This window comes from Hyperolius riggenbachi, chromosome 4, assembly GCF_040937935.1.
Source record: "Hyperolius riggenbachi isolate aHypRig1 chromosome 4, aHypRig1.pri, whole genome shotgun sequence".
NCBI lineage: Eukaryota > Metazoa > Chordata > Amphibia > Anura > Hyperoliidae > Hyperolius > Hyperolius riggenbachi.
In genome coordinates, this window is record NC_090649.1 from 491,199,675 (window position 1) to 491,488,032 (window position 288,358).

The 288,358-nt window shown below is 46.3% G+C and overlaps 5 protein-coding genes across 6 annotated transcripts in view; 3 read left to right on the forward strand and 2 right to left on the reverse strand.

The window, feature by feature from the left end:
- The first annotated feature begins 36,823 nt into the window (after positions 1 to 36,823).
- RHOQ (ras homolog family member Q) lies at positions 36,824 to 78,323 on the forward strand. Its single transcript, XM_068233037.1, has 5 exons — positions 36,824 to 37,174; positions 52,397 to 52,455; positions 66,339 to 66,503; positions 70,499 to 70,594; positions 74,843 to 78,323. The coding sequence occupies exons 1-5, from the start codon at positions 37,039 to 37,041 to the stop codon at positions 74,996 to 74,998; spliced, it is 612 nt and encodes a 203-aa protein (XP_068089138.1). The 5' UTR covers positions 36,824 to 37,038; the 3' UTR covers positions 74,999 to 78,323.
- On the reverse strand, positions 75,067 to 123,878 carry PIGF (phosphatidylinositol glycan anchor biosynthesis class F). The gene is made up of 6 exons (XM_068233036.1): positions 123,816 to 123,878; positions 116,517 to 116,751; positions 101,320 to 101,411; positions 93,061 to 93,177; positions 92,563 to 92,671; positions 75,067 to 75,373 (listed from the first exon to the last, which is right to left on the reverse strand). Exons 2-6 carry the CDS (start codon positions 116,742 to 116,744, stop codon positions 75,260 to 75,262), a joined length of 660 nt encoding a protein of 219 aa, XP_068089137.1. The 5' UTR covers positions 116,745 to 116,751; positions 123,816 to 123,878; the 3' UTR covers positions 75,067 to 75,259.
- Positions 123,870 to 140,175, forward strand: CRIPT (CXXC repeat containing interactor of PDZ3 domain). The gene is made up of 5 exons (XM_068233038.1): positions 123,870 to 123,978; positions 129,601 to 129,666; positions 132,278 to 132,332; positions 136,251 to 136,354; positions 139,449 to 140,175. The coding sequence occupies exons 1-5, from the start codon at positions 123,963 to 123,965 to the stop codon at positions 139,511 to 139,513; spliced, it is 306 nt and encodes a 101-aa protein (XP_068089139.1). The 5' UTR covers positions 123,870 to 123,962; the 3' UTR covers positions 139,514 to 140,175.
- A 5,282-nt stretch (positions 140,176 to 145,457) lies between these two features.
- LOC137571027 (GTP cyclohydrolase 1-like) lies at positions 145,458 to 168,444 on the reverse strand. Its single transcript, XM_068279717.1, has 6 exons — positions 167,860 to 168,444; positions 158,615 to 158,724; positions 154,044 to 154,099; positions 150,687 to 150,718; positions 148,472 to 148,556; positions 145,458 to 145,751 (listed from the first exon to the last, which is right to left on the reverse strand). Exons 1-6 carry the CDS (start codon positions 168,125 to 168,127, stop codon positions 145,625 to 145,627), a joined length of 678 nt encoding a protein of 225 aa, XP_068135818.1. The 5' UTR covers positions 168,128 to 168,444; the 3' UTR covers positions 145,458 to 145,624.
- A 96,954-nt stretch (positions 168,445 to 265,398) lies between these two features.
- Positions 265,399 to 288,358, forward strand: part of SOCS5 (suppressor of cytokine signaling 5) — a 79,162-nt gene continuing 56,202 nt past the window's right edge. For both annotated transcript variants that reach the window (XM_068233040.1, XM_068233039.1), the window contains exon 1: positions 265,399 to 265,792. The gene's annotated coding sequence lies outside the window, so the exon portion shown is untranslated. The remainder of the gene's footprint in view (positions 265,793 to 288,358) is intronic.

Consider the following 288,358-nt stretch of genomic DNA (forward strand, 5'->3'; position numbering starts at 1 on the left):
GCCCAAATCAATTACTTTGCTTAGGGCCCCATTTAGCCTTAATCCGGCTCTGCTGAGCACACAGCGGAGAGCTGGCCCTGAGCACACGGCATAGAGAGCTGGCCCTGGGCACACGGCATAGAGAGCTGGCCCTGGGCACACGGCATAGAGAGCTGGCCCTGAGCACACAGCGGAGAGCTGGCCCTGGGCACACGGCATAGAGAGCTGGCCCTGGGCACACGGCATAGAGAGCTGGCCCTGGGCACACGGCATAGAGAGCTGGCCCTGGGCACACGGCATAGAGAGCTGGCCCTGGGCACACGGCATAGAGAGCTGGCCCTGGGCACACGGCATAGAGAGCTGTCCCTGGGCACACGGCATAGAGAGCTGTCCCTGGGCACACTGCATAGAGAGCTGGCCCTGGGCACACGGCATAGAGAGCTGGCCCTGGGCACACGGCATAGAGTTATCTCTACTGTCAGCAGAGCGAGAGATCTCTGCCGTTCTCAGAATCAGGATCATATCTGCGGCCCAGCAGTGTAATTAGGACTTATTGTCAGCGTGTTGACATGAGCGGAGGATGTCACTGCAGGTCAGCTCCGGTCTGCCATGTGTAACTGCAGATTGAAATCACGCTCATTGGCAAATTAAGACATACTTTAAAAGGTCACAGCGCTTGTCTTGTGCTGCAATGGAAAAATCCATTATGTCAGCCGTCGCGCGGAGAAAACGTTTGACCGCGACGGATCCACAATGATTTGTTTTCACAGCTACAGCCTGAAAATACAAACCATGCTGGCGTGAGACTAGGCACCAAACCTAAAAGCTTGACTTATAAAGTGTCACTTTACAAATACGCCCTTTATTTATTCTGCTAATTTTTAGTGTTTATAAAACAGTGAAGAAAAAATATGTTAGAGACAAGCAGTGACAAAAAGGTAGCCAAACGTGGCTCGATTCTGTCAGCTGATGCAATCGCTCTGATTGGCAGTAATCTGTTCGCTGTTACTTATCTGATCAATGACCTCACGTTCAGTTTATAGATGGGATTGGGAAGCATGATTGGTAACAACAGTACATTTTTGTCAGTCAGGCTGCAGGTCAATCAATAGCCACAGATTTCTGTTTGCATTGGACAGTGAAACAAACTAGCAGGTCAGTAGAACAATCACATTTTCAGCAGATCTTAAGGTGGCCACTAACAGTCCAATTTCTAGCGAAAAATCGTTCGAGTGATCAGATATTCTGATCGGACGAAAAATCGTTCACTACACCATCAACTAATCAATCATTGCTTCCTATATATCACGACCACCAAGAAAATCCAAATTTTCGTTCAACGAAAATTCATTCGGGCGACATTTTTTTCACTCGTTCATAATCGATTGTGTCCACCAATGGAGACTATTTACAACCAATCCGATCAGAATTTCTGATCGCTCAAACGATTTTTCGCTGAAAATTGGACCGTTAGTGGCCAGCTTTAGAAGTCTGTTTTAAAGAGGAACTGTAATCAAGGACTGAAGTTCTTCCCAATTAGTAGCTGCCTGATACCCCCTTTCCCACCAGAAATCTTTTTTTCTCAAATAGATCATCAGGGAGCTCTGTATGGCTGATACTGTGGTGAAATCCCTCCCACAGTGTGATGTCATGACCATGGTCCTGTCAGTTTCCTGTCTGTGAACCACATTACATTGTGGGAAACAGCTTTTTCCAACTGCCAAGCAAGCAGTATCTCCCTCTGTGTATACGGTAATCTCTCAGTAACGAACATTCCGTACAGATCACCTGGCAGAACTAAAGATGCCACCTCCAGTGATAAGTTTCAGAATGTAAATCAGGGAGAGGAAAGATTTTACAATGGGCAAACGCTGACTAAATAATATATAAATGAATATTATAAACAATAAGCAATTTTATTCATTGTTATTTGTACTACAGTTCCTCTTTAATCCCTGCACACACGCTCGATCTCCGCTGGTGAAAACAAGTGATCCGCGACAACTAGCGAACGACATCGGAGCACATTTGAATTTAGTGAGAGCGCAATGATGATCACATAGTTAGCAAAAGTGCGAAAGTTGAAATTCAGGCTATAATATCTGAGGCCCTGTTCACAGTGGTCATTTGTGTTGCAGAATAAGTCTGCAGGTCAGCTCACTGCCCATACAATTCCATGGGCCTGTTCACAGAACTGCGCTGTAACTGACTGCGTTATCCTAACTCACTGCATGCAGGCTTTGTATGAAAGTCTATGTCCAGTCTCCATTGCAGTTCACACACATTATAATGCATGCGTTATGCAACTGACCACTGTGATTCCAGCTTGACTGATACATGTTTTGCGCTCAGTGGAGTGCAGAAGGGGCGGGGCCAGATTTCTGAAAAGGGCACATAGGCCCAGGCCTTGGGCGGCTGCTGCTTAATGCTGCGGCTGAACATGGAAGAAGGGTTGCTACATAGAGAAAAGGCGGGAGAGAGGCTGCTAATATGGTGCAACCAGGGCTGGATTTACAGCTCAGGAGACGATAGGCGCATAAGCTTTGGTGCCCTAATCTCTGCCAGTAACACAGGCCACACCCCTCAAGTCAAGCCCCCTTTCCTTATTTTAATTTTCTTTTAAATAAAAACAAAGGTAATGTAGATATTACCAGAATCAAGTAGCCAGATTTGCCCCTCTCCTTCCCCCATATAAGGAGCCAGGTGTAAGCCACCTTCCACCCATTTAAATAGCCAGATATGCCCCCCTCCTCGTACAGTAATATGTGCCCCCCCTATAGGTAGTCATATGCTCCTCCTCTCACCCTATATGAGAAGAAACTCACTGGGTCCCGACATTCCAGCATGACATCTCTCCACAGCGGCACTGCTTAGTAACACCGGTGTCTGTCATGTGACGCAAGCACATACTACCAAGGAGAGGACGCTGGGGGCGTGGCTGTGGAGAGTTGTCACACTGGAACGTCGGGACCAGATGAGTTTCTTCTCATTCTCTGCAGAGGGAGGGAGAGAACTGGGGGCACACTGGGCAGCCAGGGAGCCTCACTTCAGCACGTTGCCGCCTGTAGGCACGAGCCTACAGTGCCTAGTGGGTGCAACACATGGAATGAGGGAACTGCTGTCCAGGAGAGCTGTTTGTGAAGGAGAAAAGCTGTTCTACATGGAAGAGCGGGCTGCACATTGAATGGGTGGGGGATGCTGCACACGGAACGGAAGGGGAGCTATAGGCGTAAAAAGTATTAATACAGGTTTGGGAAATGGGAAGGGGGGGGGGGGTGGAGGAAGAGAGATGCAAACTTTGCACTGGGCCCTGTGAGTCTGCAGTCAGCTGTTTATTTCCATTATGTTAGATCTACATGGTACACCTTGATCTTGACAGAAGCCTTCTGCATGCTGTGCGGAGATCATTGTCATTGCTAAGTGCATGCTTGCTTATTATCGCTCTGCTGAAGTTATATATTTGCTTTTGTATGAATCGCCTCATAATGTCTTTCATAACACATGCTCAGTTAGTAAAAGCGCCGGGGTTTTATGGAAACAGCAGCTGAACTGACGGCAAACAGGATTATTTATATACGGCAGCGTTGTGCGCAAAGAGCTCTTTTCAGTAATGCCGATAATAATACGTCTTCAGCTTATTCTTCTACCTGTCAGCGGCGAGGTTATTTCAGGAAAATTTCATGCAAACCTGTCCCGGGATGCGTTCTTCTCGTCCCGCTACGATTCCATTCTTTTCAATACAAGTCTTTAATTTCATCTTCCCTTGTTTCTCCCCCTGGTGTCCGCTCCATCTTCTTGTCTGTACATTTGTATGGAATTTATAGCATGGAATATATATAAAAAGACAACGCGTTTGACGGGATCTGCCCGCTTCCACAGGTCAGTACGAGACTGTCTGAGCCATGAAACACAACCGCTAGCGAAAGGTACAAACTTCAAAGAGTGATTAGCGCTGCGGAAAAAAATCATTGGATCAACCGTGCCACCTGTGGATCTCCCACATTTGTTGAAAATGAAGACCAGAGCCACTAAGATCTCGCGTGACCCCTCCCACCCGGGTAACCGGTTCTTTGAGCTCCTCCCATCGGGCCGCCGTTATAGGCCCATCCCCTCTAGAACCACCAGGCGTCGGTGCACCTTCTTCCCTCAGGCGGCCCTCCTGCTGAACTCTGACTAACCACCCCCCATCCCCGTATTGCTGCCTGCCCAGTATATTCCTTTCAATGTTGCAAATGATTGTCTGCACGTATAATTGTATATTTCTATATTTCTAGTCTATTTGTTTGCCAGTGCTGTATATTCCATTTTCCAATGCCTTGTGTACCTGAAGCGTATTTTGTCCGTTGCAGTGGAGCTGCAAACGGACAGTTCTGGCTTATCTGCTTGCATTCGGATGAGCATTCGAAATAAGTCTCATTGTCATTTGCAATCGCTCTGCAGTTCTGGGCAGCTCAGTATCTGTCTTACCCTCTAGACCATGAACGACACTACATGCTAAAGCTGGTCTAGCATAAACCATACTACCATTATGATCAATTCGATAGAAAAAGTAGCATGATTAAGGATTTGTACTTTTTGAAAAGCATGCTTATATACCATAGCTGGGATTTGAACCCAGGACACAGTGGGTAGACAGATACACAGTGGGTAGACAGATACCTACTACACACTGTGTCCTGGGTTCAAATCCCAGCTATGGTATATAATCATGCTTTTCAAAAAGTACAAATCCTTAATCATGCTACTTTTTCTATCGAATTGATCATAATGGTAGTATGGTTTATGCTAGACCAGCTTTAGCATGCAGTGTGGTTCATGGTCTAGAGGGTAAGACAGATACCTACTACACACTGCGTCCTGGGTTCAAATCCCAGCTATGGTATATAAGCATGCTTTTCAAAAAGTACAAATCCTTAATCATGCTACTTTTTCTATCGAATTGATCATAATGGTAGTATGGTTTATGCTAGACCAGCTTTAGCATGTAGTGTCGTTCATGGTCTAGAGGGTAAGACAGATACCTACTACCCACTGTGTCCTGGGTTCAAATCCCAGCTATGGTATATAAGCATGCTTTTCAAAAAGTACAAATCCTTATTCATGCTACTTTTTCTATCGAATTGATCATAATGGTAGTATGCTTTATGCTAGGCCAGCTTTAGCATGTAGTGTGGTTCATGGTCTAGAGGGTAAGACAGATACCTACTACACACTGCGTCCTGGGTTCAAATCCCAGCTATGGTATATAAGCAGGCTTTTCAAAAAGTACAAATCCTTAATCATGCTACTTTTTCTATCGAATTGATCATAATGGTAGTATGGTTTATGCTAGACCAGCTTTAGCATGTAGTGTCGTTCATGGTCTAGAGGGTAAGACAGATACCTACTACCCACTGTGTCCTGGGTTCAAATCCCAGCTATGGTATATAAGCATGCTTTTCAAAAAGTACAAATCCTTATTCATGCTACTTTTTCTATTGAATTGATCATAATGGTAGTATGCTTTATGCTAGGCCAGCTTTAGCATGTAGTGTGGTTCATGGTCTAGATCGTAAGACAGATACCTACTACACACTGAGTCCTGGGTTTAAATCCCAGCTATGGTATGTAAGCTGTTTTGAAAATCTGCAATTCCCTACTTGATGATGAGAGAGAGAGAGAGAGCGAGAGCGAGAGAGAGAGAGAGAGAGAGATAGATAGATAGATAGAGATATTAAAATTTCTCCGCGGAACAGCTCTGGAATCCCGTCGGAATGAAACGGTAGCGGAATTTCAGTATGACGGTATGCAGAATTGTCTTGGAAACGGAAATGGGCTCTTCCGACCATGCCTAAACAACAAGTACATTTTTACGCGTTACGGTTGTAATGCATAACATTTTATGCATTACAACCGTAACGTGTAAAAATGTACTTGTTGATGTCTGCAATAGCTTCCTGCACCAGCAGGGATGCGTAAAAACAAACGCATGGCGGCCGGCCGACTCCCAGTCGGCAAAAATGAAACTAGCTGGCAGCGGGGGACCAGAGGAGCCATGAGTGACTGCGAGGGCCCAGGATGGCTGCAGGGGGTTGGTAGATGCCCTAGGTAAGTAAAACTCTTTTTTTTTTACAGTTAAGGTTCCCTTTAAGTGGTAAAGATGCTAATCCTGCATTCAAAACTTTCAAAATTGATTCTGCAGTTATGATTTGGAGTTATCACATACCTTAAGAGCACTGGCCCTTTAAGTGCCATTGCCAAACAGTTGCATGGTCTTTTTATCTATAATATATTCTTCCTCTTCGCATTAGTTTCCCCTCCTTCTAATGACATAAGGCACTTCCTAGTATAGGCCTCAGTGGGAGTGTCTGAAGACTCTGGGAGGAGGGCGGGTAACGAATACACTATTAGCAAGAGGAGAATAAAGAGAGTGAGGGAGGAAATGATGTCAGGATTAGCTTAATTCAAAGGTAACCAAGATGGAAACTGTGTAGAATAATATTCTCTGCTTTTCCTCTATAGAATTCACAGGAATTGTGAACAGTGCAATACATCTATTATGCAAGTAGAACTAGTATTTATCTACTTACAGTATATACTGTATGTGTTTTTTATTTCTAGGTTAGCATGGGTGTCACTTTAACCTCTTATAACGAGGTAAGGCTGTTCCTATTACCTCCACTCACTACATATTCGATCACAATTGTGGCTCCTCCTCCCATCTTGCATTGTCTCCTCCCCTGTCCCAGGGGTTACCTCTTTGACTACACCCAGTGGTCCTTTGTTTTTATTCTGAAGCGCGACCGACGTTGACCCAACCGAGTCATCATAACCGAGTGGAGACGGTTCTTCTCCACATGTCCGACATTGTGGTTGCCTATAGCAACTTGTGTTTGGGAGTAGTCGTTATTTCTTTGCATTTCCCATTTCCCAGAAATACTACAATCAATATTGTAGTATGTATATCCCATATGGAAACAAAATGTCTAGGAATAAAAAAAGGCCTCTATGGATGAATAGAAAGGTTAGGGATAAAATGAAGAGGAAAAAGAATGCCTATAAGGTCCTAAAACAGGAGGCTGCACTAAGCAATTATAAGGAGTGCAATAAAAATTGTAAAAAAGAAATTAGGCTGGCAAAGATCGAAGCTGAAAATCAAATCGCTAGGGATATCAAATCTAACCCAAAAAAGTTTTACAAGTACATCAACTCTAAAAAAAGAAAGGTTGACTGTATAGGACTCCTAAAGGATGAGGGTGGGAACTCAATGGTGGATGACCAAGGTAAGGCAGAGTTATTAAATGCTTTCTTTGCTTCTGTCTTCACAAAGGAAACAGCACTGTTGCAAATTACAGAGGCAGAAGAGTCTCAATCTTCTAACTGTAATATTAAATACTTAACGCAGGAAGAAGTGAAGGCAAGACTAAATAAATTAAAAATAGACAAGGCACCTGGCCCGGATGGCATGCATCCTCGGGTCCTAAGGGAATTAAGTTCAGTTATAGCTAAACCCCTTTATCTCATCTTTTGTGACTCTCTTTCAACTGGCAGAGTCCCAGTGGATTGGCGTACAGCCCACGTTTTCCCATTATTTAAGAAGGGCAAAAAATCAGATCCAGGAAATTATAGACCTGTAAGTTTAACATCAGTTGTATGCAAACTATTTGAGGGGTTACTAAGAGATACTATACATGACTTCATAGTAGAAAATAATCTTATTTCTCAGCATCAACATGGGTTTACTGAAGACAGGTCCTGTTTGACTAACATGCTCAGCTTTTATGAGGTAGTGAATGCTAATATGGATATTGGGAATGCTGTAGATGTGATATACTTGGACTTTGCAAAGGCCTTCGACACTGTTCCCCACAGAAGTCTGGTGCAAAAGATGAGAATGCAAGGACTGGGGAAGAGTCTGTGTGCATGGATAGGGAACTGGCTAATGGACAGAAAACAAAGAGTTGTGGTCAATGGATCGTACTCAAAATGGGAGACTGTTAGCAGTGGGGTCCCACAGGGGTCTGTTCTGGGTCCAGTGCTCTTCAATTTATTTATTAATGACCTAGTTGATGCAGTAGTGAGCAATGTTACTATTTTTGCAGATGATACAAAATTGTGCAGAATCATCAACTCTCAGGAAGATAGTGTCATATTGCAACAGGATCTGGATAGGATGGCTATATGGGCACATACATGGCAGATGAAATTCAATGCTGACAAATGTAAAGTCATGCATTTTGGACGTACTAATGGTCTAGCACCATACAAAATAAATGGGATACAGTTGGGGACATCAAACTTGGAGAAGGACTTAGGAGTACTCATCGACAACAAGTTAAATAATCGTACTCAATGCCAAGCTGCTGCAGCTAAAGCTAACAAAATTTTGGGATGCATTAAAAGGGAAATAAAAACTCGAGATGCTAGCATAATATTGCCCCTGTTTAACTCTCTAGTAAGGCCACATCTGGAATATGGAATTCAGTTCTGGGCACCACATTACAAAAAAGATATTGCAGTTTTAGAGCAGGTGCAGAGACGAGCAACAAAATTGATACGTGGGATGGAAGGTCTCGCTTACCAAGAAAGGTTAGATAAACTAGGTTTATTTAGTCTAGAGAAAAGACGCCTTAGAGGGGATCTAATTAACATGTATAAATAAATCAGAGGGCAATATAATAGCTTGGCGGATGAGCTTTTTGTCCCTAGGCCTTCTCAAAGGACTAGAGGACATGATCTGCGCATGGAGGAAAAACGTTTTAGCCATTTATTTAGGAAAGGGTTCTTTACAGTAAGAGTGATTAAGATGTGGAATGCATTGCCACAGGAAGTCGTTATGGCAAACTCTATACCTGCATTTAAAGGGGGCTTAGATGCTTTCCTTGCGTTGAAAGACATCCATGGCTACAATTACTAGGTAATGCCTAATGATGTTGATCCAGGGATTTTTATCTGATTGCCATCTGGAGTCCGGAAGGAATTCTTCCCTTTTGGGGCTAATTGGACCATGCCTTGTAAGGGTTTTTCCCCTTCCTCTGGATCAGCAGGGATATGTGAGGGAGCAGGCTGGAGTTGTACTTTATACTGGTTGGACTCGATGGACGTATGTCTTTTTTCAACCATAATAACTATGTAACTATATATGGTGCTTTTTTGTCTCCTGTTCTTACCGGTACCTGGGTTTCCAAACCTGAAATTCCTCTCCCGGACCTCCCAGAATAACACCACATGGTAGATTTTCAGGTGTCATCCTTTGAAAAGCTTCGTACACGTGGTTGTCGGCCAAGGTCGGTCGTTTATAGGCTGCCTCTACTAAGAATCTAGCGTGATTACTGCGGCCCCTGGCTGATGCATCGGAGAGTAATACATCGAGACGCAGTTTGGAATCCCACATTTTTATTTTCTTGTTAAGTGCTAAAAAAGTAGGTTAAATGTATTTGTTTGGTTTTTTTCGTCTCAGCCGTATGACACAGTCTATTAGTTTCTGAGAGCTACCATCTATGAACTTTTGACCATTTTATATTCATTTACTAAACATAGGAGCTGACCTCTGCCAGGAAAGGGTTTTATGGCTCTGACAAGTTATCACTGTGAGTTAACTACTTACTGCACAAGATACAGTGTAATCACGCCCTGGGAAACTTCATTTGAAGTCACAGGGACGCAAAAATTAGTATATGGGAGCGTTTGGAATAAATGTGTTTAGAATAAAATAATTCTTAGCATAATGTACCTCCCAAAGAAAGCCTAACTGGTGGCTGAAAAAACAAGATATAGATCAAGTTGTGTTGATAAGTAGTGATAAAGTTATTGGCGAGAGATTGGGAGGAGCGCAGACAGGTTAAAATTGCTCTGGTCCTAAAGGGATAAAAACCCTCGGTGGTCAAGTGGTTAAACTACAGGTGAAGCTCAAAAAATTATCCATTATCCAGATCAGTTGCACCGTTACCTTAAAGATGCCAATGTAAACCAGACCTTATCGCTCCACCAGGAGATTCTTTTCACGCAAAGGGGTCAATTCATAAAGCATTCCCGCATGCGGTGATGCTCAAAACAGCTGGCGTTACCGACCACTTAGCAAAGTGTCAATTCATAAAAGCTGTTACTGCATGAAAAGCTGAAATTCCCAAGCAGTGAGGTAAATTACCGCCTTGCGCTATGACTATCTCAACACATGTCACTAAATCTCAATTCATAAAGATTAGAGCAGGCGGTATTGGGACGGAGAATACCGCTTGCTTTGAAGAGGTGATAAGGGTGCGGATAACAGCTAAGTTAATGGAGAGAGATCTCCCAGGCAGCAGCAGCAGTGAGAGCAGAACAAACAGGGCTTCCCAGAATACCCCAGGCTGTGTTTTTTAACTTCTTGGGTACCTGTTTTCATATGTTTTTTACATCAGAAAGCCTGGCATGTGTAACATTTCTTGAAGTTCTTCTAAGCTGTGGCAATTAAATAGATTGTTTAGAAAGACTAATAGACAGATTCAGAGCAGATTCAGGGCAAACAGAGGCAGTATAACAAAAAATGCACATCTAAAGGGAAATGGGGATGACTCTTTTACTGTAACTCTGTCTCTGCAGGAGAAAATGTATCAACTCAGGCAGCTTCGCATGTTACCGCCAGCCTAGAGCCAGCCTTAGTTCGGGAAATCCCCGAACTTCTATCACAACTGTAAAGATATTTATGAATTAGCACACAGAAGTCTAAAATACCCAATGCGGGATTTTTCTGACAAGATTTTTTTCCCTGCACAGCCTTTTATGAATTGACCCCAAAGTCCTTCAATCATATAACCAAACTCCGGCTAGCGGGAATGTAACAGTGGAGGAAGCCAGAGTTCAGCTATTGTATAGCCAAACTCTACCTATGGATAATGGTGGTGCCAGTGGCAGTGTTGCAGTAATGACCACAGATGAGAGTCATTGTAATAAGCACTTGGCTATGGTATAGCCCCGCACCGGAAAGTTAATCAATCAAATAGTGGCAGCTCGCTATAGTGTAGCTGACCGGCATAGGCAGTGGCGGGGGTAACTGAGCACCTGAGATTAGACTATGATTTAGCCAAACTCCACTTCGGCAGCAGGTTAATGTTAGGTAGGCAGGGGGCAGCTTAGTGTGAGAGGTTAGTTTAGGTGAAGTTCATTATCTGTAATTTTGTCAAATTCTCACCAGCCTTCATTTTATGTACACCCTTTAAAAGCTTTACAGGTGTTTTATAGATCTCGGTCTCTGCAAGTGGTCTTTCTAAACTCAATTTTTCTTTGACGTTAAGTCAAAATTTCTTATGCTAATCTCTCCTTCCTCAGAAGGCGGGGTTTAAAGCACACCTGAAGTGAAAAAAAACGTATGAGATAATGAACTGTATATGTAGTACAGCTAAGAAATAGAACATTAGTAGCAAAGAAAAGAGTTAAAAAAAACCCTTCATTTGTTATCTATGCAAAATAGCTTCTCTGAGCTCTCAGACCCAACTGGGTGGAATACAGTCCTGTTTTCAGAAGCACTTAAAGAGAACCAGAGATGAAGCACCCTCTTGTATTTTACCTTATAAATCAGTGGGAACATGACAGTAAAAACCTAATCTGCTTTTTGTTTCATTGTTCTCTGTTTAATCTGACTGTTATCACCTCTGATAAGAATCCTCGACTGAGCACTCTGGCTTTGCTATGGAATGATTATAGCTGAGTCTGTGTTCTCTGGTGTCTTTTCAAGCCCAAGCCTGCCCCCTTGTGGCTCTGCTATAATGACTCAGCTATAATTATTCCCTGCAAAGCCAGACTGAATGCTCAGTCCGGGATTCTTATCACAGCTGATAACAGACAGCTTTAGCAGTGAGGATGAAACAGAGAGCATGGTAAGTGTTTTCTCTAATGTTCTTACTGATATATATGGTAAAATACACAAGGGTGCTTCGTCTCTGGTTCCCTTTAAACAGCCAGGAAAGAGTGAGAGACAGCTTGAGGTAAGGTTTTCCTGCAGGAAAGTTTAAAGTGTCATTATTTCTGCCTTCTTTTATAGCTTAAACGATAGAGTGTAGTTTAGAAACTGCAACTGTGACAGAATGATGCAATGGTATACGCAAAAAAAAGCTATATAACTGAAAATAAAAATATGAGAGACTCTTTTCATTGCTGCTAATGTTCACCTGGCAGAACTAAAGGTGTCACCACCGCTGATACATTTCAGAATGCAAATCAGGTGGAGGAAAAATGTTACAATGGGCAAACATTGACTAAATAATCTATACATAAATATTGTTTGTAAATAATAAGCAAATTTTATTCCTTATCTTATTTTCACTACAGTTCTTTTCTAATCTCTGAAGACCGTTGCTATGCCCCAATATATGACCTGGTTTTCCTACTTATTAATGAGTACCTGTCTGGATGGATAGAAAGCTGTGAATTCATTTCTATTCCCCGCACGCCTGCTTTGGTAAATTACCCCCAATTCACTTTACACATCACTAATTATTTATGGGTGTTTACAGTTGTTGTTAAACACTTAAAAACAAACTATTGGTGTCGCATTAATGAATAATGTATGCAATTAGTCTCACAATGTATAATTCAACAATACCCCCTCACAATGGATTGCTGAATAGCGGAGGCATTCCTGCAGAGATTGTATAGCTTTTTAGGATTTGTTAACTAATGGGATGAGGCTGGTATAACGTCATAGGGGGGCGGGGTCAGCATATGGACTGTGCTATCGAAGTGGGATAAAACTGCATAATACCTGAAATTATCCAAAAAGAAACTATTTAGCTTACCTCTCCTGTTGTTTTTACTGTTCACTGTCAGATTAGGAGAATTGTGATATGGAAATAGAACATTTTATGGAAGAATATTTCTGCTGGTTCCCATCTTTACTGTTTCCATGTAATGCCAAAAGTGACATCACTTCTGCCCTTTCTTTCTTTCTTTCTTTCTTTTCCCATAGCCTACTGTCCCTCCCACAGCAAACATCACCTAGACAACAGGATTACATCACTGTGTAAACTCTTCAAAGGGAGGGGAGGGATTCAATTACCTTCTTATCATTAGTGTCCTTATATTATCCAAAATAGGAAGCTTTCTGTTATTTGCATGCTTAGATAAGCTTATCCAAGGAACTTGCTACAATCCCGCTAACGTTGCACAGTGGCGTGCGTGTATGTGTGTGTGTGTGTGAGTGTGTGTAGCATGAATCCCTCCCACAGCACTGTCTGCAAGGAGTTTGTATGCTGTCTGCGTGGCTTTTCTCCGGGCACTCCGGTTTCCTCCTACATCCCAAAAACATACAGATGAGTTAATTGGCTTCCTCCTAAAATTGGCCCAGGACTATGATGGACTTATGTCTATGGTAAGGATTAGCTTGTGAGCCTCTCTTAGAGACAGTTAAGGGACAAGATTACAGCATATACTCTGTACAGCTCTGTGGGAGACCCAGCCCGAAGCCATTGAAGGAACAATTGCTTCCTGTCAGTTGTTGTTCCTCTTTACAAGGCCTTAAAGGGACCCAAGCAGATTTCTTTTTCTGCAGGTTGTCCTGGTTTTTAATAGCTTTGGGAGCTGCCATTTCCCCCCTCCTCATCTCTCTGACCTTATTTATAGGGATGGTCGGAATGCCAATTTCCGATTCCGCGGTAAATCCGCATTCCGTCATGTACCGATTACCGATTCCGCCTTCCGCTACCAATTTCCGCATTCCAATGCGGAATTTCCGCCGGAAATCACGGAAATTCCGTCCGACTTTAACATCGATTTTCTCAAAAACTATAAGGTCTTTTTGAAAACTTTTTTTTGCATCTTGTTCAGAAGATTCTGTTTAATAAACCCTAAAAATTTGGTGTTTCTAGGACTTACGGTGGCTTTGCTATTAACTGCTAAAGTCGGCAGATTTTTACTGTAATATAAAATGCAGAAAATAGGCAGATGCAGATTTTCTACATTTTACATTACAGTAAAAATCCACCGACTTTAAAGGTTAATAACAAAGCCCCCTTAAGTCCTAGAAACACCACATTTTCAGGGTTTATTAAACCGAATCTTGTGAACAAGATGCAAAAAAAAGTTTTCAAAAAGACCTTATAGTTTTTGAGAAAATCGATGTTAAAGTCGGGTGGAATTTCCGCGATTTCCGGCGGAAATTTCCGCGATATCCGGCGGAAATCCGCCTACGGCACTTACATTACCGATTTCCGCATTCCGATGCGGAAATGCAATTTCCGATCGGAATTTCAGAAATTGCATTTCCGCGGAATCCGAATGAGCATCCCTACTTATTTATCCAGAGGAAGGTGTGAATGTGATCTTGTGACTTCTCTAACAGTTTGGTGTAAAGTGTCCTATTTACCCACCCCTCTGCTGATGAAAGCTTTTGTTTAGTGATTGCGACTGCTAATTACATCAGTCCTTATCTGCCTGCTCTTTCTGGGGCCTGGGAAGAAGGGTAATAAAAGCCTCTAACAAACATTTCATTGTAAAAAGAAGAGGTAGAATGGAATTGTTTTTTTTTTTTTATTAATGAGCCACATTGTTATCATGCATCTTTAATGTGCTATTGAGATGCCCTGGGGACTAAAACTGCTGCTCAGTTCACTTTAAACACCACTTTTTGTAGAATATTCACCTTTCTAGTATTTAGCATAAAAAATAGAGATGCCGCGAACCTCCGATTTTCGGTTCGCAAACCTTTGCAGAAGGTTCGGTTTCCATAAAAATTCGCGAACTGCAATAGACTTCAATGGGGATGCGAACTTTGAAAAATAGAAAAAATTATGCTGGCCACAAAAGTGATGGAAAAGATGTTTCAAGGGGTCTAACACCTGGAGGGGGCATAGCGGAGTGGGATACACGCCAAAAGTCCCGGGGAAAAATCTGGATTTCACGCAAAGCAGCGTTTTAAGGGCAGAAATCACATTGAATGCTAAATTGCAGACCTAAAGTGCTTTAAAACATCTTGCATGTGTATACATCAATCAGGGAGTGTAATTAGAGTACTGCTTCACACTGACACACCAAACTCACTGTGTAATGCACCGCAAACAGCTCTTTTCAGAGCTCATCCTGTACTTTTTTTTTTTTCTCTGTGTGTCAAACTGACACTTTTGTTGCATGCACAGCCTTGCTAATTAATAGTGTGTGTGCCACTGCCAGCAGCCCAGCACATTCAGTGACTACCTGTGTGTGTGACAGGGAGCTGCACATTGTACTACCCAGTACTGCATATACCCAGTACCTGTTGTGTTTACTTAACCCACCTCATCACTGCATATACCTAGCTTTGTGTTGAGTGAACCCAGCTCACTGCATCTAACTACCTGTTGTGTTAAGTGAACCCACCTCACTGCATCTAAGTACCTTTACTGTTCAGTGAACCCAGCTCACTGCATCTAACTACCTGTTATGTTGAGTGAACCCACCTCACTGCATCTAAGTACTTGTGTAGTGACGGCCGTGCTGGACTGGTGCGCACCGTGGCCAGAATGTAGGCCGTGGCGTTTTTCAAGCCCATATGGTCGCCGGGCTGTGGTAGCTCAATGATAGAACAACAGTGACTGTCCAGCTAATCAAATTTGGTCTGACCACAATGAAGCAACGACCTTATTATCTTTTGTGTGCCACCCCCACCCGAGACACTCAAATAGCTGGCGGTCATTGCTTCATTGTGATACACAAGCCCCTTCACCGCGGCAAGGTATTTAGTAATGATCACGAAGGGGGATGGGCACATGTACATGCCTTTTGTTTATTTGTTGCAGCCGCCCGCAGTGCAGCCAGAAATATTAGGCAGGCATGTACACGCACCAGAAAAATTAGTGTAGCGGCCGCTGCTAGCAGCGGCCTTAAAAATTCAGGAATCCGCCTAGAGTCTGGACCCTGTGGGTGGTGGCGGAGAAGGCAGTCAAGCGGCCTGCAGGCAGAGATGCTGTGTGTGGGGACTGACTTAGTCTTCGGTCGTGCAGTAGCCCTCCGTGATCCATTCCTCATTCATTTTGATAAAGGTCAGGTACTGAACACTGTCATGACTTAGGCGACTTCTCTTCTCAGTGACAATGCCTCCAGCTGCACTGAAGGTCCTTTCTGACAGGAAGCTTGCGGCAGGGCAAGAGAGAAGTTGTATGGCAAATTGGGACAGCTCTGGCCACAGGTCAAGCCTGCGCAACCAGTAGTCCAAGGGTTCATCGTCGCTTTTCGCAGTGTCTACATCCACACTCAAGGCCAGGTAGTCGCCTACCTGCCAGTCCAGGCGTTGGTGGAGGGTGGATCCGGTAGGACTATGGCGAAGAGTTGGACTAAAGAATGTCCGCATGTCCGACATCACCCTGAGATCGCTGGAGCGTCCTGTCCTTGCCCGTGTGGACTTGGCAGGAGGAGGGTTACTGCCAGTTGTACCTTGATTGCGTTGTGCAGCCACATCACCCTTAAACGCATTGTAAAGCATCATCGACAGCTTGTTCTGCAAGTGCTGCATCCTTTCCGCCTTGTGTTGAGTTGGTAACAGGTCCGCCACTTTGTGCCTGTACCGAGGGTCTAGTAGCGTGGCCACCCAGTACAGGTCATTCGCCTTAAGTTTTTTGATACGGGGGTCCCTCAACAGGCTGGACAACATGAAAGAGGACATCTGCACGAAGCTGGATGCAGACGTACTCTCCATCTCCTTTGGCTCCTCCTCAGTGACGGGACGCAACTTCTCTTCCTCCCCCAGCCACGAACAATACCACGGGAACGTGGAGCAGCAGAAGCCCCCAGTGATGGCTGCCGCGGTTGTTCTTCTTCCGCCGCCTCTTCCTGCTCCACAGAAACACCTTCCTCATCATCACCATCATCAGTCTGACTCCTCTCCTTCCCCACACGACTCCTCTTCTTCCTCCTCCTCCCCCCCCCTCTGTGCTGCCGCAGGTGTTGTGGAAACATCGGGTTCAGATGTAAATTGCTCCCACGACTCCTGCTGCCGTAACTGTTCTCGTTTACGCTCCTCCACAGCTGTATCCACCACTCTACGCACGGCACGCTCCAGGAAGTAGGCGTAGGGAATCAAGTCGCTTATGGTGCCCTCAGCGTGACTCACCAGTTTGGTCACCTCCTCAAAGGGCTCCATGACCCTGCATGCATTTCGCATCAGTGTCCAGTTGTTGGGCCACAACATCCCCATCCTCCCAGATTGTGTCCTTGTACTGTAATTATACAGGTACTGGGTGACGGCTTTCTCCTGGTCTAGCAGGCGAGAGAACATCAGCAGGGTGGAATTCCAGCAAGTCGGGCTATCGCAAATCAGGCATCTCACCGGCAAGTTGTTTCTACGCTGAATGTCCGCAAAGCGTGCCATGGCCTTGTAAGAGCGCCTGAAATGCTCACACAACTTCCTGGCCTGCTTCAGGACGTCTTCTAAGCCTGGGTACTTGGACACAAATCTTTGCACGACCAGATTCAGCACATGTGCCATGCAGGGTATGTGAGTCAGCTTTCCCAAATTCAACGCAGCAATGAGATTGCTGCCGTTGTCACACACCACATTGCCGATCTCAAGCTTGTGTGGGGTCAGCCATTGCTCCACCTGTTTGTTAAGAGCAGCCAGGAGAGCTGCTCCAGTGTGACTCTCCGCTTTCAGGCAAGACATGTCTAACACTGCGTGACACCATCGTACCTGGCATGCAGCATAGGCCCTGGGGTGCTGGGGCTGTGTAGCTGGAGAGGAGATCGCGGCACCAGCCAAGGAGGAGGAGGAGGATGACGACAGCGAAGTGGTGGTAGCAGGTGGAGAGGAGGTGGCTGGAGGCCTGCCTGCAAGCCGTGGAGGTGTGACAAGTCAGTCCGCTGCGCAGCCACGTACTCCCTGCTTGCTGCCATCGGTCACCAGGTTGACCCAATGGGCTGTGTATGTAATGTAGTGGCCCTGCCCGTGCTTGGCAGACCAGGCATCCGTGGTCAGGTGGACCCTTGACCCAACGCTGTGTGCCAGAGATGACACCACTTGCCTCTCAACTGCACGGTACAGTTTGGGTATGGCCTTTTGTGAAAAATAATTGTGGCCTGGTATCTTCCACTGCGGTGTACCAATGGCCACAAACTTACGGAAAGCCTCCGACTCCACCAGCTTGTATGGTAATAGCTGGCGAGCTAATAGTTCCGCCACGCCAGCTGTCAGACGCCGGGCAAGAGGGTGACTGGCAGACATTTGCTTCTTACGCTCAAATACTTCCTTTACGGACAGCTGGGTACTGCTGTGGGCAGAGGAGAAGGAACCGCTCAAGGGAAGAGGCGGTGTGGAGGAGGGTGGCTGTGAATGTGCAAGGGAGAAAGCAGATGAAGACGATGCACCTGAAGGAGGAAGAGGAGAAGGAGGGTGGCTTATCTTTTGGGTGCTGCTTTTCCTCAGGTGTTCTTGCCATAGCTGTTTGTGCCTTCTCTCCAGGTGCCTTCGTAAGGCACTTGTCCCTACGTGAGAGTTGGCCTTTCCACGGCTCAATTTTTGCTGGCAGAGACAACAGATGGCTTTGCTCCGATCTGAGACACACATGTTAAAAAATTTCCAAACCGCTGAGCCCCCCTGGGGTGATGGAGCTACGGTCGCATCAGCAGCTGACGTTGAAGGGCATGTTGGCAGGCTGTCCATAGCTGGCGATACATGGCGCCCAACACTGCCCCCAGCTGTTTCTGAGGACGAGCTCCCTCTGCTTCTATCATGGAGTCGTCTCTTCCTACTCCTCTCTGGCTCCCCCTCTGAACTGTCCCCCTGGTCATCTCCTCTACCGGGAACATACGTGGCATGCGTATAATCGTCATCATAATCCTCCTGCCCAGCTTCGCTTTCCTCAGACACCTCCTCAACTGCACCAACTTCAGGTGGTTCATCATCCCCCTCCTCACACGTTACATCCATACTATCGCCACCTAACTCAGATGTATGAGGTGGTGTACCTGTGCCTTCTTCTTGTTGTTGTAGTAGTGGCTGTGAATCAGTTATTTCACCACCAAATAACTCCTGCGAAGTGTCAAATGCAGCAGATGTGGTGCTTGTTGTAGCGCTGGTGGCTGCGGGAGATGAGGTGTTCTGTGTTAAATACTCAACCACGTCCTCACAATTTTGGGAAGTGATGACACGTGCCTTCTTCTGAGCACTGTACGCACGAAATCACAACAACACCACCTCGCACAGACCTGCTGATGCCTGGTGGCCTACTTCTGGGTCTGCCTCTACCTCTTCCTCTACCTGGTTTGTCCATTTTGTCCATCTCGGGGGGATGCTAGGTATATGCAGTGAGCTGGGTTCACTCAACACAACAGGTAGTTAGATGCAGTGAGCTAGGTTCACTGAACAGTAAAGGTACTTAGATGCAGTGAGGTGGGTTCACTGAACACGACAGGTAGTTAGATGCAGTGAGGTGGGTTCACTGAACAGTAAAGGTACTTAGATGCAGTGAGGTGGGTTCACTGAACACATCAGGTAGTTAGATGCAGTGAGCTGGGTTCACTGAACAGTAAAGGTACTTAGATGCAGTGAGGTGGGTTCACTGAACACAACAGGTAGTAAGATGCAGTGAGCTGGGTTCACTGAACAGTAAAGGTACTTAGATGCAGTGAGGTGGGCTCACTGAACACAACAGGTAGTTAGATGCAGTGAGCTGGGTTCACTGAACAGTAAATGTACTTAGTTGAAGTGAGCTGGGTTCACTGAACACAACAGGTAGTAAGATGCAGTGAGCTGGGTTCACTGAACAGTAAAGGTACTTAGATGCAGTGAGGTGGGTTCACTCAACACAACAGGTAGTTAGATGCAGTGAGCTGGGTTCACTGAACAGTAAAGGTACTTAGATGCAGTGAGGTGGGTTCACTCAACACAACAGGTAGTTGGATGCAGTGAGCTGGGGTCACTGAACAGTAAAGGTACTTAGATGCAGTGAGGTGGGTTCACTGAACACAACAGGTAGTTAGATGCAGTGAGCTGGGTTCACTGAACAGTAAAGGTACTTGGATGCAGTGAGCTGGGTTCACTGAACACAACAGGTAGTAATATGCAGTGAGCTAGATTCACTGAACAGTAAAGGTACTTAGATGCAGTGAGGTGGGTTCACTCAACACAACAGGTAGTTAGATGCAGTGAGGTGGGTTCACTGAACAGTAAAGGTACCTAGATGCAGTGAGGTGGGTTCACTGAACACAACAGGTAGTTAGATGCAGTGAGCTGGGTTCACTGAACAGTAAAGGTACTTAGATGCAGTGAGGTGGGTTCACTGAACACAACAGGTAGTTAGATGCAGTGAGCTGGGTTCACTGAACAATAAAGGTACTTAGATGCAGTGAGGTGGGTTCACTCAACACAACAGGTAGTTAGATGCAGTGAGCTGGGTTCACTGAACAGTAAAGGTACTTAGATGCAGTGAGGTGGGTTCACTCAACACAACAGGTAGTTGGATGCAGTGAGCTGGGGTCACTGAACAGTAAAGGTACTTAGTTGCAGTGAGGTGGGTTCACTCAACACAACAGGTAGTTAGATGCAGTGAGGTGGGTTCACTGAACAGTAAAGGTACTTAGATGCAGTGAGGTGGGTTCACTCAACACAACAGGTAGTTAGATGCAGTGAGGTGGGTTCACTGAACAGTAAAGGTACTTAGATGCAGTGAGGTGGGTTCACTCAACATAACAGGTACTTAGATGCAGTGAGCTGGGTTCACTGAACAGTAAAGGTACTTAGATGCAGTGAGGTGGGTTCACTTAACACAACAGGTAGTTAGATGCAGTGAGCTGGGTTCACTCAACACAAAGCTAGGTATATGCAGTGATGAGGTGGGTTAAGTAAACACAACAGGTACTGGGTATATGCAGTACTGGGTAGTACAATGTGCAGCTCCCTGTCACACACACAGGTAGTCACTGAATGTGCTGGGCTGCTGGCAGTGGCACACACACTATTAATTAGCAAGGCTGTGCATGCAACAAAAGTGTCAGTTTGACACACAGAGAAAAAAAAAAGTACAGGATGAGCTCTGAAAAGAGCTGTTGAGGGGTGCCATAAAAGCAATAATAATCAGCCAGGAGCAAGCTAAGCAGCCAAGAACCTAACTAATCTGTCCCTAGAAGAACAAGTCTGCAGCAGCTGTCCCTAGTCTGTCTCTAGCAGGCACACGAGTGAGGCTAATGGCCGCCGCAGCCTGCCTTATATAAGGGGGGGTGGGGCTCCAGGGCTTAGTGTAGCCTGAATGGCTACAATGTGCCTGCTGACTGTGATGCAGAGGGTCAAAGTTGACCCTCATAGTGCATAATGGGGCGAATCGAACTTCTGCAAAAGTTCGCCTGGTGCAGGCGAACGCGAACCCCCAAAGTTCGCCTGGAACTGTTTGCAGGCGAACCGTTCGCTACATCTCTAATAGATCTAGATTATGTATAAAAATAATGAATATTCTAACCATAGTCTTACCATAATTGGTGTGTTCTAAGAACTGGCCCATTGGAATAGTACCGGTCCACTCTTTGGTATGTACAGTGGGATGCGAGAGTTTGGGCAACCTTGTTAATCGTCATGATTTTCCTGTATAAATCGTTGGTTGTTACGATAAAAAATGTCAGTTAAATATATCATATAGGAGACACACACAGTGATATTTGAGAAATGAAATGAAGTTTATTGGATTTACATAAAGTGTGCAATAATTGTTTAAATAAAATCAGGCAGGTGCATAAATTTGGACATTTTATTGATTCCAAAACCTTTAGAACTAATTATTGGAACTCAAATTGGCTTGGTAAGCTCAGTGACCCCTGACCTACATACACAGGTTATTACAATTATGAGAGAGTATATAAGGGGGTCACTTGTAAGTTTCCCTCCTCTTTAATTTTTTTCTGAAGAGTAGCAACATGGGGGTCTCAAAACAACTCTCAAATGACCTGAAGACAAAGATTGTTTACCATCGTGGTTTAGGGGAAGGATACAGAAAGCTGCCTCAGAGATTTCAGCTGTCTGTTTCCACTGTATATTATACTGCAATAAACTATTTACTAAGTCCCTTCTCTCTACAAAGACCTCAAAACACTATCAATTACATCATAAAATAATTTCTAGAAATTCAGTAACTGCAGATAATAATTGAGTATTTTATTATAGGTGAGACGGACCTGACATAGAACTTTTCATCTTCAGGTACTGTTTTTCAAGATATAAAATTATTTTTGAATCCAGATGGCAGTATTTTCAACCAATATCCCCAAAACAGATTGTAAAAAAGCTCCCAATACCACACCCATCACTGACAGCAATAAAAAAAAACATCAAACATTAAAGCAGCACTAACATAGAACTGGAAGATTGCTACAACCACCACATACCAGCCAAGCTCAGGAGCAGGACTATGAAACGGCCCCGCTGCACCAAGGTAGCATAACTGTCCAATCTTTATTTACGCTTCTGTGGACATGCAGTATAACAGCTGACGCGTGTCGTAGCAAGAGATGGCTCCTTAAAGAAGCCCTGTAGTGACATAAAGTAGAATGCAGTAAATTATAATACCCACTTTTACAATAATAATTTCTGGTTTTTGGTTCTGGAAAAAATTCCTACCCCCACCCCCCGAGCATTGCAGGAGACCAGGTATATTTTGTACTTGCTTTGGAACTATTGGTAAACAAACATTCCATGGGGATGGGGGAAGGGGGCACTGGGTGGCACAATCAGAGGGTGAAGGGTTAAGGTTAGGCATCCTGTGGGGGGGGGGGGGGATTAATGGTAGACACCACCGAGGGTGAAGGGTTAAAGGACAACTGAAGTGAGAGGGATACGGAGGCTGCCATATTTATTTCCTTTTAAGCAATACCAGTTTCCTGGCTGTCCTGCTGATCCTCTGCCTCTAATACATTTAGCCATAGCCCCTGAACAAGCATGCAGCAAATCAGGTGTTTCTGACTTTATTGTCAGATCTGACAAGACTAGCTGCATGCTTGTTTCTGGTGTGATTCACACTACTGCAGCCACACAAAACAGGAGCACTGCCAGGCAACTGGTATTGTTTAAAAGGAAATAAATATGGCAGCCTCCATTTACCTCTCATTTCAGTTGCCCTTTAAGGCTAGGCACTATGGGGTGAGGGGTTAAGGTTAGACACCACAGGGTAAGGGGTTAAGGTTAGGCACCAGGGTAAGGGGTTAAGGTTAGACACCACGGGGTGAGGGGTTAAGGTTAGACACCATGGGGTGAGGGGTTAAGGTTAGACACCACAGGGTGAGGGGTTAAGGTTAGGCACCACGGGGTGAGAGGTTAAGGTTAGGCACCACGGGGTGAGGGGTTAAGGTTAGACACCACAGGGGGAGGGGTTAAGGTTAGGCACCACGGGGTGAGGGGTTAAGGTTAGACACTATGGGGAGGGGTTAAGGTTAGACACCACGGGGGGAGGGGTTAAGGTTAAACACCACGGGGTGAGGGGTTAAGGTTAGACACCATGGGGGAGGGGTTAAGGCTAGGCACCACGGGGGGAGGGGTTAAGGCTAGGCACTATGGGGGGAGGGGTTAAGGTTAGGCACCACGGGGTGAGGGGTTAAGGTTAGACACCACGGGGTGAGAGGTTAAGGTTAGACACCACGGGGTGAGAGGTTAAGGTTAGACACCACGGGGGGAGGAGTTAAGGTTAGACACCACGGGGTGAGGGGGTAAGGTTAGGCACCACAGGGGGAGAGGTTTAGGCACCACGGGGTGAGGGGTTAAGGTTAGGCACCACGGGGTGAGGGGTTAAGGTTAGGCACCACAGGGGGAGAGGTTTAGGCACCACGGGGTGAGGGGTTAAGGTTAGGCACCACGGGATGAGGGGTTAAGGTTAGGCATCACAGGGGGAGAGGTTTAGGCACCACGGGGAGGGGTTAAGGTTAGGTACCATGGGGTGAGGGGTTAAGGTTAGGTACCACAGGGAGAGGTTTAGGCACCAAGGGGAGGGGTTAAGGTTAGATACCATGGGGTGAGGGGTTAAGGTTAGGTACCACAGGGAGAGGTTTAGGCACCACGGGGGAGGGGTTAAGGTTAGGCACCACGGGGTGAGGGGTTAAGGTTAGACACCATGGGGGAGGGGATAAAGTTAGGCACTACAAGGAGGGAGGGGTCTTAGGGTTAGGCATCGGTATAGCGAGGGTTCTGTGTGAGGGCAGGGTTAGGTCATAGTAAAATATCAGTAAAGATAACCAATATTTTACTAGCGTAATGATGCAGTAGAATATTGGTACGTTTCCTGATATCCTACCAACAACTATCTACGGCGTCCTATTTGGGTAACGCAGCTTATATTAAGTTCCGTAGATCCAGGTCAGGAAATACTTAATACATATGGTGGCTGGTGGAAAAAAAATCAAGGAATGAACAAATTCTTTCCACCAGTAGTTGCCCTATAGAGTGGCTTACCTGAGGGGCCAAGAAGGATTTCTATGTATTTTGGAAAGAACCGTATATAAAAAGCAGGCACTGCTGAACATTCCACCCTCAGGAAAACACATTCTTTAGTAGTGATGATTCTTTCATCCTTCAAGGACAACTGAAGCGAGAGGGCTATAGAGACTGACATATATATTTCCTTATAAAGGGAGGGTACACGCAGACTATAAAAAAACAAACGGCACTCACCTGGGGCTTCTTCCAGCTCCTGGCAATCGATCGGTGCCCTCGCCGCAGCTCCTCTCACTCCCGGCGTCCAGCGGTGAAGAAGCCGACCTCGCCAGGTCGGCTTCCAGGTCGGCTTCTGTGCGCTCCATGTCGGGGGGTCACGTGGTGTAGGGACGTCATCGGGTCTCTACTGCGCAGGCGCATAACTGCTGCGCCTGCGCAGTAGAGACCCGATGACGTCACTTACACCACGTGACCCACGCCGTGGAGCTCACATGACGCCGACCCGGAAAACGGACGCCATCACATGTTCCTGCCGGCCAATCAGTGGCCGCCAGTGCAGTGCATATTAAGTAGCCATGTGCGCGGCTACTGTAGCTGGCTCTCCCCGCCTCCTCTCTGCTCCCCACTGAGCATGTGCAAACAGTCTATAGCCGCTCTAACGCCGTAGCATGCTGCACTTTCACTACAATGTGCAGCGTTACATGTAACGCAACGTGGGCTGTGTGAACAGCCCACTTGTGTTACATTGCTGTGCGTTGGGGGAGCGTTACAGGCGCACTAACGTGCGCCTGTAACGTCCCTGTGTGTAAGCAGCCTTAGCCTAATGCTGGGAATACACTGTTCATTTTTGAGCCATTTAGATGTTTCGATAGATAATTTCCGACATGTCCGATCTCCCGCTCGATTTGAGATAGCAGTGAATAGAAAAAGATAAGAAAAATTAGTGGAAGATTAGACAAGTGTAGAAAGGAGGCTGGCACCACCAAAAGTAGAAAAAAGGCCGCCAAAGCCTCATTTTTGACCATGCTGTCATTTTAATGACTGATCAATAAAGAGCTAATTTTTTACTTTTCTACTTTTGGTGGTGCCAGCCTCCTTTCTACACTTGACTACTGAGGATTCTGAGGATACAGGGATCCAAGGCTTGGGCACACAATAGTTCCTTCCTATGGATGAGTGCTCCTCCAACTTCTGTTTTTGACTGGAAGATTAAAGAATCGCCTGCAGAATTGAGGGGCGAAACGATCGAACAGGAGAATCGAGCGTCAAAAACGAGCCATGTATGCCCAGCTCTAGCCCCTGAACAAGCATGCAGCAGATCAGATGTTTCTGACAATATTGTCAGATCTGACAAGATTAGCTGCATGCTTGTTCCTGCTATGATTCAGCCACTACTGCAGCCAAATAGAGATTAGCAGGGCTGCCAGGCAACTGGTATTGTTTAAAAGGGAATAAATATGGCAGCCTCCGTATACCTCTTACTTCAGTTGTCTTTTGAAGTAAACCCAAGCTGTAGAAAAAAAAAAAAAATAAGATACCTCAGTGCTCGTTGCCTGCAATGTAGCTCTAATGACTGAGCAATGATCGTTAAAGAGACACTGAAGCGGAAAAAAATATATGATATAGTGAATTGGTTGTGTACTATAAATAATTACTAGAAGATTAGCAGCAAAGAAAATATTCTCATACTTTTATTTTCAGGTATATAGTGTTTTTTCTAACATTGCATCATTCTATAATATGTGCAGATTACACAACACTCAGCATTCAAAATGAGTCTTTCAGAGCAGTCTGTGAACTAATGACCTCTCCTCTAGCAGAGAAAAAGTAAATAGTCCAGGAACAGTTGAGATAATAAAAGTCAGATAACAGCCCTCTCCACGACTAACTTAGTCGGAGAGCTTAATGGCTTGTTTGCATAGAGATAACAACTGGAGTTTCTCAACTCTTCCTGTACTGGAAACAATTAGACTGATGTATCTGATCTTAATGTTTTATTTCTTAGCTGTGCTACACATACAAATCATAATATCATCATTTTTTGAAATTGAAAGTGTGTAGGAGCCTTCAGTCTTTCTTCTGCTGTCTTCCTTCCTGACCCTCCTTTGTGATTTTTTTGGGGCTTGTATCTGATAAATACATGATTCATTGCTGTCAGCTGGCCACTTTATCTAACAGAATATTTCTTTCTCACATTTCTGCAGTGACCCCGCCACAATAACTGATAAGGGTGGAAGTGCACACAGAGTTTCCTGCGCTAGACAAACATGTAACCAGGGCACCAGGAATGTAAGTGAAGGCAAAAAATGGCTCACCCTGCTGTGGCAAATTTTCCCGATGCTGTTAGTTACTATTCCCCGGCGCTGCACAGCAGGGCTGAGATGCAGTTCGGCTTCCAGCTATTGCTGGTTGTGCGAATTGTGCTATTTTTATCTTAATTTGGCCTCCGTCTTTTGATGGCGCCCAAATTACTCACGGAGCACTGCTATAGATGTGATTTACATTATGGCCTCTAAACGTCCTAAGCAGTGTGGCGCCCTTTTTACTCGACTCGTCCTGTTAGGCCCCGTTCAGACTGCACGCGTTTCCAGCCGCGTTTTGGAAACGCGTGCAGGTGGCCGACACGCACGACATCAGACATTGCATGCAGTGCAATGTCTGATGTTCACACTGCATGCGTTCCGGACCTGTGCAGTCCAGGAACGCATGCTGCACGCATTTTTTGTAAAAACGCGCGGCTGTCCCATTCACTTTTCAGTGATGGGATCAGCCACGCAACGCATACGAACGCGGATGGCGTGCGTTCGCATGCGTTGCGGTCCGCATGCGTTGCGGTCCGCGTTCTGCAGTCTGAACGGGGCCTTAGGGCCTCCCATTGACCTGACCAATGAGAATCAGCAAGAAATGATCAGTGCACCAATGGGAAGCCTTGGCCAAAAATTTGAAGACGCTTACACCGTGGCTCCAAGTTTTTGAGTTGGTGAAAGTCTAAAAAAACCGAACAAAAATGAATACAAATTTTGAAAAAATATAATACAGTAATAATGATAGCAAAACACAAAACTATATCAGTGTTGGTCGAGTCCTGGGCTTCTTTCTCCATCTGTATACTTTCTGCTACATTTTTTTCTTCTTTAAAGTGTAACTGTCGGGCATAAAATAAAAAAATCAATTCTCTATTTTTAGCTGGTAAACAAGTAATAAGGATGCTAACCAGGCAATCCAAAAGCTAAAATCACTATTACTTTTCTTGTTGATAAATGATGATTCCCCAGTTTACCCGACTCTTATTTGGTACACACAAAGGAAGTTGCAGGGCATGCTGGGTTGTAATCTTTTTGCTTCTCTACTTCCCCTCAGACTTAACTTAAGGTGGCCATACACTGGTCGATTTGCCATCAGATTGACCAACAGATAGATCCCTTTCTGATCGAATCTGATCAGAGAGGGATCGTATGGCTACCTTTACTGCAAACAGATTGTGAATCGATTTCAGCATGAAATCGATTTACCATCTGTGAAGCTGCCGCCGCCCCCCCCCCCCCCCCCTGCATACATTACCTGATCCGGCCGGCGCGAGTCCCGCGGTCTCCGCTGTCTTCTTCTCCGCACTCGGCTCCAGCTTTGCTTCAATTCCTGTCCGGGGAAGTTTAAACAGTAGAGGGCGCTCTACTATTTAAACTTTCTGTCGGGACAGGAAGAAGTGAAACCTGCCGGAACCCAGCAGAGAAGGAGCAGCGGTGACACGCGCCAGCAGAGCTGGCAATATATTGCCGCTAGTGTCGGTCGTCAGATATTCGAGCGCCGCTATCGACGCACTCCCAACCCGCCGGCGATCGAGCGAAATCTTCTGTACGGACGGATCGACGGGAACAATGGTCTTCGGATGGAAATCGATGGTTCGGGTCAGCGTTTGTGCAACGATTTCACAGCAGATTCGATCACAGTGATCAAATCTGCTGTATATCGGCAGGAAAATCGTTAGGTGTATGGGCCCCTTAATGCAGCCTGATTGGCTGAAGCCTCTTTCCCTCCTGTTTTCCCCTCCCACACCTTTGTTCCTCTCTGATTGGCCAATATTTCTCATGCTGAGACAATGCACTTTCTACAGTGGAGGGCGGGCAATGCATACACAATCAGGCAGAGGAGAGTAAGGGAGGAAAGGACATCAGGATCGGCTTCAAAATAGCCACACTTAATATGGGAAATGCTAAGAAGGATTTTCTCTTTTTTTACTGTAGAAAAATTACTAAACTCAAAAGGTGGACAGTGCAATACATATGTTATGTAAGTAGAGCAAGTGTTTATCTACTTATATAGAGATGGTCTGAACGGTTCAAATGCAAACTTGTTCGTGCGAACAACGCAAGTTCGCGTTTGCGTCGAAACGCGAACTTTATGCGAGTTTGACCCGCCCCCTATACTACATCATTGGGCTAAACTTTGACCCCCTATATCACAGTCAGCAGACACATGGCAGCCAACCAAATCCTCCATAACAGATTCTCATTATAGGATTTCAAGTGTATTCGTCTCATCATTATACAGCAGTCAGTGCATACCTTTCACTGCATCTGTGTGACTGCACATTGTATTAGTCAAGTCAGTGCATACCTTTCACTTCATCCCCCCCAAATATTGACAAAACAACAGGCAGAGGCAGGCCACCAGGCAGGTCTGTTCGAGGTCATGCTGTCATGATTTCATGCGGCCCTCGACCAAAATACAGTGTTCAGAAGAAGGCACGTGCCATCAACCCCCAATATTGTCAGGATGTAGTTGTCTAACACAGAACACCTCATCTTTCTCAGCTTCCGCACGGAAGCGTGACATATCTTCCTCCTCCTGCTCTGATTCTGGCACCCCACTTAACACTCAGTCGGCAGCAATCACCAAAATGCCATCATCCCAGGGCTCAGTAGTGTGGACATTTTTTTTGTGTTTCTGCCTCAGTTGAGGGATGCCATCTGTACTCTCTGCCACCGGAAATTGAGCCGTGGAAAGATCAAGACCCGTGTAGGGACAACTACTTTACGAAGGCACATAATGAAAAAGCACAAACTGCAGTGGGATGAACACCTGAGAAAAAGCAGCACACAAAAGCAAAGCCACATACCGCAGTGGAAGATATTATTTCTCAAAAAAGGCGATACCCAAACTGTACTGTGATGTTGAAAGGCAAGTGGTGTCATCTCTGGCACACAGCGTTGGGTCAAGGGTCCAGCTGACCACGGATGCCTGGTCTGCCAAGCACGGTCAGGCCTGCCCGAAGGCTAAGTCAGTCCCCACAGACAGCATCTCTGCCTGCACACCATGTGACTGCCTGCCCGAAGGCTAAGTCAGTCCCCACAGACAGCATCTCTGCCTGCACGCCATGTGACTGCCTGCCCCAAGACTAAGTCGCTCCCCATACAGCATCTTTGCCTGCAGGCCTCTTCATTGCCTTCTCCGCCACCACCAACAGGGTCCAGGGCTCTAGGTGGATTCCTGATTTTTTTAAGGCAGCGGCTGCTATAATAATTTTTCTGGTGCGTGTACATGCCTGCCTAATTTTTCTGGCTGCAGTGCAGCTTCAAGAACAAAACAAAAGGCATGTACATGTGCCAATTCCCCTTCGTGATCGTTACCTTGCCGTGGTGAAGGGGCTTGCGTATCACAATGAAGCAATGACTGGCTATATGAGTGTGTTGGGGGGCACACCTGACCTAAGATAATAAGGTCGTTGCTTCATTGTGGACAGACCAAATTCGATCAGCTGGACAGTCACTGTTGTTCTGTCATTGAGCTACCTCAGCCTGGCGACCATATGGGCTTGAAAACCGCCACGGCCTACACTCTCGCCATGGTGCGCACCAGTCCAGCACGGCCGTCACTACACAAACAGCTGTTTGCGGTGCGTTACACAGTGAGTTTGGTGTGTCAGTGTGAAGCAGAACTCTAATTACACTCCCTGATTGATGTATACACATGCAAGATGTTTTAAAGCACTTTAGGCCTCCAATTTAGCAATGCAATGTGATTTCTGCCCTTAAAACCCTGCTGTGCGTCAAATCCAGATTTTTCCCCGGGACTTTTGGCATTTATCTCACTCCGCCATGCCCCCCTCCAGGTGTTAAACGCCTTGAAACATCTTTTCCATCACTTTTGTGGCCAGAATTAGTGTTTGTAGTTTTGAAAGTTCGCCTGCCCATTGAATTGTATTGCAGTTCGCATGTTTCGCGCGAATGTGAACTTTTGCGGAAGTTCGCGTTTTAGGTTTGCAAAACTAGAATCGGAGGATCAAGCCATCTCTATACTTTTATGTGTTTTCTTTCTGAGATAGTATGGCTGACAGCTCCTCTTTAAATCTTCTAACATCCTGTCTGTTCTTCTTTCTTGATTGCAGAACACTCACCCTTGTCTGTCCTCATTGCCCCAATGATCAGGAGCCCCGGCTGCTGTATATTTAAAGTTTGCACTGGGGCTTTCTGTCATTGGCAGAAACTCCAAAGTAAGGTCCAGAGTTTCCACCAGTAAGTGTACAATTCCAATTGTAACTTTACTGTTCTTGCGTTTGGAATGGAATGCAGTCAGTGTGAAAGGGCCCTAAAAGTACAGAGCAGGAAATGTGCTGCAATAAGGCTTTGTTCACACTGCAGACGTTTTTGGCTTTTTTTTGCCCGCCTGCGGTTTTTCAAAACGCCCCTCGACCACGTGGCCATTGCAGGTCTATGAGAAGGTTCATATCAGCGCGGGTCGTGCGCGGTGCGGCTGGGAAAGCGGTGTGTGTTCCATTTTCAGGGCGATTCCGCCTCAATGGAAGGTATAGGAAAGTCGGCGAACGTTTACAAAAACGCGCATTAAGGCGATTGCGCTCGTGTTGTTAAGAATAAATACATTGTATTTATTATTTTCCGGGTCAAAGAGTTCACTTTCTGACTTGCGGCAGGGAGTGAATTACAGAACCGCTCGGAAAAAACGCTTAGAAAACTGCTAAGAACAAAAACGAATCACCCACCCAAGTGCTGGGAATCAGAAAAAAAGACGCCTCAAAAAAAGCCCACCGCGGACGGACACGCGAACGGAACGCAATGTGAACAAGGTCTCAGGATAAAAGAAGAACAAAAAGGAAGACAGAGTATTGAGGCAGCCATTCATCTAGCAATGATGGATAGATTCAACCAAGAGCCAAATCTCGCTCTCTAATCGAATCTGATAAGAGAGAGATCTGTCGGCTGCCCATACTCCACAAGCCGAGTCCTGATCAATTTCATCCGGAATTGGCCTTGTGTGCTGCCTCGCTGTCCCCCCCTAATGTGTAATGGTCACCCTCGTGCCCGGTGCGATATACATCATCTGTTCCTGGCCACCGCTTGTCCTCAGCTGGCTCTGGAAGTAAGTGAAGCCAGTCGGAACCAGGAACCCAGTGGAGAAGGGACAGCGGTGACAGCGGGGACACACGCCGGCGGAACAGGTAATGTATTGCCGCTACCGTCGGTCGTCGGGCATTCGAATGCCGCTATCGATGCACTCCCGACCTGCCGGCGATCAAGCAATATCATCCGCACGGAACGATTGATTTCAGACGAAAATCGATCGTTCTGTCAGCGTTTGTGCAACGATTTCACAGCAGATTCGCAGTGATCGAATCTGCTGTATATCGGCAGGAAAATCGTTAGGTGTATGGGCCCCTTGACTAAAGCTGGCCATACACTCATCGATTTTCTTATTCGATTCCTTGTAGATTCGATTTAATCTGCTGGGAATCGATTCCCCAAAATGTCAAATCGATTGATTTTGATCCATTTTAAACAAAGATTGATTGAAAGAATCAATCGGATAGGATGAAAAAATTAAAACAGCCAGGGGAGTGGCAAGAGCACTGGCAGATCGATGGCTATAGCGTTGCATTGCACCAAACAGTGCAACTCTGCAGTGCAATCGATTTTCAATAGATTCACTGCTGGAATCTACTGGAAACTGATGTGCAGTGTATGGTAGGAATCGATTCTTTTTGGAAAGGAATCGGTAATTTTGGAACATTGGGCGGAAATCCATAAGTATATGGCCAACTTAACTCTGATATAGTGTTGTGTATCAATCACTCTGAATATCATTGATATATATATTTTTAAATTTTCATTATGATTTTTTTGTATGTGAAACAGTGTGCTTCTCCTTAAAGAGAAACTCCGACCAAGAATTGAACTTTATCCCAATCAGTAGCTGATACCCCCTTTTACATGAGAAATCTATTCCTTTTCACAAAGAGACCATCAGGGGGCGCTGTATGACTGATATTGTGGTGAAACTCCTTCCACAAGAAACTCTGAGTACAGTACTCTTAGCAGTTTCCTGTCTGTGAACCTTGCTGCATTGTGGGAAATAGCTGTTTACAGCTGTTTCCAACTGCCAAAAAAGCATGCATCAGCTACATCACCTGCCAGCAGTAAAAATGTCACCATGTAATAAATGTCATAATGTAAATCAGGGATATAAAATATTTTACAATGGGCAAACACTGACTAAATCATTTATACATAATTATTGTAAAAAATTGTATTACATTATTTTCACTGGAGTTCCTCTTTTGGGCTCGTTTCCACTATAGCGAATCCGCATGCAGGCACCGCATTCGGATTCGCATAGGCAATACAAGTGGATGGGATTGTTTCCACTTCTGCGTCGTGCGGGTGCGTTTTGGTGTGCGGGGAAGATTTGTCAGATTTCGCGTGCGGCAGGAATGCGGGCGAATCGCCCGCAATGCTTTTAATAAGGAAATCGCATGCGGCTTTGTCATGCTGTTTTCCCCGCGATTTCGCGTACGATTTCACATATAAGGCTATGGAAATTTACACAGGCAGTGACATGGTTAAATTCGCCTGCTTCCTAGCCATGCGAAATTGTATGCGAAATTGCGGGGAAACGCGCATGCGGAAACGCATCCGCATGCAATTTCGTCCGCGGTGGAATCCAGGCGATTCCGCACTGCAACAGTGGAAACAAGCCCTTAAATGTTATATGAGGAATATGGTTGGACTTGATAGACAGATGTGTTTTTTCAACCAAACCAACTGTAACTATGTAACCCAAAGCATCCATTCATAGAAGCATATTTACTCAGTCTACCGTGAGGCTGTGCTGACAGTAAAGCGTTGCATTCCCTGTAACAGCAGAAACGCAACACAACGGAGAAGTCACACACAATCAATGAGAAGTACGCTTCAATGTCACTGTCATTGTGTGCATTTTGTGGTAATGAGCAGCATGCAGTTAGGATACCGCATGGCGTTAGTTTTCATCGCAACACCCCACTGTGACTGGGGTCTTATATTTGAGATTGTACAATCGAGATGGGATCATTAGTGGGCACTTTTAAGCTGAGCAGATGCGATTGTTTTGAAAAATCGATCTTTTGAAAAGAGAGCTTCTAAAAACCTATTTTACTATGGCCGGATTTCTGGCAAGGCCGCATAGGCCATGGCCAAGGCACAAGGAAAGCAAGGGGCGGGCTGTGGGCAGCAGGAAGGCAGTAGCATTTAGCTTGTCGAACATTCATCCTGCTACACCGAGTTTGCACATAGCAGTGGATGGCTACCAAGAGCCGCATCTGGCACTCGGGGGATGGAAGAGCAGCAAACGGGCACTTACAGTGATCTCTGAGCTTTCCTGTCCCTCCCCGAATGTGCCGCTTGCCAAAGAGCTTACAATCTAATACCTGCCATCATGTCACTATCTGTCCTCAGAGGAGCTTATAATGTAAACCCTGCCATTACTTCACTAACTGTCCTCAGAGGAGCCTACAGCCGTGTTGGGGTGTATACAGGGCCGGCCCGCTCATGAGGCGGGGTGAAACTTTTGCCTCAGGCGGCAAATTTCTATGGGCGGCATCCGCCCGTCGGAGGGTGCGGGGAGCCGGCCGCCCAGCTGGAGGGGTAGCGGGCAGGACGGGGGTATTGGGCCTAGCGGCGGGGAGGGGGGGTCGGACCCCCCCCTCCCTCGCCTGGGTCCCCGTCCTCCGCTCCCCTCCAGCCTTAAATACATCAGAACTAGCGCAACTCGTAAGAGGCAGTGGGCGGGGAGGACTCACCTCTTCCTCGCTCGATCCAGCGTGCGCTCCACTGACGTCCCTTCCTGCACGCCGCCCACTGTATTGTAAATGGACGGCGCTGCAGGAAGGGACGGCGCTGCAGGAAGGGTCCGACCCCCCCTCCCCGCCGCTAGGCCCAATACCCCCGCCCTGCCCGCTACCCCTCCAGCTCGGCGGCCCCCACGGGGGGGGGGGGGCGCGGCGGCAGCAATAATTTTTTTTAAAATTTGCCTCAGGCGGCAGAAAGTCTAGGGCCGGCCCTGGGTGTATAGAATGTGTAGGTCTGAGGGCAGCTGATGATAGCGGGCCTTGGGCGGTACAAATAAGGCCCTGGTTTTTAGAAAGCATTACACTCAACTGTCATTACAGGTTTCAAGTAAATTTGCAGCCTCCACGACCTCACCACTGCGGGCCGGGAGCCTGTTCTGGGTGCTGAAGTGGCTCCATGCACAATGAACCCACGCACGTACACGGAGGGCGCAACCGCCAGCAATATTCAACATTTAAGTGGGATAAACCTCTGACATAACATTCAATAGAAATGTGTTTTCCGACTTATTACACAGACAGTTACCATATTTGCTTTTCTGCACAAATTACAAATTCCTGAAGTACAGTTTATCTGCTCTGAAAGCTGCCATTATATATTTTTTTTTGTATTTTGCCATTGTATTTATATATTAACTGCTTGCCAACCGTGTCACGCCAATGGGCGTGGCCGTAGCGCAGTTAGGCGTGGCCTAACGCGTAAAGTCCTGGGGCTTCGTTTTGAAGCATCTCCTGCTTGGTAGGCGGAGCCGAGCCACTTGGAGACGGCAAAACCGCTGTCTAATTAGCATGTGCAGCGCTGCGATCTACAGCAGCGCTCCAGAGGCTCAGGGGCGATCGGCTGTCATAGGCTGTGGTTAAAAGCCTGCGGTCTTGAACTGGTTAAAATCTATCTAGTGATCACTTCTCTGCTCTTTCTGCTCCTCAGCTCAGTTTCTGCACTTTGCTAATGTTTACTACTAAATGCAACAAAAGGATGTAAAAAAAAGATAATGTTATCACCTCTTCCATGCTGCCAAAAGCTGCCCACTGAAGAACAAAGAGACCAGACCTGAACTCAGAACGTCCTCTCTGCTCTATAAGATAAGCAACAGCATATTACCCTTTTAAAGAACATTTCTTTGTTACAGTGCATAGTTACAGATTTCCCAGCAAGCTCGTGATGAACCAGAGCTCCTTGGACTGTGTAAGGGGCTACAAAGGACCAAAAAGCCCTCCGACTAAAATGCTACGGAAAACAAAGGCTTGCTTTCTTAAATACTTTCTGTTTTAAGAAAGCAAACTTTTGTCTTACAGCCCATACAAATCCTGCAATAAATCTGTGTCTAATTGCTGTTTTCATTGAAGCAGCCATCGGGTTAACAAACATCCTGTGTTTAGAAATTAGCTGCTCTGCCGAAGCAGCCAGCTGACACAGCTGAGGGATCAAATTACAACTTGTGCTTAGTCACAGATGAGTAGCATGCCTCCCAACATTTTTAGACATACACACACATACACATGCATACCATAAATATTTCACAAGAAAAATAGGCTGTTTTATAAATATAACCACACTGGTTCCTTCTATACTGGCTCATTTTCCATCATATTACCATTTAAAAATAAGAAATATCAATTTAAACAATATTAATAACCTTTAGAGTATATTTAAGACAGAATTTAAAGGGGAACTGAAGAGAGAGGTATATGGAGGCTGCCATGTTTATTTCCTTTTAAGCAATACCAGTTGCCTGGCAGCCCTGCTGATCCTCTGCCTCTAATACTATTAGCCATAGCCCCTGAACAAGCATGCAGCAGATCAGGTGTTTCAGACTTTAAAGTCAGATCTGACAAGATTAGCTGCATGCTTGTTTCTGGTGTTATTCAGATACTACTGCAGAGAAATAGACCAGCAGGGCTGCCAGGCAACTGGTATTGATTAAAAGGAAATAAATATGGCAGCCTCCATTTACCTCTTTCTTCAGTTCCCCTTTAAGTACTGGGTTCCCAAATATGGACTGTCCCTCCAAAAGAGGGACAGTTGGGAGCTTTAGACAAGCATAACTCTCTAAATACATACAGGGTGCATTTCTGAATGTTTCCCTTCTGCCCTGTACAAGAGTTCAGGTCCACTTTAAACACAATTCTGCAAATCTTTTCTGTGATGTAACTATCCCTAAATTAAATAAATAAAATAATAAAAATCAGGTACAGTTGTCTGATTCCAACAGAAGAGACAGAAAACAATCAGAAAGTGAGCAGCCAGTGATGTCTGGGTGTCTGGGGGGAGAGGCAGATGCCAGCCTGCCCTGCTAGCAGCACTGTGCAGAGAGCAGCAGCTGCTGACATGTGGCTGCTCTTCCTCTCCCGGCGCAGGCCGCGCTTTGCAGACGCTCCCTTACCCTCAGCATCCTGAGCTCTCTCCCCCCCCCCCCCTCCCTAGGCGAGCCAGGCGGACTGCAGAGCCGGAGAGTGCTGTGCCCTCTGAAGTTGGGGGAGGGGGTTACAAGTGCAACATAGTAGCCAGAAGAAGATTACATTGTATCAGCAGAGGGGGGTCCCCGGTGTCCCCGGGCTGGGGGTGATGGCCGGCATGTCTCCCCCCTGGCCACCCCTGCTGGGATGATGCGGCTCCATGGCGCATGGCACTGGCATGCTGAAATGCGTGGTGGTGGGCGACGGGGCGGTGGGCAAAACTTGCCTGCTGATGAGCTATGCCAACGATGCCTTCCCCGAGGAGTACGTGCCCACCGTGTTCGACCACTATGCAGGTCAGTCCAATACTTTACTTTTGTTAAATTTTTTTGTTTATTAATTTATTGTTGTGTTTGTAAATATGGGCAGCTGTGGCAGACAATGCCTGGAGCTCGGGGGGTATGAGGCAGGCTTGCCATTTTACTAAGGGGAGAAATAATAATAAAAAAAAGACACCATTACATCATAAGTACAGTTACTGCTGTCTGTGCCAAAGCTCTATACAGCTGCTGGGAGACACACTGATTGAGAAGTCAGCTTGTAAGGCAAGAGGTTCTGCAGCAGCAGCAGGGGCTGGGGTGACCTCTGGTGGACAGTGGAGGTCAGTACCCGTGCTGGGGGTGATTTACTAAGAACAATAGTGAGTGAGCTAACAAACCTGGAGTGGGTTTTTTTAAGGGAAAGTGGTTGCTGCTACAAAAAAAGTTTGCAGGCTTAATCTGGGTCATAGCAGAATGTAGTTGGGTATGTTGAAAGTTTATTCCCACCTTATAAAGGTTAATGACCCGATATTGCAAGCGGCCAATCGCTCCCTGATCAGAAATCAATCAGGTGGTAATAACTGATTCCGCCACCTAATAAGTTAAAGGACAACTAACGAGTGGGATGTGGAGGCTGCCATATTTATTTATTTTTAAGCAATACCAGTTACCTGCAGGGCGGTGGAGTCGGTACAGAAATCCTCCGACTTCTCGGTTTATGAAACCACGACTCCGACTCCGAGTACCCAAAATGGCTCAGACTCCGACTCCTCGACTCCGACTCCTTAGTCTAATACTTAACAGGGCTGTGGATTTTGTACAAAAATCATCCGACTCCCGACTCCTCAGTTTATGAAATCAACAACTCCAACTCCGACTCCTGGTGTCCAAAATTGCCCTGACTCCGACTCTTCGACTCCAACTCCGACTCCACAGCCCTGGTTACCTGGCAGCCCTGCTGATCCTCTGCCTCTAATACTGTTACCCATAAACCCTGAACAAGCATGCAGCAGATCAGATGCTCTGACTGAAGTCTGACTGGGTTAGCTGCATGCTTGTTTCCGGTGTGTGATTCAGCCACTACTGCAGCCAAAGAGATCAGCAGGACAGCCGGGCAAATGGTATTGCATAAAAAGAAATAAATATGGCAGCCTCCATATCCCTCTCACTTCAGTTGTCCTGGTACGCACTTTCAATTACAATTGGTGAATTATTGACCAATTTTACCATTTCCATGTAGTATCAGAGTCAGCAGATATTGAATACTATGAGCAGATTGTGTACATAAACCCTCATACGAGGTGGTGGTAAAATTGGTCTGTGATTGGCCAATCTTAATTGAAAGTGTGTACAGGTCTTCAGATGTCAGGTAGATTTCAGGAGAGATCTAATCGAGAATGGATTGAACGACTCACCACCGTGCTATGCCTTCTGCTCGACCGACATTCTTCATCCTCCCTACTGACTGACAGCATTTTCAAAATTGAATAAAAGTTGAATGATTGACTGTGTTAAGGTAGACTGGATCAAAGCGATCTGAAACACTTAAGCTCAACACACACCATACAATCTTGGTTGTTCAATCTTACCATTTTCATGTAGTATAAGAGTTTATCCAATCAATAATTCAAGGTATTTTCAATCTGTTGGCCCTTATACTACATAGATTTGGTAAATCTGTGCAACCAAGATTGTATGGTGTGTGTTGAGCCTTAGGCTACGTTTCCACTAGTACGTTGCAAATTTGTTTTTGAAACCGCACAAACGAATTTGCATGCGCATTTATACAAATTTTATTGCGAAATCACTGCGAATTTGCATATTTTTCCGAATATGTGTTTTTAACCCTTGCCAGTGCCTGCGTGCCTCTTTTATTGAAATTACTGCAAAAACGCAGGCGAATTTCTTACTTATTACATTAGATGCGCATTGCACGCTATGCGTGCGGTGTGTGCATTCTGATAGCTCTGCTGTGCAGAATTTTTCTGCACAGCCCTGAGCAGATTCTGTGCATAGTGGAAACAGGCCCATTGACTTGTATTGTCATGCGAATCTGCATGCAGAAAATGCATGCGAATTTGCATTAGTGGAAATGGGCCTTAAAGAGGAACTCCAGTGAAAATAATGTATTAAAAAAAGTGCTTCATTTTCAATAATTATGTATAAATGATTTAGTCAGTGTTTGCCCATTGTAAAATCTTTTAAATCCCTGATTCACATTCTGACATTTATCACATGGTGACATTTTTACTGCTGGCAGGTGATGTAGCTGCTGCTTGCTGTTTTGGCAGTTGGAAACAGCTGTAAACAGCTATTTCCCACAATGCAACAAGGTTCACAGACAGGAAACTGCCAGGAGTACCACGGTCCTCAGAGTTTCTTTGTGGGAGGGGTTTCACCACAATATCAGTCATACAGCGCCCCCTGATGGTCTGTTTGTGAAAAGGAATAGATTTCTCATGTAAAAGGGGGTATCAGCTACTGATTGGGATAAAGTTCAATTCTTGGTCGGAGTTTCTTTTTAAAGGAAACCAGAGATGAACAATAGTCAAAGTTTTATGCATACCCGGGGCTTCCTCCAGCCCCCTCCGCACAGATCGCTGCCATCCTCCGCCTTCTTCGGCTCTGGTATCGGGTCCCCTAACTTCGGCCAGTCTGAGCATGCGCAGTGCGCTCTCTCCGGCGGAGAATAATACTGCGCAGGTGGTGTGGGAGCGATCCGTGGGGAGGGTGCTGGAGGAAGCCCCAGGTATGTATAAAACTTTGAGTATTGTTCGTCTCTGGTACACTTTAATCACACGGAGAGTTTGTACGTCCGGCACTGCAGTGTACTTTCATTTATTGTAACATTTCAGGCAGGAAAACAAACAAAGTTCAGTCCTGCTGTATGGTACAGTGAGGGTGGAATGTCACGGGTGCTGGGCAAAGAACGGGAGCCTAAAGATGGCCATACATATGTAGATTTGGTGGTTGATTGATCAACCAATTACATAATAATTATCGAATCGGATTAAAAAGAAATCGGTGCTGCCGAAAGCATGCCCGATCGATGATGCAGCCAATTTTGGGACGTAATTGGTTGCGTTTATCGATCGGACATGATGGAAAATCTCGGGCCGACATGCTCGATCAGGTGAGCAGCGGTAACGGCGTTTGATAATCACGAACGCATCAGAAACCCCCGGCCGCGTGGCCCTACATTAATACTTTACCTTTACTGGAAGGGAGGAAACACAAAGACAACGGGAGCCCAAATGGTGCAGTACGTCACAATTAATGAATGTTCAAAAGTACTTCTAAAAAAAGGCTACTCACAAAGGTGGGTTGCACAAGGGGCCACCGACCGCTTCCAGCAAGTGGAGTGTCTTAAACCTGACTCCACTCAGCTAGACCAGCAGTCCTGGATCCGGTCACTCTCTTAGCAAAAAAATCCTGTGTACCTTGATTACCACAGGTGGAGGGATTCCGTCTTGGTTCGTACCTAGAGTACCATTAGGTGGTGGGGTTCCACCCTGGTTCAGGTGCGCAAGGCTCCCCTCCCAGAAGGACGGGGGCATAAGGCACAAAAGAGGTAAAGAGGCGCCCAATATTATATAAAACACGCTAAAAACAATAAAAGAAAAAAGATGAGGTGGCTTACCTCACAGACGACAAACTCATTTTAGCTAAGGAAGTTTAATAGAAGATTTTGCTCAGGCAACGCGTTTCGTGGGACTATGCCCATATCAACGAGAGGCGCTCAGTGCTCCACATATATACACACCCACATAAACATATAATAATATAAAATACCTTAAATAAGCTACAGTATATACTGTGAGTTATAATAATATACTAATAAAATATAGTGCCAGTCTGTGATTGAATGGCACAATTGCACATATATTCCAATAAAGTGCATATATTGCAACAAAGTGCATAAGTAGAGTCTCTATCTGTCACACGGCCAGAGACAATCAGTGATATCTGTAGGCACTTTAATTGCCCTGAGGAAGTGGGCATAGTCCCACGAAACGCGCTGCCTGTGCAAAATCTTCGATTAAACTTCCTTACCTAAAGTGAGTTTGTCGTCTGTGAGGTAAGCCACCTCATCTTTTTTATTTTATTGCTTTTAGAGTGTTTTATATAATATTGGGCGCCTCTTTACCTTTTTTAATACTTTACCTGTCCAGTGTCCGCCGCTGTGCCTGCACTTCTTTTCCGGACTCGCACCACACATGGTTGCCGGCCCATTGCACGCGGAGCCCCGCCTCTGTGATGTCATAGACACACCTTGTGCAGTATGCCCACAAACGTGGGGCGCAGTGCAGAAGAGTAATGCGAACAACGGATAGGTAACGTAATATTCCAGGGGTACTGGGGGGTACATTACATTTGGGAGGGGTGTGTGGCCAGGGGTGGCTAGGCGACATCACTCTCTCCAATCAGATTCAATCAGAGAGAGATCTGTCGATTGGTCGCCAAAATCACTAGATGTATGGGCACCTTAAAGAGAGCCCGAGGTGGGCTCAAAAATGGAAAAAAAAAGTAGGCTACTTGATCCGCGGGGCTGAGCGATTCAGGTAGCCACAAAAACCGCCACTCCCATGGGCCGTAATGGCCCCCTTTCACTTTGGTGACCTCCGGGTCACGAAGCTGCACTGAGAGACTGTGTGTCTTTCATAGTGTGCAGGGAGGTGGGGGAGTGGCAGGGGGCGTGGCCAGGGAGAGAGAGCTTCCCAATGGCAGCCCAGGAGACCCTGCAGGAACGCCCCTGGCGGGCATTTTGAACAGAGAATTCCTTTCTCCTGTGTTTAACTCCGAGTTAGCGACAAATATTGACGCTGATCTCGGGGTCTATAGCGCATCGGTGGGGGGGGGAGGCAGAGAGCAGCGGTTGGGGGACAGAGAGCCATATTATTAGGCAGAGAACATGGCTTTGTGTCCCATCTGCCCCCCGAAGATCTACCTCGGGTTCTTTACTAACTGTTAGAAGGATCAGAGGTCCCAGGGGCAGGTAGAGAAGGATCAGAGGTCGCGGGAGCAGGAAGAGAAGGATCAGAGGTCCCGGGAGCAGGAAGAGAAGGATTGGAGGTCCCAGGGGCAGGGAGAGAAGGGTCAGAGGTCGCGGGAGCAGGAAGAGAAGGATCAGAGGTCCCGGGGGCAGGAAGAGAAGGATCGGAGGTCCCGGGGGCAGGAAGAGAAGGATCGGAGGTCCCGGGGGCAGGAAGAGAAGGATCAGAGGTCCCGGGGGCAGGAAGAGAAGGATCAGAGGTCCCGGGGGCAGGAAGAGAAGGATCAGAGGTCCCGGGGGCAGGAAGAGAAGGATCAGAGGTCCGGGGGGCAGGAAGAGAAGGTTCAGAGGTCCCGGGGGCAGGAAGAGAAGGTTCAGAGGTCCGGGGGGCAGGAAGAGAAGGTTCAGAGGTCCCGGGGGCAGGAAGAGAAGGTTCAGAGGTCCCGGGGGCAGGAAGAGAAGGTTCAGAGGTCCCGGGGGCAGGAAGAGAAGGATCAGAGGTCCCGGGGGCAGGAAGAGAAGGATCAGAGGTCCCGGGGGCAGGAAGAGAAGGATCAGCGGTCCCGGGGGCAGGAAGAGAAGGATCAGAGGTCCCGGGGGCAGGAAGAGAAGGATCAGAGGTCCCGGAGGCAGGAAGAGAAGGATCAGAGGTCCTGGGGGCAGGAAGAGAAGGTTCAGAGGTCCTGGGGCAGGAAGAGAAGGATCAGAGGTCCCGGGGGCAAGAAGAGAAGGATCAGAGGTCCCGGGGGCAAGAAGAGAAGGATCAGAGGTCCCGGGGGCAGGAAGAGAAGGATCAGAGGTCCCGGGGGCAGGAAGAGAAGGATCAGAGGTCCCGGGGGCAGGAAGAGAAGGATCAGAGGTCCCGGGGGCAGGAAGAGAAGGATCAGAGGTCCCGGGGGCAAGAAGAGAAGGATCAGAGGTCCCGGGGGCAAGAAGAGAAGGATCAGAGGTCCCAGGGGCAGGAAGAGAAGGATCAGAGGTCCCGGGGGCAAGAAGAGAAGGATCAGAGGTCCCGGGGGCAGGAAGAGAAGGATGTATTATTATGTACCCCATGTTCTTTTCTTACTTTGTACAGCGCCAAGGAATATGTTGGCACTTTATAAATTAATAATAATAAAAATGATGATTAGGCAATGTCCTGTAAAATATACTGTACCCCCCCCCATGTCCCTGTGTCTCTATATGATAATATAGCCCATGCTAGCGGTCCTGGTTGCATCTCCAGGCATGTCTGGTTTCCTAGCAATGTGTGGCTGACCCCGCGTTCCCTGACAGCCTCCGCTCCTCCACACAATGCCTCTCTTGTCTGCTCTCTGCCCCCTCCTTGCTTTTCCTGGAAAGCGATGGAATAATCCATAGAGATAGCTGTGATGCCACTTGTGTGTCTGGCCCTTACTAAGCTGCAGCCTGATGACAGCGATGACTGTAAGTGCTGCTTCTTCCTCTCCCATAGCAGATAGCGTGATCTCATGCAGTCATCCACAACCAGTCATTCTATTGTTTTCTATAGAATGAATCAGAACCTGTCTGTGCTGCGCGCAGCAACCAATTAAAAAAAATCCGCTACCCTTTTTGTATGACGGATTACACTATGCCAGATAGACCCCGGGAACCAGGCTGCTGATAGGTCTGTGAGGCTGGCCTACAAATTGCCACCTTTACAATAACTGATCTAAAGCCCCTTTCTGTGCAGAAATCTAAATGATAGGATTAAGTAAATGTGAGCTTAAAGAGGAACTCCGGTGAAAACAATGTAGTAAAAAAAGTGCTTCATTTTTTACCATAATTATGTATAAATGATTTAGTTAGTGTTTGCCCATTGTAAAAACTTTTAAATCCCTGATTTACATTCTGACATTTATTACATGGTGACATTTTTACTGTGGCCAGGTGATGTAGCTGCTGCTTGCTATTTTGGCAGTTGGAAACAGCTATTTCCCACAATGCAGCAAGGTTCACAGACAGGAAACTGCCAAGAGTACGTACTCAGAGTTTCTTGTGGGAGGAGTTTCACCACAATATCAGCCATACAGCGCCCCCTGATGGTCTGTTTGTGAAAAGAAATAGATCTCTCATGTAAAAGGGGGTATCAGCTACTGATTGGGATAAAGTTCAATTCTTGGTCGGAGTTTCTCTTTAAAGAGGAACTGTAACCCAGCATTGAATTTCATTTCAATCAGTAGCTGATACCCCCTTTTCCCAAGAGGGGAAATCTTTGCCTTTTCTCTAATAGATCATCAGGGGGAATCTGTATGGCTGATATTGTGGTGAAACCCCTCCCACAGTGTGATGTCATCACCATGGTCCTGACAGTTTCCTGTCTGTGAACCTCGTTGCGTTCTGGGAAATAACAGCGTACAGAAGAACTAAAGATGTCACCTCCAGTGATACATTTTAAGAAGGTAAATCAGGGTGAGGAACAATTTTTACAATGGTCAAATACTGACTAAATAATCTATAAGGGCTTGTTCACACTGAGGGCGTTTTTGCCCTTTTTTCAAACGCTTGTGCAATGATTCTATATGACAGAGTTAACATCTGAGCGGTTCGTTTCCGATTGGCTCAGAGAAGCGCTGCATGGACCATTTTTTAGGCGATTCCGCCTCAATGGAAGATATAAGAAAAACACAAAAAATGCCCACAAAATCGCTTTGTGCAGCGATCGCGTTTTTTAAGAATAAATACATTGGCCCTGATTCACAAAGCGGTGATAGCTCAGTTATCACGCCTAAAAGACTTTAGGCGTGATAAGCTTTGCACCGCTGAGTTAGCACCGCTTTGTGCTGGTTATCGCGCGCAAAGTCCCGCGCGCAATTGCGCAATTCCGAGCGCAACACCCATAGGGTTTAATGGGCGCATCGCGCGCACTGCACCGTGCGCCGCGCGATTGCGCGCGGGAATTTCGCACGAGTTTCATTTTATCACGCCTAAACTGAGTTTAGGCGTGATAAAGGGCTTTTCACAGGCGTGCAAACACTTTGCACCGCTTTGTGAATCAGGCTCACTGTGTTTATTCTTTTCCAGGTCAAAGAGTTCACTTCCTGACTTGCGTCAGGGAGTGATTTACAAAACCACTCGGGAAAACCGCTTAGCACAAAAACGAATCGCCCACCCAAGCGCCAGGAATCGAAAAACAAAAAATGTCAAAAACCGCACACTGCTAATGGCCACGCGAACGGAACGCAATGTGAACAAGGCCTGAATGTATATTGTAAAAAAAGCACATTTATTTATTGTCACTTTCACTGCAGTTCCTCTTTAACCACTTCACCTCCAAGGGTTTTTCCCCTTAAAAAACCAGAGCGATTTTCACCAGTCAGTGCTCCTTCCATTTATTTGCCTATAACTTTATTACTACTTATCATAACAAAATAATTTCTATCTTGTTTTATTCACTGCCAATTAGGCTTTGTTTTTGCTAAAAATTATTTTATTCTAAAATTTTAACAGGAAATATAAGAAAAAAAATAGAAAAATTCATTATTTATCAGTTTTCAGCCATTATAGTTTTTAAATAATACATGCTACTGTAATTAAAACCCACACATTTGCTCATTTGTCCCGGTTATCGCAAAACTTCCTGCGCACTGCAACAGACCTCAGTAAGTGTAAAAGTCTCCATAGACTCTCATTGCTTTTGCAGCCCATTGCAGAAAAATAAGGTAACACAACGCAGGATTAGCCTGCAAGTGTAACAGCGGCCTGAAAAGAATCACAAGTTGTGTTTACGATCAGCTATTAAGAATTCATAACTGGCTGCTAATTTAAATAGAAATGTTGTACAGAAAGGTTTGTGCAGCACTGATACACGTTTAGAGCAAACTGTGGAGTTTCCCTTTAATTGGAGCCATTGTGGAATAATGGCACTAGGGAATGTTTGAGCGCCCCCTGCAGGGTGGCAGGATGGAGCCGCTTGACCCGAGGGCCGTTATGGAATAACTTGCGCTCTGTATGGTGCTCGGACTAAACTTCCTCTGTAGGCTATATTAGGATGGTGTGCCTGGCTCAACAAGTGTGTGACATGCGGCCAGTGTTCCCATAGTCAGCACTGAGCGGCTCATGCCTGCGTTGTGTCACCTAACACGTCTCTCCGAGTACAACACCCCGGCCAAGCCAGGCAGCTGCTCACTATGGGCGGGAGAGCGCAAGTGTTTATACCCTGGGAGGGAAACACAAGGCAGTGACTGCAGGGGCACACACATACAGACACACACCACACACCACTTACACCACACACAAAGACACAGACACACACCACTTACACCACACACAAAGACCGACACACACACCACACAAAGACAGATACACACACCAATTACACCACACACAGACAGATACAAACAGACACACACAAAGGCAGATACACACACTACACACACACACACACACACACATATACAGGATCTTCTCAAAAAATTTGCATATTGTGCTAAAGTTCATTATTTTCTGTAATGTACTGATAAACATTAGACTTTCATATATTTTAGATTCAAATACACACAACTGAAGTAGTTCTAGCCTTTTATTGTTTTAATATTGATGATTTTGGCATACAGCTCATGAAAACCCAAATTTCCTATCTCAAAAAATTAGCATATTTCATCCGACCAATAAAAGAAAAGTGTTTTTAAAACAAAAAAAGTCAACCTTCAAATAATTATGTTCAGTTGTGCACTCAATACTTGGTCGGGAATCCTTTTGCAGAATAAACTGCTTCAATGCGGCGTGACATGAAGGCAATCAGCCTGTGGCACTGCTCAGGTGTTATGGAGGCCCAGGATGCTTCGATAGCGGCCTTAAGCTCATCCAGAGTGTTGGGTCTTGCGTCTCTCAACTTTCTCTTCACAATATCCCACAGATTCTCTATGGGGTTCAGGTCAGGAGAGTTGGCAGGCCAATTGAGCACAGTAATACCATGGTCAGTAAACCATTTACCAGTGGTTTTGGCACTGTGAGCAGGTGCCAGGTCGTGGTGAAAAATGAAATCTTCATCTCCATAAAGCTTTTCAGCAGATGGAAGCATGAACCCACTTTTGAACCAGAAACAGCGGCAGAAGCGCCTGACCTGGGCTACAGAGAAGCAGCACTGAACTGTTGCTCAGTGGTCCAAAGTACTTTTTTCGGATGAAAGCAACTTTTACATGTCATTTGGAAATCAAGGTGCCAGAGCCTGGAGGAAGACTGGGGAGAGGGAAATGCCAAAATGCCTGAAGTCCAATGTCAAGTACCCACAGTCAGTGATGGTCTGAGGTGCCATGTCAGCTGCTGGTGTTGGTCCACTGTGTTTTATCAAGGGCAGGGTCAATGCAGCTAGCTATCAGGAGATTTTGGAGCACTTCATGCTTCCATCTGCTGAAGAGCTTTATGGAGATGAAGATTTCATTTTTCAGCACGACCTGGCACCTGCTCACAGTGCCAAAACCACTAGTAAATGGTTTACTGACCATGGTATTACTGTGCTCAATTGGCCTGCCAACTCTCCTGACCTGAACCCCATACAGAATCTGTGGTATATTGTGAAGAGAAAGTTGAGAGACGCAAGACCCAACACTCTGGATGAGCTTAAGGCCGCTATCGAAGCATCCTGGGCCTCCATAACATCTGATCGGTGCCACAGGCTGATTGCCTCCATGCCACGCCGCATTGAAGCAGTCATTTCTGCAAAAGGATTCCCGACCAAGTATTGAGTGCATAACTGAACATAATTATTTGAAGGTTGACTTTTTTTGTTTTAAAAACACTTTTCTTTTATTGGTCGGATGAAATATGCTAATATTTTGAGATAGGAAATTTGGGTTTTCATGAGCTGTATGCCAAAATCATCAATATTAAAACAATAAAAGGCTTGAACTACTTCTGTTGTGTGTATTTGAATCTAACATACACGAAAGTCTAATGTTTATCAGTACATTACAGAAAATAATGAACTTTATCACAATATGCTAATTTTTTGAGAAGATCCTGTATATATATATATACACACACACTGATACACATACACACACATATATACAGTACACACACACACACAGACACACATACGCAAGTTGAATTTGATTGTAAGCCGTCATGTGTTAAGGTTCATACACACGTCCCAACAATCTGTCCAACTATCTTTCAAACTCTGTCTGTTGGAAGACAGTTGGGCGTGTGTACAGCTGGCAAACAACTGGATGACCAACTGATAACAGGTGGTTCGCCAGATCCAACCGGTGGATCAACCTGCCCGACTATCGTGCAAGTTGGAATGTGTATAACAAGTCTTTTGAACAACTTTGTTTATGAATGCGGACATGTTGTGCAGTTTGTCATTTAGCTTGCACGCATTGTATTTAAAGTGTACCTGAGAAGGGTCCACAGCATAAAAACATACATACCTGGGGATTCCTCCAGCCCCCTCCTGATCGCTCCCATGCTTTCCTCTTCTGTGTCCCCATTCGCACACAATTGGCCGTGTAAAATCAGCCAGTAAGCACAAACACAGTCCGACCAGGCACACTCCCCATCTCGCTCCTGTTGCTGGGAGCGTTCTGCGTCTGCGCAGTAGAACTGAACAACGTGAGTGCAGCGGGAGCATGCTCGTTACCAGGCCGCGTATGTGCAGCTGGCTCCGGAGCGGAGGACTCTGTTGGGCCGAACTGAGAGGCAGAAGAGGACGGCGTGGAAGCGATCAGGCCAGAGGGGGCTGGAGGAAGCCCCAGGTATGTATGTTTTTATGCTGTGGCCCCTTCTCAGGTTCCCTTTAAAGGACAACTGAAGTGTGAGGTATGTGGAGGCTGCCATATTTATTTCCTTTTAAACTATACTAGTTGCCTGGCAGCCCTGCTGATCTCTTTGGCTGCAGTCGTTTCTGAATAACACCAGAAACAAGCATGCGGCTAATCTTGTCAGATCTGACAGTAATGTCAGAAACACCTGATCTGCTGCATGCTTAGTCAGAGTTTATGGCCAAAAGTTCAGCAGGACAGTCAGATAACTGGTATGGTGCTCATGTTGTGCAGTTGGTTGTGCATTAAAGCGGACCCAAACCAAACATTTTTTTTAATTCATGATATTTAGTTGCACCCCTCTGACACATACACAGATAAATAAACACTCCTTCAAGCCTATGAGCATTTCAGTGCATGCTTTTCATCCTTCTCTTTTCATAACTAGAGTTATACAGGTGGCAGCCATTAGCAATTCCTCCTTTGCCGAACACTCCCTACTCCACCAGTCTGCCAGATTATTTCCCGGCAATATGAAAGGAAGCGAGGGGTTCCTCCAATAAATGTAAAATATTTTATATTTGTCATCATGCAGTTGAAAAAAGGCTGCTATTTATAATTATAATTTAGAAAATAGATTTTATTTCTGAAATCTTATACTTTTTAATTTGGGTCCACTTTAAGTTGGATGTGTGTATGAGCCTTTATACATACTGGTACAAGCAGATAAATGTCTCTCTCTGACAACTTGGTTACCATGTCATGTGACCCAATGTTGTTTGTAACATCGTGTGCGTCAGCATTCAGGGGTTACTGCAGCATGCAGATAAACGTGGGGGACAGACACCGCCACACTGCCTGTACCAGATGCATGCAAGCTCCTGGCAGATCCATGGGAGAAGTTTACACATGGTTCCCGCAAATATTTACAATCTGTGCCACTGCCCCGCCTCCTGCCCGCATGCTGCCTGCGGGTTTATCTTCTAGAGCAGAGTTCCCCAGCCCTGTCCTCAAGGCCCACCAACAGGACATGTTCTGCAGGAAACCACAAACAGTCACAGGTGAGGTAATGAGTGTCTCCGCAGAGCTGATTAACTACCTCTGTGGATTTATACAAAACATGCACTGTTGATGGGCCCTGAAGACTCTTTCACATCTAGAACGTGTGCAGGAGCCGTTGTGCACACGCGTTATATGGCATGCGGCGTGTCGTCGGGATTTAGCTGGGCGACGCAATTCAGCAGCGGTAGTAATTAATCAACCCGACAGGAAAACGCCAGCTCCCAACCATTAAAAGCTCCCGCAACGCATTGAAACGCAGCGTCGGATGTGAAAAGTAAAATGAAAGTCTATGGACTTTCATTTTACCTTGATTAACGCAAAGTTTCGTCTTTGCGTTAAAACGCAGCAAATGGGCTTTGGTGTGAAAGAGCCATGAGGACAGGGTTGGGGAACACTGTTCTAGTGAACATTACTACACTGGTAACCGTTCACCTAAACAGCTCCCGCAAGGCCCGCAAGTGACTTCCACACTTTGCATTGTTTGGCCCACTCTAGACCACCAGGGAAGCTAAACTGGGTGTGAAACTCTAGCTCACCAGGGAAGCCATATGGGAGAGGAAGAGGGAAATCATTAGACCCCAGGGAGCTGTATAGGGGAGGGAGGGGGCCACTAGACACCAAGGAATTGTATAAGGGAAGAGGGAGGACCATTAGACACCAGGGAACTGTATAGGGGAAATAGGAGGGCCACTAGACTAAACCTGCAGCTAACTCTGGTCCCCTACCTTTCGTGTCCCCACCTCTCCCTCTAGATTATAAGCCTTTGGGCAGGGTCCTCCTCCTTATGTCTCCTACCTGATCATGCGCCTCCATTACCGTATACCCATCCTATGGATGTGACCTCGACTTGCCTAATCTCCATGCTCCCCTCCAGTGACTAAGCATTACCTTGTACTCATACTGTGCTGTGTGATCTCCATGCCCCATCCAGTGACTAAGCATTACCTTGTACTCATACTGTGCTGTGTGATCTCCATGCCCCATCCAGTGACTAAGCATTACCTTGTACTCATACAGTGCTGTGTGATCTCCATGCTCCCCTCCAGTGACTAAGCATTACCTTGTACTCATACTGTGCTGTGTGATCTCCATGCTCCATCCAGTGACTAAGCATTACCTTGTACTCATACTGTGCTGTGTGATCTCCATGCTCCATCCAGTGACTAAGCATTACCTTGTACTCATACTGTGCTGTGTGATCTCCATGCTCCCATCCAGTGACTAAGCATTACCTTGTACTCATACTGTGCTGTGTGATCTCCATGCTCCCCTCCAGTGACTAAGCATTACCTGGTACTCATACTGTGCTGTGTGATCTCCATGCTCCATCCAGTGACTAAGCATTACCTTGTACTCATACTGTGCTGTGTGATCTCCATGCTCCATCCAGTGACTAAGCATTACCTTGTACTCATACTGTGCTGTGTGATCTCCATGCTCCATCCAGTGACTTAGCATTACCTTGTACTCATACTGTGCTGTGTGATCTCCATGCTCCCATCCAGTGACTAAGCATTACCTTGTACTCATACTGTGCTGTGTGATCTCCATGCTCCATCCAGTGACTAAGCATTACCTTGTACTCATACTGTGCTGTGTGATCTCCATGCTCCCATCCAGTGACTAAGCATTACCTTGTACTCATACTGTGCTGTGTGATCTCCATGCCCCATCCAGTGACTGAGCATTACCTTGTACTCATACTGTGCGTGTGTGATCTCCATGCCCCATCCAGTGACTAAGCATTACCTTGTACTCATACTGTGCTGTGTGATCTCCATGCTCCATCCAGTGACTAAGCATTACCTGGTACTCATACTGTGCTGTGTGATCTCCATGCCCCATCCAGTGACTAAGCATTACCTTGTACTCATACTGTGCTGTGTGATCTCCATGCTCCATCCAGTGACTAAGCATTACCTTGTACTCATACTGTGCTGCGTGATCTCCATGCTCCCATCCAGTGACTAAGCATTACCTTGTACTCATACTGTGCTGTGTGATCCCCATGCTGCCATCCAGTGACTAAGCATTACCTTGTACTCATACTGTGCTGTGTGATCTCCATGCTCCCATCCAGTGACTAAGCATTACCTTGTACTCATACTTTGCTGTGTGATCTGGTTTGCATGTATTCCTGTATTGTCATATTGCTGTATGTCACCCCTAAATATTGTCTGTAACCTAAATTAATGTCCAGCGCTGCGTAATATGTTGTCGCTTTATAAATACAATAGACACTAGGGAACTGTTTAGGGAAATAGTGAGGACCACCAGACACCAGGTAACTGTATAGGGGAGGGAACTGTGTGTGTGTGTGTGTGGGGGGGGGGGGGGGGGGGGCGGGCACTGGACACTAGGGAAGAAGAAGAATGGGGGGGGGGGCATTAGACGCCAGGTGACTGTATAAGGGAGAGGGGTGGTCACCAGACATTGAGGTTGGCCCACGACTTGGTCTCCTTGGTCTAACTCGATGCCATGTGTTTTCTCTTGCAGTGAGTGTGAACGTTGGCGGCAGGCAGTACCTTCTTGGGCTCTATGATACTGCAGGACAGGTGAGTATTACAGATGGTCTATGTTCTGTATTACATCTGTACAGTGTCATTATATTCTATATTCTTATATTTAGGTGTGTTGGAAGAGCTATCTCGCTCCACACTTGTCAGGTTGCAGATCGGAATGCGTTTTAAATGGATCAGTTTTTCTAAAAACGGATCCATTTTTCAAAAGGTTGTGCTTTTACAGCATTTGTTTCCAGTCCGTTTAAACATATGCCAAAAACATGACCTTCCTTCCTGTGTGTTTCTATTGGATAAGAGATCTGCAAAGATGAGGCTGAGGGGAGGAGCAAGCAGTGGGAGGAGCAAGCAGTGGGAGGAGCAGGCAGTAGGCAATCCGCTTTGGCATCCGTTTTGTGTGCAAAGTTCTCTGTGTAGAGGGAGATACGTCTTTGTGTTGCCTTACATTGCCTCCGCGGGTATCCGGGCTCCAGGAAAATCTGCAAAATCCGTACTTTCCATTCAGTTTTCTAAAACGGAGCCCACTGATCCATTTTTTGAAGTGTGTGAAGACGGCCGCTATTTTTAACATTCCGTGGCTTCGTTTTAGGGCAAAAAACAGAGCCACGAATACAATTTTCAAACAAGTGTGAACGACCCTTATTATGTTATAGATATTACATGTTAGGTGTGAGATGTTATTTTCCGTGAGTAGAAATGGTCCACGAGAAGCGAATTATTCCAGTGTAATGCTAATGGTGTGGTAACTGGAATTTGGCCAATGAAAACTGGGAAGTGGCCCATTGCCAAACCACATATCATTTGCATTAAATTTGCATGCAGTGTGGATTTATGATTTAATTGACCATTTGTAGCATTATGACTCCTGCTCACACTTTCCCATCATTTACATAGGACAGAACTGACTGTTCTCGGCAGGGAACCCAGCAGCTTGTTTGTACAGGGATCTGTTAGGGCCCATTCACACCTGAGCGGGAATCGTGTGATTCCCGCTCACGGCAAACCGCTAGCGGTTCTGCAAGAACCGCTACACAATGTAGCGAGTGGCAGTGTTCTCACTGCCGCGGTTGCAGTTAGCGATAACCGCAACCGCGCTGCATGCAGCGGTTTGCCGGCGACGAACGTTCCGAGATTAGCGATCGTGATTAGCGTGCTTAGCACGCTAATCGCGATCGCTCCAAACCCGCCGCAGTGTCCAGTGATTTTTCCGCGCTAATCGCGGGAAAATCACTCCCGCAGAACGCCGGTGGTAATCGCCGGCGTTCTGCGGTTTTAAGTGTGAACAGGCCCTTAGGGTGCGCTCACAGTATGTGCGTTCCATTGTGCAGTAAGTGCTGGGACCCACTGGGGCGTTTTTCTGCAGTGTTATAGGATCGCTGACAATTGACGGCTATTCCCAAAAAAGTGACTCTTTAAGAATAAGAACGCCAATACTGTTTTCTACAAAGGTGCTCTGCATTTTACTTATAGAAGGAGGCTGTGATTTGTCAGTTGTTTGCTTTGAAAGGCAATTGTAGTTTCTGTACAAACTTATTAGGCTGCGCCCATCCCGGCAGTTAGAGCGCTGTAATGAGTTTCGTCTGTCACAGGAGTGGCTGGTGGAAATGAGTGATCAGAACATCGCATTACTCTGTGCAGTGGGGAGAAGGAATCTCAGCTAAGATACAAGAATCTCATTTACTTTGATCATTATTCTCTCCGCTGAACAGTTGTGGCAACAGAGAGCACATTATGCGGGGTGCTCGCACTGCCTGTTACCATGGTTGGATGGTTTACATATTGAAATGCGCTGTGTGTTTATATACGTTCTGTTCCCCGAGCGTTCAGCGTGCTGTCAGATCTGAAGCGAGTAGATTTGTCCAGCACGCCATCGTGAATATTTGGCAGTAATACAGAGACATACTGTAAACGAAAGCCCAGTTCTGGGAACAGATGTTTCCTAGTCAGCAGTAGAGCTGTCTCTTTTAATCTCCTTGATTAACTGATGTCATATTCAATTATCCTGGTCAGGAGCACCTTCTACACTCACTTCCTGCTCAACAGACCTCTGTAAGGGCAGCCTGCAGTCTGCTGTGAGGTCTGTCTCTGCCCCGCCCCTTGCAGTCTGCACTGTGTGACAAGGCGGAGCCAAGCAGCTTCCCTGCCCTCAGAGCCTCGAAGCAGCAAAAAGTTACCGCTGGTTCAGACAGGTGAAAAATGTGGCATTTTCTGCGACCGAGAGGAGCTTCGTTTGAAAGTGAGCAACCACCGTTCCATTCAAATGAATGGAAGTATTTTTTTTAACCATGGGGACAGTAGTTGGCGTCATTTTTGTGCCGTAGATTCCTCGTGCAGCGTTCAGTGTCGGCTGCGTTCGCGCGAATCAGTGTCTCCCTAGGGCAAACAAACTCAAATACAAAGTGGGCCGAAATTGAACACTTGAACCAAGTAGCAGCCCATCCTCAATGTCTAGTGGCCACCTTATTCCCTCATAAAGTTCCCTGGTGTCTAGTGGCCCCCACCCTCCCCTATACAGTTCCCTGGTGTCTATTGCTTTCCCCCTACCTCCCCCATATGGCTTCCCTGATGATCTTGGGCTTTACCTCCGATATAGCTTCCCTGGTGGTCTAGAGTGGGCCAAACCTAATGCAAAGTGGGGAAACCACTTGGAGGCCAAATTTAATGGCTCTGAGGGCCAGATTTGGACCGCGGGCCCGAGTTTGACATGTATGCCCTAGGGCAGGGTTAGGGAACTTTGGCTCTCCAGCTGTTAAGGAACTACAAGTCCCACAATGCAATGCAGGAGTCTGATTCATAAAGGCAAATGCATGCTAGGGTTTGTAGTTTTATCACAGCTAGAGAGCCAAGGTTCCCTACCGCTGCCCTAGGGGGTCAATACACAATGATGAAATATTGGAAACCGATGCCCGGGGATGGAAAATCTGTTAGATCCTGCTGACCCGAGGAATGGGAGGTGTGGTTTTAAGAACTTTGTCAAGCATTCAGAGCGCTGCCCCCCCTCCCCCCACACACGCACACACGCCCCTTGCCACCCCTCACCCAGTGATGCACTCCCTGCTGGACAGGAAGTATGTCATTGGGTTTCCTGGGGTTTCACACTGTTCCGCGCATGCGCACCGCCGCCAATATACTTACATTTTCTGTGTCGCTCATTGACTTTCATTACTTCCGGCGCTGTGTCGCCGTGGAAGTCCTATGGTAACGAGCTGTTGACTTCACAGCGGCTCAACAGCCAATCGGGAACTTCCGCCGCAACGCGACTCGGTAAGTGTGCTGCTGGGCCCCATTCACTTGCATTGTCGTTGTGTTGCCCTGCAGTAAGACAGGGTAACGCGATGCACACTCGCAAGGCAAGTGTAAGGCCTGGAACCCACTACAAAGCACTATCGCTAATCGCAACCGCTAGCATTTTTAATGAGCGTTTTCTGGCGATTTTGGTAGCAATTTTAAAAAGTGTAAGGGCTCGTTCACACCTAAGCGGGAATCGCGCGATTCCCGCTAACCGCAAACCGCTAGTCCTATTCTAGCCTATGGCAGTGTCCTCACTGCCGCAAATGCGGGCGGTTTGCGAATATCGCTAATCGTAAATGCGTTACCTGCAGCGGTTTGCCGGCGATTCTGGAGCGTGCGCGATTAACATGTATAGAACCGCTGATTGCAATCGCTCCCAAAACGCTACTTTGTCCAGTGATTTATTTCCATGTTAAATCGTGGAAAAATCACCCGTGGAAACGCTAACGCAAACCGCTAGTGTTTAGCGAATTTTAGATTTGAACGTTTTGCCAGCGATTGTGTAGCGATTTGCGATTAGCGTTTTTTCTATTCTGATTGGTCCTTTCAATTAATTTTAATTTTTTTTATAGTGTGCAGTAATGTAAAAACGCTAGCAAATCGCTCTGTATATTCATGAGCGATTCATGAGCGATTACGCCAGCGTTTATATACTTTACATTGCAGAAACGCTAACGCAAAACGCTAATGCTCAAAAAGGCTGCATGTCCTGCGTTTGCGATTTTGCTAATCGTAATCATTTAGGGAAATCGCTAGCGTTTTGAATCGCTCCCTAAACGCATAAAAAAAATCGCTCAAGTGGGTTCCAGCCCTATAAGGGACCTGAAGGATAACCTCAGCTGGGTGTCTTCAGTAATAGTGCAGTAGTCTGTGTATCTGACATCTCCGCTGACCCTGTGCTCTGTATGATGTCATCTGTTGGGGTTTTTGTTTGGCTGGCAGATATTCTGCTGGATGTCTATTCTCTGCTTGTTCCTCTAATACTTACTGGATTGCTCTGTGCTGAGACTGTCACCACTTCCTCATTTATGGTCAGATTACAGTTATGTCAGCTGTGGCATTTCCCTGGCTTTATCTGCTGACGGGCTGCGGAGTGATATTTCATCAACTTCAAGCAAAACTCCCAATTCTAAGCATGTGTGACAGATGTGGACAACTCCCAAGCACTGAGCTCTGACTGTGAATGCTTTTTTTTTGCTTTGAAAACACTTTGTTCCTGATATACTGAGGTTCATATAAAGAACGATAGAGGGCAGGGCTGTTTCTGGACATTTTTTTGCCCCATGCAAGTCACCTATTGTCCCTCTTTCCCCAGTACATGTCAAACTCCCGTCAAACAGCCCGTGGACCAAATCTGGCCTGCAGAGCCATCAAGTGTAGCCCCCAAGTGGTTTCCCCCACTTTGTTTTATGTTTGGCCCACTCTAGACCACCGGAGAAGCTATAGAGGAGAGGGAGGGGGGCACTAGACACCAGGGAACTGTATAGGGGAGGAAGGAGGGCCACTAGACACCAGGGAACTGTATAGGGGAGGAAGGAGGGCCACTAGACACCAAGGAACTGTATAGGGGAGGGAGGGAGGACCACTAGACACCAGAGAACTGTATAGGGGAGGAAGGAGGGCCACTAGACACCAGGGAACTGTATAGGGGAGGAAGGAGGGCCAATAGACACCAGGGAACTGTATAGAGGAGGAAGGAGGGCCACTAGACACCAGAGAACTGTATAGGGGAGGAAGGAGGGCCACTAGACACCAGGGAACTGTATAGGGGAGAAAGGAGGGCCACTAGACACTAGGGGCAAAGCACTTAACACTAGGGAACTGTATAGTGGAGGGGGCCACTAGACACCAGGGAACTGTATAGGGGAGGGGGGCCACTAGACACCAGACACCAGGAAACTGTATAGGGGAGGGGGGCACTAGATACCAGGGAACTGTATAGGGGAGGGATATATTATTTGTTTGTCCATACCAGGAGTCTCGTTCAAGTGGAAGAATTCAGACAATTCTTTTAATATGTGTTTTATAATTAGTATTATTAAGTATTGTTTTGTTTAATCTCCATGGTGGTTGGTAGTTCACCTCAATTTTATTTTTTAGTTTCAAAGTATTTTATTGAGTAAAAAATGCATATAAAACTTACAGCTTTTTTGATTAATCCCTTAACAAGGGGCATTCTTTCAAGTAATCAGTATAACAATTATCAGTAGAAATAAACAAAAATCAGAAATGCAGGTATATATATTGTTCTTTTGTGGGGTCAACCGTAGGGTCGGGAGCGGCACCTAAGATGAGAGGGCACAGGACCGCAGCCCCAGGGAACCTGAGGCCGTGAGCCAGGGCTGCCAGGTTCGGGTGAAGGCCAGAGTTGTGTCATTAACAATTGCCAGGAGTCTTTCTGAAATGAGGATGTTCATTATGATCTCATCTGCCTGATCAAATGATAGCGAGGGTTTAAGCCACTGGCGGGCGATGTGTAGGCGGGCCGCCTTAGCAACATGTTGGGCTAGTCTGTGTTGTGGATATTTCCACCTCTGAGGCTTGTGTCCCAGCAGGAGTTGCAAGGGATCAGGGGAGATATCTATCTCGAGAGCTGTAGCTATGGCAGTGGCTACTCGTGCCCAAAAAGTTTTTGCTATAGGGCAATACCACCATATGTGGGCTAGGTCCCCCACCTGGCCACATCCTCTGAAGCATAGAGGGGATCTGTCCCTGTAAATGATGTGCAATTTTTGCGGGGTGATGTATGTTCGATGCAATATTTTGAAGTTAGTTTCAGTATGTGAAAAATAGTTACTTCCTTTAGCTAATGTAAGGCAGCATTTGGCCCATTGTTTTATGGTGAGAGTTTGGCCCAAGTCCTCCTCCCATGCCCTCATTGCTGGAGTTTTATCGACCTCTAGAGGTTGTGAAATAACCGAGTATAGGTAGGAAATGAGACCCCCCTCGAGAGGCCTCAAGTCACACCAGTGCTCGTAAGTGGTACGAGTTGATCAATTTTATTTTTTATGGTAAAAGAGATTGGGGCATGATCCAGCCAAGTTATGTTGCCTATGTCTGAGTTTTTCACCTCTTGTAATAGTATTTTGTCTGAGATGGCTCTATCTATGTGGGAATAGTATTGGTGAATGGATGAGAAATATGAGTAGTTTTTTTCATTTGCATGTTGACATCTCCATACATGATATCATTTTTCTTTCCATAATACATTTTTAATTGGTTGTTTTGAGGTCTAGATGTGTTGGATGAGTCAAGATGGTTGTCTAAAATGGTATTAAAGTCACCAATCACCATTCTATTACCTTTTTGCATTTTCCTGGCTAAATCAATTACTTTATTTTGAAAGGGTGTCTGTTTGGTGCATAGATATTAACCAGTGTTATTAATCTATTATTGAATTCGGCTATAAGAATTATGAATCTGCCCTGGGGGTCTGAATATGATTGATGTAGTGATGTGATAGAATCTTTATTCGCAATTATGACCCCTTTTTTTTGTTTGAGTTTGCAGAGGATTTAAATATGAGGAAATTTTGGATGTGTGAATTTAGGTGATTTTTTTCCACGTGAAAGTGAGACTCCTGGATGCAGACTATGGCCTCAATTCACTAAGCTTATCTACTGTCTTTAATAACTCTTCTAGAGTTGTTACCATGGTGATAAGGCATGTAGTATTCAGGAAACATTTTACCTCAGGCAAACCTAAACCTCTTCTGTCTTTAAGTTAACTCTTCAATCCTTAAAATAACTCCAGAGTTAAAGACAGGCTGTTTATTAACTGCGTGTGAAAATAACTATGGAGGAGGTAAATTAACTACAGAGGAGGTAAAATAACTACAGAGGAGGTAACTTAACTACAGAGGAGGTAACTTAAGGAATGAAGAGATAAGATAACTCTCTCTTATGTGGAGGTAAGTTTTCTCTTGCCTTCTTATCTCCAGCATGATCTTAGTGAATTGAAGCCATGTCTGATTTCGATTTAATAGCTTCCTGCCATAGCATTGATCTTTTAAATGAGGAGTTTAACCCCTTGCTGTTATTAGGTAGAATTTTCATATAGGATATATTAGAAATTTAAGCTCGGAGTTGTATTTCGTAGAGTTGTTGCTAGAAGTAAATCTACATCTATGTTCGAGACATGTTACGTTGTTTAGGTCAATAATATCCGGATATTTGGTACAGAGCATATTTAGGTGATGTAAATAACAATAAACAGAATAAAGAATAAAACAGGTAACAGAATAATAACAGAACATAAACTTGTCTCTATTGTTTTAACACAACAGAGTTCTGTGCTACTTCTATTGTAGCAGTATGTAACCTTTAGTTTTGGGCTTCTCAAATTGTAATACGCCCCAAAATACTAAAGATTTCGGTCAGTGGGTGGAATAGTAATTGTCTCCGGACTACTGAGTCTTGCAGGTAATGAAAAAAAGAAGAAAAATAAAGTCTGGGTTATACCTGTGAAAAAAAGTTACTTAAAGAGAATCTGTACTCTAAAATTTTTACAGCAAAAAGCATACCATTCTATTCATTATGTTCTCCTGGGCCCCTCTGTGCTGTTTCTGCCACTCCCTGCTGCAATCCTGGCTTGTAAATAACAGTTTTAGGCAGTATCTACTAACAAACTAACCAGCTTGTGATAGGCTCACATAAGCAGAGTTTGTGAGCCATACAGAGCCTGCAGGGGGCCTGCAGAGGGTGTGTATCGCTTCTATCCAATCACAAGCAGCCCTGCACATTCCACACATTCCAGTTTTAGCCTGACTGTGCCGACAGAAGAAAACAGATTAGATCATATAACAGAGATAACACAGTCACTGTGCAATTAGGAAAGGCTGCAGTAAGACAGAGGACATTAGAACAGGCAAATGAACTTATAGAATAGAAGAACTAAGGCTGAAAATTTTCTTACAGTCTCTTTAACAAATTATGGAGTAAATGAAACCGATAACACAACTCAACAGCAATAGCTCCTTGTAAGTCTGAGCCAATCAGAGCAAGATTGGAGAGTGAGGATTTAGTAAGCCACATATCAAGTGAACTTTAAGCTGTATGTGAAATAACTTTAAGCTGTAAGTGAGTTGTCGTCTTAAGGGGTTGAGTTTCCTCTTGATGGGACCGTCTCCCGTTCCGGATGGCAGCGAGGAGGTGAATTGCTAGCTGAGGAGGAAGGTGAGGTGCAGTTCTCAGAAGTTGGGTTCAGCTTCCATCCTTTGATTAGTGCGAGGCCCTCTGCTGGTTTCGTGATAATGATCCTGTCTTGTAATTATGAGATTTGTGGGGAAGCCCCATCTGTATTATATCTTCTCTTCTCGTAAACGTTTAGTGCATTCCAGAAAATATTTTCTTGTAGCTGCTGATATATCCACAAAGAATTTTAGCTTGTAGCTGCTGATATATCCACAAAGAATTTTAGCTTGTAGCTGCTGATATATCCACAAAGAATTTTATATTTGTAGTGGTTTGGGAGATCTGGTGGGTTTCTCATGATTGACAACAAATTGTCCTTAATGTGAAAGAAATGAATTCTGGCCAGAACAACTCTGGGAACCGTTTCCGGGAGGCCTTTTGGTTTTGGGATTCTATGAATTCTGTCTATTATAAGATCATTGTCTGATGCTGTGGGGATAAGCAATTTGAATAAAGTAATGGCAAAATCATTTAGATCAGAGACAGACTCCGGTATTCCTAACAGTTTAAATAGAATCTGTACTCTAAAATTCTTGCAATAAAAAGCATACCATTCTATTCATTATGTTCTCCTGGGCCCCTCTGTGCTGTTTCTGCCACTCCCTGCTGCAATCCTGGCTTGTAATTGCCAGTTTTAGGCAGTGTTTACAAACAAAAAACATGGCTGCTAACCAGGCTGAGAGAAGCTCAGTCTGTGACTCATACAGAGCCTGGAGGGGGCTTGGAGAGGGTGTGTATAGCTTCTATCCTATCACAAGTAGACCAGCACATTCCAGCCTGAGTGCCTGAGCCCGACAAAGCCTTCAGAGGAAAGAAGATTAGATTATATAACAGAGATAATACAGCCACTAGGAAAGGCTGCAGTAAGACAGACCACATTAGAACAGGCATAGGAACTTATAGAACTAAGGCTGAAAATTTTGCTACAGAGTCTCTTTAATGTTATTTCTCTTGGACCTGTCCTCTTGGTCTGTGAGTTTTTGTTTGACCCAGGTGACATCATCAGAAAGTTCGTTACGGGAATCTACTAACTGGTTATGGTCTGTGCGATCACCTAGTTCATCTACTGTTTTCTGTATCTCAGCAGTAGCTTTATTCATCTCTTTTTGTAGGGAATTTTTGAGAGTAAGAAGCATGTCTTTCAGGACATTTTCAGCCACAGCATTGTTTGTGGTTGGGAACTGAGCGAGGTAGTCCTCCTCCTCATCATCAAACAGTGTGTTAGCATTCTCTGCAGCGTATTTTTGGCTGGGCTGTGTTTTATGAGGGGTGGTGTTAGCAGAATCTGGAATCGGTCTTTTTACCGTCTCCCCCTTGTTAATACCCCCCCCCCCCCCCCCCTGTTCTGACTTACTTCTGTTTTGTTTGGAGGGGAGGGTGTCTCTCCCTGTGTTCTCCACATGTGTCTCCATGTGTTGTTTTTTGCTGCGACGGCCATCTTGCGGAGTCTTCTCCCATGCCCCATCATAAAAGTCTATGATCTTTGCTGGCGGGCCTGTCAGATGTTTTTCACGCATTTCCGCAGGGTAGGTTGTTCCTTGCTATGTGGAGAGGTCGCTAAGGTAAGCGGTGCCCAAATATTTCAGCTCAGTTGCCGGTGAGAGACGTTATCTCAGAGCCTGCTGCCGGAGCCCTGTCACTGTGCGGCCATTTAGTCACGCGGCCAAACCACGACTTTTAATTTTCAGTTCAGGTTTGCTTTAAGCACGTGTGTCCAGTGCTCACACTCGGGCAGCGGTTACCGTTGCCCTTCATGGCCAAACATTGGATTTCAGCCCAGAATTTATTTTTGGCCGCACTGGATTGTGTCGCTTGCAGAAGAGCCGGACTAGAATTTCTGTTTGAACCACAGATGTAGCAGATGGCCTCCAGTTTAAAGATCAAAGAGGCAGAAGTGCCGGCTCGGGTGTGACGCCACTCTGCGGGGAACGCTGCTTCCGCAATGCTTACAGCTGGGTGAAAGGGGTAGTGGGCTGAATCTCCAAATTAACTGAAAAAAATCATCTGTTAAAAAAAATACCATACTTTTTTTTTTAGCTTACCTATCCTGTTGTTTTTAGTGGTCTGTGTCAGATTTAGGAGAAATGTGATGTGAAAAAAGAAAAATAATATTTCTGTTTGTTTCCATCTTTACTGTTCCTCTATGATGCCAAAAGTGACATCACTTCTGCCCATATCTTTTTTTTTTTTTCTTTTTTTTTCAACCTAGCTCATTGTTAATTTTCCTTCCCTACTCCCACAAACTTCTGTCCCTCCCACAGCACACATCACCTAGACAACAGGCTTTCATAATTGTGTAAGGGCTGGAACCCAATCACTGCATCGTTTTTCAAGAGATACTGAAGCAAAAAAAAACAACTGATGTAATGATTTGTATGTGTAGTACAGCTAAGAAATAAAACATTAGGAGCAGAGGCATAAGTCTAATATGGTTTCCAGTACATGAAGAGTTAAGAAACTTCAGTTGTCATCTATGCAAAAGAGCCATTGAGCTCCACGACTTTCAAAGTCGCAGAGAGCTCTGTCTTCTGAAGCTTATTATCTCAAGTGTCTGACACTGTATTGTTTTTTTTCCTGCAGAGAACAGGCTAAGGGCTTGATTCACAAAGCGGTGATAACTGTTAGCACGCCTGTGAAAACCCCCTTAGCACGTCTAAACAAGCTTTTCGCGCATAAAACTTTACGCGCGCAAAACTTTATGCGCGTAAAACTTTACGCGCGTACTGCACAGAGCGCAGGGCGCTCCGCGCAAAGTGCCCATTAAAGCCTATGGGACTTAGCGCGCGTACAACTTTGTGCGCGTTAAACTTTAAGCGCGCAAAGTTAGCGCGCGATCTGATTGAGAAATCTGGTGCTAACCTACTTAGCACCCTGGTTAGCGCGTCTAAAGACTTTAGACGTGCTAAGTAGGATAGCACCGCTTTGTGAATCAAGCCCTAAATGTTCACTAGCCTGCTCTGTAAAATTATTTAGAATGCTGAGTAGTGTGCAAACTGCAAATATTGGAGAATGATGGAATGTTATAAAAAAAACAAAACTATATAACTGAAAATAAAAATATGAGAATTTTTCTTTGCTACTAATGTTCTAGTAATTATCCGTACTACCCAAACAATTCATTATATCATAATTTTTTTCGCTTCAATGTCTCTTTAAAACGTGCAAGTGCTGTGTGCAGCGATTCCTAGGCTGATTGCGATCTATGGTATGCTCTCCTATAGACTACTATTTGCAATCAAAGTAAACCTGCAGCAGGCAGTACAATTGCGCTTAAGTAGAAATTGCACCGTGTACGATCGCCGCTGTAGGAAAAGAGGTACGGTGATTACAGTAATAATCGCGGTGCACCGGCAATTTCCGGAACGCCGCAGAATCCCGTCCAATCCGATTTTCGGATCACATTGCTGTCTGCAGGAAGGGCTCTTACTGAGCTTAGTAATGACAATGTATAAGAAGTCTGCTTTTCCTTTAAGCGGTTTGCGCTTTCCTTGGGATTTTACGCATGATTGTCGGCTGCACAGAGAGATTTCAGTCTATATATAGGTTTCCCTTTCCAGTCTGCTTGTCATTGTTTATTTATCGCTTGTTTAGGCTCCTGCTGCTTTCCTTTACATTAGTAAATCATAAATGCCCATTACCGTGTGTCGGCCGCGCTGCGCACATCCGATGAGCGAGGCTGGGTAATGGCCCACGCAGGCGGTGCTAATGCATGACCTTGCCCATGTGTGCCCAGCATGCTGTGTGTGCATGGATGCTGCCTGCCCCTCCCTCCTGTGCCAGCCGATTGTACGCTCTGCAGACGACTGACCTATTCACAGGCAATCCCTGCTGGAAGAAATGATTGTCTCGTTTCCTTCTGGTTTTTGTCTATTTTTTTATTTTTTTTACAGTGTTGTGCCACCTCTGAAAACCTTTGACTTTTCAGTATGTTTTAGCGTACAGATATTTTTTTCATGATATTGATAGATAAAGTTGATAATGACAGGCCATCCTGGCCTGTCATTGGCAATGTGATTGCCCCAGTATGTCATCCGTATAGTAAGATTCACCAGGGCCTCATATTTGCTGGGTTCCATTGTGTAGCCCTGCTACCTTGCAGAAAAATGCCTTTACCTTTGGTATATCTGATATAGAGAAGGTCAGGGCAATTTTCTGCAAGGGGGCCATTTTCTGTGCACCAGAACCAGCTGATACGGGGTCAATCCAGAAAAGTCGTGCAGCACCCATGCTTGCGTTACGCTCATTGGAACGACTGTTTTGCGTATAATCCGTTTGGGTCCGTTCTGTTTAACTCCGCTAAACGGAACGATTTAAAGCGTGCTGCAGTGGTGTTAGTCTGTGGCCAGGCCCATGTGATGTGTCGTGATCTGATCTCCAGTATGTGAGTGGGCTGCAGTGGTGTCAGTCTGTGGCCAGGCCCATGTGATGTGTCATGTGATCTGATCTCCAGTATGTGAGTGGGCTGCAGTGGTGTCAGTCTGTGGCCAGGCCCATGTGATGTGTCGTGATCTGATCTCCAGTATGTGAGTGGGCTGCAGTGGTGTCAGTCTGTGGCCAGGCCCATGTGATGTGTCATGTGATCTGATCTCCAGTATGTGAGTGGGCTGCAGTGGTGTCAGTCTGTGGCCAGGCCCATGTGATGTCATGTGATCTGATCTCCAGTATGTGAGCGTGCTGCAGTGGTGTCAGTCTGTGGCCAGGCCCATGTGATGTGTCATGTGATCTGATCTCCAGTATGTGAGCGGGCTGCAGTGGTGTCAGTCTGTGGCCAGGCCCATGTGATGTGTCGTGATCTGATCTCCAGTATGTGAGTGGGCTGCAGTGGTGTCAGTCTGTGGCCAGGCCCATGTGATGTGTCATGTGATCTGATCTCCAGTATGTGAGTGGGCTGCAGTGGTGTCAGTCTGTGGCCAGGCCCATGTGATGTGTCGTGATCTGATCTCCAGTATGTGAGCATGCTGCAGTGGTGTCAGGCTGTGGCCAGGCCCATGTGATGTGTGTGTCATGTGATCTCATCTCTTTCATCCTGGATACATGAAAGAAATGTTGCAGCTGCGTAGCAATCCCTTCAATCTCAGAGCCACAGGTTCTAATATTCTAGTCATACTCAGAGTCCACTTGGAAACTTTTGGTCCCAGAGCCTTCTGTCATGCTGCTCCTACGTTATGGAACTCCTTACCTCAGCAGATCAGGACAGCTCCATCCCTGGACGTGTTTAAATCCAGACTGAAAACCCACCTGTTCAGTTTGGTATTTGCAGAAATTTAACTTTTGTTGTGTGAATACTTCATCCTACTACCAATTACTGAATCTGAGAGAGCCTAAGCGCTTTGAGTCCTATGGGAGAAAAGCGCTATAGAAATGTTATTGTATAGTATGTGAGCGTGCTGCCCTGTTCTCCAGCTGACTAGTAATCACCATGACTTGCTCTTCCAGGAAGATTACGATCGGTTGAGGCCGTTATCTTATCCCATGACGGACGTTTTCCTCATCTGCTTCTCTGTGGTGAACCCCGCCTCCTTCCAGAACGTAAAGGAAGAATGGGTCCCGGAGTTAAAGGAGTACGCGCCAAACGTTCCCTTCCTGCTCGTGGGGACGCAGGTAACGTGTTAAAGGGGAACTCTGATCTGGACAAAAACTTTCTCAGTGTGTTCTTGAAGTGGATCAAACATTGGTAAAACTGAACATGCCCTCAGATAGCTTCAGTTCTATCCCTTCTGAATTAACTAAGTATTATCAATTTTCTGTAGTGCAGTGTTAAAGGTCACCTCAAGTGAGAGGGATATGGAGGCTGCCATATTTATTTTTTTTTTAACCTCCCTGGCGGTACTCAGTGGCTGCGTCCGCGAGAGGGATTTTTTTAAAATTCAAAGTGTTTCTTATTTGTTAGCTAGCACTAGGCTAGCTATCTATGTGCCCCAAGTCCCCCGGCACCTCTCTGAACCCCCCCCCCGATCGCCGCCGGCTATATTTACCCGTTCACGATCCCACGAGAGCTGCAGCTTCACCAATTAGCTTCACTCGTCGCTATGGCGATGATTGGACATGATGTCATGACGTCATGCGCAGTTCCGATCCTGATCCTCCCCATAGCGAAGCTGGGTGCTGATTGGGAGGCTGCACCATCGCGGGATACCTGGGGGTACGTATAACGGCGGCGATGGGAGGGGACTGGAGGGACTTGGCGCACATAGTTAGCTAGCCTAGTGCAGGCTTAACAATAAGCAACAGATTTTATTAAAAAAAAATCCTCCCAGGGCCATGTGATCCCCTGTGGCGGCTAGGGAGGTTAAACAATACCAGTTACCTGGCTGTCCTGCTGATCTTTCATGCATCAGCAGTGTCTCAATCACCCAGTCAGAGTTTTAAAGGGTCTCCACGCTGTGTGTAGGCCTCCTGGGGGGCTCAGTAGCGTCGCTGTCCCTCAATCAGTTTCCTCTCGTGGCCACGCATCCTAGTTCCGCCTCCACAAATATTTTTGTAATTACGATTATTTTTGTGACAAAATGTTGTGTATTCTTGCAATTTTGAGTCATTATTTTGTAATTAGCTTCCTCCAATCGGAAGCCAAGCTGCGACCTGGAAGTACTTCCTGGGTTGCGTCTTAGCTTCCGATTGGAGGAAGCTAGCGGAGGTGGAGATCGGAATGGGGAGCCATGTAATGGAGGAGGCGGGGGAGCCATGTAATGGAGGAGGCGGGGAGGCAATGCGGAGGAGGCTGATTGACAAGCTGGCAGGTAAACAGAAGGTGGGCAACAATCAGATTGTTGCTAGCCTTTCGGTATTTTTCAGGGGGGACGGCAGATCCAGAAGGGGGGGGGGCTGATGGTGGCAGCAGAAGGACACAGAGGCACGCCATTGTGCAGAGAACATGCCACTGTGTCCTATTAAGATTTAGAAAATCTGCCTCGGGTTCTCTTTAAAGAGGAACTGTAACGACAAAACGGCCCCTGGGGGGTACTCACCTTGGGTGGGGGAAGCCTCAGGATCCTAATGAGGCTTTCCACGCCGTCCTGCGTCCCTTGGGGGTCTCGCTGTAGCCCTCCGTACAGCCGTGACGCAATATTTACCTTCCCGGCTCCTGCGCAGGCGCTCTGATGGCTGTCGGCGCCGAAGTAGGCGGAAATACCCGATCGCCGTCGGGTCTGCTCTACTGCGCAGGCGCAAGTTTCCGGCGCCTGCGCAGTAGAGCGGACCCGACGGAGATCGGGTATTTCCGTCTATTTCCGTGCCGAAAGTCGCCACAGCGCCCCCGCTGGAGCCTGAAAAGGTAAATATTGAAGCTACAGTCGGCTCTGTCGCTGGCTGTTCGGAGGGCTGCAGCGAGACCCCCGTGGGACAGAGGACGGCGTGGGAAGCCTCATTAGGATCCCGAGGCTTCCCCCACCCGAGGTGAGTACCCCCCAGGGGAGGTTTTTGTTGTTACAGAGTCTCTTTAAGGGAGCCTAAGGAAGTAATGGGGTAAGTACGGTACCTAAGACACTTCTGCTCTCGGATACACTTTAAAGAGAATCTGTATTGTTAAAATCGCACAAAAGTAAACATACCAGTGTGTTAGGGGACATCTCCTATTACCCTCTGTCACAATTTCGCCGCTCCCCGCCGCATTAAAAGTAGTCAAAAACAGTTTTAAAAAGTTTGTTTATAAACAAACAAAATGGCCACCAAAACAGGAAGTAGATTGATGTACTACATGTCCACACATAGAAAATACATCCATACACAAGCAGGCTGTATACAGCTTTTCTTTTGAATCTCAAAAGATCATTTGTGTGTTTACCTTCTGTCCCCAGCTTCTCTCATGCACTGAAGTGACAGGCTTCCTGCAGACAGCTCTGCCTGTGCCTGTGTTTGTAATTCCTCAGTATGTGTCAGCCAGCTACTTTCACAGCCTAACAGAGGAGGATTTTTATCCAGCTCTCCTTCTATCACTGATAAGATAGCAGAGATGCTGCTGGCTTATGTAAATAAAACACACACTGGAGTGTGCAGAGAGGGGCCTGGAGGGGTGTGCATAAACAGACCAGCACAGAAGAGTTGGCAGCCTTCCAGACACAGGCCGACAAGTCTGACAGGGGAAAGATACATTGATTTATTACAGTGCTAGTAGAAAGTGCTGCAGTAAGGCAGAGCACATTAGAACAGCTTTAGGAACTTGTAGGATGGTAGAAAAAACGTTGTAATTTTTGGTACAGTGTCTCTTTAAAGAGAGTCTGAAGCCAATTTAAGTACTTGCATTTACCTGTTATTTATGCCTTCAGTACAGTCAGTCTCTGCTGATCGCCGCCTCTTCCCGCCCCAGTGAAAGAAGACTGAGGGGGCGGGAAGAGGCGGCGATCGGCAGAGAGTGACACGAGTAGAGGCAGCGCTACAGCGCTAAGCTCTGCCTCTATCAGGAAGTGATTTTTGCCCCGGGGATTTGGGGGGGTATAAAACCCTCGTTCTGCCGCAGGAATGCAGCGTTTTAGCACTGCTCATATTCCTTAACATAAATAAAAGGTAAAAACAAGTATTTAAATTGGCTTCAGACTCTCTTTATCCAGCCCTTACCCTTAACCATGCGTCCCCCATCCCTCCTCCCACGGTTAACATTAAAGAGGAACTTTAGCCTAAACAAACATACTGTCATTAAGTTACATTAGTTATGTTAATAAAAATAGATAGGTAATGTAATCTCTTACCCACCCTGTTTGAAAAGAACAGGCAAATGTTTGATTTCATGGGGGCAGCCATCTTTTTGGTTGAAAGGAGGTGACAGGGAGCATGAGACACAGTTCCAACTGTCCTGTGTGCTGTTTACCCCTCCCAGTTGCTAGGCAACGTGAATAACAACATAGGAAATCCCAACATGCTTTGCACAGTGTCAGGGAAAAAAAGCCCGGGCAGTTTTCTTTGATGGGGCGGAGCTTAGCTTTTGCGTAGCTAAAAATAACGCTTATGTAAGAAAAACAAAGTTCTGATGCGGTGAAACTGTTAAAGAAACACCAAGCCTTTTCAGTGCTGCTGAGTAGATTTTTAGTCTGGAGGTTCACTTTAACCACCCACTTCCAATGGCTAACCTTCACTGTCCCCACTGCCGCAAAAAACAAAAACTAGTCTCACTATGTTTATCGGGTGCCACAATTCCCCCTCCTTACCGAGTATTTAATGGTGCCCAACTAGCGGGGGACCAAATTTTCTGCTTTCGCAATGGGTGAGGGCCCCCCGGAGATACTGCGGCATTGTACGCTGTGGGCCCCCCGGAGATACTGCGGCATTGTACGCTGTGGGCCCCCCGGAGATACTGCGGCATTGTACACTGTGGGGCCCCCAGAGATACTGCAGCATTGTATACTGTGTAGCTGTGATAATATCTGGATGAGCGCTTCAGCTGCAGTGAATATATCGGGGTCAGCTCGTTCCGTCTGCTGGTGTCGGCTAACGTTCTGTTTTGCTTCTCATTAAGCGCGTTATTAAAAGCGCCTCTCCGCGGAGGGCAGCAGGGCAGCGTGTCTATGATCAGCCGTGATTCCGCTCTTCCTGCTCTCACGTCTGCCTTCTTATTTTCCATCTTCAGAAGTAAAAAGAAAGTCATATTATTTTTCTATGCTTTGCAGATCGACCTCCGAGATGATCCTAAGACTCTAGCGAAGCTGAATGATGTGAAGGAGAAGCCCATTACTGTGGAGCAGGGGCACAAGCTGGCCAAAGAGGTAAGGTGACGCTTTATGCTGACGCTTCCCTGCGCCGCTTAACTGGAACATTTTACAGAGAATGGAAAGTTTCCAGAAGTTTTAATACTTTTGATTCCCTCCTCCTTTTTATGAGGATTATGGTGCATATCTGGGAGAGCAAAATAATGGTTGTAAACTGTTTTATGTAGTCCAGAATCGCTGCTGCATATCCTCAGCATGGTTCTGCCAGATTTAAAGAGGAACTCCAGTGAAAATAATGTAATAAAAAAAAGTGTTTCATTTTTACAATAATTATGTATAAATGATTTAGTCAGTGTTTGCCCATTGTAAAATCTTTCCTCTCCCTGATTTACATTCTGACATTTATCACATGGTGACATTTTTACTGCTGGCAGGTGAGGTCAGAGGAAGAAGAGGCTGCTTGCTTTTTTAGCAGTTGGAAACAGCTGTAAACAGTTATTTCCCACAATGCAACAAGGCTCCCACAGTGTGATGTCAGAACCATAGTCCTGACATCACACTGTGGGAGGGGTTTCACCACAATATCAGCCATACAGCGCCTCCTGATGATCCGTTTGAGAAAAGAAATAGATTTCTAATGTAAAAGGGGGTATCAGCTACTAATTGGGATGAAGTTCAATTCTTGGTTACGGTTTTACTTTAAGGTTGCTTTACACTAAAGGTGGCCGTACGTCAGGCGACTTGGCGGCCGATTGACCACCTGATTTGATGATTATAATCAGATTGAATGAAAATCGGTGCCGCCAAGAACATGACTGTTGGACAATGCGACCAATGTTGGGTCGAAATTGATCCCATGTATCGATCAGACATGCTGCAAGATGCAGGGCTGGCTCAATCAGGTTCCGACGTACACATGGGAATCACACACACGGCCACGTTACGCCAGCAACCACGTGTGGCGTGTGTATGCGGACGGACTGCGGAGCCAGTGGCGGACACACAGCACGTGGCAATATTTACCAATCTGCTGTAGTGCACCTGTACAGTAGAGCAGACCTGACGGAACTCATGATTGGCTCCTGATCACGTGATCACTATGATCACTATTGGCAGCGGCGGTCAGAGGGGAAGAAGAGGATGGGGGCTCATTCTCCTGACGTTTCCCCGGCGATCATCGCTCCCCTCCACTCGCTCTGATGTAAGTGCCGGGTCACGGCTTGATGACGTCATCAAGCCGCAACCCGGAACTTAATGGCAGTGCGAGCAAGGATGCCGGCTAGAGCTGATTATCGCTGGAGCCTGAAAGGGGAGTGAAGGCTGCTGGCTATGGGGGGGGGGGGGACCCGGCCACACTATGCCTAGCTAACTATACTGAGGATCCGGCTGCCTGACCCCACCCCCCTCTTGTAAAATGGCCTGGTCCCTAAGGGGGGTTAGGCAGCCGGTCCCCAAAGGGTTAAGCTAGCGTGTGTACATAGCTTTATAGTTCTGTTTTCACCAGTGCCCCAGGATCCCCTCTCCATAGTTTTCCCTGCTCAGATCCAGCGATTTTGCAGTAATCCCATCTATCAGTCTTTATTAGAAACACTATGGAAAATGTATGGCTGCTATTGTGGTAAAACCCCTCCCACAGTGTGATGTCATGACCACGGTCCTGACAGTTTCCAGTCTGTGAACCTCGTTGCATTGTGGGAGATAACGGCTATTTCCAACTGCCAAGCAAACAGAATCTCCTGCTGTGCATAGATCTCTCAGTAATGAACATTCAGTACAGATCCCCTGACAGAACTAAAGCCGTCACCACCTGTGATAAATGTCAGAGTGTAAATCAGGGAGATGAAAGATTTTACAACGGGCAAACACTGGCTAAATAATCTATAAATGAATATTGTAAAAAATAAGCAATTTTATTTTTTGTTAAATTCACCAATATATTTCACTAATGTTATTCATACTATAGTTCCCATTCATTCTCTAAAGGTTTTACTCATACAGGAAGCGGTCAGCTGATCTCCAGAAAAGTGCTGCTACTTCTCTAGAAAAATTGAAAGTTTTTTTTGTTTATTCATTTGCATCTTTTTTTTTTTTTATTATTAAGATTGGTGGTGGATTTTTCTGAGCAACTTTTAGGAAAATGAAATGGTGTACAATATTGTCAATTTCTTGATTTATAGACCTAAGCTATTTTTTTCAGTTTTCTATCTTTTTTTTTTAATAATTGGGGAAAAATTGAACACGTGTGCGCGATACAGTGATTAGATTTTTAAACTGTTACACTCAATCAGAAAAATAGTTGTAATTCTTGAATTGAAAAGAAATGTTACAGACTGTATGGTGTGTGGCCACATTGAGTGTATTCTCCGCGCAGCGCAGGCAGGACGACATCCTCAGCTCGCAATCATCCGCTCTCGCCAGCCGAATGGGAAGATAAATTGTCTTTTAGGAAAAATTGTCACATTTCAAGGACAATGTATTTCTCACCATCTTTCTTCTTTCTGGGTAATTTAGCATTACCCTGCAGATAGTTATCCCGCCAGAGCTCTGACTGCGACGCAGGACTTCTCTTCACCTCCAGCGAGCAGAAATGAGCAGATTTCATTTTTATTTCATTGGTAAAAAGCATTTATTTACTACCTGAATATCCATAAAGTTAACAAATAGCACTATGCAGAACAAGGCCTGGAACACATTAGGAATTGATGCAGCGCTTTAAAATCGCCGTTGTGTGCAGCGATTTCTAGTAATTGCAATAGCGTTTCCTGACGCTTGCAAGCGTTTATGATTAGCAATTTTTTTATTTAAATAAACTTCATTATACTTACCGGTTGGCGGATGTCTGGCTTCCGTCCGTAGCCCCGCCCCCCAAAGTGCTGCAAAATCACTTTGAAAGGTGATTTATATACAGCGTTTATATACTTTGAGCAAAATGCTGCATGTCCTGCGATTGCCCCTAATTGCAATTGCACTAGTGAGTGCCCCCCACCCACATACTTTCACTAGCAAAGCATTTCTGGGAATCGCCGTGGATCCCAAATGCACCCGAAATCGCCCTAGTGGGTTCCATCCCTTACTCACAGTAATTCCGCCACACATAATCTAACACACGTAAAGCAGAGATGAGGCATGCAGGAGGCGGGGTCTGCTCTTTACAGGAGAATACAGACTCTGCCCATGTGTACATTGTAGGCAGGGCCGGGCCGAGGCATAGGCTGGAGAGGCTCCAGCCTCAGGGCGCAGTGTAGGAGGGGGCGCACAATTCATTCAGCTGTCATTCCCCTATTGTGTCTGAAGCAGAAAGAAATAAGAAAAGGTGATACATAGCAGCGACTGCAAGCCATATAACTAGAGATTAAGGTGTTGTGGGCCCTGTGGCCCTCTTAGTCTAATAGCAATCAGTGTGTGACAGCTGGGGTGGGAGGGATGGAGGGGCGCACTTTGGTGTCTCAGCCTTGGGTGCTGGAGGACCTTGTCCCTGCTCTGATTGTAGGCACCCAGTAACATTCGAAAAATCTGACCAATGTACCACTCTCGTGTTTTAAATTTTTCCCCAATTATGAAAAGAAATGATTGAAAACTCTGAGAAAATTGCTTGGGTCTTTAAATCAAGAAACTAACAATCTATCCCGCACAGTTCAATTTTCATAAAAAAATTAGAAATTTCCACCACTCTTTATCACCTTATATTGAAAAAAATGGTAATTCTTTCAGATTTCTTAAACAAATTTTTTTTAAAAAAAAGCTTTCTACTTCTGTACAACCGATTTGTTTCTATTGATTTGTCGTAAAACTGGATCATTTTATTGAATCGTGTGTGGCCACCTTAATGGTGCCTGAATGCGTTTACCAGGGAACCAAGCACCACTTTTTTCTACAGTTTCACCTGATTTCTATTAGCTATAGGAGCTGCCATATTCCCCCCTCCCCTTCTAGCTGCCCATTATTTATCCAGGGGAAGGTGTGAAGGTAGCATCTGTGACTTCTGTAAACTCTTTGACGTAAGGTGTCAAATCCATCCACCACCCCCATTGCTGATTTAAAAGCTTTTGTTTGCTAATGTGTGCAATAAAACAATTACATTAGCCCTTATCTGCCTGAAATTTCTGTGGTGGGGCAGGCCTCGAAGTAAGGTGATAAAAGCCTCTGCTAAACATTTAAATGTCAAAAAAGAGGTAAAAGTGAAGGTTTTTTTTTAAATAATGAGCCACATTGTTTGCATGCATCTTTAATGTGCTATTGAGATACCCTGGTTGCAAAAATGGTGCTTGGTTCCTCTGAGTAACTACCCGATTTTCTTCTCCACAGATCGGGGCGTGCTGCTATGTTGAGTGCTCGGCTCTGACACAGAAAGGACTGAAGGCCGTGTTTGATGAATCCATTATTGCTATTTTGACTCCAAAGAAGCACCCTATGAAGAAGAGACTGGGCTCCAGGTGTATAAACTGCTGTCTGATCACATGACGTGCTGCCACGCCCCCTTCTCCTCCCCCCGTGACAACACATGGTACGAGCCTGATGCACAACACAACTTGTACCGCAGCTGCACAAAGATTTATTGACCTGCTTTTTGCAAACATAATGTTTAGCAGCAACACATGGAGGACATGATTGTTCAGCCATCTTCCGGAAGATGCTGTTTCTCAGGGTATCATTTCTATGGAGGTGACCAGTGTGCTTTAAATGCCCCATCGCCCGGACGCGCTCTTCCTCTGCATCATCCTGCTATCTGCTTTTGTACGTGAGGTGTTTCCGGTTCCTGTATATCCAGAATGGGGCCAGGAGGAGGCTGGCCAGGTAGCCCAGAGTGGCCCCCAGTGTGCAGGAGATGGGCCACACCTGCAGGAGGGACACAAAGAAGAGCATGGTCATTCATAATCAGCACTATCATACTGAACAGGGACGATGGGCCTGCTTTTATGTTAAACAGATTCTGTGACTCTGACACTTTCAGATTTCGGTGACACTGAAGCGAAAATAAACTTACGAGATAATGAATTGTATGTGTAATACAGATAGTTAAGAGAACATTAGTAGCAAAGAAAAGGGTCTCATATTTTTATGGCTTTATTTACAAAAGCGTCATTCTGTCATATTTGCAGTTTTAAAACCACACTCTGTATTTTGAGCAGAGATAATGAACTATTGAACTTTCCTGCAGTAAAACCTTATCTCAAGCTGCCTCTCACCGTTTCTTGGCTATTCAAAAAACAGGACTGAGTTTGACTAAATTGGTTGAATAGCTCAGAGAAGCTAATAGCACAAATAACAACTCAAGTCATTTTTTTTTTTAACTCTTCCTGTACTGGAAAACAACAAGAGACTTTTTTTCTTTGCTACTAATGCTCTGTTTGCTATATGTACTACACACAGTGGCGTTGCTATGGTTTGTGACATCTGGTGCGGTAACTCATGGTGTCCTTATCCTAAATAAGACCGCATCACATGATGCCTGTGTGCAGGCATACACTATTCAATTTTTTAATAGCTTAAGATCTGCTGACAAACATTGACTCTAATAAAACTCAGGCATGGAGACTGTGCGCACGGAGTTGAATATTAACTTCTACTGATGTTTACATAGCTTTCCTCCATAACATACTAACAAATAAATGGTTTCTGCTCCCTAAAAATGACCTTAGACTACATAAGAGATATTAGATGAACTATAGTCAGACAGTCAGTGACATGACTATGTACTCTGTAAAGTGCTGCAGAAGATATCAGTGCTATATCAATACATAATAATAATAATATGGTAGGACATTAGACTATGGCTATGGTAGGATTAGATTGTAAGCTCCTCTGAGGACAGTCAGTGACATGACTATGTACTCTGTAAAGTGCTCAAGAAGATATCAGTGCTATATCAATACATAATAATAATAATAATATGGTAGGACATTAGACTATGGCTATGGTAGGATTAGATTGTGAGCTCCTCTGAGGACAGTCAGTGACAGGACTATGTACTCTATACAGTGCTGCAGAAGATGTCAGTGCTATATAAATACATAATAATAATAATATGGTAGGACATTACTATGACTATGGTAGGATTAGATTGTGAGCTCCTCTGAGGACAGTCAGTGACAGGACTATGTACTCTATACAGTGCTGCAGAAGATGTCAGTGCTATATAAATACATAATAATATGGTAGGACATTAGACTATGACTATGGTAGGATTAGATTGTGAGCTCCTCTGAGGACAGTCAGTGACATGACTATGTACTCTGTAATGTGCTGCAGAAGATGTCAGTGCTAAATAAATACATAATAATAGTAATATGGTAGGACATTAGACTAAGACTATGGTACGATTAGATTGTGAGCTCCTCTGAGGACAGTCAGTGACATGACTATGTACTCTGTAATGTGCTGCAGAAGATGTCAGTGCTATATAAATGCATAATAATAATATGGTAGGACATTAGACTATGACTATGGTAGGATTAGAGTGTAAGCTCCTCTGAGGTCAGTCAGTGACATGACTATGTACTCTGTAATGTGCTACAGAAGATGTCAGTGCTATATAAATACATAATAATAATATGGTAGGACATTAGTCTATGGCTAATGACCCGTCGTCCCAAAAAATCAGACGTGTGTATGGGCCTAAAGAATGACGTTTCTCTCCCATCCTTAGTGAAAGAATATTTAAAGCTAAAATGGCACATTTTGGGGTGTCAAAATGCAGCTCTGCTGAAGTGGCATCTGCTGTCACCCCCCCTCTAAAGGCAACATGGTAACATCCTGGTGCGCATCGCACTCCACGCACCTGAGTTACAACGCCAGTGACTGACTACACATACAATTCATTATCTCATACGTTTATTCTTGCTTCAGCTTTGCTTTGCCATACATGTATCTTGCCATAGATCTTACAAGAGATGATTGTGAAGATGGACAAGTCACTAAACTTGCACCCTTTTCTTATCATAAAATAATTGGCTGGTGGAAAGATGATCAATTAGTTCTGAATTTGTTCTAAATCCTCTTTGATAAGAACTCATGGAGAAACTGGATATTTTGGATGGTCAGTCTGATACTAACATTTCTGAGTTGATGCAAATTTTACGCAGTTTGGAAATAGAGCAGGGTTTATTTCCAAGCTACACAAAACTAACATCAGTTTGGAACTCTTAGCAACTTGCTGTCCATTCCTACGTCTGACAATTTAAGTCCAGGTGTTCTGATTCCAGGCCTCTGATTGGCTGGCTACGATCATGTGATTGGTCTTAGGTTCGGCTTCTGCAGATTCTAAAACAGTGTTTCTCATTATCATTACAGTATGTATCCCTTGATAGATAGATAGATAGATAGATAGATAGTGTTTACCAGGATCAGCCATGATGAGGTTAACATCATCTCCAGTACCACTCAGTTTGTTTTAGGAGTACATGTAGTCCATGGCTAATAAACAAGATGGGCAATATCTTCACAAATGGATCCGCACCATCTAAAAACAGTATTTATTTATTCAATCTTCATATGCATTGTCACAGACCTGGCACTTGTTATGCTCTTTTACTCTTTTATGAACATTGAATAAATAAAATACTGTTTTTAGACATTGAAAATCCTTTTGTGAAGATATTGCTCTGGGCTCCCATAAACTCAAGGCCTGCAACCTACTAGGAGAGCTTTTTTGAGCACTTTGTGATTTGAAAAAGCTCTTGCTAATGTAATGCTAAATGAACGAGATGGGGGACTGTAGATATGATCTTAATCTGAATCCATTATTCTTAAAGAGAACCCGAGGTGGGTTTGAAGAATGTTATCTGCATACAGAGGCTGGATCTGCCTATACAGCCCAGCCTCTGTTGCTATCCCAAACCCCCCTAAGGTCCCCCTGCACTCTGCAATCCCTCATAAATCACAGCCACGCTGCTGACAAACAGCTTGTCAGAGCTGGCTGTGTTTATCTCTATAGTGTCAGTCTGCTGCTCTCCCTGCCTCCTGCAGAACTCCAGTCCCCGCCTGCATCCCTTCCCTCCCTGCTGATTGGAGGGAAGGGACGGGAGCAGGGACCGGAGCTATGCAGGAGGCGGAGGAGCAGCTGAGACTGACACTACAGATGTAAACACAGCCTCACAGCATGGCTGTGATTTATGGGGGATTGCAGAGTGCAGAGGGACCTTAGTGGGGTTTGGGATAGCAACAGAGGCTGGGCTGTATAGGCAGATCCAGCCTCTGTATGCAGATAACATTCTTTAAACACACCTCGGGTTCTCTTTAACCACTTCGGTACCAGCAGCCTCTGCCCCCTTAAGGACCAGAGGCTGCTGGTACACTAAAACGCTGCATACAGACGAATCGCCGCTCTGTCCCCGCCGCAGGCTGCTCTCTCTGCCGTCGCTATGACAGCAGAGCGCTGTGCACCGGTCAGGAGCCGCTTTCATTGGCTCCTGACCCTGTCACTCAATGTAAGCCAATGGGATTGGCTTACAGTAATGACAGGGCCAGGAGACAATGAAAATGGCTCCTGCCTGGCTCACAGTGCTCTGCCGTCATAAAGACGGCAGGGCAGCACATTGCGGCAGGGACGCGCGGTGAATGGGAAGTAGAGTTTACGTCCAGTCAGAACCACAGCGCCACCCGCCCGACGTAGATTTGTACTGCGTCAGTCCGAAATTGGTTAAAGGATACCTGAGCGTTCGTTAATTGTAAAAATGGTGGGGAGGAGCAGGTATGTGTAGGAAACAATCCTTATGCCCACTGCTCTCCCCGCCCCCCCTCTCCCTCCGTTATTTTCTAAAGGCCCCTTAAAGCTACTTCCAGGTTGGCCAGGTCAGTGAGTAGAGTACAGGTGGTGCCTGGTAACAGGCGTCCTTGATTGCGCTCCTGGCCGTGCGCGTCGCTGGTCAATGCCTGGGCACTACTCACCATCCTACACAAGCCTGCGCCCACCGATTTTACAATTTACGCGCACTCCAGAATCCTTTAAGGCAAAACACTGACACCATTCTGTCCCTTGTGCTCCCTCTATGCCCCCCTGTGCCTTCAATGCCCCCCTCTGTGTTTCCTTGGTCTACTTATGTCTTCTGTGTGTGACTGTGCCTCTTATGCCCCCGTGCTTCCTGCTCTCCTCCAGACCCGTACCTTTAGCAGAGTAGCGGAAGCTGCAGCCTCTCACCTGGTCCATGCGGCGATCAGCAACCTCCTCTCTCCCTTTAGTGTTCCCCCTAGTGGTGGCTCCTCCTGATCACATCATTACGCAATGCAAAAGCAGCTGGTATATGTGGAACAGTGAAGGGAGAGAGGACATTGCTGATCGCCACTGGTGCCCATGGACCAGGTGAGACGCTGGAGCTTCCGCTGTGCCTACTCTGCTAAGAGAACGGGGATGGGGAATTGCATCAGAGGTAGTCCCCGACTTCATGATGACATCGCCACAGATCAACGGGCGTTCATATCAGTGAGTCGCTCATATGTTGGGCGTTCATAAGTCGAACACTACCTGCACTCCACAATTGTATATGAATGCTTTGAAAGCATTACCTAAGAAGGGTTAACGCTTGTTAAAAATCTCATTCAAACTGCTATTCTGCAAAACTGCTATGACCACGTAATGCATTTCAGCGGTATCACTTTGTATTTCTGATCCTTTGCTAATCTGCATTTTTAAATTCAGACGACAGCTCTGTTTTTTTTTCATGTGTGATTCAAGTAGAAATGCAGAAAAATCGTATGTAAATTAGATGTAAGGAGATTATCGTAAGAGAACAGAGGCGCCAGCAGGATAAAAGGTAATAAAAATTAAAACATTTGCTGGGAGGCAGTGGTGGACTTACCTCCGGAAAGCAGACTCAAAATACTGTCTGAATTAAACAAATAAATTTATTATTGGTACCCCAAAAGATGCAACGCGTTTCGCAGGCACAGCCCGCTTCATCAGGCAATAAGATAGGGGACAAACAGTAGCTAGTCAGTAGCACGAATGGCACCTCTGACTCTCCTGAAATCCCAGGCTTGTATCTAAAAGATTTTTATTCAGATCCCATACAGGCAGATCTTGAACTTTTAATATGTTCCTTTCTCTCAGATGTGTTTTTTTGTTTTTGTTTTTTTGCCCCAGAAGTTTTATGACCTGTAACTGCTTACTAGTGAGAATTATAGACTGCCATGCTTAGCCGCAGATTCTTAACCCTTACAGTGAGAAAATACAACTGAAAAAAATGCCAGTCCCATGTAAGATCGGGGCTGTACATACATATTTATGCTGTTATGCTACATGACGCTCCAGGTACCCTTTAATATACAGTGGAGGAAATAATTATTTGACCCCTCACTGATTTTGTAAGTTTGTCCAATGACAAAGAAATGAAAAGTCTCAGAACAGTATCATTTCAATGTTAGGTTTATTTTAACAGTGGCAGATAGCACATCAAAAGGAAAATCGAAAAAATAACCTTAAATAAAAGATAGCAACTGATTCGCATTTCATTGAGTGAAATAAGTTTTTGAACCCTCTAACAATAAAAGACTTAATACTTAGTGGAAAAACCCTTGTTTGCAAGCACAGAGGTCAAACGTTTCTTGTAATTGATGACCAAGTTTGCACACATTTTAGTAGGAATGTTGGTCCACTCCTCTTTGCAGATCATCTCTAAGGGCTGGAACCCACAGGAGCGCTTTTGGCAGCGTTTTGGCAGCACTGCGATACGCTAGCAGTTTGCCAAAACGCTGGGCTAATGTTAATGGATGGGGCAACTTCCACAGGAGCGTTTGCGTTTCTCAGAAACGCAAACGCAGGACAGGCAGCATTTTGGGAGCGTTAGCGCTTCAATGTAAAGTATTGAACCGCTAGCGGAAACGCTCAGCAAAACCTAAACTGAGCGGTTTTGCTAGCGTTTTGCGGTTCAGCACACTGTAACAAAATGAAAAATAATTCACAGGACCAATCAGGATAAAAACGCAAAACGCAAAACGCTAGGCACCCGCTGGGGAAAAAAACACAATGTTGCAAAACACGACCAAAAACGCGCATGAATCCGCTTGCAAACCGCTCAGACAAAACGCTAGCGGTTGCGTTTTGCGTTTGCGGTTTTCAGTGGGTTCCAGGCCTAAATCCCTAAGGTTTCGAGGCTGTCTCTGTGCAACTCTGAGCTTGAGCTCCCTCCATTGGTTTTCTATTGGATTAAGGTCCGGAGACTGACTAGACCACTCCATGACCTTAATGTGCTTCTTCTTGAGCCACTCCATTGTTGCCTTTGCTGTATGTTTTGGGTCATTGTCGTGCTGGAACACCCATCCACGACCCATTTTCAGTTTCCTGGCAGAGGGAAGGAGGTTGTCGTTCAGGATTTCACGATACATGGCTCTGTCCATTTTCCCGTTAATGCGATTAAGTTGTCCTGTGCCCTTAGCAGAAAAAACACCCCCAAAGCAAAATGTTTCCACCCCTATGCTTGACGGTGGGGACGGTGTTTTGGGGGTCATAGGCAGCATTTTTCTTCCTCCAAACACAGCGAGTTGAGTTAATGCCAAAGAGCTCTATTTTGGTCTCATCAGACCACAGCACCTTCTCCCAGTCACTCACAGAATCATTCAGGTGTTCATTGGCAAACTTCAGACGGGCCTGCACATGTGCCTTCTTGAGCAGGGGGACCTTGCGAGCCCTGCAGGATTTTAATGCATTGCGGTGTAATGTGTTTCCAATGGTTTTCTTGGTGACTGTGGTCCCTGCTAATTTGAGGTCATTCACTAACTCCTCCCGTGTAGTTCTAGGATGCTTTTTCACCTTTCTCAGAACCATTGACACCCCACGAGGTGAGATCTTGCGTGGAGCCCCAGAGCGAGGTCGATTGATGGTCATTTTGTGCTCCTTCCATTTTCGAACAATCGCACCAACAGTTGTCACCTTCTCTCCCAGCTTCTTGCTAATGGTTTTGTAGCCAATTCCAGCCTTGTGCAGGTCTACAATTTTGTCTCTGACATCCTTGGACAGCTCTTTGGTCTTTCCCATGTTGGAGAGTTTGGAGTCTGCTTGATTGATTGATTCTGTGGACAGGTGTCTTTTATACAGGTGACTAGCTAAGACAGGTGTCCTTAATGAGGGTGACTAATTGAGTAGAAGTGTCTAACCACTCTGTGGGAGCCAGAACTCTTAATGGTTGGTAGGGGTTCAAAAACTTATTTCACTCAATGAAATGCAAATCAGTTGCTATCTTTTATTTAAGGATATTTTTTCGATTTTCCTTTTGATGTGCTATCTGCCACTGTTAAAATAAACCTACCATTGAAATGATACTGTTCTGAGACTTTTCATTCCTTTGTCATTGGACAAACTTACAAAATCACACACACACACACACACACACACACACACACACACACACACACACACACACACACACACACACACACACACACACACACACACACACACACACACACACACACACACACACACACACACACACACACAACACACACAGTACACACACACACTATGTATCTTCCAGAGCAAAATGAGCCACAAATTACTTTTCTCCCATGTTGCTGTAACTTACAGTAGGTGGTGGAAATCTGACATTACCGACAGGTTTTGGACTAACCCATCTCTTCATGGGGGATTCTCAGCAAGGCGTATAGTCTTTTTATAAAGACATTCCCTGAAAAAGGATTTATACAAAGATGCTGGCCAGCCTCCCTGCACACTTTTTTTTGGCAGTTGAACAGAGCAACTACCATTCAATAAATGCTTTTGAAAATAAAGAAAACCCTGAGAACCCCCCATGAGGCTAATCCAAAACCTGTCAGTAATGTCAGATTTCTACTACTTTACTGTAAGTGACAGCAACATAGGAGAAAAGTAATGGCTCTTTTTACTCTGTGAGAAATGCACTTCGGATCTTATATCTTATCTATATATCTTATAATGGGGTGTGTGTTTGTGTATATATATATATTAAGATTTTTGCAACAGTGGTCCTTAAACTGCAACAAATGAAAGTGCCCCATGAGCTTAAAAAATTTAACCTTTGGAGTACACGTATCGCTTGGTAAAAAACTTGAGCCTAAATCGGCGAGCAGAGGTGCAACTTGATCACCAGTGGCCAGGCCAATCAGTGATCAATCAACTGATCAGAACTGATCACAAGCTTCTCCCTGATTTCTCAGAGAAAATAAATTGATCATTTCTAATCCACATTACTCAACACCATTTCTATTCTATGTACTTAAGGTTCCAGTTCAGGCAGTTTTTTTTTTTAATAAACAAAACATTTTAAGTGATTCATAAAACGGTTTTGGGGAAAAATGTACTATTTGCAAAATAAAAATACTGCTTTTAAAAAAAAATAATCATTTAACTCATCTTCCTCTTTCTGCCTGCTCTCTTCCTCTGTCTGAACCACCCCTCATGGGCGGGAAGGGGAGTGACTGCTCTGTGTGCTGAAGCCACACCTCTCTACTAGGGATGATCAATAAGATGCAAATCGTTCCAAAATTATGCAAGTTATTATGCAAATATATGCAGTTTCAAAATGGACCAATGTAAACCCAGGTTTAAATTGATTGGTCGATCTTCAAGCTGCACACATTTGCATAAAAATTTGCATCAACTTGGAACAATTTGCATATCTGTGATCATCCCTACACTCTACTTCATGATGACTGCAGTTTGACTGGTGTAGAGTGGGACGAACTACAGCAGTTTCCTTTACTTTGAAACGTTTTATTGTATGTGTACAGTGTGTACTGTGTGTGTGTGTGTGTGTGTACAGTGTGTGTGTGTGTGTGTGTGTGTGTGTGTGTGTGTATACAGTGTGTGTGTGTGTGTGTGTGTGTGTGTGTCTGTGTGGTGTGTATGGTGTGTGTGTGTGTGTGTGTGTGTGTGTGTGTGTGTGTGTGTGTGTGTGTGTGTGTGTGTGTGTGTGTGTGTGTGTGTGTACAGTGTGTACAGTGTGTGTGTGTGTGTGTGTGTGTGTGTGTGTGTTTTCTATTAAGTGAATTAAAAACAAATACTTGAACTCAGTCCTTAAAGGACACCTGAAATGAGAGGGATATGGAGGCTGCCATATTTATTTCCTTTTAAGCAATGCCAGTTGCCTGGCAGCCCTGTTGATCTTTGGCTGCAGCAGTGTCTGAATCACACACCTGAAACAAACATACAGCTAATCCAGTCAGACTTCAGTTAGAAAAACCTGATTGGCATGCTTGTTCAGGGTCTATGGCTAAAGATATTAGAAGCAGAGGATCAGCAGGGCAGCCAAGCAACTGGTATGTTTAAAAGCGGACCTGAACTCAGAACTTCCTCTCTGCTCTAAAAGATAAGCAACAGCACAATAACCTTTAAAGAAAAACTTTTCTTTGTTACATCTGATACAAATCCTGCAATAAATCTGCAGTGTGTCTACTTCTTGCTTTCATGGAAGCAGACATAGGGTTAACATCCTGTGTTTACAAATCAGCTGCTCTGCAGAGGTGATTCCTAAGATGGCACAGCTGAGAGATCAAATTACAGATGTGATTAGCCACAGATGAGGGGGCATTAGACAGGCTAAACTCTCTAAATACATACAGGGTGCATTTCTCTTTGTCTTCCTTCAGGTCCACATTAAAAGGAAATACTTATGTCAACTTCCATATCTATCTCCCTTCAGCTTTAACCTCCTTGCCGGTCTAAAAAATCCGGCAAGGAGGCAGCGCCGCACTTTTTTATTTATTTATTTATTTTTTAAATCATGTAGCGACTACTTACTGCATCTTGTGCAGTATAATCACAGCCCGGCAAAACTTCAATTGAAGTACCAGGGCAGTGAAAATAAGTCTGCAGTGGCGGGCGGCAGCTATTAGCGGAGAGATGACAGATGGATGAATAGGAATGCAGTTCCCATTCGTTAATCTAAGTCCCCGATTCAATGAACGCCGGCATCTATGAGATGCCTACATTCATTGTATCTTCCTGTTGTTACCGTATAGTGCCATGCATTACTTATGTAGGTAAATCGGAAATAATGACTGAGGACATCTTGTGGCCAAATAGTAAATTACACTAAAATCCACTTTTATTTAAAGCGGATCCGAGATGAAAAACTAACTATAATATACTATAGTTTACACAGCATATCTAGCTGAAAAACTTTAAAAAGTGTATGATTATTTATTCCTGTGATACAATGAGGGCAGCCATGTTCTGTTTGTCATATTGTCACAGGCTAAGGGCTGGAGATACTATCAGCTTTCTTCAGTCCCCTCTCCTTCTCCCTCCTCCCCTTTGCCTTTGAAATTTCTGGCTAGTAACACTTCCCGCTCCTCCTGCCCAGACTGAGCTCCCATAAGCCCTTGCTATTGTCTGAAAATGCCTTGGCACTCTGAAAACTGGGCGAGGCTTGTTTAGTTTATAGGGAATTAGAGTATTAAAACAAAAACCAGAAAGTATTTGGCTTGAGGAATGCCCTATAAACTATAGGAAAGGGACACAATTATGCAATGAGTAAAAATTTATCTCGGATCCACTTTGAAAAAATCCCAACACTGACTTTTATAATTAACTATTTCCCTCCCATACCCTCCCATAGTACCAGAACTTTTTTTTTTTTGTATAGGGGGAAAAAATAATGTACATTAAAAAAAATACATAAGCAGTTACCTTAAGGACTGAATTTTTTTTCATATTTATGTCAAGAGGGTATATTACTGTTATTTTTTTATTTATGGGGCTTGTAATTAGTGATGGACACAAAACTGAAAAAATGCACCTTATTTCCAAGTAAAATATTGGCAGCATACATTGTACTAGGGACATTTTTTAAATGTTGCAATAACCGGAACAAATGGGCAAATAAAATGTGCAACTTTTATCCATAGTAGCATGTTTTATTTTAACACTATAATGGGCAAAAACTGAGAAATAATGCATTTTTTCAATTTTTTTCTTATTATTCTAAATAGATGCATTTAGAATAAAATAATTCTTATCATAATGTACCTCTCAAAGAAAGCCTAATTGGTGGGGGAAAACAAGATATAGATCATTTGGTTGTGATTAGTAGTGATTAAGTTATTGGCAAAAGAATGGGAGGAGCGCCGACGGGTGAAAATTGCTCTGGTCCTAAAGGGGTAAAACCCCTCAGTGGTCAAGAGGTTAAATGATAATAGTACTTCTTCCTTGTTAAGATGTAGAAAACTGCAGCCTTCTCTCCCCTTTCTGCATTTGTCTGTGTGTGCAACTAGCTGCTTGCATCTTCCATGCTGAAAAGCAATGATATAAATATTCTGGCCACCAGGGGGCGCTGAGAGTATGAAATACTAGGCCAGATACAATACACTGCATGAAGATTTGCGCGGGGAACGCACAGTAATGAAAATGGCCTCGCTCAGTGTGCCTGCCCCTGGCTAAATGGTTGTCACTTGTGAACTGTGGCTCCAGGAAAGCCTCTGTCACAGGCTGTACACAGCAGAGTCCCTGTTATTCGGACCTGAGGCAACCGGAAGTCTCAACTAACTGGCATGTCTGATTTATAACGGACTTTGATTTGGGCAGTTTTTAAGCCTTCAAAATACTCACGGAGCCTCCAGCGACATCTAGCAGCCTCCCTGCATCACCTGGAGCGTCCGTGCATGCAAGTCATTGTGTCATGTGACCCGATGCAGGTCAGGTGACACTCCAGCTTCCGTGCACGGGGGAAGCCAGAAAGCTGCTAGAATCCTGCTAGGTGCAAGAGGAAGGCTGCAAGACATCGCTGGAGGCTCAGCAAGTCTTCAAGGGGGCGGGGGTGTTTGCTTTTTTGTGTCACCTGATAGGGACCCGGTCCTTTGGGGGACATCGCCGGGCTGTACTGGCTTGGAGTCAGCTGTACAGGCTGATGATGTGTTCTGTTGCTATGCAGGAAGGCGGAGGCATGTTGCTATGCGGTGGGCGGGGTGAGTGGCGTGCACAAAGCAATCGGCTGTCTCTAGGCTGAGCGGATCGCTAGCTGATTTCCTGTTGCGGGTCGGGGAGCGTGGTACACACGCTGGATTATTGGCTGAGGCAATCGTTATCACCCGCCTCAACCTACTTTAATCACACAAGTGTACAAGGCTTAAAGATACTGAAGCAAAAAGAAAAAATATGATATAATGAATTGGTTGTGTAGTACGAATAATTACTAGAGCATTAGTAGCAAAGAAAATATTCTTATTTTTTATTTTCAGTTACGGTATATAGTTTTTTTTTTTTTTTTATAACATTGCATCATTCTCTAATATTTGCAGTTTACACACTACTCAGTATTCTAATTACGGTATTTTTACAGAGCAGGCTAGTGAACTTTTGACCTTTCCTCTGGACAGAAAAGAAAATACAGTGACTGACACTTGAGTTAACAAGCTTCAGAAGACAGAGCTCTCTGTCGTGGAGCTCAATGGCTCTTTTGCATAGATAACAACTGGAGTTTCTTAATTCTTCCTGTACTGGAAACCATATTAGACTTCTGTCTCTGCTACTAATGATTTATTTCTTAGCTGTACTACACACACAAATCATATTTTTTTTTTTTTTGCTTCAGTGTCTCTTTAAAGTAGGAAAAAACCCTGACAAAACTTTAAATAAAAATGTGTTTTCTTACTTTTTATTACCCATACAGTTATCATATTTGCTTTTGTGCACAAGTAATGCTGCCGTTCTACAAATTACTAGTTCCCAAAGTACAGTTTATCTGCTCTGAAAGCTGCCATTTCACTTTATTGCACAGCTACTGAATTTATATATTAAGATCTATCTAGGGATCACTTCTCAGCTCTTTCTGCTTCTCAGTTCAGTTTCATCAGTTTGCTAAAGTTTACTATATGTATCCGACAAAGTAATGTAAACAAAAGATAATGTTTTCACCTCTTTGGATGCGGTCAGAAGCTTTCCACTGAAGAACAAGGTTTATGTGTGATAGAAAAAGAGGTTTTAAAGGGATACTGTGGGGGGGGTCAGGGGAAAATGAGTTGAAGTTACCCGGGGCTTCTAATGGTCCCCCGCATGCATCCTGCGCCCACGCAGCCACTCACCGATGCTCCGGCCCCCGCAGACATCCTGTGCCCGCGCATCCACTCACCGATGCTCCGGCCCCGCCTCCGGTTCACTTCTGGCATTTCAGACTTTAAAGTCTGAAAACCACTGCACCTGCGTTGCCATGTCCTCGTTGCCATGTCACCTGCGTTGCTATGTCACCAGGAGCGCACGGCACAGGCACAGACCATACTGGGCCTGCGCAGTACGCTTCTGGTGCCATCAGCGGGAGCGAGGACATGGCAATGCAAGCACAGTGGTTTTCTGACTATAAAGTCTGACATTCCAGAAGTGAACCAGAGGCGGGGCCGGAGCATTGGGGAGTGGCTGCGCAGGCACAGGATGTCTGCGGGGGACCATTAGAAGCCCCGGGTAACTTCAACCCATTTTCCCTCGACCCCCCTACAGTATCCCTTTAAGGTGGCTATAGTTTACGGCCACCAGATCACTCTCTGATCAGAGCAGCATCCATTACCTGCCTACACTGATTTCTAATAGATTTCAGCACCAAACTTACTGTAAATGTACCTAACGCCGGCTGCCTCCACCCCAGTGTAAAGTGTCCTCTCTCCCATTGGGCCTGTGGAAGTAGCACTCCTATCCGCAGCTTACCTCCTCTAGTGTCTTCTATGCATCGCCTCCAGAGGCACTCGGTACTCAGTCTCATGTAAGTGACATCAGCACATGAGGCGGAGTCACAGGGTACAAGCCCTCCCATCAGCAATGGAGAGCAGACACTAGTGGAAGCGGCCCATGGATAGGCAAGTTACCCCACACTCACCACGGCCTGGAGGGGGGGGGGGGGGGGGACACATGGAGGGAGACTGGCCAGGGGATCATTGGAAAATCAAATGTCACCACACTGCAACCGACTGAGCCCTTTCAAGCAAGATGTTTCCAGCATGCCGGATCAATAATTTCAATCAATTCAGCCGCAACGTGAACAAAACAATTGATAGAGTGGCCTCAATCTCAGCCAGATGCAATCATTATGCTTCAATCCCCCAGATATCGATGCCACAAATCGAGTAATGTATGTGCACTTTGAGGACTTTGCTACACAGCAGAGTGCTTTTCGGTCTGTCAGCGATTTGTGTGTTTAAAAACACGCTCCTATTTTAAAGCATATCACTGGGAGCGTGTTTTTATGAACGCAGAGCTGAAGGATTGAAAAGCACTTTGCAGTGTGGCTCAGCCTTTACTCAACTAGGGATGATCAATAAGATGCAAATAATTCTAAGTTGATGCAAGTGTCTTAGTAATTGTATGCATGCAATTACCATGCTTATACAGCCTATAAAATGCAGACTGCTCAGCCCCCATGTTAGTGTGATGCAATTGCTAGATGAGGCAATGGGGTGGGACACCAGGGCCTAAGACATATCATCACAAGAGCCATTTCACAGTCTGCATTGTTATATGCTGTACTCCACCTGCTGACATAAAGCTGCAATATTGGATAGTGCCCGGCTTCCGCTCCCTTCCTTCCATCTCTGATTCATTGATGGGATGCCACAATAAGGGACACTATTGGGGGGCTATAATAATGTGGGCACTATAATGGAAAGAACACCTAAGTGGGGACACTATCTGGGAACAGCGTCACAAAGTGGGAACTATAATCAAAGTACTATAAAGCAGGAAGTACTGCAAAAGATGGGTGCAGTGAGATTATAGGGTACTTATGAAATTACTAAAATTGGCATTAATTCACCAGAGGAGAATTAGTAAGTGATAAGAGGTCGGTATTTTACCTCATGCGGTATTTTAACATTTTTTTTCTTTTGCAATTCACCACTGTGCGGGGATAGTTAGAGAAGTGTTCGGTAGCAGGCGATAATGAAGCGATATGGATGTGAAAACCAAGCGATAAACGGTTGTTAGATATGCGGTGTTAGTGATTTGCATGCGATACTTTGCCGCTCTGGATGCTGGAAGTAAAGGATTGTGGGTAGGAGGAGGAGGTTATTACCAGCATGTGACGGCAGAGGGTTACCCTCCCTGTTTTATGACCCTCTCCTTCCATTACATATCCCTCCCTCCGTTCTGCATATTAAGCAATATTAAGCATTTACAATGTTAAGTGGATGGGTGGAACGGAGGAGATATTTGGATACATTTTCACACTCCCTCCGGATGAAAAATGTATCCAAATTCCTCCTTCATATCGCCCATCCACTTAATATTGTAAATGCTTAATATTGTTTAATATTCTTGATATTGTAAATGGGCTGCCCTCTGGTGCCTGAAATATGTACAGTATAAGCTGTTGCTGTGTGCTGATAGTAAACTAGCTGCAGTGTGTGCTGCTCTCTGCTGCCTCCAGTATGTACAGTATAAGCTGTTGCTGTGTGCTGCTAGTAAACTAGCTGCAGTGTGTGCTGCTCTCTGCTGCCTCCAGTATGTACAGTATAAGCTGTTGCTGTGTGCTGCTAGTAAACTAGCTGCAGTGTGTGCTGCTCTCTGCTGCCTGAAATATGTACAGTATAAGCTATTACTGTGTGCTGCTAGTAAACTAGCTGCAGTGTGTGCTGCTCTCTGGTGCCTGAAATATGTACAGTATAAGCTGTTACTGTGTGCTGCTAGTAAACTAGCTGCAGTGTGTGCTGCTCTCTGCTGCCTGAAATATGTACAGTATAAGCTGTTACTGTGTGCTGCTAGTAAACTAGCTGCAGTGTGTGCTGCTCTCTGGTGCCTGAAATATGTACAGTATAAGCTGTTACTGTGTGCTGCTAGTAAACTAGCTGCAGTGTGTGCTGCTCTCTGGTGCCTGAAATATGTACAGTATTAGCTGTTACTGTGTGCTGCTAGTAAACTAGCTGCAGTGTGTGCTGCTCTCTGGTGCCTGAAATATGTACAGTATAAGCGGTTACTGTGTGCTGATAGTAAACTAGCTGCAGAGTGAGCTGCTCTCTGGTGCCTGAAATATGTACAGTATAAGCTGTTACTGTGTGCTGCTAGTAAACTAGCTGCAGAGTGAGCTGCTCTCTGGTGCCTGAAATATGTACAGTATAAGCTGTTACTGTGTGCTGCTAGTAAACTAGCTGCAGTGTGTGCTGCTCTGTGCTGCCTGAAATATGTACAGTATAAGCGGTTACTGTGTGCTGATAGTAAACTAGCTGCAGAGTGAGCTGCTCTCTGGTGCCTGAAATATGTACAGTATAAGCTGTTACTGTGTGCTGCTAGTAAACTAGCTGCAGAGTGAGCTGCTCTCTGGTGCCTGAAATATGTACAGTATAAGCTGTTACTGTGTGCTGCTAGTAAACTAGCTGCAGTGTGTGCTGCTCTGTGCTGCCTGAAATATGTACAGTATAAGCGGTTACTGTGTGCTGATAGTAAACTAGCTGCAGAGTGAGCTGCTCTCTGGTGCCTGAAATATGTACAGTATAAGCGGTTACTGTGTGCTGCTAGTAAACTAGCTGCAGAGTGAGCTGCTCTCTGGTGCCTGAAATATGTACAGTATAAGCGGTTACTGTGTGCTGCTAGTAAACTAGCTGCAGAGTGAGCTGCTCTCTGGTGCCTGAAATATGTACAGTATAAGCTGTTACTGTGTGCTGCTAGTAAACTAGCTGCAGTGTGTGCTGCTCTCTGGTGCCTGAAATATGTACAGTATAAGCTGTTACTGTGTGCTGATAGTAAACTAGCTGCAGAGTGAGCTGCAGCAGCTGTGCCAAAAACCACATATCGCCAGGTACATGCAGGAGATAAATAGATCTAAAATAACAAATGGTCACACCCTCTTTTTTCCCTGGTGAATTGTGATTTTGAGAAAAAATAACGAATAACTACCAACTATTTATCGCACATTTATTGCACAAATTTCGACCTGTCGGTATTTCAGCCTATATTTCTGGAGAATTGCTATTTTGAGTTATCACAGGAGGTAAATTACTGACCAAGTGATAAATAGTTTGGTAACCTCTGGTGAATTGACGCCATTATAATCAGGAAAAACTACACACATTACATTACCTTGCTATGACAGTGGATTTCCTCATGGAGGAGTAACCTCGATGCCTCTGCTTGTATGACTTACCTGCCAGGGTCTGTCCCAGTCTAGAGGTATGGGGAAGGCGCCCAACCAAGCCCCGACTACACTGCACACGGTTGTGATCTGAAGACTGTGATCCCAAACGGACATCGCCCTGAAAGAAAAGAAAGTGTCAGCAGTGTTAATTAAATATATATATATATATATATATATATATATATATATATATATATATATATATATATATATATATATATACATATATATAATGCATCTGTACCTGCACACACAGGGCTGTGGAGGAGTCAGAGCAATTTTTGGGTACGCTGACCCGATAACTTGCACCACGACCAATCGACATGCTCGGCCCAAAATTGGTCGCATCGTTGATCAGTATGCACTTGGCGCACCAATTTTCATCCGAATCAGTAGTTACCGAATCGGATGGTCAATCAGCCACCAGGATGATAGATGTATGGCCACAACACAGACTAATAACGTAAGCTGAAGAACAAAAAAAAACTCAAATAGTTTCCGACTTACCCATCTTTACTGAACACTCTGACCCATGCGTGGAAGTTTGGTCCCAGGATGCACAGACAGCGTGAGGTGGTGAAAGAGGACAACAAAACCGCAAGCAAAAAGGTTTCTCCTGCTGATCTGTAAAAAAACACGTAAAGATTTAGCAAGCTGATGGTTCCCCCTGCAGCATCTGATGCCACCAGCCCTGGTATCCCTCTGTGGTACAGCCATAGTCATGTGACCATGACACCAGCATGCTACCAGTATCCCTCTGTGGTACAGCCATAGTCATGTGACCATGACACCAGCATGCCATCACCCCCGGTATCCCTCTGTGGTACAGCCATAGTCATGTGACCATGACACCAGCATGCCCTCACCCCCGGTATCCCTCTGTGGTACAGCCTTAGTCATGTGACCATGACACTAGCATGCCATCCCCCCCGGTATCCCTCTGTGGTGCAGCCATAGTCGTGATCATGACACTAGCATGCCATCCCCCCCGGTATCCCTCTGTGGTACAGCCATAGTCATGTGATCATGACACCAGCATGCCATCACCCCCGGTATCCCTCTGTGGTACAGCCATAGTCATGTGACCATGACACTAGCATGCCATCCCCCCCGGTATCCCTCTGTGGTACAGCCATAGTCGTGATCATGACACTAGCATGCCATCCCCCCCGGTATCCCTCTGTGGTACAGCCATAGTCATGTGATCATGACACTAGCATGCGATAACCCCCAGCATCCCTCTGTGGTAAAGCCATAGTCATGTGACCATGACACCAGCATGCCATCAACCCTGGTATCCCTCTGTGGTACAGCCATAGTCATGTGACCATGACACCAGCATGCCATCAACCCTGGTATCCCTCTGTGGTACAGCCATAGTCATGTGACCATGACACCAGCATGTCACCACCCCCGGTATCCCTCTGTGGTGCAGCCATAGTTATGTGACCATGACACCAGCATGTCACCACCCCCGATATCCCTCTGTGGTGCAGCCATAGTCATGTGACCATGACACCAGCATGTCACCACCCCCGGTATCCCTCTGTGGTGCAGCCATAGTCATGTGACCATGACACCAGCATGTCACCACCCCCGGTATCCCTCTGTGGTGCAGCCATAGTCATGTGACCATGACACCAGCATGTCACCACCCCCGGTATCCCTCTGTGGTGCAGCCATAGTCATGTGACCATGACACCAGCATGTCACCACCCCCGGTATCCCTCTGTGGTGCAGCCATAGTCATGTGACCATGACACCAGCATGTCACCACCCCCGGTATCCCTCTGTGGTGCAGCCATAGTCATGTGACCATGACACCAGCATGCCCTCACCTCCAGTATCCCTCTGTGGTGCAGCCATAGTCATGTGACCATGACACCAGCATGTCACCACCCCCGGTATCCCTCTGTGGTGCAGCCATAGTCATGTGACCATGACACCAGCATGTCACCACCCTCGGTATCCCTCTGTGGTGCAGCCATAGTCATGTGACCATGACACCAGCATGTCACCACCCCCGGTATCCCTCTGTGGTGCAGCCATAGTCATGTGACCATGACACCAGCATGCCCTCACCCCCAGTATCCCTCTGTGGTACAGCCATAGTCATGTGACCATGACACCAGCATGTCACCACCCCCGGTATCCCTCTGTGGTGCAGCCATAGTCATGTGACCATGACACCAGCATGTCACCACCCTCGGTATCCCTCTGTGGTGCAGCCATAGTCATGTGACCATGACACCAGCATGCGATAACCCCCAGCATCCCTCTGTGGTACAGCCATAGTCATGTGACCATGACACCAGCATGCTACCAGTATCACTCTGTGGTACAGCCATAGTCATGTGACCATGACACCAGCATGCCATCACCCCCGGTATCCCTCTGTGGTACAGCCATAGTCATGTGACCATGACACCAGCATGCCCTCACCCCCGGTATCCCTCTGTGGTACAGCCATAGTCATGTGACCATGACACCAGCATGCCATCACCCCCGGTATCCCTCTGTGGTACAGCCATAGTCATGTGACCATGACACTAGCATGCGATAACCCCCAGCATCCCTCTGTGGTACAGCCATAGTCATGTGACCATGACACCAGCATGCTACCAGTATCACTCTGTGGTACAGCCATAGTCATGTGACCATGACACCAGCATGCCATCACCCCCGGTATCCCTCTGTGGTACAGCCATAGTCATGTGACCATGACACCAGCATGCCCTCACCCCCGGTATCCCTCTGTGGTACAGCCATAGTCATGTGACCATGACACCAGCATGCCATCACCCCCGGTATCCCTCTGTGGTACAGCCATAGTCATGTGACCATGACACTAGCATGCGATAACCCCCAGCATCCCTCTGTGGTACAGCCATAGTCATGTGATCATGACACCAGCATGCCATCACCCCCGGTATCCCTCTGTGGTACAGCCATAGTCATGTGACCATGACACCAGCATGCCATCACCCCCAGCATCCCTCTGTGGCACAGCCATAGTCATGTGACCATGACACCAGCATGCCATCACCCCCAGCATTCCTCTGTGGTACAGCCATAGTCATGTGACCATGACACCAGCATGCCACCACCCCCGGTATCCCTCTGTGGTACAGCCATAGTCATGTGACCATGACACCAGCATGCCCTCACCCCCGGTATCCCTCTGTGGTACAGCCATAGTCATGTGACCATGACACCAGCATGCCATCACCCCCGGTATCCCTCTGTGGTACAGCCATAGTCATGTGACCATGACACTAGCATGCGATAACCCCCAGCATCCCTCTGTGGTACAGCCATAGTCATGTGATCATGACACCAGCATGCCATCACCCCCGGTATCCCTCTGTGGTACAGCCATAGTCATGTGACCATGACACCAGCATGCCATCACCCCAGCATCCCTCTGTGGCACAGCCATAGTCATGTGACCATGACACCAGCATGCCATCACCCCCAGCATTCCTCTGTGGTACAGCCATAGTCATGTGACCATGACACCAGCATGCCATCACCCCCGGTATCCCTCTGTGGTACAGCCATAGTCATGTGACCATGACACCAGCATGCCATCACCCCCAGCATCCCTCTGTGGTACAGCCATAGTCATGTGACCATGACACCAGCATGCCACCACCCCCGGTATCCCTCTGTGGCACTGCCATAGTCATGTGACCATGACACCAGCATGCCATAACCCCCAGCATCCCTCTGTGGTACAGCCATAGTCATGTGACCATGACACCAGCATGCCATGACCCCAGCATCCCTCTGTGGCACAGCCATAGTCATGTGACCATGACACCAGCATGCCATCACCCCCGGCATCTCTCTGTGGTACAGCCATAGTCATGTGACCATGACACCAGCATGCCCTCACCCCCAGTATCCCTCTGTGGTACAGCCATAGTCATGTGACCATGACACCAGCATGCCATCACCCCAGCATCCCTCTGTGGCACAGCCATAGTCATGTGACCATGACACCAGCATGTCCTCACCCCCAGTATCCCTCTGTGGTACAGCCATAGTCATGTGACCATGACACCAGCATGCCATCACCCCAGCATCCCTCTGTGGCACAGCCATAGTCATGTGACCATGACACCAGCATGCCCTCACCCCCAGTATCCCTCTGTGGTACAGCCATAGTCATGTGACCATGACACCAGCATGCCATCACCCCAGCATCCCTCTGTGGTACAGCCATAGTCATGTGACCATGACACCAGCTTGCCATCACCCCCAGCATTCCTCTGTGGTACAGCCATAGTCATGTGACCATGACACCAGCATGCCATCACCCCCAGTATCCCTCTGTGGTACAGCCATAGTCATGTGACCATGACACCAGCATGCCATCACCCCCGGTTTCCCTCTGTGGTACAGCCATAATCATGTGACCATGACACCAGCATGCCATCACCCCTAGTGGTACCTCTGTGGTACAGCCATAGTCATGTGATCATGACACCAGCATGCCATCACCCCCGGTATCTCTCTGTGGTACAGCCATAGTCATGTGACCATGACACCAGCATGCCATCACCCCCGGTATCCCTCTGTGGTACACCCATAGTCATGTGATCATGACACCAGCAAGAATTCTAATTTTGTTTTTATTTTGTTAACTAAAAACATTAAAAACCAAGCAAGAAAACTGTATAACGGAACACTGGTTGCCGCAGTTTAACCTTAGTGCCTCCATTTATTTTGTGTGTCATGTTTATTGCAATTTTATGATAAAAAATAAGCAGCAAAGAACCGGACACAGATCATATTTATTTCAACCACCAGTAACAGCAGCAAAGGGAAGACCGGACAAGACAAGATACAACATTTATATTGCACTTTTCTCCGTAGAGGCAGAGCTACAGCAGAAAGCTCTGCCTCTTTCAGGAAGCGACGTCCGGATTGCCCCCGGGGATTTGGCGGGTCTAAAGCCCTCGTTTTGGCTCGGGGATGCGACGGTTTACATCTACTGAGAGAACTGAAGCGAACTACCAGGTAAAAATAGCAATTTTTGTTCACTTCAGTCTCTCTTTAACTAGTACACTGGTGCAGACAGTACTTAGCAGGTTCCGCCGCTTTGGCAGAGGTCAATACTGTGACGAAGCAGGACCGTTACCCTCTGACAAAGCATGGGAGCCCGAGGAACAGCTGTCTACTCTCTGCACCCCTTCTCTTTGCTGCTGTAACCGGTGGTTGAAATAAACATGTATGGTGGTGGATCAGTGCCTGGCTCTTTGCTTCTTATAGTTGATTGGACCATTAACATTTATTAGTTGGTGAAAACATCCCAAACAACCCTATACCATATCTTCTCTGTGCATTAATCACAACCCTCTCTAGTGCTGGAATACAGGATGAGTTTTGGCAGTTTTACTTTCCGATCGATTCCCTTCTATGAGAAAATCGATCAGAAAAACAATCGGAATCAGATCGGACCTGTCGGAAATTATCTATCAAGCCATTAATCTGGCAAAAAAACTCATGGTGTAATCCCAGCATAACTCATATTGTATAACATGAATAACCCTATAGAACGTGCTAAATCAAAGAAATGACTCGGCTAGTGCGTGTAACCATAGAAGCAGCCAGTGTCATGCAGTGCCAAATAGCTAAGCTTCCTGCCCTCTATAGACACCTACCCTGGAAGTGAGTCTTTGTTAAAGGACCACTAGTGTGAAAATGCTAAAATTTAAAAAACATGTAAACACAAATAAGAAGTATGTTTCTTCCAGAGTAAAAGGAGCCATAAATTACTTTTCTCCCATGTTGCTGTCACTTACAGTAGGCAGTAGAAATCTGACAGAACGAATAGGTTTTGGACTAGTCCATCTCCTCATGGGGGATTCTCAGCATGGCCTTTATTATTTAAAAAGACACTCTCTGCAAAGGATTTATAGAAAGATGCTGGCCAGCCTTCCTGCTCACTGCACAATATTTGTGACAGTTGGATGGAGCAACTGCCATTTACGAAGTGCTTTTGAAAAAGAAAACCCTGAAAAAATCCCCATGAGGAGATGAGCTAGTCCAAAACCTGTCAGTTATGTCAGATTTGTACTACCTACTTTAAGTGACAGCAGCATAAGAAAAAAAGTAATTTATTGCTCATATTACTATGGAAGAAACGTACTTTTTACTTGTATGTGTTTGCATGTATTTTAAATTTTAGCATGTTCGAGATTGTGGTCCTTTAAAGAGAGTCTGAAGCAAGAATAAATCTCGCTTCAGACCTCATAGTTAGCAGGGGCATGTGTGCCCCTGCTAAAACGCCGCTATCCCGAGGCTAAACGGGGGTCCCTTCACCCCCAAATCCCCTCGGTGCAGCGGGGAGCGCTTCCTGGTTGGGGCAAGGCTAACCGCCGCAGCCCTGCCCCACGCGCGTCAGTCAGCGCGTATCTCCGCCTCTCCCCCGCCCCTCTCAGTCTTCCTTCACTGAGAGGAGCGGGGGAGAGGCGGCGATGCGCCGCTGATAGACGCGACTGGAGGCAGGGCCGCAGCCGTTAGCCCTGCCTCCAGGAGCGACCAAGTCTGCGACCAAGTGTTGCAGTGGGGGGGGGGGGGGGGGGGGGGGGTGAAGGGTCCCCCGTTTAGCGGCGCTATAGCTATGAGCTCTGAAGCGAGATTTATCCTCGCTTCAGAGTCTCTTTAAGCCAGCATTGCAGGATGCCCAGAGGCGGGACAAGGTCCTCCAGCACCCAAGGCTGAGACACCAAAGTGCGCCCCTCCATCCCTCCCACCCCAGCCGTCACACACTGATTGCTATTACACTAAGAGGCCCCTCCTCCATCCCTCCCACCCCAGCCGTCACACACTGATTGCTATTAGACTAAGAGGGCCACAGGGCCAACAACCTCACCAACACCATAATATCTAGTTATCTGGCTTGCAGTCACTGCTATGTATCCCCTTTTCTTATTTCTTTCTGTTTCAAACACAATTAGGAATGACAGCTGAATGAATTGTGCGCCCCCTCCTACACTGCGCCCTGAGGCTGGAGCCTCTCCAGCCTATGCCTCGGCCCGGCCCTGAGGATGCCTACAGGCTGCTACAAATACTGGTTGGAAGTGGCTAGTTGTGGTAGATGGGAAGTGGTATCTGCACTGCTCCCCATCCATGAGAACTAAAGATACCCATATAACTAGTGGTGATGGGCAGATTCCACCAAGAGACCAATCTCTCTGATTGGAGAGAGATCTGTCGGCTGCCCATACACCAAATCCCAATCGATTTCAGCATGAAGTTTCTCGGGAATCAGCCAAGACTGCCAGCTTGCCGCTGCCCCCCTAGTGTATAAATGTGCCCCGTGTGTATTTATCCATCACTTGTCCTGTGTCAGCGGGGGATTGCAAAGACGGATGGGCACCACGTGGTGGGCGACACAGGACAGGTAATGTATAAATGCATACTCGGGGGGCACATTTATACACTGGAGGAACAGCGTCGGGGGTTTCGTCGCTCAACCGGATATTGCTTGCGTTACCGCCACGCACCTGATCGACCTCGACGACCCAACATCTTGCAGCATGTCCGATCAAGACATGCCGCCAATTTCGGCCCAAAACTGGTCGCATCATCAACTGGACATGCTCTTGGTGGATTACGATTCGGTAATTATCAAATCGGATGGTCGATCAGCCGCTAACTCGAGAGATGTATGACCACTTTAAGAGGTATGAGAGTCGAGAGATGTATGACCACTCTAAAGCCAAATGTACATTTCCGATGATCCCTGATAAAGCCATCATTCCTGATCAGTCTTCCCAGAAATAAGTGCATAAAAATTCCCCTAAAGGGATACTGTAGGGGGTCGGGGGAAAATGAGCTGAACTTACCCGGGGCTTCTAATGGTCCCCCGCAGACATCCTGTGCCCGCACAGCCACTCATCGCTGCTCCGGCCCCGCCTCCGGTTCACTTCTGGAATTTCTGACTTTAAAGTCTGAAAACCACTGCGCCTGCGTTGCCGTGTCCTCGCTCCCGCTGATGTCACCAAGAGCGCACAGCGCAGGCCCAGTATGGTCTGTGTCTGCGCAGTACACTCCTGGTGACATCAGCGGGAGCGAGGACACGGCAACGCAGGCGCAGTGGTTTTCAGACTTTAAAGTCAGAAATTCCAGAAGTGAACCGGAGGCGGGGCCGGAGCAGCGGTGAGTGGCTGTGCAGGCACAGGATGTCTGCGGGGGACCATTAGAAGCCCCGGGTAAGTTCAACTCATTTTCCCCCGACCCCCCTACAGTATCCCTTTAAATGTCGTTGGCTTCGTCCGTGTCGACCTCCCAGGATGGAAAACTCCCCAAATATCTCTTTCTGATCTGCAGGAACCTCAGTGTTGTATCCACTCCTCTCCATAGACCAGTGCATGCTGCATGCACGGGAGTCAAACTGCTTGACCCAAAATTGCCCCCGAAACCATCTGCTTAGATAATTTTCAGGTGACAGAAGTTTAAAGTGAGTACCAGGCCCAAGAGCAGCTTCTCTTTTGTTGAACAAGATTCTAATTTTGTAGTCTTGAATGGTTCTGAAATTAGTAATTTTTTTACATTTTTTGCTAAGGTCTGATATAACCCAGGTGAGGGTAGCTACTTTAGCCTCGTAACTGCAGATCAATTTTAATAAGATCTATTCCAGATTTGCTGGGTCATTTAGTGCTATTGATTGAATGCCCATCAATAAATGTCAGAGGAAAATGAAGTTATTAATAAACCGTGTATAACTACATATACAACAATAATTCGACTCACTCGACAAGAGGGGCGCCATACAACACGACAATGGCGTGAACCAGCAGGCAGGAAGCACAGAAATACAGGCAGGATCTGTAGAATTTATTGACCTGCAACACAGAAGATGGAGAGGTAAGAATACAAATGGGTCTGCTTGTGGAGGCAAAAAGAAGTCACTACCCAAAACAGACTCAAAAATAAAAAAATTGCCAAAAGATGTTCCTCAAAAATATATGTAACACTTCTACTCCCCTCCCCAACAGCACTTTGTTTTCAGTGGAAAGCTCCTTGCTTCAGTGGGCAGCTTCAGGCAGCATGCAAAGAGGTGATAACATTATCTCTTGTTTACATTCCTTTGTCAGATACATTCAGTAAACATTAGCATTCTGCCGAAACTGAGCTGCACAGAGCTGAGAAGTGATCACTAGATACAGGCAGAGGATCAGCAGGGCTGCCAGGCAACTGGTATTGTTTAAAAGAAAATAAATATGGCAGCCTTCGTATCCCTCTCACTTTAGGTGTCCTTTAAAAGGCAGTTCTAAAAAAACCATAATACATTACTTGTCCTGTGTCGCCCACCGTGTGGTGCCCATCCATCTTTGGAATCCCACGCTTTTACGTTAGTGGTATACACGCAGCCGGCATATACCTGGCATGTATACCGATAATGGAAGAGCAAGGGATTCAGAAGACTGATGGGCACCCCATGGTGGGCGGCACAGGACAGGTACATGCACACTTGGGGGGCACATTTATACACTAGGGGGCAGTGTCGGGGATTTCATCGCTCGCTGTTACCGCCTCGCACCCCAACCACGATGGCCTGACATCTTGCAGCATGTTAAATCGATACTTGCGACCGATTTTAGCTCACAATTGGTCCCATCGTCGGTCAGAAAAGCCCTCGGCAGTACCGATTTTCATTCAATTCGATAATAATTATCGAATTTGATGATCTATCGGCCTCCAAGTGGAAAGATGCATGGCCATCTTAAAGTGTACCTTAAGTGTCCCAAAAAAAATGAGTTTTACTCACCTGGGGCTTACCTCAGCCCCCTGCAGCTGATCGGTGCCCACGACGAGTCGCTCTGATGCTCCGGGTCCCGCTGGCGGCCACTTCCGGTTTCGCCGTCAGGACCCGTCAGGCTGGGGAACGCGGCTGATACTACGCGTTCCCAGCCAAAATAGCACCCCTATGCGGCCATATGTCAGCATAGGCACCCGTATGCGGACATATGGCCGCATAGGGGTGCTATTTTGGCTGGGAACGCGTAGTATCAGCCGCGTTCCCCAGCCTGACGGGCCCTGACGGCGAAACCGGAAGTGGCCGCCAGCGGGACCCGGAGCATCAGAGCGACTCGTCGTGGGCACCGATCAGCTGCAGGGGGCTGAGGTAAGCCCCAGGTGAGTAAAACTCATTTTTTTTTGGGACACTTAAGGTTCACTTTAAAGCGGAATGAAACCCAGCAATTCTTCTTTGCTCTAAAACATTATTTACAGCATATTACAGTGGCTTGCAAAAGTATTCGGGCCCCTTGAAGTTTTCCACATTTTGTCACATTACTGCCACAAACATGCATCAATTTTATTGGAATTCCCTGTGAAAGACCAATACAAAGTGGTGTACACATGAGAAGTGGAATGAAAATCATACGATTCCAAACATTTTTTTACAAATAAATAACTGCAAAGTGAGGTGTGCGTACTTATTCAGCCCCCTTTGGTCTGAGTGCAGTCAGTTGCCCATAGACATTGCCTGATGAGTGCTAATGACTAAATAGAGTGCACCTGTGTGTAATCTAATGTCAGTACAAATACAGCTGCTTTGTGACGGCCTCAGAAGTTGTCTAAGAGAATATTGGGAGCAACAACACCATGAAGTCCAAAGAACACATCAGACAGGTCAGGGATAAAGTTATTGAGAAATGTAAAGCAGGCTTAGGCTACAAAAAGATTTCCAAAGCCTTGAACATCCCACGGAGCACTGTTCAAGTGATCATTCAGAAATGGAAGGAGTATGGCACAACTGTAAACCTACCAAGACAAGGCCGTCCATCTAAACTCACAGGCCAAACAAGGAGAGCGCTGATCAGAAATGCAGTCAAGAGGCCCATGGTGACTCTGGACGAGCTGCAGAGATCTACACAGCTCAGGTGGGGGAATCTGTCCATAGGACAACTATTAGTCATGCACTGCACAAAGTTGGCCTTTATGGAAGAGTGAAGAAGAAAGCCATTGTTAACAGAAAAGCATAAGAAGTCCCGTTTGCAGTTTGCCACAAGCTATGTGGGGGACACAGCAAACATGTGGAAGAAGGTGCTCTGGTCAGATGAGACCAAAGTAGAACTTTTTGGCCAAAATGCAAAACGCTATGTGTGGCGGAAAACACTGCGCATCACTCTGAACACACAATCCCCACTGCCAAATATGGTGGTGGCAGCATCATGCTCTGGGGGGTGCATCTCTTCAGCAGGGACAGGGAAGCTGGTCAGAGTTGATGGGAAGATAGATGGAGCCAATTACAGGGCAATCTTGGAAGAAAACCGCTTGGAGTCTGCAAAAGACTTGAGACTGGGGCGGAGGTTCACCTTCCAGCAGGACAATGACCCTAAACATAAAGCCAGGGCAACAATGGAATGGTTTAAAACAAAACATATCCATGTGTTAGAATAGCCCAGTCAAAGTCCTGATCAAAATCCAATCGAGAATCTGTGGCAAGATCTGAAAACTGCTGTTCACAAACGCTGTCCATCTAATCTGACTGAGCTGGAGCTGTTTTGCAAAGAAGAATGGGCAAGGATTTCAGTCTCTAGATGTGCAAAGCTGGTAGAGACATACCCTAAAAGACTGGCAGCTGTAATTGCAGGAAAAGGTGGTTCTACAAAGTATTGACTCAGGGGGCTGAATAATTATGCACACCCCACTTTGCAGTTATTTATTTTTAAAAAATGTTTGGAATCATGTATGATTTTCGTTCCACTTCTCACGTGTACACCACTTTGTATTGGTCTTTCACGTGGAATTCCAATAAAATGGATTCATGTTTGTGGTAGTAATGTGACAAAATGTAGAAAACTTAAAGGGGGCCGAATACTTTTGCAAGCCACTGTATATACAACCAGCATTTTTTTTTTACTAGAACAGCATTCAAAGGGTTAAACACAGCACAGAAAAGCTCAATGCCGGGAAAGCTAGACGAATCCAAACTAGAGATGTTATCTTGTATTTAATTGTATTAAGTGAGGAATGTAAACAAACTATTCTCTGACACTGCAGAACTGCAGACTCTGCTGAACACAGACAGACAGTCAGAAAGCATTTCTGCTTATATTTCAAGATGAAAAAAAAACCAGTTATGAATAAAATGCAAAGGCAGCTCTTAGAGCAAAAAAGTGTACTTTGGGAACTTGTCATTTCTAAATGAATAATATTACTTATGCACAAAAGCAAATATGATAACCATATGGCATATAAAAAGCAGGAAAACATGTTTTTATTGAATATTATGTCAGGGTTTTATACCGCTTAAAGTTTTCACTGATATCCTTCAATCGAATGCTATTCTGGAATTTCACCCGAGCGGCACAGCGAGGTTCAGAAGTGTGCATGTGCAAATTCCGAACCACAAATGCAGAAAGGAAGCAAGTGCTGGTCCACAAGCGCGTTCTTTCACTGCCCATGTCCAAAACTCATTTATGTGCAGGTTAGAATCACTCTGCATCACTCGGAGGAACTTCCGGAAGGCTGTGGAGGTTAGAGGACCGGGTACAAGGAACGGGAGGGACCCCGAGGACAACGAGCAGCATTTAGACACTCGGGAGGAGGTAATCTAGCCCACCATGGGCTGCATTTGTTTTGTTTTTCTCCGGATTAAGGGGTACTTTAAAGAGAATCTGTATTGTTAAAATCGCACAAAAGTAAACATACCAGTGCATTAGGGGACATCTCCTATTACCCTCTGTCACAATTTTGCCGCTCCCCGCCGCATTAAAAGTGGTTAAAAACAGTTTTAAAAGGTTTGTTTATAAACAAACAAAATGGCCACCAAAACAGGAAGTAGGTTGATGTACAGTATGTCCACACATAGAAAATACATCCATACACAAGCAGGCTGTATACAGCCTTCCTTTTGAATCTCAAGAGATCATTTGTGTGTTTCTTGCCCCCTGCAGAATCTCATGCACTGAAGTTTCAGGCTGCTCTTTTCTTCCTGCAAACAGCTTTGCCCTTGTCTGTAATCCTCAGTATGTGAAAGCCCAGCCAGCTCAGAGGATGGTTTATCCAGCTTGTAAAAGATGAGAGAGAAGAGAAAATCTGCCATAATCTAAACAATACACAGGCAGTGTGCAGAGAGGGGCCTGGAAAGGGGAGTTCATATCAGAACCACAACATTGAAGAACTTGGCAGCCTTCCAGACACAGGCTGACAAGTCTGACAAGGGAAAGATACATTGATTTATTACAGAGACTGTGATAGTAGAACTTACTGCAGTAAGCCAGAACACATTAGAATAGCTTTTGGAACTTGTAGGATGATAAAAAACAGGATGCAATTTTTGTTACGGAGTCTCTTTAAGCCATTAGCCGCTTCAGTAGAGTTATCTCGTTAAAGAGACTCTGTAACAACAAAAACCTCCCCTGAGGGGTCCTCACCTCGGGTGGGGGAAGCCTCGGGATCCTAATGAGGCTTCCCACGCCGTCCTCTGTCCCACGGGGGTCTCGCCGCAGCCCTCCGAACAGCCGGCGACTGTGCCGACTGTCAGTTCAATATTTACCTTTGCTGGCTCCAGCGGGGGCGCTGTGGCGACTTTCGGCACGGAAATAGACGGAAATACCCGATCTCAGTCGGGTCCGCTCTACTGCGCAGGCGCCGGAAACTTGCGCCTGCGCAGTAGAGCAGACCCGACGGAGATCGGGTATTTCCGCCTACTTCGGCGCCGACAGCCGTCAGAGCGCCTGCGCAGGAGCCGGGAAAGTAAATATTACGTCACCGCTGCACGGAGGGCTGCAGCGAGACCCCTGATGGATGGAGGACGGCGTGGGAAGCCTCATTAGGATCCGGAGGCTTCCCCCACCCGAGGTGAGTACCCCCCAGGGGACGTTTTGTCGTTACAGTTCCTCTTTAAGCTAAGTGCACCACTTTTGTCCTCTGAAAGCAGAAATCCGCTGTCAGGGCTCGCTCACACTCGTTTTTTTGCGCTGGTAATTTTTCAAAATCGCCCTGAAAGCGCTTACACCATTATTGCCTATGAGAGAGTTCACATCTGAGCGGTTTGTTTCCGATCGGCGCAGAGAAGCGCTGCATGGACCATTTTTGAGGCAATACCGCCACAATGGACGGTATAGGAAAAATGCAAACGCTCACAAAATCGCTTTGTGCAGCGATTGCGTTCGCGTTTTTTAAGAATACATAGGGCCTGATTCACAAAGCGGTGCTAACAGTTAGCACGCTAGTGAAAAGCCCTTTATCACGCCTAAACTCAGTTTAGGCATGATAAATTTAGGTGTGATAAGTTTAGGTGTGATAAGTTTTTAGCAGGGCTGTGGAGTCGGTCCAAAAATCCACCGACTCCGACTCCTCAGTTTAGGATTCCACGACTCCGACTCCTCTAATTTGCATATTACAATTTTGTTGATTAAAAGTATGTAACATGAAATTCGTCTCTTAACTGCCAACGCTTAGGAATTTTACAAGACAGCTGAAGTGAGAAGGATATGTAGACTACTATATTTATTCCCTTTAGACTAAAACTAGTGCTTGGTAAGAGTACTTGTAAAAGGTACAAACCGGAACAAAGAACATCTATCAGGCCCTAGGCAATGTAAGTGTGGGTACAAGTAAGAATGATGTGCAGGTACTCTGCAGGGGAATGAGGAGATTGTAAACAGACAACACCTCTGTGTTCAATGTGCACAGCATTCTCAGTGGATTCCCTGCAGCTCTGTGGGGAGTGCATATGTAGAGTATAGTACTACTGTGTAACAAAGTAAACCTGAGACAGATGAAATTAAAGTTTTATACATACCTGGGGCTTCCTCCAGCTGCCTTCAGGATAATCAGTCCCTCTATGTCCTCCTCCACCACCTGGATCTTCTGCTATGAGTCCAGGTACTTGAGCCAGTCGGGCGTAGTGCGCATGCACACACTCCGCCGCCAGGAGCATACTACACCTGTGCAGCACTATTGCGCAGGTGCAGAATGTTCCTGACTGTGGGAGCGGCATGCGGCCGGACAGCGCTGACTGGCTGAATTACCAGGACTCATAGCAGAAGATCCGGGTGGTGGAGGACAGCGAGGGACTGATTAGCCTGAAGGGGGCTGGAGGACAAGTAACTAATTTTGACTGGTTTATTTCATTTTTGTGGACTAAGCACAGCTATTACTGTATATATACTGTATATATACATTGTTTTTATTGACTATTATTTGAGAAATAGAAAATTTTATCATATTTTCTATTTTAATTACAGTTACAAATTCATTAGGAGTTGGAGTCGGTGCATTTTTTCCCGACTCCGACTCCAGGCACCCAAAATTGCCCGACTCCACGACTCCGACTCCACGACTCCGACTCCACAGCCCTGGTTTTTAGGCGTGATAAGTTTAAGCACCAACTGGGTTAGCACCGCAGTGCACAGCTGATCAAAAGTTTGGCGCTGCTTTGCGTGTGGGACTTTGCGCGCAATCTAAACTTATCTAAAACTTATCATGCCTAAACTTATCATGCCTAAACTGAGTTTAGGCATGATAAAATGGTTATCACGCCCAGGGCCGGATTTGTACTTTTTACCGCCCTAGGCCCATTACCTCCAGCCACCCCATGACAACAACGTGGTTAGGATAGGGTTATCGGTCATAGAAAAGGGGGGGAGGTTAGAAATACTAATAGATCAGGTTATTAGGTTTAAGTACTTACAAAAAAAAAAAAAAAAAAAAAAAAAAAGGGCTTAGGAAAGATTAAAAAATAGGGCTTTTGGCAATTTAGGTTGAGGCTAGGAATTTGAGAATAGCATTATGGGAAAAGGATTAATATTGAGTATCAGGTTAAAATGCAGCTGGCCATACAATTATAGATTTCTACCCAATTTTCCAAAGCGATCGGCCCCTTTCTGAAAGGAATCTGTTCAGAAGGAATTGATTCCTACCACACACAGCACATTCATTTTTAATAGATTCCAGCAGGGAATCTATTGAAAACTGATCGAACCCCAACGTTGCACTGTTTGATATAATGCAACGCTATGGCCTATCAATCATCTACCACTCCTGCTCCACCCCCAATTGACCAAGACGTCTTGTTTGATCGATACTTTAGATACATTTTTGGTCAAAATCAATGAAATATAAAGGAATTGATTTCCATTTGATTTGATCAGAGTGAACGAATCTGCAGGGAATCCAATTAGAAATGTAATGTGTGTGTATGGGGACCTTTGCTGATCACAATACTAAGGTGATTAAAGGACCACTATCGCGAAAAAAGTAGGCAGTTACAATCTGACAGGTTTTGGGCCAGTCCATCTCCACATGGAGTATTCTCAGGGTTTTCTTTGTTTTCAACAGTATTTCCTGAACAGCAGTTTAACTGCCAAAATAGTAATCTACCAGCCAGCCTCCCTACTCACTTGCACCCTATTTTGTCAGTTACACTTTGCAACTGCTGTTCAGGAAATGCTGTTGAAAACATAGAAAACGCTGAGAATCCCCCACAAGGAGATGGACTGGCCCAAAACCTGTTGTTCAGTCAGATATTAACTGCCTACATTTTTCACGATAGCGGTCCTTTAAAGTGCTGCAGAAGATGTTAGCACTATATAAATACATAATAATAATAATAATGTAGGTCATTAGACTATGACTATGGTAGGATTAGAGTGTGAGCTCCTCTGGGGACAGTCAGTGGCATGACTATGTACTCTGTAACATGCTGCAGAAGATGTCAGTGCTATATAAATACATAATAATAATAATATGGTAGGACATTAGGCTATGGCTATGGTAGGATTAGACTGTGAGCTCCTCTGAGGACAGTCAGTGACATGACTATGTACTCTGTAAAGTGCTGCAGAAGATACCAGTGCTATATAAATACATAATAATAATAATAATAATAATAATAATGTAGGACATTAGACTACGACTATGGTAGGATTATATGTATGCCACTTCCCCACCTGCAGCGTGACGTCCCTCTCCCTCCCAGCATAACAACAGAATGCCTTGTCAGTTAGGCCCAGTGCACACTGGGTGGATCCGCCGGCCGCATCCGCTTGAAAATTCGCATGGCTAATGTATCTCTATGGGCTCGTGCACACCGGCGGTTTGAGGTTTTTAGCAAGCCGCAAACGTGCCTCCTGCTGCACGCTTGCGGTTTGCTTAAAACCTCAAATCGCCGGTGTGCACCAGCCCATAGAGATACATTAGCCACGCAGATGCTGATGCGGATGCGGCCGGCGGATCACATACAAAATCCGCTCGGTGTGCACCCAAAACCGCTAGCGTTTTAACAATCTACTAGCGGTTTTGGTGTGCACTGGGCCTCACACAGCTGAGACACATCTGTACAGTCCAGCATTGTCACCCAAGGGGATTGGGTCTTTATCCCGGACAAGTGACATCAGTCGCAGGTGTGTACGCACCTTAACAACGACCCATAAGTACTAAGAGCGGTACAAACTAATCAGGCAGGTTCAATTAGATAAAAACAAGTGTAATACATTTGTAGTCAACTTTCAAAAGTGCTGTTAACCATGTAACGTAGCTGCAGGGAGAAAGTGCTGGTGCTCAAACATAGATCTAATTAGGTTGATTCATGACGTTAGTGCACTAAGCCGCATGGGTTAAACCGGTGAGCGCACGCTATCAGCGTAGCGAGCGCTCTTGGCTAAGCGTGCTTCTTTGAAGTACAGTGCGATGGTTTGTAGCACGACCGTCATACTTTACTAGTGCGGCCGCTGCTACATTAAATGTAACAGCAGCTGCGTTAGTAAAGTATGACGGTCGTGCTAAACACCATCGTACTGTACTTCAAAGAAGCACGCTTAGCCAAGAGCGCTCGCTACGCTGATAGCGTGCGCTCACCGATTTAACCCATGTGGCTTAGCGCACTAACATGTCATGAATCAACCTCCAATATCCTTTAAAAAATAGGGTGAACCAGTGATCTCAGAAGACTAAAAGTGCAATAAAAAAAAGGTGAATAGCTGTGCTAGGGAATGCAAAAACAAATGACTGTGGGGGGAGGAGAAGGGAAACAATTCTACCTGATGAAAATGATAAAAGGAATGACGGTGGCATGGAGAGAAGAGATAAAGCCAGGCTACAGGACAGAGGGGACCACCAGGCAGCCCTGTGTTAGTAGCTTCAGGAGTCAGACTCCTGGGAAGGAAGAAGGAGGGGGAGAGAGAGGGATCCCAGCTGGTCACTCATTCCCCAGGATCAGGCAGGCACAGCGTGATTCTAGTCTAGTGTCCTGCAGACACTTCTACTCCCTCCCTTCCCTCTCACAGCCATGCCACCATGCACAGATACCTTTGCTGTGCTGAGAGTAGCCGCCCGTCTTCTTCCTGAAACTGAATCTCGCGGCATGGCTTCTCTGCTCAGCCCCTCCTCCCTCAGTGTCAGAGTGGAGAGGAAAGGAGGGGAGGGGCGCTTTCCTCCGTGCTGTTCATAGCAGAGACGGGACAGCTGATCTGCAGCCTTGTGTACAGTGTGCGACAGCCGCCCCAGCTCTCCTGTCGGCTGGTTTCCGCCCTAGGAACCGGCCTAGGTGGCCTGTGCGGAAATCCGGCCCTGATCACGCCTAAAGTCTTTAACTGGGTTATCACCGCTTTGTGAATCGAGCCCATTGTATTTATTCTTTTCCGAATCAAATAATTCACTTCCTGACTGACGTCAGGAAGTGAAAAAACGCAATCGCTCTGCAAAACCGCTTAGAAAAACAGTTCACAAAAAATCGTCAGGAATCGGAAATAAAAATTGCGTCAAAAAACGCCAAACGCGGACAGACACGTGAACGGAATGCAATTTGAACAACGCCTCATTGTCTCACGCTGCCCCCTAGTGACAAGTGGCCACAAATACACATTACAGCAGGACTAATTAGAAGCAAGGACATGTAACTAATCTATCTATATATATATAATAGAGTAAGTGCCTCAACCTTCGAGCAAGAAGAAGAAGTACTTTGCATGAGAAAATGTATGCGTGCTCAAACACCAAGTTTAAGGCCTCTTTTCCACGGACTGTTGAGCTGTGTGCTCAGCAAGCAGTTACCAGGCAGCAGTAAGCAGTTACCAGGCAGCAGTAAGCAGTTACCAGGCAGCAGTAAGCAGTTACCAGGCAGCAGCAAGCTGTTACCAGGCAGTAGTGAGCAGTTGTAAGAGTTTGAGAGGCATTTTACTGCCTATCAACTGTCCGTGGAAAAGAGGCCTACCCTAGCAAATCTGGCTTTGCAAATCTGGCCTAATTGGCTATTCATGAGGCAATGCTCACACAAATTTGCTTTTGCATGCCAAACTATGCAGGGTCAAAAAAACCAATAAAGCGGTCGCCCTGCTGCATGCCAGTGATGAGCGAACATTTTTACAGAATTTTCGCCTAATTTCGTTTTGACAGGCAAATTTTCCATCTAATTTTTTCACGTTAATTTTCGCCTAATGCCAGTCATTTTCACGTTACTTGCGTATTATTGCGGACATTTTCCGCATAAGGGCATTAGCGTCTGCATTCAGAGAAGTTTCTTGTGCATTATTGCGGACATTTTTCCGTATAAACGTCCGCATAGACTGAGTTTCCATGCGGATTATTGTGGACATTTTTCTGCATAAGGGCATAAGCATCCGCATACAATGAATTTTCGAAAACGCAAATATTTCTGAAGATTTGCGTGAAAATTCGCCAAAAACGAAAATGGGATTTTCGATGCGAAAATGACTTTGGTGAAAATTCGCAAGCAACACTGCTACATGCTACATTAGCACTATCCAGGAGCGCCACAGGGAGGATTCCCAATGCCCCCTTTTTATACAACCAGGGGACCGCGGGGTCCCAGGCACTCTCACTGCCTGGGAACCACAGCAGCACCCCGGAGGGGGAGGCTGGGTGGCGCAGGCGACCCCCCTCCAAGCGTGGTCAGCGCCGGGGAGAGCCGTCCGCACCCACCTCCCAATATTAAAAACAGGCACTTACCTTAACGTCCATTGCGTTCTGCTACATGCGCATTACCTTGGGGGCACCACATGAGAAAGGAGTGAAGCATGGGTCACCCCAAGCTTTAGCGCTCAGGGCTGGCTCACATACAACACTCCAGAGGGGGGGGGGGGGAGGACAGGCGCAGACAACTAACTCCAGGGCTCACACCACCGGAGCAAGCCATCCACCACCTGCCTCCAAAGGATACAAACTGCAAAAAATGCTTTCCATTAGAAAATTAATGCGCATGTAGCAGAACGCAATGGACGCTAAGGTAAGTGCCTGTTTTTAATATTGGGAGGTGGGTGCGGACGGCTCTTCCTGGCGCTGGCCACGCTTAGGGGGGTCGGCTGCGCCACCCAGCCTCCCCCTCTGGGGTGCCGCTGTGGTTCCCAGGCAGTGAGAGAGCCTGGGACCCCGCGGTCCCCCCTGGTTGTATAAAAAGGGTGTCATTGGGAATCCTCCCCGTGGCGCTCCTGGATAGTGCTAATGTAGCATGAACTTATTCCCGCAGGGCGACCGCTTAGCAGTATTGGTTTTTTGACCCTGCATAGTTTGGCATGCAAAAGCAAATGCATATTTGCATGAGCATTGCCTCATGAATAACTAATTAGGCCAGATTTGGAAAGCCAGACTTGCTAGAGTTAAACTTGGTGTTTGAGCATGGAAAGCATTTTTGCAGCTGTATCCTTTGGAGGCAGGTTGTGAATGGCTTGCTCCGGTGGTGTGTGCCCTGCAGTGAGTTGTCTGCACCTGTTCCCTCCCCCCCCCGGAGTGTTGTACGGGAGCCAGCCCTGAGCTCTAAAGCTCGGGGTGACCCATGCTTCACTCCTTCACTCCTTTCTCATGTGGGGGGCCCAAGTTAGTGCGAATGAAGCAGAACGCAATGGACGTTAAAGTAAGTGCCTGTTTTTAATATTGGGAGGTGGGTGCGGACGGCTCTCCCCGGCACTGGCCATGCTTGGGGGGGGGGGGGCGCCTGCAGCACCTAGCCTCCCCCTCCGGGGGATGCCGCTGTGGTTGTCAGGCAGTGAGAGAGCCTGGGACCCTGTGGTTCCCCCGGGTTGTATAAAAAGGGGGTATTGGGGAGCCTCCCAGTGGCGCTCCTGGATAGTGCTAATGTGGCATGAACTAATTCCCGCAGGGGGACCGCTTTGTGGTATTCGTTTTTTGACCCTGCATAGTTTGGCATGCAAAAGCAAATGCATATTTGCATGAGCATTGCCTCATGAATAGCCAATTAGGCCAGATTTGGAAAGCCAGACTTGCTAGGGTTAAACTTGGTGTTTGAGCACGCATACATTTTCTAATGGAAAGCCTAAAGGTGGGTACACACATCAGATAAAAGTATTTGGAAAATGAAAGATCACAGACCAATGTTATCCCCTTCCATGTAGTTTGAGAGCCATACCTACACAGTTTATTCTATTGAGCTGAACTCTCCATCAGATAAAATTTTTTGCAAGATGCTGCACACAAAGATGCTGTACACATGCAACAGATCAGTATCTGCAAAAGATCTCTTCCTGCAAAAAAATCAGTTTCTGCAAAATGCATTTATAGTCTATATCTGCAGATCTCATGCTGGGCATACACGGTATGTTTTCTACCATGTAATCGAGCCGTGTCCGATACCCTGCCGGATCGATTCTGCGCTTGATACCGGCGGGCAGGACAAAAGAAGAAACAAGTGGAAAATAAGAAAGCGCTCGCGGGGACGAGCGGGAATCGAGCCAGCGGCTCGATTACACGGTAGAAAACATACCATGTATGCCCAGCATAATGCACACCTTGTTTGACGGATATTCATCTGCAGATCAGACAATCATCTGCAGATCCAAAGATCCATCCTGGTGGATCTGATCTGCAGATGAAGTCCGTTAAACAAGGTGTGTATGAGATCTGCAGATATAGACTATGAATGTATTTTGCAGGAACGGATCTTTTGCAGGAACAGATCTTTTGCAGATACTGATCTGTTGCATGTGTACAGCATCTTTGCGTGCAGCATCTTGCAAAGATTTTTATCTGATGGGGAGTTCAGCTCCATAGAATAGACTGTGTAGGTGTGGCTCTCATACTACATGGAAGGGGGTAAGATCTCTGTCTGAGGGGGAGTGCAGCTCCATAGAATAGACTGTGTAGGTGTGGCTCTCATACTACATGGAAGGGGGTAAGATTTCTGTCTGATGGGGAGTGCAGCTCCATAGAATAGACTGTGTAGGTGTGGCTCTCATACTACATGGAAGGGGGTAAGATTTCTGTCTGATGGGGAGTGCAGCTCCATAGAATAGACTGTGTAGGTGTGGCTCTCATACTACATGGAAGGGGGTAAGATTTCTGTCTGATGGGGAGTGCAGCTCCATAGAATAGACTGTGTAGGCGTGGCTCTCATACTACATGGAAGGGGGTAAGATTTCTGTCTGATGGGGAGTGCAGCTCCATAGAATAGACTGTGTAGGTGTGGCTCTCATACTACATGGAAGGGGGTAAGATTTCTGTCTGATGGGGAGTGCAGCTCCATAGAATAGACTGTGTAGGTGTGGCTCTCATACTACATGGAAGGGTGGTAAGATTTCTGTCTGATGGGGAGTGCAGCTCCATAGAATAGACTGTGTAGAGTATGGCTCTCATACTACATGGAAAGGGGTAAGATTTCTGTCTGATGGGGAGTGCAGCTCCATAGAATAGACTGTGTAGGTGTGGCTCTCATACTACATGGAAGGGGGTAAGATCTCTGTCTGATGGGGAGTGCAGCTCCATAGAATAGACTGTGTAGAGTATGGCTCTCATACTACATGGAAGGGGGTAAGATTTCTGTCTGATGGGGAGTGCAGCTCCATAGAATAGACTGTGTAGAGTATGGCTCTCATACTACATGGAAGGGGGTAAGATTTCTGTCTGATGGGGAGTGCAGCTCCATAGAATAGACTGTGTAGGTGTGTATCTCATACTACATGGAAGGGGGTAAGATCTCTGATGTGGAGTGCAGCTCCATAGAATAGACTGTGTAGGTGTGGCTCTCATACTACATGGAAGGGGGTAAGATTTCTGTCTGATGGGGAGTTCAGCTCCATAGAATAGACTGTGTAGGTGTGGCTCTCATACTACATGGAAGGGGGTAAGATTTCTGTCTGATGGGGAGTGCAGCTCCATAGAATAGACTGTGTAGAGTATGGCTCTCATACTACATGGAAGGGGGTAAGATTTCTGTCTGATGGGGAGTGCAGCTCCATAGAATAGACTGTGTAGGTGTGTATCTCATACTACATGGAAGGGGGTAAGATCTCTGATGTGGAGTGCAGCTCCATAGAATAGACTGTGTAGGTGTGGCTCTCATACTACATGGAAGGGGGTAAGATTTCTGTCTGATGGGGAGTTCAGCTCCATAGAATAGACTGTGTAGGTGTGGCTCTCATACTACATGGAAGGGGGTAAGATTTCTGTCTGATGGGGAGTGCAGCTCCATAGAATAGACTGTGTAGGTGTGGCTCTCATACTACATGGAAGGGGGTAAGATCTCTGATGTGGAGTGCAGCTCCATAGAATAGACTGTGTAGGTGTGGCTCTCATACTACATGGAAGGGGGTAAGATTTCTGTCTGATGGGGAGTTCAGCTCCATAGAATAGACTGTGTAGGTGTGGCTCTCATACTACATGGAAGGGGGTAAGATCTCTGTCTGATGGGGAGTGCAGCTCCATAGAATAGACTGTGTAGGTGTGGCTCTCATACTACATGGAAGGGGGTAAGATTGGTCTGTGATGTTTGATTTTCCCAAGACTTTTATCTGATGTGTGTACCCACCTTTATTCTTCTTGCTTCAAGGTTGAGGCATGTACTCTATTAGATAGATCAAAGATGCGGTGTATGCTACGACGCGGGTCGGCTAGTACAAAATAAAAAACATATGCTAAAATAAATTGTCCTGGAACACTTGTAAGCCTCTAAATAAACTGGCTGCTAAAGGGTTAAGACTGCAACAACAGAAATCTAGTATAGGATTATGAATGTCATTTCTCACCTTGTTTCCAAGAGAGCTTCTTTTGGTTGCAGGGTTTGGTTTGAGCACTAGCAGCAATAAAATATTAACAGCGATGACACAGACAGAGCAGATGGCCAGCCAGGTGAGGTGTGTGCCCAGGAAGGAGAAATCTTCCATGAGGAGAGGCGGAACAAGGAGGGAAAATGCTACAGCCAGACCACTGAGAACGTGTCCGACCGCCAACCTCCGGATCTCCGTTTCATCCATTGCGTCCCTGCAAAAGACAAGCATGATCATTAACACCACTTAAAGTGGTCTGCATCTCTGACATAACAATCAATAAGGCCTAGTGCACACCAGAGCGTTTCGGCTGCGGTTTGCGATCCTCTTGCGGGTGCGGATCCGCTTGGGTAATGTATTTCAATGGGCTGGCGCACACCAGAGCGGGAGGCGTTTTGCTGAAACGCATACTCCCGGGCTGCTGCAGATTTTGGATTGCGGAGGCGTTTCTGCCTTCAATGTAAAGTATAGAAAAAACGCAAACCGCTCTGAAAAACGGCAGTTCAGAGCAGTTTGCCAGGCGTTTTTTGTTACAGTAGCTGTTCAGTAACAGCTTTACTGTAACAATACATGAAATCTACTACACCAAAAACGCTTCACAAAACCGCAAAATGCTAGCTGAAACGCTACAGAAAAATAAGAAAACGTGTTTCAAAATCTGCTAGCATTTGGCGGATCTGCTAGCGGTTTTTGGTGTGCACCGGGCCTAAAAATGTGTTTTTCTACTTTGTATTACTCATACAGTTACCATATTTGCTATTTGTGCACAAGTAATATTGTCTGTCTACAAATTACAGGTTTCCAACGTGTAATTTTTCTGGCCCTGAAAACTGTCATTGCATTTTATTCCAGCTGCTTTTTATTAAATATTAAAATTTTCTAATGAGTTATTCTGAGCTGTGTGTGTGTCTGAAGCAGAGACAGCTTCTCAGAAAGTGTTTTGTACTTGTTACAGACAAATGTATCAACATTGGAATGTAAACAAAGATACTGTTATCTCCAGTTTGGATGCGGATTTGAAGCTGAATAGCAGGACAAAGTGCTTTGTTTAACCATTTCAGTCATGCTCTGCTAAAAAAAAATGTCCGGGATAATAATTTTCCACATTTTAGTAAAAGATCACCCCGGGGTAATTCATATACATAGTGTCTCTTCCACTGCCCACATCTACACTTTTTTTTTTACAATGAACCTTGAAAAGCAGTATGCTGTTGGGGGGGGGGGGGGGGGGGGCGGGGGTTAGGGGGCGCCATTGCTTACCTAGCCCCTCATCGGTCCCTGTGGAGGTAGCCGTCACTATCCCCAATTCAAAGAATCCGCCTGTGTAGTGGGCTCCCGGCCACAATACATAACGAGAGATGCATGCTCCAATGCATGCTGGGAGCAGTAGTACGTAGATGTGTGTACATCTCCCAGCGGGGGGACATATGGACTACAGCTCCCTGCATGCATTGCGGTCAGGAGCCCACTACACAAGCAGATTCTTTCAAGTGTGGCCAGCGATGGAAACCTCCTGAGGGACAGAGAGCTACAGGGGAAGCCCTCCGTAGTTAAGCAATGGTGCTCCCCCTAAGCCCCCAAACTACATACTGCGTTTCAAACCTTCCTTATGGAGAGGTTGACTGTAAAAGAAAAAAAAAATGGTTGTGGTAACTTTAACATCCCACAACCTTAATGGGAATATGGCACTGACATCATGGCAAAGTTACTAAAGTAAAATACCGCACAGTGACAGGACTGTCACTGTGTCATATCCACAATGTGACAGGTTCTGTATAAGGAAACATAAGAAAAAAATAAAGCTTTGCCAAAAAAACTAAGGATAAGCAATGTTTCAAGGTCATGTAACGCTTTTCAAGGTCGTACAACAACCATGAGGAGTGAGGCCTTCCTTCACATCTGCATACCTCTATGGTGTGGGTGCACATACCATGTTATCCCAAAAATAAGACCTCCCCCAAAAATAAGACCTAGCTAAGGACACTGTGTATGGGGAGGTGTGCAGTCTCGTACCGCACCTCCCGTGTGGCTGCGCCCCCCTCGGTTTGCGTATAATTGCTCCGGTATCATAGCACGTCAGTGCTTTGACCTCCGCACAGGAACGTGACCGTACTCCCCTGTCATAATCAATGTGCACACGTGCTGATACGTCCCCAGCGCACATTGATTCTGCCATAGGGTAGCACGGTCACATTACTGTGCAGGAGTCACAGCACTGACGTGGGGGGACGCAGCCACATGCAGCGGCAAGAGACTGCACACCTCCCCACACACATAGTGCCCCCCTTCCCCCCTGAAAATAAGCCCTAGTCATTTTTCTTCCCAAAACAATATAAAACACAGTATATAGCTAGAGCCTTTCTTTAACGGACATTGCACTCTTTAAGCTGGCCATACACTGGCCCGATTTGCCGCCATTTCGACAGCAGATTTGATCACTGGGATTGTATCTGCTGCCAATCGTTCGCACCCGCCGATCCGTTTTCCTCCCGAAATCGTATCGGTCTGTCGATCGCGCCGTGCGGGAAATTACCGTCAATCGCCCGCGGGTTGAGAGTGCGTCGCTAGCGGCGGCTGATCCGATACAGGTATACATTACCTGACGCTGGCTCCCGGGCATCTTCTCCGCGCTGCACCACTCTGTTCCTGCTTCCATCCCAGCGTACATTAACTTCCTGTGTCACGCCAGTGACCAGGAAGTTCAAATAGAGGGCGCTCTATTTGAACGTCCTGGTCACGGAGTGACACAGTGTACGCTGGGATGCGGTGCGGGATGCTGGGATGCGGTGCAGCGCGGAGAAGAGGACCCGGAGCCAGCTTCAGGTAATGTATACGGGGGGACACAGGCGGCAGGAGCAGCTCAACAGATTGTGATCGGTTTCAGGCTGAAATCGATTCACAATCTGTTTGGATTAAAGGCAGCCATACGATCCCTCTCTGATCAGATTCGATCAGATAGGGATCTGTCAGCTGGTCGATCTAATGGCAAATCGACCAGTGTATGGCTACCTTAATTGTTGTTTTGTCCTCCTCTTTTTGTAAACATAGTTTATAGTTGCGCTTTGTATCATTACATTCATCCTTTTTATTTCATTCCAAAGTGTCTGGATTTCTTTTTTACCCCTTTACACCTGGCTGCACTGTCCTATTTAGCATCAGCAAAGGCTCATAAACATGTACCAACACTCTGTCCAACTATCTTCCAAACTTGTCTGTTGTAAGATAAGTTGGGCGTGTGTACGGCTGGCAAACAACCAAAGATGACCAACTGATAACAGGCAGTTTGCCAGATCCAACCGGCGGATCAACCTGCCCAACTATCATGCAGGTTGGAACGTGTCTGTTGAACAACTTTATTCTTTTGAATTCGAACATGTGCAGTGGTTTAGTTTGCAGGCATAGTATTTAAGTGAGTTAGTGGTTTCGTTGGTCGGCGTGTGTGTACGTACTTGTCATGTAATGTGTGGTTGGTCATGTTGTGCGGTTGGTCCTGCATTAAGTTGGATGTGTGTATGAGCATTTAGCTGTACATTATTTTTAGTGTGATAAGTATACAATGGAATTAGGCGTAGTATTATGCTCCTGCTGGGAGCCTAGTTTGCTGTCTGACTTTCATCAATAGACTATTCAATGCAAATCTTGAGGTGTGTTTCTCGCTTTATATTCTGTGCATACAGTGCATCATTTTAACCCACATCCCCTCCTATGAATGTCAGTAGTTTTTTTTTTTTTTTAAATATATATATATGCATCCCCCCTTCCCTATGAATGGATATGTTGTAGGGTAATATAATCTAATTATATGGTTTTCAAAAAGCTTGGCTAGCTGCATACAGTACAAGGGGGAAGACATAAGATGACTGAAACAGTTAAACAGAAGCACCACAAAGTGTAATGTGGTGATAGTAAATGCAACTTTTGTGAGAACTTGCAACCTCTATCATTCCTCCACCTCACATGAACCTTCCAACCTGTCTGCCTATCACTAACCTTCTCCTTGTGCACGGGTCAGGAACCTATTCAGCAGAGAGAGCCATACACGCCACATATTTTAACCCTCTGGGCGATAATCCCCCCAGACCCCGTGCGCAGCCTGGCCAATCAGTGCTAAGGGGTGGATCGGGACTCCCTCTGACGTCACGACGTTGTTGACGTCATCCCGATCGTCGACATGGCGACGGGGGAAGCCAAACAGGAAATCCCGTTCTGAACGGGATTTCCTGTTTGCTCTGATCGCTGGAGGCGATCGCAAGGGGTGGGGGATGCCGCTGCACAGCAGCTATCATGTAGCTAGCGCTAGGCTAGCTACATGATTTAAAAAAAAAAATATTAAAAAAATAAATTAAAAAAAAAGTGCTGCGCCGCCCCCTGGCGATATTATTGTATCGCCCAGGAGGTTAAAATGTAATTCTGTGAGAGCCATACAATATGTTTCAAATTGGGACATGCGAAGCAGAGGGCTCACGTCCCTGTTGCCATGGTGATGTGTATACAGTTGATCCACTGGGCAGCGGACGGGTCAGACACGTCTTCAGCTTCTCTTGGGTTTCAGCAACATCAGCAATTTCGAGAGCCAGAGAGGAGAAATACCGACTAACAGCTGGTACAATTAGCCAGCTGACTTGGGGGGTTGATTCACTTTGTAGGACGAGATTCCTGCACTTTAGCCCAATAGGCTTCCTGTCAAGTGACAAGCAGCCTACTGGGCCAATCAAAGTGCAGGGATCGCATCCTACAAAGTCACTGGACCTGACAGGGTCCAGAGTGGGACAACTGGAGCAGCTGTTAGTTTTTGGGGCAGCGCGAGTAAGTTAGTGGTGCATGTTACAGCAGTAGTGTGACTACATTGAAAATGTTACTTGCGCTGCCACACTAAGCTGTGCTGCTTGCGCAGTGTAGCTTAGTGAAGCAACCCCTACTGATTTGTCTGTGAGCCAGATGTAGCCATCAAAACAGCCACATCTGCCTCCCGAGCCATAGCTTCCCTACTTCTGCAGCTTGTGTCCTACCTGGTCATGCACCTCCATTACTGTGAACCCATGCTATGCATTTGAGTGAACCTAACTTTCCGAATCTCCATGCTCCCCTCCAGTGACTGACTAAGCATTACCTTGTACTCATACTGTGCTGTGTAATCTCCATGCTCCATCCAGTGACTAAGCATTACCTTGTACTCATACTGTGCTGTGTGATCTCCATGCCCCCCTCCAGTGACTAAGCATTACCTTGTACTCATACTGTGCTGTGTGATCTCCATGCTCCCATCCAGTGACTAAGCATTACCTGGTACTCATACTGTGCTGTGTGATCTCCATGCTCCATCCAGTGACTAAGCATTACCTTGTACTCATACTGTGCTGTGTGATCTCCATGCTCCATCCAGTGACTAAGCATTACCTTGTACTCATACTGTGCTGTGTGATCTCCATGCTCCATCTAGTGACTAAGCATTACCTTGTACTCATACTGTGCTGTGTAATCTCCATGCTCCATCCAGTGACTAAGCATTACCTTGTACTCATACTGTGCTGTGTGATCTCCATGCCCCCCTCCAGTGACTAAGCATTACCTTGTACTCATACTGTGCTGTGTGATCTCCATGCTCCCATCCAGTGACTAAGCATTACCTGGTACTCATACTGTGCTGTGTGATCTCCATGCTCCATCCAGTGACTAAGCATTACCTTGTACTCATACTGTGCTGTGTGATCTCCATGCTCCATCCAGTGACTAAGCATTACCTTGTACTCATACTGTGCTGTGTGATCTCCATGCTCCATCTAGTGACTAAGCATTACCTTGTACTCATACTGTGCTGCGTGATCTCCATGCTCCATCCAGTGACTAAGCATTACCTTGTACTCATACTGTGCTGTGTGATCTCCATGCTCCATCCAGTGACTAAGCATTACCTTGTACTCATACTGTGCTGTGTGATCTCCATGCTCCATCCAGTGACTAAGCATTACCTTGTACTCATACTGTGCTGTGTAATCTCCATGCTCCCATCCAGTGACTAAGCATTACCTTGTACTCATACTGTGCTGCGTGATCTCCATGCTCCCCTCCAGTGACTAAGCATTACCTTGTGCTCATACTGTGCTGTGTGATCTCCATGCTGCATCCAGTGACTAAGCATTACCTTGTACTCATACTGTGCTGTGTAATCTCCATGCTGCATCCAGTGACTAAGCATTACCTTGTACTCATACTGTGCTGTGTGATCTCCATGCTCCATCCAGTGACTAAGCATTACCTTGTACTCATACTGTGCTGTGTGATCTCCATGCTCCATCCAGTGACTAAGCATTACCTTGTACTCATACTGTGCTATGTGATCTCCATGCTCCCCTCCAGTGACTAAGCATTACCTTGTGCTCATACTGTGCTGTGTGATCTCCATGCTGCATCCAGTGACTAAGCATTACCTTGTACTCATACTGTGCTGTGTAATCTCCATGCTGCATCCAGTGACTAAGCATTACCTTGTACTCATACTGTGCTGTGTGATCTCCATGCTCCCCTCCAGTGACTAAGCATTATCTGGTACTCATACTGTGCTGTGTGATCTGGTTTGCATGTATTCCTGTATTGTCATTTTGCTGTATGTCACCCCTAAATATTGTCTGTAACCTAAACTAATGTCCAGCGCTGCGTAATATGCTGGCGCTTTATAAATACAATCAATAAATAAATATAGGATGCAAATTCTGATAGTTTGCAAAACATGCTACCACATCACCTTCACCGAGCCATCGGAATCCATATGCTATATAACCCGGTTACCTGCACACACCCATACCTCCCAACTTTGTGAGATGAGAAAGAGGGACAGTTAAGCCACAGACCCCTGCCACACCCCCCGCACACCATTAGTCACGCATACCATAAACATTTCATAAGAAAAATATGTTGTTTTATAATTCAAACCACACTGGTCCTTTCTATCCTGGGTCATTTTCCTTCATAGTAACATTTTACAATTAGTAATATCCATTTAAAGGATAGGAATAAAGTTTAGAGTCAATCACACACATTTTTTAGTAGAGAAATATCAATATTTACATAGAAAGAGGGACAAACGAGGAGGAAAGAGGGACAGGGGGACAATTGGGGGCTATGGACACCCCCTCTCTGCTGTGACATTCCCCCGGCCGGGGGTCACCAGCACGCGGCTGCCCGTACACAGCTGGGGAGGAGGGGGGGGCTGCAGAGAGGGCGGGGCTACACACCGGCCAGATATAACGTACAATCACCGGGGGACCTCCATCACCTCACCTGTCCGCCGCCGCTCCTCCCCCATCACCTGCGCCGGCTCCACCAATCAGCGAGCAGCTCGTCACCGGAGCCGGAAGTGACGTACGCGGAAGTGCTGTTTGTTTACACATTCTGACTTGATAAAGAAGGAAGAGGATCTCTGGGAAGATGGTGTGCGAGAAATGTGAGTATACTGAGTGACTAGAGGCTCCCTCTGCTGCACAGTACACCGCCATACACAGCCAGGCATGCGGGGCACCTATACCATGTCCCCCTGCTGCTCCTCATTGTGGTATTGTCTGCATAGCTCCCAACTGTTCCTCTGTTCCTCTTTCCACCTCATGTGTCCCTCTTTCAGGACTTTGTCCCTCTTTCCTCTTCATTTGTCCCTCTTTCTGTATAAATATATATATTCCTCTACTAAAAAATGTTTGGCTCTAAACTTTATTCCCATCCTTTAAATTGATATATTATTAATTGTAAAATGTTAATATGAAGGACAATGACCCAGGATAGAAAGGACCGGTGTGGTTTGAATTATAAAACAACACATTTTTCTTATGAAATATTTATGGTATGTGTGACTAGGGGTGTGTCGGGGGCGTTGGCAGGGGTGTGGCTTAAGTGTCCCTCTTTCTCATCTCAAAATGTTGGGAGGTATGGGACAGGGGTACCCATACCATTTCCTCTACTCCTGTTACTTGTAGTGTTGTCTGTGTATTATGCCAGGTACACGCTATACAATTTTCTGTTAGATTTACCTGCCAGATAGATATTTTTTTTTCCAACCTGGAAAAAAAATCTATCTGGCAGGTAAATCTATCAGAAAATTGTATGGTGTGTACTTAGTATAAAGGTGCCCATACGTCTAGTGATGATGGACAGATTCGATCTCCGATCAGAGAGATCTCTGTGGTTGCCCATACACCGTAGGCTGACTATGGTATGCGCCCCACGACTCAGATGCCATTGCCCTTCATTATGCTCTGTAGCTGACAGTGCTGGGACAAGGTAGGCTAGCACCCAAGGCTGAGTTGCTGAAGTGTGCTCCCTTCCCCCAACACCAAATGGACAGATACAGCATGTGCTGCTATGTTATACAACTCAGTATGCACTCATGTTAGAGAGACAAACACACAGCACAGTGGAGAAATACAGCACACTGTACAGACCAACATGCACATGGCACACAGACACTATTCACTCACACAAAGTACAGTGTGGCTACTTCTCACCTTTCCCCATACGGTATGCCAGCTTCAGCTCTTCCTCCTCCTTTCTGTCTGTGGCTATCTGATGTCTTCACTCTGCAGTTTCCAGCCATCTCATCGAGAGGAATGTCCCTCCCCTCTGCTTACTCCACTTCCTGCCCTTTTCTGTGAGCCAATGAAGCTTGGTTAATGCTGCGAAGCGTAATCGCTAAGTGCTTTGCGATATTTCAGAATTATTTTAAAAGGAATGTGCGATTTTTGCACTTGTAAAAAGATTTTGATTTTATAAAAATCGAAATGCTTCTGTGAGAACACCCTCGTACGGTGACATTGCACTATCGCTTTGCCGATTGACAAGCAGGACAGCCAGGCAATGTGTATTGTTCAAAAGAAAATAATTGTCATTCTCCTTGTCCCTTTTACTTCAGGCTTACTCATCCCTGAAACAGCCCTGATAGCTAAACACCATCTGGTGATTATAAAAAGTGAACAGGCTGGTCAATTTATTTTTAAATATTTCAATTGATTTAACAACATTGACCATTAGGACAAATGCTTATTAAAGGGCTGATTCATTAAACAGGAGGGCATACGCTAGACTTACTGTTCCACCTTGGAATGGACATTAGTAACATAACAGTAACCCCAGTGGTGTGGTCAGACCATCAAATAATACAGTTTACTATTGAACATCACCCTATCAAGCAGCTCCCTAAAGAAACAATCAAAATCCGTCCCCTGAAAAAATTAACACCGGAGAGGATAACTGCCAACCTGGATTTTACAAATCTGCTCCACAGTCAAATGGACCCAAACACTCTAGTAACCCAGTACAACAACACGATATATGAAACACTTGACAGTATTGCCCCATGGCGCACCAAATCAGCAACCAAAAAGCAGAAAGCTAATTGGTTTGACAAAACCATCATGGATCTAAAAAAGAAAGGGCGCAGACTTGAAAGACAGTTGTGTAAATCAGGGTCTGAGGAGCACAAATCTAGCCTAATTCAACACCTCAGACAATACCAACAAGCAATAACCAAGAAAAAAATCAGACTTTATCTCGCACAAAATATCTACAGCCAACAACAGAGCTGCTCAACTCTTCCACACAGTGGAATCACTCTGCAATCCTTCCTGCCTAAAAGCCCCAACCACATACTCCAGGGAAAGGTGTGAAGAATTCTCTGCCTTCTTCACAAACAAGGTGTCTACCATCCGTGCCAGCATTACACCAACATCAATTGACCACTGGACTTTGCATCTGCCTACTACCGTACCACCATGGCAAGTCTTTGACACTCTGAGTGAAGAAGATTTTGGAATTCTCATTCAAAGTCTCCGCCCCACTACCTGCGACCTGGATCCTGGCCCAACTGGATCCTTAATGCAGTGCCCAGAGCTCATCATTCCAGCACTTCACAAAATCACTCAGTGCTCCTTGCAAAGTGGACTTTTCCCAGAAGAACTAAAGAAAGCAATCATAAAACCCCTCTTGAAGAAACCATCACTAGATCCTGATTCTGTAACCAACTACAGACCTGTGGCGAACTTACCATTCCTATCAAAAGTTATCGAGAAAGCAGTCGCCAACCAGCTGGAAGCCAGGCTTACAGATAACATCTTTAATACTTTTCAGTCAGGATTCAGGAAAAGGCACAGCACTGAAACGGCATTAGTCCGAGTAATGAATGATCTACTTACTCCAAGGGACAAGGGTGATTGCTCAATTCTGATTCTTCTTGACTTGTCTGCAGCATTTGATACTGTGGATCATGAAATACTAATCCAGCGACTGAAGAATTACTGTGGCCTAAGGGGTACTGTTCTTAGCTGGTTTCAGACCTTCCTATCTGGCAGGACACAGCAAGTATGTCTGGGCACACACTACTCTAATCCAGTGCCACTTCCCTATGGAGCTCCACAGGGTTCTGTACTATCACCATTACTCTTTGCAGTCTACATGCTCCCACTGGGCAAAATTATCCAGAACTATGGCCTAGGATACCATTGTTATGCAAATGACACACAACTGTATCTGTCCTTCAAGCCTGGCACCCAAGACCCATCAGCATCCATAAATGCGTGTCTAGTGGATTTACAAAATTGGATGAACACCAGCTGGCTGAGGCTGAACTCTGACAAAACAGAGGTGTTGGTGGTAGGTGGTCCACACATGATGGATAAAGTTCAAAATACTCACCACCTCAAACTAGCAATTGGGGGAGATACTGTACAGTATGAAGACTCTGTGCGAAACCTTGGGGTGATCCTGGATGGAAATCTAAAACTGAAACAGCAGATATCAGCTGTCGTCAAGTCTTCCTTCTTCCATCTAAGAAATATAGCGAAAATCAAACACCTTATCCCAGCTGAAGACCTACCTGCCCTGGTTCATGCATTTGTATCCTCCCGCCTAGACTACTGCAACGCCCTGTTCATCGGATCTACAGATAAGGCTCTGCGCCCCTTACAGCTAGTACAGAATGCTGCAGCCAGACTCCTAGCCAATGCCCCCCGCAGCTCACACATCACCCCAGTACTGCAAACTCTTCACTGGTTGCCAGTAAAATGGAGAATCGATTTTTAAGATCTGCCTGCTGACATTCAAGGCTCTACACCACATGGGACCCAAATACATAGCGGATCTATTGGAACTTTATGCCCCTCCACGCACCCTCCGCTCTGCCAACAAGATGAAGCTGGTTATTCCCAGGATACACTTAGCATTTGATGCTCGGGCCTTTTCCTACGCAGCCCCTACTCTATGGAACTCACTTCCACAATCAGTACAAGAGGCTCCCTCTCTGGACAGCTTTAAAAAAAGGCTAAAAACTCACCTCTTTTCCCTAGCCTTTGAGACTGCATAATGCTGGGTCACAGTGCTTTGAGTCCCCAGGGAGAAAAGCGCTATATAAATATTATTGTTATTATTGTTACTATAACCATTCACGCACAGCACACGGCAATATTACCGTTATTTCCGTGTGTAAGTACCGGGAGATATGCTAGTAACGTCGCCAGCGGTGCTTCAGTAGTGCAACAGTTACTACAGTAATGCACGTGATACCTTAGTAGTGGGTGCGCTATTAGAGTACCGTGGGTCACACTATGGAAGTAATGGTAATATTGTTGTGTGCTGTGCATGCACGGTATTATTACTGATGTTTAATGAATCAATCCCTTAAAGCGGATCAGAGATGAAAAACTAACTATAACAAGTAACTTGTCTATATATCTTACCTAAAGTTTAGATAGTTTACCCAGCATATCTAGCTGCAAACAGCTTCAAAAGTTTATGACTATTTATTCCTGTGATACAATGAGGGCAGCCATGTTCTGTTTGTCACATTGTCACAGACTGAGGGCTGGAGATGCTATCAGCTTGCCTGTGTGTAAATTCAGTCCCCTCTCCTCCTCCCCCTGCCTCTGAAATTAAGGGCTAGTAACCTCCTCCTGCCCAGACTGAGCTCCCATAAGCCCTTGCTACAGTGCCAAGGCACAAAAGGAGCTGTGGGCGAGGCTTGTTTAGTTTATAGGGAATTAGAGTATTAAAACAAAACAAAAAAAAGTATTTGAGTTGAGGAATGCCCTATAAACTATATGAAAGGAACACAATTATGCAATGCGTAAAAGTTTATCTCAGATCCACTTTAATAAGAAACCTGCCAAACTGTAAAAAAAAAAACCTGCTGGTATTTAAGATGATCAGAACTTCTTTGTCACAATCATATGCTCCACAATCACCTTGTTGGGATTGTAAGTGGGTGGACAGCTTTCCACTTGAGTTTTTCTCAGTGGAACACGACTGTTAAAGAGAATCTGTATTGTGAAAATCACACAAAAGTAAACATACCAGTGCGTTAGGGGACATCTCCTATTCCCCTCTGTCACAATTTCGCCGCTCCCCGCCGCATTAAAAGTGGTTAAAAACAGTTTTAAAAAGTTTGTTTATAAACAAACAAAATGGCCACCAAAACAGGAAGTAGATTGATGTACAGTATGTCCACACATAGAAAATACATTCATACACAAGCAGGCTGTATACACCCTTCCTTTTGAATCTCAAGAGATCATTTGTGTGTTTCTTTTCCCCTGCAGCTATCTTCCACTGAAGTGTCAGGCTGTTTCTTCCTGCAGAGTGCAGACAGCTCTGCCTGTATGTAATTCCTCAGTATGTGAAAGCCCAGCCAGCTCAGAGGAGGATTTATCCAGCTTGTAAAAGATAAGAGAGAAGAGAGAAGCTGCCCTAATCTAAATAATACACAGGCAGTGTGCAGAGAGGGGCCTGGAGGGGGGAGATGCATCACAGAACCACAACACTGAAGAACTTGGCAGCCTTCCAGACACAGGCCTGACAAGTCTGACAAGAGAGAGATAAGTTGATTTATTACAGAGATGGTGATAGTAGAAACGTGCTGCAGTAAGCCAGAACGCATTAGAATAGCTTTTGGAACTTGTAGGATGATAAAAAACAGGATGCAATTTTTGTTACGGAGTCTCTTTAATATAGTTGAGGAAAATGTAATAATCCTAGTTCTGCTTTTGGCTGTGGTGTAAAATGAGAATTATATGTTTGTTTTTTATTTCAGGCGAGAAGAAGCTAGGCACAGTGATCACACCTGATACATGGAAATCAGGAGCCAGGAACACCACAGGTAAGCTGCATGTAACGGAAAAGATGCCAGGGCTTTCTTTCTAGCTATGTGGTGTATACACATAATAATGTCTAAAAGCCAACAGAACTGTAAAATGAAATAGAGGAATGAAATAATAAAAACTTAAAGAAAACCTGTAACGAGAAAAAGTTCCCCTGGGGGGTACTCACCTCGGGTGGGGGAAGCCTCCGAATCCTATTGAGGCTTCCCCCGTCCTCCTCAGTCCCACAGCGGCGGCGAAAAAGCTCCCGGAACAGCGGGGATGTAAATATTTACCTTCCCGGCTCCAGTGCAGGCGCAGTATCGGCTCTCCGCTCGGAGATAGGCGGAAATAGCCAATCGCTGTCGGGCCGCTCTACTGCGCAGGTGCAAGTCTCCTACGCCTGGGTAGTAGAGCGGACCTGACAAAGATCGGCTATTTTTGCCTATCTCCGTGCTGAGACCCGCAACAGCGCCACCCGCTGGAGCCAGGGAAGGTAAATAAATGTAGCTTGTCAGGCTTGTCGAGCCAGGATTGCAGGAGACTTCAGGGGAGCCAGCGCTGGACTGCCTACAGCTACAGGGATGGGGGAAGCCTCATTGGGACCCTGAGGCTTCCCCCTCCCGAGGTGAGTACTCCCCAGGGAAACTTTTTCTTGTGAGTTTCTTTAAAGAGGACCTGAACTCAGAACTTCCTCTCTGCTCTAAAAGATACACAACAGCATAATAACCTTTACAGAAAAATATTTCTTTGTTACAGCTGATACAAATCCTGCAATAAATCTGTAGTGTCTACTTCCTGGTTCGTGGAAGCAGACATATTGTTTACAGTCTGTGCTTCCAATTGGCCTTTCTGCCTTATCTGCCGTGGCAGTCATGTGACACAGGGGAGAGATCAGATTACAATTTATGATTAGACACAAATGAGGGGGAATTAAACAGACTAAACTGTCTAAATACATAAAGGGTGCATTTCTCTGTTTTTCTTCTGTCCTGTGCAAGAGTTCTGGTCCATTTTAAGCTATCTGATTTATATGGAGGGTAACAAATGTGCTTGTCTTTCCGCCATTATTATCCAGCCCAAAGCCTGGTTCACACACCCAATTTGATTGGCTAATTTTACCAGTTCCCTGTAGTATGAGAGCTTGCCTACACTATCCGTTCATGGATTGCAAAGTCTCTTGGCCCTCATACTAGATGGCATTGCAAAATTGGATGCGTGTATGCACCTTTTATGCCTGGCATACACGGGTCGATCCGGCTGCCGATTAGCCACTAGATATACTCCCGCTGCATCCCCGCTCGTGCGCGCGGATCGATTCCCGCTTGTCCCCGCCGGCACTTCTTTATCAGCCACTCGATTCCCTGCCATTGTCCGCCGGCGGGGATCGAGCAACATCATCAGACCTGCTGAATATTATCAGCTGGCCGCATCAGCGGCTCGATACACGGTACAGAAACGTACCGTGTATCCCCAGCATAAGATATGTAAACAATGCTCTCTATCTTACAGCTACCAACCATTCATCTGGATACCGCTATGCACACTTGATGTTACATCAGATGTCAGCAGACCTCTGGTGGAATGTCGATCTGTCTGTGGCAAGCTTTGTACAACGTGGTGTTGTATAAAGCAAATGTTCTGTTCAGTCTTATAAAAAGAACCGCCTTTCTTGATCAATACAATGCCCAGTGAAATTTATACTGTACATTTATATCAGATCTGCAATCTAAATTTCCCCTGTTACGATAAATTAACAACACTATTAAAAGTCCTAAGAAAAAAATGTTTTTTAGTAAGTTTTGTAAAGGATTGTTTCGTTATGTCCTGGGGACCTTGTCAGTCTGCTGAACTTATCTGCAGGGAGCTCTCCAGGCAGCGCAGAATAGTTCTTATATCCTTGGCTGCTGGACATAAAAGGCTCAGCTACAACAGGAAGCTTCCTTGTATACCCACCATCTTAAAGAACACTTGAAATGAGAGGGATAAGGAGGCTGACATATTTATTTCTTTTTAAATAATGCACATTGCCCGGCAGTCCGCTTAACTTCTGCCTCTTATACATTTTACTATAGACGCTCAACTAGCATGCAGATCAGGTGCGCTGACTGAAGACTGACAAGATTAGCCATATGCTTGTTTCAGGTGTGTGATTCAGACACTACTGCAGGCAAAGTGCTCAGCAGGAATGCCAGGCAAGGAATTAAAGAGAATCTTAAGCAGAATATTCTTCCTCTTTTTATTATGCAGCCACCTTCAGCATTAAATTCCAGCAGCAGCACAAGTTATTTATGCCCTTGAAATAGCCCAGCAAAGTTCCATGACTTTTCAGGTCGCAGATTTTGCTGCCATGAAGAGGCAGAGCTGTGCGCAGTAGCCGTGCCTCTTTTCCAGTCAATCTCAGCTGATCTCTGCCTCTCCCCTCCCCTCTCAGTGAAAGAAGACTGAGAGGGGGGCAGGGAGAGGCGGAGATTGACTGAAGAAGAGACGGAGCTACTGCGCACTGTTACTCGCTATAGTTAGTTTTTTTATCTCTGATCCACTTTAAAATCATTAACAAACTGGGAGGGATTGCTTGACACCTGGGAAGACTAGTTTCACTTATATCATTTTTTTTTTTTATTCCAACAGAGAGTGGAGGCCGAAAACTGAATGAGAACAAGGCGCTGACTGCAAAGAAAGCCAGGTACACGTGCAGGAGAGCTGCTGGGATTTGGGATGGTCAATGATATGTAAATCATACCGGCTTGCATGGAATGGGGTCAATCTATTGCACTTCCATATGACATTGGTTTGTCTAAAGCCTGGTAGTAGTAAAAAAAATGTTTCTGTACCGTGTTAGCCAAACAAATTATGTAGGTAGAAAAAACTAAGTCTTGTAAAAGTAATACCTTTTAATGGCTAACTGATAAAGTTAAATGATGCAAGATTTCTGTGATCTAGTCCCCTTCTTCAGGCATATTTCCACGTTAGCTGAAGTAAAACACTGATGCAGGTAAATAGTAAACACGTAGATGGCAGTTGTGCTGGTTGCTGTTTATCCGTTAGGTGTCAGGTGATCAGCAGGCTGGAGCCAGTGAGTTAGTGCAACCATACATGAAATCCAGCAGGTTTCTGAAGATCATGAAGCCAAGTTCTGTTGAACCTCGTACTACATGGAAGGGATAAAATTGGCAAATCAATATTGGATATGTGCACACTTTAAATTATGATTGGCCAATCACTGACCCATTTTTTTTCACCTCCATGTGGTATGAGGGTCAAAAGATATTGTATACAATGAGCAGATTGTGTGGGTAACTCTCATACTACAAACAGGTGGTAAAATTGGTCAGGGATTCAACAATCTTAATTGAAAGTGTGTATCAGGCTTAAGGGTACACAAACATCTAATTTTTATCGGCCAATTTTACCTCCTCCATGTAGTATAGAACATACCTACACAATCTGTTCATTGTATTTAAAATCTCTTGGCCCTGATACTACATGGAAGTGGTAAAATGGGTAATCGAAATTGTATGTGTGCCTTAAAGAGAGTCTGAAGCCTTCTAAAATGCCTCCTTTTTATTTAACATTTATCTTCAGCAATATCAGCAGTGCTAAAACGCCACATTCCAGCGGCAGAACACTGTATTTAAACCCCCAAATCCAGGGGCAAAATGCTGGGATCGCTTCCTGTAAGAGGCAGAGCTTTGTGCAGTAGCTCTGCCTCTACTCACGTCAATCCCCGCCCCTCTGTTTTCTTTCACTGAGAGGGGCGGGGAGAGGCGGAGATTGACGCGAATGGAGGCAGAACTACAGCACTAAGGACTGGCTCCCCGGGCAGCAAAATGCACGACCTGGAAAGTTGTGGATTTTTGCCCCGGGGATTTGGGGGGTTTAAATACATCGTTCTGCTGCGGGATTGCGCCGGTTTAGCCAGGGCTGTGGAGTCGGAGTCGTGGAGTCGGAGTCGGGCAATTTTGGGTGCCTGGAGTCGGAGTCAGGAAAAAATGCTCCGACTCCGACTCCTAATGAATTTGTAACTGTAATTAAAATAGAAAATATGATAAAATGTTCTATTTCTCAGATAATAGTCATTAAAAATAATGTATATATACAGTAATAGCTGTGCTTAGTCCACAAAAATGAAATAAACCAATCAAAATTAGTTACTTGTGCTGCTTCAATAAAGCAGTCCCCGTATTTTTAAGGTCAGATATACATATCTGATTGTGACTGTATATATGATGTGTACACAGGAATCTCTTATATATACTAAATAACATCTATGCTGTAAGAATAAAGCCTGATGTGTAGCCGTGTCACTAATAGAGATGGTCAACGAGATGGAAATAATTCTGCATTGATGCCGATTTATGCAAGTGTATGCACTCCCTTTGCTGATGAAATCAAATCATTTGATATGTTATTAAAATTTGGTTTGGTGACTACAAATTAAAGGGTAACTGAGACGGATGAAAAGTAAACTTTTATACATACCTGGGGCTTCCTCCAGCCCCCTTCAGGCTAATCAGTCCCTCACTGTCCTCCACCACCCGGATCTTCTGCTATGAGTCCTAGTAATTCAGCCAGTCAGCGCTGTCCGGCCGCATGCCGCTCCCACAGCTAGGAACATTCTGCACCTGCGCAATAGTGCTGCAAAGGTGTAGTATGCTCCTGGCGGCGGAGTGTGTGCATGCGCACTACGCTTGACTGGCTCAAGTACCTGGACTCATAGCAGAAGATCCAGGTGGTGGAGGAGGACAACGAGGGACTGATTATCCTGAAGGCAGCTGGAGGAAGCCCCAGGTATGTATAAAACTTTAATTTCATCTGTCTCAGGTTTACTTTGTTACACAGTAGTAGTATACTCTACATATGCACTCCCCACAGAGCTGCAGGGAATCCACTGAGAATGCTATGCACATTGAACACAGAGGTGTTGTCTGTTTACAATCTCCTCATTCCCCTGCAGAGTACCTGCACATCATTCTTACATGTATCCACACTTACATTGCCTAGGGCCTGATAGATGTTCTTTGTTCCGGTTTGTACCTTTTACAAGTACTCTTATCAAGGACTAGTTTTAGTCTAAAGGGAATAAATATAGTAGTCTACATATCCTTCTCACTTCAGTTGTCTTGTAAAATTCCTAAGCGTTGGCAGTTAAGAGACGAATTTCATGTTACATACTTTTAATCAACAAAATTGTAATATGCAAATTAGAGGAGTCGGAGTCGTGGAGTCGGAGTCGGTGGATTTTTGGACCGACTCCACAGCCCTGGTTTTAGCTATGCTGATATTGCTGAAAACAAATGTTAAATAAAAAGAGGAATTTTAGAAGGCTTCAGACTCTCTTTAACCTTTTTGGGACCGGCCACCTACCCCCCCTTAAGGACCAGGCATTTTGCGCGAGAAGGAGGTGCGCGCGTTTGGGGGGGTTAGGCGGCCGGATCCCGTCTGTGGCTACCTGGATTTGTGTCCCCCCATGGTGGCCTGGGCCCTCCCTTCTGCCCGCAGCCTTCACTTACCTTCCAGGCTCCAGCGATGAGCCGCACGGGACCCTCTTCTCCGGCCGGCATCTCCGTTCTGTCTGACGATCAGTTCCGGGTCGCGGCTTTATGACGTCATCAAGCTGGGACCCCTCGCTGACGTCAGACGGAACGCAGATGCCGGCCACAGCGGAGGGGGGCGCCGATCGTCGCTGGAACGGCAGGGAGGTGAGTGGATCCTCTTCTTTGCCCCCCTGCCGCCGCAGCTGTCAAACTGATCACTACGATCCGACTGCGATCGTAGTGATCATGTGATCAGCAGCCATACGCGATGGCTGCTGATCACTCGGGGGAGATGTTGGCTGTCATATGACAGCTTAATCTCCCCCTCCGGGTGCGCACGATCGCGTCGGGAGCGGAAATTGCGGGCCGGCGTAGATTCGACGCCGCATCAGACTAGAACAGCCACAAGTGCGGCGTAGAATCTAATGCACGTGGTCCCGAAAAGGTTAAAGTGAACCAGAGATGAAAATAAACTAATGACATAAACAATTGGATCTGTCCTTCTACTACTAAAAATTACTCTTCGATATCTCAAGGATTTATTTTATGTATAAACCTTTCCAAAGCAGATTTGATGCTTCATAGTCTCTGCTCAATTGCAGTGTCTCAAGAGTCCCAGAGTGAAAATACATGAACTATTGACCTTTTTATCTTTTCCTGTCACTGTAAAAAGTCCAGGTATCTGCTTAGGAAAGTTTTTTTTATAGCTGTAATTTATCAGTGAACCAACGGAGTCCTGACTGGAGAAAAAATTTCATTGCTAATTATAAACTCTTTCAGGCAGGGAAAAAAAGAAAAGGAGAGCAGCGTAGTGTCTGTATTCTTGCCACTGTATATGCACATGTCTATCTCACCATGTCACATGTCATCTCAGGTACAGTTTATGCTGCATAAAATATGCGTTACATTTGTGTTTTAAGCTGGAAGACTCTCACCAAGTGACAATTTGTGATTTCCGGTGGGTCTCTTCTTTTGTATATTCTTTCAGCAAAGATCTGCCGCTTCACTGTCACGGTTCACTGTGATTGTTTTCATTAATAGTGTTTTTTGGTCACCTTTTGTCCCAGATTTGATCCATACGGTAAACATCGTTTTGCAATATGTCGGATCTGCAAGAGTTCTGTCCACCAGCCCGGCTCTCACTACTGCCAGGGGTGTGCCTATAAAAAGGGTGAGTAACAGAAGTACCCATACACACATAGATATCTGTCCAATGTGGCACACAGATCGATCTTTCTGTGATTAGAGGGGAATCTAAACCATCTATACCACGCATGTCAAACTCTGGCCCCCATCACATTTGGTTTCTCTACCTTGCATAATGTTTGGCCCACTGTAGACCACCAGGGAATCTATAATGGAGGGTAAGCCCCAGAACACCAGGGAAGCCATATGGGGAGGGAGGGGGAAAGCACTAGACACCAGGGAACTGTATTTGGAAGAGGGGCCACTACTGCACCAAGGAACTGTATGGGGGGGGGGGGGGGAGGGGAGGCCATTAGACAGCAGGGAACTTAAAGTGAACCAGAGACAAAGCACCCTCGTGTATTTTACCATATATATCAGTGGGAACATTAGAGAAAACACCTATCCTGCTCTCTGTTTCATCCTTCACTGCTCAGCCTGCTTGTTATCAGCCCTGATAAAATCCCCCAGTGAGCATTCAGTCTGGCTTTGCTCAGGAATCATTATAGCTGAGTCTGTCTTCTCTGATGTCTTTTCAAGCCCAAGCCTGCACCCTTGTGGCTCTGCTATAATTACTCAGCTATAATGATTACTGAGCAAAGCCAGACTGAATGCTCAGTCGGGGACTTTATTAGGGCTGATAACAAGCAGGCTGAGCAGTGAAGGATGAAACAGAGAGCAGGGTAGGTGTTTTCTCTAATGTTCCCACTGATATATATGGTAAAATACATCAGGGTGCTTCGTCTCATGTTCACTTTTATAAAGAAGGGAGGTGGCGTCAAAACATTGAGGTCGGCCCACAACTTGGTTCCACTTTGTTATTGGGTTTGACCCCCCTGATCCATACACTGCACACAGATTTTCAATAGATTTCACTATGTTCCCCTGTTAAAGTGCAATGCTATGGGCTATCATAGCGACATGCCGGTCTGCCGCCACAGCCAACTGGCCAACTCAGTGAAAATTACGAGCGATATGCCGTGTTGTGCTGTAGATCAGAGTGATGGAATCTGCTGTGGAGAATGATGTGTGTGGTTTGCGGTGCTGAATTCTCTGAACAGCAGACAGGGAGGTTGATTCACACAACAGCGGTAATCACAGTGCTCACACCGCGCACAGCAATATCTCCCTTACTTCTGCCAGTAAGTACAGCAAGTTTCACTATCAACATGACCCGTAGTACTCGAGCAGCACAACCGTTACTATGGTAATGCACGTAACTAACAGTAACGCTCGTTAGTTACAGTCATGCTACTCTATTACTGTGAGTCGCCTGATGGCGTCACTTGCGGTACTGGTGGAAGTAATGGTAATATTCCCGCGGTTATGTGAATCAACCTTATGGATCTCTAGGATTTATCGGCATAAAGGTGGCCATACATCTGGTGATTTGGCTGTACAATCAACCATTTGATTTGATCATTTTATAGAAGCAAGTGTGCTCCAGAATTCCTAATCGATGAAAAGAGGCTGATTTCATGTCGAATTGACCAGCTTAGTCGATCTAGCAGGATGCAAGATATCGGTCAATCCCACAGGAATCGACTACTGTTTATGTATCATTTGATGAACTCTGAATCGATTTTTGCATTCAGAGCATGGAGACACAACATTGGTCAGATCAATTAGATAGGCTCTCGCCTGTAGTGTGGGGGCCACTAGTCGATCGACTTTCGATCAACCATACTGAAGTAGATTACTTAATATAGTCATTTATATTGTGTGTGTGTGTGTGTGTGTAGTGTGTGTGTGTGTACAGTGTGTGTGTGTGTACAGTGTGTGTGTGTGTACAGTGTGTGTGTGTGTGTACAGTGTGTGTGTGTGTGTGTGTACAGTGTGTGTGTGTGTGTGTGTGTGTACAGTGTGTGTGTGTGTACAGTGTGTGTGTGTACAGTGTGTGTGTGTGTGTGTGTGTGTGTGTGTGTGTTTATATAGTGTGTGTGTGTGTGTGTGTGTGTATACAGTGTGTGTGTGTGTGTGTTTATATAGTGTGTGTGTGTGTGTGTGTACAGTGTGTGTGTGTGTGTACAGTGTGTGTGTGTGTGTGTGTGTGTGTGTGTGTGTGTGTGTGTGTGTGTATACAGTGTGTGTTTATATAGTGTGTGTGTGTGTGTGTGTGTGTGTGTGTGTGTGTGTGTGTGTGTGTGTGTGTTTATATAGTGTGTGTGTGTGTGTGTGTGTGTCTTCAAGCCGGTTACACTTTCCTAGTGGTCCTGGGTGACTGTGAGTCCATGAGCTGTCTAGGTATTCTGTAGAAACCATTTATAGGTAGTCCCCGACTTATTAGCGGCCTGCGGCTGGATGGTGTAATGGTTAAGGGCTGTGCCTCTGACACAGGAGACCTGGGGCCCATATGCAATTCACTTTTTCACCTGAGTTTTCTCCTAGGAGATATTTTTTTATCTTCAAATTAAAATAACTTTCCAGCACTTTTCAAGTAAAAAAGTACCAAAAAGTAAATAAAAAAGGACTATCAAAATTATTTTGAGCATTTTCTTGCTTTCTGATGGCTTAAAATGCATTGTATTGACAAATTTAAAAATATCATCATGGAGAAAACTCAGGTGAAAAAGTGAATTGCATATGGCCCCTGGTTTCAAATCTCGGCTCTGCCTGTTCAGTAAGCCAGCACCTATTCAGTAAGGAGTTTCTTGGGCGAGACTCCCTAACACTGCTACAGCCTACTGAGTGCACTCTAGTGGCTGCCTCCCAAGCGCTTTGAGTCCGACAGGAGAAAGGCGCTATACAAATACCGCAATTATTAAATGTGAAATGCGATTCTGTGAGATCAAGTGAAGATTTTTTTTTTTTTTTTTTTTAAAGACCTTGCAGTTTTTGAGATAATCAGTTTAAATAAAAAATCAAAGAAAGCTCAGAATCTAATCCTGCCTATCTAGTTCAAGGACGGGTAAATATTTGCAGCAGCATGATGCTATTGAATGTCTGATCCATTTACACTAAACTTGTGGGAAAACGGTTTAGAGACAAGAATGCCTCTGAATGAGTGACATACTGACTCCACCAGCGCCTTCATGTCGGTATATTCACGGCTTCATCTATTTCTGGTTTTTGTCTTGCAGGAATCTGTGCGATGTGCGGGAAGAAAGTGCTGGACACAAAGAATTACAAGCAGACCTCTGTGTAATTAAAGAGACACTGAAGCGAAAAAAAATGTATGATATAATGAATTGGTTGTGTATTACAGATAACTACTAGAGCATTAGTAGCAAAGAATAGAGTCTCATATTTTTATTTTCAGTTATATAGTTGTTGTTTTTTTTATATAGCATTGCATCAATTTCTAATATTTGCAGTTTACACACTACTCAGCATTCTAAATGATTTTACAGAGCAGGCTAGTGAACTATTGACCTGTCCTCTGGAGAGAAAAAGAAAATACAGTGATCGACAGCTGAGATAACGAGCTTCAGAAGACAGAGCTTGGTGGAGTTCAGTGGCTCTTTTGCATAGATAACTGGAGTTTCTTAACTCTTCCTGTACTGGAAACAATATTAGACTTATATCTCTGCTGCTAATGTTTTATTTCTTAGCTGTACTACACATACAAATCATTATATCATGATTTATTTTTTCCGCTTCAGTGTCTCTAGAAGGCCGCTCTCGTCCCTTTGAACTGAATGTTTCGGCCGGTAACCGCTTGGGTCAGTATCGTGGCCTTTCTGCAGCAATGTAATAATCTCATTAATGTATATACCACGTTTACTTTTGTTTTAAGATGTTACTTTATTGTATATTGTTTGTGTCAAAGCATTGCGTATATTATTAAACTAAGTGTTCCTCTAAGGACTTCGCCAAGTGTAAATGTTTCCTCATTCCTAAAGTAAGACCTTCTGATACTTATACCTCATTGTTGCCAAGATGCTATGAGAAGATTCTCACTCCTGAAAATCCCCATTCCTGTCTCGGCAATGGCTGCAATTCAATAAAGAGGATCCAAGATGAAAAACTAAGTATAACAAGTAACTTGTCTATATCTTATCTAAACTATAGATAGTTTACACAGCAAATCTAGCTGCAAAAAGCTTCAACAGTATATGATTATTTCTTCCTGTGATACAATGAGAGCAGCCATGTTCTGTTTGTGATCATTACACAGGCAAGCTGCTCTGCATCTCCAGCCCTCAGCCTGTGAAAACTTCACTCCCCTCTCCTCCCCTCTGCCTCTGAAAGCTCTGGCTAGTAACACCTCCTCCTGCCTAGACAGCTCCCATAAGCCCTTGTACATGGGTCTCAGAGTGCCAAGGCACTGGAGAAGCTGTGGGCAAGGCTTGTTTCGTTTATAGAGAATTCGAGTATTAAAAGAAAACAAAAACGTATTTGGCTTGAGGAATGCCCTATAAACTATATGAAGGGAACACAATTATGCAATGAGTAAAAGTTTATCTCGGATCCACTTTAACCTATTTTGGTTCCTGGACGTAGTTTCTACGTCCAGGAACCATGCGTGCTACCGCGCGCTCCCGCGGCCGATCGCGCACTCCCGGCCGCGGATTCGGTAGCCACGGAATCAATGTATCGGGCTATGGTGCCCGATCACTGATTCCTCTCTCGCAAGCTGTGCTTTTTCTGGCCGATCCCTACCCGATGAGTCACTCTAAGCGTGTGTTACGCTTAGAGTGACGTCATGTAAACAAACTCATGGCCGCCATCTTGTGGCCAAAAAGTAATACTACACCTGAAAAAAAAAATTAACACACATTTACATTATAAATCTATTGTTTACCTCCCACCCTCCCAAAACTACCCAAATAAAATGTTTACTATAAAAAAAAAAAAAACCATTACAATAAAAAAAAAAAAACATGTAAATATTTACCCAAGGGTCTAAACTTTTTAAATATCAATGTAAAGATCCAATTTCCAAATAAAATATTGTCGCCATACATTGTGATAGGGACATAATTTTAACGGTGTAATAACCGGGACATATGGGCAAATACAATACGTGAGTTTTAATTATGGAGGCATGTATTATTTTAAAACTATAATGGCTGAAAACTGAGAAATAATGAATTTTTCCATTTTTTTTTAATTCTTCCTGTTAAAATGCATTTACAGTAAAGTGGCTCTTAGCAAAATGTACCCCCCAAAGAAAGCCTAATTGGTGGCGGAAAAAACAAGATATAGATCAGTGCATTGTGATAAGTAGTGATAAGTAGTGATGAAGTAATAGGCTAATGAATGGGAGGTGAACATTTCTCACGTGAAAACGACGGAACGCGAATGGGTTAAGGGCTGTGCAATTAAACAAAGTTAAAAATACCGAATTTGGTATTTTAGACTTTTGTTTCCTAATTCATAAAGCTTTTCACAGGTGCGGTAGAAGTTTGGTAATTTACCGAAACACCTGGCTTCACTGTAAACAATAGAACAGCTGTGGAGTGTCTCTGTTCTGTTACTGTGATGTTTTCCCACTTCTGTGCAGTGACAGCTTTATTTTAGTAAGAGGCATCCCCAGCATCCCTTTATACCTACATGTCCCCTTCTAGTCGCTCCGAAAATGTCTATTAGTCTTTAACATTTTATTTAATAGCCTGTGTTTAGATGAAATCTTAGTAAACAGCAGACACACCATGCTTAGATGGTTTCACCAATTGCTCCCCAGCATCTTCAAACAGGAATCTAAAGGGTTTCAGGGGAAATCTGTTTTGTCCTTACACTCTGCTGCCAAGGGGAGGGGGGTAGAGAAATTGGTCCCTCCCAAGAACATGTCGGAGCCAATAGAGAGAGTAGCAGGAAGCAGAGGCTCTTCCTATTGGCTCTCTGCTTCAGTCTGTCATGTGTTATTGCATGCTGATAGCAAGTTTCCGACAGATCAGAACTGGTCTTAAATACCGAACATCTGGGCTTTACCGCATGCTCTAATCTTTGTGAATTGACATTTACTGACGTGTGTTGAGGTATTTAGCGTCGGTAATTTACCTCTCTGGTCGGTAATTTCAGCTTGCCATGCGGTAACCGCCATTATGACTTGACATTTTACAGAAGGTTTGGTAGCATCAGCTGTTTTCTGTAAAACCGCATGCGGTAAGGCTTTATGACTCTGGGCCAATGAGGATAGTCCGTCATGCTCCGAGCCTTCAAATCTCCAAGCGTTCTCTCAAAACACGCCTGTTCAGAGAAGCCTATGATTAGCTATAGATAGCATTGGAGGCTCACTGCCTCATCTGCTAACCCTGTGTCTCCTCCCCAATGTCTCCACCCCACTAACCTCTAGATCAGAAGTGGGCAAACTACGGACCGCCAGGACCTCCCCGGCCTGTTCAGTATTGTTATCCGGCTCGCTGATGTGGCAGAATCTTCCTTTCCTCCTCTGCCATGTAAATGTTTTCCCGCCATCAGAAACGGCAAGTTTCAGAGCTTGCGCTGATCCAAGGACGGGAGGTGTCGATGGGTCAGCTTGATCAGCAGTTTTCTCCTTCTCATTGCAGAGGGTGTATGTTGCTGCATCACTCGCTTCTCGGTGCTGATCTGTCCATCGCAGCAGCTCCTCTCTGGCTCCTTCAGTGGTGAGTCTGGAGGAGGAGGTGCTGTGATGGCTGGAGGACAGATCCGCACCGAGAGGTAAGTAATGCAGCAAGATGCAAGCTCCACGCATTAGGATGGGGGAACCTACCTATGGGGGCTATCTGGCTAACAAACTGCAACGAGGCGGAGGGCGGAGTTACCTACTACCGGGGGCCTATCTGGCTATCAGTGTGTGTGTGTGGGGGGGACCTGCCTAATACGACAGGCTCACTTGACTTTCTATTGGGGGGGGGGGGCACTTACCCATAACCAGGGGCAAATGTGGCTATCTGTTCTGGGTGGTTGGGGTAGACCTACTTAATGCAGGGGGTTTTAATTGGCTATCTATACTGGGGGGACCTACCTTATACTGGGGGCACATCTGGCTATCAATACTGAGGATGTGGGCTACCTATATTGGGGAGGGGGTGGTAATCTACAAACACAGGACACATATTTTGGGGGAGTGGTGGGGGGGGGGGGGTCCAACCCTTTCTGCTAAATTAAAGTTGCCTGACAGTCCTGCTGATCTCTTTGGCTGCAGTAGTGTCTGAACCACACAGCTAATCTAGCCACACTTTCTGCTAGGAAGTAATTTCTGACTGTAATTTCTTATCAGTGAGGGTCACACTGTAGTCACTTCCTGTCTGAGTCAGGACTAAGTCAGCTACTTACATACCTGATGTTTAACTCTTTCAGGCAGAGGAAGAAAAAAAGGAACACAGCATAGTTATTTGTGTGCTGGGCACTATACATACACATGTCTATCTCATCATGTCACATTTCACCTCGGGGATCCTGTAAAAGGAAATAAATATGGCAGCCTCCACATCCCTCTGACTTCAGGTTTCTTTAGGGTCCTGTTACACTTTCCGTGCTGAGTCACGTCACGGTATTTTCTCCTGTTCAATGGAACATGACACGCTGCCTGAGGTGCGACTTGGCACTTGGAAGTGCTCCAAGTACCGCAAAAGTAACGTAGAAGCTGCAGTGCTTTACTGCTGTGCTCCCGGAAGTGCCGTGTTCATTTTTGGGGATTGCACCGTGGCTATAAAACACGTGCAGCTTATCAGCTGCTGTGCGATTGTTCCAAAGCACACCACATTTCACCAAGTGTAACAGGTAGGGCTGTGGAGTTGGAGTCGAGGAGTCGGAGCAATTATGGGCACCTGGAGTCAGGGCTGGTGCACACCAGAGCGGTTCTGGAGCGTTTTTTAACACGCTCGCAGGGGAAAACCGCTTGGCTAATGAAAGTGAATGGGATAGTGCACACCAGAGCGGCTCGTTTTTTCCACAAATGCAAACTCGAGGGCTGCAGCATTATTTAGATTTCTGAGGAGTTTCTACCTCAATGTTAAAGCATAGGAAGGTGAAAAACAGCTCTGAAAAATGCCAGATCAGAGGTGTTCTCCTGGCGTTTTTGTTACAGTAGCTGTTCAGTAACAGCTTTACTGTAACAATATATAAAATCTGCTGCACAAAAACGCTCCAAAAAACGCTGGGCATGTTAGAAAACCTCTCTAATCATGCCTAGAATCGCTCTGAAATCTGCTTCAAAAACCTCTAGCGTTAGCAGCTCTGCTTGAGGTTTTTGGTGTGCACTGGACCTCAGAGTTGGAGTCGGTGGTTTCATAAATTGAGGATTCTGAGTCGGATGATTTTTGTACCAAATCTACAACCCTGGTAAATATTAGACAAAGGAGTCTGAGCTATTTTGGGGACCTGGAGTCGGAGTCGTGGTTTCATAAACTGAGGAGTCGAATGATTTTTGTACCGACTCCACAGCCCTGGTAAAAGGACCCTCAAAGATTTAGTGGTATGGTGATCACCACAGTATAACAACCCATTGTTATACACAATGTATAGCTGAAGGCCATTCAAGTGCTGTAGATCCTAGGTTCTCAATGTGTGGTACGCGTACCCCAGGGGGTACTTCGGATGGTTCCAGGGGGTGCTCTGGCTTGATATACTTAACCAAGAATAACAAATTAGGGGCTTGATTCACTATGCGGTGCTAACCTACTTAGCACGTCTAAAGTCTTTAGGCGCGCTAACCAGGGTGCTAAGTAGGTTAGCACCGGATTTCTGAATCAGATCGCGCACTAAGTACCGCGCGCAAAGTCCCATAGGCTTTAATGGGCACTTTGCGCGGAGCGCCCTGCACTCTGTGCAGTGCGCGTGCAAAACATTGCGCGCGATGCGTTTCACGCGTGAAAACCTCTTTTAGGCGTGCTAAGGGGCTTTTCACAGGCGTGCTAACAGTTAGCACTGCTTTGTGAATCAAGCCCTTAGAGTTTTAGAAAATGTTAAACCTTAAACACCAAATTAGTATTTTAGCTACCGTAATTAAAAGCAATAGTGAATGCTTGTACATTGTTTAAAACCAATTATCATGTACTACAATTCAATATATATTTGTCAAGGATAATGTTTACTATGCTAGAGGGTACTTGGTGAGTGCAGAAACACTGCTGTAGATGAAAGGAGACAGAACGTTACTACAGTATGTAGCACATCATTTTTCACTGTGGAAGGTCATTTACATATATCAGCCACAAACATTGGTTATTCTGTTGGTTTTTATTTTCCATGGTAAAGCTAAAAAAACAAAACAAACAAACAAACAAAAAATAGTATTCAGCACCATTAGTTAAAAAAAATAGTTGGTTGTCTGGGTGATTGAGATGTGTACAGTGATAGGGTAACTGTGTGAAGGAAAGGGGCGGAGTTACTGTCTGATCAGAGAGAGGAACTCTTCTCTTGTCCGGGGATCTTCTCTGAAGGTTCCATGCATTGCGCTGGTCACTGTCCGACTGTTCATCTTCTGCACTCCTCTCATCACCATACACATGTGCCTGAGGGGGAGACAACACTGATCAGTGACTTACTGTGTGTGATGGCTTCACTTATAGGTTGTCAAGATACACCTGGCTTGTCACTCAGGCACCTATGACAATGCAACAGATACTCTATCTACAGTAACATGGCAGTAGTCACTCAGCTTCCTGTAACATGACAGTGGTCACTCAGCTTCCTGTCATATGACAGTGGTCACTCAGCTTCCTGTGACATTGCTGCCATTTTAGTATAGGCAGAATGGCTATTGAAATGTCACAGGAGGTTGAGTGATTTGTTGCCATTTCAGTGTAGCTATTGCAATCACTCAACCTCCGGTGACATGGCATTGGTCACTCAGAATCCTGGGACACTACTGACATTTCAGTGTAGGCAGAGTGGCTGTTGCAATTATTCACCTTCCTGTGACATGACAGTGGTCATTTAGCTTTCTATCACATAACAGTGGTCACTCAGTTTCATGTGACATTGCTGCCATTTTAGTATAGGCAGAATAGCTATTGAAGTGTCACAGGAGGCCAAGTGACCACTGCTGTTACAGGCTGTTATTGGAGTGATTGTTGCCATTTCAGTGTAGGCAGCATGGCTGTTGCAATCACTCAGCCTTCTGTGACACTGTTATAGACATTCTGTCTGCAATGAAATGGCAGCGGTCACTCAGGCTCCTGTGTTAGGACAGTGGCCACTCAGCCTTTTTCCACAAGGCTCAAGCTCAGAACTCCCATAAATTAAAGGGAACCTGACCTAAACTGGCCTAAAAAATGAATTTCTGAACTTACCTGGGGCTTCCTCCGGCCCACCGTGATTTGTGAGATCCCCCAGTGTCCTCTGGGTCGCTTTATGTTCTCCCGCTAGTGGCTCTGTTAATTGCGTGACCTGGCCTGGAGTTGTGCGCGACTGCACATGCGCAGCCTGCCTGCGTACCTGTCCCAATTTGCTCTCGTCCCTGGGAGTGTTCTTCTCATGCGCAGTTCATGCTTTTCGAGAACCACACATGCACAGAATTATCCCGGTGTCAGGAGAGCAATCGAGATGGCTGGCCGAGGCGCGCAGATAACGGTACCACCAGCAATAGAACTGAGGAGACCCGGAGGATTCTGAGATCCCTCACGGACTACGGGAGGCTGAAGGGGGGCCCCAGGTAAGTTCAGAAATTCATTTTTCAGGTCAGTTCAGGTTCCCTTTAAGTACAAGTTGAACTCCAGCTCTGGGCTTAAAGAGGAACTGTAGTGAAAATTACATAATGAATAAAAAGCCTAGGGCAAACATCACTGGGAGGGCGGGACCACATTTAATATACAGCAATAGAGCGACATTGGATGTGTTTCTCATTCTGAAACCAGGAAAATTACACTAAAAGTGAGTATCCTGAATAATTTACTGCATTCTATATGTCATTACAGGGCCTCTTTAAGGGAGAAGGCCTAGACTTTCGTCTTGCTATTGGGCCTAAGAGGGGCCCTGAAGTGTACCCTGCATGTTGCACACAGTGTTTTTTAGGGTTTATGGTGACTCCTCCCCCTGTGGCTCATCAGTGGCCTGTGATATAGAAGCAAGCCATGCAGCCTATGGTGACTGGCAGCAGTCACTTAGCTTCATGTGACAGCAACAGCCTACACTGAAGCAGCATGGTCACTCCTGTGGCAAATCAGTGGTCTGTGACAGTGGAGCTGCATTGTACAATGAAATGGCAGCAGTCACAGCCTCCTATAACACAGCAGTGGTCACTTGGCCTCTGATAACAGAGCAGTGGTCACTTGGCCCCTGATAACAGAGCAGTGGTCACTTGGCCCCTGATAACAGAGCAGTGATCACTTGGCCTCTAGTAACACAGCAGTGGTCACTTGGCCTCCAGTAACACAGCACTGGTCACTGGGCCCTTGGTAACAGAGCAGTGGTCACTTGGCCTCTAGAAACAGCAGTGGTCACTTGGCCCCTGGTAACAGAGCAGTGGTCACTTGGCCTCCTGTAACACAGCACTGGTCATTTGGCCCCTGGTAACACAGCAGTGGTCACTTGGCCCCTGGTAACAGAGCAGTGGTCACTTGGCCCCTGGTAACAGAGCAGTGGTCACTTGGCCCCTGGTGCCACAGCAGTGGTCACTTGGCCTCTAGTAACACAGCAGTGGTCACTTGGCCCCTGGTAACAGCAGTTGCCACTTGTCCTCTAGTAACAGCAGTGGTTACTTGGCCTCCTGTAACACAGCAGCGGTCACTTGGCCCCTGCCCCCTGGTAATACAGCAGTGGTCACTTGGCCCCTGGTAATACAGCAGTGGTCACTTGGCCCCTGGTAATACAGCAGTGGTCACTAGGCCTCTAGTAACACAGCAGTGGTCACTTGGCCCCTGGTAACAGCAGTTGTCACTTGACCTCTAGTAACACAGCAGTGGTCACTTGGCCCCCTGTAATGCAGCAGTGGTCACTTGGCCTCTAGTAACACAGCAGTGGTCACTTGGCCTCCTGTAACGCCGCAGTGGTCACTTGGCCTCTAGTAACACATCAGTGGTCACTTGACCTCTAGTAATACAGCAGTGCCCACTCAGTCTTCTGTGAAAGCACAGTGGTTAGTCAGCCTCTTGTGATAAAGTGGTGTCTGCTCAACTACTTGATCCATCTCCGTGGCATTTAGGGCTGATACTGAACAGAAATAACATATGATCCTGAAATGTACACAGCACTTTTTTGTTGTTGTAAAATAGATCCTGTAGATGTTACTTACGAAGCTTCCACGACAACAGCTACTCCCATTGGCTGAAGAGCTTCATTGACAGCTAATGCAATTTGTTTTGTGAGCCGCTCTTGAACTGTAATTATATACAAAGGAAGATAATTACCAAGAATGTTGCACAACAAAATGGCAAGTATGGCTACCTCAGTAAGAGGGAAAAATGATCTAGGGAAAAATGACACAGGGAGGCAAAGATAGCTACATGGAGGGTAGTGAGGGGAGTAGGGGGTAGTGATACATGGAGGGAGACAGCCACATGGGTGTTACTGGGAAAGGCAGAGACTAACAGCCATGGGGGGAGGGGGGGATCAAACGGGGATGTTATTGACAAAGGGAGGGACGGCCACATGGTGGGTAGTAAAGAAAGGTAAGTGTAGCCACATGGGAAGAATGTTACCACCTCTATATACCGTGTTTCCCCTAAAGTAAGACATTCTCTGAGAATAAGCCCTAGCAGGAAATCCTAGCATGCTTGAAGTATAAGACATCCCCCGAATGTAAGCCCTAGCTAGCAGCAGCGCACATGACACCTGCACGTCATGCTTCAATACAAAGCCTGGATACAGGAGAGCAGCAGTATAATGCGAGTTCTACAGTCCTGTATATGTGTGTCGGGAAATTTGTGTTTTTGGTGGAGCCAGCCCTCCTGATCTGTGATGATAAGTATCAGCAGCACTTCACCTCTTCCCAGGACACCCAGCTTATCCTATCATAGCTCTGGGGAACCTGACAGAGTTCTCTGTCTGCAAGAAATAGACTCTTCCCCACATGATCAGCAGAGTCAGTTTCTTGTAAGTGAGAGCCAATATCTGCAAACCACAAGCTCTGTGCATGCTGCTTGTGTTTCAGCATGGCATGCAGTATATACATTTTGTATAGGACAATTACCAGTGTTTCCCCCCAAAAATAAGATATCATCTGAAAATAAGCCCTAGCACATCTTTTGGAGCAAAAATTAATATAAGACAGTGTCTTATTTTGTCAGGAAACACGGTAGTATGAGAGTTAACAGATATTGAATACTATGAGCAGATTGTTTAGGTAAACCCTCATACTACATGGCGGTGGTAATTGGCCAATCATAATTGAAAGTGTGTACCAGCCTTGAGAGACCACGCTCTCCTGACCCTTGGCCAAAAAAAGGCCTAGCCTGGTAGACCGAGTTTCTCGCCTGGGATTGATTATTCACTGAGCAGTGTAAATGCCTATCAGCTGTTTTAGCCAATGAAAGTATCACATGTGTGGCTGGCTACCACACAAACATTCATTCTTACTTTGTCTAGTGTTCTTACCTATGTTTTTAATCCGTTAGCAGCTTCAATAGAGTTATCTAGTTTGAGATAAATGCACTGCAGTCAGCAGAACATATTGTGCTGTAAATTCGTGGAATGCTTTGCTGTCTCTCTACTAGCAGAAAATATAGAAACTGAAAGCAAGAAGTCCTTTGTTACTGGCTCACACTGCCCCCTAGTGACAAGTGGCCATAAATACACATTACAGCAGCACTAATTAGAAGCCGGGAAATATAACAAATAGGAAATAAAACATATGTGCTGCAGCACTTGCAAGACTCTAGATAAAGTGCTTGATAAAGGGTTAAATCCATCTATTTTCTAATGCTGGGAATACGCGGTTCGTTTTTTAGGTGATTAGATGGTTCGATAGATAATTTCCGACATGTCTGATCTCCCTTTCGATTTTTTCGCTGCTCGATTTCTGATAGCAGTGGATGGAAAAAGATAAGAAAAAGGAGCGGAAGATAAGAGATTAGACTGCAGAATCAAGCGGCAAAAACGATTGAGCGCAGAAACGCGCGGCAGAAATGAGCCGTGTATTCCCAGCATTAAGCTTATGAGACCTGCATGGTATTGGTGTGCAGCACTTTAATGCTGGGAATACACGGTTCGTTTCTGCCGTGCATTTCTCCTCTCGATCGTTTTTGCCGCTCGATTCTGCAGTCGATTCTCTTATCTTCCTCTCGTTTTTCTTATCTTTTTCCATTCACTTCTATCAGAAATCGAGTGGTGAAAGAATCGTAAGGGAGATCGGACATGTCGGAAATGATCTATCGAACCATCTAATCACCTCAAAAACGAACCACGTATTCCCAGCATTAGTCCAATGGAAGAAAGACACTAGAAAATGAATATATTGATTTATGAAAGTCACTGGAACACATCTGATAATGTAAAGTCTTCACACAAACCTTGTAGCCTCCGGCTGAAGATTTCAACAATCCTGAAAATAAACAAAAACAGGCAGAATGTCACCTTAGCAAGTCATATTTATCCAAAGTCAGCTTTGATTAGTGGTCAGCATGCTGTCCTGTCAGACTAGATCTGTTAAACTCAAATGCAAAGTGGGCCGAAATTGAATGCTGGGACCCAGTCGTGGGCCAACCTCAATGTCTACTGGCCACCTTCCTCCCTTCTAAAGTTCCCTGGTGTCTAATGGCCACCCTCCAACCCCTGCACAGTTCCCTGGTGTCTAGTGGCCACCCTCCAACCGCTTTACAGTTCCCTGGTGTCTAATGGCTCCCCTGAAACCCCTATAAAGTTTCCCGGTGTCTAGTGGTCCTCTCTCCCCTATGCAGTTCCCTGGTGTCTAATGGCCCCCCCTCCAACCCTATACAGTTCCCTGGTGTCTAGTGGACCTCTCTCCCCTATACAGTTCCCTGGTGTCTAATGCCCCCCCCCCCCTCCAACCCATATACAGTTCCCTGGTGTCTAGTTGTCCTCCTGCACCCCTATACCCTCCCCTATACAGTTCCCTGGTGTCTAGAGGCCCCCACCCTCCCCTATACAAGTTCCTGGTGTCTAATGCTTTCCCCCTACCTCCCCCACATGGCTTCCCTGATTATCTAGGGCATCACCTTCAAAATAGCTTCTTTGGTGGTCTAGAGTGGGCCAAACATAATGCAAAGCGGGGAAACCACTTAGGGGCCAAATGTAAAGGCTCTGAGGGCTAGATTTGGCCTGCGGGCCGAAGTTTGACATGTATGGATTAGATAGTCAGATACTCATTTTGCTCCCCTCATTCTAGCGTTGTCACCCCCGTTGTGTGCAGTCGACCAATTGGTTGACTACACGTCTGTGAGACCTAGGGAGGCTTTCGAAGCTCTCGTGTCCCCGCGTGCCTCTGAAGAAGGGCGGCTCCGAACTGCGCATGCGTGAGGGTTTTACACGCGCACTTGCGCAGTACGGAGCCACCAGTCTTCTGAAGCACTCGGATGGGTACGCGAGTGCTCCCGAAAGCAACCCAAGGCGGCAAATAAAATGGGGGTAACAGCACTGGAACGAAGGGTACAAGAGAGGACGGGGAGGCGCTATAGGATCCAGAGCCTTCCCTCCCCATAGGAAAGTACTCTAACTTTTTTTTTTTTTTGCCTTTAGAGTCACCTTAAGCAGGATGTCATTCCAGTGTTAAAGGGGTTCTGTAGTGGGTGAGAAAAAGACAAAACAGACACTTACCTGGGGCCTCTATCACCCCCCTGCAGCTGCCATGTCCCGCGCCGTCCTCCTACGATCTTCCGTTCTCCGCCTCCGGTCTCGTCCAATTATTCATCTTACAAGATGAATAGTGCGCGCTCCCGCTCATGTCTCCGGGAGCTTACTGCACAGGCGCAGTATGAGGTTTTCTCGTACTGCGCCTGGGCAGTAAGCTCCCGGCCACGCGAGCGGGAGCGCGCACATGAACGGCCAGGCAGCCGCAGTCCAGATAGAGGACGAATTAGACCAGGACCGGCGGCGGGGAACTGATGATTGTAGGAGGACGGCGCGGGACATGGCAGCAGGAGGGGTGATAGAAGCACCAGGTAAGTGTCAGTGTTGTTTTTTTTTTCTCACCCTCCGCAGAACCCCTTTAACCACTTCAGCCTTCAGTCGTTTTCACTTTATGCATCCGAGCAATTTTCACCTCCCATTCATTAGCCTATAACTTTATCACTACTTATCACAATGAACTGATCTATATCTTGTTTTTTCCGCCACCAATTAGGCTTTCTTTGGGGGGTACATTTTGCTAAGAGCCACTTTACTGTAAATGCATTTTAACAGGAAGAATAAGAAAAAAAACGGAAAAAATTCATTATTTCTTAGTTTTCAGCCATTATAGTTTTAAAATAATACATGCCTCCATAATTACAACTCATGTATTGTATTTGCCCATATGTCCCGGTTATTACACCGTTAAAATGATGTCCCTATCACAATGTATGGCGACAATATTTTATTTGGAAATAAAGGTGCATTGTTTCCGTCTTGCATCTATTACTATGTATAAGTTTAAAATAAAAAACATTTAGAAATATTTAATCTTTACATTGATATTTAAAAAGTTTAGACCCTTAGGTAAATATTTACATGTTTGTTTTTTTATTGTAATGTTTTTTGGGGGTTTTTTTGTATTAAACATTTTATTTGGGTATTTTTGGGAGGGTGGGCTGTAAGCCATAGTTTTATAATGTAAATGTGTCTTGAGTTTTATTTTTTTCACTTGTAGTTGTAGTTTTACTTTTTGGCCACAAGATGGCGGCCATGAGTTTGTTTACATGACGTCACTCTAAGCGTAACATACGCTTAGAGCGACATATGGGGGACATTACAGCCAGAAAAAGCACAGCTTCCGAGAGAAGCTGTCACTTTTTCAGCGGGGGAGAGCAATCAGTGATCGGGCACCATAGCCCGATTCACTGATTGCCAGGCTAACGAACCGCCGCCGGGAGCGCGCGTGCACGCGCGCGATCGGCCGCGGGAGCGTGCGGACGCGCACATGGCCTCCTGGGTGTAGCTACTACGTCCAGGAGGCCAAAGTAGTTAAAGGGAGCTTGAAGGTCTCAGTCCCCCATTTTCCAGGAGAATCAGCTCTATACTTTGTATGCGTATATTTATGCTCTCCCTGCTTCTTCTATGTAGATATTTTTGTACTGTTCATAACCTATAACAATTTTTCATGCTACACTAAAACCTCTTTTAATAATAAAGGGAGCTTGAAGTGAGAGGCATATGGTGGGCGGTGGCTGTCATATTTATTTACTTTAACCACTTCTGGACAGGGATGATTGAAATCTATGCTCTGCTTGTTGCTGCTTATTCCTGACAGGGCGTAAATTTCAAGTACCGCCGCTCTCTCCGTTCCCACAGCTGTCTCGTTGCACCTGCTCAGTCTGCTGTCATGACAACAGAGCTTCCGTATATATCAGTTCCTGACCCTGTGATTGCTGTGAGCCAATCACAGGAATTAGATTTGGTAAAAAGGCGTGGACAGCTCTGGTCTTAAAGGGGCCAGTTGCCTGGCAGCCTTGCTGATCTCTCTGGCTGCAGTAGTGTCTGAATCACACACCTGAAACAAGCATGCAGCTAATCTTGTCAGATCTGACAATAATGTCAGAAACACCTGATCTGCTGCATGCTTGTTCAGGGTATATGGCTGAAAGTATTAGAGACACAGGATCAGTGGAACAGCTGGGCAACCTGCATTATTTAAAAAAAAAAATCAGCCTCCATATTCTCCTCGCTCCAGGTGTGCGTTAAGCCTCCAAATAATGTAAACAACGATGAAGTACCTTGCCAGCTTGCTCAGTCCAACAACTTTTCTGTTTGGTAAGTAGCCAATGTGAACCTGTAAGGTAAGACAGCAACAGGTGAGACTATATTTTCCATATGAATCACTGTAAAAGCAAGACATATTAAAAATAAAAAAAAGTTGCAGCTGTCAAACTAACAGCACAACCGATTATCGTTTATATACAGAAATTCCCGAGTTCTGTTGTGTAGCATAAATCTAGCTGATTTATCCTTAGAAGTACCAATCCTGCTATTTATAACCAGCAGAGGTCACTGTTGGGAGGAGGGTTCTCTTGCATTCTGATCGAGAAATCTGTCTCCCAGTTCAGAACAGTGACCTCTAGTGGCTAGAGGCTGTGGGAACCGGCAGGTGGATGAAGGTCTGGGCACTTTCTTCTGCCTTGTCCCTCTCTAACAATAAAAATCAATTTCCGCTAACTTGTGACAAAAAATTAAATCTTTTATGAACTCACCATACTCCTAACGGAATACCTTGGGGTGTCTTCTTTCTAAAATGGGTTCACTCGTGGGGTTCCTATACTGCCCTGGCATTTTAGGGACACTAAAGCGTGAGGAGTAGTCTAGAAACCAAATGCCTGAAAATGACCTGTGAAATCCTAAAGGTACTCATAGGACGTTGGGCCCCTTAGCCTTTTTACACATACCCATGCTGGGTGGGAGAAATCTCTCTGTAAATGGACAATTGTGTGTGAAAAAAATAAAAAAAAATCTCATTTACAGAGATATTTCTCCCACCCAGCATGGGTATGTGTAAAAATACACCCCAAAACACATTATACTACTTCTCCTGAGTACGGCGATACCACATGTGTGGCACTTTTTTGCAGCCTAACTGCGCTAAGGGGCCCAAAGTCCTATGAGCACCTTTAGACTTTACATGGGTGCTTACAATTTAGCAACCCCCAAAATGCCAGGACAGTAAACACACCCCACAAATGATCCCATTTTGGAAAGTAGACACTTCAAGGTATTCAGAGAGGGGCATGGTGAGTCCGTGGCAGATTTCATTTTTTTTTTTGTCACAAGTTAGCAGAAATGGAAACTTTTTTTTTTTTTGTCACAAAGTGTAATTTTCCGCTAATTTGTGACAAAAAAATTAAATCTTCTATGAACTCACCATGCATCTTAGTGAATACTTTGGGATGTATTCTTTCCAAAATGGGGTCATTTGGGGGGTATTTATACTATCCTGGAATTTTAGCGCCTCATGAAACGACAGGTGCTCAGAAAAGTCAGAGATGCTCCAAAATGGGAAAATTGACGTTTTGCACCATAGTTTGTAAACACTATAACTTTTACCCAAACTAATAAATATACACTGAATGTTTTTTTTTTTTTTTGTCAAAGACATGTAGCACAATGAATTTGAACAAAAATGTATATAGAAATGTTACTTTATTTGAAAAATGTAAGCACAGAAAGTAAAAAAAAAATCATTTTTTTGACAAAATTCATGTCATTTTTGATGAATATAATAAAAACTAAAAATCGTAGCAGCAATCAAATAGCACCAAAAGAAAGCTGTATTAGTGACAAGAAAAGGAGGTAAAATTCATTTAGATAGTAGGTTGTATGACCGAGCAATAAACCGTTAAAGCTGCAGTGGTCGGAATCGAAAAAAAAGCTCTGGGCGAAAAGACTGTGGTCCTCAAGTGGTTAATCATGACAAAATTGTAGAATAGATTTTAGGGTTTTTTTGGGTTGAGGCCTGTGTCTTGTGAATTACTTTTAGTGACAAACTGAACCAAAAGCAATATTTTTTTTTATTTTCATATATTCAGTACCAAAATAAGAAGCTTGTAAAAATAAAACAAAGTGACAGAATTCAAAACAAAACACATAAATTGTTACCTTAGGGAGCCAGCTTTTTAATATGTATGTCATGAGGGTAATAATACTGTAATTTTTGCAAATGAGGGCTTGAAAACACAACCAATTCATTTATATCATCATTTTTTTTTCGCTTCAGTGCCTCGTTAAGTGTTTTTGTGCTGAATACTACTAATATAAATGTGAAAGTTTGGATGTTTGTTACTCAACCACGCAACAATGGCTGAACGGATTTGAATGAAATTTGGCACACACATAGTACATTACCTGGGATAACATATAGGATACTTATAGGATACAGCCATTCTTACACTGTTAATGGCAGGGTTCTCAAATTTTACACACTTGGTCACTGGGTGACTCGGATTAATATTCAGGAAAATGGGTGTTGCCTACAAAAGCCAATCAAAATTCACCTATTGATTTTCAAGAGGAGTATTTAATTGCTGCCATTCTTGCACTGTTAACGGCATAAGGGCCCTTTTACACTTAAGGTGGCCATACACTGGCCCGATTTGCGGCAGTTTCGACAGCAGATTCGATCACTGGGATCGAATCTGCTGCCAATCGTTCGCGCAACACGCACCCGCCGATCCGATTTCCTCCCGAAATCGGATCGGTCCGTCGATCGTGCCGTGCGGGAAATTACCCTCGATCGCCCGCGGGTAGGGAGCGCGTCGCTAGCGGCGGCCGATCCGATCAGGTATACATTACCTGAGGCTGGCTCCCGGGCATCCCGTCCGTCACTGCTCCCGTCATGGCACCTCTGGCATCCTCGTATAACTTCCGCTGTCATGCCAGTGACAGCGGAAGTACAACTAGAGGGCGCTCTATTTGAACTTCCGCTGTCACTGGTGTGATAGCTTAAGTTCTATGCGGATGCCGGAGCCGGAGGTGCCACATGACGGGGACATCACGCCCGGGAGCCAGCCTCAGGTAATGTATACCGGCGGGGGGAGCGGCGGCAGCACCACCACAACAGATTGTGATCGGTTTCAGGCTGAAATCGATTCACAATCTGTTTGCAGGAAAGGCAGCCATACGATCCCTCTCTGATCAGATTCGATCAGATAGGGATCTGTCAGCTGGTCGATCTGATGGCACATCGACCAGTGTATGGCTGCCTTTAATCAGTTGCTCTCAGTTAAAACGGAAAGAAAACTGATTTTCAAAGTAATGCTCATGTTTTCCTATGGCCTCTTTTACACTTAACGCGTTTTAACTGAAATCTTCTTCCCAATGCACTGCTATGGAAGAAACGCGTACCAACGTGCACTAAAGGTGGCCATACACTGGTCGATGTGCCATTAGATCGACCAGCTGACAGATCCCTATCTGATCGAATCTGATCAGAGAGGGATCGTATGGCTGCCTTTACTGCAAACAGATTGTGAATCGATTTCAGCCTGAAACCGATTCACCATCTGCTGAGCTGCTCCTGCCGCCTGTCCCCCCCCGTATACATTACCTGAGGCTGGCTCCCGGGCATCTTCTCCGCATTGCACGGCTCTGTTCCGGCTCCATCCCGGCGCTTCCTGTTTTACTCCGTGACCAGGAAGTTCAAATAGAGCGCCCTCTATTTGAACTTCCTGGTCACTGCAGTGACACAGGAAACGCCGGGGTGGATGGAGCCGGAACAGAGCCGTGCAGCGTGGAGAAGACGCCCGGGAGCCAGCCTCAGGTAATGTATACTTGATCGGATCGGCCGCCGCTAGCGACGCGCACTTTACCCGCAGGCGATCGAGGGTAATTTCCCGCACGGCGCGATCGACGGACCGATCCGATTTCGGGAGGAAATCGGATCGGCGGCTGCGTTTACCGCGAACGATTGGCAGCAGATTCGATCCCAGGATCGAATCTGCTGTCGAAACGGCCGGGAATCGAGCCAGTGTATGGCCTGCTTAACACGTACTAACGCATACTAATGCACACTAACGCATACCAACTGAATAAGTGTAAAAGAGGCCTAAGCCTCAAACCTGGTACAGTTATTTATTGGGTGAGTGGGGTTCAAATTCAGAAAAGGGGGTGGAGTCGCAAACAGCCAATCAGATTTGTTTAATTTCAATGCAAATTATTGATGCCAAAGACCGCAAAGCTCACAAATTAGGTCATTGAGTAATTGTGCGTTAGGGTTAGAAAAAGTGGGCAGAGCCAACACCAGCCAAATACATAAGCGGGCAACGCCGGGTCATCAGTGGGCGGAGACAAATACACATTTCACTGGGAAAATGTAAACTGCAGCCATTCTTACACTGTTAATGGCAGGGCTCTCAAACTTTACACAGCTGGTCACTGGGTGACTGGGATTAATATTCAAAAAAGTGGGTGGAGCCTACAAAAGCCAATCAAAATTCAGCTGTTGATTTTCAAAGGGAATATTTAATTGCTGCTATTCTTGCATTGTTAATGGCATAAGCCTCAAACCTGGTACAGTTGATCATTGGGTGACTGGGGTTCAAATTCAGAAAAGCGGGTGGAACCACAAACAGCCAATCAGATTTGTTTCATTTCAATGCAAATGATTAATGCCAAAGACCGTAAAGCTCACAAACTAGGTCATTGAGTAATTGAGTAATTGTGTGTTAGGGTTAGAAAAAGTGGGCGGAGCCAACACCAGCCAATTATTAATTGAATAATTGTTATGCCTGCAGGAACATATGCACATGATAAGCATACCATCCATCAAAGGTGAATGTCTGTTGGTAAATGTACGCACCTTCCCAAAAAACGGTACCAAGTGATGCTCGCAAAGTGAAAACACATCGATGTCCTTCACAATCACAATCTCATCATGGTTCTCATCGAATATGGCGTTGTTGAGAATATCTAGAAAAACACAACAGTATAAGCATAAAGATAGCACATCTGTTTTATCAGCAGTCCATAAAGGATTAAAGCGGACCTTAACTCAGAACTTCCTCTCTGCTCTAGAAGATAAGCAACAGCATAATAACCTTTATAGAAAAACATTTTTGTTACAGCTGATACAAATCCTACAATAAATCTGCAGTGTGTCTACTTCCTGCTTTCATGGAAGCAGACATAGGGTTAACATCTGGGTTTACAAATTAGCTGCTCTGCAGAGGCAGCCAGCTGACACAGCTGAGAGATCAAAGTACAGTAGTGATTAGTCACAGATGGGGGGGGGGGAATTAGACAGGCTAAACTCTCTAAATACACACAGGCTGCATTTCTCGATGTTTTCCTTCTGTCCTGTGCAAGAGTTCAGGTCCACTTTAAAGGGGATTTACTGTATTGGTCAGTGATTGGCCAATCAAAATTGAAGGTGTGTACCAGGCTTTACACATGGATGACTAAACTGAGATTTGTGAATGAAGTGATCTGTGGACAAGCAAGGAGCCTGCAGGGCCGGTTTAAGCAACAATGGGGCCCCAGGGCAAAATAAACTTGGGGGGGCCCCCCCCAACAGATACCCTGGAGCAAAAATTGGCATTAAGGGACCTTTTTGCAGCTGGTATAGTCAGGGTTTGAAGCCCCAATCGGTCGGAGTTCCACATTCTGGCTACCCCAGCCTGCATGGGGGACAAGGGGTTAAAAAGTTTCAGGAAGGGGGACCCCACATAATTAAAAAAAAAAAAATTCCCCACTCTAAACATAAAAAAAAATTGGGAAAATAGGAAAAAAATTCCAGGGATCTTCATACAGCCATATTGCGGCTGTATAGCGATCCCTGGCCAAAGCGCTGTGGCTGCGTATGGACCCCCTGGAAACCTATTGCTCTGTCTTTTGATACATGTAAAATGACACTACCGTTAGGTACTAAAAGTGACATTTACCGCATTTAAAAGTATACTTTTTTCCTTCAAAACTTTAAAATTGATTTTCTCAAAAACTATAAGGTCTTTTTGAAAAATTGTTTTTTCCTCTTATTCCCAATGATCTCCTTAACATATCCTGCAAAGTTAAGGTTTCTAGAATTTAAGGTGGATTTGCTATTAACCATTAAAGTCGGCTGGTTTTTAAATGTGTATTTTTTTCCTTTGAAACTTTAAAATCGATCATCTCAAAAACTATAAGGTCGATTTGAAATTTTTTTTTTCCTCTTGTAGCCACTGGGGGCCCCTACAAGCTCTAGGGCCCTGGGGCAGCTGCCTCCTTTGCCTCTACGGTTATCTAAACTTTCATTGTTTTTATCTGATAACATCAAGGTCTGATAAGGACAGGCAGAGAAAAGTTCCTGGTCAGAGGTGGAATACATGGGCAGTGCTGCCAACCTAATGCTGGGTACACACGATACATTTTTCTGCTCGATAGATGGATCTGATAGATAATTCCCGTCATGTCCGATATTCGTTCCGATCGATTCTGTGCTCGATTTCTCATGGAAGTGAATGGAAAAAGATACGAAAAACAAGCGGAAGATAAGAGCATCGAGCGCAGAATTGAGCGGAAAAAAACGTTCATGTGGAAAATTGAGAAAAACGTATCGTGTGTACCCAGCATTAGAATGAATTCTTGTTTCATTAAAAAGGAATTGTGGCGAAAAAAGGGAAAAAAATAAATGAATACATTGCAAAGTGAGAAGTTGTAAAATAGAAGAGAGATCAAGAAATGATTAATAATCATCATGTAATTTGTGCATATTATTTGATCTACAATCAGCCTGCAGGTCATCATCTTTACTGCTGGCAGACATGAAAAAAAAACAGACAGCACCAACTGCTATTATCTATAACCACACCCCCTAACAATGCGATAGGTTAAAAGGTTTTTTTTTTTTTTACAGATATACATATGCACGGAGTGAGATACTGATTGCTTGGCAGTTGGAACCAGCTGTTATTTCCCACAATGCAACAAGGTTCCCACAGTGTGATGTCAGGATCTAGGTCCTGACATCACACTGTGGGAGGGGTTTCACCACAATATCAGCCATACAGACGTCCCTGATGATCTTTTCAAGAAAAGGTAAAGATTTCTCATAGGAAAGGGGGCATCAGCTACTGAGTGGGATGACGTTCAATCCTTGGTTACAGGTCCTCTTTAATTATCAAGGTTGTTAGGCTGTTGAGGCTAGTGCTAAAAAAAAGTTTTCCCTTTATGAGGATTGCAGGTTAGTAGGTGCTAATGATTTATGAAGATAATTATTGGTTTGATTAATTGATTAATGAATGATGAAGGATCGACTGGTGGATGGAGGGGCAGATGGATGGATGGATAGTTGGACTTGGACAGATAACTGATATAGATAGATAGATAGATAGATAGATAGATAGATAAATAGATCGATGATAGATAGATAGATAGATAGATAGATGATAGATAGATAGATGATAGATAGATAGATAGATGATAGATAGATAGATAGATAGATAGATAGATAGATAGATAGATAGATAGATGATAGATAGATGATAGATAGATAGATCGATAGATCGATAGATAGATATTGAATAATGATAGATAGATAGATAGATAGATAGATCGATGATAGATCGATAGATAGATAGATAGATGATAGATAGATAGATAGATAGATGATAGATAGATAGATAGATCGATCGATCGATAGATAGGTAGATAGATAGATAGATAGGTAGATAGATAGATAGAGATAGATGATAGATAGATGATAGATGGATAGATAGATAGATAGATAGATAGGTAGATAGATAGATAGATGATAGATAGATAGATAGATAGATGATAGATAGATAGATAGATGATAGATAGATAGATAGGCATATGAAGGGATATGGATCGCTGGACAAATGAATGATGATGATTATTATTTAAAGGACAGTACACACAAGGCAGTCCGTGCACCGCTTCCTTAAGACACATTTATTTCTCCATTGGTTAATATCAGCAGGTGGATAGGCACAAATGCAGTAACAGCTTTTGCTCATATACATACATAGGTATTGAATCGATCTGACCTGTGCCATGGACGGGTGCGGGAGGGTGGCCAGGGCAATTCTCTATCTTTGTGTCCCTTTAGGAATGGGAGCCCTGTTTGGCCCTTCCTCTCCCTACATCCTTCTTCTCCTTTTTCCCTCCCCAGGGAATATTAGGCCCTGAAAGAAAAGTATCACTGTCCAGGAGCGCCCCCCTTTTAATGTGCCCCAGGCCCAAAGAGTAATGCACCAGAAACCTGGGGCACATATGGGTGGGTGCACCACCGATGGGGATGTGCTGGGGTGAGGTAGGCGCTATTGGTTTGTGGATGGCAATGTGGTCTAAGGGCCACAGGAAGGGAGGAGGCCATGCCCCCGTTCATGGTCCTGGGGGGGGGTGGGTGGACACCACGTGGGGATGATGTGTACACCCCAGTGGTGTCCTTCCCCCCTCCCCGGGACAGGACCATCGCACATATGCACTGCCTCTTCACCCACTGCGTCCCCACCATCTAGGGGGGTTTTTTGCCTTTGGGGGTGTATCAGAGGCCCTCCCTCTCCTCTTCCCTCTCTACCCTCCCAGTTTGTGCAAATCCTGTCCTCTGGCTAGCACCAGAGGACCTCTTTGTGAAAATGAGCATTGAAGTGTGTATGCCCTCTCCAATGGGCAAAAGCAGGGGTTTTCCCCCCCTCCCCCCCTCTCCACTCCCCAATGTTGGCACCAAGAATGGAAGGGTGCCAACTGGAATGTTCCAGTCCGTTACAGATGGGAATAGTGGTGATATAAGAAGAGGGCGGGGACAACACAACGCAATGTTCAAGATACTTGTCCAGAGGTTTGTGTCCCTTTACTCATAACCCCCCCCCCCCCCTCCCAACCTTACAGTGATTTTAATTAGGGGCATTAGGATGTTTTTAGATGAATAGTCTAATAAAGTTGTTTTTTAGATAGAAAGCAGGCAGAGACTGAGGCAGGGGCGTCTGTGTCATTAGGCAACTATAAATTTTTGCCTATGGCGCCGTTGGTGGCAGTGGGCGCTCTGTGCGTGCTTATTTTTTTTTTTTCCTTTAGCCAGCCTGAGCCAGGTCGGCGCGGGCTGTGACAGGCAGCTCAGCCTGTGCCTGCCGCCTATTGGTCCGCCCCCTTCCTCTCCTCCGTGCAGAGCCTCCGAGCAGCACGCACGTTAGTTTATATGTGCGCTGCGTGCTGCCGCTTACTGGTCCGTCCCCTCTCCTTCTCTTTGCTGAGCGTGCGATGTGTTTACCATGTCGGTTTGTGAGGTTTAATCCCCCCTCCCGCTATAGCCTGCCTGTGTCCCGGGTTGAGCACTCAGGATGGAGAGCGGCAGAGGGATTGCAGAGAACAGAGCTGTCACCGCAGTAGTGATGGGAATTCCGGCTCTTCTCGGAGAATCGGCTCTTCTGAATCGGCTCCCATTAAAGAGCCGGCTCTTACGGCTCTCAATCGGCTCCCTATTAAATATCAATAGACACCGCTCAGAATCGGAGTAAAAGCCCCGCCCCCGTCTCCATGACAACTTCAGACTGCTTCTCTGACTTGGGCAATCTCTCTTGCTACTGCTCTGCTCCCCCCCCCCCCCCATACACTCCTACAAGCTGCAACTACAGGACTACATCTCCCAGCATGCCTCAGCGCCCTTTATTACACAGCAAAGCAGAGCTGTGGGGCGGCTGAGGCATCTGCTCTTTCAAAACTGAGAACTGGCTCTTGTCGTTCACAGCAAAGAGCCGGCTCGTTCGCGAACGACCCATCACTACACCGCAGGACTTGCAGCCTAAACAGAGTAAAGAATTTACAAAGCCCTGCGGTGATTGCTCAGCTCTGCAGATATTCTCCTCACCTCGCTGCCTATGCTTTACTTGATGCGGGGCGGGCAACAACACTGAGCGCTGTGCGGGAAGGTAGAGAAGGGGGAGCAGAACGAGGAGAAGAAAACCTAGCTTGTAGGCCAAGCTCTTTGAAGATACTCCCGGGTGCAGAGACAGAGCAGCATGCTAGTTGCCAGCTACTGCATCCAATCCTGCTGGCAGTCTTCATTGCCCCGCCCCTCAAGCATGTGTCATCGTGGAGAGGAAAGAGAAGAGGACTCCAGTCTCCATCCCTGAAGTTATGGAATGCTGCCTGCCTGACTACTCAGGCAGGTGCTGACCCGGAGTCCGTGCTTCATGCATGCTGGCTGCACAGTGTGTAAGTGTGTTGTCTGTGCAATGTGTGTTCTTTGTGCAATGTGTGTGTTATTTAGCCACTGTGTGTAAGTGTACTGTCTGTGCAATGTGTGTAAGTGTATTGTCTGTGCAATGTGTGTAAGTGTACTGTCTGTGCAATGTGTGTAAGTGTACTGTCTGTGCAATGTGTGTAAGTGTACTGTCTGTGCAATGTGTGTAAGTGTACTGTCTGTGCAATGTGTGTAAGTGTACTGTCTGTGCAATGTGTGTAAGTGTGTTCTTTGTGCAATGTGTGTAAGTGTATTGTCTGTGCAATGTGTGTAAGTGTACTGTCTGTGCAATGTGTGTAAGTGTATTGTCTGTGCAATGTGTGTAAGTGTACTGTCTTTGCAATGTGTGTAAGTGTATTGTCTGTGCAATGTGTGTAAGTGTACTGTCTGTGCAATGTGTGTAAGTGTACTGTCTGTGCAATGTGTGTAAGTGTACTGTCTGTGCAATGTGTGTAAGTGTACTGTCTGTGCAATGTGTGTAAGTGTACTGTCTGTGCAATGTGTGTAAGTGTACTGTCTGTGCAATGTGTGTAAGTGTATTGTCTGTGCAATGTGTGTAAGTGTACTGTCTGTGCAATGTGTGTAAGTGTACTGTCTGTGCAATGTGTGTAAGTGTACTGTCTGTGCAATGTGTGTAAGTGTACTGTCTGTGCAATGTGTGTAAGTGTACTGTCTGTGCAATGTGTGTAAGTGTACTGTCTGTGCAATGTGTGTAAGTGTACTGTCTGTGCAATGTGTGTAAGTGTGTTCTTTGTGCAATGTGTGTAAGTGTATTGTCTGTGCAATGTGTGTAAGTGTACTGTCTGTGCAATGTGTGTAAGTGTATTGTCTGTGCAATGTGTGTAAGTGTACTGTCTTTGCAATGTGTGTAAGTGTATTGTCTGTGCAATGTGTGTAAGTGTACTGTCTGTGCAATGTGTGTAAGTGTACTGTCTGTGCAATGTGTGTAAGTGTACTGTCTGTGCAATGTGTGTAAGTGTACTGTCTGTGCAATGTGTGTAAGTGTACTGTCTTTGCAATGTGTGTAAGTGTGTTCTTTGTGCAATGTGTGTGTGTTATTTAGTCACTGTGTGTAAGTGTACTGTCTGTGCAATGTGTGTAAGTGTATTGTCTGTGCAATGTGTGTAAGTGTACTGTCTGTGCAATGTGTGTAAGTGTACTGTCTGTGCAATGTGTGTAAGTGTACTGTCTGTGCAATGTGTGTAAGTGTACTGTCTGTGCAATGTGTGTAAGTGTACTGTCTGTGCAATGTGTGTAAGTGTACTGTCTGTGCAATGTGTGTAAGTGTACTGTCTGTGCAATGTGTGTAAGTGTACTGTCTGTGCAATGTGTGTAAGTGTACTGTCTGTGCAATGTGTGTAAGTGTACTGTCTGTGCAATGTGTGTAAGTGTACTGTCTGTGCAATGTGTGTAAGTGTACTGTCTGTGCAATGTGTGTAAGTGTATTGTCTGTGCAATGTGTGTAAGTGTACTGTCTGTGCAATGTGTGTAAGTGTACTGTCTGTGCAATGTGTGTAAGTGTACTGTCTGTGCAATGTGTGTAAGTGTACTGTCTGTGCAATGTGTGTAAGTGTACTGTCTGTGCAATGTGTGTAAGTGTACTGTCTGTGCAATGTGTGTAAGTGTACTGTCTGTGCAATGTGTGTAAGTGTACTGTCTGTGCAATGTGTGTAAGTGTGTTCTTTGTGCAATGTGTGTGTGTTATTTAGTCACTGTGTGTAAGTGTACTGTCTGTGCAATGCTTAGACAGTTACTCTGGCCCAGTGTGATGCGGGTCTCCTATTAAGGCACTATAAACGCACAAGTTTTTAAGTTTAACATTGAATGGGATGTGCACGGGCACTTGTTATGAATTTGAGCACAGTCACAAGATAATGGTTAGATATGCACTTTAGTTTGTATTCGCCAAGTTACGGCGATCTGTTACCAATGTACACGAGTGCCTTTATTGGCATGGCAACCACTGAACCAACGCAACGTCACAGGCCGGTCTCCTCCCCCTTAGCCTCACGCACAATCACTACCCAGCACTTAGGGGCCAATGGCGTGCGTGGTGGGCGGGGCTTCCGAGTAACATCACGGAAGCCCGTACACGCCGCCATTCGCCCAAGGATATCTGCACGTGAACAAGCGCCACACCGGCGCAAAACGGCTAAAAAAACAACAACAACAAAAAAAAAAAACCCTGGCCACCCTCCCGCACCCGTCCATGGCACAGGTCAGATCGATTCAATACCTATGTACATGAGCAAAAGCTGTTACTGCATTTGTGCCTATCCACCTGCTGATATTAACCAATGGAGTAATAAATGTGTCTTAAAGAGGAACTGTAACGCCAAAACGGCCCCTGGGGGGTACTCACCTCGGGTGGGGGAAGCCTCAGGATCCTAATGAGGCTTCCCACGCCGTCCTGCGTCCCTCGGGGGTCTCGCTGTAGCCCTCCGTGCAGTCCGGGCAGCGGTGACGTCATTATTTACCTTCCTGGCTCCTGCGCAGGCGCTCTGATGCCTCTCGGCGCCGAAGTAGGCGGAAATACCCGATCGCCGTCGGGTCTGCTCTACTGCGCAGGCGCAAGTTTCCGGCGCCTGCGCAGTAGAGCGGACCCGACGGAGATCGGGTATTTCCGTCTATTTCCGTGCCGAAAGTCGCCACAGCGCCCCCGCTGGAGCCAGCAAAGGTAAATATTGAACTGACAGTCGGCACAGTCGCCGGCTGTTCGGAGGGCTGCGGCGAGACCCCCGTGGGACAGAGGACGGCGTGGGAAGCCTCATTAGGATCCGGAGGCTTCCCCCACCCGAGGTGAGTACCCCCCAGGGGAGGTTTTTGTTGTTAGAGTCTCTTTAAGGAAGCGGTGCACGGACTGCCTTGTGTGTACTGTATATGAACTGACGATTTAAAACAACCTGTTTGCACGCTTCCTCACACAAGGAACCAGGTTTCAGCAAGGAGCAGGACGGGGTTGTCTATTATATATGGTGCAGCAGACCCAATCATCCCCCCATCACTGAGTGCCGGGAAACCAGCATCTTTTGTGTACATTATTTAAAGGACATTTGAAGCGAGAGAGATATGGAGGCTGCTATATTTATTTCCTTTTAAAGAGAAACTCCGACCAAGAATTGAACTTTATCCCAATCAGAAGAGGATAACCCCTTTTACATGAGAAATCTATTCCTTTTCACAAACAGACCATCAGGGGGCGCTGTATGACTGATATTGGGGTGAAACCCCTCCCACAAGAAGCTCTGAGGACCGTGGTACTCCTGGCAGTTTCCTGTCTGTGAACCTAGTTGCATTGTGGGAAATAGCTGTTTACAGCTGTTTCCAACTGCCAAAACAGCAAGCAGCAGCTACATCACCTGCCAGCAGTAAAAATGTCACCATGTAATACATGTCAGAATGTAAATCAGGGATTTATAAGATTTTACAATGAGCAAACATTGACTAAATCATTTATACAGAATTATTGTAAAAATGAAGCACTTTTTTTATTACGTTATTGTCACTGGAGTTCCTCTTTAAGCAATTACAGTTTCCTGGCTGTCCTGCTGATCCTCTGTCTCTAATACTATTAGCCATAGCCCCTGAACAAGCATGCAGCAGATCAGGTGTTTCTGACATTATTCTCAGATCTGACAAGATTAGCTGCATGCTTGGCCAATCACTGACCAATTTTACCACCTCCATGTAGTAAAAAGGGGCCAACAGATAATGAATACTAGGGCCAATCACTGACCAATTGACCCTCATACTTCATGGAGGTGGTAACATTGGTCAGTGATTGGCCAATCATAATTGAAAGTGTGTACCAGGTTTGAGTAGACCTATGTGTTCTCATGTCCCCCCTGCATGGGCGGTCTACTTACCATGGATAGTTTCATGGTATCCCTTGGTGAAATACTGCATAGCCTTGGCTGCCCTCAGTGGGGTCTTCAGCAGCCCTTCCCTGCTGGGGTCCTCGCCCAGTTCTTTAAGGATGGTGCTGTACGCTCCCTCGATAGCCGGCAGCTTCTCCTGGTCGTGCTGCTCCTTCTTAGTCTGGTTCAGGTTATTCTGGACCAATAAGACCTTTTTCATGTCCGCAGCATTGGTGATAAAGTTGCAGTTGACTTCTCCATTCAGATGGTTGTTCATGGCGACAGAGCGAAGGGATGGAAGGCAGTGGTGGAGTAGGTGTTTCCTAGCAGGCTGTCAGACTAGGAGTACCTGCAAGTGATGCCCCCTCTATTTATGCTGAAGGAGAAGGCCAAGGCCAATCTGTGCGACGGGCGTCAGTGACGTAGCAGCTGTCAGTTGTGACACTGGAGTATTGATGCTTCTTCAGGCTTCTGGGCAGATGACTGATACACACATCAGCAGGATAGGAGGAAGATCTCGGATTAGCAGGTTAGCCATGCTGCTCATCCTGATCGGCCTGACTCGCCACATGGCCTTCCATTCATGCTGCGCTGTCACAGCTCTGCCAGTTAATGTGCAGCTAATGAGCATTCAGAAGACAGCAGAGCCTCTGTGAGCTCTCTCCTCTGGCTATCTGTACATCAGCCGCGCTGGTGAGTCACTAGAGTAATAACAGAGGGGGGGGGGGGGGGGGGGGGGGGAATCACAGCTCATAAACTAGAGCAGCACAGTGTAAGGCCTGGTTCACATTATAAATTGCCAGCCCAAGTGTGAGCGCTTTTGTGAGCCCTTTTTAAAGGCCCATTCACACTAGAGCGCTTTACTAGCGATTTCAGCATCGCTGGAAAGCACTAGCGTTTCAAAAAGCGCTACAACACTGTTTAGTCAATGGGTTTGTTCACACTTAAGCGATTAACGATTTGCTGAAACGCAAACACGTTGCATGCAGCATTTTCTGGGCGACTCAGAGCGATTAGCGCTTCAATGTTGACAGCTCCTCATTGACAGCCCAGAGCTAGAAAACGCAAAACGCTTACAAAACGCTCCTTGTACAATGTAAAAACGCTGCAAAATCCCTATCAGGGCCCGTTCACACTTGCAAATCGCAAAACGCTAGCACTTTTGCTGGCGTTTTGCTCTGGCGATTTACAACAAAAAATCGCCATTTACACTTGGGGCGATTTTCCACGATCGCGATTAGCCCTTCTATAGCACTAAATGTGATCGCTGGGAAATCGCTTGAAAATGGTGCAGGATACAGTTTTTGGGGGGCGATTTGCATTAATCGCCGGCGATGAACGCAAATCGCCCAAGTGAGAACAGGCCCATAGGTTTCTATTGCACTAGCGTTTTTAAAAGCTCAGGTATGAATAGGGTTTCAAAAAATGCCAGAAAACCGCTCAGCTTTTGCGATTGCGTTGAGCGCTTTCTAGTGTCAATGAGCCCTAAAGCGGTTTTCCCTGAGCTTTTAGATATGTATATGTGTATGTACAGTGCCTAGCACACTAATAACTATGCTGTGTTCCTTTTTTTCTTTCTCTGCCTGAAAGAGTTAAACATCAGGTTGGAACTGGGTCGGACTGGGTCAGACAGACTACAGTGTGACCCTCACTGATGAGTAATTACAGCCATAAAACATTTTCCTGTCAGTAAATGGCTTCTGAGAGCAGGAAAGAGATAAAAAGGGTCAATAACTCATAGATTTTAGCTCTGGCATACTTCAATGAAGGTGTCATTGCGCAGAGACAATGAAACAGTAAAAACTTAAAAACTAGACGTAAATATAAAATAAAACTGTGGGATATCTACAAAAGTCATTTTTAGGAGAAGGAGGACAGATACAATTGTTTTCCTCATCGGTTAATTTTCACCTCGGATGTCCTTTAAAGATCCACTGTTCCATTATATTAGCATTTGGAAACAAGAAATGTAAATATTTGAAGGTTGGTGAGAATGTCTAGACTGCTATAGACTCTTTTTTAGTAGTTAACTACCTAATACCTAACAGATGGACATCGGAGCCAGAAAGAGGGACTGAGGAACTGGGTTGTAAAATAGGGATGGTTTCTCCAAACGAGGAACAGTATTGAACTATGCAGATGCATCACTTGTTTAACTCAAACAACATGGCTGATGCATCAGATCATACTTCCGATTCTTGTAAATAAAACATGATAATCCCTCAATCTATGAGAGTATACTGTATACCTGGCTTTCTATACTGGGGCACCTATATCTGGATACCTATGCAGAGGGCACCTATGCCTGGCTAACCTATACTTGGGCACATATACCTGGCTAACCTATACTGGGTCATCTATACCTGGTTAACCTACTGGTATACTGGGGCACCTATGCCTGGCTAACCTATACTGAGGCATCTATAGCTTGCTAACCTATACTGGGGCATCTATACCTTGCTAACCTATACTGGGGCACCTATACCTGGCTAACCTATACTGGGACACCTATACCTGGTTAACCTATACTGGGACACCTATGCCTGGCTAACCTATACTGGGGCACCTATGCCTGGCTAACCTATACTGGTGCATCTATACCTTGCTAACCTATACTGGGGGCACCTATACCTGGCTACCTATACTAGGGGCACCTATACCTGGCTACCTATACTAGGGGCACCTATACCTGGCTACCTATACTAGGGGCACCTATACCTGGCTAACTTATACTGGGGCACCTATACTTGGCTAACCTATACTGGGAGCACCTATACCTGGCTACCTATACTAGGGCACCTATACCTGGCTAACCTATACTGGGGCACCTATACCTTGCTATCTACACTGGGGCACCCATACCTGGCTAGCTATACTAAGGGCATCTATACCTGGCTAACCTATACTGGGGCACCTATACCTGGCTAACCTATACTGGGGCATCTATATCTGGTTAACCTATACTGGGGCACCTATGCCTGGCTAGCCAATACTGGGCCATCTATACCTTGCTAACCTATACTGGGGGCACCTATACCTGGCTACCTATGCTGGTGGCACCTATACCTTGCTACCTATACTGGAGGCACCTATACCTGGCTACCTATACTGGGGGCACCTATACCTGGCTACCTATACTGGAGGCACCTATACCTGGCTACCTATACTGGGGGCACCTATACCTGGCTACCTATACTGGGGGCACCTATACCTAGTTAACCTATACTGGGGGCACCTATACCTAGTTAACCTATACTGGGGCACCTATGCCTGGCTAACCTATACTGGGACATCTATACCTTGCTAACCTATACTGGAGGCACTTATACCTGGCTACCTATACTGGAGGCACCTATACCTGGCTACCTATACTGGGGGCACCTATACCTGGCTACATATACTGGAGGCACCTATACCTGGCTACCTATACTGGAGGCACCTATACCTGGCTACCTATACTGGGGGCACCTATACCTGGCTACATATACTGGAGGCACCTATACCTGGCTACCTATACTGGGGGCACCTATACCTGGCTACCTATACTGGGGGCACCTATACCTGGCTACATATACTGGAGGCACCTATACCTGGCTACCTATACTAGGGGCACCTATACCTGACTACCTATACTGGGGGCACCTATACCTAGTTAACCTATACTGGGGGCACCTATACCTAGTTAACCTATACTGGGGCACCTATGCCTGGCTAACCTATACTGGGACATCTATACCTTGCTAACCTATACTGGAGGCACTTATACCTGGCTACCTATACTGAAGGCACCTATACCTGGCTACCTATACTGGAGGCACCTATACCTGGCTACCTATACTCCGGCACCTATACCTGGCTACATATACTGGAGGCACCTATACCTGTCTACCTATACTGGGGGCACCTATACCTGGCTACCTATACTGGGGGCACCTATACCTGGCTACCTATACTGGGGGGCTAAATACCGCATCACAAATAATGTACTCAAGTCTAAAGGTGGGGGGATTGGGGCAATTTTCTTACACCATAACCCTGGAAGCAGTTTAGCCTATAAACTGGCCTGACTATGGACTGCCTGCTCTTTGCATTCTGCCCACTCTATGAGAATGTGCTGCTTTGATGTCCCTCCTGTGGCTTCTGCATGGAGAATTACATGGTTAACATGCAGAAAATGAATTAGTTATGGAAGAGGAGCCGTACGCACTGTGTGTGATGCTGCGTCCCATGGAGAAAAGAAATCACGCTGCCTTCCTGCTTCATGAAGAGGGAACCTGTCTTGATAGAACATGGGAGATTAGTGACTTATGCTTTGATGATAGTTTCTTAGCTGCTGTGCTAATCATACAGTTTCAGGGCTTGTAACATTATAGCTATACAAAGGCGCCAAAAGAATAAAAGTATCTAAAAAGTTTAAAACTAGAGGCGGCAATGGTGGGCTTACCTCCTCCAAGCAGACACAAGATAATATTGATGTAAAATCAATAAAGCAGTTTGTTTATACACTCCAAAAGATCATACAACGCATTTCGCAGGATTGACCCCGCTTCTTCAGGCAATAAGGATGGAGCATAAACAAACAGGTCTGTAATTCAGCCAAGCACCAGGTCTGTAATTCAGCCAAGTGCCTCTGGAAAGTGCTAGGTTAAAAAAGGGCGTCGGGAAAAAAGGGCGCAGGGTTTTAAACGATAAACATGAATAGCGTTTTAAAAAAAATTGTGCTATATTTCGTTTAAAAATTATGTTTTATAAAGTTATAAATCATTAAATAATGTGTATGAAATCGGGAATTGTAAAAACGTTAATCTTCTCTGTTTAAAAAGTGAAATGTATCATAACGTTTTATAAAAGATTAATAAGAATTTTACTAAAGCTATACCTAACCCTACTCTCATACAGAACCCTTCCTGTACCTATCCCTAACCCCTAGACCCCCCTGTTGGTGCCTAAACCTAAGACCCCCCCAGGTGGTGCCTAACCCTAAGACCCCCCTGGTGGTGCCTAACCCTAAGACCCCCCTGGTGGTGCCTAAACCTAGGACCCCCCTGGTGGTGCCTAAACCTAAGATCCCCCTGGTGGTGCCTAAACCTAAGATCCCCCTGGTGGTGCCTAAACCTAAGATCCCCCTGGTAGTGCCTAACCCTAAGACCCCCCTGCTGGTGCCTAACCCTAAGACCCCCCTGGTGGTGCCTAAACCTAGGACCCCCCTGGTGGTGCCTAAACCTAAGATCCCCCTGGTGGTGCCTAAACCTAAGATCCCCCTGGTGGTGCCTAAACCTAAGACCCCCCTGGTGGTGCCTAAACCTAAGACCCCCTGGTGGTGCCTAAACCTAAGACCCTCCTGGTGGTGCCTAAACCTAAGACCCCCCTGGTGGTGCCTAAACCTAAGACCCCCCTGGTGGTGCCTAAACCTAAGACCCCCCTGTTGGTGCCTAAACCTAAGACCCCCAGTTGGTGCCTAACCCTAAGACCCCCCTGTTGGTGCCTAAACCTAAGACCCCCCTGGTGGTGCCTAAACCTAAGACCCCCTGGTGGTGCCTAAACCTAAGACCCTCCTGGTGGTGCCTAAACCTAAGACCCCCCTGGTGGTGCCTAAACCTAAGACCCCCCTGGTGGTGCCTAAACCTAAGACCCCCCTGTTGGTGCCTAAACCTAAGACCCCCAGTTGGTGCCTAACCCTAAGACCCCCCTGTTGGTGCCTAAACCTAAGACCCCCCTGTGATAAGCATTAATAACGTTTGAAAAAAATATTGTGCTGTTTTTCGTTTAAAAAATAATGTTTTAAAAAAGATTGTACTGTTTTTTTGTTTAAAAATAATGTTTAAAAAATTATAAATCATTAAATAATGTGTAATCATGAGAAGCAGTTATAAAACAGTAAAAGTCTCCGGGCGCCGCTTGTAAAACGTTACTTTTCTCTGGCGCCCTTTTTTCCTGTTGGGCGCCAATTAAACGATATTTATTATGGGAGTGAATGGCGGCGCCCTTTTTGTCCACTTGCCTCAGGCGCCCGAATTTACTGTTTCCGAATTACAGACCTGGTGCTTGGCTGAATTACAGACCTGTTTGTTTATGCTCCATCCTTATTGCCTGAAGAAGCGGGGTCAATCCTGTGAAACGCGTTGTATGATCTTTTGGAGTGTATAAACAAACTGCTTTATTGATTTTACATCAATATTATCTTATGTCTGCTTGGAGGAGGTAAGCCCAGCACTACCTCCTCTAGTTTTAAACTTTTTAGATACTGTTATTCTTTTGGCGCCTCTGTATACCTATAACATTGTAAAAGTTTAGGAGGGGTGATTTTTCCCCATTTTTCCTATCTACAGAGAGGTCAGGTCTAATCTCTCCACCTGCATTATCAGTGGAGCGTGAGAGGTAACCCTGACTTGTGAGTATATTGTATTTACTCTATCATCTCTTCCTTACTACCAGTACATACTACCCCATATTGGGCACTTGGTGTCCATCTTTTGTTTTATCTTACAAGGGCTTCTAACGCGTTGCCTCCAATTCAATGCCCTCTCATACTAGGGCTGGAGAACCTGCCTGATTCAGTAAACTTAGGTTGGGTTTGTTAAGTCATGTTTCTCGAGGCAGTACATTCAGTTCTCTGCAGCACTCGACTCCCACAAATGATTTACCCATTTCAGGGATATCAAACTCCAGTCCTCAAGGGACGAGGTCCTCACACATTTTTGGTACAACTCAAATGAATTGATGGGTGTGAATCAGGTAAGGTGCGGTCCATCAGGCAGAACACATTCCTCTCCTTTCTCAGTCCATCCTAAACACTGGCATGGATCCGGCCCTCCAGGCCTGGAGTTCAACACCTGTGATCTATCTGCACTGAGTCTTTATATAGTGCCAACATATTACCCAGCGCTGTACAGGATATATATTGCCTTGTCACTAACTGTCCCTCAGAGGGGCTCTCAATCTAATCCCTGCCGTAGTCCTATGTCTATGTCTGTATCGTGTAGTAGTGTATGTATTGTAGTCTGGTCTGGGGCCGATTTTGGGGGAAGCCAATTAACTTATCTGTATGTTTTTTGGGATGTGGGAGGAAACCGGAGGAAACCCACGCAGACACAGGGAGAACATACAAACTCCTTGCAGATAGTGCCTTGGCTGGGTTTCGAACCAGGGACCCAGCGCTGCAAGGCAAGAGCGCTAATCACTACGCCGCCGTGCTGACCACTGTTTGTAGGTTTTTCCCTAATTTGTGTGGATTTCCCCATTACTATGGGAGGGTGGGGGCAGGGAGGTATTTTACCCCCAGGATGCTCCCTTCTGTCATATTTGGGGGGGGAGGGGGCACTGTCACTTTAATTCTTTTCTGGTCGGGAGAGACGACTCAAGATTGGGAGACCTTGAGTTGTACTGTGTATGGGACCAAGAAGACATTTAGATCTGGGGCCAGATTCACAAAGCGGTGCTAACAGTTAGCACGCTGGTGAAAAGCCCTTTATCATGCCTAAACTCAGTTTAGGCATGATAAGTTTAGGTGTGATAAGTTTAGGTGTGATAAGTTTAGGCATGATAAGTTTAGGTGTGATAAGTTTAGGTGTGATAAGTTTAAGCACCAACTGCGTTAGCACCGCAGTGCACAGCTGATCAAAAGTTTTGCGCTAGCAAAGTCTGGTGCACTTCGCATAGAGTTTAATGTCGCTGCTTTGCGTGCGGGACTTTGCACGCTATCTACACTTATCTAAACTTAGCATGCCTAAACTTATCACACCTAAACTTATCACGCCTAAACTGGCTTTTCACCAGCGTGGTGCAATGGTTATCATGCCTAAAGTCTCTAACTGGGTTAGCACCGCTTTGTGAATCGAGCCCTTGGAGTTTAAAGTGATATAAGAACATGATACCCCCTCCCCATGGACTGTAAATCCCAGCCCCCCATACTGTCCCTTATATTCTCCACACTGTATACCCTACACCCCCCCCCCTTCCCCCGGAGCAGTGCTTTTTAGCGCAGGAGATCTTGGCGCAGCCGGCGCCACCATAGGCCGTAATAGGAATTACATCTATAGCGGCACTCAGTGAGTAACTTCAGCGCCGTCAGAAGATGTAGCTGAAGTTGCTTTTAAAACACTGTCATTCAGCTCAATAGCTGGAAGCCGAATTATATCATTCCCCCCATTATCCATGGCGGCCTGGAGTGGGAATAGTAATTAACGGCCGGGACTTGTGCAGCAGCAGGATAAGCTGTATATCGGCTGTATCCTGCGCCCAAGTCTCCCACCGCCGATTTCAAATATATGCCCCCCGTTAATGCTATTGTACTTAGTCAAGCCAATAAAGCTTTTTTTGAATTTGGATATTCCACCTTTGTAAGTACAAAAGCAATTGGCTTAGGGCCCGTTCACACTGCACGCGTTTCCAGCCGCGTTTTGGAAACGCGTGCAGGTGGCCGATACGCACGACATCAGACATTACATAGAGTGCAATGTCTGATGTTCACACTGCATGCGTTCCGGACTTGTGCGGTCCGGGAACGCATGCTGCACGCAGATTTTGCTAAAACGCGTGGCTGTCCCATTCACTTTTCAGTGATGGGATCAGCCACGCAACGCACACAAACGCGGATGGCCATGCGTTCGTACATGTTGCGTTCCGCACGCGTTCCGCACGCATGGCCATCCGCATTTGTGATCTGAACGGACCCTAAGTCATACATCAAGGCTTCCCGACAATGTCCTCAAGGCCCACCAACAGGACATGTTTTGCAGGAAACCACAAACATGCACAGGTGGGGTAATTACTGTCTCAGCAGAGCTAATTAACTACCTCTGTGGATTTCCACAATACATGCACTGTTGGTGGGCCTTGAGGACAGGGTAGGGAGGCCTTGCTATACATCACAGGGGATTTTCATGTACTAGCTCAGGTTTGTTATCATAGTTTCATCTGCAGAGAAGTTTTCCAGTTATTCTCAAATTAAGTAAATAATTACAACTGGCTTCTAGTGACAAATTGGATTTTAACCACTTCCGGATACCGGGTGGTTTTGCTGATTGGTGCTGCGTGGGCTCTCCAGCCTGCAGCACCGATCAGCTAGCAGCCAGGCCGATCAGACTTCCCCCCCCTTTTTTCCCCACTAGGGGGATGTCCTGCTGGAGGGGTCTGATCGCCACCGGCTGCTTGCGCTTGCGGGGGGGGGGCTCTCTTCAAAGCCCCCCTCCGCAGCGCTTCCTGGCCGCCTTCCCCTTCCCTCCCTCTACCTCCCCCTGTGAGCGGCGCAGGACGGAATTCCGTCCTGCGCCTGATGGGATAGGCTTCAGCCTATCAGGTGCCGGCGGTCCCCGGCCAATCAGAGGCCGGGGATCGCTGATCTCCGCCACGGCGCTGCTGCGCAGCAGCGCCGTATACATGTAAACACCGGGGAAGATCTTCCCCGTGTGTTTACATTTACCCTGCGAGCCACGATCGGCGGCTCGCAGGGTGTTCACGGAGACACCCTCCGTGAACTGACATGGAACGGCCGCTCATACGAGCGGCTGTTTCCATGCAATCCACTTCAGGATTCAGGGGCGTAGTTAAGCGTACGCCGAATCCTGAAGTGGTTAATCTAGTATGTAATTACATTTAGGGTTGAGCCGAAATTTTCAAAATTTCGCGTTACTATAATTACGCATGCGAAATTTGCTATTACGATGCGAAATTATGGTAGCGTAATTGCCATTAAAATCGTAATTGAAAATACCGTAAGCGTAATTTTCAACGCGTAATTTCGCGTTTCGTTCATAACGTAATTTCGCGTTAAACCATAACGTAATTTCGCGTTAAACCATCCCGTAATTTCGCATTTCTTCGTAATTTCGCAAATTTCGTAATTACTTGTTAGCTATAAAAAATTACTTGTTCGCATTAGCCAATCAGAAGCGAATCAGCGGTAGTCAGACGAACGCTAACAAATTTTCGCATATAAACGCTTTTTCGCGTTAAATAATGTAAAAGCTAAGCATGCGCAGTTCAAGGGTGTAAACTACGCTTACAAACGTTTGCATGCAAGGCAAACGTAATTTCGCGATACCCACCGTAACGCGAAAACGACGCGAAAATTAACGCTTACAGTAATATGAACTATCGCGAAATTACGTTATGTAACTACGCTTACAAACGGTTGCATGCAAGGCAAACGTAATTTTGCGATACCCACTGTAATGCGAAAATTACGCTTACGTGGAATTTCGCGAAATCCTTCTTCATTACGATTATGTACTTACGGCCATAATCGTAATTACACTAATTACGCGAAATTTCACGAAATCGTAATTAAGTCATTACGCTCATCTCTAATTACATTGCTGTTTTTTTTTGTATGTTTGATGTTGCACTAACTTTTAAATATGTGTATTTTTGGATAAATAAAGATAATTATTTTTATGCATCCAAGTGCCTATTTTTCTTCTTCTTTTTTCCTTAATTGGTAAGAGTATTCATACAATGTATGGTAATGGTATTAATAGACAGTAACATGTGATACTATATCATATTGTCGAGATATAAAAAAAATGAAAGACCGAGAGCCCAATATAGTGTATTATGTTTGAGACAAGGGAAAGATGCAACATGAAGCGTAAGTAATATACCGTATTTTTCGGAATATAAGACGCACTTTTTCTTCCCCAAAAATGAGGGGGAAAAGTGGGTGCGTCTTATATTCCAAAGATGCGGTAAATGTGGCTCTGGAATATACTTACCGGCTCCTGTTGCCGCGATCCTCTCCTCTTCGTCTGGCGCTCTTCATCCCAGGACGTCTTGTCATTCATTGTGAACGTCTTCAGAGCCCCAGCTGCCCGCGCGCCTCTTCACTGCAGTCTTCGTATAGACAGCAGCCTTTCGATATACATGTGCTGCCGCCGCCATCCTTCCTAGTTACGGCGTCCTCCCCCGATGTCCTCCCTAGTTACAGCGTCCTCCCCGACGTCCTCCCTAGTTACAGCATCCTCCCCTGACGTCCTTCCTAGTTACAGTGCCTCTGACGTCACGCGCACATGTGCGTCGCAGATCAACCAGCAGAGGGCACTGTAACTAGGGAGGACGTCGGGGAAGGACGCTGTAACTATCGAGGACGTCGGGGAAGGACGCTGTAACTAGGGAGGACGTCGGGTGAGGACGCCGTAACTAGGAAAGATGGCGGCGGCAGCACATGTATATCGCAAGGCTGCAGTCTATGCTAAGACTGCGGCGAAGAGGACCGCGGGCAGCTGGGGCTCTGAAGACGTTCACAATACATGACAAGACGTCCTGGGATGAAGAGAGGAGACTGCAGCTGAAGAGGAGTGCCGCAGCTTGGACCCTGAAGACCTGCATCCTGAATGACGGGCGCCCTCTGATGAAGAAAGCCAGATGGGGGAGGAGAGGATCGTGGCGACAGGATCAGGTGAGATGTTTCATCAGGGTTTAGCTAGTGTAGTGTATTTGGTGGTGGCAGAAGGGGTTGGTTAGTGTAGTGTAGTGTAGTGTAGTAGGTGGTTACAGCAGCAGGGGTTAGTTAGTGAAGTGTAGTGTAGTGGGGGCAGCAGGGGTAAGTGAAGTGTGGTGTGGTATAGATGGGCAGTGTAGCTTAGGCCAGTGTGGTGTAGATGGGCAGTGTAGTTTAGGGAGAAAGGGTCCATAAGACGCCCCCTGCACCATAGACACACCTAGGATTAGTTTTTTTTTTTTCTTTGATTTTTGCCCCCTAAACCTAGGTGCGTCTTATATGCCGGAGCGTCTTATATTCCGAAAAATACGGTACTTACAAACCAGGGTTACCTCCAAGGCAACCACTGAAAAAGCAGGTGGGGAGTACAAGCCTGTCCCCACTCAGGATTAAGACGTCGCTCTCTGTGGACAGGAGAAAGTAAGGGTATATCACCCTTCCACCAAGGGTGGATTTCTGGATACGCAAAGTTGTACAGAGGCGTCAGTAGGATAAAAGTCACTAAAGAGCAGGGGCGCCGCGAGGCATAAAGCAAACCAAGCGGCCGCTTGGGGCCTCAAGATCGTAGGGGCCTCGGCGGCTCAGTGACGTCGGCGTGACGTCACTGTTTTCCCGCAGCCCCGCGGGGCTGGCAGGGCAGCAGGGCTATGAGAACATGGCCACCGCCGAAGCCCTGCTCTGGAGACTATTTATGTCTCCAATACAGGGCTTCGGGTGGCCATCTTCCCGTAGCCCTGCATTCAATCAGCGCGGGAGATTGGAGGAGGGAGGGAGCTCCGTGGGAACTGCGCGCCTGAGGAGCCGGCCACCGGCCAGGAGAGGAGACGGGGAGAGAAGACTTCTGCCAGTGCCAGGTGAGTAAATTCTTTTCTTTTTGCAGCCCTTATCTGCTGAAAATGTGCCCTAATTGCGTTTGATTTCTGCTGAACTGTGCCCTAATTGCATTTGATTTCTGCTGAAAATGTGGCCCTAATTGCGTTTGATTTCTGCTGAAAATGTGCCCTAATTGCGTTTGATTTCTGCTGAACTGTGCCCTAATTGCGTTTGATTTCTGCTGAGAATGTGCCCTAATTGCATTTGATTTCTGCTGAAAATGTGCCCTTATTGCGTTTGATTTCTGCTGAACTGTGCCCTAATTGCGTTTGATTTCTGCTAAAAATGTGGCCCTAATTGCGTTTGGTTTCTGCTGAACTGTGCCCTAATTGCGTTTGATTTCTGCTGAAAATGTGCCCTAATTGCGTTTGATTTCTGCTGAAAATGTGCCCTAATTGCGTTTGATTTCTGCTGAACTGTGCCCTAATTGCGTTTGATTTCTGCTGAAAATGTGCCCTAATTGCGTTTGATTTCTGCTGAAAATGGGCCCAAATTGCGTTTGATTTCTGCTGAAATGTGGCCCAAATTGCGTTTGATTTCTGCTGAAATGTGGCCAAAATTGCATTTGATTTCTGCTGAAATGTGGCCCAAATTGCGTTTGTTTTCTGTTGAAATGTTGCACAAATTGCGTTTGTTTTCTGCTGAAATGTTGCACAAATTGCATTTTTATTTTCTGGTGTCTGGGGTAACTGTTGCTGCATTTATTATTTAATGGTCATAGTTGGCTATATTTGCTGTGCTACGGTTAAGCTCCGCCCATACAATGTCATGGCCACGCCCATTTTTCTGCGCCTCAATCGCCCCACATCCATTTTTTCCCCGCAAACAGCCCCACCCCAATCTGCCCTCCCGCTCCACCCACATGTCATGGCCACACCCACTTATGCGGGATAGCCACACCCATTTTTCGCCGATAGGGCCACTTACTACAGTCCGCTTGGGGCCACAAAAACCTTAGCTGCACCCCTGCTAAAGAGTTAAAATATTCGGGCTGCGGTGGTGGACCAGCCAACCCAAAACAGACACCTGTACTGTCGATTTAAAGCAGTAACCATGTATTCAAATACTCCCAAGAAAAGTTGCAACGCGTTTCGCAGGCAAAGTCCCGCTTGACTTACCAGCACGGAGTCAAGGGAAAGCTTGGCACCTCTGTGCCGGCCTGCTGTATCTGATCTGGTCTAAATAGGAGGGAGTCGGAAGTCTTTGCTGACGTGGGTGGATCCGGGTGGTAGGAGGAAGTGATTGGGATGGGGGCAACGATAGTCACGTTACTTGCTTCTGATATGCAATACCCATGTACTTCTGTATCACATCATTTACAGACTATGTAAGCCGCCCACCTCTCTGATTGCTATTGTTCATTTCTGTCATTTTTCAGTGTATTACTACTGTTATTTATTGTCAGAAGAAGCGGGACTTTGCCTGTGAAATGCGTTGCAACTTTTCTTGGGAGTATTTAAATAAATTGTCACTGCTTTAAATCGACAGTACATGTGTCTGTTTTGGGTTGGCTGCTCCACCACCGCAGCCCGAATATTTTAACTTTTTAGTGACTTTTATCCTACTGGCGCCTCTGTACAACTTTGCGTATATCATATTGTCGTTCCATAATACCCAAAATAGAAAAAAAAAGAAAAAAAAAAACAAGCAGACATCATAACCCTCTTATCCCAGCCTTATTAACCCCTTCATCAACTATGCAGATAGAGTGAGGATAACCTAGAGGCAGCGTGGGGTTCAGCTGCCAAGAAAATACCAACCCAAATAGCCTGCAAAAGACGGCAGGAAATCTGTCCCTTTCAGTTTCTCCACCATAAAAATACACTATTGCCTGAATCTTTTTTTCAAAACATTTTTAATATGGTTGTTAGTCATATACAGTGGAATGCGATTTGGGCAACCATGTTAATCGTCATGATTTTCCTGTATAAATCGTTGGTTGTTACGATAAAAAATGTCAGTTAAATATATCATATAGGAGACACACACAGTGATATTTGAGACGTGAAGTGAAGTTTATTGCATTTCCCGCTCAAGTTGGATATTTTTATCTCACTGCTCGGTAATTGTAGATTTCCATGTGGTAACTGCTTTTATGAATTGACACTTTCCTAAGTGCTTGGCAGTAGCGTTCCTACCGTCAAGCGGCAGGAGCGGTCCGCACCGGGTGTCCTCATGGTGGGGGGGTGACACCCGGAGTCCTGTGCTGCCGCCCCTGCCGCTGTGCTCGGCTCGCCTGTGGCCTTAATCCCTGCACGGGCCTCGGGCTGGGCTGCCCCCTGTGTTCCCCTCCCTCCCATCAGACCAACAGATCAGCGCGGCGAGCGCCGTCACAGACCTACACAGACTGCGCGGGACCCGACTACTTCATATGCGGAAGTGACGTCACTCGTCACCTCCTGCATATGAGCCGACTCGCGCGGCTGCACAGTGTGCACTGCTCTGTCAGCCGGGTCCCACGCTGATCTGAGGTCTCTGCCCCTGCTCGCCGCGCTGATCTGCAGGTCTGATGGGAGGAGGGAGAGAGGGAGGCAGAGCGAGAAACACTACCTACCATTCACTCCTACCTACCGAAACCCACATATTGCTACCCATCTATCTCTAACCACTCTACTACCTAACCACCTACTGCTGCCTACTTACCTACCTAAACCTTACCTACCTATCTACCTAACCACCCACCCAAACACTGCTACCTCCCACACACTGCTGTCTACCTACCTTAAATCCCACAAACTGTTTCCTACCTACCTAAACCCACACACTGCTACCTACCTAAACCCACATATTGCTACCCATCTATCTAACCACTATACTACCTAACCACTCACTGCTGCCTACCTACCTAAACCTTACCAACATACCTAACCACCCACCCACTGCTACCTAACCTTTACCTACCTAACCACCCACCCAAACCCACACACTGCTACCTACCCACCCACACACTGCTACCTACCTACCTAAACCCACGCACTGCTACCTTACTTAGATAAAACCCCACAAACTGCTACCTACCCACCCATACACTGCTACCTACCTACCCACTCACTGCTACCTACCTACCTACCCACACACTGCTACCTACCTACCCACACCCTGCTACCTATATACTTAAACCCACACACTGCTATGTACCTAAACCCACAAACTGCTACCTACCTAAACCCACACACTGCTACCTACCTGCGTACCTAAAACCCCACAAGCTCCTACCTTCCTACCTACCCACACACTGCTACCTACCTACCTAAACCCACACACTGCTACCTACCTGTATATCTAAAACCCCCACACACTACTACCTACCTAAACCCACACACTGCTACCTATCTACTTACCTAAAACCCCACAAATTTCTACCTACCTACCCACACACTGCTACCTACCTGCCTACTCACGCACACACTGCTACCTACCTACCTAAACCCACACACTGCTACCTACCTGCCTACCTAAAACTCCACAAGCTCCTACCTACCTACTGCTACCTACCTACCTAAACCCACAAACTGCTACCTATCTGCCTATCTAAAACCCCACAAGCTCCTACCTACATACACACACACTGCTACCGGACTACCTAAACCCACACATTGCTACCTACCTAAACCCATCTATCTAACCACCATACTACCTAACCACTCACCAGGGCCGGATTTGTACTTTCCAGCGCCCTAGGCCGGCTGTCACCAACCGCCCCCCCCCCCCCTTCTGTCCAACTCTGACTAGTTTGAACGCCCCCCCCCCCCCCCCTGTTTTGCTGCTTTGCCCTGTTCACAGAGGCGGGACAAGGTCCTCCAGCACCCAAGGCTGAGACACGAAAGTGCGCCCCTCCATCTCTCCACCCCAGCTGTCACACACTGATTGCTACTTGACTAAGAGGCACCCCAGGGCCCCCAACACCTTAATCTCTAGTTATCTGGCTTGTTGTCACTTCCATGTATCTCCTTTTCTTATTTCTTTCTGCTTCAAACACAATTAGGAATGACAGCTGAAGGAATTGTGCGCCCCCTCCTACACTGCGCCCTGAGGCTGGAGCCTCTCCAGCCTGTGCCTCGGCCTGGCCCTGCCACTCACTGCTGCCTACCTACCTAAACCTTACCAACATATCTAACCACCCACCCACTGCTACCTAAACTTTACCTACCTAACCACCCACCCAAACCCACACACTGCTACCTACCTACCTAAACCCACACACTGCTACCTTACTTAGATAAAACCCCACAAACTGCTACCTACCCACCCATACACTGCTACCTACCTATCCACCCATACACTGCTACCTACCTACCCACCCACACACTGCTACCTACCTACCCACACACTGCTACCTACCTACCCACACACTGCTACCTACCTACCCACACACTGCTACCTATATACTTAAACCCACACACTGCTATCTACCTAAACCCACACACTGCTGCCTACCTACCTAAACCCACACACTGCTACCTACCTGCCTACCTAAAACCCCACAAGCTCCTACCTTCCTACCTACCTACCTACCTAAACCCACACACTGCTACCTACCTGCCTACCTAAAACCCCACAAGCTCCTACCTACCGCTACCTACCTACCTAAACCCACAAACTGCTACCTATCTGCCTATCTAAAACCCCACAAGCTCCTACCTAACTACACACACACTGCTACCGGACTACCTAAACCCACACATTGCTATCTACCTACCTAAAACCCCACAAACTGCTACCTACCTACCCACACATTGCTACCTACCTAAACAAATACACTGCTACCCACCGACCTAAAACCACACACATTGCTACCTACCTACCCAACCACCGCCTGGGGACACCCTGCTACCTATACTGGGGGCCAACTTACTACCTATACTTGGGGGGGCACCTTACTACGTATACTGTGGACACTTAGCACCTATACTGTTGATACTTACCACCTATACTGGGGACACCTTCCTACTTATACTGGGGACACCTTACCACCTATACTGGGGGGCCCCCTACATATTTATGTGACTTGCCACATATACTGGGGAGTTGGTACCCACATCTAGTTATATAGTGGAGTCTCCACCCATGGCCACACCCAATTTGCCTCAGAGGAGCTCACAATCTAATCCTACCATAGTCATAGTCTAATGCCCTACCCTATTATGTATTAATTTAGCTCTGACATCTCCTGCAGCACTTTACAGAGTACATAGGCATGTGACTGACTGTCCTCAGAGGAGCTCACACTCTAATCCTACCATAATCATAGTGTAATGTCCTACCATATTATTATTATGTATTTATATAGCGCTGACATCTCCTGCAGCACTTTACAGAGTACATAGTCATGTCACTGAGTGTCCTCAGAGCTTACAATCTAATCCTACTACAGTCATAGTCTAACGTTCTACAATATTATTATTATGTATTTATAATAATTATTATTTATTTACATAGCACTGACATCTTCTGCAGCACATTACTGAGTACACAGTCATGTCACTGACTGTCCTCAGAGGAGCTCATAGTCTAATCCTACCACTGTCTCACTGTCACGCTCACTAATTTTCATCTTTTTGGGGGGGGGTGTCTGTGGATAATTAGCACCGGGTGTCAAATACCCTAGGTACGCCACTGCTAGTCGCAGCTCTGCTCCCAGTACATACATACACACAAAGCCTTATTATTTTACTACATGAGAGCACATACTATATGGAGGAACAACAATGACATGCTGAACATAAGGTATAGTATTCACTGTAACTTTGGCAAAACATTCAGAATGTCACTGATTGATACTGTTATTACAGGATATTGGACTCAGTATGAGACACAAGCTCTCAATAAGGCAGCGACAGTCAGACATCAATCTTACCCACTCCACTGTGTCCATAATCAGACACCATAAGTTCACTACTAGCCTGTGTGTATTAAGAATCTAGGAATCTCTTCTGAGGAATTGCTAAATAATGACCAGTCTACAACTTTTTTTCAACCTGTGACTCCTTTGTTTGTAACGTTGTACATGAATTCATCAGAACTTTGCTGCAGTGTGAGACAGATGTTTTTTACGAACCCTAGGGACCAGGGACAGTGTACAAATTCCAAAGTGTGTATGATTCCTTATCTGTGTGGTAGACACATGCAGTCAATATAACAATGATACCAGAGCAGAATAGGTTTACTCTTCATGCCCTTAGTTGTCATGCTCTCAAACTTTTCCCCCCACGGGCCCCCTGTGGCTTCTGGGCCCATTGCAGAGGCATCCCTTGCAGGGTCTATTGTTAAGAAAGGCCTATCAAAAAGAATTTAAATCATTAAAGTACAAAAGTGCAATAGCAGGCACCAACTAACAAAGGAACACTGTTAACAAGAATATCAAAGGAAAGCGTACGTAACATAAGATCACAGAAGAACCACCCTCTGTCAGAGACTTCTGAAATTGCAACATTATGCCTGTGAAGAAGCTTCCATGCCAAAAGCAATGAAACGTGCGTCAGGCCATTCATGTTAATATCACATGACTTATGGACTTTTACTGTGTTTGTAAAATCTGACCATGAGAAATTGTAATTAAAGAGACTCTGAAGCGTTATTAAAAAACGCTTTTTACCCTATATTCAACATGGGCATGCTTGCCCCTGCTAAAGCGCAGATATCCTGCGGCTGAACGAGGGGTCTTTACCCCCCAAATCCCCCCCCTGCAAAATCCACAACCAACTTGGTCGTAGATTTTTCTGCTCATGGAGGCAGGGCTAATGGCTGTAGCTCTGCCTCCATGCGCGTCTATCAGCCGGCGGATCTCCGCCTCTCCCCGCCCCTCTCAGTGAAGGAAGAGGGAGAGGGGCAGGGGAGAGGCGGCGATCAGCGCTGAGAGGCAGGGCTACGGCCATTAGCCCTGCCTCACACGGAAGTGATCCCCGGACATTTCAGAGGGAATTTGGGGAGTAAAGACCCCTCGTTCAGCCGCGGGATAGCTGCGTTTTAGCAGGGGTAGACATGCCCCTGCTGAATATAAGGTAAAAAGTGATTTTTAATAACGCTTCAGACTCTCTTTAAAAGCTAGTGATTTATAATACTTGACTGTTATGGGCTCTAAAACCCTCATCCTGTTTGTTTATCAATTGTTGTTAGTGATGAGCACAAATTTCGCATAATCATAATTTTGCATCGTAAGTCGCAATCACGATGTGAAATCATAATGTGAAATTTCAGTTTAATTCATAATTCATTTTGTTTGTAAACGAAATCAAATACCACAATTTTGCAATTTTGTGTAATGTTCATGCTGACTTTATCGGTTAATAACAAAGCCCACACACATGCGATCATCACAAAAATTGCTGTGTATGTTAAAGTGTAACTGTCGGGCATAAAATCAAAAATCAATTCTTTATTTTTATCTGGTAAACAAGTAATAAGGATGCTAACCAGGCAATCCAAAAGTTAAAATCACTCTTACTTTTTGTAATGATCTGCTCAGCTGCCTGTGCAGGCAGGCACCTTTTTGACCACTGTTCAGGTCTGCATTCTGCAGGTCTCGTGAAGAGAGACCTTTTGTCAGTTTTTCAGCTTGCTGTTGCTGAGAAATTTGCATACGTTTGTCATGCAAATTGCCTAGCCACATCCCTTGTAGGCCTGCTCTATATATACCATGTGATATCACAGACCTTGGCTGGTCATAAGGAGTCATCCTGTGAAACACTCTGGAGAGTGTCAGCCTTGCTCATTGTTTGAATATCAGCTTAGAGTAATTCCTGGGACTGCACTCGGCAGTTTCCCTAGTGCAGTTAGGATTGCTTATCTGTTTTGTTTGTCTGTTGCGATTGTCCTGTCCCAGCGGTGGTCGACAGGAAATCGTTCTGTGTGTCTGGGTGCTAACCAGAACAGCGGTTGTTACTGGTAGCCCCTTCTGATCTGTCTTCCTGGATCGCACTGGTCTCTTTTCGCTGGTGCTGTGGATCCTTCTGGTCTGCTACTCTGTACTTGGATCGCACTAGCATCTTGCGCTAGCGCTGTGGATCCTTCTGTTCTGTCTTCCTGCATCGCACCAGCCTCTTGCGCTAGTGCTGTGGATCCTTCTGGTCTGCTACTCTGTACTTGGATCGCACTAGCATCTTGCGCTAGCGCTGTGGATCCTTCTGTTCTGTCTGCCTGGATTGCACTCGCCTAGCGCTAGTGCTGTGGATCCGTCTGATCTCCATCTCTCTGTCTCCCTGGATCGCACTGGCCTCTTTTCGCTAGTGCTGTGGATCCTATCTCCCGCCTGTTCCTGTTTTCGTGTGTCTGTCTTGTCTGCTACGAACGCTTGCTGGAGGCTCGGTGAGGTAACCGTTAAGCAAGCGCTCGCGTCTTCTGTTTCATGTTTGTCTGTCGGTGGTTAGTTAGGCGTGCTTGTGTCTATTGTGCTTGTCAGGTGGAGACCGCGCATAAACGCGTGCACTGTTGTGAATGAGTGCGGTGTTCGCGTTTAGCTAGCGTTTGTTATTTTCCGTATCTCCTCATTGTATGATTTGCTGTGCCTTTGCTACTCTCGTGCTCTGCCTTGCTGTAGCCTTGTGTCACGTCTGGCGATCGCACCTATCGCGATCGCGTTCCTACTGGTTCCTACTGGTGTGTGCACAGTCGCGGGTTGGTGACTAGTTGGGTGCACTCACTTACAATCTGTCTCTGCGCTCATTCTCAATCGCCTCTCTTGCGATTGCGTTTCTTCCCTTCGTACAATTCCTGTCTGGCGTGTGTGGTAGGGCAGAGGAGCTGTTCCTCTGCACTCCACAGCTCCACCTGCCAATAGGAATTTCCCTCTACAGGTGCATTGCACCTTTTGCTGGGTTCCCGCAAATTATACGCTTGTGGAGGATTTCCGCAGTGTCAGCGCACGTCTTGTGCGCTGATCACGGAGAGAATTCCAGTATGACCAGCCCAACCAAAATTCCCAGTGTAGAGGGAATTTCTGATTTGTATGATTTTGTTGTATATGGCAGTGTTGCTTGCGAATTTTCGCCAAAGTCATTTTCGCATCGAAAATCCCAGTTTCGATTTCGCCGAATTTTCGCGAAAATAACGACTATTTTCGCTTCAAAAGGCGAAAATTCGCCTTTTTTTGCGTTAAATATCTAAGCCCCCTTACAAGCTAGAATCACCAAATTTTCAGGGTATATTAAGGAGATATGTGGGTACAAGAGGAAATTTTTTTTTGCAAAAAGACCTTATAGTTTTTGAGAAAATCGATTTTAAAGTTTCAAAGGAAAAAAGTTTACATTTAAATGTTGTAAATGACAGTTACTGTAGCAAACCTAGCGGTAGTGTAAATTTAGTAATATCAAAAGAAAGGGCCAAGTGCAAAGGGCCAAGTGCAAGTGCCATGGGCCAAGTGCAAACGTGCAAAGGGCCAAGTGCCAGCGCAAAAGGGCCAAGTGCCAGCGCAAAGGGCCAAGTGCCAGCTGCCAGCGCAAAGGGCCAAGTGCCAAATGCCAGCACAAAGGGCCAAGTGCAAGCGCAAAGGGCCAAGTGCCAAGAGCAAGCGCAAAGGGCCAAGTGCCAAGTGCAACTGCAAAGGGCCAAGTGCCAGCACAAAGGGCCAAGGGCCAAGTGCCAAGAGCACAAAGGGCCAAGTGCCAAGTGCAAGCACAAAGGGCCAAGTACCAAGCGCAAGCACAAAGGGCCAAGTGCAAGCGCCAAGGTCAAAGTGCAAAGGGCCAAGTGCAAAGGGCTAAATGCAAAGGCCCGTGCAAAGGCCCGTGCAAAGTGCAAAGGGCTATAACTATAAAGTGCAAGACCTTATAGTTTTTGAGAAAATCGATTTAAAGTTTCAAAGGAAAAAAGTTTACATTTAAATGCAGTAAATGACAGTTACTGTAGCAAACCTAGCGGTAGTGTAAATTTAGTAATATCAAAAGAAAGGGCCAAGTGCAAAGGGCCAAGTGCAAGTGCCATGGGCCAAGTGCCAAGTGCAAACTGCCAGCGCAAAGTGCCAAGTGCCAGCGCAAAGTGCCAAGTGCCAGCGCAAAGGGCCAAGTGCCAGCGCAAATGGCCAAGTGCCAGCTGCAAAGGGCCATGCAAAGTGCAAAATGCCAAGTGCAAGCGCAAAGGGCCAAGCGCAAAGGGCCAAGCGCAAAGGGCCAAGCGCAAAGGGCCAAGTGCAAAGGGCCAAGTGCAAGCGCAAAGGGCTAAGTGCAAAGGGCCATGCAAAGTGCAAAGGGCCATGCAAAGGGCCATGCAAAGTGCCAAGTGCAAAGTGCACTTTGCATTTAACACTTTGCACTTGGCACTTGACACTTTGCATTTGACACTTTGCATTTGACACTTTGCACTTGGCACTTTGCACTTGGCACTTTGCATTTGACACTTTGCATTTGACACTTTGCACTTGGCACTTTGCATTTGACACTTTGCACTTGGCACTTTGACACTTTGCACTTGGCACTTTGCATTTGACACTTTGCACTTTTGGACTTTGCATTTGACATTTTGCACTTGGCACTTTGCATTTGACACTTTGCATTTGACACTTTGCACTTGGCACTTTGCACTTGACACTTTGCACTTGGCACTTTGCACTTGGCACTTTGCATTTGACACTTTGCACTTTGCATTTAACACTTTGCACTTTGCATTTGACACTTGGCCCTTTGCACTTGGCCCTTTCATTTGATATTAGTAAATTTACACTACCGCTAGGTTTGCTACAGTAACTGTCATTTACTGCATTTAAATGTAAACTTTTTTCCTTTGAAACTTTAAAATCGATTTTCTCAAAAACTATAAGGTCTTTTTGCAAAAAAAAATTTCCTCTTGTACCCACATATCTCCTTAATATACCCTGAAAATTTGGTGATTCTAGCTTGTAAGGGGGCTTAGATATTTAACGCGAAAAAAACGGACTTTAGGCGAAAATTAATGCGAAAATATTCGGCGCATTTTCGCCTTCCGAAACGAAATAGTCATTATTTTCGCGAAAATTCGCCGAAAAGAATATTTGCATTTTCGCTCATCACTGGTATATGGGTCCTGTATCTTTAAAAGGTTTAAGATACTGGACTCTGAAACCAGAGATGAGTTTATATCAGAATGTTTCAGATTTTTGGCAAATCCTGAATTTCAGGCCACCAGCATTTCCACTTGGAGTGCTCAGATTGCTTACAATCTTTTCCAAGAGGATCTGTTTGTATGGGCGGATGAGTGTGCCAAACACGTGAATCTGAGACATAACCCTCGCAGATTTTTGAGTCCTGTATTTTCTCGTAAGCTTAGAATTCCCCTGCCAGGTTATTTCTATGAGTTTTTTCCTGCAGAGCATGATGCTGATCAGATCAGCTCATGCAACATTTCTGTGTCATTACCATATGTTAATGAATTGGTGCTTGCAGGCCAATCTGCTGATTCGGCTTGTCAGCCAAAAGATTCGTTCCCCATAGCAACCACAAATAGGGAGGTTATTTCTGTCAAGTCTGAAATGTGCAAAACCATTCAGTATGATAATCAGTTTAATGTTTCTCATGCCACTTCAGCCTCTAAGCAGATGCAAGAGAACTGCCTGGAAATGTTTCTTGCATTTAAACAGACATGCAAAGTGGCTAAAAAGAGAAAAACTTAAAAACGCAAGCATCTGAAGAAAACACTCCCTATTGATGTTTACAATGATGTTGTTCCGTCTCCGGCTTTTTTGCCCCAATCCAAAGCTTTTGTGGATCCTTTAATAGGCAGAATCATTTTTTATATTAAAGGAGTAAGAAAGTCTATGCATGTACCTGACCCCAACCCATATGAAAGCTACTTAGATACTGGCTTGTTTGAACCTCCATTTGCCTCATGGGAAATCGGGGCCTTGATGGAGGAATTTGATTTTGATTGGAAAGCCTTTTGCGATTTTTACATCGCAAAAAGCGAAGGTGTCTTGAATGAATGTCTCGATTCTGTGTACCTTTTGATTGATTCCGATGAGTGTGACAGATGTTTTGTGGATCCAGTGATGTGTGTGTGGCAGACGATTTTGGATGAGTTGCACACACACCAATCAATTGATTCCAATAAAGAGACATCGTTGTCGGATGATTGTTCCTGCCTTTCTGGGGTAAAGCATGTGAGTCGTGACATTGTGCGATCTGAAATGAGTGGGTGTGCCACTGTGGTTGATTCCTGTGCGAATCCTGGAGGATTCGCTCCTGACTGCGTGCAGTTTAAATCTGTGCGATCTGATGCCTGTTTCTCTGATGTTCCTGCAGATTGTGATCAGCATGAATGTGCCAGTTTTCTCAAGGATGTGTGGGACCATTTATCATTTAGAGACAGACCTTTAAGATCTTCCATCTGTGATTCTGCCATGGGGAAAATTCCTAAATTTTGCAGCATCAAAAGTAAAATTAATATGTCTAATAAAGTTTTTCCTGATGTTGTCGCTATTTCTACTGCAGATGCGTCTTTGTCTCACCCTGTTCACACCTGTAAGGGCCCGTTACCTGGTGACAGTTGCTCCAGTGTTTCTGTCCTGAACGCCTTACAGTCTGCCCCGCAGATCGCGGAGGTTTGCGCTATGGAAGCGTCAGTTTCACAACCTAAAGCGATTTTTGATTCGCAGGTTTTGCGTTCTGGCTCCTCGGATTTGACATTGTTAGCCGAATCTAAGAGTGAGACAGCGCTTCGGTTTTGCGAATCTGACTCTGAAACATCTTTGCTGGGTCCAGAGAAAGTTTCTCTGAGCCTGCCCTGTACCATGAATAACAATATGATGTCCAATCACACTGACATTTGTGAGTCCCTTTCTTGTTCTGAGGAAAATGCTGATTCTGCACCCTGTACTCTGGATGAGTTAAGATAGCCTTGTTTAGAGTCTCCTGCAGTGTCCCTAGAGGCTCGTCTAGGCATTGCCACTATACTCACCTGCTTTTCTGCAATTTTGGAGTTAAAACTTATCTGTTTTGTTTGTCTGTTGCGATTGTCCTGTCCCAGCGGTGGTCGACAGGAAATCGTTCTGTGTGTCTGGGTGCTAACCAGAACAGCGGTTGTTACTGGTAGCCCCTTCTGATCTGTCTTCCTGGATCGCAATGGCCTCTTTTCGCTGGTGCTGTGGATCCTTCTGGTCTGCTACTCTGTACTTGGATCGCACTAGCATCTTGCGCTAGCGCTGTGGATCCTTCTGTTCTGTCTTCCTGAATCGCACCAGCCTCTTGCTCTAGTGCTGTGGATCCTTCTGGTCTGCTACTCTGTACTTGGATCGCACTAGCATCTTGCGCTAGCGCTGTGGATCCTTCTGTTCTGTCTGCCTGGATCGCACTCGCCTAGCGCTAGTGCTGTGGATCCGTCTGATCTCCATCTCTCTGTCTCCCTGGATCGCACTGGCCTCTTTTCGCTAGTGCTATGGATCCTATCTCCCGCCTGTTCCTGTTTTCGTGTGTCTGTCTTGTCTGCTACGAATGCTTGCTGGAGGTTCGGTGAGGTAACCGTTAAGCAAGCGCTCACGTCCTCTGTTTCATGTTTGTCTGTCGGTGGTTAGTTAGGCGTGCTTGTCTCTATTGTGCTTATCACGTGGAGACCGCGCATAAACGCGTGCACTGTTGCGAATGAGTGCGGTGTTCGCGTTTAGCTAGCGTTTGTTATTTTCCGTATCTCCTCATTGTATGATTTGCTGTGCCTTTGCTACTCTCGTGCTCTGCCTTGCTGTAGCCTTGTGTCACGTCTGGCGATCGCACCTATCGCGATCGCGTTCCTACTTCATATCTGTTGTGGTGTGTGCACCGTTGCGGGTTGGCGACTAGTTGGGTGCACACACTTACAATCTGTCTCTGCGCTCATTCTCAATCGCCTCTCTTGCGATTGCGTTTCTTCCCTTCATACAATTCCTGTCTGGCGTGTGTGGTAGGGCAGAGGAGCTGTTCCTCTGCACTCCACAGCTCCACCTGCCGACAGGAATTTCCCTCTACAGGTGCATTGCACCTTTTGCTCAGTTCCCGCAAATTACACGCTTGTGGAGGATTTCCGCAGTGTCAGCGCACGTCTTGTGCGCTGATCACGGAGAGAATCCCGCAATCGTTACACTTTTCTTATCTGTAAAACAACATTCCCCAGTTTCCTGACTCTTATTCGGTACATTGCCGCACACAAAAAGTTGCAGGGCATGCTGGGTTGTCCTTTTTTGCTTCTCTACTTTCCTATCAGACTTAACTAATGCAGCCTGATTGGCTGAAGCCTCTTTCCCTCCTGTTTTCTCCTCCCACACCTCTGTTCCTTTCTGATTGGCCAATAGAGCTGTGTGGGAGTGCCTGAAGACTGAGAGGAGGATGGGCAATGCATATACAATCAGGCAGAGTTGAGTAAGGGAGGAAATGACATCAGGATTGGCTTCAATAAAATCGGCACAAAAGTAGATGAAAATTACGCAAAATTACAAATGGATTAAACGTAATCAGTTGAATGTCCAAATCGTAATTATGCATGGCCGTAATAGAAATATTGACGTGAAAGTTTGCGTAATCATAATTAGTAGATTACGATCATCGCTTATTTTTGCTGTCAAACTGAGGAGTGGCGGGTTCACTCTCTGCTATTATTATATCGTTACTGCATTTTTTGGATTATAAGACTAATTTTTTGCTCCCCCAAAAGTGGGGGAAAAAGTCACTGCGTCTTATAGTCCAAATATAGGGAGTTCCTGACTTGTGAACGTCTGCCAATACAAACCTCCAACCCGCCGCAATGGTGGGGGCTCCATGTACTGTACCCATGCAGAGGAGGAAACAGGGGGACAAACGGAGGACACAGGGGGACACAACGGGCATAGAGGAGAACACAAGGGGGACACAAAGGGGCATAGGGAAGGACAAAAGGAGAACAGAGACAGACACATGGGGGACACAAGGGGGACACAGGAGCACACGGGGACACAACGGGGCATAGAGGAGGACACAAAGGGGCATAGAGGAGTACACAGGGGGACACAACGGGGCATAGAGGAGTACACAGGGGGACACAACGGGGCATAGAGGAGTACACAAGGTGGACACAAAGGGGCATAGAGGAGTACACAAGGGGGACACAAAGGGGCATAGGGAAGGACAAAAGGACAGAGACAGACACATGGGGGACACAGGAGGACACAAGGGGGACAGAGGAGCAAACGGGGACACAAAGGGGCATAGAGGAGGACACAAGGGGACAAAAAGAGGCATAGAGGAGGACACAAGGGGACACAAAGAGGCATAGAGGAGGACACAAGGGGGACACAAAGGGGCATAGAGGAGGACACAAGGGGGACACAAAGGGGCATAGAGGAGGACACAAGGGGGACACAAAGGGGCATAGAGGAGGACACAAGGGGGACACAAAGGGGCATAGAGGAGGACACAAGGAGGACAGAGGCGGACACATGGGGAACACAGGAGGACAAAAGGGGGACAGAAGAGGGCACAGGGAGACATAAGAGGTGCAAGGGGGCATGAGGTACAAAGGGGGCATAATCCACAAGATGCCCCTTCACCATGGATGAATCAGGTTTAGTATTTATTTTTTCCCGTTTTTTGTCGTCTAAACCGAGGTGCGTCTTATAGTCTGTAGTTGGAGGTGATTGCAGCCATTCCCTGATGCACAGAGATAGCCGGGAATCACATCATGAATTTCCCATGTGCCATTGTGGTTTTGCATGCAGCCCAAATAATGTAGTGAATTTGTGAGTGGGACTGTTTCCCAATAGTGATGTTAGCTACTCGTAATTGAAATTGAAATTATGGGGGGAGTTAACTTACCTATGCTGCTTATAGCCGATGCATCCCACTCGTGGTCCATGTAAGCAGTGCTGGGCTGAGGCAGAGGCGAGAGAGGCTCCAGCCTCAGGGCGCAGTGTAGGAGGGGGCACACATCTCACTCAGCTATCATTCCCCTATTGTGTATGAAACAGAGAGAAATAAGAAAAGGGGATACATGACAGTGACTGCAAGCCAGATAACTAGAGAGTAAGGTGTTGGGGGCCCTGTGGCGCCTCTTAGTGTAATAGCAATCAGTGTGTGACGGCTGGAGTGGGAGGGATGGAGGGGCGCACTTTGGTGTCTCAGCCTTGGGTGCTGAGGGACCTTGTCCTGACTCTGCATGTAACACCACTACTTCTTCCTTCCGGGGGTTTGAAGGAGGAAGTAGTGGCGTTATGTGGACCGTGGGTAGATTGCATCAGCTATAGGTGGCTGCATAGGTAAGTTAACCCCCTCCCCCCTGCCCTACCTAATTTAAATTTTGATTACGAGTAGCTATCCACTATGCAATCATAGCTACTCGTATCTAACATCACTATTTCCCGATTGCTAGTTATCATAATGAACGCCACATTAGTAAATACGGCTCATTATATAACGGGTGCTGCTGGACTCCATTATCACTTGTAAGATATCCAGGTTTAAAAGTTGAGTTTGTTTCCTCGTGACGGACCTTTCTACATGAGTGCTAAACTCACACTTTATCCTGAATTTCATGCAGCAGCGCTCCGGCTATCACATGCTGCTGCCTGATAATGCACCTTTACATCACATGAGAATCACTCCACTAAGGAATCCCAGGAAATCAGGGGGCGATATTTGCAAAGCAAGGCGGATGAGGCTGCTAGTTAGGAAGCTAAACTAAAGAAGAGGAGAAGGGGCGCTGGGGCAATGACCAGATCACAGGAATAATGCAAAATTAACTACAATCATTTCTTTTTTTATTCGCTTTAAAGTGACCCCGAACAGACCCAAAAAATGGAATTCTGAACTTACCTGGGGGTTCCTCCAGCGCCCTCCTGCTGGCGGCTGCATTAGCTGCATGATTTGTCCAGGAGTTGTGCGCAACTGCACAGGCCACCAGTCTCGATCACACCCCCATCGGTGAGAACCGTTCTGCGCATGCACGGTTCCCAAAATAATGAGCCACACTCACAGCGACGGGTGAGTGGTCGTGGTTGCGCACGACACCTGGACAAGTCACACAGCTAATGAAGCGGCCAGCGGGAGAACGGAGGGGACCTAGAGGGCGCAGAGGGAACTAATGGGCTATGGGGGGGGGGGAGGAGTCTGGAGGATGCCCCAGGTAAGTTCAGTATTCTATTTGTAGGTCTGTTCAGGGTCATTTTAGGTGTACCTGATGCGGTATAAAAAAATTAGATACTCACCTAAGCCTCTGGATCCTGCAGTTGCTGGCCACGGCCTCCCAGCCACCACTGCTGCTATGCACTGATACCCGGAATGTATCCTACAAGAGCTTGTTGGCTGTGTTCGCATGGCCGCGCTCCTCGCTGTGTACAAACGCTGCTGTACTGCACCTGGCGAGTATGACTCATTTATTTATACATCTCTGTCTACCTTGGCTGAGTGGAATATCCCAATAATAAAAGTTCATGTTGTTCTGTGAGTAGGATACACAAGGAGGGAGTGCTTGACCAAAGGCTTACAATCTAAAGAACTATTTAAGTTGACAGTTATTTTAACTGTCATCTTCTGATTTTGAAATAAAACTGACAAATACAGACAGCAAGAAATTTTGAATCATTGTATCATTTGGATGATACCATTTATTGGCTAACTCAGCCTCAGGGGTTCTCAAACTGGGAGCCGTGGCATTCCTAGTGCGCCTCGGGCACCTGCCAGGGGGGCCTCCGCATTCATCCCCATCCTTTGTACATTGCCATCAGATAATACAACCGCACATTTATTTACAACACAGCTGCATTACCTGCCAGTTATCCTTCAGTCCTGGCAGCTGTGGTTGAAGTTGAACATCAGAGGGATAGGGGTGGAGCGAAGGATCAGTGCGGCTTGGCCTGGAGAGGTCAGGAAATGTTTCGCCAGCTAATGGGGGTCACTTACAGTCTGGAGGCGGGGCTGAGGTGATGCTGCATAATTATAAAGGGGGTGTTACTAACTGCAACCCCCGTTGGGGGAAATGTCTCTGTGCTCTACAAGATTGACTCATTATCCTTGTCATGTTTATTTGGGGGGGGGGGGGGGGTGTTGCCTCACTTACTAATTGGAGTGGGGTGCACTGGCTAATAGGGTGTCACTGATTATTTGGAGGGGAGTGCTTCCTGATGGGGAGTCAATGACTATTTGGAAGGGGATTGCTGCTGGGGGTGGTCACTCATTGACTACTTGGAACATGGATGCTGCTACTTGGAGGGGCTGCCTAATAATTTTGGTAGTTTTTGCCGAGGGGTGCCTTGCAAAAATTTCAAAGGCATCAAGGGCGCCCTCACTCAAAAAAGTTTGAAAACCACTGGGCTAACTTAAAAAAATAGTATTAAGCTTTTGTTTATTCCTCCTTCATCAGACTCGAATCCTAAATAATACAGGAAACAGGATTAATACAGGATTCGAGTCTGATGAAGGCTGCACAGCTGAAAGCTTACGCCTATTTTTTTAAAAGTTAGCCAATAAATGGTATCATCCTGATTCACAACTTCTCGCTTTTACTGATGGCTGACACAGTGCAATACCCTACTGCTAAATATAGAGAGAGGAGAGGCTTGGCCAATAGTCATATAATAGTTTTTTCCACGCTGATGACACAAGCTGGCCGCAGTGAGGACATGCGGAGGGCGTCAGGATTTGTATCTGTTGGACAATAATCAGATTTATGGTGTGCTGGGAGATGGAGGTCTAACTGCCATCAGCACTGAGTCACCTGCTGGTAAAAGCCTCATCTGTGTGACATCTGTTATCACTCAGAAACTTATCCTACAACACATTTCCATTTCTATAGTAATTGCAGGATGTCATAAATCTATGCATGGCCATCAAAAGCAGTTTAATATGTCAGGTCTAAACTTGCTTATTTACTGTTGTATTGTATGTGCCAGTTGTCACGTAACAGCAACAGTCAGCCCTGAGGATTCATCATCATATTGGACTATATTCACTATATTTACATAAAAACAGCAAGAAGGAAAGGTTCTGGGCACCAGATGCGTTGCAAATACCACCAATTTATTTCATCCAACCAAGACAGCTACAGCTACAGACATAGGGGCGGCCTGACAGCCGTTTCACAAGCAATACGCCAAGAGTCTCTGAGGAAGCAGGCATATTGCTTGCGAAACGGCTGTCAGGCCGCCCCCATGTCTGTAGCTGTATCTGTCTTGGTGGGATGAAATAAATTGGTGGTGTTTGCAACGCATCTGGTGCCCAGAACCTTTCCTTCTTGCTGTTTATATGGATCCTTGATCTGGAGGCACAGTGTGTTTTCACCTACCCCCCAGAAGGTCTGCCTGGTTCATCTTGTGCCGATTGCTCTTAAAGGAATACTATCGATATCCAAGTGTTCTAAAATGACAATGTACAAATAATGTCTAAGTAGCTGTGTAAACATTTTCCTACTTTTCATGTTAAATATCAGAGGCAAAAGCTGTAATTTATTGAGGGTAGGATTTAGCTATATTAGGACAAATCAATTGCAGAAGGGGTGTCTGCTTCAATTCACAGCCAGAGTTGCATATCAGACTACAGAAAGCAAATATCAAACATATCAAACTCTGAAAGCAAAAACAGTATGAAAAGCTGTGACAATTCGTTACATTTCCTCTGCTCTCTTCAGACACTTCAGTCAGAAACACAGGACACAGGACCTGCAGCTGTTGGGAGCTCTCTCTCTCTGTCACACACAGAGCTACACATAGAGTTACCTGATCAAGTGTGAGGGGAATTTCCCCTCTCCTCATGGCTCAGTCAGCCATCAGTTTTGGCGTCAATAAAGTTTGAATGTATTTTGATAACAGTAAACAAAGAAGTTGCTACTAAAATGTATACACCAGTACTTAGCAGCACTTCCCAAACAACTCCTGTGTCAGTTGAAAAAAATATGTGAATCGATAGTATTCCTTTAACTCTGTTTTTTGGGACTATATTTACGTATGCAGTCTGTGATCGTCCATTCACAGTGGATCTCCATAAAAGTGCCCATAGATCAGATGATGTATGGGCAGATCGACTAAGAGACAGATCTCTCTCTGTTCGACTCTGATTGGAGAGAAATGTGTTGCCTGCCCAAACACCACAGGCCAATTCCCAATCAATTTCATGCTGAAATCGATCCAGAATCAGCCTTGTGACGCCGCATCCGCTGCCTCGCCGACCTTGCTGGCCCAACGCTGAGCCCCCCTAATGGTCAATGTGTCCCCCCCCGGTTCCCATTGCACTATACATTACCTGTCTGCATCCACCGCTGGCTCCGGGCTCCTCCCTCCATACACACACCCCACGTGGTTGCCGGAGTAACACGGGTAAATGTGTGATGTCACACACCCACACCCGTATACGCTGGCAACCATATGAGGCGCGTGTATGGACCAAGAGGCAGCGGCGGCTGCGGACAGGTAATGCATAGTACACTGGGTAATGTATAGAGCACATTGACCATTTGGGGGGGGGGGGGGGGGACACAGCGCCGGGGGTTTTTGTTGCGTTCGTTGCTTGTCCTGATATCGCTTGACATTACCACCGCACACACGACCGGCCACGATGGCCCGACATCTTGCAGCATGTTGATTCTCAATGGGGCCACACTTGAATATGATCAATAGGCCATTGCGAAAAGTCTCATAAAAACCATATAAAACAACAAATTTGCATGCTAATTACCTTATGCGAAAATGCAACCCTATAGTGGAAATGTAGCCTTACTTTAAAAAAAATATATACCGTATTTTCCAGCGTATAAGATGACTAGGCATATAAGATGACCCCCAACTTTTCTACTTAAAATATACATTTTGGGATATACTTGCCGTATAAGACTACCCCTCTTAACTGTTGGACATTTGTATACTGTACTGTATGTACTGGTGCTATATTGTATAAACAAGTACAGATACTGGTGCTGTACTGTATGTGGTACCCAGTATATAACAACCAGCCAATCATGGCAAGCGATGTACCTTACCGGCAATTGGCTGGTTGTTGTATGTGTTACGGCCAGAACCTGAAGTTTGGCCACTTCTAGTTCTGGCCAGCCACTTCGGGTTCTGGCCGGCCAATGTGTCAACTGGCCGCTGCGCTGCGGCCAATGTGTGAAATGGAATGATTCCTGTAACGTTAATGTATCTTCTGGCCGCAGAGCAACGGGCAAATGTATCACATCTTAGTTAATTTAATGAAATTAAGCCGGTGGCAATGTAACAGATGGAGCCGCCGGCTTTTGCTCTGCCTCTCTCTCCTCCCCCCTCCTCTCTCTCCTTCTCTTATGGGCAGCCAGAGGGGGACACGCGTGTCCCCCAGAGTCGTTCGTCGCGGCAGGAGAGCAGAGCGGGAAGGCTGCAGACATTGCTTCTGCCAGCACCCGCTCTGCAAGAACGGCAAGATTCCCCTGCCGCGACGAACGACTCTGGGGGGACACGGAGGAGAGAGAGAGGCAGAGAAAAAGCCGGCGGCTCCATCTGTTACATTGCCGCCGGCTTAATTTCATAACCCCCCCCCCCATACACATGCCCCATGTGGTTGCCAGCGTATGCGGGTGTGTGACATCACACATGCGCCCGTGTTACTCTGGCAACCATCCATACTTGCACTCACCCTTGCTGCTTTCATACGGTCGCCGCATACGTCTGGGATGTGGCCGCAGACGTTTTTGAGCTCCCCTCACTGTATGCGGCAACAGCAGATTCTCCAGTCTGGTTCGGAAGTTTCAGCACTGGCCCTATAAGGCGACACCCGGCATATAAAACGACCCCCAACTATTGAGAAGATTTTCCTGGGTTAAAAAGTAGTCTGATACGCCTGAAAATACAGTAGTAATAACCTGTAACACTCCGATTCCTTTTAAGACTTGTCTGTCCCCCCACGCCGCGTTTCCTCTCCCCTTGCCGCGAGCAGTCATTACAGCTGGAGTTGGTAATACACATGTCCACGCTGTATTACAACTTCCTTTTAGTTGTATAGATAATGTACCAAAAAGCCCAACCCTCTGTACATGGTATACACTAATGCTACTATAGGATAAACTAACTTATGAAATAAGTTAAAGAATGTAATATCTCTGCATTTGGCTCTTCATGCCTCAATGTGCTACTTGCAAACCCTGAACTGCTGCCCGCTTCTCTGCTATACTCACATATCTGTGATCTGCAGTGAGGCCTAAACACATATCTGTGATGTGCAGTGAGGTCTAAACACATATCTGTGATCTGCAGTGAGGCCTAAACACATATCTGTGATCTGCAGTGAGGTCTAAACACATATCTGTGATCTGCAGTGAGATCTAAACACATATCTGTGATCTGCAGTGAAGCCTAAACACAGTGAAGCCTAAACACATATCTGTGATCTGCAGTGAGGTCTAAACACATATCTGTGATCTGCAGTGAGGTCTAAACACATATCTGTGATCTGCAGTGAGGTCTAAACACATATCTGTGATCTGCAGTGAGGCCTAAACACATATCTGTGATCTGCAGTGAGGTCTAAACACATATCTGTGATCTGCAGTGAGGCCTAAACACATATCTGTGATCTGCAGTGAGGTCTAAACACATATCTGTGGTCTGCAGTGAGGTCTAAACACATATCTGTGATCTGTGGTGAGGTCTAAACACATATCTGTGATCTGCAGTGAGGTCTAAACACATATCTGTGATCTGCAGTGAGGTCTAAACACATATCTGTGATCTGCAGTGAGGTCTAAACACATATCTGTGATCTGCAGTGAGGTCTAAACACATATCTGTGATCTGCAGTGAGGTCTAAACACATATCTGTGATCTGCAGTGAGGCCTAAACACATATCTGTGATCTGCAGTGAAGCCTAAACACATATCTGTGATCTGCAGTGAGGTCTAAACACATATCTGTGATCTGCAGTGAGATCTAAACACATATCTGTGATCTGCAGTGAAGCCTAAACACATATCTGTGATCTGCATTGAGGTCTAAACACATATCTGTGATCTGCAGTGAGGCCTAAACACATATCTGTGATCTGCAGTGAGGTCTAAACACATATCTGTGATCTGCAGTGAGGCCTAAACACATATCTGTGATCTGCAGTGAGATCTAAACACATATCTGTGATCTGCAGTGAAGCCTAAACACAGTGAAGCCTAAACACATATCTGTGATCTGCAGTGAGGTCTAAACACATATCTGTGATCTGCAGTGAGGTCTAAACACATATCTGTGATCTGCAGTGAGGTCTAAACACATATCTGTGATCTGCAGTGAGGCCTAAACACATATCTGTGATCTGCAGTGAGGTCTAAACACATATCTGTGATCTGCAGTGAGGCCTAAACACATATCTGTGATCTGCAGTGAGGTCTAAACACATATCTGTGGTCTGCGGTGAGGTCTAAACACATATCTGTGATCTGTGGTGAGGTCTAAACACATATCTGTGATCTGCAGTGAGGTCTAAACACATATCTGTGATCTGCAGTGAGGTCTAAACACATATCTGTGATCTGCAGTAAGGTCTAAACACATATCTGTGATCTGCAGTGAGGTCTAAACACATATCTGTGATCTGCAGTGAGGTCTAAACACATATCTGTGATCTGCAGTGAGGCCTAAACACATATCTGTGATCTGCAGTGAAGCCTAAACACATATCTGTGATCTGCAGTGAGGTCTAAACACATATCTGTGATCTGCAGTGAGATCTAAACACATATCTGTGATCTGCAGTGAAGCCTAAACACATATCTGTGATCTGCATTGAGGTCTAAACACATATCTGTGATCTGCAGTGAGGTCTAAACACATATCTGTGATCTGCAGTGAGGTCTAAACACATATCTGTGATCTGCAGTGAGGTCTAAACACATATCTGTGATCTGCAGTGAGGTCTAAACACATATCTGTGATCTGCAGTGAGGTCTAAACACATATCTGTGATCTGCAGTGAGGTCTAAACACATATCTGTGATCTGCAGTGAGGTCTAAACACTGCTCTTAGAATTTCCTTTTCTATTTCACCTACTTTTTTGTACTTTTTCAATTTTACAGTGCTTAAAAGTTATTTTAAACAGAAGATGAAAAATTAGAAGAAAAAGTTAATTGAATAAGGTCCCGTGTGTCCAAGGTGATCAACGATAGAAGTCATTTTCGTTTAGGTTCCATCTACCTTCTTCTTATTGCCACTAGTGAAGCCCCATCCAAAGATTCACAGGGGGGTTCAGTAATTTCTAGTTATGCCTCTGACCAAAAGTGTGCTGACTGGAACAGATGTCACCTCTTTCCTACTTCCCCTGCCCATCATAGGTAGCCACAGGTGTCCCTTAATATTAGGTAGCCTGCATAACCTCTCATTTATGCTCCGCCTAGGACTCTGCATAGGGAAGGAGGGAGGTGCTCGGGGACAGGAGTTAGCTGCCTTTCCATCATCATGCGCCTATAGGCATGTGCCTGCAGTGCCTTATGGAAAATCCGGCCCCGAGTATAGCTCTATTGCCTTGGCTGCTGATTTTGTATGATGATTGACAGCACATGGCCTTCCCCCAGTCATGGCATTGAGCAGGGGACATATTAACACTATATTTCATCTCATAATTGCATACGTAACGTGTTTTTGCATGTGTCTTTTCCAACACTTGTGTACATATATTGGCATTAAATTGTATGTGTACATGGCTACAAAAATTACATTGCATATGAAAATAGGAGATAGTAGAGATCGGCACCATCAAATAATAGTAAAGCTCTTTTTTATTGTTTCAAAGACACTTCAGACATATCAAAGATACAACGTTTCGGAGGGAGTACCTCCTTTGTCAAGTGTATGTCAGTGTCTGCCATAACGTTATACACATATTGCTTTATATAGGAACACAACATGGATTTCAGCCAATCACATTTGCGCCGTTGTTGTGGCGACCAATCCCCTCTCCGCCCACGCATGCGCACAGCCGCTGCCCACATTTGCATATTAGGTTGTAAGTTCCCCATCAGGTCCGCCTGACATAGTGAGAGGGGATTGATCGCCACAGCAGCGGCGCAAATGTGATTGGCTGAAATCCCTGTTGTGTTCCTATATAAAGCAATATGTGTATAATGTTATGGCAGACACTGACATACACTTGACAAAGGAGGTACTCCCTCCGTAACGTTGTATCTTTGATATGTCTGAAGTGTCTTTGAAACAATAAAAAAGAGCTTTACTATTATTTGATGGTGCCGATCTCTACTATCTCCGAAGTATACTTGGAGTCGGGAGTGCTGCCTGCTTCATAGATCTGGCACATCATTGAAAATTCTCCATAGGAGTGCTATCCATTAGTACTTGAGTTGCAAATGAAAATATGCATGTTCTTTGACAAAAATGCAGCATGTTGTCTTTTAAAGAGAACCCGAGGTGGGTTTGAAGAATATTATCTGCATACAGAGGCTGGATCTGCCTATACAGCGCAGCCTCTGTTGCTATCCCAAACCCCCCTAAGGTCCCCCTGCACTCTGCAATCCCTCATAAATCACAGCCACGCTGCTGACAAACAGCTTGTCAGAGCTGGCTGTGTTTATCTCTATAGTGTCAGTCTGCTGCTCTTCCCGCCTCCTGCAGAACTCCAGTCCCCGCCTGCATCCCTTCCCTCCCTGCTGATTGGAGGGAAGGGATGGGGGCAGGGACCGGAGCTATGCAGGAGGCGGGGGAGCAGCTGAGACTGACACTACAGATGTAAACACAGCCTCACAGCACGGCTGTGATTTATGAGGGATTGCAGAGTGCAGGGGGACCTTAGGGGGGTTTGGGATAACAACAGAGGCTGATCTGTATAGGCAGATCCAGAAAGAAAGAATCAGAATCAGAATCAGAAATCTTTTAATCGCCAAGCACGACTGGGTCGTGCCCGGAATTGGGTTTGGCACATACAATTGCTCAGAGAGAGAAGTGAGAGTAGTATCCACATAAGAAAAGAGCATAGTCATACAGTCCTACAGTATAAGAGCATAGTCATACAAAATCATACAATATAAGCAGTAGTACATATTAATAAGCGGTAGTCTGCAGGATGCAGTTTAAACAGTTTTACACTAGACAGTCCATCAGGTTGGTAACTGCAGCATTTGGGTGGGTGGGGGGGGGGGGGCAGCGTTAGAGATGAAGGGAGTTCAGAAGGTTGATGGCAGAGGGGAAAAAGGAGTCTCTATGCCTCAAAGTTCTGGTGTAAATGGCTCAAAACCTACGGCCTGGAGCCGGCTGAAAAAGCGGTGGCCCGGGTGTGAGGGGCCACTGGCAATTCTCAGTGCTCTAGAACGTAATCTGGAGTTGTGGAGGAGGTCGAGTGAGGGGAGGGGTCTACCGATGATTCTCTCCGCTGATCTAATGACCCTCTGGAGCTTGTATCTGTCGTTGTTGAAGGAGCCAGTGTACCAGACTAGGATGGATGAGCAGAGGACGGACTCAATGGTGGCTGTGTAGAAGTTCGTCAGCAGCTCTTGAGCCATGCCCAATTCTTCAGTTGGCGGAGGAAAAACAGCCTCTGTTGTGCTTTCCTCTGGGTCAAGGTGGTGTTTGCCTTCCAGTGCAGGTCCTTAGAGATGGTAGTGCCCACAAGGCGGGCACTAGCCACTCTTACCACCTCTGTGCCATCAATGTAGATAGGTGGTGGAGTGGGCGCCTTCTTTCTGAAGTCCACTATCAGCTCCACGGTCTTGGCTGTGTTGAGAACCAGGCTGTTCTCTTTACACCACTGACAAATTCTGTCGACCTCACGTCGATAGTCCTGCTCGTCATTGTTTGTTATAAGGCCAACAATGGTGGTATCATCAGCAAATTTGATGACTTTTACCGAGTCCACAGTGGATCTGAAGTTGTTCGTATAGAGGGAGAACAGGATTGGTGACAGGACACAGCCTTGTGGAGCCCCTGTGTTTGTAGTCCTGGGATGAGACGAGATATTCCCCAGTTTGACAGCTTGGGACCTGTTGGTGAAGGGTGGGATGGACATTCAGTGCCATGAGATTGTTTTGGAGTATGCGAGGGCAGATGGTGTTAAATGCTGAGCTGAGGTCCAGCAGGAGGATTCTGACATATGTGTTCGGTTTGTCCAGGTGGTTGTTTGTAAACTCCAGGCAGATGTTGATGGCATCATCAGTGGATCTGTTCGCTCTATACGCAAACTGTAACGGGTCTAGTAGCGCTGACATAGAAAACTTAAGGTGGGACAGGACCACCCTCTCAAAGGTTTTCATGATGACAGATGTTAATGCCACGGGCCTGTAGTTGTTCAGGTAGGAGATTCCCTGCTTCTTGGGGACAGGGATGATACCTTTTGAAGCACACAGGGACTTTGCTTTCCTGGAGGGACCTGGTGTAGATGGAGGAGAGAATGGGAGCGAGTTGCCGTGAACAGGTTTTTTGGCAGCCTGGTGACACACCATCTGGGCCAGAGGCTTTCCTGGCGTTCAGAGTTGTTAGATGGCGTAAGACATCTGCCTCGCTTACAGCTGGAGGTGGTATGCTCAGCCCTCAGTCCTTTTCATCAGCAGTTGAGGACTGAGCATCTGAAGGTTTTGCTAGCCCCCCCCAGTGCCTCCTGGTTCTCGAACCTGCAATAGAAATTGCTGAGATTTTCGGCTAGCTCAGTGCTAGGCGTCACATGTTGTGGGGGGGGGGGGGGGGGGGGTTGTAGTTTGTGGCAGCTTTCAGACCCTTCCAAACAGTGCGTAGGTCATTTGAGCGAAGGTTGTGTCGCATCTTTTCCGCATACTCCCTCTTGGCAGCCTCTGTATGCAGATAACATTCTTTAAGCACACCTCGGGTTCTCTTTAAAGCAAACTGAAGCGAAATTAAACTTATGAGGTAATAAATTGTGTGTGTAGTACAGCTAAGAAATAACAACAAAGTTCCCATTCATTACTCTCCCCTCTAGGCCATCGTGATCGCAGGCATCCATTGATGCCTGCGTCACTTCCCTAGTTACAATGTAGCAACACATTACTTCCTGTACACGAATAGGAAGTACTCAGCGGGGACATCTTGTGGCCAAATAGTAAAATTATACCTACTGACTTTAGGGAATAAACATTTTTTAATATGTATGTCAAGAGGAAATATTATTATTAAATTATGGGCTAAAAATTAGTGATGGGTGTAAAACTGAAAAAATGCACCTTTATTTCCAAATAAAATATGGTCACCATACATTATACTAGGTATATAATTTTAACGTTGCAATAACCAGGACAAATGGCCAAATAAAACGTGTAGATTTTAATTACGATAGCATGTATTATTTTAAAACTATAATGGCTGAAAACTGAGAAATAATGATTTTTTTTCCATTTTTTCTTATTATTCCCATTATAATGCATTTAGAATAAAATAATTCTTGGCATAATGTACCACCCAAAGAAAGCCTAATTGGTGGCGGAAAAAAACAAGGTATAGATCATTTCATTGTGATAAGTAGTGATAAAGTTATTGGGGAATGAAAGGGAGGAGCGCTGACAGGTGAAAATTCCTCTCGTCCATAAGGTGAAAAATACCCGCGGGTTGAAATGGTTAAAGCTATACATGCAGAGGCATAACTAGAGTGGGGCAGCCCCTGCATCTGCAGAGGGGCCCAGAGCTGTGAGGGGCCCCCGACTAATAACCTTTCCCTCCTCCCACACAGGGGACCATCCTCCAGATCGGGTGTTTTGTGGCTGCACTTGTTATGGGTGTGACGATCATGATGGCTACACTTGTTTTATGACCCGTGTGAGATGGGCCCCCAGGCTGTGTGGGCCACCAGGGGAGGAAAAGGAAGGGGTGTGAACATTGGGGGCCCATCAAAGTTTTGCTGCGGGGCCCCCTGATTTGTAGTTACGCCCCTGTATACTTGTGTAACTGTCTAATTTATTATTTATTATGAACTAGCTGATGGCCCGGCATTGCCCGCTTATGTATTTGGCTGGTGTTGGCTCCGCCCACTTTTTCTAGCCCTAACACACAATTACTCAATGACCACGTTTGGGAGCTTTGCGCTCTTTGGCATCAATAATTTGCATTGGAATGAAACAATCTGATTGGCTGTTTGTGGCTCCACCCCCTTTTCTGAATTTGAACCCCAATAACCAACTGTACCAGGTTTGAGGCATGTGCCATTAACAGTGCAGGAATGGCAGCAATTAAATACTTCCCTTGAAATTCAATAGGTGAATTTTGATTGGCTTTTGTAGGCTCCACCCACTTTTCTGAATATTAATCCCAGTCACGCCACGACCAACTGTGCAAAGTTTGAGAACCCTACCATTAACAGTGTAAGAATGGCTGCCGTTCACATTTTCCCAGTGAAATTTGTATTGGACTCCGCCAACTTTTTGGTTATGGGGATAAAAAGTGCCTCTATGTTATCCCAGGTAATGTACTATGTGTGTGCCAAATTTCATTCAAATCTGATCAGCCATTGTTGAGTGATCAAGTAACAAACATCCGAACATCCGAACTTTCACATTTATAATATTAGTAACATGAAGGAACAATCAAGAGAGGATGTTTCTAGCCCAGGAGAGTCAGACTGTGTTGCATAAACCTTTGTCACTACAGAGGCTAATGTGAATGGAAATAGCAATTATCACACTTTGAATACTGCCCCCTCGTGATGGACAGATGAGCTCTCTATAAGCGCACACGGCAGAGCGTCAGATCACAACTGACCTGCAACCGTTACCGCAATTCTCCATTCTAACAAATGGCTGCATTGTGCTCCGAGAGAGACAAGACGTTTGTTCTGCAGATATCTCCACCATCAGCCGGGACAGGCGAGTAACTGAGAATCACTGTGCAAAATCAGCGGAAAAGCAATTATCCAGTGACCTCTATCACGCTGTAAAGAGGCGATAACAGTTTGTGAATGAAGGAATCACTGACTGCCAGGCCGACTAGAATCAATATGAAAGGGACTTAGGGCTCGTTTCCACTAGTGCGGTGCGAATCGCCGGGATTCCACCGCTGACAAAATCGCATGCGGATGCGATTCCTCGTGCGTTTTTTGACGCGATTTCGCATAGGCAGGGTATATGCGAATTTAACCATGTCACTGCCTGGTTCAATTTAGATTACTTTTGGTGCGAATTCGCACGCGAAATCGCGGCAAAAACGCATGTGCGATTTCCCCTATTAAATACATTGCCTGCGAATCGCCTGCATTCCACACGCAGGCAAATTCTGCAGGCTCTACCGTGCAGAAAAATCCTGCACAGAAAAACGCACCAAAAAACTGACAAGTGGAAACAGGGCCATCCACTTGTATTGGTTATGCGAATCCGCATGCAGACAACGCATGCGGATTCGCTCTAGTGGAAACGGGCCCTTACTGTTTCAATCTGAATTCAAACCAAAATGATTGTTTTACTATTTAAACATGGCTGTAATCTGTTTTAATAAGAACAATCTAAGGAATATTCAAAGTTGTCAGAGGCGCCAAAAGTATAAAATCAGGTAAAATCTTTCAAACATGAAGGTGGCGGGGTGGGCCCTGTTCCACTCCAAAGGACACAGTAAAGGTACGTGTTAGGTTATAACACAACAATTTTTATGCAGAATCATCAACAATACAGATGTATACTTGATTATGAATGATCTGCAGAATCACCAATAATACAAGTATGACTAACCTCTGGACACCTAATGAGTTAATGTGTCTGATGAACTGGAGGCTATCTCCCAAGGAGATATAAGAGACTTGGCCGAGAGCCACCTGAGGGGCAGGTGGCCCTGGGCAGTATAGAAACTATCTCTTGATAGTGAGGACCTGTAACCAGGGATAACAGTATTAGATGATGAACTGAACTGCAGCCAGAGGATGGGACCACTGGCTGCTAACAGGCCGGACTCGTGTTAGGTTATAACACAACAATTTTTATTAACACACCCCACAAAGTATTGCGCAATGCGTTTCACGGGCGTGACCCCGCTTCATCAGGCAGTAAGAACAGGAGCATATAACAGATGTCGTCCTAGTCTAAGAAGAGCGCCTCTTCTTAGACTAGGACGACATCTGTTATATGCTGTAATGGATTGCGGAGACACCGCCGCGCAGTCTGGCAGCGGGGTGGCTGTCTCCGCGTTCAGACTGGCGGTTTCCGCACAGCAGCATGCGTCTGGTGTGTCTGAGCCTAGTAGTGCACACAGATGGAGAGCTACGAGCGCGCGCTAGGAGGCAGGACCTTTATGCCAATAGGAGAGGAATCAGCTGATCAGGACGATCAGCTGATCCCAGCGTAGTAGCTGATTGGCTAAGTGGGACTGGGCGGCGCTGAGGAGCGCTGCACTATATATACTTCTTGCCTGTCAGTTGCTGGTTGTCTGCCGTTGCGAATACTGACGTGTGAGCACTCAGACCAGTCAGATCCTACAGTGTGTTAGAACCAGGAGGACCTGGGAATTCACACTTAGCCAGAATACGTTTGTGTTATATGTTAGACCAGTTCCAGGGTGTTGTGACCACGGACCTCACACCCAAGCTTAGGGATACTGTGTCATCATTGCTGTGTTATACTTTAGACCAGTTCCAGGGTGTTGTGACCACGGACCTCACATCCAAGCTTAGGGATACTGTGTCATTGCTGTGTTATACTTTAGACCAGTTCCGGGGTGTTGTGACCAAGGACCTCACACCCAAGCTTAGGGACTCTGTGTCATTACTATGTTATACTCTAGACTAGTTCCCGGGTGTCGAGATCAAGGAGCTCACACCCCAGTCTAGGACTCCGTTATATTTATATGTTATGACTATTTGCTTTGTCGACCTTTCTCTTGCTTTCTGATTCGGTACCTCTGCATATCTGCCTACCTGTTGCCAGACCCTGCCTGTACCCGGTTACCGAATCAGTCTTCTGTCTCTGTACCACATCTGCTCGTGTGTTGCCGACCTGGCCTGCCCGACCATCCTAGCTGTCACTCTCCCTGAGTGCTCAGTCTATCAGTATTAGCAGTGACACCATTCCACCAGGTGTCAGCTGCAACCAGGACTCCCGCTCCTCAGAGAGTCTGGCCTGTTAGCAGCCAGTGGTCCCATCCTCTGGCTGCAGTTCAGTTCACCATCTAATACTGTTATCCCTGGTTATAGGTCCTCACTATCAAGAGATAGTTTCTATACTGCCCAGGGCCACCTGCCCCTCAGGTGGCTCTCGGCCAAGTCTCTTATATCTCCTCGGGAGATAGCCTCCAGTTCATCAGACACAATTTACTCATTAGGTGTCCAGAGGTTAGTCATACTTGTATTATTGGTGATTCTGAAAACGCTGCGGCTTTGAAGAGCCCCCCCGCAGATCACAAACAGCCGGCGGCGGTCAGACTCCCCCAGCAGGACATCCCCCTAGTGGGGAAAAAAGGGGGGAAGTCGGATCGCCAAGGCTCAATCCTGATCGGTGCTGCGGGCTGGAGAGCCCACGCAGCACCGATCACTGCAGAAAGCCCTGGTCCTTAAAGGGAACCAGAGATGAACGATTCACACAAAATAAACATATCAGTTGATAGCTTGTAAAGAATAAATGCTCTACCCGATAATTTTGCCACTCTGGTGTGCCTTTTTGAGTGCTTTTTATCCATTATTGCTCCAGGAAATATCCAATATGGCCGCCGGCTCATATTCCTTCTGCTTCCGGGTTATGAGGTGTTCTGGATGTGCTGTCTAGGCTATATGAGACTATAGACAAGCAGGGCTGCTGTAGGCTTTCATCTGTGTGCTTTCAACTTCATATTCTGGTATGCTTTGTGGCTGCCTGTAGGAAGTGTCTCTCATAGTAATGAAACTGCATACAGTAGATAATAATGACAGGCTGCACAGACAGAGCACACAGATCACACAGCCACTTGTCTGTTAGACAGAGATTTTTCCTGCAGCAGCAGCCCCTCCTATGTCATCACAGCTCTCAGTATGTAAAGCATGAAATTTGAGCCAGGAGGGAGAAGGCTTGGGCTTGAAAAGACTCCACAGAAGAAAGACTCAGTTATAATGATTCCAGGTCAAACCTCAACTGAATAGTCGGTGGATTCTTATCACAGTTGATAACAGATAGATTAGACTGAGAAGAATAAAACTAAAAGCAGGGTAGGTGTTTACTGTCATGTTCCCACTGATAAATGTAATAAAATACATGAGGGTGCTTCGTCTCTGGTTCTCTTTAAGTGGTTACCAGCATTGTTTGCTGCTGAGCATCCATAGCTCCCAACTGTCCCTCTTTTTTGTAGGGACAATCCCTCTTGGTAACACAATTCCTCTGTCCCTCTTTCTTCCTTATTTATCCCTCTTTCAGGACTCATATACAGATCTTTGTAAATATGTGTATTTCTCTACTGAAAAATGTGTTTGACTCTAAACTTTATTCCCATCCTTTAAATTGATATACAGTATTTATTTTCTTCAAGTGTTAATATGAAGGAAAATGAACCAGGATAGAGAGGACCAGTGTGGTTTGAATGATAAAACAACATATTTTTCTTATGAACTCTTTATGGTATGCGTGTGCCACGTACTCGATCATGTAACCTCATCACCAATCACCCTTCTCATGAACTGACTTAGACTTGAATAACCTAGTTTTTGATACCATTGTGTGATCAAGCGCTCCCCAAGGATGTGTCCTGTCTTCAATCTTGTTCTCCCCATTAACCAACTTCTGCACCACAAAGAACAACTCTGTCAAAGTTTGCAGATGATACCACCATCATAGGCCTTGTGGACAGGTGCGGCGAACAAGCCTACCGCCAGGAGACTGAGAAGATCTGTAACTGGTGTAAGGACAATAAGCTTGTCCGCAACTCAGCTAAAACCATTCAACTGACCATCAACTTTAGGGGGAAAAAAAACCTTGAACTTCCCCTGGTTCTCTTTGAGGTCACCGAGGTCACCAGAGTCTTCAGGGCTGTCTCCTTGGCACCACCATATTCAGTTACCTAGGGTGGGAAGAGAACAGCTGTTCTTCCTGCACCAATTAAAAAAAGGGTTGGTATGACTCACACCCTTCTGACCTACTTCAACTCCGCCACCATCGAGTCCATTCTCTGCTCCTCCATCATCGTATGGTATGCGGAGGACAGATGAGAACAAGGGTGACACAATATTCGGGGAACATTTACAGACGCCCCTGGACTATAGGGGCACCATGTTTAGTATATTTTTTCCCCCTGGTATTTGCCCTCTAAACCTAGGTGCGTCTTATAGTCTAAGTATAATTTACAATCGGGTTGCAGGTCGGGTACAGACAGAAAGTAGTGCGAGTCGTGGTGCCGGTAGTGAAAGCTAGAGTAGGCCTCTGTGGCTCTGTGATGAATGCTGTAACCTAAATATTAATTTGCTGACTTGGATGCTGCCCAGCTCTCATTGCCAGAGGATTCATTCCTGCTGTCAACCAAGACCTCCACTGCCCCTTACCCTCCAACACACCTAACTGGAAACATGCCAGTGTGAGCATGGTAATACTTTTTAAATAATTTTTCAGAACTCACTTAGTCATACTGGGCATGCTCAGTTAAAAAGGGAGGGGCTGTATATTCTGGGCATGCTCAGTTAAAAAGGGAGGGGAGGTATAGTCTGGGCATGCTCAGTTGAAAAGGGAGGGGCTGTATATTCCTGGTATGCTCTCTTGAGCTGAAGGGAGGAGGCACAGCAGGGGCGTTGCTAGCCCCAAAGATCAGTGGCACGTGCCCCGGATTTATTTCGGGGTGCCCCGGATGTTTCCCAGGCTGAGTCAGCTGTGTTGACTCAATGGCAGGCATGCTGGGAGCTGTGGTGCATTAATCAGAGGTATATTGGGTGCTGTGGTACCCCTATGTGGGCATGCAGGGAGCTGTGGTTCTTCTTCTATGAAGGCATGCTGGGAGTTGTGGTGCCTGAATGGGAGGCCCGTGGGAGCATGGGAGGGGGTCCATTAGAAGGTCAGGGCATGCTATGGGGGAACTGACAGATAACCTGGTGGCAGGCCAGCCTGCCCAGCAGAAAGCAAGTACTGCCAGCATAGAAGCCAGGTAACTCTGCCTAGTATGTTTAGGTGCCTATTTATGTCATATGCTGCATTTTTTTTTGTATTAATAGAGAGGGGGACAAAAAGCTCATCTGCCATGCTTTTCTATTGCCCTCTGAGGTATTTATACATTTAATCAGGTCACCTCTCAGCCGTCTTTTTTCCAATCTAAATAAGCCCAGTCTGTCCAGCCTTTCTTGGTGAGATCTACCATCCCTCTGATTACTTTAGCTGCCTGTCTTTGTACCCTTTCTAGAAGGTCAATGTCCTTTCTATAGTGCGGTGCCCAAAACTGTATCCCATACGCCAGATGTGGCCTCACAAGTGATTTATACAGAAGGAGTAGTGTGTGCCCCTCCCCCTGCATCATGTCCCCTCCCCCCACATAATGTCCCCTCCCCCCGCATTATCCCATACGCCAGATGTGGCCTCACAAGTGCTTTATACAGAGGGAGTAGTGTGTGCCCCTCCCCCTGCATCATGTCCCCTCCCCCCACATAATGTCCCCTCCCCCCGCATTATCCCATACTCCAGATGTGGCCTCACAAGTGATTTATACAGAGGGAGTAGTGTGCCCCTCCCCCTGCATCATGTCCCCTCCCCCCACATAATGTCCCCTCCCCCCGCATTATCCCATACGCCAGATGTGGCCTCACAAGTGATTTATACAGAGGGAGTAGTGTGCCCCTCCCCCTGCATCATGTCCCCTCCCCCCACATAATGTCCCCTCCCCCGCATTATCCCATACGCCAGATGTGGCCTCACAAGTGATTTATACAGAAGGAGTAGTGTGCCCCTCCCCCTGCATCATGTCCCCTCCCCTCACATAATGTCCCCTCCCCCCGCATTATCCCATACTCCAGATGTGGCCTCACAAGTGATTTATACAGAAGGAGTAGTGTGTGCCCCTCCCCCTGCATCATGTCCCCTCCCCCCACATAATGTCCCCTCCCCCCGCATTATCCCATACTCCAGATGTGGCCTCACAAGTGATTTATACAGAGGGAGTAGTATACTAGCATCTCGAGATATTATTTCCCGTTTTATGCATCCCAAAATTGTATCTCCTTTAGCTACTGCACCTTGGCATTATATACTATTATTTAACTTGTTATCAACCAGTATTCACAAGCGGTATGTAAACTTAAGTGCACAACTGTATATACTGTATATTTTCTGCTCAGGACTTGCAGGACTGCTAAGTACACATAGGACCAGGATGCAGTCCCTAGGGTGACTGTTCCCCAAAACGAGAGTGGCAGATAACTGTTGAGATCTGATCTAATATTGAGTGTGGCAATACGATAGTAGAGTGACATAAAAAACATTGATCTTTACCACCATATGTGAGTTATTCTGAGGGACAGCGAGTGACATGACCCATGTACTCCACAAAGCACTGCAGAAGGTGTTAGTGCCTTATAAATAATATTACGTATTTTGTAAGGCGCTTGGGAATACAGTGCTGCCCATAATTATTCATACCCCTGCAAATTTTGACTTAAAGTTACTTTTATTCAACCAGCAAGTACTTTTTTGATGGGAAATGACATAGGTATCTCCCAAAAGATAATAAGATGATCTACAAAAGACATTGTTGTGGAAAAAACATTTCTCTGTTTTTATTTAAATTTGAGCAAAAAGTGTCAAGTCCAAAATTATTCATACCCTTCACAAACTGTCACAGTCTGTGGGAAAAGCCAAAGTTCTATACCATTCCAAATAGTCCAAGCTGTTCTAAAGCATCCTAATTACCCTGATTAATTGGGAACAGCTGTTTTAATCAATTTAACAGCGGCTCTGTGCAGTTGGTTTGTAGACAGTCATGGCTAAGACCAAGGAGCTCAGTGAGGACCTGCGGCTGCGCATTGTGGCTGCTCACAAGTCAGGAAAGGGCTACAAGGCCGTTTCTAAGTGTTTTTTAGTTCCAATGGCTACAGTGCAAAGTATTATTAAAAAATACAAGATGTTCCACACTGTGGAAAATCTCAGAGGACGTGGTCGGAAGCGAAAAGTGACACCTGTACTATCCAGGAGGATAGTGAGAGAGGTGATAAAGAATCCAAGAATCACCACCAAGGCCATCCTGGTGAATCTGGGCACTGCTGGTGGCAATGCTCAAGGCATACAATCCAACAGACACTGCACACTGCTGGGTTCCACGGATGCAGACCAAGGAGGACGCCACTTCTGCAGATAAGGCACACAAAATCTCGCTTGGCCTTTGCAAATGCTCATCTGTACAAAGAAGATGACTTCTGGTCTTCTGTGAAACCAAAATTGAATTGTTTGGTCACAATGATGTTTCCTTCATTTGGCGTAAAAAAGGAGAAGTCTTCAACTCAAAGGACACCATCCCCACTGTCATACATGGTGGTGGGAACCTTATGCTTTGGGGATTGTTTTATCAGCCAATGGACAAGGTAACCTAATCACAGTAAATGGCAGTGAAAAAAGAGTAATACATGAGGATTCTCAATGTCAACATCAGGTAGTCTGCAGAGAAACTGGGCCTTGGCCACCAATGGACATTTCAGCATGACAATGACCCAAAACACAGCAAAAGTGGTGAAGAAATGGTTAGCAGACAACAGCATTAACGTTTTGGAGTGGCCCAGCCAGAGTCCTGACTTGAATCCCATTGAGAATCTGTGAAGGGAGCTAAAGATCAGGGTGATGGCAAGAAGACCCTCCAACCTGAAAGATTTGGAGCTCATTGCTAAAGATGATTGGGCAAAAATACCTGTGGAGACATGTAAAAAGCTGGTCTGCAATTATAGGAAGCGTTTGATTGCTGTAATGGCAAATAAAGGCTTTTCTATTGATTATTGAGAAGGGAATGAATAATTTTGAACTGGACACTTTTTGCTCAAATGTAGATAAAAGCTGAGAAATGTTTTTTTTTCCACAATAATTTCTCTTGCACATTGTCTTGTTATCTTTTGGGAGACACCTATGTCATTTCCCGTCAAAAAATTACTTGCTGGTTGAATAAAAGTAACTTTAAGTCAAAATTTGCCAGGGGTATGAATAATTATGGACAGCACTGTATGTGTACATATGTGTATCAGCGCCAAGGAAACAAAGTGGCCGGTGCTGAGAGAAGAACAATGTCCAGAGTTCACAAACAGGTAGATTATATATGATCAGCGCAGAGTCCAAAAACAAAAGACGAGTCTTCAACAAAGAATAAGAGCAGGCAAATCTCCACCACAATAAATATCGGGGTCACAGCTCTGCAATCATGGATACCCAGAAAAAGGAAAGAGGCTTACCAGCTGGTGACAACCCACATTATAAGGTTGTATCAACGGTTTGGTAGGACATCGAGAAGCAACAGTCCATCCAGGATCCACCAATTCAGCAATGATTCATCTCACGAATGGATATCATCATAAAAAACAAACAAACGGCACCTCTAAGTGTAAACCGTTTAATATAGAGTTTTCATAGTAAAAACAGCTTAAAAATAGCATAAAAACAAAACTTACATACGGGGCCCATGCAATGGAAACCCCGAGAAAATTGCATGCGTGTATGGGTCAGCAGTATAGGACAGTATAAAGGTGCCGCCTGTCTCCTTCCCAAAAAAAAAGGGAAGGGTTTTTATGTTATTTTTAAGCTGTTTTTACTATAAAAACTCTATATTAAACGGGTTACACTTAGAGTTGCTGTTTGTTTGTTTTTTATGATGTTTACTGATATCCATTCGTGAGATGAATCATTGCTGAATTGGTGGGTCCTGGATGGACTGTTGCTTCTCGATGTCCTACCAAAGCGTTGATACAACCTTGTAATGTGGGTTGTCACCAGCTGGTAAGCAGTGGCGGCGCCACACTGGGGCTTACCCAGGCTTAAGCCCCAGCTGTCAACCTCTTAGCCTCCCTTAAAGCCACCCCCACGGCGGGCCGTGGCTGCGCGGTTCAGAACGTCGGAACTTGGAAGGAGGAGGAGGAGGAGGAGGAGGAGGAAGAGGGCTGGCCTGTCAGACGTCCCTGCCTGTAATTATACTGACAGGTGCAGCCAGGCACAGTCAGAGCAGCCCGCAAGGGAAGGGGACATTCGGGGCAGTTAAATTTGAGTCACGTCACGTGACGACGTCCGTCACGTGACACTCACGTAGTGTGCAGCGCGCTCAGTCTCCCCTTCGCCTGGCTCGCACAGCTTCAGAGAGAAGCTTGCCACTTTCCAACCAATAGCCGTTGTAGGTGGCAGCAGCAGCACCGGGGACCAGACCAGACTGTGTCACTACTAGTGACTCGAGGTGGGTTACCGTGGGGTAGGCAGCCAACCTTTTTTGGGGGGGGGGGGGGGGGGGGCATGTGATGTGATGCTGATGTGACATGTGAGCCTGGGGCTCCCAGACCCAGACCACCACCAGCCATGCCTGAGCCTCCCTCTCTCTCTCTGTCTCCCCTCTATTCCCCAACCTACCCCTCACCACCACCAGCCAGGCCTGAGCCTGGGGCTCCCAGACCCAGCCCACCACCAGCCAGGCCTGAGCCTGGGGCTCCCAGACCCAGCCAACCACCAGCCAGGCCTGAGCCTGGGGCCTCCCTCTCTCTCCCCTCTACTCCCCAACCCACCCCTCACCACCACCAGCCAGGCCTGAGCCTGGGGCCTCCCTCTCTCTCTCTCTGTCTCCCCTCTACTCCCCAACCCACCCCTCACCACCCAGGCCTGAGCCTGGGGCTCCCAGACCCAGCCCACCACCAGCCAGGCCTGAGCCTGGGGCCTCCCTCCCTCCCTCTCTGTCTCCCCTCTACTCCCCAACCCTCCCCTCACCACCACCAGCCAGGCCTGAGCTGGGGGCCTCCCTCTCTCTCTCTCTGTCTCCCCTCTACTACCCAACCCACCCCTCACCACCACCAGCCAGGCCTGAGCCTGGGGCTCCAGACCCAGCCCACCACCAGCCAGGCCTGAGCCTGGGGCTCCCAGACCCAGCCCACCACCAGCCAGGCCTGAGCCTGGGGCCTCCCTCACTCTGTCTCCCCTCTACTCCCCAAACCACCCCACACCACCACCAGCCAGGCCTGAGCCTGGGGCCTCCAGCACACCACCAGGCAGGCCAGAGCTGCCCTGGGGCCCCCATCCCACCACTACCACCACCAGCAAGGCCTGAGCCTGGGGCCTCCAGCCCTCCACCAGGCAAGCCAGAGCTGCGCTGGGGCCCCCAGCCCACCACCACCAGCCAGGTCTCAGGCCTCCAGACCACCACCAGCCAGGCCTGAGGTGCCCTGGGGCCCCAAGCCCACCATCACTAGCCTGACTACATATACTGGGGACAGCTATACGCCTGGCTACATATACTGGGGACACTGGCTGTCTGTCATTATGTGCATTAACTGGTGAAATGCTGTCTCTCATTACATGCATTTACTGGGGAAACGCTGTCTGTCATTATGTGCATTAACTGGTGAAAAGCTGTCTCTTATGTGCATTTAATGGGGAAACTCTGTCTGTCATTACGTACATTAACTGGCGAAAAGCTGTCTCTTATGTGCATTTACTGCAGAAACGCTGTCTGTCATTACGTGCATTTACTGGTGAAAAGCTGTCTCTTATGTGCATTTAATGGGGAAACGCTGTCTGTTATTACATGCATTTACTGGTGAAAAGCTGTCTGTCATTACGTGCATTTACTGGTGAAAAGCTGTCTGTCATTATGTGCATTTACTGGTGAAAAGCTGTCTCTTATGTGCATTTACTGGTGAAAGGCTGTCTGTCATTACGTGCGTTAGCTGGTGAAAAGCTGTCTCTTATGTGCATTTACTGGGAAAATGCTGTCTGTCATTATGTGCATGAACTGGTGAAAAGTTGTCCCTTATGTGCATTTACTGTGGAAACGCAGTCTGTCATTATGTGCATTTAACTGGTGAAAAGCTGTCTCTTATGTGCATTTAATGGGGAAACTGTCTGTCATTACATGCATTAACTGGTGAAAAGCAGGCTCTTATGTGCATTTACTGCAGAAACGCAGTCTGTCATTATGTGCATTAACTGGTGAAAAGCTGTCTCTTATGTGCATTTAATGGGGAAACGCTGTCTGTCATTACGTGCATTAACTGCTGAAAAGCTGATTCTTATGTGCATTTACTGGTGAAAGGCTACCTGTCATTATGTGCGTTTACTTTTATTTTTTTTCCATGTAACTACGTTAGCTGGTAAATCCCCCCCCCCCCCCCCAAGCCCGGCCTGCCAGCCCTCGTGCCCCCTTTGAGCCCCCCCAAAAATCTGAAGCTGGAGCCGCCACTGCTGGTAAGCCTCTTTCCTTTTTCTGGGTATCCATGATTGCAGAGCTGTGCCGTGACCCCCATACTTATTGTGGTGGAGATTTGCCCGCTCTTATTCTTTGTTGAAGACTCGTCTTTTGTTTTGGGACTCTGCGCTGATCATATATAATTTAGCACTGTATGTGTAAACACGAAATAATAATAATTAAAAAAAAGCAACAATAATAATAATAGTAGTTGTATTTATAAACAGTCATTCCACCAATAATGTTTAAAAATCAGTGTTTAGGCAGCAGAAAAAAAACAGACTAGGATAACTGCTGTATATGTGGTTGAATGCCGCCACCTAATGGTAACTTTGCAAACTTTTAATGTAACATGCCTGTTTATTGTGACCTGTCTAGAGTTGTCTTAAAGTGAGTATGAAGCGATTGCGTAAAAAAAAAAAAAAAAGAAAGAAAAAACTAAAACATAAGGAAGGCTCTGCGCCGTGTTCCTCTCACGATCCGCTCATTCCAGCACAGGATATCCAGTTTAAATCACGCTGTGGGAGGCTATGGCAGTCTTCAGGAGCCTGAGTGTTCCCAAAGACGCGCAGCTCTGTTCTGCGCATGCGCTATATGTAGCGGCCGTCTGTGGGAGCCAGAGGCGCATCAGGGAAAGTAAAACCTGTAACTGCGCCCCCCAGATGCTGCACCCGGGGACAGATGTACCCCTTGCACCCCCCATAGCTACTCCTCTGTCGGGAGCACTCGAGCTCCCAAAGCCTCCTGCAGCAGCAGAGAACAGCAATCGGAGTGGAGGAGTGCTAATGGGGGAGCCAGCGCTGGAACAAGTGGACCGTGAGAGGAACAAGAAAGCCCTACAGGACCCAGAGCCTTCCCTCTCCTTAGGTGAGTATCTGGGGTTTTTTGTAAAATCACTTCCGACTCACTTTAACCACTTGAGGATCACAGTGGTAAACCCCCCTAAAGACCAGGCTGTTTGTTTCATAATTGGGCCTCTGCAGCTTTAAGGCCAAGCTGCAGGGACATACAACACAGCACACGAGCGATTTCCCCCCCCCCCCCCCTTTCTCCCCACCAACAGAGCACTCAGTTGGTGGGGTCTGATCGCACCCCTTGTGTTTATTTTTTTTTTTATAACTATTTATGTTCATGTTTTTCGACTATTTTTTACCATTTTTGTCTTTTTTTTTTTCTCCAATCCCCTCCCTCCCCCCAGCCGGCCAATCACGCGATCGACTGTCATAGGCTTCTGCCTATGAGAGCCGATCGCTCTCTTGTCCCCCAGGGGGACAGCCGTGGCACACGGCTGTCCCAGGTACATCGCTGCTGCTGATCGCAGCGCTGCACTGTGTAAATAGACAGCGATCACACCGTCTAACAGTCTCCCGAGCGGCAACAGCCGCTCGGAGACTAAAGATGGGGCGGAGCTCCGCCCGCCGAGAAGGAGATGCGCGCACAGTCTGCACGCAATCTCCTTCAGAAGCCAGCTCCAGGACCTGACGCCAATTGCCGTTAGGCGGTCCTGGGGCTGCCACCGCGGCCACACCCATTGGCGTGGACCAGTCTTAGAGTAGTTAAAGGGGCACTATGGCGGAAAATTGTACAATTTAAAATATGTACAAACATTTACAAATAAGTACATTTTTTTCCAGAGTAAAATGAGCCATAAATGACTTTTCTCCTATGTCGCTGTCACTTACAGTAGATAGTAGAAATCTGACAGAATCCACAGGTTTTGGACTAGTCCATCTGTTCATGGGGGATTCTCAGGGATTTATTTATTTTCAAAAGCACTTACTGAATGGCAGTTGCTCTGTCCAACTGCCAATAAACTGTGTAGGGAGCAGGGAAGCTGGCCAGCATCATTGTTTAAATCCTTTTTAGGGAATATCTTTATAAAGAATAAAAGCCTTGCTGAGAATCCCCTATGAAGAGATGGACTAGCCCAAAACCTGTCACCTCTGTCAGATTTCTTCTACCTACTGTAAGTGACAGAGACATAGGAGAAAAGTAATTTATGGCTCATTTTACTCTGGAAATAACATACTTCCTATTTGTCTATGTTTGCACATATTTAAAATTTTAAAAATTTTCGCCATAGTGCCCCTTTAAGGTTTGTTCACTTGTCCTGCCATTTTGTGCATGAGATTTTCTGCATGCACTATTTTACAGTTGCGATTTTTGTATCCTTTTACCTGTATGAATCACCATGCACGTTTCTGCAATTTTAACCACTTAGGGACCAGGGGATTTCTGCATGATCGGTGCTGCATGAGCTCTCCAGCCCGCAGCACCGATCGTGATTTAGACAGGGTGATCAGACTGTCCCCCTTTTTTCCCCACTATGGGGATGTCCTGCTGGGGGCACCCTCCGTGAACTGGCATGGAAAGGCCGCTCGAATGAGAGGCCGTTTCCATGCAATACCACTAACGACCCGCCGACACCTATCGTGGTTAATCTGGCCCCATTTTCCCTTAGCTCAATTAGCTATATTTTCCCGCATGCGATTTTGGATCCAAAATGACATACTGAAATCAATAGGATGCTTCTGATTTGTGTGCGGGGAAAAAAATTGCGTCTGCAGTCAGGACTCAATGGGGGATTTGGATGCAGATTTGCATCGGCACAGGTGCCACTTGGAGAATCTGAAGTCGAAACGGAACTTGTGCATTTGTGTGCATTATTTTGCATTACAATTTTTCCACGAATAACAATGAGGTTATAGTTACATGAAAATCTAGCTTCAAAATTGCATGCAAATTTTGGGGCAAAATGAAAACTTTTATGTGCAATTTCTACACGCCTATTGAATTGCATTGATATTGCGCAAGGGAAAAAAAAGGATCCAAGGTACAAATTTTAAACACGGAAAATTTGCAAATGTAATTACACTCAAAACAGGATACACAATGCCACGCGATTGAGATACATTACATCTCAGGCAAACGCTTTTTTGCTATTTCCCAAATTGAACGCAAAGTGTGAACCCTGCCTTGCTGAAATATTCATATTAGGCCCCTATTACACACACCAGAATTCACATGAGATTTGCTTTTTGTCGAATTCACGTTCGTCGCCCATCTAATGCAAGTCAATGGCATCGCGTTTGACTTGCGTTGTAGTGTGAATTCTGGCATGCAAATTTTCTGCAGCAACAAAAACAGCTTATGTATGGTTTTTTTCGGCCCCGGGCAGGCGAATTACATACAATGAAACTCAATTCAAATTGCAAATTTTTGCATCCCCAGTGTGAAAATGTATTTCTGGATGTGCCGTTCATTACAGACAATTTCATGTAAATAACCTCATTGGTACAAGTAAAAAAATCAGACTCTGAAAATTTGCATGAGGCTGGGTGCACACATAGCAGAAACGCTAGCGTTGCGTAAAACGCTGCGTTTTTGCCGCTAATGAAAGTCTATGGGCTGCAGGAAAAATCGCATATAAAAAACGCATTTGCGTTTTATATGTGTTTTCAAATCTGCGTTTTTAAAAACGCCGGTTTAGTTGCATAATATTCATAGACGCAGCAAACATGCACATAATGACAGTCAATAGGAACGCAATGGAATGCATTTTTTATGCTTTTTTATATGCATTTTTTCCCTCAAAATATTTGTTTTTGCTGTATTTCTGCTTCCTGTTGTTTCCCTAGGGATTTGCTTAAATGAACATATAAAAACGCATGGAAAACGCATACAAAACGCATATGTGTTTTGTATATGTGAACCTCAAATGCATTAAAACGCACGCAAAATGCTTGAAAAATGCATCACAAATGCACCAAAAACACAGTAAAAACGCACACAACATTAACATAAAACATGACATAAAAGGGAAGGGAACCTAGGGAAGAACCTAAAAAGCAAAAAACACAGAATAACAAATGCGAAAAAAGCAGCCAGAAATCGCAGAGAGCAGTGTGGAGGCTGCCGTACGGAAACAAGTATATTGTCAGAAAATTCCTGCAGGGGGCAGTGGTCAGCTGTGCCTAATGGAAAAATAATGTAAAATATTTTTTATGTGCTACACAGTAAAATAAATAAAACAATGTGTAAAGAAAAAATAAAGTGACCCAAAAAGATTACCGTAAATATTTTCATTGGACTAAGGACTGGACTAAGCAAGAGGAAATGCTGTAATCGCGGGACATGGAAAATGTAGACCAGAGACCTTCAGATAACACCAGTATGTTTTGCAGGGCAATGTCTTCTGATCCATTAGCAACTTCAATAGAGCTATCTTGTGTGAGATAAATGCTCTGCTTTTGTCTTCAGTCGGCAGAACTCCTTGTGCTGTAAATTCTTGGAATGCTTTCATCTCTCTCTGCTAGCAGAAAATACAGAAAGTGAAAGCAGAAGTCCTCCGTTATTGTCTCACACTGCCCCCTAGTGACAAGCGGCCATATATACAAAGTACAACAGTACTAATTAGAAGCAAGGAAATGTAACAAATAAGAAATTAAAAAAAATGTGCCAAAATATATTGGCCTGGAATACTTGCAAACCTCTAAATAATTTGGCTGCTAAAAGGTTAACCTGTTCAGGACCACAGGCTCCCCCCCCCCCCCCCCCCCCCAGTGACCAGGCTATTTTTTACAAATTAGGCCACTGCAGCTTTAAAAACTTGCTGCAGGGCCGTACAACTCAGCACACAAGGAATCCCCCCCCCCCCTTTTCTGCCCACCAGCAGAGATTTCTGTTGGTGGAGGCTTTGATCGCTGCTGGGATGTTTGTTTATTTCTATTTTTATTTATTTGTTGTTGGGGTTTTTTGGGGGAATAAATTTGCTATTTTTTTTTATTTTTTTACATTAGACCCGCCCTCCCTCCCCCCGCCAGCCAATCCCTGTGATCAGCTCTCATAGACATCAGCCTTTGAGATCTGATCGCTCTTGTGCCTCCAGAGGAGACAGCCGAGTGATAGGTCTGTCCTCAGTGCAGCACTGCCTTGGATCGCAGCGCTGTACAATGTAAATAGATGGCGGTTTTGCCGTCTTACAGTCTCTTAGCGGCGATCGCATCCCTCAGCATGGTGGTGGAGCATGAGGGAGGAGGAGGCAGCCATGACGCGCCCATGGTGCTGTGGCGCCCATGGCACAAGCCATGACTGCACCCTCTGGATACGCCTCGGAATCCAGAGGTTTCCCGCTTCTAGGGTAAGTCTATAACTTAGAATTTTTCTCCTCACAGATTTGCTTCAAGATCTCTTGATTACATTACACCAAAAAGATCTGAGTTGAGTGTATGGATGATAAACAGAGGCGCCAAGACATGATAAAAATGATTAAAAACAGTTTGTAAAGGGAAGTAATGGTGGATTTCCCTACCCAAAAAGACCAAAATAGTATGTATTCAGTAAAAGTTCTTTCATCATAAAACTCCACAATTTTACATCGCGTTTCTCTGGTTTCAACCTGCTTCATCAGGTGCCGCCTCGGGAGGCACTCATACTTGCTTGAGATCAATATACAGTCAGAGCCGGGACAAGGTCCTCCAGCACCCAAGGCTGAGACACCAAAGTGCGCCCCTCCATCCCTGCCTCCCCAGCCGTCACACACTGATTGCTATTAGACTAAGAGGCGCCACAGGGCCCACAACCTCCCCAACACCTTAATATCTAGTTATATGGCTTGCAGTCACTGCCATGTATCCCCTTTTCTTATTTCTTTCTGCTTCAAACACAATTAGGAATGACAGCTGAATGAATTCTGCGCCCCCTCCTACATTGCACCCTGAGGCTGGAGCCTCTCCAGCCTATGCCTCGGCCCGGCCCTGTATACAGTTGATACTGTTTTATTGCCTGATGAAGCGGGTTGAATCTATGAGACACGTTGCAAATTTTTGAAGTTTTATGATTAAAGAGCTTTAACGGAATACAGACTGTTTTGGTCTTTTTGGGGAGGAAAGTCCACCACTACCTCCATTTTTAACCACTTGAGGACCGTAGGCTTACACCCCCCTAGTGACCAGGCTATTTTTTTACAATTTAGGCCACTGCAGCTTTAAGGGCTCTCTGCAGGGCCGTACAACTCAGCACACAAGTGATTCCCCCTCCCCCCCCCTTTTCTGCCCACCAACAGAGCTTTCTGTTCTTGGGCTCTGATCGCTGCTGGGGTGTTTATTTATTTTTTAAATTTATTTATTTGTTGTTGTATTTTTATAAATTTTGGCATTTTTAAAAAAATTATTTTATTTCCCACAGAATGTATTTAAGGTGTTGGGGGTCCTGGGGCACCACTTAGTTTAATAGAAATCAGTGTGTGACGGCTGGGGTGGGAGGGATGGAAGGGTGCCCCCAGTATAGATAGATAGCCATGTATAGTAACAGATTTCCCTACATAACTGCTTAGTCATTACCCCATCAGCGTACATGCCTGTACTGTCTCATTATACAGGTTCTGCAACACGTTATGTGCAGATAATTATAACCTGGGCTGTAATGTGGCACAATAATTGCACACCTTTCACTTCTATACATAGCACTAAATTAAGTAAAGACTATGAGATGCTCAGGCTGACAGACGCGAGAGAAACTCCCAATTAGGTGAAAGTTTCACTTCAGACATGACCTGAGAGGGCAGTCATAGTTACATAGTTACATAGTTATTTCGGTTGAAAAAAGACCATCAAGTTCACCCAGAAAACAAAGTACAACTCCAGCCTGCTCCCTCACATATCTCTGTTGATCCAGAGGAAGGCGAAAAAACCCTTACAAGGCATGATCCAATTAGCCCCTAAAGGGAAAAATTCCTTCCCGACTCCAGATGGCAATCAGATAAAATCCCTGGATCAACATCACTGGGCATTACCTAGTAATTGTAGCTATGGATGTCTTTCATCTCAAGGAAAGCATCTAAGCCCCTTTTAAATGCAGATAATGAATTTGCCATAACTACTTCCTGTGGCAATGCATAATGGAGTGTTCAAAGAAAAATAAAGTAGGTTCAAACCGAATAACTTGTTTTGTTCTAGAAGATGTCTTGTCAGTCGGCACAACAGAAAAGGTGTCTACTTGAAGATGGGTATGTGACCTGGATAAGCGATACCTTCACAGAATTATTATTATTTACTATTTATATATCATATATATCTTCCGCAGCGCTGCACAGAGTCTATAGAGTCACAATCTAGTCCCAACCATAGTCCTATGTCTATGTATGTATCGTGTAGTGTGTGTATCGTAGTCTAGGGACAATTTAGGGCGAAGCCAATTATCTGTATGTTTTTGGGATGTGGGAGGAAACCGGACTGACCAGAGAAACCCCATACAGATACAGGGAGAACATACAAACGCCTGGCTGAGGTTCGAACCGTGAAGTCATAATGGTTACTACATTCAGCAAAGACCATTTAAAGAAGTATAATAATCTGACACATTATGAAAATCAATGCAGCATTTTAACAACACCATAAAAAAAACTGCGTTTATAAGATCACCCTAAAAAATCATGTTTGAATTACTAACACTTGTACTTGTAAAACAGCCACATTCTCAGGAAAAAAAACAACCAACACACAAGTACCTTTGTGCAAATTCCAATCTGTTGGTCACATGACCCATGTTCCGCTCCAAAATGGCTTCAGCTTAGTTAACTGAAAGTATTTTGATAACCTCCCCTTAACTACTTTAGTACCAAGCTAATTGAAATCTACGCCCTGTTTTGGTGCTCACCTGGCTGGCAAGGCGTAGTTTTCAATTAGCCGCCGATGTGCGCAATCGCCATTTCCGACGCTTCAGCCGATCTTGCTGCTTAATCCCCGCCGTCTCTCGCCGCAGCTCACTGGCTCTGCTTGTCTCTATGACGGCAGAGCCATGTGACCCGGTCAGGAGCCGATTTCAATGGCTTACATTGAAAGACAGGGTCCAATGAAAGCGGCTCCTCACCGGCTTACAGGAACTATGGCGTCATAGAGACGGCTGAGTGGGTGGCCCAGGTTCCCGACGTGCAGCGGTGGTGGCGGTTGTGGCGGGTAAGTGCGGCGATTCGTCTTTATCCGTCGGGATTCCGCCGTTTCTGTACCAGCGGCCTCTGGTCCTTACGGGGGCAGAGACCACTGGTACTTAAGTGGTTAAACAATCATTATAACTACTAGCAGACCTAAGCCCGTTTTAAAATGAGCTCTAGGTCTCTTCAAACTGCTGCCACCGCCGCATGTCAGTGCGCATGCACGCGCACCTGTCCGCCGCGTGCACCCATCCACCCTGCTCCCTGGCCCTGTCCTCCTGTCCCAACGGCTGTCTGTCCTGCACAGTAGCGCAACACACGGACACAGGGAGAGGATGACCCCCACAGAGTCTCCCTGTCACGTGGAGCTCTTTGTCCCCTTTAGAACATGTGCTGCCCCCTATATCCCCTCCATAACAAGCGCAGCCCCCTTAATGATAAGCTTGGCCCACTTTGTGTCCTTGTGGCCACCTAATATGTGGCCATCATATCTCTCTTTATCTGTGTCTATTATCCCGGAAAAAAAAATCACCATCTTCAGCCTCCTGTCTCAAAGACCCCTAAAGGAGCAGACAGCGGAGGGAGTTGTGGGTTGTTATTAGCCTTGCTGGCTGATGGCTTAGCCATTAGGGAGGAGCTATAAAGTCTCTGGCAAGTTCGCACGATTGTTGTCAAACTTCCAAGCGGCTTTGCAAAACTATAATGCTTTATAATGGAGACTCAATCAGACAAAACGTCGCAAATTGGTCGCAAATGAAAGCAAAATGTTTTTTTGTGGATCGTAAAATATTTTTAAAGTAGCTATACACGATGTACATTTTTTTGCTCAATTAGATATTTAATTAAACGAAACATCAAACATAAATTGAAATTCAATTTTAAATATTATCGATAATTAACATTTTTTTATTGATATGAAGGCTAAAATTAATTAACATATTGATTGGCAATGCTGGTTCTCTTTTGTCAATCATAAAATAATCATGCTAACATCGATAAAGTGTCAGTTCATGATCGATGTAAAATCGACGACTTCACGATTCTTTACTTAGAGAGATATTTCATTGCCCCGATGTTCTTTCTTGTTGTTGCCAACGCCGGCTACATGTTGGACTTGACTGTCGAGCTTGTAAGAATCTCACTAAGCAACATTGGGCTGAGGCACTACACGGCCAATTCTCTTGATTTTGCTCAATAATCCATTCTAGCCCTACACAGCTCAATAATATCCCGATATGCCTAGCCAATCAATCGCTATTCCATTAGAATTAAATTAAATCGTGATCAATTCCTATCACAACAAGATACTATATACTATAGCCAATAGTCTTGTTGATCTCCAGCTTGCTGTCACCTCAAGCACCCAAAATGACCCCCTTGGAACCAACAAGGCTGCAAATTGCATTGCAGCCCATGCCGGTGGCCAAATTATCTGCTTGAAGCGGTATAAAACCCTGACATAATATTCAATAAAAACATGTTTTCCTACTTTTTATATGCCATACGGTTATCATATTTGCATTTGTGCAGAAGTATTATTATTCATTTAGAAATTACCAAAGTTCCCAAAGTACACTTTTTTTGCTCTGAGAGCTGACTTTGCAATTTATTCATAACTGCTTTATTCATCTTTTAGGCCTCTTTCACAGTGGGACGTTGCATTTGATGCGTCGTTAAGGTCGCACAACGTGTCCCTAATGCAACACATATTAGTTTTGAAGTTGTACGTTATATTGAACTGCGTTATGCGTCTCTTGATGCGCCGTTTTCTTTACATACTAATAGAACGAAAACGGCGCATGCGTCACATTTAAAAAAAAAATCAAAAACATTACTGAGCATGTGCAAACAGTCCAACGTAGCTAATAACATATATAACGCACAGCATGCAGCACTTTCTAAATGTTGCTACACGTTACACACAACGCAACGTGAGCACTCTGAATGTGGCACATACTTTGTATTGCTGTGCGTCAGTCTGCGATTATTCCTTTTTATAACGTGTGACTTTAACGTCGCACTGTGAAAGCTGCCTTAATGTCCCCAGAAATGCTTTCTGATTGTCTGCCTGTGTTCAGGAGAGTCTGCAGTGTCAGAGAAGTGTTTACATTCCTCACTTGATACAATTAAGTAAACACAAGATAACATTATCTCCAGTTTGGATGTGTCCAGCTTTCCCAGCAGGGAGCTTCTAAGTCCTGTGTTTAACCCTTTGAATGCTGTTCTAGTGGAAAAAAATGCTGGTAGTATATAATATGCTGTAAATAATCTATTAGAGCATAGAAGAAATGCTGGGTTTCATTCCGCTTTAAGTTTGCAAACCCTTTTGCTTTTCTAATTATATTTCCTTTCTGCTTTCCCTTTTTTTAAATCTTTGCTTTACCTTTTATATCTCTATTTTCTTTCCCTCCTTGCTTTCAAATGTACTGTTTTACCATTTCTATTCTTTTTTCTTTGCTTCCCATTTTGCTTTTCTATTTGTTTTGCCCTTTATTTTCCCATTTGGTTTAATTTATTGTTTCTTGCTTGCTTTTCCAATTGCATTCCTATTTGCTTTGCCTTTGATAATTTTTTTGCTTTTCTCTTTACTTCCCCTTTTGCTTTGCTAAAGGTCCAGCATTCTGGATCTTTAAACAAGCTCAGGGGACATCTGTACGCATGCTCCACTCTTGGTCAAGGCAGTCATGATTGGCCACCTTGGCCGTGTTACATCTGGCGTATGTATGCGCCTTTGGTCTCCGCACCTCGGTATGACCCGCATCAGGAAAGCTGCCACCAGTTCCTGGTTCTCTCCATGTTCAAATAAGCCCAATGTAATCTTCAAACATGAGGCTCGACTCAAATACAGAACAGTTTTATTTATTTATTTTATTTATAAAGCGCGAACATATTACGCAGCGCTGAACATTAGTTTAGGTTACAGACAATATTTAGAGGTGACATACAGCAATATGACAATACAGGAATACATGCAAACCAGATCACACAGCACAGTATGAGTACAAGGTAATGCTTAGTCACTGGATGGGAGCATGGAGATCACACAGCACAGTATGAGTACAAGGTAATGCTTAGTCACTGGATGGAGCATGGAGATCACACAGCACAGTATGAGTACAAGGTAATGCTTAGTCACTGGAGGGGAGCATGGAGATCACACAGCACAGTATGAGTACCAGGTAATGCTTAGTCACTGGATGGAGCATGGAGATTACACAGCACAGTATGAGTACAAGGTAATGCTTAGTCACTGGATGGGAGCATGGAGATCACACAGCACAGTATGAGTACAAGGTAATGCTTAGTCACTGGATGGAGCATGGAGATCACACAGCACAGTATGAGTACAAGGTAATGCTTAGTCACTGGAGGGGAGCATGGAGATTACACAGCACAGTATGAGTACAAGGTAATGCTTAGTCACTGGAGGGGAGCATGGAGATCACACAGCACAGTATGAGTACAAGGTAATGCTTAGTCACTGGATGGGAGCATGGAGATCACACAGCACAGTATGAGTACAAGGTAATGTTTAGTCACTGGATGGAGCATGGAGATCACACAGCACAGTATGAGTACAAGGTAATGCTTAGTCACTGGATGGGGCATGGAGATCACACAGCACAGTATGAGTACAAGGTAATGCTTAGTCACTGGATGGGGCATGGAGATCACAAAGCACAGTATGAGTACAAGGTAATGCTTAGTCACTGGAGGGGAGCATGGAGATCACACAGCACAGTATGAGTACAAGGTAATGCTTAGTCACTGGATGGGAGCATGGAGATCACGCAGCACAGTATGAGTACAAGGTAATGCTTAGTCAGTCACTGGAGGGGAGCATGGAGATTAGGCAAGTTAGGTTCACTCAGAGGCATAGCATGGGGGCAGAGTAATGGAGGACACGAAAGGTAGGGGACCAGAGTTCAGCTGTGAGTTTAGAGCAATTGTGAGGGGTAGTAGGCCAGAGTGAAAAGGTGAGTTTTGAGGGCTTTCTGTTGAAGGAGGGGGCTGCCCTAATGGGTGGAGGTAGGGAGTTCCATAGTGTTGGAGCAGCTCTTGAGAAGTCCTGGAGGCGTGCATGGGACTGGGTGATGCGGGGGTTGGTCAGGCGAAGCTCATTGGAAGAGCGGAGTGAGCGGCTAGGTGTGTACCTCTGAGTAGGATCGGAAATGTAGGTTGGACAGGTTTTGTGGACAGATTTGTAGGTCAGGTCAGACACAGTATCTTGATAGATAGAGGTAGAGAGCAGTAAGCAGCAGAAGACACTGTACTGGGCGTCCTAGGCAAAACAATCTGGACAAGGACTACAGCTGATGAGTACGGTAATTAACCTATAGCCTTCACACTGTAAAGCTATTTGGAATGGTCCTGTGATATTAGTATAGTAATTGTACTCGGAGAAAAACGTAAACACTTTAATTGTACATCTAAAAGGCAAGAAACCCGACAAGTCCAGACATGCAACTTACAACACAGCACAGGGTCACTCAGACTGCAAAACAAGCTGGGAGTTCAGATTCCCTGACTGAGAACAAATCATCCCACAGACACTCGCGGGTTGTTACATTTTCATAGAGATGAAATACGCATTGAAAATCATACTAATGGTGTCCACACATTCTTTTAAACTTTCATTTCATTTGATCATTTGGTCGATTAAATGGGAACATTGAACGTTTTTATTGTATCGTGTATGGACACCATAAGTGGTGTCCACAACTGTTTCATGTGTTTAACCCATACAAATTCGCATTAGAACTTAAAACCAATCTAATTCAATGGTCAAGTCACATCTTATCTGTAAATAAATTAGCTACTGTGGCCAAACATGCGTATTGTAATGCAGATGAACGCATGCGCATGGCCAGCACGGTGGCGTAGAGGTTAGCGCTCTCGCCTTTCAGCGCTGGGTCCCCAATTTGAATTCCAGCTGGGGCAATATCTGCACGGAGTTTGTATGGTCTTCCTGTGTCTGAGTGGGTTTCCACCGGGCACTCCAGTTTCCTCCCACATCCCAAAAACATACAGATAAGTTAATTGACTGCACCCTAAAGAACTGTCCCTAGACTATGATACATACACCACACAATATATACATCGACATGACTATGGTAGAGACTAGATTGTGAGCTCCTCCGAGGGACAGTTTGTGACAAGACAATATACACTGTACAGCGCTGCAGAAGATGTTAACGTTATATAAATACTAAATAATAATGCAAAAAGTGTGAACACTCCCTCAAAGATGTTTTATTTTTGCAATGTGAAAGTTCAAAGTCCAGTTTGCTAGATGTCGGCAGTGGCCAGGCTGGCACCCCTGACAGCCTGCAGCTATTTCACAAATAAAGGGGTGTGGCTGTGGTGAGAATCACAGTTGGACCTGCCCCCCAAGATATGGACTCTACTACTGCAGAAGGGGGGGGAGAGACCTTGTCCTGTTAAAGGAATACTGTAGGGGGGTCTGGGGAAAAGGGTTGAACTTACCCGGGGCTTCTAACAGTCCCCCGCAGACGTCCTGTGCCCACGCAGCCACTCACCAATGCTCCGACCCCGCCTCCGGTTCACTTCTGGAATTTCCGACTTTAAATTCGGAAAACCACTGCGCCTGCGTTGCCGTGTCCTCGATCCCGCTGGGGAAAGGGGGTGCAATTTTTACACCCTCGCCCTGGGTGCAATTTAGCCTAGAAACTGCCCTGTGTTTAGCTGTAATAAAAACATACTTTAACTTAAATTGTTGTTTAGTAGTAATATGAGGTTTAAAATGGAATAAGACCAGACCAACCAGGGATTTCTAAAAAATCTTTTTATTGATTTTTCAGAAACAAAAAGACAATACAACACACCCCAATCGACAATGTTGGGTGGAAATTTGGTAAAACTGATACAAATGAAAGGTACGTAGGATACAAACATATCTTAGGGCAAGTCGAGTAACATATTGCAAAGCAAAAATAGGGTATAAATCAAGTAATTATCACTTCCAACTTTGGTCATAGTAAAAGGATAACAAATGACAATTATTCAACAAAAAGAACATCTCACCAATAAACGAAGAGCTGTAGACTGTCATAACCAGGAAAAAATAAATAAATACATTCTGCAGTGTGTCTTAGACATAGGGTTAACATCCTGTGTTTACAAATTAGCTGCTCTGCTAAGGCAGCCAACTGGCACAGCTGAGAGATCAAATTACAGCTGTGATTAGTTACAGGTGAGGGGGAATTAGACAGGCTAAACTCTCTAAATACATACAGGGTGCATTTCTCTATGATTTCCTCCTGTCCTGTGCAAGAGTTCAGGTCCCTTTTAGTCAGTAGGCCTGCAGTGAAACCATAGGCTGTCAGTCTTGTCACTCAGGGTGGGAGCATGTTGCCAGTATTGCCAGGTTGTTGTGCTTTGCTGACTAACACGATAAGTTACATTCTTCTTTCAAGCAGTTTTTTTTGACATAATAAACCTTCAATGGTGTTTGCAATTAGAAACACAATAGACCTTTAATGCTAACCACCAATTAGCTGAGAGAACCATATGAATTGAACAACAGAGAAATGTAGTAATGATTTATTGTAGACTGGTGCTCATTATCTGCCGCTGGGGGCGTGACACTAGATGGCAACCTGTCACTCAGGTCACTGTATCACCCAATGGCAGCCTGTCACTCAGGTCACTGTATTACCCAATGGCAGCCTGTCACTCAGGTCACTTTATTACCCAATGGCAGCCTGTCACTCAGGTCACTGTATTGCCCAATGGCAGCCTGTCACTCAGGTCACAGTATTACCTAATGGCAGCCTGTCACTCAGGTCACTGTATTACCCAATGGCAGCCTGTCACTCAGGTCACTGTATTACCCAATGGCAGCCTGTCACTCAGGTCACTGTATTACCCAATGGCAGCCTGTCACTCAGGTCACTGTATTGCCCAATGGCAGCCTGTCACTCAGGTCACTGTATTACCCAATGGCAGCCTGTCACTCAGGTCACTTTGTTACCCAATGGCAGCCTGTCATTCAGGTCACTGTATTGCCCAATGGCAGCCTGTCACTCAGGTCACAGTATTACCTAATGGCAGCCTGTCACTCAGGTCACTTTATTACCCAATGGCAGCCTGTCACTCAGGTCACTGTATTGCCCAATGGCAGCCTGTCACTCAGGTCACAGTATTACCTAATGGCAGCCTGTCACTCAGGTCACTGTATTACCCAATGGCAGCCTGTCACTCAGGTCACTGTATTACCCAATGGCAGCCTGTCACTCAGGTCACTGTATTACCCACTGGCAGCCTGTCACTCAGGTCACTGCATTACCCAATGGCAGCCTGTCACTCAGGTCACTGTTGTGAGAAAACGCGGAAAAGCCGCCGCAGGTGCCCAGAACAAGGCGGCTGATTCCGCGTCCAACACGGCAGATTGCACGCGTGGACCTGCATCTGAACGCGGAGAGACCGCCGCATGTCCTGAGAGCAAGGCGGCGGATTCCGCGTCCGACACGGCAGGTTACACGCATAGGCCTACATCTGGCAGTGTGGCTGAACGCGGAGGAACCGCCGCATGCTCTGATAGCGGTGCGGCTGGTTCCGCGTTCAGCATAGTGGATGGTTTGCAGCACAGGTCTGGTGTGGCTGGGACTGATAGTCCACACTGGTTCAGAAGGACGCACGCGTGCGCTGAGAGGCAGAACTTTTATGACAGCCAGAAGGGAGTCAGCTGACCAAGCCGGTCAGCTGACAATTCCACCACTTCCCATTGGTCCAGCACTTAGGGGAGGCTCTGGAGAGCGCCTTGCTATATATACTAGGTGCTGGTCATTCTCTGGTTGTCTGCCGTTGCGATCACTACGTGTAAGCACTCAGACCTTTTTGTCAGTTTCTGTGTTACTCTTTAGACCAATTTCCAGGGTGTTGATGATCACGGACCTCACACCCCAGATTAGGAATACTGTGTATTATCTGTGTTATTCTTCAGACTAGTTCCAGGGTGTTGATGACTACGGAGCTCACACCCAAGACTAGGAATTAGCTTTACCATCCTGTTATATCTTCAGACTAGTTCCAGGGTGTTGATGATCAAGGAGCTCACACCTTTAGACTAGATATTGTATATTATTTGTTGTGACCTTCTGCTTTTCCTGACCTCTCTTCTGACCTCTGAATTGGTACTTCACTATATCTGTCTCTCCGTTGCCAAACCTTGCTTGCCTTAGGATTCCGTATCAGTCTCTTTCCTCTGTATCTGATCTGTCTGTCTGTTGCCGACCTGGCTTGTCCGACCTCGAGAGCTATCTCCTCTGTTTAGAGATAGTTCACAAATCTGTCAGTGACACTCCAACTTTGGTGTCACTCACACTCTGGTCCTTCCCACTCTCTGCCTGACTCCTCCCCTTGGGGAGCCTCAGGCCTTAGGAAGGAGCCTGCTCTTTGGGCAGTATCTCTTACTGCCTTGCACCCTCCATACGGGGGGCTCTCCTCAAAGTATTACTGTTGCACCAAACACTCATATTACTCAGGTGTCCAGAGGTTAGAGATATATCTGATTATCGGTGATACTGCAGATCATCAATAATCGGGTATATATCTGTATTCTCGGTGATACTGCAGATCACCGGTAATCAGATCCTCTCTGTGTTACACCGATCGTTACAACTGTATTGCCCAATGGCAGCCTGTCACTCAGGTCACAGTATTACCCAATGGCAGCCTGTCACTCAGGGCACTGTATCTTCCAAATTCAAGTCAGCATGATCGAAGGTAATTAAAGCTCTTTTATTGTATCAAAAACAGCATGATGTTTTGCTGTAACAGCGACATCCCTGCTGTTTCGGTCAGGCAGACCATTCTCAAGCTGTATAGTTCAGCATCACACTGACATCTAAAATTCTCCTACCTTATATACTCACACCGCTGCCATCTATATAACGGAAGTGGCGGAAGAGGGGTCCTAGCATGGCAGCAGACAGATACTATGTGCCCTGAAGTGCATATATTTGCATACTTAATGAGCAGTTTTCCTCACGGTCCGGGTGGCCTTGTGTGAGAGGGAGGTACTTTGCACTAAGCTGCGCTGGATGTTATTATGGGATGGTATACATTAGCATATAGAGGACACTTGTTCTCTATCAGGTCCGCTGGGCTGCCGACTGGTTTTGATTGGCTGTTTAATCTGATTGGTTTTGGTTGTAGGTGTGAGTATATAAGGTTTAAGAACTTTATGCCGGGCATACACGGCACGTTTTATGCGCTGGATTGAGCCAGCGGCTCAATGCCGGCGCATCCTCGCTCGTCCGCGCAGATCGATTCCCGCTCGTCCGCGCAGATCGATTCCCGCTCGTCCGCGCGGATCGATTCCCGCTTGTCCCTGCCGGGCGGTCCTTATCAGCCGCTTGATTCCCTGCCATTGTCCGCCGGCGGGAATCGAGTGGGCGCGGGTCGAGCCATGATCAGGCCAGCTGAATATTATCAACTGGCCGGATCAACTGGTCGATACATGGTACAGAAACATACCGTGTATCTCCAGCATTAGATGTCAGTGTGATGTTGAACTATACAGCTTGAGAAAGGTCTGCCTGACCGAAACAGCGGGGCAGGTAGGCGTGAAACCATCTTCAGGTAAATCTGGTGCAAGTTTCCGTTCTTTCATAATGATACAAGCCTGTGGTGTGCACCGGTGGTTGGCCCACAGGTTAGTTGCAGTGGTTGACGGTCCAGCAGATTGGCATAGGCTGAGGCTGGGTGATCAGGCAAGGCAATCACCACAGTGCATCTAGTGTTTTATTCAAGATGTGCTCACGTTTTGCTGTTTGTTGTTTTTATGGATTATGTAATGCATTTAGGTCTATGGTCACATGCACTTTACACAGAGACGGGACAAGGTCCTCCACCACCAGCGCAAGGTAGCGCTGAGCGCATAAACCAAAACTCAGAAGATCAGGACAGGTAGACAGAATGAACGCTTGCTGTACTAGTCACTACTTTAGTGACAGCAAGCGTCCATAACAAGACAGACTGGAATGAGGCAGCCAATGCGATTGCAGCGATGGCGTGCCTCACAAGGACAGGACAGAATAGTCAGGAAATAACAGAGTCAAGGCAGGCAGACGCAATACACACAAACATGCAATAGGTATGATATCCTAGCGTATTACGATTACAGCTATCAATGAAACTACAAACGACTGACTAACATATGTATATATCGGTGTTGAACCGATATATGACATAAGCAAGGAGCACTGGCTAAGAACTGGAGCAGGACTAGGAACAGGACTAAACTGGCTAAGCATGGGTGATCACGATAAGCGCAAACTACCGAAAACGTGCTGAAACTGACTAACTGAACACAGGATATAAACAGTTCGAGTACGTATATATCAGCAACACTGATGTATAAACGTAACACGAATACAAGGAAAATAACAAACACGCTAGTATGCGTATATATTGGCGATGAACCGATATATGATGCAAGACTAGCAAAGTAACAATTACTGATAACAAGAGCTGAACTAGAAGGACTCACTGACCCCTTCGCAGGAGTCAGTGCAGTCGACACGAGATAACACGAGATCTAGGAATGGGGGGGCTCAGACAGAGTAACAGACTGATCTGAAACTATGATAGCCCGTGGAGCCCTACAGGAAGCAGATCTTTATACTGAGGTCATCCAATGGGAGCAGATATGCAGATTCCCACACAGGTGAATGATAATCATTCAATCCTGAGCTGGCCAGAACTGCAGAGCAACTGCAGATGGAATCAGCAACTAGTTTGAGTGCAAACAAAACTATGCAAGCAAATGCATGTAATGAAATCAGAACTGCTTGGGCTGCAATACAACTGCAGCCAGCAGTACACGCTGCAGAAGCGATCGTGACAGCACTCCATACAACGCCTCTACTTCCTACTTCTGGGTTTGAAGGAGGAAGTAGTGGAATTATGTGCACCGCAAGTAGAACGCATTGGCTATAGGCGGTGGCATAGGTAAGTTAACCCCCTCTCTACAGCACTATCACATTTAAAGTTCGATTACGAGCAACTATGCACTTGTAGCTAACATCCCTGATCGCAGATGCCTTTTGTTTTAAGAAGGCATACTTCTGTTTTGCATAGAATTTTAGTAAGGAGGTTTTTGGTCTCCTTTAGTAGGCACCTTGGAGCTCATTCCATCCTGAATAATCGCAAATACCTTCTGTTTTAAAGTGTAACTGTCGTGCTTAAAATCAAAAATCAATTCTTTATTTTTATCTGGTAAACAAGTAATAAGGATGCTAACCAGGCAATCCAAAAGTTAAAATCACTATTACTTTTCTTGTTGATAAATGATCATTCCCCAGTTTACCTGACTCTTATTGGGTACAGACAAAATTTGGTACACAAAAAGGAAGTTGCATTGCATACTGGGTTGTCTTTTTTTGCTTCTGTACTTCTCCTCAGACTTAACCTGCTGGGCGTTCTGATTTCGGCGGTCATGCGGCCGCGGGAGGTTTTTTTTCGCCCAATTTTTTTTTTTATATCATGTAGCTAGCCTAGCGCTAGCTACATGATTCTCCCCTTGCTGCTCTTTCCCTCCCACCCTTCCGATCCCCACCGGCGATCACGCCCATAAGGAAATCCCGTTCTGAACGGGAGTTCCTTTAGGGCTTTCCCCGTCGCCATGGCGACGAATGGAGTGACGTCATTGACGTCATCGACGTTGTGACGTCACAGGGACTCCCGATCCACCCCAAAGCGCAACCTGGTGGCAGGGCCGGGCCGAGGCATAGGCTGGAGAGGCTCCAGCCTCAGGGTGCAGTGTAGGAGGGGGCGCAGAATTCATTCAGCTGTCATTCCTAATGGTAATTGAAGCAGAAAGAAAGAAATAAGAAAAGGGGATACATGGCAGTGACTGCAAGCCAGGTAACTAGATAGTAAGGTGTTGGGGAGGTTGTGGGCCCTGTGGAGCCTCTTAGTCTAATAGCAATCAGTGTGTGACGGCTGGGGGGAGGGATGGAGGGGCGCACTTTGGTGTCTCAGCCTTGGGTGCTGGAGGACCTTGTCCCGGCTCTGCCTGGTGGCGATTGGCCAGGCTGTGCACGGGGTCTGCGGGGAGGGCCCTCTTTTGCAGCGGATCAGCGGCGAGCGGGTAGGACACGCAGCAAGCAAAGTGCTTGCTGAGTGTTTTAAAAAAAAAATTATTCAAATCGGCCCAGCGGGCCTGAGCGGTGCCCTCTAGCGTCTCTGGACAAGCTCAGCTCGTCCAGAACGCTAGGGAGGTTTAACTAATGCAGCCTGATTGGCTGAAGCCTCTTTCCCTCCAGTTTTCCCCTCCAACGCCTCTGTTCCTATTTGATTGGCCAATATTTCTCATGCTGAGACAAAACATGGACAGTGTAATACATATGTTACGTAAGTAGAACAAGTATTTATCTACTTATATATGTGTTTTTTTCCGAGATAGTATGGCTGAGGCTGACAGCTCCTCTTTAAGAAGGCAAACTTCTGTTTTGCATTTCATCTCATAAGGTATGGCAATCCAAAACTTAGAAAAACTACATCCAAACAATATGGCTTTACAAGATGCAGATGATAAAGACTGCCCATTGAAATGTCTGGCTGTTATCTTAGATGGGAAAAATGTTGTAAAATCCCAGATGCCCAATTAAAATGTCTTCTACTGTCATTCAAGAATAGGGCTCACCAATTTAAAATTTATGGTGGGCCATAAAGTTAAAATGGAGCGCTTGCTGCCTATAGGCGGGACAAGGCATTGTTGTCCAACAATAGAGTTGCCCCGGCAACCTCCTGGCCTTTCATCTGAAGCTGTCCAAATCTCTATTCCAAACTTTGTCTAGTTTGCCGATGAGAGGACACCCGAAGCTCCAGTACCAGAAAGTTTACATTCCAAACATTCTGTATATGGCTCCATTATATGATAAGTAAACGGTTCAGTTTAATTCCAACACACAATTGGGTGCATGAGAAGAGATTTCCTTCTGACACACAAGGCAAGCAGAAGCTGGTTACACCAGTCCCAGACTGGCCAGTGTGTCAGATTGGAACGAAAGATCTCATCAATCATCTCTTCACATAAACTTTATTCCTCTTTTTGGTACATTTCTAAGAACTCTGTGAACTTTCACTGGATCTGGATTAGCACTGAATGTAATTTTGTACTGAGCAGGCTTAAAGCGGAACTGAAATAAAGAAAAAAAAATAGTTTCACTTACCTGGGGCGTCTCCCAGCCCCCTGCAGCCGACCTGTACCGGCGCCATCCTGGACCAATCCTCCGTTCCCCCGCCGCGGCTTAATTTTTTTCTCGTATCGGAAGCCGACTTCTAAGTCGACCTCCATTGTGCCCTGGCCACGCGTATCCTAGTATGTGCTTCTGTAGCCAGGAGCGCTCTGTACGGCGCAGTAGGGGAAAACCACTACTGCGCCTGCACAGTACGTGTCCGGCTACGAAAGCGTGAACGAGGATGTGTGTGGCCAGGGCCGCACAGGCGCAGTGCAGGCAAACTGCATGAACTGAAAGTGGGCGGGGGACCAGAGCATCGGTGAGTGGCTGCGAGGGCACAGGTCGGCTGCAAGGGGCTGGCAGAAACCCCAGGTAAGTGAAACTCTTATTTTTTTTTCTTTATTTCAGTTCTGCTTTAAGGGTTTTGAACCTGTCTGCCTAACTAGTCTAGCACTCCATTCAGAGCCACAGATAATTAAAATGGGGTTGTAGGTATAAGCTAAAAAGCCCCTTAAAGTACACCTGAACTGAGAGGCATATGGACAGGGGCGTAATAAAAAATCACCGGGCCCCCCTGCAGAAATTTGGATGGGGCCCCTCAGGGCTATTTTGGGAGGCCTGAGGGGTCACAGCATGAGGGGAGAGCTTGGCCACACATTGAGAGGGGGGACAGTCCTCCACCTCCCTCACCTCGGGCTCTCCCCTCAGCGCTTCCCTCCAGCATCAATTAGTGGCAGCAGGCGGCGCACAGGAACACATACCTCCATCTACTGCGGAGGTCCGATCACTAAGTACCTCACGAGTCACGCTACTTCCTGTTTAAACAGGAAGTAGCGTCAGACACTTAGAGAGAGGAATCTCCGGTGGTGGAGCGCAGGAAGGTATGTGTTCCTGCCCGCTGCCTTCTGCCACTGATGATTGATGCTGGAGGGGAGAGCCCAAAGTGATTGGCCAAGCTCTCCCCTCATGCTGTGACCCCTCTTGCCCCCCAAAATGGCCCTGAGTGGGCCCCCCGCAGATGCAGTGGCTGCATTACCTATTGTTACGCCCCTGAATATAGAGGCTGACACTTTAATTTCCTTTGACTCCCCTTGCACGCATAGTGGGTCGCGGTACTCTCCTCCCCTGCTTCCCCGCCACAGCTTGTCACAGTGGCCATTGATCTCAGTGAGACTGGCCACAGTACCCGCAGTGTGACAGAAATATTCCGGCCGAGGCTGCAGCACGTTGGTGAGCGGTATGAGCAGTACCACACGGCGGGGGGCTCTATGGGAGTCAATGGCACCGCAAACAATCTTTACAGATTGCTGTGGCAGCGTTGTGCATATCGCCAAAATACCATGACTCACTTCCTGTCTGGAAGTGCTCACGTGACTGAGGGGTCAGACGTCATTGGCTTACATGTGTGGGGGGGCCACGCATATTTTCCTGCCGGGAAATCTATCAGTTCTGGGCCTTACTATAGAGTGTATCATTTTACCCATAATAAATAGAACACCTTTATCAAAAAAATACAAATCAAACTATAATGTACATTATAACCTTCGCATGATTGTTCAAAACAGAGAGAACAGAATTTTGCTGTGGAAAACGGAATACTGCAGAAATTTTAGAGCAATCGAAAGACTTGGATACTACCAGTTCTTCTCATTCTTGTGCCTGGCCTAAAATTTCAACCTGCATCTGCGTAAGTATGTCTGCTCTGCAGAGTAGTACAAATCTGTTAGTGGAGGAGGAGCTTGATGCTACTGCTCAGGGGCAGACCGTCCGTACTCACCTATGCGCGGTACAGCCACGCTCATACACCGGGGGGGGGGGGGGGGGGCGTGGCCATGAACAAGAGGAGGGTTTCAGAAAGTGGCGGTCATGAGGGTCCACTTATATATTTATCTTTTCTTCTTAGAACGTCACAGCTTTTCTTCAATTTGGGGCCCCCTAAGGAGTCCAGGGCCCTTTGCGATTTCCTAGTTTAACCCTATGGAAGCACCAGCCCCCTCCTCTCTTCGGTGCACAAGAAGGAGCATTTAGTTGAGAACGCCTGTCTGTATTGCAGGCAGATCCCCTGGCAGGATGGCTGGCTCCTGCTTGCACCACCCTCCACTCTCTAGTCTCTGCACCCAGCAACAGAGATGAGCTTCCGAGTAGCTACCTACTCGTAACTACTCGGAAGTGAAAAGTTAATTACAGCCCCTGAGGGGGCGGGTGATGGAAGGTTAACTTACCCGTTCTGCCGTCTGCTTGAATGAGCTCCAATCGCATCCCGTGTTGCATTCCAAGTTGCGTTCACATCACTACCACTCTTCCGCCCTCCGGAACCCGGGCAGCACGGGTTAGTTAACTCTCCCTCACCCACCTCCTCAGGTGCTGTAATTAACTTTTCACTTCCCAGTAGTTACGAGTAGGTAGCTACTTGGAAGCCCATCATTGCCCAGCAATACACAAGAGCAGGGCAGCCGCTAGCCACATGATGGCTTAAAGGGAACCAGAGACGCCAGGAAAAAGATTTTATACATACCTGGGGCTTCCTCCAGCCCCATACGCACGGATCGCTCCCACGCGGCCGTCCTCAGCTTCCTGTATCAGCCAGTTCCGGGTCCCGTAGTTTCCGTCAGTCGGTGTCAGCACGCGGCCAATTGTCCGCATCACCGGGGCTCCTAGCATACCATTACGCGTGTGGCTTCATACTGCGCAGCCGCACGCGTAAGGGTATGCTGGGAGCCCCTGTGATGCGGACAATTGGCCGCGTCCGCCGGAAGTGACGGGACCCGGTACCGGCAGATCCAGGAGGCGGAGGACGGCGGCGTGGGAGCGATCCAGGCTTATGGGGCTGGAAGAAGCCCCAGGTATGTATGAAATCTTTATTTCATTTTCTAAGTCCGGCGTCTCTGGTTCCCTTTAAAGAAAACCTGAACTGAAAATAAAAAGTCAAAATAAGCATACACAAGTCATACTTACCTTCCATGTAGTCTACTCCTCAGTGTCTTTCTCCTCTCCCACGTCCTGTTTGTTCACTGTGATCAAGGGAATTTTCCGTCCTCCATTTTGAAAATGGCCATTACCCATAACAGCTTTCTGGTCAGCACACTGTTAAACTGTAACATCGCCCACTTGAGCCATAGGGAAACATGGACATTACCTGGTACATCAGTTGTCCTCTCAGCTATAACAGACAGCAACTGATATTTTACTGACAGCAACTGATATATTTCAGTTCTGACAAAATATTGTCAGAACTGGATGGGATTATTGTCAGAAGAAAATGGTGAGCTTCTGAGAGGAACTGATGGCAAGGTAACTATGCAATGTTTATTTGAAGTTACCTCATGTGTTTATTTTAATTTTTTTTACTTAGTACAGGTTCTCTTTAAAGAGAAACTCCAACCAAGAATTGAACTTTATCCCAATCAGTAGCTGATACCCCCTTTTAAATGAGAAATCTATTGCTTTTCACAAACAGACCATCAGGGGGCGCTGTATGACTGATTTTGTGTTGAAACCCCTCCTACAAGAAGCTCAGGGTACTGCGGTACTTTTGGCAGTTTGTTACAATGTAACAAGGTTCACAGACAGGAATTAGCTGTTTACAGCTGTCTCTAACAGCCAAAACAGCTAGGAGCAGCTACATAACCTGCCAGCAGTAAAAATGTCAGAATGTAAATCGGGGAGAGGAAAGATATTACAATGAGCAAACACTGACTAAATCATTTATACATAATTATTGTAAAAATGAAGCACTTTTTTTATTACATTATTTTCACTGGAGTTCCTCTTTAAGGCCTCACTCTTATAGGGGCCTCAGTGGCTCCTCTGAGCTGCGCTATCTCACTCTCACAGACATCAGATCAGTGGTGTTCAGAAACCAGGCGAGCGGCGCACAATACATGCAGAGGACTTCACACGCGGAAGTGATGTCATGGGCCATTTCCTGCATTTAAAGTTTCCCATGAACTCCTCTCTGATCGCCGCTGATCTGAGGTCTGTGAGTGTCTGAAGGCGGACAGTGCAGAACAGGGGGTGAGAAGGGGCCAGGGGGCTACTTGTATAGGGGGAGTAGGGCAGTTTCCTTTGTAGGGGCTACTTGTCCTGGGAGGAGGGAGGGCTACCTATCTAGGGGGCTACCTTGTCAACAGGGGCGTAGCAATAGGGTTTGCAGAGGTTGCGACCGCATCGAGGGCCCTTGGGTCAGAGGAGCCCTAGGGGGTCCATGCTCAGTTGCAGTATTAGCTCTCTATTGGTCCTGTGCTCATAATAATCAGTTTATAGATACTTTGAATGTGCGTTGCAAATTTGCTGCGGAAAACGCATGAGCGAAAACGCATGCGAATTTTCACGCGAATTTGCATGCGTTTGCGCGTTAAGCGATTTTAACCATGTCAATGCTGGTGTGCTTTTGCATTTTGTTAATGCGAAAACGCATGCGAATTTGCATGAAAATTTGCATGAAAATTTGCATGGAAAAAAATCGCATGCAAATTTGCTATTAATTACATTGGAATTCTGATGGCTCTGCCGTGCAGATTTTTTCTGCACAGGAAACCGCAAAGAAATTCTGACAAGTGGAAACAGGCCCATCCACTTGTATTGCTTATGCAAATCTGCATGCAGAAAATGCATGCAGATTCGCTATAGTGGAAATGAGCCCTCACAGAGAACAGTTCTCACAGTGGGCATTACTATGGAGGACTGTGCCCAGCACATCCAGCATACAGAAACAGTCCTCACTGGCTGTAATCCTGTGACTGGAATCTCTTCAGAATAATAGAAAGCATAAATGTTGTTTTTACATAGTGCAAATAACTAATCAGCTGCAGCTCTGTGTGTTCCTGTGTGTGCGTCTCTCTCTGCCTCATGCAGTCTAAACAGAGTTTACAGCCAGGAAAAGTTCATTTTGAATGGGGGTGGGGAAGCATCCAAGTAAGGAAAATATATAGGTCCTTCTCCTCAGATCCTTCTCTGTATCTAAAAATCCCTCAGCTGTTCTCATATGATCTGTGAGAAAGCAGTGTGTGTGAGCAGAGCAGAGCAGAAACAAACAGTAAATCCTTCCAATGTGAATAATGACAGATAAGTGAAACCTATCTACATGGTACAGCTCTGCCAACCCCCCTTGATACAAGTTGTTACAAAAGTTTACAAACAAAGCATTTTTTCACACAGGCTGTGATGAGAGACCTCTGAAAAGCTTTCTAGTGTTGCTGACTCAAAGCTCTATAGGTATGTTGGGTTTACAGAAGGACAGTTTATTTGATAGTTGTTCTTTAAGGCCTGTGTTTGGATGCTGTTACTCTGAAAGAATGAGAGCAACCTCTCCCCCACAGCGCCGCACATGTGCCAGATCACAGCATTCCTCGCCCACTCCCACACTAGAATAATGGAGAGATTATCAGATCACTGTGCACTTTTTTTTTCATCAGGTGATTCTGAATTTAAAAGAGAAGACAGCCTGTATAGCTGAGTGAAATAACATTTTTCACAAGCATTTTGAGCATCCTGGTTTGATAAGAGCTGATCTTATTCCTGGTAGAATGACATTCCCAGCTGGTCTGCGTTAAAAGGTTTTCACATTACACAGCACTGCAGATCTAATTGTGTGATAAGTCAGGCATCGTGCTCGCGGTCAGACTGCATCATTTCAGCACAGCTTTTGCCCCGCCCGCCTGATGATGGGCATACACCTGCAAAGAGCCGGGACAAGGTCCTCCAGCACCCAAGGCTGAGCCACCAAAGTGCGCCCCTCCATCCCTCCCACCCCAGCCGTCACACACTGATTGCTATTAGACTAAGAGGCGCCCAGGGCCCCCAACATCTTCATCTCTAGTTATCTGGTTTGCAGTCACTGCCATGTACCCCCTTTTCTTATTTCCCTCTGCTTCAAACACAATAGAAGAATGCTAGCTGAGTAAGTTGTGCGCCCCCTCCTACCCTGAGGCTGGAGCCTCTCTTGCCTCTGCCTCGGCTCGGCCCTGCACCTGCAGAGCAAAACCATTCAGCCATGGAGAGACTAAAAGGGGTATTTTAAAAGGAAATACCAGTATATAGTGATTTTAATCTTTTTTTGTTTAATTTATTATATTAAAAAAACGAATAGTATTTTCTTAAACAGAAAAATATTACATGCCATAAATGAAAGCATGATGTGTACAGCTTCATACTGTATACATTAATAAGGGCGCTAGGAAAAAAAAGGTTTAAGTCGAAATTGCAAAATATTGTCTATAACAATGAAAACTAAAAAATATTTACAGTCATAATAACAATAACAATAATATTTCTATAGCGCTTTTCTCCCTGGGGACTCAAAGCGCTGTGATCCTGCATTATGCAGTCTCAAAGGCTCGGGAAAAGAGGGGACTTTTTAGCCTTTTTTTCAAAAGCTGTCCAGAGAAGGAGCCTCTCGTACTGATTGTGGAAGTGAGTTCCATAGAGTAGGGGCTGCATAGGAAAAGGCCCGAGCACCAAATGTTAAGTGTATCCTGGGAATAACCAGCTTCATCTTGTTGGCAGAGCGGAGGGTGCGTGGAGGGGCATAAAGTTCCAATAGATCCAGCATCTGATCCCAATTTTAGGTATTTCTTTTAGTGATAAATGAAGGCGTGTACTTGCTTTTAAATGTATTATTAATGTGTATATATATATGTATATATATATATATATATATATATATATATTATATATATATATATATATATATATATATATATATATATATATAGTGAAAAATGACTGTCCTAATACAACATATGAGCAACTAAAAAAAGTCAGGGATGAACTAAATGTCCTTTTAGATAAAAAAAAAAAAAGCTATCAACAATAGAAAAAAAACAAACAAAAAAAAAACTACACAATTCTTATTTGCTAAGAGTTAGGGCCCGTTCAGACTGCACGCGTTTCCAGCCGCGTTTTGGAAACGCGTGCGGGTGGCCCGACACGCACGACATCAGACAGTGCATAGAGTGCACTGTCTGATGTTCACACTGCATGCGTTCCGGACCTGTGCGGTCCGGGAACGCATGCTGCACGCAGATTTAGCAAAAACTTTTCAAAATTCACTTTTCAGTGATGGGATCAGCCACGCAACGCATACAAACGTGGATGGCGTGCGTTCGTACGCGTTGCGTTCCGCATGCGTGGCCATCCGCGTTTGTAATGTGAACCGGCCCTAAGACCTGGGAATTTTTTTAGCAGAAAATGTATCACAAAAATCTAAAAAAGGCAAGGCAGCTTGCTGGACATGCAGTACAAATACCATACAGCCAATGCATTTTATATTTGTACAGCACATTTACAAGTGATACATCCATTACTGAAGAAGAGATTTCTGAGTTTTTTTAGAGAGGTTAAACTGCCTAAAGCCCCCATCTACACCATACAAATTTTTAAGTGCAATTCGATTCGATTCATTTTGCCATTGTTCTGCAATGGCAAAATGAATCGAATCCCGATCGGACATGTCAGATTGAATCGAATCAGTGAATCGAATCTCACAAAAAAATGTATGGTGTAGATGGGGCTTAAGGTGTCTTTTCCACTGGCTGTGATATGCTTCAAAAAGCAGATCGCAGCCATTTTGCCAATCGCTAGAGCACCGAAATTTACATGTAAATCGCGGTGCCCATTTTCCATTACCGCGATTCGTTTTTCCCCCGAATTATCGCCATAATTGCGCTCTGTTCCTGATGGCTATTTGACGCACTCGCAACGAGTGGAAAAAGCAGCCTGCACAACAGCAAATGCAGAGCTTGTCAGTGGAAAAGGCCCCAAAAGCGGTTCTGGGGGCAAATTTAGCTTTCAGGGACAATAAAAGCGATGATTTACATATTCAGCAGTGTTGCATTGTGGGAGTCTTGATATGCTCACTCCAACCTGAATAATCACGAATACCTTCTGTTTTAGGAAGGCAAAACGCTTTGAGTCCGCCAGGAGAAGAGCTCAATATAAATTTTATGCGTCTTGTCTCGTCAAATTTGTTCAAAATTTTGCATATCATATTAGTAAGAGGGCTTTTTGGGTCATTTTAGCCCCTTACACACTCCTAGGTGTTGTTATTATTTGTATTATTATTTATAGAGCGCTGACATATTCCATTGCACTGTACAATTTGCAAAACATAAACCAATGGGGAGCATAGATACATGAACATGCTATAGAATGGGGACAACCCAACACAAGTACCAATATATAAAATTGATGTATAGTTTGAATAACATTACCAATACTGATAGATGTTTATTTGATAAATTGCATAGAAGCACAAACCAAAAGAGGGAGGTCTCTGCCCTTGCAAGCTTACACTCTAGGGGGTAGTAGGGTTGAGACACTGGGGGAGTAGACAAAGGGGTTAGCAGATAAGCCAGTGAGCTTTAAATTCTACCTATATAGCAAATTTTGAGGTATTCTGAAAATGTGTCTTGAGTGTACGCTTGAAGGCTGTGGTAGAGTTCCAAAGGTGAGGTGACACTCGTGAGAAGTCCTGAATTGGAGAGCGAGGGGAGGTGACCAAGCTGGATAACAAGAGGGTCTCTTGGGAGGAGCAAAGGTTCCGGGATGGATGATATGTGAAGATTAATAAGGAAATGTATGGAGGGGATAACCTATGTAGAGCTTTGTATGATAATGTTAAGAGTTTGAACTGGATCCTTTGGGTGATTGGCAGAGAGGGGCGACATCAGAGAAGCAGGAAGAGAGGAGGATGAGACGAGCAGCAGAGATTAGTAGGGACTGGTAAGTGCTGCAGGAGATGTCAGTGCTATATAAATACATAATAATAATATGGTAGGAGATTAGACTATGGTAGGATTAGATTGTGAGCTCCTCTGAGGACAGTCAGTGACATGACTACGTACTCTGTAAAGTGCTGCAGAAGATGTCAGTGCTATATAAATACATAATAATAATATGGTAGGACATTAGACTATGACTATGGTAGGATTAGAGTGTGAGCTCCTCTGAGGACAGTCAGTGACATGACTATGTACTCTGTAATGTGCTGCAGAAGATGTCAGTGCTATATAAATACATAATAATATGGTAGGATATTAGACTATGACTATGGTAGGGATTAGAGTGTGAGCTCTGAGGACAGTTAGTGACATGACTATGTACCCTCTAAAGTGCTGCAGGCATTACTGAAAGCAACTAAAACAGGAACCTTATTTTTAGAAAGGAAATGTTTCCTTTAAGCAATATACACCTGTACAGTAATTGTTTTCTGACTTCAAAGTTACAGAAGCGTGCGATTCCTATTAAGCTTTTAATCGTGAAAAAAAGACATTAGGTTAATAGAGCTTATTGTATTGATTGTCTGACGCTTTCCCTCCTTCCCTATACAAATACCATTTCCATGTCATAAATCTCACCAGAGGCATCAGCTGGAGACAAGCACAGTTATTGCATTTTACTCATCTCTCCTCGCTTCCTATGGCCAGCTTTCCTCTATCTCTGCTCATCCTCTTGTCATATAGTTGCATATACAGTGGCTTGCAAAAGTATTCGGCCCCCTTGAAGTTTTCCACATTTTGTCACATTACTGCCACAAACATGCATCAATGTTATTGGAATTCCACGTGAAAGACCAATACAAAGTGGTGTACCCGTGAGAAGTGGAACGAAAATCATACATCATTCTAAACATTTTTTACAAATCAATAACTGCAAAGTGGTGTGTGCGTAATTATTCGGACCCCTGAGTCAATACTTTGTAGAACCACCTTTTGCTGCAATTACAGCTGCCAGTCTTTTAGAGTATGTCTCTACCAGCTTTGCACATCTAGAGACTGAAATCCTTGCCCATTCTTCTTTGCAAAACAGCTCCAGCTCAGTCAGATTACATGGACAGCGTTTGTGAACAGCAGTTTTCAGATCTTGCCACAGATTCTCGATTGGATTTAGATCTGGACTTTGGCTGGGCCATTCTAATACACGGATATGTTTTGTTTTAAACCATTCCATTGTTGCCCTGGCTTTATGTTTAGGGTCATTGTCCTGCTGGAAGGTGAACCTCCGCCCCAGTCTCAAGTCTTTTGCAGACTCCAAGAGGTTTTCTTCCAAGATTGCCCTGTATTTGGCTCCATCCATCTTCCCATCAACTCTGACCAGCTTCCCTGTCCCTGCTGAAGAGAAGCACCCCTGGAGCATGATGCTGCCACCACCATATTTGACAGTGGGGATGGTGTGTTCAAAGTGATGTGCAGTGTTAGTTTTCTGCCACACATAACGTTTTGCATTTTGGCCAAAAAGTTCCATTTTGATCTCATCTGACCAGAGCACCTTCTTCCACATGTTTACTGTGTCCCCCACATGGCTTGTGGCAAACTGCAAACACGACTTCTTATGCTTTTCTGTAAACAATGGCTTTCTTCTTTCCACTCTTCCATAAAGGCCAACTTTGTACAGTGCATGACTAATAGTTGTCCTATGGACAGATTTCCCCACCTGGGCTGTAGATCTCTGCAGCTCATCCAGAGTCACCATGGGCCTCTTGACTGCATTTCTGATCAGCGCTCTCCTTGTTCAGCCTGTGAGTTTAGGTGGACGGCCTTGTCTTGGTAGGTTTACAGTTGTGCCATACTCCTTCCATTTCTGAATGATCGCTTGAACAGTGCTCCGTGGGGTGTTCAAGGCTTTGGAAATATTTTTGTAGCCTAAACCTGCTTTACATTTCTCAATAACTTTATCCCTGACCTGTCTGATGTGTTCTTTGGACTTCATGGTGTTGTTGCTCTAAATATTCCCTTGGACAACCTCTGAGGCATCACAGAGCAGCTGTATTTGTACTGACATTAGATTACAAACAGGTGCACTCTATTTAGTCATTAGCACTCATCAGGCAATTCCAATAAAATTATTATAACAAGATGGCGCCGGACTCGGACGCCACGGCCACAGGGCTCCGGCCTTTTCTGCTTTTTTAAGGCACTATCTTTGCCTACACTCACCTCTGAGCTCCGCTCTTGCTGAGGTGGGAGGCGAGGGACATGGGCATGGCTGATCCTGCTGCGAACCGGTCACGGATCGCAGCCTGCGGGTCGGCGTGAGGACAAGGACCACGTGCAGGCATGGGAGAGGCGGCACGGAACCTCGCTGATCGGCCGCCGCCACCTCCGGATCACCCGCGCTGACTCCACCAGGCACGCAGCTTGTCACCCAGAACGGCTCCCAGCATCACCCAGGATGGCTCCACTAGGTGGTTCCAGCGTCCACAGCCGTCCCCTGAAGCCGCTGCCATGGAGACCAGGAAGCCGCCGCTATGGACGGGGACCACGTGCAGGCATGGGAGAGGCGGCACGGAACCTCGCTGATCGGCCGCCGACACCTCCGGATCACCCGCGCTGACTCCACCAGGCACCGCAGCTTGTCACCCAGAACGGCTCCCAGCATCATCCAGGACGGCTCCACTGGATGGTTCCAGCGTCCACAGCCCTCCCCTGAAGCCGCTGCCATGGAGACCAGGAAGCCGCCGCTATGGAGACCAGGACACTAGGAGGGAACGCACAGCTGTTCCCCCACCGCTCACAGCCAGCCAGCAAGCGCTGCCGGAGGATCCAGGCCGCTGCACAGAGGTGGGTCACAGCTGGTCCTCCGCTGCTGCCCCCAGCCCCCTCACTGCATGTGGGAGAAGCCAGGGCAGGCCTCATCCACCAAGGCCGGAGTATCCTTTTTGTCCACATGGCAGCCCTGGATCCCCATGGGCCCTGGAGAGCTTGGTTCTCTCTACAGTCCTGGCTCTGGGTTTCAGCTGCCGGGAGCACGAGGTCCCGTCTGCCTGTAACCACCATCCATATGGATTTTTGGCCCAGTTCCCCATTGCAGCTCTCTCTGTCCTCTGGGCAGGCTGAACTTGCTGGCGACCTCTGGGCCCCCTCGGCTGCCATTACCTGCTCCACCTACGCTGTTCCCTGCTCCACCAAATCGGCCCCGGCTGCATGGCCCTTTGCTACCATCAGCTTCATGGCAGGGCCCGTGCACCCACCAGCTCCATCCCACATCACTGCGGCATAGACAGCCAAACGGGACGCTATCCAGTCACACCGCACTGCCCAAGGGGCCCCACTCCCACTCTCACTTTCATTGTTCTTCTTCCTTATTCTCTCTCTAGCTATCCCTTCTCTCTTTCTCTCTCTCTCTCTCTCTTTCACTACCCTCTCTACTTTCGTGGACAATTGGTAGCACCTGTCTAGTTGGGAGCGTGTCGCTGTGTAGCGTCCAGTGCCGAAAATGGCAGCGCTCGTATCAGCTCTCAGGCTGCTCCTCAAGTCCCACTCTTTTCTGTTCCTGCTATCAGTGTATGTCTGCTATGTTTGTATTCGCTAATTGTACGTGTATGCTGTAATGCTCTCTGTTTTGCTTTTGTTTTTGCTTCTACTGTTTAAACGTATGTACCATGCTTAACTGTATACGACCCACTGCTTAAATGTACGCACAAACTGTAATGTTGTCCAATGTATGCTTGTCCCACGTCTACGTATGTACCATGCTTAACCGTGCTATTTTCTTGTTTTCATCAACGACCCTGTATGCGCCAAAACCAATTCCGGGTACAATCCACCGTTGTACTTGGCGAAATAAATTCTGATTCTGATTCTGATTCTGCAATGTCTATGTGCAACTGACTGCACTCAGACCAAGGGGGCTGAATAATTATGCACACCCCACTTTGCAGTTATTGATTTGTAAAAAATGTTTGGAATCATGTATGATTTTCGTTCCACTTCTCACATGTACACCACATGGTATTGGTTTATCACGTGGAATTCCAATAAAATTGATTCATGTTTGTGGCAGTAATGTGACAAAATGTGGAAAACTTCAAGGGGGCCGAATACTTTTGCAAGCCACTGTAGTTACATAGTTATTTGGGATGAAAAAAGACATACGTCCATCGAGTTCAACCAGAGAACAAGTACAACACCAGCCCGCTCCCTCACATATCCCTGCTGATCCAGAGGAAGGCACAACACCAGCCTGCTCCCTCACATACCCCTGCTGATCCAGAGGAAGGTGAAAAACCCTTACAAGGCATGGTCCAATTAGCCCCAAAAGGGAAAAAATTCCTTCCCGACTCCAGATGGCAATCAGATAAAATCCCTGGATCAACATCATTAGGCATTACCTAGTAATTGTAGCCATGGATGTCTTTCAACGCAAGGAAAGCATCTAAGCCCCCTTTAAATGCAGGTATAGAGTTTGCCATAACGACTTCCTGTGGCAATGCATTCCACATCTTAATCACTCTTACTGTAAAGAACCCTTTCCTAAATAAATGGCTAAAACGTTTTGCCTCCATGCGCAGATCATGTCCTCTAGTCCTTTGAGAAGGCCTAGGGACAAAAAGCTCATCCACCAAGCTATTATATTGCCCTCTGACGTATTTATACATGTTAATTAGATCTCCTCTAAGGCGTCTTTTCTCTAGACAAAATAAACCCAGTTTATTTAACCTGCAGTATCTTTCCTGTATGCTGCTAAAAGTAACCCGGTAGCAAACCCATGCACATTACTCCAGCGCCTCCAATCAGGAAATTGCGTGATCTGTGCTGCAACAGAGAAGATCAGAGCTCCATTTCTGGAGGGGGGGGGGGGGAAGGAAGGCCCAAGGTGAGGGAGTTGTTGGGCCCCCCTCCCCACAGCTGTGTGTGCCCTCTGCTCCTAAAAACAGCCCTGGGAGGGCCCCAGAGCCACCCCCCCAAGCTCCCCCCCTCGCCCCGCCGTCACATCTGTTGCGGGGTGAGATTGTTACACCTGTTTTTTTTGTTACGCAAACTGTTTTTGGAAGCTAATGTCCTCCATTCACTGCATCTGTGTTGAATGCAAGTTTTGTAATCTGCCCGTGTATTGGGCTCTGCACATCTATGCAGCTGGTCAATTGCAGCCTGCATTTGGAAGCGCTGCCATTTTCTCCTGTTATACAACTGTTACACCCCTGATGGTACCAGTTCCTTTCTTATCTCATATGTGTGTCCGCAGTGCTGTGTGGATATAGCCTGGCACATCGAAGATTATTGGTTACCAATGCTGTTGGCCATCTTTCCAACTTCTATTATTGCTGGGTGTAGGTAGGGGACGGTTATGTGTGAGAGGTAAGCGCCAGTATTCCACTAGTGCCTTCACCCACCGCCCTTTTTCCATGTAGGCTACCTTAAAGGGAACCTGAAGCGAGTAAAATTATTAAAATAAACACATGATGTAGCTGCAAATGAATATTGCATACTTGCCTCACTGTCAGTTCCTCTCAGAAGCTCACCATTTTCTTCTTACAGTGATCCCTTCCTGTTCTCACAATATTTTGTCAGAACTGAAACATACCAGTTGCTGTCAGTTATATATCAGCAACTGTCAGTTACAACTGAATGTGCAAGGTAATGTCCATGTTTCCCTATGGCTCAAGTGGGTGATATTACAGTGTAACAGTGTGCTGACCAGGAAGCTGTTATGGGGCAATGGCCATTTTTAAAATAGAGGATGGAAAATTCCATTGATCACAGTGGACAAATGGGACACAAGAGAGGAGAAAGAGATTGATAGGTAGACTACATGGGAGGTAAGTATGACCTGTGTATAGTTAATTTGACTTTTTATTTTCAGTTCAGATTCTCGTTAAAGCCCTGTTTCCACTGGGACTGAATGCACAATTTTCCCACAAGCGAAAATGGAACTGAAGTGACAGCCTATTGAAATGAATGGACTTCTACCAATTTTGAGCCGGGGGGGGAGGTATTTGTATGGTAGGGGAATTGCGTCTGTTGCATTTTTTTTCGTCCAGATTTCCCTTGCTGGGCATTGGCACAGTAGGGGGGCTTGGATGGGATTTCACTGCTGCACAATTGTCGCGTCTGTCTCCGAGATGGATGCAAAACTCCAGAGGCAACAGGGCCTAAGCGATTTCACATATGTAGGCTGTCATATTTATTTCCTTTTGAATGATACTAGTTGTCTGGCTGTCCTTCTGATCTATTTGCTGCAGTAGTGTCTGAATACATCAAAGGTCAGCGCATGTTTAGAAAGTCATTGTATGTAAGGAATGAAGAATTCTTCACCACAATATATCAAATGCTCAGAGGTCGGTATCCGCCAAACATCAAAACTAGAAAAGGCTTACCAGCTCCCAACAACCCAAATTATAAGGTTGCGAAATGGCTCAGGTCACAGATAACGTCCAGGGAACATCAGACGTCGTGAAGTAGTGTCTGAATAGTACCAGAAACAAGCATGCAGCTAATCTTGTCAGATCTGGCAATAATGTCAGAAACACCTGATCTGCTGCATGCTTGTTCAGGGGCTATGGCTAAAAGTATTAGAGGGAACTGGTATTGCTTAAAAGGACATAAATATGGCAGCCTTCATATCCCTCTCGCTGGTCTGCAGCCTTTTTTTAAATCTCTTTTTATTGCGCAATTAGCATTAATATACAAGCTGATTCGCTGCATCCCCACTGTAGAACGAGGTATTGATCCCCCTGAAATCCCAGGGCAAAATGACTTTTGAAGTCACAGATTCTGCTGCCCAGTAGAGGCAGATCTGTGCGCAGTAGTTCTGCCTCTTCTCCAGTCAATCTCCGCCTCTCCCCGCCCCTCTCAGTGAAAAAAGACTGAGGGGGGCGGGGAGAGGCGGAGATCGACTGGAGAAAAGGAAGAGCTACTGCACACAGCTCTGCCTCTACCAGGAAGCAAAGTTCTGTGATTTTTTCCCCAGGATTTTAGGCGGATAAATACCTCGTTCTGCCGCAGGGATGCAGCGAATCAGCTTGGCTCTTAATTCTGAAGCTAACTGCGCAATAAAAATAGATTTTAAAAAAGACTTCAGACTCTCATTGGCCAGATCCACACTATAAGCGCTTTTGGGAGCGTTTGCATTTGATTCGCGCTTTCTGAGCCCTTTTTAAAAATCACTCCCATTCACTTTCATTAAAATCATGTAAAAAAAAATTACGGGATTTTTACCACAATTTTAATCAAAGTGAATGGGAGTAATTGTTAGAAACGGCTCAGAAAGCGCTAATCAAATGCAAGCGCTCCCAAAAGCGCTTATAGTGTGGATCCGGCCTTGAAAGGGGTTCTGTGGACTGGTTAAATAAAAAAAAAACTAAACTCACCTGGGGCTTCTATCGGCCCCCTGCAGCTGTCATGTCCACCTACGATCCTCCGTTTCCCCACCGCCGGTCCCAGTCTAATCAGACGTCTAACTAGACTGCGGCTGCGCGTTATCCTGCTCCCCCACGCGGCATCGGGAGCTTACTGCGCAGGCGCAGTACAAGAAAACTTCATACCACACCTGCGCAGTAAGCTCCCGATGACGCGCACATGAGCGAGCATTGTTCATCTTGCTAGACGAATATTAGACCGAGACCGGCGGCGGGGAACGGAGGATCGTAGGAGGACAGCACGGGACAGGAAAGCTACAGGGGGCTGATAGAAGCCCCAGGTAAGTGCTGTTTTTTGTTTATTTAACTAGTTTACAGAACCCCTTTAAGAAGCTTGTCAGATGCAAAAAAACACCCCCAGCTGTGCACATTGTAGGTGTTATAGTACTCCCTGCTTAGCCCTGTTAACTGATACTCTCAACCCCCTTATTTTCTTTCTTAACCTTCTGCTCTGTCTGTCTTTTTGTGTAAAAGGCTAATGTTTCATTTCACTCACACTTTTCTCTTTCTGACCTTATTTATCTCCCTGCCTGAAACATCTACACCTCCAGCCTATACAAAGGCAAACAACCTCAGTGGCCTTACAGGCCCTCGGGGATCGTCCTATTTGTCATTCTATATGAAAAGTAAGCCATTCAATGCTTGCTAACAACTACCCCCATTGTGTAGACAAGTCTGTTGTTTCAGCAGCCGAAACTTGAATGTTGACCTGTCAGTTGGATCCTTATACACATGATGTGCAAACCAGAAACTTCGCAAGACATTTAAGTGAAATTAGAAAAACAAACACAGCAGAAAACGTCCTGCATTTAGTGCCCGCACATGTGCTGCCCTCTCGACGTGATAACCCTTGTATCTAGGGTTGCCAGGTCGGCTGATGGAGAAAACCGGACAGGGGGTGGAGTTAGGGGCGGAGTCAGAAGCGCACTTTTATGTAGAGTGGGGCTAAGCAATGGGCTTTTTTAAAAATGTTTTTTACAGTATTTATATCGCACTGACATCTTCTGCAGCACATTACAGAGTACATAGCCATGTCACTAACTGTCCTCACCAGTACATGCACATAAGAGACCACTTTTCACCAGTAAATGCACATAATAAGAGACCGCTTTTCACCAGTAAATGCACAAGCATTACACGTAGCAACGTCGGGAAGCGCGGGCTCGGGGGCGGTACTTAAGCTGGCGTAACTTACGCCGTGTAAGCTGGCTGGCTGTGCCTTTCACTGACAGCCAGGCAGCGAATCAGCGGTCGCGCAGCGCTGGCGGACGGGTGGCGGGCCTGTTACCCAAAACGGGCTACACTGACTTCATAATCAAACTGTATTTCAATTGCTGTAATCGTGTTGAGAGACAGCAGTAACATAAGGTTTGACAAGCATGATGTGTGACAGCGTGCTGCTTCTATACAACACCCCCCGAGCTTTGTGTCCCCATCTCTCACTGTCTTCCTACCTGTTAGTGCTGGCCCCTGTAGCAGATCCGAAGTTGAACGCCATACTGCTGGTGACGAGTCCTGCACAGTTTTGCCGAATTACAAACTGCAGGAAAACCCCGCTCCCACCATCAGGAGACAGCCTCACTACAGACACTGCGCATGCGCACACAAGTTAGCGCGGCATGTCGTACATCACCATGTCGCAACTTCGGAGCCGTACAGGCCGCCATGTTGGAGGCGGATCTCAGTATTGTGATGTGATAACAAACAGGGGCGGTGCCATATCCACAGTAGTGCTTCCCGAATCCCTATTGCTAATCGGGCAGAATGATCTCTGTGACTCCGAAACGGCTGATGAACGGATGTTTCGGAGTTACTGGCGGCAAGTGGCAAAAGGCATAAAACCGGACATCTTAATTGTCCGGTTTAACATGCCTTTTTGGACAGGACACAGCGGCCAAAAACCGGACTGTCCGGTCTAAAACCGGACACCTGGCAACCCTACTTGTACCCGTTTTGTATACTGATCTATACACTGTCTATGTTATTATGTACCCCATCTTTGTTTCTTAGTACAGTGCCACAGAATATGTTGGCGCTTTATAATCAATAATTGACTGTATGCTTTAATGTACACAATGCTACGCGCGGGTAACATACAGCACTTCTGTTCCTGCTGTTATTGGGAATGCTACCTTATGACTACCAAGTTTTCACGTGAAAAAGACCTAGATCCATCAATCTCTCTGCTGGGACCACAATTCCCCAGGAGGCCACTTTCAGGCGTACAAGTGAAATCGCCGCCAGGAGACTTGGGCACAGGATACAGCCGATATACAGCTTATCCTGCTGCTGCACAAGTCCCGGTGGTGTTAATTACTATTCCCCCTCCAGGTCCCTGTGGATAGTGGGGAATAATGTAATTCAGCTTCCGCTATTGCTGAAGGCCGAATGACAGTGTTTTAAAAGTAACTTAAGCTCCATCTTCTGACGGCGCAGAAGTTACTCACTGAGCACTGCTATAGCCATAGTTTTACGGGCTATGGTGGCACCGGCTGAACCTAAGTCTCCTGCGCTATAATCCACGTGCTCGTCTTTCAGACAGCCAGCTGACAAGTCAGCGAATAGCTGCTTTCCTGCACCAGCCAGGTGCTTGTTAGCGCTCGGTACCGGTGCTAGATATTTGGTCCCCTCATGGTGTCAGATCTGAGGGCAACTGTACTCTGACACAACATATAGCTGTCCTCTGCCACCAGGTAGCACCACTGTGTGTCAGCTGCTCTCCCACACCAGTTGGGTACTTGGTAGCGCTCGGTACCGCCACTAGATAGGTAGCCCTCCCCAAGAGCGCGGCTGCAGCCATGCTCAGACATGACATGCTGCTGTCCTCTGCCACCAGGTAGCATCACCGCGTGTCAGCTGCTCTCCAGCACCAGTTGGGTACTTGTTAGCGCTCGGTACCAGCGCAATACAGGCAACCCCCCCACGGAATCACAGGTCTATGTGTGGCTGCACCCATGCCCATGGTGCTTGTTACCAGCACTAGACAGATGGCCCACCCATGGAATCAGATCTGAGTGTCAAGTGGGAACACGGCCACAGCCGTGTTCTGACCTGACATGTCGCGACCCTCTGCCACTAGCTAACATTATCACCACCGCGTGTCAGTGCTTGATACAGTGTTACAACAACTACATTAACTTTTTACCCGAATTGCACTGGTGGACGCAAGGCTGGATTTATCCTTTGTGTGCCTCTAGGCCAAGTATGTTGTGCTTCCCCTTCCAAGTGCAGCAGTGCCTCTCCCATGCAGGCCCAGATTTACATCACAGGAGCCTACAGGCAGATGTTCAGGCTGGCACCTTAGATTCCCCCCTCCAAACAAACCCCCACCCCAAGTGTGCTGGCTGCCCCTTTTCCCTTACCTCCCCTGCCTGTCATAGGTAGCTACAGTTACCCCTTAGTATTAGGTAGCTAGAGGTACCCTCAGTATTAAAGTACCCCTGACCTTATAACTGGTGCTGTGACTTTTCCACAACACCATCCTCCCCCCCCTTCCCCCCCCCCCCCCTCCAGCGCCCTCGTTCTGACAACAATTATGATCGGGGAGGAAGTGACAGTTCTTCCTTCCCCCTGTGCGTCCTTAACTCCACCCCCTTCACCTGCTGCTTTTGTTCCGAATGTGTTTCATTGCACCCAGCGTGCAGGAGAGCAGCGCTGCGCATGGTCTCATGTTAATTGAGGCCAGAATATCCGACCTCAACTACCACAAGTCCACACACAGCGCAGCTCCCCCGCGTTTTGTGTGCAGCAAAATAAATACGGAACTAAAGTGGCAGGTGGAGGGGGCAGTGTTATGAACGCACAGAGTGGAGGAAGAACTGTTACTTCCTCCCCGATCATAATCGACGTTCTGCCTCAGTCGAAGACAACTGAGCAGAACAGGGGTTACAGGGTGCAAGTCACAGCGGCAGCAGAAGTAATAAACCAATATTAAAAGTTTAAGGAAAGGGAGGAAGAGGGTCAGGGGCACTTTAAGTAGCTAGGTGCCCCTGGCTGAAGAGAGGTCTCCATATGTTTTAAATATTGTTGGGAATGAGCTCCTAGTAGAGAAAAAGGGAACTCTTCACCCCTCCTCTGGAATTCCCTCCCACAACACATCCGTCACTCGCCAACCTTTGTTACCTTTAAACGCTCTCTAAAAACACACTTGTTCCGACAAGCATATGCTCTACCTTAGGCCACTTCCCTTTGTACTAAGACCAAATTGCACTCCTACTAGGTATCCTAAAACACAAAGGCTATCATTCATAAAGCATTTCCGCATGCGGAAATGCTTAAAACAGCTGACTTTACCGACCACTTAGCAAAGTCAGCATTCATAAAGCCTCTTTCCGCATGGAAAAATGACACTACCGAGCAGAGTGATAAATCACTGCCTTGTGCGGCGATTATCGGTACAAATGTAGCAAAATGTTCATTCATAAAGATCACCGCAAGCGGTGTAAGGTGGGGAAGTTCCGCTTCCTCTGATGTGGCGATAACAATGTAAGTGAATGGAGACACACAGACCTCCCAGGCAGCTGCAGCAGAGCGGAACACGGAGAAATGTATCAACTCGGCAGCTTCCTGCGTCTCCGCAAGCCTACCGCCAGCTTAGTTCGGGGAATCTCCGCACTGCTTCCGCACATGGATACCTTTTTATGAATGCCCACCCAGAAGTCTAAAAATCCGCCAGCGGTGTTTTCCCGCACTGATTCTCTTTACCGACAGCCTGTTCATGAATAATAGCCAAAGCCTCTATATATTTGCTGCATACTACCCCTCCTCCTGTTTCCCCCCCATTCCCTTTAGATTGTAAGCTGGCAAGGGCAGGGCTCTCTCCCCTTTTGTGTCTTGGTAATCATTATACATTTTATTCATCATATTAATTTTATCACTGTCATTACCACTTCTGTATTTTGTATCATTCTTTGTATTTTGTCACTAATTATGTATCTTGTATATTGGTGTACAGCATTGTCTGTATTATTCTGTACCCCATGTTTGTTTCTTACTTTGTACAGCGCCACAGAATGGGCTCTATTCATAAAACCTTACCGCAAGTTTTCCGCTCAAAACAGTGGATTTTCCCGTCCATTTAGCGAAGTGGGCATTCATAAAAGCTGTTCCCGCATGAAAATCTACAATCCCCCAGCAGAGCGAGAAATTTCCGCCTTCTCCAGTGTTTTTCTAGATTTATCTAGAAAAAAGTAACAAAATGGCCATTCATAAAGTTTAGAGGAAGCGGTATGTGGACGGGAAATACCGCTTCCTCGATATAGCGAGAAGCCTGCAGATTACATACAAGTGAATGGGACAGACCTCCCAGAGAGAGCAGTGCACTGAGGGACACTGCCGGCTGAAGTGTTTCCGCATGCCTTCCGACAGCTTACCGCCAGCCTTCAGCGGGAGATCTCCACACCTGTATGACAGCTTACCGCCAGCCTTCAGCGGGAGATCTCCGCTCTGCTATCGCAGCTGGCAAGATTTCTATGAATGACCACCCAGAAGTGTAAAATACCGCTGCGGTATTTTACCTCCAGGATTTTTTCCGACTCAGAAGTTTTATGAATAGAGCCCATTATGTTGGCGCTTTATACATCAATAATAATAACTCTAATTAATATAGCGAGCCACACTTGAGCACACCACCATGCCCAGAGTAATACCAGGTTTCTGTATAAGAGGATCGATTTAAAAAGTGAAGCTACAAAGAAGCAATGTTTCCAAAATCTTAATTTCACCCTTTATTACATTCACAAAAAATATTTCTTCTTCAAAAAGATAAAGAGTTCTTTGTAAAACAGCAGAAAAAATGTGCGGTACAAAGATCAATACAAGAAGCAAATCATAGACACTGTGTGCTTTGTTTGATGAAAAAAATTATTAATAAATTCAGGCCTGAACTTAATAACACTTTTTTCCGCCACCTTCAGCATCAGTTCCTCTTTTTCATGTGTTGGTCACACTTTCAGCCTCCGCTATCATATGTAACTACCCCTTTTTATGTCCAAATGCCAGAGGCGTATCTAGAGGGGTGCAGGTGCCAAGTGCCAGAGGCGTATCTAGAGTGGTGCAGGTGCCTCCCTGGATTTCAGCCGCCCAGGGCCTGGGCCTTTGTGGCCTATCCCAAAATCCGGCCCCAGGCAAGCAGCTGACTGAACTGCTCAACAAGTCATCAGTCTGAAGACTCCCTCCTCCCCAACTGCTTGTGTCTCTCATATCTGCTGCTCACACTGAAGAATGCCAGGCAGAGCTGCGCTGAGGCGGCCATCTTTACCTCTCACAGCTGCACTGACTGGCAGGCAATGCTGCGGCCAGTCACTCCCTTCAATCCACATATTATAACAGTAGCTTCCCTTTAGGCCGCGCACAACACGCTCCCCTCAGACTAGCGTTACCGGGTCACAGCCCCGCCCTCCCTGCGCATGGTTGGCAGCCAACAGTCCGCTGATTGGCCGCGCTGAGCAGCCCGAACCACGCTGTCTCGGCCACCTCGCCCTCCTATTGGTGGAATCCAGCAGCGCCGCGCTATGATTGGCTGGAAGGCGTGTCTGTCAGGGGGCCGAAACGGCCACCTTGCCTTCTTATTGGTGGGATACAGCAGCGCCGCGCTGTGATTGGCTGGAAGGTGCATCTGTCAGGAACTGTCTCGGCCGCATCGCCATCGTATTGGTGGACTCCAGCAGCGCCTCTCTGTGATTGGCCGGGAGGCGCGACTCTCAGGGGCCGTCTCGCCATCTTATTGGTGGACTCCAGCAGCGCCGCGCTGTGATTGGCTGGGAGGCGTGTCTGTCAGGGGCCGACTCAGCCGCCTTGCCCTCCTATTGGTGGACTCCAGCAGCGCCGCGCTGTGATTGGCTGGGAGGCGCGTCTGTCAGTGGGCTCTCCTCGGTTATTTTCCGTCGCGGCGGTCGGGGGAGGGATGCTGCTGCTGCGCTGCCTCCATACTGTCAGCGGAGGAGCTGACGCCTGAGAGGCCGCCCCGGGCACAGCGCGGTACTGGAGGCGGCCTGCAGCCGGGACACCGACTGCCACAGCGAGAGGGGGCGGGGAGAAGTGGCCGCTGCTGGGCGGGGCCACAAGAGATACAATGTTCAGCTTTAACCCTTTGCGCGCAGAATAGGAATCTTATCTCATTTGTCATCTGATGCCGAAAATTCACCCTGCAATCTGATCGTCCGACCTCACCCAGCATCAGCAATCTCTGCAGCTTCTCACAGCCCGGAGGATCAGCTTCTCTGCTTCTGCTGGAGGTATGTGCCTGTGTCTGCCTCTTGCCCTGTGCCCTGCACCCCTCATCTGCCCCATGTCTGCCCTTCGCCTTGTACGGGATGTGGGAGGAAACTGCAGTGCTTGGGGGAAACCCCCACACACTGGGAGAACATGCCTGTCCTGTGCCCCGCGTCTGCCCCTCGGCCTCGTGCCCCGCGTCTGCCCCTCGGCCTCGTGCCCCGCGTCTGCCCCTCGGCCTCGTGCCCCGCGTCTGCCCCTCGGCCTCGTGCCCCGCGTCTGCCTCTCGCCCCTCATCTGCCCCTCTCAGTGTAGGGGGTTGGGAGGAAACTGGAGTGCTTGGGGGAAACCCACACAGACACTGGTAGAACATGCCTGTCCTGTGCCCCGCGTCTGCCCCTCGGCCTCGTGCCCCGCGTCTGCCCCTCGGCCTCGTGCCCCGCGTCTGCCCCTCGGCATCGCCGCAGAGTATGTCAGCGCTTTATAACGTAATAAAAGGACTTTTTCCACTACAAGTGCAATTGTAATTGTGCTGCGATCACGCGTGATGTCTTTTCCACTCACTGTGATTGCAACGTATAGCTGCCAGTAACGCAGTGCGATTGCAGTGAGAATTGCGCAAGATTGAGGCATAATATCTTTCTTTCCTCGCATGCGATCATTTGATCAGATTTTCTTTTAATGATCCAATTATATAGAAAACCATGCAGTGTTGAGAAAATTGATGTGAAGCGATGGTGCGCATGATTTGGAATGCAGAATTTTGTTGACTGGAACTGTATTGCAACTGTATCTGAAGAGAGGAAGTTCCCTTTATCAACGTGTTTCCGAGGAACCGTCAATTACTTTATCGATTTACTTACAATCCCACAAATCTGAACGTCTGATTGCCTCTGGGGAAAATATTGTACCGTTAATGGGCACCTTTAAGAGAATCTGTAAATTAAAAAAAAACTAAAAACCCAGATACCTCTGATCGGGAGAGCCCCCTGGATCCTAATCGGCACCCCCCCCCCCTTTCAGCCGTTTCCACTAGTGAGATGCGCGGCGGCACTTCCGGGTCTGTGGGAACGCGGAGGAATCCCTGAAGCCGTTCCATGCACTGCTATGGGATTCGCAGTCTACCGCACGAAAACTGTGGGCAGTGTCAGCCAAATCACTAGGGTAAGCGATTTCGGCAGGCGGCGCCATTATTTCCTATGGTAGAGTTTCCCCGAGCGATTTGCCTGTGGGGAAAACCTGCGGATTCGGAGCGGTAACAGCTCCGGTGGAAACGGGCCTTTATAGTTTTATATAGTGCCAGTATCTAGTTACTGTACATTATACAACACATAGAGGTGCACAAACAAGGGACATGATATTTATTTAAGTATTTATATAGCGCTGACATATATATAATCTTGTTACTAACTGTCTCCCAGAGGGGCTCACACTCTAATCCTACCATAGTCGCTGATGGTGTAATGGTTAAAGGGAACCTTAACTGGCGTGGAAAAATAAATTCACTTACCTGGGGGCTTTCCCAAGCCTCCTGCAGCCGTCCTGTGCCCGCGCCGGTCCTTCGGTGCCCTCCGGTCTCCCTCCGCCGCTAAGTTTCGTTTTCGGACGACTGCCAGTCGTCCTCGGGCCACTTCCGCATTCCTCGTCGTAAAGCGCGTCCGCATGACGCGTTTGGCGTCCTGCACATGACGCGTTTGGCGTCATGCAGACGCGCTTTACTGCAGTTTACGACGAGGAATGCGGAAGAGGCCCGAGGACGACTGGCAGTCGTCCGAAAACGAAACTTAGCGGCGGAGGGAGACCGGAGGGCACCGAAGGACCGGCGCGGGCACAGGACGGCTGCTGGAGGCTTGGGAAAGCCCCCAGGTAAGTGAATTTATTTTTCCACGGCAGTTAAGGTTCCCTTTAAGGGCTCTGCCTCTGACACAGGAGACCAGGGTTCGAATCTCGGCTCTGCCTGTTCAGTAAGCCAGCACCTATTCAGTAGGAGACCTTTGGCAAGTCTCCCTTACACTGCTACTGCCAATAGAGCGCGCCCTAGTGGCTGCTGCTCTGCTCTGGCGCTTTGAGTCCGCAAGGAGAAAAGCGCAATATAAATGTTATTTGTCTTGTCTTTGTCTAGTGTTTGTATCATAGACTAGGGGCAATTTAGGGGGCAGCCAATGAACTTATCTGTATGTTTTTGGGATGTGGGAGGAAACCGGAGTGCTTGGAGGAAACTCACGCAGAAACAGGGAGAACATACAAACCCCTTGTAGATGTTGACCTGACTGGGATTCGAACCGGGGACCCAGTACTGCAAGGCAAGAGCGTTAACCACTACGCCCCCGTGCTGTCCATGATATAAAAAATGGTAGCCATACATCAAGTGATGATGGGCGGATTAGACCGAGACAAATCTCTGATTGGAGAGAGATCTGTCAGCTGCACATACACCACAGGCCAATTCCCGATCAGTTTCATGCTGAAATCTCTCGGGAATTGGCCGAGTCCACTACTGTTTCCGCTGATCTTCCATTAGCCTCACACGGGCCTGCATGTATGGGGCTAGTGCAGGCATGGGCAAACTCGGCCATCCAGCTGTTACGGAACTACAAGTCCCACAATGCATTTGCCTTTATGAATCATGACTGTGGCTCTCAGACTCCTGCAATGCATTGCGGGACTTGTAGTTCCTTAACGGCTGGAGGGCCAAGTTTGCCCATGCCTGGGCTAGTGGAACAGCGCTGGATTCAGAAGATGGACGGGCTCCACGACACAGGACCGGTAATGTGTAAATGCACACATGTACGTTTATACACTGGGGAAACAGTGGTTTTGTCGCATTCGTCAGTCATCCACATGTCTGTCGCTATCACCACCGCACACCCAGTCGAGCAAGTCAGCACTACATCTTGCAGCATGTCCAACCAATTTCAGCTCAAAATTGGTCACATCATCAATCGAGCATGCACTTGGAGGCACCAATTTTTAATTCGATTTATAATAATCAAATCGGATGGTCGCCTGATGTATGGCCACGTTTAGTCAATAAACTGTGTCATCCTGATTCGAAATCTCTTTGCAAAGTGCAAGTAATCATTACGGTAAGACGTCCTGAGAGATCGGGGGGAGAACGTTAAAGGTGGCCATACACTGGCCCGATTCGCGGCCGTTTCAATAGCAGATTTGATCCTGGGATCGAATCTGCTGCCAATCGTTCGCGCTAAACGCACCCGCCGATCCGATTTCCTCCCAAAATCGGATCGGTCCGTCGATCGCGCCGTGCGGGAAATTATCTCGATCGCCCGCGGGTAGGGAGGGCGTCGCTAGCGGCGGCCGATCCGAACAGGTATACTGCAGTGACCAGGAAGTTCAAATAGAGGGCGCTTTATTTGAACTTCCTGGTCACGGAGAGACACAGGAAGCGCCGGGATGGAGCGGGTGCAGCGCTGAGAAGATGCCCGGGAGCCAGTGTCAGGTAATGTATACGGGGGGTGGGGGGGGACAGGCGGCAGCGGCGGCTCCACAGATTGTGATCGGTTTCAGGCTGAAATCGATTCACAATCTGTTTGCAGTAAAGGCAGCCATACGATCCCTATCTGATCAGATTCGATCAGATAGGGGTGTCAGCTGGTTGATCTAATGGCAAATCGACCAGTGTATGGCCACCTTAAACGTCAGAATGAAATCCCCAGTGGTCAGTGAGATAATACTGTAATTACAATTTGTATGCAGATTATAATCTAGCTTGGATGTGAGCCAATAGGCAGTCATGATGTGCATTGGATTTCCCCAATTCCAAGATGCAGAAAGTGAGTTTGTATGGAAGTCAGTATTTCTAGCATCCCATTGGCAATATCTGTTCCCCATAATTGCAGTGCTGTGGACTCCAGGCTCCCAAAATTACTCCGACTCCTTAAGGCTCATAAACACATCAGACTATAGTCTTTGGAAAATGAAAGATCACAGCCCAATCTTACCACCCTTCATGTAGTATGAGAGCCATTCCTACACAGTCTTTTCTATGGAGCTGAACTCCACATCAGAAAAAAATCTTTGCAAGATGCTGCACACACAGATGCTGTACAGACACAAAAGATCAGTATCTGCAAAAGATCTGTTCCTGCCAAAGATCCGTTCCTGCAAATTGCAATGATAGTCTATGAGATCTGCAGATCCTCATACACACATGATTTAACTGACATTCATCTGCAGATCTGAAAATCCATCCTGGTGGATCTGATCTGCAGATGAATGTCAGTTAAATCATGTGTGTATGATGATCTGCAGATCTCATAGACTATCATTGCAATTTGCTGGAATGGATTTTTGGCAGGAACAGATCTTTTGCAGATACTGATCTTTCCTTATGCCTCCATGGCAGCACTGATGGGTAGTTGCCCCGCCCACTAACCCCATTGGACAGGTAGATGGATAAAATTAGCTCCCACCCCCTGTACACCTGTCTATGTTTTTCGTCCTCACCTCGGACAGGGAAGACTTTTTGGTGCAGATGCCTGCCACGATGTGGTTATCCATCAGGTTCAGCCTCTCCTGATGTGGACCCCGTGACTACTAAAGGTAGCCCTGTGGTAGCCCCAGTTCTGCTGGTCTTGGGGGGCTCGGATTGCTGCTGGCTGTCAGGATAGGGGATTAATAATCTCCTTGCGGCATGTCCTACTTTGTAAATATGCATAGCTAAATGCTGTGTCCTTGTGCGGATCCACTAGTTTGTGTGTGGCGTGGTGTCATACCTGGGGCAGTGGGCGTTGCTCAGGCTGCTCCTGCGGGGTAGCGGGGCGACGTCAGCGAGGGGGGCACGAGAAGCGCAAGGTTACTGCAGGAGACAGCACAAATCATGTGTCTGGCAGAGATGAACCTTTACAATCTCAGAGCAGTCTACATACCAGGAGTGGAGAATACCAAGGCAGACTACTTGAGCCGAAGCAAGATAGACAACGAGTGGTCACTTCACAAACGTATCTTCCAATCCATCTGTCAGAAATGGGGCACTCCGGAAGTGGACTTGATGGCCACCTTCAAAAATACGAAGTGCGAGAGGTTCTTCTCGCGTCGATGGGATCCGAAGACGGAGGCCATAGATGCGTTGACCACAACATGGAATTTCCGGCTGGGATACGTTTTTCCCCCCACGCCAATGATCAGCAAAATTCTCAGAAGACTAGCACAGGAGAATGTAACACTGATAGCAATAATACTATTCTGGGCCCACAGACCGTGGTTCCCTCTCCTTTGGTCTCTGAAGCTGGAGCCACCTTGGCCGATTCCAGTATTGCCGGATATGCTAACACAGGGACCAATCTTGCATCAGAAGCCCCACAGACTAAGTTTGATGGCCTGGCGATTGAGGGGAGGAAATTAAAGGATTCTGGTTGCTCGGACAAGGTAATTGGAACATTACTCAAGGCCAGGAAACCAACCACTAATAAAACATATCATAACATATGGCAGAGATTCCTACAATTTGCTGTGGAAAACAAAGTTAACACGGAACAGCCCTTGCCGAGTCAAATTCTAGAGTTCCTGCAGACTGGAGTTGACAAACAGCTTAGTTACTCAGCACTGAAGGTGCAAGTTACGGCCCTCTCTGCGCTGACCGGGATTAGATGGGCAGCAAATCCTTTGGTCACTCAATTCCTAAGAGGAGTAATGAAGATGAGACCCCCAAGAAAGAACATCTTTCCAAAATGGGACTTGCTAATGGTACTTGACTTCCTGGCAGGGCCTCCGTTTGAGCCCCTACACTCCTGCACAACTTGGAACCTCACTTTAAAGGCCGTGTTCTTGACGGCAATATCTTCGGCAAGACGTGTATCAGAGCTCCAAGCAATAGGAATCAAGGAACCCTTTCTAACCTTTTTTCCCGACAGAGTGGTAATTAGACCGATGCTGAATTTTATACCCAAAGTGGCTTCTGTATACCACTTTAACCAGGACTGGGCGCTACCCACATTTCAGGGAATAGAGGAAGGAGAACCACATAAGCTGGATGTGGGACGTACTCTAAAACAATACTTACAAGTTACCCAGTCGTTCAGGAAGGCGGGCACACTCTTCATAGTACCCGCAGGCTATAGGAAGGGCGAGTCAGCTTCCTCCAGAACCATAGCCAGCTGGATAGTCAGGACAATTCAGTCAGCTTATAAAGCAGCTGGGATAGAACCTCCAGCCCAAGTTGGGGTGCATTCCACGAGGTCAGTTGCGTCCTCATGGGCGGCCCAAGCCAGAGTTCCAGCGGATAAAATCTGCCAGGCAGCCAATTGGCGAACGATACATACATTCATGCAACACTATAAAGTAGACCCTGCGGTGAACTCCACTATACAGTTTGGCAGATCAGTACTGGCTGTGGGTCAATCTGATTGATTTTGTGTTTTGTATTATTCTGTTGAGAGGTACCATTCTCATTAAAACTTTAAGTTGATTTTTCTGCACCTGCAAAGTGCCCCCCCTTGTATTTATTTCAGCTTTCTAGTCAATTCCCATCAGTGCTGCCATGGAGGCATCAGGAAAACGGAAAATTCTATACTTACCTACCGGTAATTTTCCTTTCCTGATGCATCCATGGCAGCATGGGAGACCCACCCCTTTGCTCGGTGAGGTCGAAAAGGTACTAGACAGGTGTACAGGGGGTGGGAGCTAATTTTATCTATCTACCTGTCCAATGGGGTTAGTGGGCGGGGCAACTACCCATCAGTGCTGCCATGGATGCATCAGGAAAGGAAAATTACCGGTAGGTAAGTATAGAATTTTCCGTTTTTGTGTCTGTACAGCATCTGTGTGTGCAGCATCTTGCAAAGATTTCTGTCTGATGGGGAGTTCAGCTCCATAGAAAAGACTGTGTAGAGTATGGCTCTCATACTACATGGAATGGGGTAAGATTTGTCTGTGATCTTTCATTTTCCAAAGACTATGGTCTGATGTGTGTATGGGGCCTTAGTCTTAAGCTACGTACACACGGGGGACAATTGTCCCCGGTTGCATGCATACAGGTGACCAGGGAGCGACAGCTCCCTGCCAGCGACCGCTATCCACACGTCTCGCCAGAAAGGCAGAGACGCGGCGGAAGCTGTTTGTGAATGGAGCATCCCCCGGCCGGATGCTCCATTCACTTGCGCAGGTCTCCTGTCGCTAGTCCGCATACACACGCGGGACTAACGACAGTTGCGGCGACAGCTGTAGCCGGCGATTGAACATGTCAATCGCCTGGCGACAGCTCCGACGGGCGATGGTTCGGGGCGCGTGCGTCATACACACGGGCGACCTGTCGCCGCAACACGCGCGTGCCACGTGGTTGCGGCGACAGCCGTACCTCGTGTGTATGCACCATAATGCTTACCAGGGCTGTGGAATTTGTACAAAATCATCCGACTCCCACTCCTCAATTTATGAAATCTCCGACTCCTCCAGGCACCCAAAATTGCTCCAACTCAGACTCCACAGCCCTGCTGCTGTCATGTGCAGCAAATATTGTGTGTGGGTGTTTCTATCTGGTGTTTGAAATCAGCACTGCGAGCTTTTGTTCTATATTTCAGGAAGGGTTTGTTCCCGCTGCACATTGTAAAAGGCACGTGCAATGCCATCCAATGTTTTTGCACCTTTGCAACATGTGGTTTTTGGGGTGCTTGTGCGCGTGTTTTTTTTTTTTTGCACACTTATTCTGGGTCAGGGAAGTTTGGCTTGATTTGGTTTTTGTGTGAAAATCGCACTGAAGAATTGCAAGGGCCCAATAAAAACTGACACGTTTGATGGGTCAGTTTTTGCACGGATCGGTCTTTGATCCGTACAGTGTGAACCAACCCTAAAGGTGTACATCTAGTGACTTTGAGGCGCGATTGACAATCCGATTCAAACATTTAGCATTAGAGATGCTGGAAAATCTCGATTGGGTGCGTGGTGGTACCGGCGGTCAATATGGCGACTAACCCCTGGGCTGTTGTCCTCAGTTTATGAAACCACGACTCCGACTCTAGGTACCCGAAATAGCTCCAACTCTGACTCCTGGTGCCCAAAATTGCCCCGACTCTGACTCCTCGACTCCACAGCCCTGCCCCTAGAGTAAACTATTGTCTCCCACCCCCCGGTGCTGTGCTCTGAAAACACTCGTCCCGCTGACGCAACTCTTGGCATCCTCCGCTGACACCCCCATTACCGATATTGCCGGCTACATGACACCAGGCGTGTGTACAGGTTAATAGGGTTGTCCGTGGAAAACGCCGGGAGTTGCTCCAGTGGGATAGATGAGAATTTTCAGAATGCTTGCACCCGGTGTGGTTGGAGTTTTACCTGTGGGGGGGGGGGGGGGGGTAGCCAGAGGCGGCGGAAGCAGTGTCTCATACCGATCCTGGATAGAAATCAGGCATCGCCTTGCAGTGTATTGGCAGACAACAGATCCCTCTGATCGACTGATAAGAAGGCGAGCTTTCTCGTGGTCGATCTGCATATACATCGCTAGACCGTTAAACCAGTATATTTTTGGAGTGGAGGAGAAAGCCTACATAATTCCACTTCGATTATTTTAGAGTAAAAAAAATCGGTGCCGCCTGATCAATGATGTGTCCAATTTCGGGTTGAAATTGGTCGGACATGCTGCTAAATGTTGGGCTGTTGTGGTCGGTTGGGTAAGCGGCAGTAACAGCCAGGGCTGTGGAGTCGGTCCAAAAATCCACCGACTCCGACTCCTCAGTTTAGGATTCCTCCGACTCCACGACTCCGACTCCTCTAATTTGCATATTACAATTTTGTTGATTAAAAGTATGTAACATGAAATTCGCCTCATAACTGCCAACGCTTAGGAATTTTACAAGACAACTGAAGTGAGGATATGTAGACTACTATATTTATTCCCTTTAGACTAAAACTAGTCCTTGGTAAGAGTACTTGTAAAAGGTACAAACCGGAACAAAGAACATCTATCAGGCCCTAGGCAATGTAAGTGTGGGTACATGTAAGAGTGATGTGCAGGTACTCTGCAGGGGAATGAGGAGATTATAAACAGACAACACCTCTGTGTTCAATGTGCACAGCATTCTCAGTGGATTCCCTGCAGCTCTGTGGGGAGTGCATATGTAGAGTATAGTACTACTGTGTAACAAAGTAAACCTGAGACAGATGAAATTAAAGTTTTATACATACCTGGGGTAACCTCCAGCCCCCTTCAGGCTAATCAGTCCCTCGTTGTCCTCCTCCACCACCTGGATCTTCTGCTATGAGTCCAGGTACTTGAGCCAGTCAGGCGTAGTGCGCATGCACACACTCCGCCGCCAGGAGCATGCTACACCTGTGCAGCACTATTGCGCAGGTGCAGAATGTTCCTGGCTGTGGGAGCGGCATGCGGCCGGACAGCGCTGACTGACTGAATTACCGGGACTCATAGCAGAAGATCCGGGTGGTGGAGGACAGTGAGGGACTGATTAGCCTGAAGGGGGCTGGAGGAAGCCCCAGGTATGTATAAAACTTTACTTTTCATCCGTCTCAGTTACCCTTTAATTTGTAGTCGCCAAACCAAATTTTAATAACATATCAAATTATTTTATTTCATCAGCAAAGGGGGTGCATACATTTGCATAAATCAGCATCAATGCAGAATTATTTCCATCTCATTGACCATCTCTATTAGTGACACAGCTACACATCAGGCTTTATTCTTACAGCATAGATGTTATTTAGTATATATAAGAGATTCCTGTGTACACATCATATATACAGTCACAATCAGGTATGTATATCTGACCTTAAATACGTGGACTGCTTTATTGAAGCAGCACAAGTAACTAATTTTGATTGGTTTATTTTATTTTTGTATACTAAGCACAGCTATTACTGTATATATACTGTATATATACATTATTTTTAATGACTATTATCTGAGAAATAGAACATTTTATCATATTTTCTATTTTAATTACAGTTACAAATCCATTAGGAGTCGGTGCATTTTTTCCCGACTCCGACTCCAGGCACCCAAAATTGCCCGACTCCACGACTCCGACTCCACAGCCCTGGTAACAGCGAGTGATGGAAACGAGCGATGAATCAGATTCAAGATACTGTGTCTGGCCTACAAATCTACCCACAAAACCTGCCCAACCTACATTTAGAAACTTACCTAGAGGTACACACCTAGCTGCTCACTCCGCTCCTCCAATGAACTTTGCCTGACCGCCCCCTCCCCCCCCATATCGCCCATTCCTATGCACGCCTCCAGGACTTCTCAAGAGCTTCTCCAACACTGAGACCCCTAAATATTGTCTTTAACCTTCGTACGTTTCTTGCAGAGTAAAATGAGCCGTAAATGACTTTTCTCCTAGGTTGCTGTAACTTACAGTAGGTAGTAGAAATCTGTCAGAACCATGAGGTTTTGGACCAGCTCGTTTCCTCATGGGGGATTCTCAGCATGGCCTTTATTCTTTATAAAGAAAGACACTTCCTGAAAAGGATTTATACAAATATGCTAGCCAGCCTCCATGCTTGCTGCACACTATTCTGGCAGTTGGATGAAGCAACTGCCATTTACTAAGTGCTTTTAAAAATAAAGAAAACGCTGAGAACCCCTCATGAGGTGATGAGCTGGTCTAAAACTTGACGGTTCTGTCAGATTTCTATTACTTACTGTAGGTGACAGCAACATAGGAGAAAACAAATTTGTCTCATTTTTACTCTGGGAAAATGCACTTCTTATTTGTGTATGTTTACATGTACTTTTAAATTTTACGGTTTTCGTGATGGTGGTCTTTTAACTAATGTCCAGCGCGGCGTAATATGTTGGCGCTTTATAAAGACAATAAATAAAATACATTCTGACAGATATGGGAAGAAAATTAAAACTTCTTCCAGAGCAGCCCAGACTTTAGCTGAGGACTTCTACCCCATCCCTTCGCTACAACCTTTATAAAATGTTACAAGGGCGGTGTGTAATTAGCAATGCCAGCAGTAAAAGTGCATGCAAACCCACAATTAGGACTAGTGCATACTACAAGTTTTTTTTTAAATGCTAGAGATTTTTAAAAGCAATGCTATGGGGGATTTTTACAAAATCCCATCGCTCTAGTGTGCACACACATAGGATAACTTTAGCAAGCGCTTTTAAAATCACAAAGTGCTTAGAAAAGCTCTTGTAGTGTGAATAAGCCCTTACTGTCGTTTTCAGGGATCTGGATTGGGTCTCGGGTGAGGATTTGAGGCTGAACGCTGTACAGATGCATCTCTAGCCTACAGGCTTGGGAAGCATTCTGTTGCCATGGTGGGTGGAGGAGGGATGTAGGTATGGTGCAGTCACGACTCGGCCATTACCAGCAGGTGTCACTGTCCTGGCATGTTGGATCTTTATGCGATGTTGAGAACACTGACCTGTACACGCTAGTTTCTCAACTGAGAATGTCTGCTTTGGCCAAGTATCAATTGGCGTGTGTACATAAATTAAAAAAACATATTTTCTGCATAAGTGAAATGGTGTATGTCTTAGAAAAATTTTTGCTGACAGCATCTTGCAAAGATTTTTATCTGATGGGGAGTTTAGCTCAATAGAATAGACTGTGAAGGAATGGTTCTCATACTACATGGAAGGAGGTGAAATTGGTCTGTGATCTTTCCTTTTCCAAAGACTTATCTCCAGGGTGTACTTTGCTTTAGAGCACCTGGCTAACAGAGCCTGGGGAGAACACTGCAGGGGTAAGGCTCTAAGCACATCTCTTTGTGTTTTGATGCAATTCTCATGCAAGGAAATGGGAGAACGTTTTTCGAAACTGTACAGAATGCTGCATGTGTGCCTATGCACTTCAGCTATCTAAAGGTTACCAGGGGAAGGAGTTTGGACAGCGATTAGAATACTGGGCCCATATTAGGCCTGAACGATAAATCTAATTTAAACCGAAATCTCGATCACTAAAATCACGACTTCGGAATCGTCAAAGCGGTGATTATCGTGATGTCCGGCGACCCGGTGGTGATGGGGAGAGGACACGAGCATGCCGGTGGATAGAGGAGTGCAAGCTCTGTTGCCAACACTCTGCACGGCCCGGTGGTGCACAATAGATGGGGAGGCCCAGCAGTTGGTGGTTACTCCACAAATTTTCAATACATTTCATCCTGAGTAGTATGTGTGGAAATCTGAGAGGGATCTGATGGCCAAATCTGGTGGCCTTCTGGTGTATGGCCATGTTTAGGCCCGGTTCCCATCTTCCGAAACAAAACGGCGATGGGATATTTGGGTGCACCATATGTTGCCACAGGCCGTAATGTGAATTGCAGTTATCACAGCACTTGGACAGTAATTCGGACGCCGTCAAAAGACCGAGCCCAAATTACTTTAACCATTTGGGGACCGGCTGCCTAACCCCTCAACGACCAGGCAAATTTGCATGCAGGGGATGCATTTGGGGGCGTCAGGCAGCTGGATCCCCAGTGTTGCCCTTTGGGCTGTGTCCTCCTCCCTGTAGCCAGCAGCCTTTACTCACCTCCCAGGCTCCAGCAATGAGATGCAGTGGACCCCTCCGCTCCGGCCGGCATCCCCGCTCCTACTGACTCTAAAGGTCAGAGTCGTGGCTTGATGACGTCATTAACCCGAGACCCGGCACTGACATCGGAGTGAGTGGGGATGCCAGTCAGAGCGGAGGGGATCGGCGGGGGAACGGCAGGAAGGTGAGTGTATCCTCTTCTTCCCCCCCCCCCCCCCCCCCCCCACTGCCGCATCTCTTACTGGTGATCACTATGATCCGGCGGTGATCGTAGTGATCAGCAGCCATATGCGATGGCTTCTGATCACTGAGGGGAGATGCCAGCTGTCATATGGCAGCTTAATCTCCCACCTCCGGGTGCGCACGATCTCGTCGGGAGCGGAAACAGTGGGATGCGTACATCCTACGTCGCATCAGCCTAGAGCAGCCACAAGTGCGGTGTAGGATTTACTTATATCTGTCTGGAAAAGGCTAAGAACCGCCTAATTAGCAATAGCTGGAAGCCAAATTACATCTTTCCCCTGTGTCCATGGTGGCCTGGAGGGGGAATGGGAATAAACGCTGCCGGACAGTGTAGTCCAGTGTTCTCCCCCCAATTTTTTTTTTTTTCTGACCGGGTGGCATCAAAAAGTAGCCGGGTGGGGCGTGATGAGGGAATACAGGCTGCTGCAACTTTACTTACAACATTGGAGGATGAGGAGGTGAGCTGATGGCAGCCGGGTGCCCATCAAAATTTAGCTGGGTGGAACACCCGGCTAAAAGAGCCTGGGAAGGACACTGTGGTCCACTGTGGTCTGGCTGCAACCCGGGGCAGATGAGTTACCGCCCCCCCCCCCCTTGCCTGGGATTATCGCGGACTGCGCAGAAATGCGACCCGCTTTACCTGACCGGATCTAGTGGATCTGACAAGTGTGAATTGCTCCTATATATAAAATGGGAGCTGTTCACTGTCAGTTTTGCAATGCAGTAAAAATGGACGAAAGTTATTTTACTCACAAATGGGAGCACAGCCTAAGTGCTCGTTTCTATTATGCAGCGCAGGTGGTCGTGTGTTAGTGTGCTCTCCGCTGCACGTGACTCACCCCCAGGGGGCGGTGCTTGCAATCCCATTCATTATACTGAATGAGCTCGCGGGTGCAATCGCCCCAAAAATGCGTGCAAACATGCGCGGCGATGCAGTGGGGAATTGCAGCGCATGTATGGAAACATCAGACAGTGCAGCCTATGCTCTCGCTGCTGTCCCTGCGATTGCGTTTCCATAAATGTGGCTAAAAGCGCACGTATGGAAACAAGCCCTAACATGGGGTACCTGACGGCATAGCTACAGTTATTGTTTCCATTGTGCTGCAGCCATTTTAACATGTCCTATGATCTGGCGCAATATCATTTCAGTACTAGTCCACCTAAGCCCGTTAATATAATGGCCTCTAGGTCTGTCCGACAACCCCCCCCCCCCCCCTTCCTTCCCTGTGGCACGGCCATGTCTGTTAAGCACGCGTGTGCACCCGCCTGCCACGCATGCGCACACCCCTGTCCCAACGGCTGTCTGTGTGGCACATGCGAGGTAGCGCAAACCACAGACATGGACAAAGGAGGATGCAGAGACGTGGGGCGCTATTGTATAGCCTACTGTAGATAACTGTTTTTGTGGGTCCCCCCCACACTCGTATACACGGCTTTCTATTGCTCTAGCTTGTTTTGCTAATAACACTTATACGTGGTTATAAGACGCGGAGCCATTGTTGCATGCATTACGTATTTTGTATTCAGTGTTATACATGCTGTATTGCGGTGACCAGTACATTTAGTGTATAGTGCCTCCTGTTTAGTTTGATGTAATGTTTTGTACTATACTACTGTACTGTTGCGCGTGGGGCTGTAATTAGTGTTCTGCTGATTACACTGGTGTTACAATCTAGCATGCTGTGTTATATCCGGTGTAGCGAGTGTGTAGGTGTTCTGACCAGCACAGCACAGAAGTGTTTTGTGTTCTCTGCATTAGTCAGTGCCATAGTCGCTTTTGCTGTATATCCTGTAATACTGGGATACTTGACGCATGTAGTGTTAATTTGTGATAGTTTAGCATCCACTGTTTAAAGCGGAGCTCAACTCAGAACTTCCTCTCTGCTCTAAAAGATAAACAGCAAAATAACCTTTTAAAGAAAAACCTTTTTGATACAAATTCTGCAGTGTCTACTTCCTGGTTTCAGGAAAGGAGACATATTGGCCTCCATTCATAAACAGCAGTGCGATTAAAAAAATATTTTCGGGAAAATACCGCACTCGGTATTTTCCCGGTCTGTGTGCTAATTCATAAAGATTTCCCCAGCTGCCCTTGGAGGTTGGTAAATTACCGCAGCCCATTGAGCGGTAGAGCAGAGCAGTGTCTTTATTCTCTCTTTGCCCTGCAGAAATGAATCACACAGACGGCTCTCTCTGGCTCTCTCCACTGATGACTCAGACAAAGGAGTCACACAGTCTTTCCCTGCCTGCTCAAATGATTCACACAGAGGGCTCTCTGGCTCTCTCCACAGATGAATCAAACAAACTTCGGCTCTCTGCACTTTGCATTAATCAGAGCTGTCAGAAGTGTCGGTAACTTGTTAAGACCTCACTAGAGGTGTCAGTAACTACCGCCAGGCTTACCGCATGTTGAAGGCTTTATGAATTGACATTTGCTGACAATTTACTGACGTGTTGTCGGTAACTGCCGCCAAGTCGGTAACTTATCTCTCTGGTCGGTAATGTCAGCTTTTCATGCGGTAACAGCCTTTATGAATTGACATTTTGCTAAGTGGTCGGTAAAGTCTGCTGTTTTAAGCATTACCGCATGAGGTAATGCTTTATGAATCGAGGCCATTGTTAAAGAGACTCTGAAGCGAGAATAAATCTCGCTTCAGAGCTCATAGTTAGCAGGGGCATGTGTGCCCCTGCTAAACCGCTGCTAAACGGGGGTCCCTTCACCCCCAAACCCCCCACTGCGACACTTGGTCGCAGACTTGGTCGCTCCTGGAGGCAGGGCTAACTGCTGCAGCCCTGCCTCCCGTCATGTCTATCGGCGGCGCATCGCCGCCTCTCCCCCGCCCCTCTCAGTGAAGGAAGACTGAGAGGGGCGGGGGAGAGGCGGAGATACGCGCTGACAGACGCGTGTGGGGCAGGGCTGCGGCGGTTAGCCCTGCCCCAACCAGGAAGCGCTCCCCCGCTGCACGGAGGGGATTTGGGGGTGAAGGGACCCCCGTATAGCGGCGGTTTAGCAGGGGCACACATTGCCCCTGCTAACTATGAGGTCTAAAGCGAGATTTAGTCTCGCTTCAGACTCTCTTTAACATGCTGTTCTGCCAAATTCCTCTGCAGACACAGCTGAGGGATCAAATTATACGGGGGGGGGGGGAATTGGGCTAAACTCAGTAAATGCACACAGGGTACGTTTCTTTTTTGTTTCCCTTCTCTGTCCTGTGCGAGAGTTCAAGGCCACTTAAAGGGGCCCTATGGCGAAAAATTTTAAAATCTGTACAATCAAATAAGTATGTTTTTTCCAGAGTAAAATGAGACATAAATTACTTTTCTCCTATGTTGGTGTCACTTACAGTAGGTGGTAGAAATCTGACAGAAGCGACAGGTTTTGGACTAGTCCATCTCTTCATAGGGGATTCTCAGCAAGGCTTTTATTGTTTTTATAAAGATATTCCCTAAAAAAGGATTTAAACAAAGATGCTGGCCAGCCTCCCTGCTCGCTACAGGTTTTTTTGGGCAGTTGGACGGAGCAAATGCCATTCACTAAGTACACTTGCCAATAAATAAATCCCTGAGAATCCCCCCCCCATAAAGAGATGGACTAGTCCAAAACCTGTCGCTTCTGTCAGATTTCTACTACCTACTGTAAGTGACAGCAACCTAGGAGAAAAGTAATTTATGGCTCATTATACTCTGGGGAAAAATGTACTTATTTGTTTGTACATATTCTAAATTTTACAATTTTTTGCCATAGTGCCCCTTTAATGCTGTGGTCTGTTCAGTGTTTGTTATGCATCCTGTTAAGTGATTTGATTGTTGCCCCAATAATTGGAATAGAGGCAATGCTATGGACTTTTATACATGTCGCTGATACTTACTTTGATTTTGTGGCGATTGTTATTCACTATGTGTGTGTACTTTGCAAATGGAACTGGATCGGGTTGTAGAGATCAATTTCTCACCATGCGCCTCTCGTTTGTAGCAGAATTTATGCTCTGACAAGGGTCAGTCCTTCACTTCTGTTAGGGACCATTTTTGGATAATAGATGGCGCCGTAAGGTAACCAATACATCTGCCATATTCATACAGGCAGGCTCAGTGAGGAATTCAGCAGGGGGAGGAGCCCTTCACAACTAATTTCTAGCGGGGGGGGGGGGGGGAGAGGAGCCCTTCACAACTAATTTCTAGCATGCGCACTGCACAATCTGTAGAACTGCTATTAGGCACTTCTTAATCTGCGACAGTTTAGGGATGGATTTGCACTTTTCTTAAAAGTAATGCAGCTCTAGAAATTCACGCTAAACTGCCGCTATTGCGTAGGATTTAAGAAGTTTATTATCGTGCAGAGCAGTCCCCTTGCTGGTTAGAACTGTTTAAGACGAAAAAACTGTTTGTAATGCTTTGATAAATCTGTCCCTCTGTTCTTAGTACCCTTTATCGCATTTTCTGCACATTACATCTTATATTATATAGATGACTGGACTTTGCTGATCTTTCTTGCTTAGTTGGATACATCTTGCTGTTTCCAGTTTCTTGGCATTTCTGAATACATGAGTATTACAAGCCGCTCATCAGCGTAACCCACAGAGCTGTGTGACTGCAGTAACCAGTCCTCAGGCTATACAGGTCGTCCCCGGTTTACAAGCGAGATGGGAACCGTAGGTTCGTCCTTAACCTGAATCCATAAGTCAGAACGCTGTGCCACCTCTGTCCGCCTCCTCTGTGCCTCCACGGACACAATCTTCCAGAAGGCCCCAGCGCTGGACCGTAGGTTTGTTTTGAAATGTGTAAAATGTGCGTACAGAACCCGGACCTTACTATAGAGTATAGTATTACGCCACAAAATGTCAATTACTTTTTTAAAATCTATTTTTCTTTAAAAACTACAGTTGCTCTTGAAAAGTGCCATTTATTTATTTATTTTTATTTTCAGGCTGTTTGTATTGGTGGGTCGTTTGTAAGTCAGGCGTCCTTAAAGGGAACCTTAACTGAACGGGGGGTAAAGAGTTTTACTTACCTGGGGCTATTACCAGCCCCCTGCAGCAGTCCTGTGCCCTCGGCGCCGCTCTGGAATCCTCTGGTCCCCCCGCTGTCACTTAGTTTCGTTTTTGACGACTCACCAGTCGCCGGCCGCCATGCGTATTATTGGACGCATTCACCAATGCAATTAGCGCTATTGCGGAGAGCAACGCGTACAAAAATACGCGTTGCCGCATTCCGCACGCGTAGACATGCGGCAACGCATATTTTTGTACGCGTTGCGGTCCGCAATAGCGCTAATTGCATTGGTGAATGCGTCCAATAATACGCATGGCGACTGGTGAGTCGTCAAAAACGAAACTAAGTGACAGCGGGGGACCAGAGGATTCCAGAGCGGCGCCGAGGGCACAGGACTGCTGCAGGGGGCTGGTAATAGCCCCAGGTAAGTAAAACTCTTTACCCTCCGTTCAGTTAAGGTTCCCTTTAAGTCAAGGACTCCCTGTATGTATTACATAGCACCAACCTCTTCCACAGCGCTGTACTGCGTATATAGTTTTGTCACTCCCTCAGATGGGCTCACAAGCTAACCCTACTATAGTCGCATGTCCATCATAGTCTAGGGCAGATATTAGGGGGAAGCCAATTACATTGTCTGTTTTGGGGATGTGGAAGGAAACCAGAGTGCCTGGAGAAAACCCACGCACATGTGAGAAAATACAAACTCCATGCAGATAGTGCCCTGGCTGGGAGACGAAGAGATCTGTGTGGATGCTGCTCTCCTGCTGTGCAGAGATCTGTGTGTAGGCTGCACTGGATGCTGCTCTCCCGCTGTGCAGAGATCTGTGTGTAGGCTGCACTGGATGCTGCTCTCCTGCTGTGCAGAGATCTGTGTGTAGGCTACACTGGATGCTGCTCTCCTGCTGTGCAGAGATCTGTGTGTAGGCTGCACTGGATGCTGCTCTCCTGCTGTGCAGAGATCTGTGTGTAGGCTGCACTGGATGCTGCACTCCCGCTGTGCAGAGATCTGTGTGTAGGCTGCACTGGATGCTGCACTCCCGCTGTGCAGTGATCTGTGTGTAGGCTGCACTGGATGCTGCACTCCAGCTGTGCAGAGATGTGTGTGTGTGTGTGTGTGTGTGTGTGTGTGTGTGTGTGTGTGTGTGTGTGTGTGTGTGTGTGTGTGTGTGTGTGTGTGTGTGTGTGTGTGTGTGTGTGTGTGTGTGTGTGTAGGCTGCACTGGATGCTGCTCTCCTGCTGTGCACAGATCTGCGTGTAGGCTACACTGGATGCTGCTCTCCTGCTGTGCAGAGATCTGTGTGTAGGCTGCACTGGATGCTGCCTTCCTGCTGTGCAGAGATGTGTGTAGGCTGCACTGGATGCTGCACTCCAGCTGTGCAGTGATCTGTGTGTAGGCTGGACTGGATGCTGCTCTCCAGCTGTGCAGAGATCTGTGTGTAGGCTACACTGGATGCTGCACTCCCGCTGTGCAGAGATCTGTGTGTAGGCTGCACTGGATGCTGCTCTACTGCTGTGCAGAGATCTGTGTGTATGCTGCACTGGATGCTGCTCTCCTGCTGTGCAGGGATCTGTGTGTATGCTGCGCTGGATGCTTCCCTCCCGCTGTGCAGAGATCTGTGTGTAGGCTGCACTGGATGCTGCTCTCCCGCTGTGCAGAGATCTGTGTGTAGGCTGCACTGGATGCTGCTCTCCCCGCTGTGCAGAGATCTGTGTTTAGGCTGCACTGGATGCTGCACTCCTGCTGTGCAGAGATCTGTGTGTAGGCTACACTGGATGCTGCTCTACTGCTGTGCAGAGATCTGTGTGTAGGCTGCACTGGATGCTGCCTTCCTGCTGTGCAGAGATGTGTGTAGGCTGCACTGTATGCTGCACTCGCGCTGTGCAGAGATCTGTGTGTATGCTGCACTGGATGCTGCTCTCCTGCTGTGCAGGGATCTGTGTGTAGGCTACACTGGATGCTGCTCTCCCGCTGTGCAGAGCTCTGTGTAGGCTGCACTGGATGCTGCTCTACTGCTGTGCAGAGATCTGTGTGTATGCTGCACTGGATGCTGCTCTCCTGCTGTGCAGGGATCTGTGTGTATGCTGCGCTGGATGCTTCCCTCCCGCTGTGCAGAGATCTGTGTGTAGGCTGCACTGGATGCTGCTCTCCCGCTGTGCAGAGATCTGTGTGTAGGCTGCACTGGATGCTGCTCTCCCGCTGTGCAGAGATCTGTGTTTAGGCTGCACTGGATGCTGCACTCCTGCTGTGCAGAGATCTGTGTGTAGGCTACACTGGATGCTGCTCTACTGCTGTGCAGAGATCTGTGTGTAGGCTGCACTGGATGCTGCCTTCCTGCTGTGCAGAGATGTGTGTAGGCTGCACTGGATGCTGCACTCCAGCTGTGCAGTGATCTGTGTGTAGGCTGCACTGGATGCTGCACTCCAGCTGTGCAGTGATCTGTGTGTAGGCTACACTGGATGCTGCTCTCCAGCTGTGCAGAGATCTGTGTGTAGGCTGCACTGGATGCTGCACTCCCGCTGTGCAGAGATCTGTGTGTAGGCTGCACTGGATGCTGCACTCCCGCTGTGCAGAGATCTGTGTGTAGGCTGCACTGGATGCTGCTCTCCCGCTGTGCAGAGATCTGTGTGTAGGCTGCACTGGATGCTGCACTCCCGCTGTGCAGAGATCTGTGTAGGCTGCACTGGATGCTGCTCTCCAGCTGTGCAGAGATCTGTGTGTAGGCTGCACTGTATGCTGCACTCGCGCTGTGCAGAGATCTGTGTGTATGCTGCACTGGATGCTGCTCTCCTGCTGTGCAGGGATCTGTGTGTAGGCTACACTGGATGCTGCTCTCCCGCTGTGCAGAGCTCTGTGTAGGCTGCACTGGATGCTGCACTCCTGCTGTGCAGAGATCTGTGTGTAGGCTGCGCTGGATGCTGCACTCCCGCTGTGCAGAGATCTGTGTGTATGCTGCACTGGATGCTTCACTCCCGCTGTGCAGAGATGTGTGTAGGCTGCACTGGATGCTGCTCTCCTGCTGTGCAGAGGTGTGTGTGTGTGGGCTGCACTGGATGCTGCTCTACTGCTGTGCAGAGATCTGTGTGTAGGCTGCACTGGATGCTGCTCTCCTGCTGTGCAGGGATCTATGTGTAGGCTGCACTGGATGCTGCTCTCCCGCTGTGCAGAGATCTGTGTGTATGCTGCGCTGGATGCTTCCCTCCCGCTGTGCAGAGATCTGTGTGTAGGCTGCACTGAATGCTGCTCTCCTGCTGTGCAGAGATCTGTGTTTAGGCTGCACTGGATGCTGCACTCCTGCTGTGCAGAGATCTATGTGTAGGCTGCACTGGATGCTGCTCTCCTGCTGTGCAGAGATCTGTGTGTAGGCTGCACTGGATGCTGCTCTCCTGCTGTGCAGAGATCTGTGTGTAGGCTACACTGGATGCTGCTCTCCCGCTGTGCAGAGATCTGTGTGTATGCTGCACTGGATGCTGCTCTCTTGCTGTGCAGTGATCTGTGTGTAGGCTGGACTGGATGCTGCTCTCCAGCTGTGCAGAGATCTGTGTGTAGGCTACACTGGATGCTGCTCTCCAGCTGTGCAGAGATCTGTGTGTAGGCTGCACTGGATGCTGCACTCCCGCTGTGCAGAGATCTGTGTGTAGGCTGCACTGGATGCTGCTCTCCTGCTGTGCAGAGATGTGTGTAGGCTGCACTGGATGCTGCTCTCCCGCTGTGCAGAGATCTGTGTGTAGGCTGCACTGGATGCTGCTCTCCCGCTGTGCAGAGATCTGTGTGTATGCTGCACTGGATGCTGCTCTCTTGCTGTGCAGTGATCTGTGTGTAGGCTGGACTGGATGCTGCTCTCCAGCTGTGCAGAGATCTGTGTGTAGGCTACACTGGATGCTGCTCTCCAGCTGTGCAGAGATCTGTGTGTAGGCTGCACTGGATGCTGCACTCCCGCTGTGCAGAGATCTGTGTGTAGGCTGCACTGGATGCTGCTCTCCTGCTGTGCAGAGATGTGTGTAGGCTGCACTGGATGCTGCTCTCCCGCTGTGCAGAGATCTGTGTGTAGGCTGCACTGGATGCTGCACTCCCCGCTGTGCAGAGATCTGTGTAGGCTGCACTGGATGCTGCTCTCCCGCTGTGCAGAGATCTGTGTGTATGCTGCACTGGATGCTGCTCTCATGCTGTGCAGAGATCTGTGTTTAGGCTGCACTGGATGCTGCTCCCCTGCTGTGCAGAGATCTGTGTGTAGGCTGCACTGTATGCTGCACTCGCGCTGTGCAGAGATCTGTGTGTAGGCTGCACTGGATGCTGCTCTCCCGCTGTGCAGAGATCTGTGTGTAGGCTGCACTGGATGCTGCTCTCCTGCTGTGCAGAGATGTGTGTAGGCTGCACTGGATGCTGCACTCCCGCTGTGCAGAGATCTGTGTAGGCTGCACTGGATGCTGCTCTCCCACTGTGCAGAGATCTGTGTGTAGGCTGCACTGGATGCTCCACTCTCGCTGTGCAGAGATCTGTGTGTAGGCTGCACTGGATGCTGCTCTCCTGCTGTGCAGAGATGTGTGTGTGTGTGTGTGTGGGGGGGGGGGGGCTGCACTGGATGCTGCTCTACTGCTGTGCAGAGATCTGTGTGTAGGCTGCACTGGATGCTCCACTCTCGCTGTGCAGAGATCTGTGTGTATGCTGCACTGGATGCTGCTCTCCTGCTGTGCAGAGATCTGTGTGTAGGCTGCACTGGATGCTGCTCTCCCGCTGTGCAGAGATCTGTGTTTAGGCTGCACTGGATGCTGCACTCCTGCTGTGCAGAGATCTGTGTGTAGGCTGCACTGGATGCTGCTCTCCTGCTGTGCAGAGATCTGTGTGTAGGCTGCACTGGATGCTGCACTCCCGCTGTGCAGAGATCTGTGTGTAGGCTGCAC

Coding starts and splice junctions, on each gene's coding strand:
- LOC137571027 (XM_068279717.1), bottom strand. CDS start 168,127: ATGAACAACCATCTGAATGGAGAAGTCAACTGCAACTTTATCACCAAT. Junction 148,557..150,686: donor CTTCAGCCGGAGGCTACAAG/GTTTGTGTGAAG, acceptor ATATAATTACAG/TTCAAGAGCGGCTCACAAAA. Junction 145,752..148,471: donor GCTGTTGTCGTGGAAGCTTC/GTAAGTAACATC, acceptor TCTCCCCCTCAG/GCACATGTGTATGGTGATGA.
- CRIPT (XM_068233038.1), top strand. Junction 129,667..132,277: donor AGGAGCCAGGAACACCACAG/GTAAGCTGCATG, acceptor TTATTCCAACAG/AGAGTGGAGGCCGAAAACTG. Junction 132,333..136,250: donor CTGACTGCAAAGAAAGCCAG/GTACACGTGCAG, acceptor CTTTTGTCCCAG/ATTTGATCCATACGGTAAAC.
- PIGF (XM_068233036.1), bottom strand. CDS start 116,744: ATGGATGAAACGGAGATCCGGAGGTTGGCGGTCGGACACGTTCTCAGT. Junction 93,178..101,319: donor TATGGCGCCCCTCTTGTCGA/GTGAGTCGAATT, acceptor GTTTTTTTACAG/ATCAGCAGGAGAAACCTTTT. Junction 75,374..92,562: donor ACTGGGACAGACCCTGGCAG/GTAAGTCATACA, acceptor TCCCTCCTGCAG/GTGTGGCCCATCTCCTGCAC.
- RHOQ (XM_068233037.1), top strand. CDS start 37,039: ATGGCGCATGGCACTGGCATGCTGAAATGCGTGGTGGTGGGCGACGGG. Junction 37,175..52,396: donor CGTGTTCGACCACTATGCAG/GTCAGTCCAATA, acceptor TTTCTCTTGCAG/TGAGTGTGAACGTTGGCGGC. Junction 52,456..66,338: donor TCTATGATACTGCAGGACAG/GTGAGTATTACA, acceptor TTGCTCTTCCAG/GAAGATTACGATCGGTTGAG.